Source organism: Ixodes scapularis, unplaced genomic scaffold (assembly GCF_016920785.2).
Source record: "Ixodes scapularis isolate PalLabHiFi unplaced genomic scaffold, ASM1692078v2 PGA_scaffold0__279_contigs__length_252992795, whole genome shotgun sequence".
Classification (NCBI taxonomy): domain Eukaryota; kingdom Metazoa; phylum Arthropoda; class Arachnida; order Ixodida; family Ixodidae; genus Ixodes; species Ixodes scapularis.
In genome coordinates this window covers 64,311,198-64,572,119 of record NW_024609835.1, presented here as the reverse complement: position 1 = coordinate 64,572,119, position 260,922 = coordinate 64,311,198, and the positions used below count along the sequence as shown (strand labels likewise).

Genomic DNA, 260,922 nt, shown 5'->3' with positions numbered 1-260,922 from the left:
GAGGGAATGTACGGAAGCGGTTAAAAAGGTCTATAGTAGCCTTGGCTTGGCCAAGCCGGCCGTGGAATCTATGCCCTTCTTGTGGGGGTCAGACCATTGCAGACGCCGAGAGTTCAGGTGATGGCGAAGCCAGTTTGCTCACTAATTTGCCAATTAGATGTCAAGATGTATCTGATATTAGTTTTATATCAATAGCTGTTATGGGCTTTCTTACCACTGAAAATGACGTTCGTGGTCGTTGATGCAGTTGTAGTATTAGTAGTGTTATGTTGTTGATGTTGCAGTGGGTGTAAAAGGGTGTGGATGCCCGTTGCCATATTGCCAACTATTTAGAAAAAGATTGCCTCCCGCTCTCGGGAATCGAACCTGGGTGCGCTGAGTGTGAAGCGGGCGCGTCACCGCAGATATACGCCATAGCGTCGGCAATCCGCTTTATTATGGTAATACAATTAAATGCAAAGATTCAAGCAATCTGGACAAGAATGACGAAAATAATCCATGGAGTAGCGAAACAATGGGGACAAAGGACAAACACAGAGCTCCAACACAGCTAGGTGACTGGTGCGCGACCGAAAAGATCCGCCAGGTCCTGGTATCGAAACCAGGGTCCTTTATATTTCCAGTGGAGCGCACTACCAACTGAGCTAACCAGAAGTTAGACGTCAGTAGAGCAACCGGGTTTTATCATCTGCCACCAGTCTAACACCAACAACGGTGAACGGCTTGAATTTTTACGGTTATGATGATAATACAATTAAATGCGAAGGTGCAAGTGAGCTGGACAATAAAGACGAAAATAATCCCTGGAGAAGGAGAACAGGGGGGACAAACGACAAACACAAAACTCCAAATACAGCTAGGTGACTGCTGCGCAACCGAAAAGATCCGCCTGGTCGTGGTATCGAACGAGGGACCTCTCCATTTCCAGTGGAGCGCTGTACCAACTGAGCTAGCCAGAGTTAGACCTCAGTAGAGCAAACGGGTTATACGGTTTTTGATGAATAAACACGGTGTGAGTTTTTAGCAGTTCCTTCCAGATGATCATAGTTGCTGTAACGTCGTGATGTAAAATACTAAGTCATTCTTAATTAATCTCAAATATAAGCAGAGTTAATTGTCGAATTAAGCTTCGGCTAGATTATGCAAGCCGCCACCCGATTAAAGGGTTCAATCGTATTCATCCGTTCAAAACCACCGAGAAGAAAGGCCTGAGGATTACGTCATCGTTAGTGGACGCTCGAGCAGAACCATGTGGCAAACGCGCTGAAACTCGACGAGAGTACGGCGCAAAGCGGCCGTCGGGGGTATCTTGCCATGGCTTCGACGCGCGCAAGGGTTGCGCTCGTTCTGAGACGCTAAACCACGCGCTGACACGTATCGCCGTTCGTCGCAGGGATAACTGTAAAGCCGGGGTGACACTGCTTACACGTCATAAAAAGGACAGACTGCTTACAGGTTCGAACCCAAGTCACCGCGAGACCTGTGCTTTGAATGGCGCGTGGCAATCAGTTCAAGGAGGAACTGGGCACGCGGCTTTAGAACAACGGATATTGCGGTGACTCGTGGTTGCAGACTGTCTTTCGTAGGATGTATGAGCAGTGTAACTCCGGCGTAAGATGTATGCTCGCGAGAATGAAGTCAATTGAGCCAACAACGTCGCCAGGACGTGTCGCAGCTATCGCTTTCACTGTACTCTACAATCTGTTTTACCTTGTGTTGTATTGCAGGGAAGGCTACAAGCGCGAGCTCCTTGCTCTATGGCACACCTCGGCGGCAAAAGCTCTCGTGCACCAAAGGCAACTGCCAACGCTATGAGCTCGCGCTTCTAGCCTCCGCTGCGGTATAGCATAAGGTGAAACGGAGTATAGATCAAAACAGGACTGCGTTGCTGTTGTTGTTGTTCTTTTCTTTTTTTTTTTTGTAGAAAGAATTATTTGCAATAAAGCGAAGCTCAAACGTTGGTTTCCCTTCGAAAGTTCCTTGACAAGTTCGAGTCCTAGCGGTGTGGCGGTAGAAGAAGAGATGCAACTGCGTGCGGGATATTTATATTTAATATATAATTATACAAACTAATCATGAAAAATTAACCGAAACGCATACGAGCTGGTAACCCATTGGTGAAGGCGAGCGGGTTGAACATGAATACATGAAATCTGTGTTTTATTCTTTGAATTTCATCTATGGTAACGTACACTTATAAAAAATTCAAGTGACTTTCAAATGAACTTGTAAAGAATTCACTCACTACAGTTTTGACTTTCATAAAAAGCCTTGTTTTTGTTCTTTTTTTCTTCTTTGAGTCTTGACAGAATATTGGCCACTGCGTTTCAATTCAATTGTTAGCAATTGCGTTTCAATAACATTTCGATAGCCGTGTTTCCGTTGAATTTAATATAATTTTAGTGGCTGTTTCAATAAAATGTTTGGCAACTGTCTTTAAAAAAAATTGAGAAACTTGTTGGAAATTTTATTCTATAATTCCTTAACGCATGTAACATAGAGGAAACGGAGTGTATGAAGGAGACGAACACAAACATCATAAAGCACTCGTAACACTAATCACAATCCCCTTGACTACTCCACCGCCGTATATACCTTACATCTGACAGGTATTCCTTTGGCCGGTGACCCCCAGCGCTCCGTCTGTGTGTATCTTCTCTGTTCTGTGTCCTTGTTCGCGCTGTTTTACCCGTAAATACAATATTTAGTACATAAATATTAGTTAAACAGTAGTTTTTTTCTTATTGCATATTAATCGGAGTGTTTCCTTGTACCATGGATCCGATGAGCCAGTCCTGATATGTAAAGTGAGAAAGTACAACTTAACCGGACTATTTATTTTATTTTTAAAAAGACCCCAGTTTTCGTCAACAGATCTTACTGAGCATTCGGTTATGTACAAGCTATTAAAATAAAATAAATGAGTATTTATTGTTCCGTAATCGGCGTTATTATAATTGCGAATAAATTTACATACCGGGTTTTTACGAATCCCGGGGAATTATAGGTCCCGACCTCAAGGATGTTATGGTATCTCAAGCCGATACAATGCCGATCCGTTTTTACAAGGTCCGGTGATGTAGATAAGCCGAGACCGAGAACGTTAGCAGAGCGTGTAGGCTAGTTAACCACATGCGTCATATTGAACTTTGACACTTGTCAAGGAATTCTGTTGGTGTGCATGACCCATCGGATGATTCATTACCCGATCTATTAGTGAAAAATGGAAATCACCAAAAAGCAAAAAGCAAATATTTTGGGAATCGGTTTTTAATACCAACTAATCTAAAGGAAATAGTGGCAGTGAACGATGAATCACAGTCAGATGGTCTTTAACACGCAGACATTTTATTTTATTGATGTTATTGAATGCTGCACAAACACATACTGCAGTAAATTCAATGATTATATTTGCAATCGCCACATCAAAACAACAAACACTTTTTTTTATAGCGATAATCACGCCACCACCTCTTCGAATGGCTTGGTCATGGCGAAAAATGTTCTTGTCATCATTATGGGGGAATAATTCTGTGTCATCAACACAAGTATTATGCCACGTTTCTGTGAGGATAACTTTATCGTATCCACTGGCTTCGATGGCTTCGCAAAAATTATCGGGCTTCGGTATAACACTACGAATGTTAGTAAAAGGAGCAGAAAGAGGTGTTTTATTGCGTGGTTCCATGTGGCGGGAGCTGATTAACTTTTTATTTACTTTTCATGATATTTGCTATGCAGTTGGCTCTCAAACAGACAGTGAATCTTGGTCATAAGAATAGCGCTTATTTTCAATGTGTAATTTGATAAAGCGCACCTTAAAAGAGACGTTAAGACGTTTTCCGTACTCGAAACGTTTGACTCGGGCTTGCTGCACTGAAGCAGAAAACTTATAGCAGACAGCGAAATAACTTTCATTATCGTGAACCCGAGGGCCGAAATACTCTCTTTGTCCTCAAAACGATAAAATTTGGCGATATTGGGTCTGTTCACGCCTTCTTGAAATTAACTTAAGCGGTGTGACAGTTTAAGATTGGTGGGGTCTAACTGGATGCCCAACTTTTTTGTAAAGAAAGCAAGTCGATTTTTTTTTTCTGATTGGCTCCGGGTTCTAGACAGAGCGTTAGGACACACGAAAAATAATAGATTAGATCGTCGAGGTCAGTTTTGGTGATCATCACATTTTTAATTTATCCGTATCTTCTTGTGGGTTTCTTAGTCCCAAGACAGCTTTTTTTTTATTTCTAATATATTTCTTTCAATGGAGTCGTAGCGAGTTCGCACTTCGACTTTTTCGTTTCTTGCAAATCTAAACGATTAATGCGTTTATATTTTCTTTTCAACGTTTTATAAATTCTGCTACACCATTGCCCGGCCCAAGCCCGGAAACAATCCGTGCTACCCGACCCAGGCCCGGCCCGGACCCGAAAACAACCCGAAAGCACGGCGCGTGGCCGGCCCGCAGGCCGGGCCGGACCCGGGCTTTCGGATTGGCCCGGCCGCCTACAGAGCTCTAAGTCGTCTACGACGAGCTTCTTCAGCGCGCCTTAAACTAAACTCGCAATCTTTGGATTTGCTATGGACTTTTTTATGTCTAGCCATTTGGCGTGCAAGTTAGTTTTGTCGGGTGATCGCACGCGTGCTCTGGTACAACGGGACGTCGACTACAGCCAACAGAAAAAGCCACGGCGTCTCTTTCGGACGTGCGGCTTCCAGCATGCGCTCTTTGCTTTTTGCAGCGCTCTGGCGTCGCGTGCATGCTCGAGGCCCACGAGACGCCCAAGCTTGATCGAAGTTACAAAGAAATTGAATGTATACACTCTGCTATAGTGGAAGGATTGCTGCCATCTATAGGTCGCCGGTTCGAATCTGGCTCGAAAGACAGACAGTTTTGTTTCCTTTTAAATTCAGCGGTGCCGGTTTCTGGCAGCGATCATGTGATTCATGACGTCATCCGGAGTTTTAGCAAAGGATGGCCATGTAATTTCCTGAAGAGGTTCTCACTAACAGCTGTCGCTGTAAAACTTCACGCGAGAGGACCGCGAGCACACAGTTGGCGCCCCATCTTGCCCGTGCTGCTCCCTTCTTCGGGTAACTACGCCATCGCCATATACCGGCATGAGGAGCCTTGCGGAGAGCGCGCCGGATTTGCCACTACATTCATTCTGTAGCACAGTAACTGAGTGTTGCGTCATACTGGGATGGTTACAAAGGCAGCTCCGACAGTTAAACAATATCCCTGCCACAATATTTGATGCTACTATTGTGTCCGGATAATTCCATCTGCGTTCCAAAAGAGTTAGTGCGTCGTTAACGCTGCCCGTCGTTGCCGGTGCCGCAGACGCCGCGATATTGAACTGAAAGACCGTAGCTCTGGTTCATTAATTATACAGCGCAGAATAAACGCTCCCCCTGGTGCTAATATAGCGCTGCGACGTATATGTGAACCGGCCTTGAAAGTGCGTTTAATTCCCTTGCAATAGAAGAATCTGCCCGCGCTCTTGGATTGTTAGCACATGACACTGGCGGGGCATCGCGAACTGATTCGCCTGTGGTATTAAAATGTACTTTTATCTACGGTTCCTTAGGCAAAGGTACATTTGTAATTGCGTGAATACGCGTTTGAAATTTAATGTCATTTGTGTTGAAGATGGTGGCATACTACCACAGAACTTATAAACATTAAATTTACGTCAAAGGTCATTTAATTCTAAATGCGTTTGCGAAACTCACTCCGCCCTTTAGAAACCTTCGGTTGCAAGTTCATATGCAACGGGCACAGCATAAGAGTAGTAAGAAAACCACATATCTTCGCGTGCACGTATATATATATAAAAATACTACAGCTCCTGTATAGGCTCCCTACGGGAGCCAGAGTTGCGCGTTTGTTTTCCACGTGCCGCAGTGCCGGTATTCGCCGAGATCCAATTACGGGAGGAGCAGGATGAAATGCCGTGCAGGGAAATAGAGGTTCCACGGGCCACGGCGTACGTTCTCCTGCTTTTGAGCGCGCCGCGCGCCTCGAACGGGCGGCGCCGTTATTTGCCGAATTCAGTCATGTAAGGAGCAGGATCAACACGCCGTGCAGAAAAGATGGCGCTACAGGGTTGAACTCAGAACTCTGGCTCCAGTAGGGAGCCTATACAGGAACTCTAAAAAATACGGTATAGCTTCCCGTCCACGTATACAGTTATAAAAAAATACGATGTAGCTTCGCCCCCCCCCCCCCCCCCCCATACTGGAAATTCTTCTTGAAACCTATGTGCGCTAAGAACACTGACGGTGGCGCCCCTAGCGGAACTTGCATTTTCGTAAGCAGACGAGGCAATTGAAAAGTAAAGGCTCCGCGACGTTCTAGACGTTTGCAAGCCCCATTTTTTTATAGTAAGTGCTGAAACAATTATTTACGTTTAGTGTGTTTGTGCAACGATGTTTACTGATCACAATCGCAAAAACATTCAAACTATGGCGCGCATAGAACCATACATTAATTTATTTATTAAGCAGGCTCAAAATACATTCCGAATATTGCGTATGACTGGATCGGCCCAGTGGTTATCGCTGGAGAGCCTACAAGCTAGCGAAAGCCTACAAGCAGCAGACGCGTCTACAACACACACGCACATAATCATAATACAACAAAAATAAAGAAACGACAAACACTGCAGCAGTGAAGGCTCTGTTATTTTTCGACATCGTGCAGCGAACGTGGCGTAGCGCAGCGGACAGATATGCTGATTGGTCGCAGATATTGAGTTCCTGCTCGCAGGCCAATGAAAGGCGCCATTTCTGCGCGACGGTGCGTTTGCTGCGCTCAGCGTCGGAGCAATTAGAGTCTTATGAATAAAGTGCAACTGAAAACGCCATCGCAAATAATAAGAAAAACAAAGTTCGCAGTCGGCACAAATGTCTCGGCGTACAAAGAAACAAAATCAAGAGTACGGGCCTAACATAGTAGACAACTGATGTTTGCAAGCAACGAAGTGGTTGAGAAAAGGTCGAAGACATACCAAGATAACAGTAATAAGAATAAACAGATGGATTGCTCTAACACGTGAACTGCGCACACAGAGACGGAAAAAAAAAACATTTAAAAAAAATAGAGGGGAAGGGAAGACGCAGAGGTCAATCGGTGTCTGACTCCCCCCAAAAAAGGTAAAGTAAGTAAAATTATAAAGACGCACTCAGCCGCCAGACCGTCCTCCGAGTGCTGGCATTTATCGTGGCATTTATCGGAATTCGAACCACGGATATTTTGGTGGCTCGTGTTTGTAGACCGTTTTTTGTACACTCTAAAAAAAGTTTGTGCGTATACTTTGCCGCACATCACTCGGAGAGCCAATCACCGCAACTCACGGGGGCAGCTCAGCGAATGACGATGCCGAAACATATGTTTAGAGCGAAAAACACGCTCTGAGTTGTGACATTAAGCAATGCAAGCGTGACGTCTTGCATTGCTTAATGTCACAACTCATACTGCGTTTTTTGGTCTAAACATATGTTTCGGCATCGTCATTCGCTGAGCTGCCTCCGTGTGTTGCCGCGATTGGCTCTCTGAGCGCTGTGCGTGAAAGTTTACGCACATACCTACTTTTTTTAGAGTGTAAGATGAATGAGCAGTGTGACCCCGGCTTTAATGGAAACTGCAGTAAAAACAAATATACATATTTTCCGAAGAGCCTAGATGGGGCACTTATATGTAATTGTTTTAATCACCTCAAAACTTTTTTTTTTTTTTTTTTTTTTGGGGGGGGGGGGGGGCAATTCTTACGCCGCTAGATTCAATTTAGGTGCAGAAGGTGGAGGGCGCAGACCGCCAAGCCCCGCCCCGCGCTTATAATATGCTTACATCTCTTATTGGCTGGAGAGATGATTGACGCTCGAAAGGTTGGTTGTAGAATTGTATCTCCCTGCCGTAAAGTATTCCAATCGATTTTTTTGCGTGTGTGCACGAGAAGCAAAGAATAATGTTTGAGTCAATATTGTTTTCAAATGCATTCTGAAATTACTTCTCCCTGTTTGGTTTTAAACCTTAAAAAACATGGCTGCCAGCCGCTGCGAAGTGCTGAACGAACGTAGCTCTTTGAGCTCGTCAATTTTTCTGAGCGCGGGTCGCTTTGAGTTCACAGGGGTGTTTAGAGAACGATCTCAACGGACGTAGTTTGCAGCAAACAACTGTCGCATGTACGCGCCTTTTGAAGCGCAGTGCGGATGCTTGTTCTCGTGGCGGGACCGCACTAAGCCTAGCGTCCCACGTCAACTACAAAATGTTCCCTAAAAAGCAAAATATTTTTTTTTCGCAAAAATAAATTACGCATTGCCGAATTCTCGTCCTCCGCCCAAAGAAAGAGCCAGGAATTCGAATAAGGTGCCAAATTTTCAGCCCAAACCGATATCTTATTTAAAAAGTTACAAGTGGTTTTCTGAAATATTTGATGGGTGAATGGCGCCAATTTTAGCCCGTTTTCAGTTTCTTGCGCTAGAGAGCTCCATATATTCGAGAGCTCCGTCGGCCGTCATTTTTCCCGTTAAAAATATCAGAAAATCACTTACAGTGATGTGATTGCTGCGCCAATTGTGCCAAACAACGCCAAGGGGCTAACCCTGCTACATCCTGCTACATTTTGCTAAAATATGGGTAATCTGCGCCAAGCCTGCGCCAAAGGACCACTTTTGGTCGCCTTTGAAAACCGAAACTAAACTGAGTACCGTAATTCAGCATACAAAAGCTGGCGCAAGCAGCCGTCCGACACAGAGTACCCCGCATCAATCGTTCATCCGGTCTTGCGTGGTTTTTCCCGCTGTCTCTCGTCTCGTGTTTTTTTTTTTTTTTTTAATTCAAGGACAGACGCGGACGTGTGCGGACGCTCCGACGCTAACGTGTAGGGTACCAGCCATGCCGTCATGCTGTGAAACAAAACCATATTTTGCGCGGCGGGGGTTACTTTATGGGCTGCAGCACTCGCTCCTAAAAGCAACGGCTGTGGCCAAACTCTATCTGGTTCTTGCCTGCCAGTCACCATGGTCGTGCGACGACGGGTGTTGCCGTCCCCACGTCAATGCAGTTATAGCGCTTCCTAAACTGAAACGTAAGAAGTGCCGCATGTTCATCAACAATCATGTTCTTGTTTAATACGCTACTACAAACATCCTTTAGCTCAAAGACTGCTGTGTCGCAGTATTGATTACCTAGGTTTCTCTCGGTAGGCTTTCTTTCGAGACATACCCCGGTACGTGAAAAATCAGCCGCGAAAGAAAGTTGATCAAGAGAAGTGAGCTAAAGCAAAGAAGGTAATGTCCGCATGCTGAACCCGCACAGCGTGCTTGTTTGAGTTGAGTCGTTGCACAAAGCGCTCCAAGAACGTTTTGAACCTGGCTCGCGATGTCTTGCATCGATGCGCTCAGGTTGCTTTTTTTTTTTTTTTCTGTGTTTAGCTTTTACCTCGCCTGCCGGCGTGGCAAGCACGTGCTGCTGGATTGTTTTTTGTCGTATGTTGGACATTTACATTTTGCGTACAATTTTGGGAATTAGTTGGAAACGGAGCGGAGTGGCATGGTTTCGATCGAACAGCCATCTCCGCTCGCGCGACAGTTTCGCGTTGCACGGCAGTAGTTACGCGTTTCATCATTTGGAGACTGCTTCCATTTATTATATTACTTGTCAACCTAATGATTTGATATTTACTACTAAGCTTGTCATTTTCAAACACATTTTAATATGTGCAGTGTGGTCCTTATTTACCTATAGCGGGTATATATATTTGTATCATCTAACTGAAGCATTGCAAAATGTGTCATTTCAGTTACATGTTGAAAGACTCCCGGGTGGTCTATCCTGACTATAATTGGTTGATTGCGGCGAGCAATGTGTCCTTCGTTTGTCCACCACTTGAAATTAATATTTTTATTTTTCTAAGAATATCTGCTCTGGAGGCCACTTTTGCTGCTCCAAAACACTGTTTTGGCTGCTCCAGAAGGTGCTCCAAAACGGCTTAGGCCAATCACATCACTGCACTTATAGACTTTGAGTAAGATATCGGCCTGGCCTGAAAATTTGGCGTCTGGTTCGGACCTCTAGCGCCATCTTTTGGCAGAGAAGGAGAGTTCGGCGAAGCGGAATTTATTTTGCAATGAAAAAAACTCTGTAAACTTTTTTGGGGGACAGCTTTGTTTTTTATTGATATGACTTAATTGCTTCCTTTGCGCGTGTTGATAATGAACAAAGATGAGCAACTCCATTTTTTGTGAATTAAGCATACGTGTACATTTGTTTCTGCAATGATCTCAGATCTTATGTGCACAATAGTGTCCACCCCGAATATTGAGATCTTGGTAGCGAATATGTTGTCATATGTTTTCTGGTAACTTTTCGTTTTTTTAGTTGGTGATGGTGTCGGCTGGATTAGCCAGATTGTACTTTCGAAAAAAACGAGTATGAACGAGATATTTTCATGAAAACGGTAGTGTCATCAGCACAGGTAAGGTGTATTGTCTGACCGAAACACTAGAGTAGAGCCGTGGCAAAGTTTTGAGTTTTAGATATTCAAATATTTCAAGAAACATCGCCAATATTGATTCGTGTTTCGCATGCCTTACATAAGCTATGACTTAACAATGTTTTCTTGCTAAGAAGACATAATTGCGGCGTAAAAGTCAAGAAAAACCCTTTTTCGCTGAAATAACACATCCTTCACTTATGAAATGGTAACTAGTTATTAACAATCAAATCGAAGCATTACCGCGCGATGCTTTTTCATTGGTTGCCTCGTGCGGAGATGGGCAAAGCCAATGCGTTTCGAGGAGTTCGTCTGCTAGTGGAAACTCTAGGCTTGCCAGGGGCGCTGCGATTAGTTTTCGCCCGTGCGCCGCGGGAGCTTCCAGTTTTGGTCTCCAAGGTGCTCAGTTATGCCTATTTGAGACATTTATTAGCGACATATGAGGCAAAATAGGGACAGTTGAGAAACACGACAATGACGTAGTCATATCATAAGAAGAGGCTGGTTTTTTGGAAATATTGTGTAAACGGGGCGTGGACTCACACAAAAGGCTCTTCAAATTCGACTAATTGTACTCAAGTCATTTAGGCGCTTCCTGATTGTTTTTCTGCGGAGATTGGAAAGCGTCAATTTTACATTCGGTACGCCACGCTCACAGTATAAAGTATGGACCACTCGCCAATCTGTAGCACTACCGCTCTTCTGCACCGTAATGAATAATAATATTAATTTTAACTCAGGAATGATTACAGCGTGACTTCCATTAAATAATATATTACGTTATCTTTTTTTTTGTCTTTCAATTACTGCATGTAGGGCCACTATAGAAGAATATCAATTGATATTACCTAAATGCCTGGATGGGAAAAGTGAAATCTCAGCTCTCCTTCCCTGTATCGGCTAGGTTTTTTTTTTAATATACCTCAAAAAGAGGCACATTCAAGATGTAACATCAAAAGGTAGGATCTGCGGGTCCCAAGGAAAAGTATATGAATATATTCATAGACATTATTGAGCGCGTGCTTCATCTGGGGGATTTCGGTAGGCTGATTTCCCACTGAGTTACGACAGAAATGGCGCAGTCAGCTCAGTCATTGGGACATCACATTAACTGCTTTTCCAAATTCGGTCCAATGAACCGCAAATAAAGACACAACTCGAGTATAAGTTGGTGTGATATCGTGCCAAGTGACGTCGTGCGGTGACGCGCAGGACCAGCGACAAGCCGGCGGTGTGATATCGTGCCAAGTGACGTCGTGCGGTGACGTGCCGGACGGGCAGGCGAGCGTGCGCCTTTCCTTCTCTTTCCTTCTCTTAAGCGTCGATAAGCATCGGCGCTCAACTATTTAAGCCGCGCTATCGCTTCAAATAAACCTTCTTGTTGTTGGAGCTGCTGTCTCTGCTTGGTCATTACATTGGCGACGAGGCACGGTCTGGCCCGTGCGGGCCGCTGGAAACAGGCGTGATGGCGTTGGGTGGCCGCATTTCGGAGTTTGACGTTCATGGAAATTCGACATGGGAAGAATACGTCGAGCGCATCGAACTGTACTGTGCCGTCAACAAGGTGTTGGAGGCCGTGGACAAGAGGGCGGTGCTGCTGAGTTGCTGCGGGCAGGAAGCCTACTCCCTGATATCGACGCTCGTCAAGCCCCTACGACCGCCGAACGTGGAATACCAGGTCCTCATCGACACCGTACAGAACCACATTCAGCCAAAGCCGTCCGAGCTGTATTCGAGGTACGTGTTTTCGAAACGGGACCAGGAATTTGGCGAGTCTGTGGCCGACTACGTCACTGCGTTGCGAAGGTTAGCTGGAAACTGTGGGTTCGGCGGGGATAAGTTTCCGCTTACTGAAATGCTGCGCGACCGGCTGGTTTTCGGAATAGCCGACGGAGTCGCACAACAACGGCTCCTGGCAGAAAAGAAACTGACTTTCGAAGCAGCGTACGATCTCGCAGTCACGGCAGAGACCACAGCTAAGCAGCAACAAGCTATAAGCGAAAGACGACGAGAAGCGGAAGCTCAGCTAGAAATGACCGCGGAAGTAGGCTCGCGAGCTAAAGTGCCGAACTCGGAAAACCACGGAAGCCAACGGGTCGCGGGGACCTGGGAGCAAGGTGAGCGGCGTTGCTTTCGGTGTTTAGGCAACCACGCAGCTGTGCGGTGCAGGTTCAAAAATGCAAAGTGCTTCAAGTGTTCAGGAAAAGGACACATAGAAAGAGCGTGCAAAGCAAATAAGACGCAAGCACAGGATCAGCTTGCTCAGACTACGGCTACCTGGAAATGGGACGAAGAGCACCAACGGGCGTTTGAAGGCTTAAAAAAATTGTTAACATCGCAGTCCTTGCTTGTTCATTTTAACGAAAGTGCTCCGTTGATACTCTCCTGTGATGCGTCTCCGGTGGGTGTGGGAGCTGTACTCGCTCACTGTGACGAGACGGCAAAGGAGCAACCCATTGCCTATGCGTCAAGGACGTTAACAAAGGCTGAGCGGAATTATGCTCAAATAGACCGAGAAGCATTAGCCGTGGTGTTTGGAGTGCGTCACTTTCATCAGTACCTAGCCGGGCGAAAATTTGTTATTCTTACGGACCACAAACCGCTGCTAGGAATATTTCGGCGAGAGAAACAAATACCGGATGTTCTGTCACCACGCATGCTACGATGGAGCCTAATGCTGTCGGCCTACGAATACCAGCTTGACTACCGCAAAACTCAGGACCATGCGAACGCTGATTGCTTGAGCAGGCTTCCGGTTCCAGCATTTCGGTTGGAAGCAGAAACGCCGGGCGACGTATTGCTTTTCGAAGCCGCTGAGTACCCGCCAGTCACCGCCGCAGAAGTTGCTGGCTGCACGTCGCAAGACAGTCGGCTATCGGAAGTAAGGAAATGGATCATCGACGGCTGGCCAAAAGAAGGGGTACCGAAAGACTACGGTGCGTACGAGATAAGGCAGAACGAACTGTCCGTGCATCGTGACTGTGTGGTTTGGGGAAACCGCGTGGTAATCCCTGAGGTGCTGCAAAAACGTGTCCTCATCTTGATACATGCTAATCACCCGGGAGTGACGGCAATGAAAGCTATCGCGAGGTCCTACGTTTGGTGGCCGAAGATGGATGCGCAGATCGAAGAATTTGTGCGGCACTGCAAGGCGTGCCAGGAAAACCGGCAAAGTGAGCCGAAAGCGCCTACGCATTTCTGGACGAAACCGGAGCGAGCATGGAGCCGAGTGCATATCGATCTTGCGGGTCCTGTCGATGGTGCGGTTTTCCTAGTCGCAGTTGATGCTTTCTCAAACTGGGCGGAGGTGGAAATAATGACGTCAATGCACTCATCTGCAGTGATCGAGCGGCTGCGTAAGATGTTTGCAACATACGGACTGCCAGATTTGATTGTTTCAGATAATGGCACGGCGTTTACCAGCCGGGACATGCAGTCCTTTTTGAAGTTGAACGGCATTGAGTACATGTATACTGCTCCCTACCACCCTGCGAGTAATGGGAGAGCAGAACGCATGGTTCGGGAGCTAAAGTGTGCACTGAGAAAGCAGAGGCAAGGCTCTCTAGCGTGCAAGGTGTCTCGCTTCTTGTTCAAGCAACATTCCACGCCGCACTCGGAATCCGGCAAGACCCCAGCTGAGCTTATGCTGGGCAGGAGCCTGCGCTCGGGCCTGTCAAAACTTCACCCCGATGCGATGGACGTGGAGTGCAAACGGCAGCCTCCAGAACAAAGCTTTCAGTGCGGTGACTCTGTCTACGCAAGGAATTTTCGCCAAGGTCCGAAGTGGTTGGCTGCTCGTGTGCTACGGCGTCGGGGTCACGTCATGTACGAGGTCCAGACATCCGACGGGAGTATTCATCGACGCCACCGGAACCACGTGCGAAGGGCCTGGGAACCAACAACTCCAACCGGCGGGACAACAGCTTCGTTTGCCCTTCCGGGAACGCCCGGTTCGGAGCCTGGCCCTCTGGAGGCCGGGGTTTCCCTTCCGGGCCCGTCAAGTCTGGGGGCGAGGTCACCTGCGGTCGAGACTCCCGTATTGAGGCGTTCTTCCCGCCAGCGTCGCCCGGTGCACCGATACGGCATAGATGACTAGGGGGGAGGGATGTGATATCGTGCCAAGTGACGTCGTGCGGTGACGCGCAGGACCAGCGACAAGCCGGCGGTGTGATATCGTGCCAAGTGACGTCGTGCGGTGACGTGCCGGACGGGCAGGCGAGCGTGCGCCTTTCCTTCTCTTTCCTTCTCTTAAGCGTCGATAAGCATCGGCGCTCAACTATTTAAGCCGCGCTATCGCTTCAAATAAACCTTCTTGTTGTTGGAGCTGCTGTCTCTGCTTGGTCATTACAGTTGGATTCCGGGACTCTTCGGTATACATGGCACTAACATCGCACACCTTGCGAGAAAATCCGCGGCATCGAAGGATGCCCTCCCGCCCTAACAGCCTTCCAGTCTTGAAGGGAGCTCTCCCCTTCTTTGGACTCCGACAGCTGCCTCACGCGGGCCAGGGCTTTGAGGTGCGAGGCCCTCCGTGTGCTCAGTCCACAGAACTACTGCGACCCCATCTCGGGCGAATTATTTTGTCACGCGGTCAGTGTCCTCTTTGGAAGAATAAAAACGAACACCGATGTTGCTTCGTTACTAAATGCCAAAAGGATCACAAGTAGCAAAAAACCCCAGTAGAATGAAGATGGCTTCTGCCCCTTACGCCAATCCGGCCCCAAAGGCATTATGCTGCCACAGCATTTGGGACTTGCCGGCACTAACACAGGCAAGAAACACTCGCAGCGCTGCAGCATAGACTCATGCCCGCCGAGTACAGACTCTGAATCGCACCACGCGGACCAGGCCACAGAAGAGCTGTCTTGAACTAGCTCCCAGTATACACCAGGCAGTAGATAAGAAGGCTTCGCTTGTAACACCCCTGCTTTGTTCCCTTCCTATACAGATAACCGGTACACCCTAAGAAACGGGGAGACTCTGATCTATTTCAAAGCCCGTGGGAGAGCCAATTGCTGCATCTAGGGAGGGCGCTTGGCGAATGCAGGGCTGCATAATATATTTAGAACCCAAAACTCGGTGTGCGCTGTGGCACTGAGCACTGTGAAAAGTCATGCTTAGTGCCACAGTGCTACAGCACACGCCGTTTTCTTATAAAGATTTAACCATATTGTGAGCCCCGTCATTCGATGAGCTCCCTCCGTAGACTGCAGCCATTGGTTCTCCCAAGTGCTTTGCGGGAGGGCACACGCCCCAGATTTCTTAGAGTCTAGGTCACGGAGGTAGGAAGCTTCTGGAGGTGGCATGACTCTATCAACCCTGAGGTGACCAAAACAGTCGTAGTTTTGGTCATTTAGTCATCGTTAGAATCGTGTTCCTCCACACCTCTGGCTTCATACCTGGTAGCGTCATGTCGACTCCAGAAGCTTCCTACCTTCACGGTGTAAAGTAGGTAGGAGCAGAAATACCCATAAAACGTCCTTATCTATCCATTCATTGCTCCTAAAAAAACGATATACATTCTTTATCACGAATATCTGCGGTGCAGACAAAGACACGAGCGAGGGTGTGTTCATTGCGAGAGTTGTCGTAAAAGCAAAGCTTTCCGTTAAGCCATGACCACGCGCTTATTTTTTTGTTTTTGTATTACAGACTTTTGTGAGGTGAAGTATATTTTACCGCCGGTGGAGGTTGGTTAATGTGGCTTCGTAGAGATTTGTTGCTCCACCGGAGAATTAAGAAAGTGCTCGAAGCAATAAGGAAAATTTGACATTACGCAATCTGATGCTCGGAAACAGTACTCTTAAAATTAGAGTGATTCCATTAAAGTGTTGTGATGATAAGAAAGCGGTGCTATTATTTAAGCAACTGAACAATAGTGAGCCACCTCCCTAGGCAATTTAGGATGTTTTAATGGAGTAATTTTTTTTTTACTATTACGGAACCTCTCAATTTGAGAGCCGTTTCCGGTTTTACATGTAGAACTGAGGAATTATAATTGTAAATGCGGTCTACATTATGTTGTCTTTTTTTACAAGAACAGGTGTATACGACAACTTTGCGGTACCTTAATATAGAAAGCACAAGAGCTTGAATGCAGCTCCGATCAGTGTCATTGTCTGCGAGCATTCGATGTATTGAGCGACCTTACATGGCTACGCGTACGTACACGTACTTTCCCCGGGGATTTGCCAAAACTTTGTTGGAGGTAATTTTTTCAATAATTACCGTACTAACAAGAGCGGGCAATAATATTGCCGAATTGGGATCTCGGTAGAAATTTAAAATATAATTTTTATCCTTCAACAGATGTAACAAAGGTAGTACTAACCTCATCCCCATGATCATATCAGCACTACCAGGAAAGCCAAACGGGCGATTAACTCAGGTTGCCCGGAGAGAAATCTCAAACTTATCAGACATGGCAAGCTCCCTCAAATTTATAATAACATCATATTTCAGCAGCTGTTTTCCTTTAACGCTACTTCAGATTATGACATTTAATAGTATTTCACACCCCTTTTGTTCGCTCCAGGAAGCCTAGAATCATTTTGCAGATCTTGGCGAACACGGCAAACGCGAGGGTGACCTTTGAGTTTGAGTGCGCAGGTCTGGTTGCTGATATATTTATTTTATGACCTTAAAGTGAACTGGAGTTGCAGGCTTAGAGCTTTATAGAAAGCTGTCACTGAACAAAGAATCGCGCAGCTCAATCGCGAACATGGCACTAACATCGCATGCCCTGGCCCGCGTAAGGTCGGTTTTGGTTTTGGGTTCTACTGTTGTAAAGAGACAAGTCTGGCGCTTTTACAAATAATAGAAAACATCTCAATGCACACATCATCAAGTTATATAAGAACACAAACGCAGCACACAACGTGCACCTTATTTATAGCACATCTTAAGACTGTGATCTCATAAATTATCAGATTTATATTACCGTATTTTCGAGCTATAGTCCGCAGCCGGTGTATAGTCAGCAAGGGCCAATTTAGGCCCAAAAAGAGTTTTGCGTAGATAGTTCGCACCCTGTGCGCAGTCTTCGCGCCGTTCATAGTCCGCACCTATACTTTGTTACACCTTACGCCTGGACGCAGCGGACGTTACGAGCAATCGTAGCCAATCCCGCTCTGGGGACGTAGCCCCTGAGACGCTTTTCGCACGTCGCTGTGCCCCCTCTCCAAGGTCACGTGACACCCGCACGGCCTTGGATTGGCTCCAATGGCTCAGAGCATCCGCTGCGCCTGAGCGTAAGGTGAAAGGGAATACAGTGCTAGTCGACAAAAAAGTGTTCTCATACATGGCACACCTTGACAAATGTCTGCTTTCTTAGCGCAAAAAATAAGCTTGTTTAATGCATTAATTATCATTAATATACTCTTTCATTCACAAAATTCGTTACTCCTCGTCATAATGAACGACTTTGAACATTTCTGTATAGTCCGTACGCGCATATAGTCCTCACAGTGTAAAATTTCAACTTTTAAACATTTATGGTCCGCCGACTATAGCCCGGTGCCACAGTATTGCGTAGTGTTACATCATGACTAACGCCAACTTGCTTACCTCGCATCTGACGTATTTTCGTTACAAAAACAGCCTCCACTGGAGTTGTAATTAAAGTACGTATTTGTGTACTCCGAGTTTAATATCTGTGAAATGAGAGTAAAGTATGTTTCCGTGTTTTTGGAGTTCATTCTCTGGGACATTTGGAGATTCTTTTCGGAGCTAATTGTTATGCCGAAAATTTATGGATAATTAAAGTGTATTTTTAATGCGCTCCCAATTCTCAGGTATTCAGAGTTTAATAGTAGTATATTCCTATGATGATAATATAGTTATTGCAAAGGTGCAAGCCATATAAACAAGAATAAAAATAATAATCTCCGAAGAAGGGGAACAAGGGGGAAAAAGGACCAACACAGATCGTCATATGATTGGTGCGCGTCTGTAAAAGCCATCCTCGTCCTGGTATCGAACCAGGAAGCTGTCCATTTCCAGTGGAGCGCACTACCAACTGAGCAAACCAGGAGTTAGACGTCAGTAGAGCAAACGGGTTTTTAACAGCTGCCACCAATCTAATACCAACAAGGGTAAAAAGCCTGCTTTTGGAACCTTAAAATGCAGGACGTGTATCGCCCTTGTTGGTGTTAGATTGGTGGCGGCTGTTATAGCCCATTTGCTCTACAGACGTCTAACTCCTGTTTAGCTGAGTTAGTAGAGCGCTCCACTGGAAAACAGAAGGGTCCCTGGCTCGATACCTGAAAACCTGGCAGTTTTTTTTTTTTTAATTTTTTATAAGACCTTATCTCTACCAAATAATTTTTCTTTTGCTGGACCTTGCGCTGCGATGTTGACATTGGTAATACACACCGTCCCACGACAAAACTTGCAAACAAGTGTTTCTTCAATAAACGTCAATACTTTGAATTCAGTGAACCCTTGGACATAGTCGCTGGGGAACTTGTGTTCTTATTTTTTCTGAAGATCTGGAGATCAATTATGGCTAATAAATCAACACCTTGCAGTGTCAGATGCCACAAATCACTGGCGCGGCGCGGGGTGAGGTGGCGAAGGGAGTTATATAAAGATACAGTTACCCGCCCTGAAGCCCCCCTATATAGGGTGACCACACCCCCCAGTGCTTCCTACCGCGTAAAACTAACCGTAAAATTTGGGGACTGCACATAAAATAAAGCAAGACGTTCACCGAATGTACATTTCGTTGGTGGATTTTTCCATGTGAAATTTGAAGGTATAGTTCGCTCTCTCTAAAAAACTAAATAAACTCGCCTAAGCAAACGGGGAATGTGTTCGTAGACACCAAGTTAGCGATGAATAAAACTTGTCTCGTCATCTCCGGATAAACGCAGATAGCAAGCAGCAGGGTCTGTTACCTCTTCGCTGCGCAAACTTTGTTTGCTATAATACAATAATAAATGCAAATGTTATTTATTGTCCGCGCCATAAAGAAGAAATAATACCAAACCATTGACGCACGAGAGGCATTGACTTCGCCCGTTTATTTTTGTTTTTCTAAAAAAACATTTTGCGAAGTTGGTTTTCGTTGGCAGGTTGCCGACAAAGATAACTGTGACATTTACGTTGCTTCAGAAATAGGAATGGCTAGCTAAGCGAAAGTGGAAGGCAAGAACATAAAAACGTACTCTAGCCGAATGATTAATATACGAGTAATAACAGGCGGATTTTCGTTACAAAAACAGCCTCAACTAGAGTTACGGTTGAAGTATGGTTTCGTGTACTATGAATTTATTATCTCTGAAATGAGAGTAAAGTATGGTTCCGTGATTTCTGAATATTCTTTCTGGGACATTTGGAGATTCTTTTTAAAGTTAATTGTTATGCCCAAAACTTTATGGTTTATTAAAGTTTATTTTTATAGCGTTCCCGATTCTCAGGTATTCAGAGTATAATAGTACTGTACTCCTATGGTGATAATGCAGTTATTGCAAAGGTGCAAGCGAGCTGAACATGAATAAAGATAATAATCCCCGGAGAAGGGGAACAAGGGGGAAAAAGGACAAACACAAATCTCCATGCGGAACTAGGTGACTGGTACGCGACTGTAAAAGCCCGCCTCGTCCTGGTATCGAACCAGGGACCTCTGCCAACTGAGCTAACCAGGAGTTGGACATCACTAGAGCAAACGGGTTTTATCAGCTGCCACCAGTTCAACACCAACAAGGGTGAACGACCTTGCTTTTAAGGAACCTTAGAATGCAGGCCGCTCATCTTGTTGATGATAAATTGATGGCAGCTCTTAAAGCACGTCTTCTCTACTGATGCCTAAATCCTGGTTAGCTGAGGTGGTAGAGCGCTCCACTGACAATGGAGAGGTCTCTGGTTGATTTGTGTTTGACCTTTGTCCCCTTTGTTCTCCGTCCCCAGGAATTATTATCCTTTCTTTTAATTTACAAAAGAAATATTAATAATATCTAGGCACAAAGGTACTCTAAATTCTTTAAAATGTTACCTGTTTCAAATTCTTTTTTTTTTTTTGCTAAACCTTGCGTTGCAACCTTTTCTTTAGTAACACTAACTGTCCCACGACAAAACTTGCAAATAAGTGCTGGACGGTGTGGAAGTCGCGATTGCAAATCGCTAAAAACGCTTAGGCGTGGAGGCCATCCAAGTTCCCTTATGTACGTACACGGCTGCAAATGCCAGAGTTCGGCTGTTGGGAGTTATGAATGTGCTAGGTTGCCCTACTACTGAGACGCTTTGAATTTGTTCTGTGCAGTTTTTTTACCCATGTAAATAGCCGTCCTTTTACAATAAAAAAAGAAAAAAAAAAAAAAAAGGGGACGAAGTGGTTGAGAGGGCTAACGCGGCTCAGCGCGGAGCGTCGAGCTAAAGCTTGCGCTGGGAACCTCCTGGGTTCGATCCCCACCGCCCCCGCCCGTTTCGATCTGAATGTGTTTCGTACCGGCACGCGTTCGAGTAATCACTACTGCGTGATGCACGTTAAACACCCCACGTTAGCGGTTTTACTGCTAACCTGTTTTTTTTTTCTCATCTACTGCTAAAAAGCATGCCAATTTGTTTTGATGCACAGCTATATACGTGATTGCCCAGTGTTTACTAACATACAAAACAAACCTCATGAATTATCAAGGCGTAGTTCGCTCTCTGTACAAAAATAAATAAATAAATAAACAAACCAATTCGCGCCTAAGTAAACGGCCAACGTGTTCGCAAACTTTCAGTTAGAGATGAATTGAACTTTTAGCGTCATGTCCCTACAGGCGCAGCCAGCAGGCAGCGGAGTGCGTTGTCTGATCGCTGTGCAAACTTTTTTTTTGGTAATAGATCCAAAAGTTATTTACTGCCCCCGCCATAAAAAAGAAATAATACCAAACTATTGACCTTCCGATGGCCATGAGTTCGCCCGTTCATTTTAGTTCTTGTCCTGAAGATCTTCTAGAGGAATTGCCTTTCGTCGGCTTGTTGCCGACAAGGATAACTAACTGTGACCTTTCCGCTGCTTAATAAATAGGAATAGCTTGCCAGAGCGAAAGAGGAAAGCAACAAAATAAAGACGCACTCTATCACAATGATTAATACACGAGTTATGAATTCGACCGCAGTTCGCGAGTCGCCCGCCGCCAATGATCGTTTCATTGCGTTTTAAAATGCCAAGGCGAGAAGACATGGCCCTATGGAAAAGGAGACTGCCTCATGTGGAAGAGAGCGGATGTGCTATCGGCAACAATATGAAAGAGAGCACTTGTTTCTTCTTTCCAGTTTTGCGGCTTTGACAACCTTCGATAAACCTCAAACGGTCATACAATAAGTAGTTTGGTATCTAAACTTTCCGTTCTGGCTCTTGTCGGAACGATTACACATTATAGAAATTTGTAGGTACGTCAAAAAAGCCGTCTTCTTTTATATTGTGGCCTACACTAAAAAATAATGGTAGTCTACCTTGCTACCGTTGAGGTGGTAAAACGTTGCCACAAATGTTAGGACCTCTAGAGTAAAAATGACGGCCTTATACTTAGTCAAAAAGCCGGCGGTCGAAATTGTCTACCCCCCCAAAACAACATGGTGGCCGGTAAGCGACGGTCGAATTCCTCGATAGGTCTAGCGGACAGCATGACTTTTCGGCCGAGTCAGAAAATAGAGCCCATATGCCTATTCGACGTCTTCCAAGCGCCATCAGACACCCTAAACATCCGTCCCCAAACACCGGTACCCTACCTATATCCAGTAAGGACGACAGTGTGCGTTCCGCAATTGCCGTGATTGCCCCCACGGCGTCTCGCTAGATCGACTGTATATTTACCTCCGACGAAGAATGCTCAATACAGAAATAATGGCGCGAGGAACTGGCACGCAGACATCATAGCACAGAACGTGCGTTTGTCGTACAAGCGACGACAAATCGCTGGGCCCCTTCGTCGACACCGACGAGAAGCGTCCAGCTCGCACAAACGCTAGCGCTAATTTATTTTTCGGCCGATTGTTGTTTGTGTCTGCCTCCCGACGTGGTTATCCATTCGTGCGCGTGTGTGCCTGCACTTTGAAGCTCCTGGACACATAACGAGCATTTAGGCAGCTGGGTGGTAGAATTATTATGATTGTTACCGAACTGACAGGTATGAAGGCCAGTAAACCAGCTGTTTGTAAATCAATAGATACATAACAGCTTAATGCTCAGCTTCTTGGAACACGATGCGGCTTGCGCCACAGAGAAAGCGTAATAGTAACAGCTAAATAGCGGTAAAAAAGAGATTTTGTTTTTTTATTTGAGGCTTTCCAATGTATCACATTCATACTCTAGCACATAGACGGTACGAGCTCCAATAAACGTACAGAACATTGGTACAGGCATATACACACCAGCACAGCAGCACAACGACGCACAAAAAACTCCAACACAGCAGCTCTGCGATTCTAACGCCTTATGGCCGATTGACGAGACGGACTGATCCGCGGAAAGGTTTTTCACGTGACGGCATGTCCGCGGTTCATCGGTCTCCCAAGCGCATCCGCACCAGGTTGACCATAGGGCATTGTAGTAAACATAAAGCAGTCTTAAGTGGTAACGCGTTACGCGTAACGCGTTACTGTGATTTAGTTACTTCTTGGTAACTTGTAACTGTAATGAGTTACTTTTTAAAAATGTGACTTGTAACTGTAGTTCTATTAGTTTTCCTCGGGTAAAGATGAAAGTAACGATGTAAATTTTTTTGTTACTTTCCAGTTTTTTTTATGAATAAAATACATTTGAATGAGTAAAATATATCTCACATGCACTTCCCAATTTGTCTCTTCCGACATTTCGAGTGACAAGTTGGCTTTGCACAAACTTGTGAGTGCGTTCTTTCTCGCGAGTCACGACCCGAGTATAGCCACGTGTAGATGTGATGAAAAAACAAAATCTAGTTATCTTTATGCACGCGCTTGCACTTTGTGACTGAAAACGTACATCTCAGTATCTAGAAGCACTGTCTATGTTGCAGTTGTTCTTTTTCTGTGCAAACGATTTTTAATCCCGTGAATCAACCGTGAAACAACAATACACCCGAAGGGCACTGCGAATGTTTCGTATTTTGATAAGCGCCACTACTCAGCACTGCGCATGTTTCGTATTTTGATTTGCGCCACTACACCGGCGTTGTGTCAACAGTCGAGGCAAAATTGACTGGTGTTTGCGTGTGGTTTGTTTGTTTCTCTGGTTCCGCGGGGTCTGATGAGCAGGGGCGCGGACGTGTTCGCCATCAAACGACGGAAACGTTCAGGCAGTAATTTCGAGAAGCAACTGCTGATCAGTTAAAATATAAAGTAAAAAGCACACATTTGAATTTTATGCAATAAAACTTGGTGAGGGGTGTTTTCTAGTTTTTCCTAAATTGTTCGTGTTATAGAAAAGTAACGGAAAAATAACGTCGTTACTTCTTAAAAGTAACTGTAACTGTTACGAATTGCTCTTTGGTAGCGGAAAATGAAACAGTAACTTCACTACTTTTTTCTGAAAGTAACTGTAACTGTAACGAATATTGTTTTAAAGTAACTTACCCAAGACTGACATAAAGAGAGGGAATTTAGAGGCCGATTCGCGGCCCATATAGTGCGTTTGATGCCGTCCGCTCAGCGGCGATTCTGTGTAAAATATCTTGAACTTATCCGTTTTTTTTGGGGGAAATACTCCGGCTAAAATTGTAATGTTTTAAGATTATTTGGGTTTTTTATTATGTTTAAATAACTATCATATTTTGCATCACATAGACCGCGTGATTTATGGCGCCGGCCCTGTGGCCGGCACCAAGCGTCCGCGGATCTCGCCGGTCCCATGTTTCTATGCAACGGCCGCTTCGTGAGCAGCAGAATGGTGAACGCTGGCATGCTGATCCGCTGGTTGTAAGTTCCTGAAACGTACTTTTTTCGCGGTAGCTTCGGTCAGTTCAGGTGTCCTCCCTGGAACAGAAGGGAACTTCACGGGTTCGTAACGTTTCGTTGAAACACGTTCCGCAGACTACTTTTTTATGACAACGTTTCTTTGACACCGTGACGTTTCGTGGAAACTCGTCTGGCAGACACGCGCTCCTGCGACGTTTCGTCGACGACGTATTTTCTTTTAAGAAAGTACGTAAAGCAAGCGCGTAATTCAGTAAAAGACTCCACCGCCCCCCTCCCCCCTTCCAAACTAGGCGAGACGCAAATAATTTGTTGCGAATACAGAAGAGTGGTGTTCGACAAAACGTCGAAATGTTGGCGAGGTTTGTGGTTGAAACAAACCGGGAAGTTTTTCAACGAAACGAACTGTTGATAGAACGTCGCACGTTGACGAAATGATCCGTGGTGGCGACAAACTGATTTCCGCCGTTTTATTGTGTTCGGCACAGAGTATTGTTGTATTATTCTGGCCGCCGCTTGTTTTGGGCGCTCTCTCAAAGAACCGGGGGAACGCGTTGTTGCTGATCCAAATTATGTATCTTATCCTTTTCTCACGTGTCCAGGTGATGTCCTTCAAAAGCTACTGTGTGTTCTCTGGTGCGCCAACAATGGTAAAGCATAAAAAGCCAGGCGTTCAGTATTTCCGGATTCCACGTGACCCAAGGTATGTAACTTGAAATAAACACTCAGTGCGGCTAAAAAAAGAATATTCGTGTGGACATTCTGAGAAAACCACCAATAGCCGACGGAAGTCCGATCAAGATCCGTATGTCGGACATCCATCGGATGCACGGGAAATGTCCTGAATCGGATATAACAACCACGATGTCCGCAGGTCGGCAGTAATTCTGGCGCCACCGGTCTCGTTCAGCCAACGAGGTTCCTGGAATTGAAACACCGGACACGTGAGCTATGTTTATAACGTCCCAGTAAAAAAGAAAAAGAAAACAAGCGTAACATTTTACACAAAACCCTAGACGGGGGAAAAGTGAGGGACGACACTACAAGAGCTCGCAAACACAAAGGCTCAGGCGTAACTCTTTGCCGGTTAGCCTATCGCCGTGCTTTCCGCTTTGGCTCCGCGAGTAAGCTGGTACCACGTTAGTCAAGAGAAGAAAGCTCACGCTGGAAGCGGAGCTTCTGACGAATTCTTAACCGTGAATGACAGAGTCGTAACGAACTAGTGAAATATTTCTTTCGTCAAGCACAGAAAGCCATCGCACAGTTCCGCTAAGATCAGCAAATCAGCTAACTCAGCATTTCGGAAGTGTCCTCTCTGAAGGACACCGATCAATTCTGAAGAACAATTGAGCAAAAGAAATGTCCTTCTTTTAGTCTGCAAGTGTTACGCTACAACGGCATAAAACTAAATGTATAATATGTTGTCATAGCTTGTAATAAGCACGATATTAAAAAAAATGATGGCGGATTTAATCAAGCCAATCCATTTCAACTGTTGTTACTTTCCGTCTTTCCTCCAGTTTTCCCCTTGACCACTGCCCGGTCTGCTTGGCGCGCGCGTCGCTTGCTCGCTTTGTTTGGCTTTGTTCAACTCACAACCAGCCTGTTGTGGTCCAACTTTATCTTTGTTGTTTCCGTCGATTCCCTGGGGCATTAATCGACACGTACTACGGTAAGTGTGTTTTGTTACTAGCGAGTTTTAGTATATCATTTTCAGAGGACCGCTACCGCTCCGGGCGCGCGCTTTAGAGCATGCTTCGAAGTGGCAGTGCGATAACCCGCCACACTTAGCGAGGCCTTAAAACACGATATACTAAAACTCTATAATAGCCTCGGGGCAATGTGATGGCTATAGACGGGCGCATTGACGTGATTCTCAGCCAATCTGGCCATCAGCGTAACCTTGACTGTGGTTATGAAACATAATCGCACTTGTATCTCGAAGCTGTCAATAAAGTCTTTAATTACAAATGCAATGGAGAAAGAAGCAGGTGTAACCACAAGCACTGCATAATAACGTCCCATGCAAGCCATGGTTGGAGTCGATCGTTTTCAGAGGCCCGCTACCGCTCGGGTAGTGTCCTAATTTTTATGCTTTCGTACACGTTGGCCGCTGGGTGACTGTACTGGTGGTGTGGTCATCGCATGTCGCAATACTGAGTATTTACTGGCCGCTATGGCTGTGCATGTTTCTCTTGAGCGCGTGCTGAGAGCGAGCTTCCTGCAGATGAGTTTTGCACCCTCAAAGTTGCTGTTCATAGCGGAACCTAAGTTGATTTCCCCACAGCTTCCCCCTCCCCTTCCCCCATGCCATATAAGACACCGCAGACCATACATGTTTTGCACGTGACGTCATACCGAAGTTGTGGCACCTATTCCTACATTTTGCATGCTTCGACGTAGCACTTATACGATGTGAAATGAACACTGTGAAGGAAACGCTCGAGGAAGTTTATCCACCAGCATGGCGGACCAAATTACGGCAATGGAAGTTATCTATAGGCATGGATATAAAATAAACGTGTAAGACAAATCAGTCGAGCTGTTGAATACATATGAATACTGCCTCTAGTTTATACACCCCCTATTCCTCAAGGTTTTCAATGCCTCTGCCATCTCCCAGAAATTTGTAGAACATCACACATCGAGAACACTGGATGAGCTTCAGGCGTATTATCTCTGCATTCGTTTGGAATGTTCGGTGTCCAAGTGTGTCGGCATATCGCTGCTTGGAGGACGTGGAGCAAAATCTCGTGCTGCAGAACCCAGGGATCCTGGGTTCTATCCCCACCCCTGCTCATTTTTTTCTGGATGACCATTGTACCAGCACGGATTAGTGTAATCCCTGTTTCTTGATGCATGTTAAAGACCACAGGCTCGCAGTCATACAGCACTGGCTAAATTGCTTATCTACAGCGGAGACTCTTCACTTCGTTTCAATGACTGACAAAAATCACACGTTCTGAATATCCAGACACGAATTTTTTAGGGCTTTGCAATCGTTTCTGCTGCGTGAGAGTTTATGCACAGGAAGGAGGTGATACCTTGAGCATGGAGCTCGCGCATTATAGCTTTTGTGCTTGACTGGATAAGTTTCTCATATATAGCATGAACCAGTGCGCCATTCCATGTCACGCGGACTTCCTGCTCTTTCAACGAGACATGTAATGTCTAATCCGCTATCCTCTGCTTTTTGCTTTGGGTCTAGGCTCCCCATTGACGAATATTCATAAGCACAAAGAAATGTGCTCAACCAACATGGATCCTGAACGGAGGCGTCTGGGTATTCTGGAGAAAGCATCGCGACAAACAAAAGGCGTAATGAGTTTGTTAAGTTGACATGGTAATGAAGGCAACGCTCCCGACGTTGAAAGTCTGGCACTATCCTCAAAAGACTACGCCAAGGACGCTTGTTCGGAACTTGATGGTGCGAACGTGTGTGAATTCATTACACATGTGCAGCCGTCCTGAAGCGGGAGCTTGTTCCAGTCACTTCCCTCAACGGTACCCTTCGACTGACAGACCCCAGGCAGCGTTGAGTTTTGTGGCCGAGGTACACGACAGTTCCCAACATACACGAGGATTTGTTACTTTCTCTCGCACTAGCAGTGAAAACGAGCCAGCTTCTATTGAACAGAACCTTGGTAGGTAGTAGCAGATCTGGGCAACTCTCAATATGATAAAGAGGAATGCACTGAGTGATCTCTTAAAGAGTTTGAGGGAAAATTTCTGTCATTCCTCCCTTCCTAGTGATGCGCGCGCACTTCCGAACACCCAACGGGGTCCATGTCCGGAATCTCCAATCACACCACCTGTACACTACTGCCACTTCGGTCTTGAAACAGGACTGCTGTATGCGATCAGTGCCCTCCTTGAGCTGCCAAGAGATTTGGTGCTCTCATTCAACATTAACGGCTTGCTGTTATCAAAAAACTCCGGCCTCCAACTCTGGCCAGTCCAATGCCTCATCGTGAAGTTTGGTAATTAAGTACCATTTCTCGTCGGTGCTTTTGCTGGATTAAGCAAGACGGCGTCGGCAAATGACTTTTTCGTGCCATTTGTAATGGCGCTCAAGTGCTTGCTACAAAGCGGTCTCATCGTTAGCGCCTCTGGTGTTTGTATTTCTGTGAAAGCAATTACATGTGATGCTCCTGCACGTTCACTTATTTTGTATACCAATGGGGCACTCTGGTTACAGTGGTTGCTCAAAGTGCAAATGTGAATGTTTATAGAAGGAAGGGAAGATGGTTTTCCTTGACACAAGTTGTGAAATGCATACTGATGCCAGCTTCCGACAACAGTAAGACCCTGACCACCACAAGGGTACCCCTGTTCTTGTTCAGCTCCCAATCGGCACGATTAAGGAAATTCCATTGGACGACATGCACCTGGTGCTCCTTGGTGTTGCCAAAAAATTAGTTCTGCTTTGCCTCCACCACCTCCTACGCCAATTCTTTTCTCCCATTGACATTATTAGAATGAAATGCTTTACTGATAACATAGTTACAACTTATGGTGTGGACGTATTTAAAAAGCTACTAGGTGAACATTTAGCTCCCTGTGAAAACGATGCTGAGTCTTAGCATGTTAATAACGTGCATTTCATTTTTTTTTTATTTTTAGTATTTATTTGTATTTCTGTTATCGCTGCTCACGGGTTTGTATTACTATGTTTATATATTCGAATGTTTAGTTTTCTATTCCTTGTGTCGCTGCTCACGAGTGTATTAATGTTTCTATATTAAAACTTTTGGTTTCCCATCCCTTCTGTAATGCCCTGTTAAAGGGGCCTTCAGGGTATTGTGAAATAAATAAATAAATACCATAATTATTTCTAGGTGTTCTATATGTTCCCTTTCTTCGTCTTATGTAGATTTAGGTACAAATGCTGTACAGGAAGGCATTCTGAGTATTTCTAACCTCTTTAAATAAGTCTATAAGTGCTCACCGTATAGATATTTCATGTTTCATTGAGCTGCACATCACCAGGTAAACCACAGATTGTGCCGTTTGGGAATCGGTGTTGCACGTCGGCGCATCAAAAACCTGTCAAGATCGCTTCCATGGGTCACTATGACATTGCCCTGTAGAAGAAGCGGCTAGAGTTGCAATATTGCCATCCGGTCATCTCCACGCTAGGAAAAGCTTGTCATGCGAGTTTTCTGCCCATCTCGGCGACATGGTGATTTCTTTAGCTGGGTGAAACTATCGGCGACTATATTGCAAAGCGTTGGGTTAGGGTGTTTATTTAGCTTCGTGCTTGTGTTTGTCTCCTCTGTCCGCACAATCCAGGGTTCAAGTGTCTTTGTGCTTTCTGACATAAATGTGGGGCAAATAATGTGGTTATCAGCGTGTTGTCGAGAAAACGTTATCTCGTTTGAAGCTTGCTTGTTTTAAACTACTGTCTACGATTCGGCAGTTATAAATTGCATGCTGGCAATCAACACTTTGTGTCCCATTAGCTTTGACGCAAACGAAATGCGTAACATAGTAATGGTCTATGTGTGGGTTTTGCCGACTTCACTCTGTCTGTAAAGAACTATAAATTACCAGGGCCCATTTTCACAGAACAAATCTAATAAACATGGGAACAGTAAAATGTCTGTCAATAAACGGCAGACTTTTATTTCATTGCACGCAGACGTATACGTTTGCTCTGTCAGTGCTCGGAACTGTTTTCGGTTGTCAGGCCTTGAGAGGAGACATTTCAGAATTTTCTACAATACCTTGGCCCGTGAAAGTGTTATAAAAAAATTTGAGAACTCTCATTATCCAAGATGGCACCGAATATCTGTTTTGCAGCGCCGTGCACATTCGTTATGTCCAATTTTTCAGGTGCTTACAGTGGATGCTGCACACGTTTGTACACAAATGGCACAATAGACACCGAACTTGGAAGACCTTCAATCTTCTACGAAGAATACACTCGTGTCGTCCGCAGCCACACCGCGAGGTATCTGGACTACTATGCGAGAAACCTGGCACGGTGACAGTGCCACCCTATAGATTTAGCTAATAAGCAAGGTTGTAAAGGTTATTCTAAAACATTTCCTAAGGTACAGCTACTTGTGCTAAAATGTACATAAAGTGTACATAGGTACACTTGTTTCAAGATGTACCTATGTACAATTACAAATACTTTTTCACGAATATTTTTATAGTGTGTGTCTCATTTCTCGCAGAGCATGTGTATAGCCATTCAATGTGATTGCCTAAGGTAGTACAGAAAATTACGCAACAGAGATACGCTCTGTCACGCGAAAAAGCAATTTGTGCTGTGAGACTGCGCATGACGTTTCACATGTTGCAATTTCAGTTCATATCGCATTCTCTCGGTGAATCGCTTTGTCGAATTCTCTATACCTTAGGTTCCTTCTACAGATCAAGGTGATTAGTTTTATGTAGGCACTGGGAAAGTAGAAATGCGAATCTCGTTCGTAATAACGCATTAATTACTCAAGTAAGTAGGGTAAATACTAGTACTGTAAGTAGTGAATGAAACGTTTTTATTAAAAAAATTCACAAACTCACAGATTGTGAAAACACACAGGATGTCGAAATACTATTTTGAATTCGTTAATTGTTGCTAGTTCGATTTCTTTGTTTCCCCATTTAGGATATCTAAAGTTTATATGTGACAAGTACTGTTACATGCATATTAAGTTCTTAGTTATGGTTAGAAATACTCGAACCTTCGTAAGCAATGTTTGCCAAATGTACAAACGGTGCCTCATGAAATGTTTTCCGCAACGTGCTTTTTGTCAACTTTTTGTTTCGGAGGCAGCATCCAGATACTTATCGGTCAGTCTGTTTATGCTGGTCAAACCTATAAACGAAGTTTACCGTGACGTACTTGTTGAGGAAGGACCATATGTGTCAGAATTGACAAGGTCTTGTGGGCGTCGTATTTAAATCAGGCAATAAGCGTAAAAACAAAACACAAACTGTATTTACACTAATAAATCAATCGAATATACATCATTACAGAGAAGTGTCTCGATCGGCTTCTGTCGTTCGCCTCGTTCCGCCCGTGCCTCGAACCTTCTTCTTTCTTTTCGTTTCTCGTGAGCTTCAAATTCTTTCCAATCTGCAACACCCCCCCCCCCCCCCCTTCTTTCGTTTTCCGCGTGAGAGTTGCCTTGGTTCATTCACTTGCCAGTTCCAGGGGGTAAATGAGCTGCACGGGGCGCCGAAGCGTTACTCCGCTCGGTAGGCGCACTAGACAGGAACGCACGGGGTTGTCTCTGCCCAGCTGAACTGTTTCGATCCTCCCCGTTTTCCACATGAGCCGTGGGGTCTTGTCTTCGTGAACAAGAACGAGGTCCCCGTTCTGTAGGTCGTTTGTCCGCGTCTCGGGCGATCGGTGTGCGGAGCGGAGCTGAAGGAGGTATTCCTTCCGCCATCTCCGCCAGAATCGGTCCAGTAGTTGCTGCCTGTGTAGCCAACGTCTGGTAATGTCCCCTCTCGCAGAACCTGGCATAGTTTCTAGGTTGACTGATGGGAAAGCCGTCAGATGCCTGCCCAACAAGAAGTGCGCAGGCGTTAAAGCCTCCTGCTTGTGTGCAGCGTCGTGAACAGGGGCCAAAGGTCGAGAATTCACGACGGCTTCCACCTCTTGGAGCATGGTCGTTAGTTCTTCGAAACTAAACTTGTTCCTTCCTAGTATGTTCCGTAGACTACCTAGTATGTTCCGTAGACGTAGGCGTTGACGCACCAGCCAGACAGCAGAGAACATGCTACAGCTGTGGATCAGCAGATCACTTAGCAAATGCTGCTACACGTCCCGCAAGGAGCAAGACTTGCACCAAATGCAGAAAACAAGGACATCTGAGCTCTGTTTGTCGGGGTACGGCGTCAACAATGGAGGTGGTGAGTTCTTTCACCACTACTAATGAAGACTTCAGTTCCCTTGAAAAGGAAAAAAACGTGACCCAGTTAGAAAAGTGCTGGAAGTTGGAGAAGTGCACAAAGCTGCAATCTATGTGACAATGGAAGTAGAACAACAAGATGTCAAGTTCCTACTTGACACTGGTTCTGCAGTTTCCATTCTCTCCCATGAAATCTACCAGAGCAAATTTGCGGACTAACATCTACTCCAACCAGCTGCAGTACAACTACAAAATTACTCAAGGCAGCGCATTCCGCTTCTTGGATGTTTCGTGGCAACAGTCACGTACAAAGGGTCCTCAGCATCACTTGTGCTTTACGTCGTCTCACAAGGATCGACATTGCTGGGACTGGACGGACTTTCCGCCCTTCGACTTCGCATTGACGGATCTACCCTGCAGTGCATGGAGACCTCTACACCGATCTCTACGGACTTGAAATCTATCATCGACTCTACCTACGCTCACCTGTTCACACCAGGAATAGGCATGGCAAAAGGTTACGAGCATCTAGTCAAGGTGAAGAGAGACGTTCCTCCTGTTGCAGTAAAGCTCCGTCGACTGCCACTTACCATTCGTGAAGAAGTGTCTAAAGAGCTTCTGCGTTTACTCGATATGGACATTATCGAGCCAGTCACCGCATCTGAATGGGTATCACCCATTGTTGTTGTAAGAAAAAAAGACGGAAAGCTACGACTATGCGTGGATCTTCGTGCTCCCAACAAAGCAATTGTCGTCGACTGCTTTCCATTACCAAACACGGAAGAGCTACTCAACGCCTTGGATGGAGCCAAGGTATTCTCCAAGCTGGACTTAACAGCAGCTTACCACCAGGTCCTTTTGTCGCCTGAAAGCCGTGACCTAACTGCTTTCATTACACACGAAGGCCTCTACCGCTACAAGAGAGTGTGCTTTGGCTTGGCATCTGCACCTTCAGCTTTCCAGAAGATGATGCACGACATTTTCGTAGGATGTTCGGGTGTCCTTTGCTATCTCGACAACATTATCATCTTTGGTGCTGACGCAGAGGACCATGCAAAGAACTTGACAAAAGTTCTGCAGCGCATCTCAGACACTGGCCTGAAGCTAAACGACAAGTGTGTTTTCAAAGTAACAGAATTGACATTCGTAGGACATACTATCACTTTTTAAGGTGTGACTCCTCTACAAGAAAACGTTCAAGCTATTCAAGATGCGCCTATACCAAAGGACCATCATTCCCTGCGCTCCTTTTTAGGACTTGCGGGATATTACGCAAGGTTCCTTCTCAACTACTCGGATGAAGTTGAACCACTAAGAGATATTCTACGTGGCGAGAAGACATTCGTTTGGACGAACACAGCACAGTGGTGCTTCGATAGAATCAAGCTGCTGATTGCCATCTGCAACGCGCTTGCCATGTTCAGTCCAGGATTGCCAGTTCTTGTCACAACGGATGCGTCCGGATACGGTATTGGCGCAGTGCTCCAGCAGGCCAACGGATCCGATCTGCAGACCGTTGCGTTTGCTTCAAGAACACTTTCACCGGCAGAGCGCAAATACTCTGTTGGGGAACGGGAAGCCCTCGCATGCGTTTGGGCACTAGAGCATTGGCACGTGTATCTCTGGGGAAGACCATTCGCCCCCTGCACAGACCACCAAGCACTTACCACCCTACTGAGCTCTCAAGGCACGGGTCACCGTCCGCTCAGAATCGCTCGATGGACAGCACGTCTGCTCAACTATAACTTTGTAGTGCAATACAAGAAGGGCGAAGACAACGTCATCGCAGATGCACTTTCCCGACTACCATTACCTGATGCGTCTCCTGACCTGATTGAAGAGGAAGTTATCTCCGTCATAACTGAACAACCCATTTCGAAGAACGACCTGCAGTCTTCTACAGCCGCTGACTCGGTACTTAAAAAAATCAAGCATTTCGTCGTTACAACCTGGCAATCTAACACCAAGGTAACTACTGAAGTGTTACCCTACTACCAAGTGAGATCCGAGCTGTCAGAGGTCGATGGATTGCTCCTACGTGGCGAGAGAATCGTAGTTCCAACTGTATTGACTACTAAAATCATCGCCCTGGCTCATGATTCACACTTGAAAATCGTCCGAACCAAGCAACGATTGAGGCAGTGGTACTGGTGGCCAGCCATGGATGCAGCAGCGGAACACGCTGTCCGTGGTTGCCTGACCTGCCAGACAGCTGATAAGTCTGCAAAGACTTTTCCTGCTCCACTACAACCAATACCGCTTCCCGCACGTCCCTGGGAGAAGCTGGGCATCGATATCGTTGGTCCCATCGAAAAAGCACCCCAACGACATCGTTTCGTGGTCACCGTCATGGACTATTACACTCGCTGGCCTGAAATTGTTTTCGCTAGCACGGTAACCAGCGAAACAGTGACTGCATTCCTGCGGACGCTTTTCAGCCGTGAAGGATATCCGACAGAAATCGTCTCAGACCACGGAAGCCAATTTACATCGGCAGAATTCGAAGAATTTTTACGGGAACGTGGCATTCGACATACGTTCTCATCCGTTTACTACCCACAGTCAAATGGTATGATTGAAAGATTTAACCGAGTGCTGAAGGGGTTTATTCAGCTGGCTCTCCTTGAACAACGAAACCTCGAAGAAACACTGACCGAATATGTCGGAGTATACCGTGCAACACCACACTCAACTACGGGTGTGTCGCCCGCATTCCTGTTGCACAATCGGCATCCGCGGACCAAGCTGAATGTCGTCGGATGGCCATCAGAAAGCTTCTTCACGGAACCGACCGGAGCAATGACGGAGCTGAGAGAGCGAATTAGAAGACAGCAGCTTGCTGCTCAAGAGTACGTAGACCAGAAGAGAGGCGCACGTACGCCAGCTTTTCAGCCAGGCGATTTCGTTCGCGTGAAGTTGCCAGGTCATCACGCCAAGGGGAGTTTGAGATACTCCAAGCCACGCAAGATACTGGAGCGTCGAGGATCGAATGCATTCGTGCTCGACGATTACAAGGTGTGGAATGCAAGCAAACTCTCAAAACTACCACAAGAAGTCCTGCCACGACTTACTTCGGGGACAGACAACGGGCTGTCACCTGCCACTTCGTGGAATCCTCCACCAAACACGCCCCAGTCACTCGAGTTTTTTCCGGCGGGAGACCGACCGGAATCGAGATCATTGTCAAATGGTACAGACACCCACCGACAAGAACTTCAACTCCAACCTCTTCGCAGGAGTTGCAGACAACGAAAACCTCCGGAAAGACTAGGAAGTTATGTGACATGAACATTGCCATATAGGCATTCGGGTTTTCGTTGACTCGACAACTTTGTTTATTTAGATGCTTCTTTTCTGCTTTGGTTGTTTTAGTATGTGCATTTCCTTTAAAAAACGGGGGAAATGTAGTGTTTAAAGAAAAGAAAGACGAAGCAGAAAGGAGATGATAAAAGAAGAAGACGATGAAAAGGCGTACAACTGAATCGGCGTTCCTTCATCTTACATTCAACTACACTACATACACTACAGCTTCACTGTCTGGACCATCCTTTCCCAGAACCCGCCCCACCAGGCTGCTCTCTCAGCGATAAACTTCCACTTTATCCGATGCTGTGAGCAGTAATCCTGGAAGCGGCGGTTCGTGAGCACGTCCCATACGCCGCATAAGTCCTTTGCTGCCCTCTTAAAGGTGAGGTCATTGTCTGAGTAGACAACACTGGGTAAGCCCCGTCGAGCAGTAAAGCGCTGGAAGGCCATGATGAAAGCCTCTGTCGATCGGTTGGAGACAAGCTCTAGGTGTAGGGCTCTTGTTACCGCACATGTGAAAAGCGCAATGTACGACTTTTCATCTGATGCTGCAGTCTTTACCATCAGTGGACCGGCAAAATCGATCCCGACCACCTCAAAAGGATTCGCTTGGGTAATCCGATCCTGCGGCAAAGGTGCGGTTGGAGCGTTAGCCGGCTTGAGTCGGGCCAACCGACAACCATTACATTTGTTGATGACCTTCTTGGCCAGCTGTCTTGCTCGCGGTATCCACAACCGCTCTCGGACTTGGGTTAAAGTGTCCTGAAGTCCGCCGTGCAGTGTTCGACGATGGCAGTCTTTTACCAATAACTCAGTGAAGCGGTGATCGGGAGGTAGCAAAAGCGGGTACTTGATCTCGATTGTTTCCTTTAATTGTTGCAGTCGTCCCCCCACTCGCAACAATCGGTTGGGGTCAATGAAGGGGCCGAGCGAGACTATGCTGGATCGCCTTTCCAGTTTCTTATCTGCCTTTAGATTGTTCAATTCTTGTGTAAAAGCTTCCTGTTGCGTTCGTGCGATCCACCAAGTCTCGGCTCGTTCAAGTTCTTCGGACGCTAGCGGGCCCTCACGTCGGCTTCGCCGCGTTCGGAAGTTCTTTACAAACCTCATAATCCATGCAGTAATCCTGAGGATCCGTTCCAGCGCCCCGTACCGTCCAAGTCCCAATAGAGGTGCAATCCCCTCTGTTGCAGTTTGCAATACGTGAGGTTCCAGCTTTCCCTCCTCTGCAATAACTGCTACTGGAACGTCGTCGCCCATGACGAGGTTCGGCCATACGCCTTCGGTTTTACCAAGCCACTTTGGACCCTTCCACCACAATTGCATACCTTTTAGAGTTTCCGCAGATATTCCCCGTGTCATCAAATCTGCCGGATTTTCTTGACCGGGGCAGTGCTTCCATGTAGAAGGTGACTCTCCAGATTGGAGCTATGCCACTCGATTTGCCACAAAGGGCTTCCACTGAGTTGCTGACCCGTGGATCCAGTGAAGTGTGATAGCGCTATCTGTCCAGTAGAATGTCTCTTGAATGTTCATGATCTCTCCAAGATACTGGCCCATCCGTCTTCCAATCACTGCAGCCATTAGTTCTACCCTAGCAAAAATAACGGTTTGAAATCAGTCCGGAAAGTGAAATCCGGACTAAGATCAAACCGGAGTCACACCGGAGAGGCGAATTCCGGTTCGCTCATACCGTGATTTTCCTAATCCGGTTCAAAGTCCAATTGGAGGAATTCCGGACAGGCAAATTCCGGTTCGCTCTAACCGTGAATTTCCAAATCCGGTTCAAAGTCAAATTGGAGGAATTCCGGAGAGGCGAATTCCGGTTCGCTCATACCGTGATTTTCCTAATCCGGTTCAAAGTCCAATTGGAGGAATTCCGGACAGGCAAATTCCGGTTCGCTCTAACCGTGAATTTCCTAATCCGGTTCAAAGTCAAATTGGAGGAATTCCGGACAGACAGATTCCAGTTCGCACAAACCGTGATTTTCCCAATCCGCTTCAAAGTCAAATTGGAGGAATTCCAGACAGTCAAATTCCGGTTCACACAAACCGTGATTTTCCTAATTGGTTCGAACAAACCGTGATTTTTGGAGTCCGGTTCAAAGTACAATTGAAGGAATTTCAGACACAAATATGCGGTTCGAACAAACCATTCCTTGTCAAATTCGGTTAAAAAACAAATTGACAAAGTCTAGACTGAAAATATCCGCTTTGCACAAACCATACTTTGCCATATCTTGTTCCAAAGAAAATCGGATCAGCCGCCTGATGCCGAAGACTTTCAAGCGTATGGTTGAAATATCAAGTTGCAAACAATCCACCCCGATACCGTACGTACGGGCTGCTGCGTCGATCAAAGCTCAGACCGCAGAAGGCAGCCAGCTGATATGCGGCGCCAAAAAGGCGACATCACGGCGAGTTTTGTGCAAGTCATCGCCATCTGATTCCTTCTAGCATTTTTATGCACTCTGCAATACTTGTTCATTATTATGCTTAAACTACGTTTTGTTATTTTTTAATTAGTTTTAAATAATTGCTTGATAACTGTCAAATAACCTTTTTTATATAATTTTGTCCACATAAAACAAACAAAAACAAGAACTAATTCGATGCCACAGCTAGATGTACACACAATCGGAAAGTGTCATTTCAGTATCTTTGACAGCTTTCCTGCGGTCTCCTTGTTTATACATGCATGCAGGCATAAACAAGGGGAATGCAGCACAAGAATGCAGCACATGCAGGCAATTTCAGGGGCTTTTATCAATATAGGTACGCAAAGCAGGGATTTAAACCGTAACCGAAACCGAAAACCATTTAGGAACGAAAATTTTCAGTAACCCTAACAGGAAGAAAATTGTTATTTGAAATAAAAAAAAAAAAAAAAACGTAACCGTAAGCGTAACCGTAAAGTATTTACCGGTAACTGGTTTTAACCAATAGCAGCCGAAAAAAAAAATTCTCAGGTATGGTTTGGAGGACGGATCTTGAAATATTGTGGCAATTTGACAGAGTTACTTTCAGCGAGTGGTGCATCTGGTAATACAATTTCCGTTCAATCTAACTTTAGGATTAAGGATACTTGGTTGGAATCAGTAGTCGTGCTTATAATAAAAAAAGTCTGTTTCTAAATTTATCACACTCCTACATCGCTACATGTGTCAGTACGTGTCGTCTTCAGTGTAATAACTAATAAGTTAGAATTCTCAGATGTCCATCCGATTTGGCTATATCAAAACCACCAATGTTCCTGATATGCAGTAGCCAGTATGAAGAAACGAGGTAAATTGACTGTCATGCAGAGCTGGCGGAAAAGAAAACCTGGTATTCATTTAGTCTGAAACGTCGCTAGTGACGATTTTGAGACAACACAGAAAGAAAAAACAATGTGACAGGCTTGACATTGGCGTTAAGTGTATGTTTCATATAAACCGTGATCCAGAATTTATCTGAACAGAAGACAATCACAAAAATTAAAATTATTTTGTGAAGTGAAAGCTAATATATCCTTTGATGGCCAGTATTTATATGGAAGTTCAGTGACTGGCCGGCATCGGCGCTTTGGTGTTCAAGCTGGCGAGCCCCGTCATGGAAGATCCGTTTAATGACCGGCATCGTTTTATTTTTTTCGCCTTTTTCACTATGAAGTCAAGTCATTGAGATTCTGACAAACTGTGGCAATTCATGGATAGCGAGTGGAAATGTTTGCGTTGATCAATCCTTCCTAAATGACTGCCGACGCTAGGGTATTTTATCCCAGCATGGCAAGGCTGACGTGTTTTATCGCGAAAACGCAAGAAAAAACAATACGGTGAAGAAAATTAGCTGCAGAGGATTTGAGAATATGACCGCCTACGCCACGAAAAATAAATTTTACAACGCCGAACATTACTTTTTTCAGGAAGCTAGTTTAATTTGATGTACTATACTTAAGGTCCGGTGGTATACGCAGGTGATTGGCCCTGATAAAAAATAAACACGGTATAACGGAGCCTAAAAATGAAGAGAAAAAAAAGTGACATGATTGAGCACGCGCTTTGAGTTACAAAAACAATAATAAACATTACTTTCCAGAGACTAGAAAAGTAAGAGATGTGTTTATTGCTTATGACGCTACGAAATTGAGTGCGAAAATATGCTATTTCAGACAGGAATCAACTGCTTTCTGTGGTAGTTACGATTATCTAACAGAAATATTTCGAACGTTCCCATAGCCAAACGATATCCGTCGCTTTGATAACTTATGTTATACGACATACCGTTCCAGAGGAACGCGAATATAAAAACTTTTTTTTTTAACACAAAAAAGCGAGAAACACCACTGCATTGTGGATGTTCACACTGCCGGGTTTGTGAATGTGACCCCTTGACGCTACGAAAAATAATTGTTACAACGTTGAACGATGCCATTTCTAAAAGCTAGTTTAATTATCCGTGCTGCACTTGAATCTCAGGAATAAAAACGTGTCTAGGCCTAATAAAAAAAGTAAAACTGCGGAGCGCAACCTGTATAAATAAAACCTGGCGGCACGCGGGGGATAGCACTGATCTACGAGAACAAATTAAATACTACTTTCCGGAAGTCAGAATATTAAGAGATGTGCTTAATACGTAGCGCGCTATGAGCTCAGCTATATTACTGCCTTAAAACGACGGTATTTATGATTCGACAGTGGGTGAAGATGGCCGCTTTCAGACAAACTTCGGCTGCATTACTGTGGCAGTTTTACCACTTACACATTTTCCCATTTTGCTCGCAATATGCTCATTATTATTACATTTCTTTCTTCTTTGAAAGGACTTGTACTGTTTGCCTACGGTTATGAATTATCCCGGCAAAACAAGCGGGCCACGGTTTGTGCTTTGCAACGATTCAAACTTAGGCTCGCACTTTTTGTTTTCACCTTCTCCGTGATTATTACCCATTAAGAACGGTGCCGACGACTGCAAAAACATAGAAAATATTTAAAATAATAAAATCTAATACAGAAAGGTGAGAAAAACATATTTAAAAATATAAAAGCTAATACAAGAAGATGAGAAAAAATATTTTAAATAATAAAAACTAATGCAAAATGGCGAGAAAAAAAATTATTAGAAATAATAAAAACTAACACAAGTAGGCGAGAAAAAAAAAATATTTAAAGTAATAAAACTAATACAAAAGGTAAAAAAATATTTAAAATAATAAAAACTAATTCAAAAAACAAAAACACAAGAAAAGAGTATTTCCGGGATTCGAACCAACGTCCGCACGTTCTGCAACATGGCACGTTAGCACACTAGGCTAAAGTCGCAAGCCTGTCTCGGTCAGTTTTCTGGAAGGATACATGTCTGCTGAACTCGTTTCGAACCGTCGTACATTTAGTTTCGTATTTATTAATTTGCTACGTGTTCACGACTTATTCATAATATTATGGCAATAATGACGTCTGCAATTTTTATTATTGCTGTTTCTTTTATAAGTTTTATAATGCGGTTTGCTTATCCTTTTATTTGAAACGTTTTGAAGATACGAAAACAATCTCATCGAATCAACAGCCTATGTTTCGCACGGTTTGCCGGCCGTATCGGCCGTGTGCGTTTGAATGCCTGCGTTCACGACCGGATAACGGTTAAATTTCCCGATTAGTCGTGATGCGTGGAGTTTGCCTTAGTTTCAAACGTGTCCGAAAAAGACGGAAGCGACTGTGAGAAGTGGAACTTCGTCAAATCGGCTCAACAGCCAAGATCATGGCATGGGAACCGAAGTAAGTTTGTTTCTTTGTTCGTTAGGGCTAGCTTATTTCCTCGTTCAGAAAGCTTGTTATTGTCTGTAGATCGCTTGCTTTTACCGGTATTATTAATTGTGCGCGAATGGTGTTATGCGAGGCCGTTTTTCTTCTTTTTTCCCGATGCAGAGACTGTACTCGCGCAAGGTTCATCAGTAGCGGCGGAACTCTTTGGGAGACGGGGGGTGCGGGGGTGGGGGTCAAAGCGGATGGGGGAGGATTGCCTCCCCAAAGGCCTCCCTCTGCCGTATTGTTTACTGGTAAACTAGAATGTCTGGAAGCGCGCGGTGCGGTGCCCCTCCATCGCCGACGCCATTGCATGCGGAGAGCTGGACCCGACAAAAAGCAGCGATTGATTGATCGAGCAAGCCCGTAGCTTCCACCGCCCAGTCGTCTCCAAACGATTTCATTTTCGCGATTCGTAATCAGAAAAGAATTGCCAAAATTGGTGCCTCAATGAATTCACCCCATGGTTATTAATGCATAGCACAAAACTTCCGATCGCAAAAATTTGTGCCCGCGAAATAATTTTTGACGCCGGCACTTATTCCTCGCGAAATGTCGAGCTCTAAATATCATTTGCTGTAGACGTGTTTTGCATGATCCAACGTACGTGCAACGAATTTCACAGCTCCAGAAACACTCGGGCTGCTTTAAATGGTGAAGCATTTATTCTTTTCCTACTGCTGTTTTTTAGAGGCTATCAAGTATTATTTACAAGCTTCTAGGGAAATTTACAAGCATGTCCTGAATTAAGGTAGTGTCTCGCCATTTTTTGGTATCTATATTTTTTTCAGTATAAGTATATAGTGTTAGACATACCTCACCAAATCCCTGTTTTTTCGTTTGGTATTGCCTTTAGCGAATGGTGCAAGTTGTAATTGTTTTTAGTTGTTCCGTGATTGTAGTAAGGTGGTGAGCTGGTACTAATGGAACATCTTGAAAAATAGTTCGCAAAAAAATCAAGGAGACAGGGAAAGTAACACATAGACCTCATGCAAGCGCAAACTGAACTCGCATAAATCAGAGAAGGGAGAAATATAAATGCGGAAGGGCTTGAGCACAGGCCCAAGTGGAACGCGCTGATTTACCTGTTAGCAAAAGCCGACTAAAAAAAAAAAAACGAAAACGTAATTTTTTATGTTAGTGAAGGTAACAGATAGATGGCTAGTACATATTGAGAGCTCAATCTCTCTCTAAAATCTACGATGGATTGTCACATACCTATGCACTGTTTACACTACTCGTGTATGTCATCCTTAGGAAAAACGTCAATAATTAGCAGATACTATAAAAACAAAGAAGATAATTATTTTAGGCCTTTCTTATTCGTAGTATGGGGCAACCAATGGTGTCCGCACATCCGTCGGTTACCTGAGCTGCCGAGGAAATTGTTTTTACAGTATCATGCATATGGGTGAATTAGCATGGCCCACTTGGACCTGTTCGAACTTTTGTTAAAGCTCCTAATGCATTCTTTTTTATCTAATGTATGTGTGTTGGGAGTCTGCACTCGTATGTAGTGTATGTATTCCTAGCCTTTATTCCTTGTTTTTTGGGTACTATTTTTCAAGATGTTCAATCAGAATGAACTCACCACTTTACTACATGGAAAGGCTGTTGCTAGTTCTAGAGTGTCTGTAAAACAATCTACCTGACATCTTTGCCTCACATCCCGGTTCCTGAAGCTCGCATTCTCCGAGTAAAGCCTTTCTGATTTCTCTCATCCTCTTATTTTCTTTTGTGTAATATCAATCGAGTTGCGAATGTACACCAGTCTGTGTCGTACGTGTTTCTGTATTTTTGTCCTTGTCTTTTCGTGCACTTTTTCAAGTTGGTCCATGATATTTTTTATCATATATTCTAATCTGTTTTCATCTCTTGTACTTACTGCAGCCTTTCTCAATTAGATGTTGGCATTCACTTTCGCCATCCTGATGTGAGTGACCTGAGACGACACAAAATGACAGTCTCCCCTGCTGAAGTCCTGGCTTCATGAAAGACTGCCAAGGCTGTTCATGGTAAGGTTAGCAATATAATAGCAACTTATTGCTGCTAGGATTCTTTTTGACACAGACTGCATTTATGGGCTGGCCTTTAGCAATTCTGTTGCCACTCACGTGGAATGAAAGCCTTTAGGGAAACTGCGCATTTCATTCGTAAGCGGAAGGCTGAGTTTACAACAGAAGTGCATTGCGTTGCCTTGCGTTGGGGGTCGGTGGCCGACTGGGCAAGCGCACAGCATTTGGAGCACGTGGAACGAAAGCTTGCGCTGCAGAACCCTGGGATCCTGGGTTCAGTCCGAACCCCTGTCCATTTCGATCTAGAAAGCATCGTACTGGCATGCGTATCACTACTGCGTGGTGCAGGTTGTTGATTCCAGGCTAGCAGTCATACTGCACTGGCTAAATTGCTCACCTACAGCGAGCAACTCATCGCAACTTTGAAATGGCCCACCAACTACACGCTGTAAAAATATCCACAGAACCCCAACAGAAGTCCGTCACTAATTGCATCCAGTATTGCTGTGTTGTATCTGTATTTTGTATTTGTTTATTTAGTGCTCCCAATAATGGCTGAAGCCTTCCCATTGGTGCGCTTGTTAGTAGCAACACACAAACACAAACAAACGGCGAGAGTGGCGAACACCACCACTTTTTCCGCTCGCCGCCGCGCCCATTGGTTTTCGGAGAAGTTTGCAGTGTTAGTCCATGTGGTATTTGGTCATATATCGCACATGGACACAACCAGGGCACTGTACAGTCGGCACGGAATGAAACGCGAACAAGGAGCGCATGGTTTTCGACCCACGCTGAGTCACCTAGAGATGCAACACTGAAGGTTTGGATGCACTGAGCAAGAGTCTAACACGTCGAAGGAGGAGCCATCTTCTTGCAGCTCCCATCTGGTTCAGGTGGTGCAGCATCTAGCGAAAACCATGCACCCACTGTTCGCGTTTCATTCCGTGCCGACTGTACCTACAACTCAACACTTGCAAGACTTGCGTGAATACACCCTGTAGGTGCTCGCACTTTCAGAGTCATTTTAATGTTGCAGAAATGGTAGAATGGATGCTTGGGCGAGTTGATGAACCATATTTTATGGTGACAGCGCAGAAAAACATTCGCACACCAGATACTCAGGAAGACAAGCACACGCGCTGAACTGACAAATCTTGTGTATTCGACTACTTTGTTCTTCTCTTCAACGTCTAGATAGACTTTTCAGAGTGTGATAAGGAGAATAGCACAAAATACAAGGAAAGAAGCAAAGAACAGAAAAAAAAGAAACGGAGGAAAAACAAAAATAGGAAGATCTTACAAGTCATCCCTCTCCCTCACTACTATCCTTAAAATAGAAATCGGAGCTTTTTAGTCGACAACACAATAGAAGGACTACTTACACACTTGTTCTTCAGATGCTCTATTCTTTGCGCTTCCATTATTTCTCTTGGCAATGGGTCTCGACTCTTAACTATTACGGAACAATTTTCAAAATGTGCTACACAACCACACTCCGGACAGTGGGTTCCCAAATGTCCAACGGCGACTCGGTGGGTGTTATAAAAATGCTCCTTTAAACGATCATTTAAACACCTGCCAGTCTGGTCTACATAAGTAGTGTGGTGAGATGTATGTAGGCCAGACTGGCAGGTGTTTGAGTGATCGTTTAAGGGAACATTTTTATAATAACCACCGAGTCATCGCTGAGCATTTGGGAGTCTGCTGTCAAGATTGTGGTTGCATAGCACATTTTGAAAATTGTTCCATAATAGATATGATTTGAGACCAATTGACAAGAGAAATAATGAAAGCGCAAAGAATAGAGCATCTGAAGGACAAGTGCATACCTGCCAACTCTCCAGGATTACCCGGGAGACTCCCGGAGTTTGACAATTTCGTACGGTTGTACGACTGACAGGAAAATTTCCCAGAAAATATTCACCGTAGTTTTTTTTTATGACGTTTTATTGCTATAATCATGACGCGTGTGTCATTGCGAGGTTTAGGTTACTCCGGCGGGTTATCACGTGACAACTCAGAGCAGTAGCGTAAAACGAGGGTAGATATTGGGGAGTTTTCGTAGATCGTTTTCGCCGTCCCGCAAGGCCCTCCGCAACCCGCTACGATAACGGGAACTCCACACTCAAGGCTATCTATCGGCGTGCAGGCGCAGTTGAAACGTTAGCGGAGGGGGCAACGCGGTCTGCGAAAACTCTCTATTCAAACGCCAAGGCGCCAAGGTACGAAACCTCTACTCCTGAAGTTAGAGCGCATTTTGGAACACTGCTTATATGACCATGGGTGCGCTAGGCTTCAGTTGGCTTTGTCAGGTCGTCGAGTGAGGTGCGGAACGCCGAACTACTCTTCGTGTTTCCCCGAGTTTAGTTGGAACCACTGATCTGTTGGAACGATCGATGACACTTTCAAAAGCCAAGAAGAAGTACTTACAAGTATTTCTGAGATCGTACGCGACTGAGTTTCCGTGCTTTGTCGCTTCGCAAAAAGCTGACAAGTATGGATTCTGTACCATGTGCGCCTGTAATGTGTGAGCATTTCGCATGGCGGCAAGCTTGACATCAAGATACACATCGCTTCACGAAAGCATCAGAACTATGCTCGTGCCGTAGAAGGGCAGGGCACCACTGGCAGTTTACTCCAAAACAACTGCGAAGACAGTGTGATTTGCGCAGAGTGCTTCTTTACGGGGTTTCTTGTCAAACTAAAAAAACAAATAATAATGTTCCCCCCTCCCCCCCCCCCCCTCCCCGTTCTCCCGGATTTGATTTCTCCGAACTTGGCAGGTATGCAAGTGTGTAAGTAGTCCTTCTATAGCGTTGTCGACCAAAGAGCTTCAATTTCTATCTAAACAATAGCGGTAGAGAGAATGATGATGTGTAAGGGTTTTCTTACTTCTTTTGTCTTGTCTTTCGCTTTTTTCCTTGTATTTTGTGCTATTTCTTTTGCTTATCACGTTCTGGAAAGTCTATCTAGACGTTGAAGAGAAGAATGAAGTAGTCGAATACACAAGAGCTATAAGTTTAGCGCGTGTGCTTGTCTTTCTGAGTATCTGTTGTGTGATTGTTTCCCTGCACTGTCACCGTAGAATATACAAAAATGAATAATGCCATTGGCATATTTGTCATGCCAAAGCCTGTCACACTTGTTCCGAACTTTTATCTCCACGAGATCACAATACCATCGTTTCTGTTGTAGTGACACTGCAGAATCTATACTTGTTTTGCTTCAGTCTTTGTAAGGGGGACGCTGTAGTCCGATTCTACACATCTAGGGTGTACTATACAGCATTATATTTGCAGAGCTAGTCTTCGGTTTTTGTAGTTCCATCGAAATATATTTCAGCTTTTAAGTTATTTGTTATTTGGCATGTACATTTACAAGCTTATCTAGATTGAAGGCAGCAAATATTTTGCCAGCACTCATGGTACGCGTTTGAAGTATATTGCGTTAACATAATTGACCTAACCTCTGATTTTTATTTGTCAGTGCCTCTAGCGAATTGTGCATGCTAGAATTACTTTTGTTTGTTTCACATAATCCACGGGTCATTTTTCACCTTTCTACTCAGTGCAGCCCTCGCCGAAGAGAAGCTAGCATCGACCAAGCCGAGGTTCAGTCCATGGCAGTGTGCAAAAGCTGTTGATGGGTAAGCTGCCTTATATATACAGCTGTGTAAGAGCAGCTTGTCTTGGGTGACAATTTGAAATGCATTTTTATGTTCTAGAAAGTGAAATTTGCATGGGCATGGAAATTTGCAATGTGAAACCTTACCAAGCCTGTTCTGAACTTTCATCCTTTTGAGATTTCAATACAGCCGTTTGTGCTGCACACACACTGGCTACTTCGGCCAGACAGAGACTTGATCCATATGAAGGTAAACAGGCGAGTATCAACGGCTCAGTTCCGTGTGTGGTGACGTTCTCTCCTTATCCGACGACTTACCACACTTGGTTCGTAAGGCATTTGAAAAGGAGAGCAAGTCAGCTGCTGGATGATGCTCCCAGTACTGAGCAGTCGACGATTGCTTGTTCACCTTTGTATAGATCACGACTGTACTTCAAGCTCGGCAAGTGTGTCACTTATCTGATTCAGCCTAGCAGTGGTGTGCTGAGCGGTATGTGTAGAGCTAGTTGATTTGTGTATAGACAGTGGCTGTGCGGTATAAAACAGACCCAATTGGGAACTTTCATGCAATCGTTTGTACTCCCATTGATGTTATGATTATGATTACAAAACGTTTTATGGTGCAAGCAAAAAAAAAACGCGATGTAATCGTTTTTTGAGACTGCGTGTGCGATCTCCAAGCTTGTGTTTGTACGTTCTGTGCGGTGAAATGCCCTGTATAAGCAAAATTGGAGAATCCTTGAGCTATATGCTGCAAGGAGTGAAAACAGCAGTCCGCCCGCATTCTCCCCTCTTCTGTATACTGTGCAAATGCAGACGGACGCGCACTTTGAATGCTTTGCACTTAAAGGCGCCACATAAAGCACACTGCTTAATACGCATCAATTATTGTGAAGTGTTTGCGGATTTGGCTTTTAAATGTCATGCACATAGGAAGCACAATGGTGATAAAGTATGCCGAAATCGTAATGGTTTTAAGATTTTACAGGGTATGTTCTGCAAACTTTAAGGTTTTACAGGGTATGTTCTGCAAAATGCGGAACAAATTGTTTGGGTCAAAACTTTACATCGCCCAAAAAAGGTCTTGTGTTGCCCTAGGCCAGGGGCCTATTTAGAAAAATTATTACAAAACAATGTAGCTAATAATGTGTATATCTGCTGATTATTGTTTGTTTTCTGCCAATTGCAGCATACACGGAGGGTACCTCCAAGGAGAAGGGGTGGGATTGTGTAGAGAAGCTAGTGCCTCTCCCTATGGGTACAAAGCTGTCCAAAATAAAGTCGGAATGGAAAAAGCACCACCAAGTTCCGCCTGGTCCTGAGCAGCCACAATACTGAACACAGGATTCAGAAAAATAATAATATGAAGGACCTAGGCAGGCAGCCACACGTTTTGAGTTCGCAATGACATTTGATTATGATCACAAATATTCCTGCATTGCTCAAAGTCGCATAGTTTACACACCATAGTGGTTATGGTTAGCGCAGCAGGAATATTTTTTTATCAGGCTTAAACGTCATTTTTAATTGAACAAATGTGGCTTTCTGTGCAAGTCCTTTGTGTTTTTACTCTTTTTTTTATTTGTGTGTTTGTTATTTCATATTTTTCTTATGATTTAGTCCGGGTTTCTGTTACTTATGTGTTCATTATTTATTTATTTTTTTCTTTTATTAAGTTTTAGTTAAAAATATGATGCCCTCGTCATTTTTCAGTCCGGGAAGCGGTGGTGACCTCGTCGTGTTCAAGGAGCAGTAATGAACTTTTCATTACGTATTATTTCCGGCGAACAATGGTGTCTGTGCGTGTGTGTGTGTGCGGCGTGTTGGTCACAAGGGATGATTTCGGGACTGAACGGAAAAACAAGGCCAGCGAGGAGCGACGGGGGACTTTGAACATCGCACGGTGCAAGGAAGCACTTCAACGACGAGGCTAGCAAGCAAGCCCATGTCAAAACTGCTGTGCTCGACCGGAGTGTTCAATCAGAACTTTACCCTGTGAGTAAGGATCAACGACTTTGGAACTTTCGTATAGTTTACAGCTTAATTGTCGCCTTCCTTTTGTTTTATTTTAATAGGAGTCTGTGTGCTATTACATATTTAGTTTATTTTAATGGTTGTTCGTGTGATATTACTATTATTTTGTTCTTGAACGGCGGAAGTGCTTGTTTGGAATTTTGGCGCTTTTATGTATAAAACTTTTTTTGCAAACAATATCTGTCTGCTCCCTCGACAACCAATCCCGCCAAAGGGCTGTGACTTTCAGACGTCGAATGATATGTTACAATGTTTGCTAACTAGCGATCGCCTGCATTTGATTTTTGTAGCATACATATTTGTCGGAATTACAAATTTCGAACCAGGCCACTAAAGATTGGTCAGTGGCCTATTCTGCCGATGTATCTACGTAAACACACGTTTGGCAGTGTGGGATAGAAGTACAATGTATATTTTGTGGATATTCATAGAAATGCATAATATGATCCCATGTCTGGACCTGAAAGTATGGTACCTGCCCCATGGCAATAATTTTAATCTGATGCTAGAAGGAGCATCACATGAAAATTGCGTTATATGAGGTGGGTACCCTATTTGCCAGGCCCAAACACGGGATCATGTAAAGCAGTCTATATATGGTATATAAGGAATTGGGCAGATATGGCTATATCTATCCATATACGGCCTGATTATGCGTATGTGGTCATATCTGCCCCATTCCTTATATATCCATATCTGTATTTTCATTATAAGTCTAGATATGACATTTTTGTAAGGGATGGATTGTAGCATCAGCTGCAATACATCGGAAGGTGAAACAGTAGGTGTGTCACTCTATTAAACTACTTCTATTATATTCAGGTGTTGCCGTATACGGTTTAATATACGGTTAGACCCACTCCGGTGAAGCTCTACGGATTGGCCAGATACGGTTCAGCTTCCGCTTCGACCAATTACGGTTGGGTTTCCGGACTGGGTATTTCCGGTTCATTTACGGTTTCTAGAAATCCGGTTTGCTTAGGGGCCCATATGACGGATTAAAATTCCGGATTCATTCCGGTTTAATTTTAAACCGTTTTTTTTGGTAGGGTAGTCGAGGTAGTGTTATTCGCTTTATGGGCGCCACACGTGATTTCGATAATATAAAGTTCACCTCTACCCTCCCATCTTCTCCTTCAGCCCTCAGGTAGGCACAAGTGCCATAGGCCACCGGACTTGCGTCGCAGAAGACGTGTAGCTGGAGAGAACATATGACTTCTCTTGGCGTCTTCACGATGCAGCGAGGAATCACTATCTCTTCTAATTGTGAAAGTTCTGCGCACCATCGCCGCCATTGCACCAGTAAATCGTCCGTTAGGTCGTCGTCCCAACCGATTCCTTGTTCCCAGATTCGTGGAAACAAAACCTTGATTCGTATGACGAACGGAGCAAGGAGTCCCAACGGGTCGAAAACCCTAGCTGATGCACGGAGTACATAGCGCTTCGTCGTCCCACTGCACGTGACGAAGTTCAGGATTCTCTCCACTGGAATGGCCAGCGTGTCAGCGTCACGTCGCCAAAGAAGTCCAAGTACAGCTCTCGGCTCAGAGAGTGCAGACGTTGATGCAGCTTTATCGAGCGATCTTTGCAGTTCTGTCGCGTTGGTAGACCACTTTCGGAGTCTCATTCCTGCATCTTCTAAAATCTGGTTGGCTTGTTCCTGTATTCGCGCCGCTTCTTCGATAGTGGGGGCTCCGATCAGGAGGTCGTCGACGTAGAATCCCCGTTGAAGCAGTTCCGCAGTCGATCGCAATTCTCCATTGACGCTGCTCAGATGATGAGCAAGAGTGGCGGTTAGTAGAAAGGGGCTGGCCGATGTCCCAAAGGGCACGCTCGTCATCCTCCACTCTTCAACGGTTCGTTCAGAGCTTGCTGACGACGAATCTCTCTGAAGCCACAGGAAGCGTAGGACGTCGCGATCTTCAGGTCGAACGCTGACCTGCAGAAACGCCTTTTCTATGTCCGCTGTTAAGGCGATTGGGTGTAGACGGAAGCGCACCAAGATTCCGACCAGATCGGCGTTCAAATTCGGCCCTTTTTCCAGTTGTTCATTGAGTGAAGCAACTCCTGGGAGATGAGACGAAGCGTCGAAGACGACTCTCACCCTGGTGGTCTCGGATTCATTCCGAATTACGGGCTGATGAAGCATATAATAAATCCGTGGGTTTGTCGACTCGGCGCAAAATGGGCTCGTTGAAACTTTTTTTGCTTGTCCTGAGGTGATGTAGCTGCGTATGACGTTGTCGTAATCTTTTGCGAAGGACTCGTCGCGCGACAATCTCTTCTTCAAACTCTCAAGACGTTTCAATGCCAGCGTGCGGTTATCCTTTAGTTCTCCCGCGCCGACCCTGAACGGTAGACAGACTTCGTACCGTCCATTCACTTTCCGTATTGTTCGGTTGAACTCGTTCAGCAGTTCGTTCTGTTCTTCCATCTTGCTGGAGGGCTGGTCAGAAATTCCGATGCTCTCTAGCTCCCAAAAACGCCGCAGGATGTCTCCGACGTCCTCGTTCGTGAAGCATTCCGTTCTTAGCACGCATACCATGCTGCTGGCGCTGCCTTTGAGAGAGCTGTGGTTTGACACTGGGCCTTGAAAGGTCCAGCCAAAAATGGTGCTTATAGCTACCAGCTTCTGATTTTCCTTGCAATGCAGCACTTGGTCACCGTTCACTCGCCACAACTGGTCTGAACCGACCAGAAGGGAAATGCCCTCTTCAGCAGTGGCCAGAGGGGAGAGAAGCATGTCCGCAATACGACGACCGTTTTTCATCATACGGCGAACAAATTCGTGGTCGACGGGTACCTGCACAACGTCCTTACAGATGAAGGGTACCTCGACGGCCTCGATGACGCACTCTTCTTGGCCGTATTGGCTGTGCAACCGTACTTGTACTAGTCTCCGACGTGCGGTCGTGACGTGGAGTGGCCGAACGTATTTAGCCGGAGGCTACCATATCCCAGAACCTTGAGGCCGAGTTTGCGAGAAAGATCCTCACAAATGAACGTCCGTTGGCTACCTCCATCGATAATGGCTCGCGCGTAAAGTCTTTGGTTTCCTTCCTCAGCCCAGGCTCGGAACGTTTGAAGAAGCACTTCGGAATCCAATGGGACGTCAGCACTGTCGAAGATTGCGTTCTAGACGCTTGTCGCAGGGGCACCTCTATCCGATTTCTTCACGTTAGGTTTCCAGTTCGGGTCGAACATGGATGTGGCATGTCGACCGGAGCACGACGCGCATGTCACCTTCCGGCGACACTCCCTCGCCCGGTGCCCTCCGATTGTGCATCTGAAGCAGCGGTTTTCTTCCGCCAGCCTCCTTTTCTTCACCTCTAACGTGAGGTCGCCAGTACATACTTCTGTTGCGTGCTTGGTGGACCGGCAAAAAGAAGCAGGGGCTTGTGATATTTGCATGTAGCACAGAGGCTGCTGGCATTCTGGGTCTTTCAGTCCTTTTCTTCTACGTCTCTTGCCGTTCTTCTACTACTCCGGCTTGCTCCCTACTCTCAACTTCGATCCGAAGGAATCTTAGAATATCGGCGAGCTCATCTTCGGCATCGGCGAAAGAGGGCAGCCTTGAAGCGCTCCGGGTGGAAAGTGGTCCGTCGACAGAGTGTCCGGTGTCCTGCACTGCTGGTGAAGTCAGTAAAGTCGGACTGTTTTGCGTTTCTCCCGTCGACCTGTAGGCAGTGCTGATTGCTTGCTGCCGGTGATAATTTACGACGACTTCGCTCGGCAAGGCCTTGAGGAGGATATCGGACATCATCGTGCAGTACGTTGCCGATCCCACGCCGAGCCCTTTCAGACCTCGGATGTTCGTCTGGACGTGATCGTACATCTTTCGGAGGCCTTTCGTGTCTTTCGCGAAGGCAACAGGAGGCAGTGCTCGGAGCTTCGCCAGATGATTTTGCTCGATCCTTCGTTTATCACCGAAGCGCAGTGTCAGGATTTCAATGGCATCGTCGTAGCAGGCCTCAGTTGCCTGGAGCCCAGCGATGGCCGCCGCCGCTGGTCCGGTGACATGGTTGCGCAGGTACTGAAACTTGTCCGATCGTGGAATGCTATCGTTTTCGTGCATAGCACGACCGAAATGCTCCCAGAAGCTCTGCCACTCGCTGACCTCGCCGTTGAAAGTTTGAAGTCGTAACTTGGGAAGCTTCACGCCGCTAGTTATGTTGGTGCAATTTCTTCCCTGGTCCGTAGTGACAGTCGCAGATGTTGTCGCGGATGTGGTCATCTGGGTGGCCTGTGCCTCTTGTTCTTTACGTCTCAGTGAGTCTGTCTTGCAGTCCAACAGCGCCATCATTCGGATGGCCTCGTCGTCGTACTCCGTGACCGTAGTGTATTCTGCGACGAGGTCTTGTTCCGATATATGATCTTCTATCTCCACGTTCAACTCTTGAAGAGCCCTGTTATTGGCCTTCAGCCTTTCCAGCCAGGCAGTCAGCGATGCCAGGTCCACTGTCTCCATCCCCGCTGTCGCCTCGTGGATAATTTTCGTGTTTTGCGACCGCTTCACTCCACGTTTCGCCTTGAGACGTTCCATGTTAGACGATCTGCCACACAGCTCTCGGAAACAGTGTTCCAGGCAGGTGTTCCACAAAAGTGGAAAATCCGCTCACCTCAATCGTTCTCGTTCCCAAGTTTCGGCACCATAATGTGTCAGAATTGACGAGGTCTTGTGGGCGTCGTATTTAAATCAGGCAATAAGCGTAAAAACAAAACACAAACTGTATTTACACTAATAAATCAATCGAATATACATCATTACAGAGAAGTGTCTGGATCGGCTTCTGTCGTTCGCCTCGTTCCGCTCGTGCCTCGAACCTTCTTCTTTCTTTTCGTTTCTCGTGAGCTTCAAATTCTTTCCAATCTGCAACACCATAACTCTACAAGCAGCCAGCTTCATTGGGAGAGGGCTGAACCGCAACGTCACGGTTCACGGCGCCAGTTAGCTTGGAACTTCGTAGTTGCGGGCAGGGCTGGGCAGAGATACCCTAAAAAGTATTCCGGAATACAAATACTGAGATACATGTGTTTTAAGGCTCATATTAGAGATACTGATATACATTTGCCTTTTATGCAATGGGATATACTTGAGATACTTCTGCAAAACCGGCGAAAAAGTATTCCGATATACAGATACAGAATCTTATGGAAATTCATTTGTTCCCGAACGGTGCTAGGCGGGGACGGTGTAGTTCGTGGCGAATACAAATGATAATTTATGCGTGTGCTCCTTTTTCGTGCCATTTTATGCTGTTCCCCTTACCTCACACTACTTATTATGAATGCCTCTAAAGAAAAAAATGTCATTCCCGTTGAACAAAACAGTTACATAACGGTAAAGACTGCGTGCCATGCTTGGCAAAAGGCGTCTGCCCGAAACCAACCCTGTTTTGCCGTGAGGGCGCAGCTCAAACTATCGTATTATAAGCTTCTCAGTCGCCCATAGGGTGCGGAGATAGGACAACAGGACCATACTTTTTCTTTACTCAACTCCTTTACAGCGTTCTCTCTACAAAATTTGAAAGAGTGGCGGGTCATGTGATGAGCTGATTTTGTTATTCTTTCCCGTAACCTCTTTTAAACCGCAGTTATTTTTTTTTAAATGCAGGTGATTGAGATAGATTATGTTATAGGGCAGGTTTATATTATGAATTATGAAGTAACTTGCCCCAAACAGATGTTTTTATTTTTTTAAATTGATCTTAAAAAGGACAACAAATGTATCTGGCCAAGTATCGCGATACAAGCGATACATCTTAAAGATATTTCACTACTGAAATGCAAATACATTTTTCAAATGTATCTCGATACAGAGATACAGATACTCGAAAGTATCTTTAAGATACTATCGCGATACATATGTATCGCGATACTGCCCAGCCCTGGTTCGGGATAACCAGAAAGATCCTAGAGGGAATTGCGTGGTGTGTTTCATCCGTGGTGTTCCTGGCGCAATGTTCAAGCGAGCGACTACACACCCCCGAGCAACGAAGCTAGATCATGTTCGCTCTATTGAGCTGAGGTGACGTACAAGATTGAGCGCCCTCAAAGTCCCCTTTGTGCTCACTTATCTTTTGACACGTAGCTTGTATAAAGGACCTTTTCACCTAGTTCCTAATAGATATAATAAATATTTTAGATACATATGGTATTGATTCGTAATTTGATACATACTTTACTTTTTGCTGCATGCGTCATTTTTGAGCTTCTTCTAGCGTCTTTATTCTTGTCATAACGACTACGGCCGAGGGTGAGCCGACGATTCTGAGAGGAAAAGAACCAGGGCCCTCGCTGCTTCGGCTCGACACGCTTTTCGCGAACCGAGTGTTGGTGAGGGTAACAGCTGGGTTCACGCTCACAAATGCTGAGCCGCTATGTGGTGATTCGTTCATAAGAGTAGCCCAGCATGTCAACCATGGAGTCCGCTCCAGAGGAAATATTGAGTGAAAGAATTTCTGGTTTGCAAAAGTCTCCTTTACACGAACACATTGCTTTAGAAAGTTGTTCTTGAACGTCCATTGGAGTGATTTTTGCCAAAATCCAATACACTGTGAATAAACAAAATCGTCCATTACATGTCAAAATGCTGCTGTTCGTGGCGACTTTATGGTAGCTCTCTTTAGCTATTACATTTTCTACCGCCGTGGCTGGATTGAAGTAGAGAGCCGCTATCGGGGAGCTACTCTAAGATCTCTGTTGTTACGGCGTGGAGCCCCATACTGTGATGCACCGCTAAGTCCTCGTCACAGCACTGGCTAGTGACCACGGCCGCGAAAAAGCGGGGCGGGCGCACAGCACGTGATATTGTGCGCACAGCTCTCTCGTCACTCTTTTTTGTGAGACGCCGGTAGTTTTTGACAAACACATTTATCCTCAAAAAACTAAACCGGCGTGGTATTAAGAAAAAAAAACTGTCGGATTGCTGAGAGAGGGGAAAAGCGGATCCAGATTCCGCCATCGTTACCGATGACCTTCCTCAACTTTGAGCTGCCAAGGAGCAAAACGTTTCTTGACAGTAACTACTCCATCGTGACAATCTAACGTCAAGGCCAACTTTACAATTCGACGAGCATGCGCTGAACTTCATTCCTCGAACTTTACTGTGACGTCCCCCAACGTCCTCTCTCGTCGCGGAGAGCAGCAGCCAAGGGACGACTGATGAAGGTATTTTTCAAAATGAAGCTTGCGCGACCAGCATAGACAGAACGCTCGCCTCATTTCATAATGCTTCATACAAGCACGCTTTAACCAGATCCATCAACCATCAACAACATTTGGTTGCTACTCTCCACTTCGCTCCGGATGAAATGCTCATGATGGGAAATGTCTTAACCTGAAAATATTCTGGCGGGCTAGTTGGTTATACATACTAAATTACAAATAGCGCCAGGACAAGGACAGTCGAAGTGGCCAGGACAGGCGGTAACTCAGGACTGACGGTTTTATATACAACGATAAAGAAGAAAGTGAAGGAAGCGCCTGGTGTTGAGAAAGAAGGAATAAGCCTATTACTAGCCGGGGCGCTCTCAGAAGGTTGTCAGACTAAAAAGACTAAAGCAGAGTAGACCAAAACGAAGATATTAAACATTAAACAAGGGCAATGAATTTGAACTATATACGATAATATTTTGAAGAGTTAGAAAATAACCTCTAGACCGTGAGACAAAATAATAATAAAAAATAAATAACAATGAATAAAAAAATTAAGTGATCGTTTATAGGCCGCCGATCAGTGTCTCGTTCAGCGTATTTTACTTTTTACATCCAACAGGCACCACAGCCAAAGCTATACCGGCGCGTGCGCGAAGACCCACCCGGTGCCCCACCTGACACGCTCTCATGCAAACGTAATTCCGAAGATTGTCATGTATAGTGGTTTAAGTACTGAACCACTATACCTTCTTCTTTATCGTTGTATATAAAACCGTCAGTTGTGAGGTAGCGCCTGTCCTGTCCACTTCTTCGTCTGTCCTTGTCTTAGCGCTATTTGTAATTTAGTATGTCTTAGCCTCAGTGTCTTAGTATAACTACTCCAGACTGACCCCTCGTTTGAAGGTTGGAACCCTTCTTAATTTTATTAAAAATTCCAGAAAATACCTAAAAAAAGTAGCTTGGCTATAGTTACAAGTTACTGTAAATTCTACCTATGATACACTGAGTTACCAAGGCATAAAATTGTCTACGTTTGTACCCCAGGTTCACCACAAGTGCCTAGTTACCAATCTACAGCTACTTCTACCTAGGTGCCTCACAACCTTGCTAATATGTAATTTTGATTTATTCTTCAGAATTTCAGAGTCAAGTGGTAAAGGGGCACTCAAGTGCTTTTTGGAGAAGTTTGTTTTTGAAAGCATATTGTTTGTTGGGCTTCAGTCAATGAAAATGACCAGTTCTAGACGGCAAGACGTTGAAATAAACTCGGAGCAAAAGAAATACGCCGGCACTATTTCCTCTTGGGGAGTCCATTTTGTGTCCCCACCACCGCCATAAAATTCAACCAATAAAAATTGTGAATTTCGTGGAGATTCCGAAAGTTACTAATATTGCTCTTTTTAGACATATGCACATTATATTTTGACAACCACGTCAAATCTTAGGATGTAGGTGACGTAATATAGCAATTACTGATTGAAAACAAGCGAACTATGTTTTCTTCTTGCCTTGTTACGCGGGAGTGATGTGCCCGCGCGGCGACGCAGCTGCGTCGCTCCGTCAAGTTCAACTCCGTCGTCTACCGGTTTTCTTCCCGAGGCTCCCACTTGATCCCGTTCTTGAAGCAAGGTTCGCGAAGACGCGAATGGTTACGTTGCACCAGGCAAGAAAACGACCACCGACAACCTCCTCCACATTCCTCGTTTCTGTACGGACAACTTCGAGGCATTCGCCAGCGGTGACCGTATTTGTGGACGCCATCAGTCTGCTGTACCAACACCGCTGTATCGTCGCTTCTGCTTCCCGTCGCCGACGGGACCGAGCGAGGAACCCGCGAAAAGGTCCTGGTAAGTGTTTTGGTGATTTTTGTGCGTTTCATGAACGTCGCATTGTGCACCAGTCTGCGTGACATACGTGTTCAAAACTGAGGGTGTTTTGTAGAAGAGAGAACCGTGTTTTTCGATACGCGTACATAAACTACGCATCGTAGAAAGCTGAATATCGCCGAGACACTAGTGATAGCGACAGAATGCGAAAGTTTGCGAGCGTGACGTTACCTGAATCAAGAGGATACTAATGCTTTATTTGTACTCAGTGGGGGAGGATTACCGACGCGTACAGGGTCACAAAAAGCAATGCTGCCCATACCGGAATGGAGCCGATGTCCACCTAAACCTAATAACGTCACGATCTTTTTTTCTTTTCTTTTTTCTTCTAGGATTTAGGTTTTCTCTCTTTTACCGCAGTCTCGGGTAATTTTGAGCATGATCAGCATCCACCAGCTCGCCTGCATACTCATTGTCGTCGTGTTCTGCGGTGCAAATTATTTACTTGGACCAGAATACACGGCTCTGTTTTCTCAAACAGCTGCCACATCTCGCAAGCCACCGGCTGGAATTCTTTTCCTCCCGGCCTGCCGGTTCGAGCTTCATCTGAGAACACGCTTCGTTCGCGAGCTTGGAGCGTGTATGCGCAGCCAAAGCACGGCGAAACGAGCGAATGTGCAAACCGGTCATCCAAATGAGACGCCCTGTGATATGGCTGTGCTTGTGCCGGTTCTTACGAGTGGCTCGCGCACTGAACGGGTAGTGCGCGAGCCACACGGAACGAGCGCAGCGCTCGTCCCGTGTGATTCTTCTACGTCCTCGTCTGTTTTTGCTGTTTCCTGCGATGAATTCCCACCAACTCGCCCAACTCTCCATTCTTCTAAGTGTTAGAAACTATCGATCGCCCAAATTGCATCATTCAGGTATTGTGAAAAACATTGTAGCATAAAAATGCTATTTGCAGGTTCTAGTCTCAGCAGCTGGACTGCTGCATCCTGCAAGGCAGAAAGGATCCAGAGGGACTGCACTGTCGAGATGAATATCCCTGGTAGAGGAGGAGCCAGTACCGTTAAATACTTTCGACTCTGCAGTCCCCTACTGCAGCAGCGAGGTGCCATACAACTGCATATTTCCTGCTCCAAGCAGCATGCCAGACCCTGATGCGACATACGTTCCATCCCAGTCTGCCAAAGGTTTCGAGGGGTAAGCTATGCGTATGTGCGCCTTGAACTTACAGGTTTGTCTGATCTTTGCACACCTTGTGCATTTGTTCACCCTCCCTCCGCACGCGTCCACATGCTTGTGCCCCTTTAAATTTTGCCCAGTGACAGTGCTTGCTTGCTCTGGCATTGTGCGTTCCTCATGCTTTTTATGCTATCCATTGCTTGTGCTCCGATGCGCCACACATGAGTATTGAAATACAGGCTCTCTGCATATTTTTTTTATGTCCCTCACACGTAATACTGCATTGACTTTTCTTTTCATGTGCTGCCACAGACATCCTGAAGAGGCTACACCTTGGCAAAGCAGCTCTCCCGTTGGTCTTTAATAAATGGGGCTTTCATCGAGGAGGTAGACTGGAACTGTATAAACCAAACCTGGGCAATTGTGCATGACAGCACAAACATTTAACACAAGTTCATTACCATTCAGACTTACAAAGCTAAACATATCTTCCAGTCTACACTACGGTTTCCTCTCCCATCTGCAACATTGTCTCTTCTCGATTATTCACTGGTTCACAAAGATACAACCTATTATGCCTTGCTAACCTTTGAGGAAACAAATGAAAATAGTTTTAGCCAAAGCTGAATGATTATGTAAAGGTTTGTTCGGACAGTAGAACTTTCGCCAAGCACCGAGGAGCACGCTGGAAGTGCATTTACATACGGCATCTGCAAGAGTAACAGTTGCAGATACCAAGACATGCACAAACAGCATTTGCCTATGTCCCCACCATTCTCCTTTGTGCCTTGGCAAAAAGGTTTGATTTTAACCACTGAAAGGAATGTCAGTTATTCATTTACTGGGTAACTCGTATGTGCATTGAAGGAGCAAGAGCAAGCCTTGTTCCTAAACAGCGTAGTGTACGAGGCTTCCCAGCCAATGTGGCTCTACGAACAAAGCCCTTCACTAGGATTTACATGCAACATAATCTGTCGGCACTCGTGTTTTGGCCAGTCTTTTCTCTGTCTGTATCTAGTAGTGATGGACCGAATCTGCCGAACTGATTCAGATATGCCAAACTATTAAAAAAGTTTGTCGAAAATTCGTTAAAAATTTGGCAAATGTCTGCGCACCCGCGAGATGCGACGAAGCCATGGTTTGCAAATGGACGCCGTGCGGTTACCACCGGGCAATGTAGTACTACCAGCGGTTACAGCAAGGTGTGGAGTATACGACATGGTAACTGTATGTTTGTCAGCCTTTGTGAGTGTGGTTCACTTCAATATTTTTTTGCCTCAAGAATAACAACAATAATTTGCGGTAAGCTGCAAGCCACATAAGAGCCTAATTAAAAAAAAAATATATGTATATATATATTTCCAGAGCAGCATTACGCAGCAGACAACGTGGCGCGGTAGAGGACGATCGTTCAGAAGCAGTTACATGCATTGACGGTCTCTCACGCTATTCAGAAAATGCACACAAAAATTGTTGCACCGTTTACGTGACCCGCTCCGGCCAACTCAAAAAGTATCTCCGCTGCATAAAAAAATTGTCTGCTTCAAAAGCCATTGCCTTGGAAATTGCCTTCTCAAAAGTTTTACACGCATTCATAATTACGAAAACTTTGATAAAGTGTTAAGTGCTTTACGAACCTCACGACAGACTAGTTTCGAGAAGTGTGAACTCGGTGTTTGCTGCGTCGATCTCCATGTGTTCTCCCACAAATCGGGCGCCTCCTGGAACCGCGAGTACCACCTGACTCGCGTCGAGCTGCTCTGTCAGCCATGTTGTCAGTTAAACACGCGGATTCAAAGGATTGCGTTGTTCTGCTCTTAGGAGCTAAATAGTGCTGTGATCGCCACTACCCAACCTCGGTGTCGCACCACTTCTGCAAAAAGTCACTGTAAAATTGCCAGTAAACTTGCAAAAATGACACCTATACAATTATCTAGCAGAATATTACCTCATTTAGTAATAACTGTGTCAATGTGCATAAAAAAAAAGAAACCTAATTTTTTTTTTGCGTGACATACAAAATATCAACTTCTAGGTTTGGCGACAAAATATTGTTACCGAATGTTTAAAAAAGATCGGCGAAAATTCGGCTTTGTTCGGCCCAAGATTCGGCACCGAATTTTCGATTTGGCAAAAAGTTTGGCCCCTTACTAGTATCTATAGTCGGTGACAGGTCAAGAACGAAGTGGAAGCTCCTCACACCCCTTTCCACTTCAGCGGAGCGGAAGGTGCAGAGGAGGTTGCCTCCTCTTCAGCGTTCGCTCTACTAAAGAGGAAAGAGGTGGGAGGAGGTACCGCTTCTTTCTTGACCTGTCACCGACTATAGTCTCGCCGTTTCATGATAACCTGCAATTCCTAAAATTCATCGAGTCTTCCATAACTAACCATCTTAAAAAAATGTGCTTCCTCTTGGAGGTCATGGGAAACTCGAACCGCTATGAATGGGCAATATGCAAAATAGCAGTGTCCCTAATGGTTCAGGTGCACTCTGGGAGCAGGAGTCTGTCAACGGGTAGTTTCGGTTTCAGTAGGTTGTGCATCTGTTGTGCTATTGTCTCCGCACCTCCATTGCTCATGTTGTTGTGGATGCTCCACACTTGAGTACGATGCAGTAACTACCCTTTTCTTCTCATTGCTACATATCGGTTGCAGCGAATAACGAAATTAGGATTTTTTCTGACACGGGGGACAAGCGAAAACGCCATAAAGGTGAAGTCAAGTGAATGCAGATCGATAGATGCCATGCCAGTTCACCGCGTGCATTTGTTTGCAACCTTGAGAACAGCCACAGAGACTAGTACTTTGTTCCTACAACACCCTTGTTTCCGCGGCCAATTTTCACACAGCAACGTAGCAAAGGGCGCTAGTTTGCGCTTGAACGTTCTCGTACAGCGAGCTTCGTCATGTATTGTGTTAAACCAACTGCAAACAGCGATTGGCGAAGCAAGGGTGTTATGAGTGCTAGCCTCAGTGGATGTGTTCGAGGTGGCAAACAAATGCACGCAGCGAGCTGCCACAGCATTCGGCGTACGTCGCTCTACGTTCACTTCAGTTCGCCGTTGGAACGTTCTCGCTCAAAACCCGTGCCAGCGAAATTAATTGTTTCGTTATTCGCTCTGTCAGATTTGTAGGGACGAGAAGAAAAGGGCACTTAGTGCATCGTTCACAAGTGTGGAGCAATCCACGACGTGAGCAACGGCAATGTGGAGACGATAGCAGAGGACAGATTCACAACCCGGCGAAACCGAAACTACTTATTGACAGTCTCCTGCTCCCAGAGTGCACCTGAACCGCTAGGGGCGCTGCCGTTTAACTTATTGTCCATTGGCTCCAATAGCTCGTAGCGTCTGCTGCAGTCAGTTGTAAGGTGAAACGGAGTATCGAAATATTTGCACAGAAGCGCCGCGAAGATGGCAGCCAACAAAACCCCGAATGTTCTTGGTGAGAAGTTATGGAAATCGATTACAATTTTGAAGTGGGCAATAGTAAGTTGTCACTTGGCTCTAACGGCTAATAACACATTAGTGTGAAGACCAACCATTGGATGATGCATTGTTTACTTTTGTGGTGAGGAAAAACACGGTTCTATGCCCAGTATACAAAAACACTTTTATTCAGTCGCAGCGATCTGGGCACAGGAACCCGGAAAATGTGTCGCTGGCGATCAGTCCCTAATTGTTTTCACCATGCAGGAGGGCAGTGGTCGCCTGTTGCTTTGCCCCAGTCGCAGTCCCAACCATAGCATCCACTGCCTATAGGCAGCGTACCAGAAGCACCTGAAACAATATCCATTGATTGAATGAAAGAAAAAAACACCACTTTAATTAACCACAGTAACTGAATCAGTGACCACACTGATCAGATGTAAGAAGCAATACTCTATACTTTAAGTGTACATGTCCTGTGTTCGTTTCCCTGGGAAACCAATAGTATATTAAGCTGCTTTTATGTTCCCTTTCGCTGTGCATGTGATGCATCTGCCAACGAACAGCTAGGCGGCACAACAGACTATAAACACTGCGGAGAAGGGAGCTTGTACTGTATGCCAAGCACAGCACAGATGTCGAGACAACCTTCCTCCGGAAGTATGATCCACCATGAGCTCTGAAAGAAAGCCGAATCTGGTAAGGACGGCGAGAAGGCAATCCCAGATTTTTTGCGAAAGAAGCTTCTGTAAAGGAAACAATTCAACCGATTTCGTGAAGTGATCAGTCACGACAGGAAGATGCCGATTACTGTACGGATTATGAGGAAACAATCCCATTACGGGTCGCAGCCAACAATCTGCCAAGGAGAGTGGCTTACGATTGGTTGCATAAATCCTGGTAGGTGACCTTCGCATGGCTTTGACTTCTGACATCCTGGACAAGTGTGGGCATACTTCAGTATATCCTGCCTGATTCCTGATCAAGTCTCGACATGGCGTAACTTATTGCAAGTCATACTGCTGCTGCTGTGACCTGATGAGGCTGAATCATGGAAGTGACTGATGAACGGCGTTCGAAGTTTCACAATCCTGAAAGGCGAGCCATGGGCAGCATCGTCTGCTTGAAAAATGTAGCTGAGGAGAAGTCCAATCTCTCTCGGCAAGTATGAGTCGTACCTACCGTTGCTCTCGGTGCGGCCTACCCTTTGTTCTGCAAGCTTCCTGCACACCCGTAGATGAAGTTTTCCCTCCCATTGTGCCTTGCGAAGTTCTCTGATCACCAACGTCCCCCATTCTGGCTGATGTGTCGGCCACAATGCCAGTTATTCCCACCAATGCATGTTCGTCCTGAGTGGGAAGGACCTGGAAAGGAGCACACGAGAGCACATCTGCCGCTACAAAACTCCCTTCTTATATGTAGTAGCTTAGTGGTATGCCTGTAATGTTGGAGCTCATTGTGCGAGACGTCTGACTGGATTCCGCTAATTATTCGTCCAGGAAAACACTTGATTTGTCTGGATCTGAAAGTATGTGCCATCGAAATGCATGTTAAATTTTTTTAGGGCAAAAATAATGGCGAGACACTCCTTTTCTATTGCGTAATAGTAGTGTTTGGCCGCTGTCGGCATGCGGCTGGTGAAGGCAACTGGCCGAAGAACACCGTTTTGTTCCTGAAGCAGTACTGCACCAAGGCCAGAGTCGCTGGCGTCAGTCTGAACAACAAACAGGTTAAAGAGACGCGGAAACTAACGAAGCGAAGTCGGTGATTGCCTTCGAGAGCCGAGGGAAATCGTTTGGTTGCTTTCGTCTCCAATGCCAATGTTCTCCTTTGCACAAAAGCAAATGCAAAGGGTTAGCTATCTTGGCGCAGTGTGGGACGAGTTGGCAATAACATCCAATCAATTCTAGAAAGCATTGCAAGCTCTTGAAGTATTTTGGCTGTGGACTATCGGTTATCGCACACATCTTGTCCCGATTGGGGTGAAAAACTCGGGTTAACAACATCAAAGGCAAGGTTCATTTTCTTTTCAGGGTGAACCGTCAAGTTGGCAGATTGCACTTGCTCGAGGAGAATCCTAAGATGCTTGAGGTATTTCTTGAAAGATTGGGGAAAATGAAGTCATTCATGTACGCCATCACAAACTTGCTCTTTGTATCGTAGACACCAATGACCATTCGATGTTGAAAGGTATCGGGCAAATTTGAAAGGCTGGAACACTCTCTTGTGATAGGTAAAAGCGGTTGTCGAAACCTCCTCTGGGTCTATCTCGGTTATGCTAGACTGCAGTCAAGCGTTGTGAACACTTTCGTGTTGTCGATCGCGAACGTGATTGAGTCAACCAAGGGAAACTGGTATGAATCTCTCACCGTTACAGCGTTGAGGCTGCGACGGGAGAAGCCCAACGACTCTGGGAGTTGCAAACAGCTCTGGTGTCGATCCACTCCTGCAGTGCTGCATTCAGGAGAGCTCTTACATGGACGATGAGGGGCTTTGGGTTGCACCGCAGATGGTCGAGCGTCGCCAGTCTCGATTCAATGCAGCAGCACATCAGTCTTTCCCAGAGCTTCCGTGTAGTACATTGGTGGAAATGGCTGCAAGATGCTCTCTAGCTGTTGCTTTTGTTTCCTGGATGCTGGACGCACCTGCAGGGCGTCTCAGACACCGGCAGGAAAGGCTGCAGCAGGCCCTGTTGTACAGAGAGCCGGGAGAGTTGCACTGATAATGCAATCCTCTCGCCTGGTGAAGGGGGTCACGTCCAGCTGAATGTCCATCCAGCCAATAGCTGCCAACATCAAAGTCGAGCAAAAGTTTTTCGCCTGCAATAAAATCTCCACCAAATGGTAATTGGCACGTTCAATCCTGGCAGATGAGAAAAAATGCTAGCGTGCCTCTTCGTAGAATAGAATGCCGAACCTTGCAGTGCACTGCAGAAGTGTATTCTAAAAATAAAGCGGTTCTTTTTTTTTTTTTGTTTTGCACAGCTCAAAAAATTCTCCAATAAGCAAACTTTCTGCTTCGTTATCAAGGGGGTGGCAAAGGGAACAGCAAGTAGACAAATTTGTCATGTGAGGCTCGATGCATTGATCTCTAGGTCGTAAGCGACACAGGCGAGAGAAGTGCTGGCGAATCGCTTATCCCGAGGCTGGAACTCGCTGCCGCCAGCTTGGGCCGGCAGCAGCGAGATCTCCAAGTTCAGCGTCGCGGGCACTGTTGGTTTCCCTGGTTCCTCTGGCCCCGGCACCACCAGTGCAGGCATTGGCTGCGAGAATGGCCACGTTGTCCTTAGTTGTAGCAGGAACTGGGCTGCCAACGGCCTTCTGCCGCTCTATTTCCCATGTTACCCCAGTCTCTCCAACACTGGCCGCTGCCTCTCAGCTCCACTGGCTCATTCCCTCATCGCCAGCCACCTCTCGGCCCAAGCTGGGGCATTTGTCAATGATCTCGAAGACGGTTAGGCAGCCGGCTTTCACCGTGGGGGGACTGCAGCCGGCCGCTTGAGAAGGTCTGCAGCACCTGCAGCAAAATTTCGCTCTGGTGCGCGCCCTGGAAGGAGGAGGGGGGGGGGGGGCAATCCCAGCTGCCTGGGGCTTCCCTGGATCGGGAATTTAGACTCTCGACAACCCAGCTTGTTGTAAAAACATTGGACCTCCCGACGACAGTCAAGGGGGTTCAGGGCGAGGGGCAAGTAGGCGAGACCGCCACAGACCCTTTCAGGAAGGTGTCGAGTCGGAGTTGCTCGTTCTTGGTCGACGCATGTGGGGGCTACCCACGCACAGGACGGCTCGGAGGCTTCTGCAGCTGGGGGCGGGAGGCCTGTAGTCCACTCAAGCCGTGATGGTTTCCTACACGAGGTCTTCAATGGTGTCGTAGTTGGACCCATGAAGACACATGTTGCAACAGGGGTGACTGACGAACAATGCGAGTAACTCTCTGTGACTCGAGAGCAGCTTGCACTGCTCGGTTGAGCAGTTCCTGGATGACTCTAATATACTTCACAAGGCCTTCTTCTGGGTTCTGTGTGCAACACTCGATTTCCCGCTGGACTCGGGACTTGTACCCCGGTGCCAGGAACTCCTCTCGGAAGCTGCGGCGGAACGCCTCAAGAGATGGAAATCGAATGGCTAATATCCGTGCCACACGGGCAACTCGAATGCCATTTACAATGAATGACATTCGCGTAATTTACGAATCGGCGCGCGATCTGTTGCACGTGGAATGCCCTACGCTCGGAGTGTCGAGCGCCAATTGGCCGACCGTTCAAATGTCATTCGTTGTAAATGGCATTCGAGTTGCCCGTGTGGCACGGGTATAAGGCTATACGCACGACATCGTGCACCTTGACCAGAAGTGGCTATACATACCACGCGGAGAGCTCACGCTGGACAAAGCGTGTATCACTGAGAGGCTGTTAACCCCCCCCCCCCCCCCCCTTCCTGCGTTCACGTCGCTTCGCTGCGACAGTATGCGGCTGCTAATTACAAAACTACCATAATTACCCGAGTAATGGCCGCACTGTTTATGAAGAAAACCTGAGGGTTCGCTTTTCCACAGAGCACGCAGATTGCCAATCATCGCGATCGACAGCCTGATTCCAGCTGTTTACAAGACAGAGATAATGTTTTCGTACGAAGATACCTTTTGTGAAGATTGCACTTGTATGGAGAATCGTGTTCTCCATCTGGTTATTTGCTCTATTATTGATTCACAACCCAATAATTGGCTGTATATGTGTTCTGTGGGTAAGTAGAAGGGAGGGCGTTGCTCATAAATAGTGAGGCTATTACTCGAGTAAATACAGTATTAGCCATTTGCCCCCCCCCCCCCCCCTCCCCCATTTGAGGCGTCCAGTCGGCAACCAAAGCTCCGCTGTTCCCCATGCACCTCCGGAAAGAGAGGACCATGCCATTTAGTTGAGCGAAGTTTCGTCGAAAACATTCATTCGTTTCACTGTTAATCATAAAAAACAAAACGTAAATATTGCCAAATGCCTCAAAAAAACAATGTTTGAGAAAAAAAAAGGTAAACCCACAAGGGGTTTGAACCCTGGTCTGCTGCGTACCAGGTAGCCGCGTTACCACTATGCTACTTTACAGCTTCGGAAATCTTGTTTTGACAGTTAGTTTTGTACGAGAACCAAAACGTTTCGCGTCGTGCGCATAGCAAGGTATAGCCCTTTCCGGTCGAGGTGCAGTCAATTAGAATCTGCAACACCCACCATCGTCTCGCACTCGCCAGCAAGGCAAGGGGGAAGATCCGCTTCAGCACGTAGGCATCCGAGGCGCAACGCGTCCGAGGCGCTGGACGCTCTTGCGTAGACGCCCAGCACCGCCACGAAGTCGGCGACAGACTGCGGTTGTCGAGCCCCTCGGGGCTCGCGCTGCCGCTGGCCGCCGGTTTCGCCCGTGACGGCTGCTAAGAATAACGCACGGCAAACAAGACAAAAAACAGACACGTGAAGCAAACATAAAAAAAAAAAATTGATCGCTAAGTGCGGACAAGCGGCAAGAAAACGGGCGCCGATGATTGGAACGGTGTCAACGCCGATCGCAAGTTTCACGATCGGTAAGTCCTACTCACTTGTTCCTCGTCGCCCCGCATTTTCTTCTGCCCATAGTGGCGTCTTTTGTGTAAAGTGAGTCGTAGCACACCCGGGCTGAGGCACAGCGAATCGAAATCCAAGTGGCTCGTCACGTAGCGCGCCGGCCCTGGTGCTTGCGTACGGCGGCAGGGTACATCGGACGGCAGACAACCCGACGACGATCCCCATCGGTATGCAGCAACCGCATTGGCACCTTAAAACAGAAAACTGCCATCAACTATACATGTGAGTTTTACAATAAAGAGCGTATCACCTATCAGTCTGTGTTGGGAGCCGCTGGGTGCCGTCGCCGAGTGCCGAGTGCGTTCTTCTCTTTTGCATCCGGAGTCCGGTGTCGATGCCGAAGGCGCTTCGCTGGCTTCGCAGCGCTGTGGAATGCCGTCGTCTACGTTTGCGGCGCGTTCGAGGCCTCGGCGTCGCGCGTAGATGCGGCGTCGTACGGGATGAACCTGATATCTGCCGTCCGCCGAAGAATTTCCATACGACGACACTACATTTGATGAACGTTTTTAAAATGAGTCCGTCCAATACGCGTACATTCGGAAAAATCAGTCCGCCGAATACGCGCACATTTCAAAATCAGTCCGCCGAATACGCGCGCATCTCAAAATCAGTCCGCCGGGACTCGTGATTGCTGGCGCACGCCCTTCCCTGCTGCCTTCCCGTCCGACAGTGCCCCTGACGGCGTGCGCCTAGGCGCAGAACACGGATCTTTGATTGGATTTTTAATAAAGAAATCGGCTGCCCTTGAATGTAATTTTAGGATTTTTAGGATGCTTAGAGCCCGTAGATTATGTTATGACAATAAATAGACGATCTCAGAATCCACTTGAGTGCCCCTTTAAGGCTACTCAATGTTATAAGACTCAGCTTACAGCAAGTTGCAAGCACGCTTGACGCTCTCACCGTGTCCAGCGAGCCTGCTGTTTTACCCGCCGCTCCAGTTGTACCGTAACCATTTAAAGGGCAACTCCACTCAAAATGTCGACCCTATAAAAATGATTGCTATCGCTTTAGGGAGTCAAAATAGGTTCACACCCAAAATATCGCGTCAAACCGACTCCCCATTCTCGATTAAAAGCAATATTAAAAACCTTCTACGAGCTGGGTTAGCGGCCCGACAGCGGGTGAGCAACGCTGGACCGGGTGAGCTAGTGAAGCAACACTGCGCAGTGACGTAGGTCTAGTCCTACGCTCTCTTACGGACTACGGAGACGCTTCGTTTCCCGTGGTGTTCTTCGATTCTGTAGACGGCAAGAGGTGTTTACCGGGTTATCCTGTGCTGTCCTATTTTTATTTGTGTTCCTTGAAGTTAATTTAACTCCAGTATAGCTTCCGCAACCGCGCGGAAGAGAACGAAGTGGTGTTGCTCGCTCGCGTGTGTCTTAGAGCCGGAGAGACTCGCCGGACTTGCGCTGGGCAATGCCCAGCACGACTTGCAGTGCTGTGGGTTGCAGCAACAATTCGGTGCGAAACCCGGAGCTGCAGTACCACCAGTTTCCGAGAGATCAGAAGAGGCGCAAGGTGTGGGTCGATGCCGTTCGCCGGACAGACTTCGGAAGACCTTGGACTCCGAGCTCCAACGCGAAGCTCTGCTCCGAGCACTTCGCGCCAGACAGCTACGCGCGGGATCTGCGGCTGCTGTCTGCCGCGGGTTTCTCAACGAAACACGCGTCTTTGAAGAAGGATGCGGTGCCCTCGCTATTTGCGTACCGTCCACCGGCTGCCCCAGCACGAGCGGCCTACTACAAACGGCAGCGAATCGAGGTACGATCGTTACCGCGCGTACAATGTAGAGTGACTATGTGCATTGACTAATTTCTGTCGTTTTCGTTTTTTCGTAACAGATTGTGAACGAAGCCCTAGCTGCCGGACCGAGCGCTGCGGCTTGCGCCCCACCGGCGGATGCCTGCTCTACGCCAGAGGCTGCCGATGACGGCGACGCATTTGCTGCCCGGGCGAGCGCCCCACCGGGAGACGCCTCTACCGCAGAAGCTGCCGAAGGCGGTGTCATGGAGCTCGACAGCGCGATGGACGTGGACGAAGGAATCGCTGCCGGGCTGAGCGCCGCGGCTTGCACCTCTCCCGGGAGTACCTCCACCCCAGAAGCTGCCGAAGCCGAAGTCGTGGAGCTGGGCAGCACGACGGACGTCGCTGGGCCCGACACCGTTGAAGCCAGCGTCGCAACCAGCGTCGACGCAACATGTAGCGACATGGGTACGAAGCGTACGAAGGATTCCTGAATGACTAAAGCTATACGCACAACGGCGTGCACCTCGATCGTAGAGTGTTCCGTGCAGAACTTTTTGATTTGGTTCTTGTATAAAACCTACTTCGAAGCTGTGGCGTAGCACAGTGGTAACGCGTCTGCCTCACGCGCAGTAGACTGGTTCAATCCCCACTGTGGGTGTTTTTTTTTTTTTCTCTCTCTCTCTCTCTCTCTCTCATATTTTGTTTTGTTGAGACATTTGGCTAAATGTCTAAGTCTCGTTTTAATAAGATCCTGCCCCCGGTCAAAAAAAAAAAAAATTGTGGAGTATGCTACAATTGAGCACAGATATGCAAGGCGAATATTTAGGAAGGCGTTCTTATCTAAGAAAGTTGCTTTTACATTGCAGAGTGTCCCTTCGCGATAACGATTTCATTGAATGTGAAACCCGTCTTCGTTCAGTGATAGGTTTGCCTGTATCATTAGAGGTAGCCCTTTCGGTTTAGTGCAATTCCGTTTTATGTAGAATAGAACCCCCCCCCCCCCCCTCAAACAAAACAAAAAAGACTGGAGTAATTAATTGTAGTGTTCTCATTTGAACACAATCATTTAGCTATCGTATGAGTTAGCAAAACACAGCCTGGGAGGTGATGCTCAAACAGCCTTATGTGAGCCAAAGATTTTCCCATCACCTTCAAAGATGTAGACTTCAAAGACCTTGCAATTGCTCATGAGATGTTCACTGTTCCAATGTTAAAATTACAGGAACACAGATGCCAACAGCGATCTGCTGTGGCAGAGCAGTGGTGGTCTCTGTAGTGCATTGCCACAAGTGTACAGCCATACAACCATCACAAGTCAACTGCTCCGACAAGTCGTCGCAGACAATGCCCGACCTGGTCGACACTTCGACAGAGACTTCGAATTCTGTCCCTGGTATGTCAAGGAAAGCAGCTTTCGCCCTATGTATTTCTCCGCTTGCGCCAAAACATATGCTTGGTTCATAACATGATTGTATTAGGCAAGCACAAGGAAACCTCAGGCTCGTGACATCAAGACTCTTGCTAGGGCCTCGACATTTTAGTTATGATTGAGTGCATTCCATGATGTCTGAAATGAGCATACGGGCTAGGCATTCTTTTGAGCTGAATCTGTAGTTTAGCTCGCGTTCTTGGCAAACCTCCAAAACCTTTCAAAATCTATCCCGAGACTTTTTTAAATTTATCCAGAACCTCATTGAAATCTGCTCAGAAATTGTGTGTTTACTGACTGTAATTGGGCTCTGTGCGTTGGCACAACGTAAGTATTGTCTGTATTCTGTCGGCAGCAATGCTAAGAGCATACAGATGTTCAAGACGTCGTCTGCGTCATCGTCGTCATTGTTGACGTCCAAGATGTCTTTTGATGTGGAAGACATTTCAGCGTCGACGCCGTCTTCAAAGTTGTTGTCTTCGAAGTTTAACATGTTAGACGACGAAGCAATGATTAACATGTTTAACGTAAAAAAAGTGTCTTCGACGTCTGGACGTCGGTAATGATGCTTGAACATGGACGACGTTTTGGACGTCGAGGATGTGCTTGACATAAATAATGACTTAGACGTTGAAGACACCTTCAATGGCCAAGCCTGGTAATGTTTGTGATAAACACTGAGGGTGCCGAATAAACCTTCATGCTCGCCGTCTGGTGAGCACGATGCTCTGTGGTCACGCTGAGCGGTTAGATGAAGCAGGGAAAGCATTCCTTTGTGCACCCCTGGTGCATTGTGTACATTGGTGGTGCTTTAGAGCGCTAAATATATGCTCTAGGCTGCGTTGTGCGTGTTACGTGCTGCGATTCGCGTTTTTGAACCCTCTGCAAACTTTTTGCTTTGGATTATGGCGTGTGCAAGTGCGACTATTTGAGGAACAGCAGCAGGGACCTTGGCTGCGAACATGCCAGTGATAGAAATTGAAAGTATGAATGCCCAAAAGATTCCTTGACGCAGCGAATGAACTTGCGATTCCCTTGAGGCTTTTCACGGTTGTAGGCGTCGAGAATGTATTTGTCGTTTAGAGGTCATCCAAAACAATAAAATAAGATATGAATAGGGATGCACAAAACAAAAGCAGTGCTGAAAAACGATTGAAGATGGCTCCGGTTTTCAGATTTTTATAAAAGTTAATTAGGTTACCGTGCCTATGGGTGTGCCTCTTCTCAAGAACCGAAAACAGCTGTGTTGAAGTAGGCCCATTGCAAGCGATTCTTGCTTTGAAATTGGACATTGATGTTTAGTTCCACCTTTGATGTGCAGTCGTTCCCAAAATAAGATGAATACAGTGGCATTGTGATGGTAAACAATTTAATGGTTTTTTTGCAGTCACGTCAGAGATCACGATTCAGGAACACCAATAAATATAAAACTGCTAAGGAGAATGAGCAACCTGTAAAGAGTAGATCCCAAGAAGTTCCAAGCTGAAATAGCGATTCTTACAAAGAAACTTGTTCCCACCTTGTGGGCATATCTCATGTTGACTGATGGTAGAGCAATGAATTTGGCGCCCGTTTCTTTCACGAATGTTGCAAGACACCCGAGAGGATGATGTTGGTCAAAAGCTTTTTTCGGGTTACTGAAGCACATCTTCTGTAACTCGGGTTACTGAAGCCTCCGATAGTACTCTACGCTTTCGGTTGTTGCTAGTGCACTCTACGACCAAGCACATGGTCTTCCCATGATGGGTGGATTGTTGTCATCGAATCCAGTGGCTCTAATTTAATCTCAAGAATTAGAAACAGGAAGAAAACTGCGAACGAACCAAGTGTGCTCCGAGCATTATGTGGATCCAAAGGTGCCGAGGCGACTCATCCGTGTCTTTCAGATCTCCTAATAGCCTCGTCCCACTAGAGCGACAAACACCGATTTTTGTCCGGCGACACCACAAAGTTTCATGACGCTGATGCTGTCTTGCTGTAGCAACCAACACCCGTGACATGCGCCGACAAACAATCGACGACGGATGAGTTCTTGCCTGTCGTTTGACTTGAAGTGCAGCTAGCAGTTCCACCGAGGAACCTCTTTCGGAGACAAACTTATCCTCCTCGTCCGCATGTACCTGCCTCTCTTCCCATCCCTATACCCTTCCTCCTGTTCCTTCCATGGCTCACTCCGCTGCTCGACCTTCAGAGAAGTCCTTGGCGGCCACTGATCGTTCCTGCAGTTCCGGTTCCTCGATTGCTCGTAGTGGTCGTGGGCGTGGCTTGTTTGCTGGCGGTCGTGTTGCGAAAGAGAATTTGCTGTTGCTGGTTTTGGTTAAAACAGCACAAAAGACGACGGACAGGGTAAAGAAGGACACGGACAGAGCAGCGCTCTGTCCGTGTCCTTCTTTACCCTGTCCGTCATCTTTTGCGCTGTTTTAACCTTTTAAGTATGTCATATTAACTCGCCCCGGCTTCAACTTTAGCAGCATTCATGGCTGGTTTCGCTCACAAAAACTTGGTGCGCGAGGTGGTGCTTCAAGACACTGAGGTCTACGCCCTGCATCAGGATGGATACACCCATGCTCGAGGACTGACCAAAGCAAGACCGCTCACCACAAAGTAGGACACAACGTTCCGCGGCAAGCCATTCCGGCACACGAGACTTGTCATCACGCTCTGTAAAAATCGGGATGCCGTATTGTCCCCCAGAAAACACCTGCCCTCGATCATTCGAATGTGAAGTTATGAACATCCTCAAAATCGGAGTGAAATTCCGTGGAGCTCGCCTAGAATGTCTCGAACGACAAAAAAAAAAAAAAGGAACAATTCGGGAATTCTAGTTTGGGAAAAGATTGGTGTCGATTTTCGCGACTGTTTGCGGAAAGTCGTCAACGGCAAATGGAGAAAAGTGGAAACTTTAATCAAGAAATAAAGTAATCGTCTCCACTTTCCCTGTGTTTGTCGGCGCATTTTACGCCCAAAGAGCAAAACACGAAAACTGCGTCGCCAGACTCTGTTTGTCTGTGCCTTTTGAAGTGTTTTTTTGGCAACTCGTCCCACTAGGAAACAAGTTTCGTTGCCCCTGTGTTCTGTGTCGTGCCCGCCAGGTGGGACGGTGGACTCCGACAAACAGCCACCTGTTGGTGTCGTCTGTCACTTGTTGTCATGTGTCGCTGTCGTTTGTCGCTGTTTGTCGCTTTAGTGGGACGCGGCTATAACTACCCATGGGAGGAAAGTGCCGGTAGCCCTTTCCCCTTTTCTCTCTCATCCCCTTTCAGTAAAACAATCTATAGGGATGCGCCCGGGTGGTGTGCTCACTAGTATGCAGGTAACACTGCCGTCTGCACCCGTGCAACGCATTTCGTGCTTACACCTACTCTCGGAGGCAAGGTAGACTACTGTTTCTTTAGTATTATTTATTCTTATAACTGAAAAAGCCCTTGTGAAATTTCAGCTGCAGGTTTTTTTAATTGTCAGGTTGTGGCGTAATAACCAGAAGTATGTCAATCGTATGTTGTAATCTTTCACTAATAGCTTGCTTTCAACGTCTTTTAGTTGTACAAATAACAGCTTTGAATTTGTCCGGAAACAGCTGCATACACAAGGATAGTGAATGCCATCTATGCTCGATGTGGCAGCATCATTGTTCATGAATGGTGATTCCAGTGATTTTACAGGCCGTTTTGTCAAAACCAAACAAGACCTCCCTTCTAATATTGTCCTAGCTGGCAACATTTCATGCCACAAAGCATTGGTTTTTAGCTTTCTTGGGTCCAGCATTAGTACTGTGTAAAAAGCAGCCACTGATAAGTCGAGGCATATGGTCACAGTACCATTCCAATCTTTATCGACGTAGCTGTAGGTGCACGTCCTCAAAGATTTCTGCTCCTAAATGGGGTCCTTTCCATGCAGTCAACATTGTCTGTGGCAAGCTGGGCAAGGAACCACCTCCAGTGCCTGGTAACCGAAGCCCCCCTAGCCTGGAAGAAGAGGGTTCCGACTCGGAGAGTGATTCCGAGGACGACATCTCCGAGGATGACAGACAAGACCCGACGTACTCTCCAGACGAGGGCGACACCGACAGCTCGGGAGAGGACTCTGCTGATGAGTATGTCCTGGTAGTATATTGTGTTAGTACTATTATAGGCTGCATTAACTTTACCTCAATTTCTGTGCTTTTTCAGAAGAAAAGTATCTGTTACCTTACAGTCATGCACTTGTTCCATTTAGAATTCTGAATATTTTTTTTGTGAAAAACTGGATCAGCTCCATCTATGTCTGCTCCGTCTACTGAGCCTTGTAGCACAAGAGAGACTTGCCATGTAGGCACAGAGTAACAGGTTTCAATTTCCACGTAGACACAGGCAACGTAGTGTGTAGTTGCTGGGTGGTTACTAGGGGTGTGCAAATACTCAAATATTCCGGACCCAAATCGTATAGTAAGCCGTTGAATAATTCCATTTATGGAGTGAATTTCTACTGTTCGGTTACTCGAATATTACACATATTGCGCAAAAGATGCATGGCCAGGACAGATCCAACGAAAGATGTGTCCTCTGTTTCCATTCTAGTGATTCCAGACATGCAAAATACATTTTGGTTCTACCGTTCTACAACGATATAGTGCATAGAGTAGAAAAAAAAACAAAGAAGATTCTGAATGCATCAGCCCTGAAAGTACCCAGATTTACTCGTAATGGGCACACACCCAAATTGCGAGTCAACGAAACGCCTCTTTGTTTGCGCCACCCTTGTACATGAATTGAGGGGGGTTATAGTATACAGCACTCCATCATACTGCATTTCTTTCACAAGCAAGTGCCTTTCTGTTTCAAATCGAAACATTGTTGTAATGTACCGTATTTACTCGAGTAATAGCCGCACTCTTTATGAAGAAAACCTGAGGGTTCGCTTTTCCGCGGAGCACGTAGATTGCCGATCACCATGATCGACATCATGATTACAGCTGTTTACACGACAGAGATGACGTCTTCGTGCGAATATACCATCTGTGAAGATTGCATTTGTATGGACCATCATGTTCTCGATCTGGTTATTCGCTATGTTATTTATGCGCAACGCAATGATTGGCTGTATACTTGTTTTGTGGGAAAGTAGACGCAAGGAAAATAGTGCGGCTATTATTCGAGTAAATGCGGTACACCTCACACATTGGTGAAGTGTGCTTTGAAGCCTACACAGTTAGGAAAGAATGCGAAAGGCTGTTCTGTACAACCTGCAACATCCCTACAGGCCGATGGTCAATTCATTCACAGGTGATGTACAGCAGGTGCCTTTTTTCTATTTTTTTTTTACTTCATTAGGTATTCAATTAGATTACTACTGTTCCGTATTAGCGCACCCCTACATTACTACAATGTGACGTGTACAAATCAACCTATATAAGACCTAGGAATTAGTCTTCCACTAATTTCGTGCTGCAATTTGTGATGGAGCACAATTGTGATAAAGCTTACCATTTTTTAGTTTTTTACATTTTTTTGGAGAGGGAAAATGATTGCTGATTAGCTCAAAATATCACTTCCTTGTAGTGTTAAAGATTGCATCCTTGTGGGCTGCATTGCAGGTCAGAAGAACTCAACATAACTGGGGAGGCCGCAGACCCTGTTGCGGAGCCCAAGTTCATAGTGCCACTGTCCAGATTGCTGCAGCTGCTCGCAGTCTGCTTTCAGTGCCTTTGTCCTACCACGGCGAAGATAAGTCGACAGGGCCCCCTTCTTCGGGCTGTGGTCACTTGTGTGCAAGGACACAAGTTCATTTGGGAGAGCCAGCCCAGATTGAGGAGCAGGCCACTGCTGGCCCTCCTGCTCTGTGGGGCCATCACGTTCTCGGGCGCAAGTCCAACGTGCGTTTTGCGCCTCCTGAGCCTGATCGGAATCGCCACTGTTCAAAAGTCGCAGTACTTCAGGATTCAAAGCGCCTTCCTGTTCCCTGCAGCATTGAAAGTAAGAACTGTGCTATAGTGCTCCAATTGTTACCTGGTGGTAACACCATAACATGAATACTCCATATTCTGCAGGTCTGGAAAGCAGAGCAGGCGCAGCTTGTTCAGGGGCTGCAGGGCAAAACGCTGTGCCTGGCTGGGGACGGACGGGCGGACTCCCCTGGCTATTCCGCGAAGTACGGGACGTACAGCCTGATGGAGATGAACCTCAAGCGCATAATTCATTTTGAGCTGGTCCAGGTAGGGCATAGGTGTTTTTTTAATCTTTCAGGTTATCACAAATATCTTGTTGCAGCTGCCTCCCAAATTAATTTAACTGTTGCTTTCACAGCCACTAAAGCTTGCGCTCTCCTTTTGTTCCTCCCTTTCTTTCTCATTAGCGGTCAGACATTGAGACAAATCTTTGCGTCAATTCTTGCATTATAACGCTCGGCCCCTTCGGCTGTTTACATTGTACTCAAATTAATTTATGCTGCAAGCTTGGCAGGCATTGTTTCCCTTAGCTTCAGTGCACGTATGCTCTTGACGTTTCAAAGGGGACTCACCTCCGCTCTGCAGAACTGGTGCTTTGAATTTGTTTGCAAACTCTAAGGATGTATGTATTCAGTACATATTACAAACTGGAAATGTTACCTAAGCATTGATAGAATAAACATTTAAAAAAGACTCACTTTTAAAAGATAAAAATGTAGTAAAGATTGAAGACTAAATATCTGCATTCATGTATGGTAGTTGGATAGATGGAAGCTGCATGTAGTGAATTCAAAAACCAAATATATAGTTGAGGAAATCATAGTTTCTGTATTAAAAGATCATGATAGTTTGACGCTTCTATTTTTTTAGATATCCATAAAGCTGACCCACTTTAAATTACCCACATATTAACAATACCCGTCTAAAGGAGGTTAGAAGCAAAATAAGCTTTATTCATTTAAAGTAAGCATTCAAGACATAATTTTCGTAGATATCGTAGTCATTGAAACATTTGATTTGCATTTCAGTCGACCGAAGTGAAGTCCAGCTCCCACATGGAGAAGGAAGGTCTGAGGCGCGGCCTAGACAATTTGCTCAACGAGGGACTGATCGTTGGAACGCTAATTACGGACCGCCACATAGGCGTCAAGGCCATGATGACGACTGACTACCCCAACACCAAGCACCGCTTCGACGCATGGCATCTTGCAAAAGGCAAGGCAATACTGGAAGTGATTTTTGAAACAAAGGGCAGGCAGATGCCATGTCTAGCTCGGCATTATTGGTGCAGGCATGACTGCAATTACTAGTAGAAACAAGATTAAATGTTTCTTGGTTAAATAGATATAGACAGAGCTGCACAGTACTCTTCATCAAAATACTTTGTGACTAAGTTGAACAAAAAGCTACACCATCTTCTTTTCAAGCTTTGCACAGCATTTCAGTCCCGGCATGCACAAATTTGTTAAATATTTCTGACAGCCCCACGGCATACGGCCTAGTAAGCACATGTAGTTTTGCGCCAACGCTTCTCATTTAGTGTAGTTAGGCCGATTCACGAAAAAATGAAAGCAAAATTTTCGCAGTCTAATACCATCCACGCCTGTCTTCCCGCTTTGATATCGCTCTCTCTATTCTGTCCTTGCCCTCTTAAATTGCCGTACCTCTGTACTGGAAGCCGCATAACGTGTCTTTTCCAGGTGTCATAAGCAAGGTGACTGCAGCAGGCAAGGGAAGAAATAAGATTCTTCTTTCCTGGGTGAAGTCGATTCGGTCGCATGTGTATTGGTGTGCACAGACAAGTGGGGATAATGGGGACTTGATCCTTGCGAAATGGTGCTCCCTCATGCGGCACGTGGCCAACATTCATCTGCACCAAACCCCCCTCTACCCTGCCTGCTCTCATGGTGACATTGGTGACCGGTGGTGGCTGCAGGAAGGCAAGTTCAGCAAACACTTTTACAACACCTTCAAATTTGATTGCTTTGCTGAGCTCCCATAGAGGCTTGTCGACTACCCTTGCTTCTTTGCTTGCTTCATCAATCGCATTAAAACTTGGGTCAATCCACCGCATCACCTTTGGAACCATTGAATAGTGTCTCATCGTCAAAATTACAGCAAAATGCATCGCCCAATCAACTTTTGAGATAGTTTGAATAAATTAATGAGAGAAGCTGAGCAACAAATAGAAAGTGTGATGCAGGAGAGGTTTATCCCATGCCACCCCAAAACACTGAATGTGCGCCTTCAAAGAAACATGCATAGCCCTCTTGGAAAGTCAAAATCTTCACTGGCATACACTGATCTAGACGACGGTAGAGGCACATGTGGCGCGCTCTCGCTGAAGATATAAAAGCGGTTGCACTGAATGGCACTAACATAGACACTTGGAGCGGCAGCGCAACAGGATTGGGCACTCACTTTTCGCTCGTAGCTGTTTCTTTGCCTGGTTAGCCCACTCTATATTTTCACCCGATTTGCTCTTGATGTTAGGTGGGCTATCTCTCGGGGATTTTACGGTACCCACCTATGACTGGGGACACAAATACCATTCCGCTCAATGTTTTATATCTGTATTTTTAGAGATCAACTCGGGAGCAGTAAATTGTTAAAAATGGAAGAAAAACTGCAGCAGTGCATTTTTAATGGCCTATACCAGTCGTTTTCCACCTGCACGCTCATTCCCGACCCTTCTTTTAAGTTGCCTACTCAATGCAAAAACACCAAGAACGACTGGATAGACTGGCAACGATCAAAATAATTAATTAACAAACGAAAACAAAACATTCTTGTGTTTAGTGGGCCACCTGGGAGAGCAGGTCGCAAACCAGTGTTCTTACGGAAAGCAACCTGTATAGGCCATAGGAAATGCACTGCTGTCATTTTTGTTCTATTATTACTACTCCCGAGTTGTCCGAAAAGGATAATCGTAGAACTTTGGGCGAAATGACGTTTTGGTTTTGTTCAGGTGTGTACATTTGAAAATCACTTTTGGTAGGCATTCCAAATGGGAAAGTTTTTATGGCCGCACCCTGTATAATCTTTCCTGCAGTTTTGCAGCGCTTTTTCTCCCTAGTCTGACCCAACCGTGGTGCAATAACTGATATATAATTTGGACTTGACTTCATCAACTACCTTTTCACATAGATAGCATAATTATTTGCAATTTTTCTTTTTTGTCAGGGACGGAACCATACGTGGCGCTCCACAAAATTGTGATGGCCCGCCACTTGTTGAAGGATATTCCAAGGCTCTCTGGCGGCAGCCAGACTTATAAGCTTGAGGCATTTCATAGCCTGCTTATCCACTTTACACCTAAGTCCTCCCATTTTGGCTACGATGGTATGGTTGCACGGTAAGTGCTACTGCTGCTATAACTGGTTTAATGTTTTGGAGCACAGATCTTAGGCACCCGTTCCCGAATTTTGCGACGTCGGAATAACCGGAGGAGGGGAGTGTGCAAAGGGCGAGACTATGGATGAGGAAGGTCACGTAATCACATTATAATTTAACTTTATGTGATCATGTAACTATGTAAGGTCACAAAACCTGAGGTGATTACATGATCCGTAACCTTGCGTATTCACATAAAATAATGGGACAATGACTTTATGCGATTATGCAATTATGTTAAGCGACCACGTAACCTCGCGTGGTTACTTCAGGTTACATAAAGGAGCAGTTTGCGGTAATGTAACTCTACATAACCACGTAAAGTTACGCAATCATGTAACCTTACGTGATCTTGAGATCATGCAAGTAGTTATTTTAATTACCTGGTGCGTAATTATGCAACATTTATAGGCGTAACAAAAAAGATAAAATCAAATTCTTTACCACATATCGCAAAACCAGAACAGGTCAAGAGCTGCGCTTTAATTTTGCATTACAGAAAAGCATAAACGTCTCATTTTTTATACATGAATATTTTGTAGGACCTGCATGGCAATCCTACATTACAATGCCAATGCTGACCGCAAGCAAGCACGAACCCGTGAAGGGAAGCTCCGATTCAGCCTGAGGTTCCCTAAGTCAAGGAAGGGGGAGTGGGTCCTCCGTCCTGTAATTGAAGCACCCTCTTACGGTAACAGAAAATGTTCACTACAGTGCTGTGACAACATGAATTTATTTCGTGATCATGGGTTTCTTTCTAGGCTACGTGAAAACACTTCTTGAGTGCAGCTTGGCGTTAGCTGAACAGCCCACGAATGTGGCCATGGAGGGACGTCCTCGTCGGGAATCCTTGTGCAGCGGAGCCCAAAGGCCAGAGAAAGAAGCTGCCATCAGGGCCCATGTTTCAAGGTTCCTGCACTAGGAATACTGGAAACCTGTGTAAGTCTCCGAAGGGAAGTGTTTTCTAATCATGGCCACCACACAGCAGGGAAGTCTCACCCGGTTGAACCTCCCAAGCCTCCTCCATATCCACCATACGAATTTCCTGTAGGCTACGAACCTGTATGTCCTGTGTTGTGGAAAAACAGCAGAGATATGAGCAGGGGTGCATACATAGCGAGGTAAAAAAAAAAAAAGTGAAAGCCACTATTAGGTTTGGGATCTAGCTGAGTGGTTAGGGGAATCCAGACACAAACAGTCGAGTAACTTTAGATGAACCATTAACTTCTCTCAGTTTTCAGCATTTTACCTGTTTCTGTCTCCATGCGCTTGCTCAAGGTAGGAAGGTGTGTACATTCGGATTTCGTGGTAGGCTATGTCCAGTAGCTCTCTATTGAGACATACGAGGTGAAACAAGTGATGCTCCGTAATGCAGGTTGTTGGACTGACTTTCACCACTGCAGCCACGCCGCGACAACAAAGTCTATCGGCCCCTTCATTGCAGTTGGCACAAGTGCACCTGCAACCGATCAAGAAAAAGGACAGTCGGATGGCTTTCTATGTTTTGTATAAAATGCAGGCTATGCTGATATGTTGTAAATAAATCTCACCAGTCTCCCTCTAGGTTTTCTGTTTCCTGAGTCGATTCACTCTCCATGCAAAGCACGTTCGAAGGCGGCAGTGGGTCGTATGCGAAAGGATCGAGACACGATGTAACCTCTTCGCTATCGTCGCTGGAAGATGACATTGCTTCTGTAAAAAGGTACAAGCCCAATGTGTTTAAAAATGTGCGAGCACCCCCTAAGCACACTGATGCTGATCAAACATCAATGACTACATGAAGTAGAAGATTCAGTACTCTTAAAGTGCAATAAAGTCGTGAACTGGGCTGGTTTGTAGTTACGAGGAAGAGGAAACGCAGCACCGGGCAGGCCTTGACTCTCAACTAAAAACAACGAAATGAAAGCAAACTAGAGAACACGCAACCACATTTGTCCGATTATATGACGGCAATCATGCGGGAAATTTAAAAAGACCATAATTTCCATTTTCAATAACATGCTGAACACGGGTAAGTGGTACGCTGCGTTCACGTAAGCTTCCATCACGCAATCAAAGGTGGTGTAACCAGAGATTGTGAGTTAGAATCAAAACAAATTGTTTTGTGCGCTGTGCTATCGCCTGAATACGTTAGCTACTATCGTCATGCTTTTTATGGTCTAGGTCTAATTTTTTTTTCGCCGGAGCTGGGAACGAGGATGAACGGTGCATGACACTCGAGCCGACCGCGCTATACACATTTGCAAGCAAGGCATCTATAAACTCTGTTTCATACTTGGCGTTCAACGCTGTCAAAGCTACTCACGCGAGCATGGGGCTTGATCTCGTTGATCATTTGCGCGCGTTCTCGCGTGAACAAAACAATTGGATGAAGCCACGCGCTCGCGCCAATAGCTTTGACACCGTTGCACGCTAAGTATGAAACAGCTCGTGGTGGCAAGCCCGTGCAATCGCAAGCCTGGCAAAGTGGCAAAGTTGCCTTCGCGCGCATAATGTGCGGGCTTGCACGGATGGAGCACCAGCCGGGATGACATATTTGCAATCGCCAGCTACGAAGAGGTCTTGGAAGTACGAGAAACGCGGATGATGTCAAACAGTCGCAGGTCGCGGCAGCTCTAACTAGCTTACATATAAAAGCACCTTAGCTTTAACAACCTACACCGCTTGTGGATTCCAACTGTCTCATTATTTGTTTTTGTCTTGCCATGTGAGCAAATAAATACAGACGCGCTGCGTCGGCGCTGACCGCGTCAAATTATCTATAGCAGTCCGATTCGCTTTTCGGTCGACAAATTTATGAATACACACTAACGCTTTACAAATTTACAAAGTACAGCGGTAAAGAAGAAAATGTGCAACTTACCTTCTGTTTTGAAGCTCCACGTGAAACTGAGCCGGCTGTGTTGCTGCGCCCGCTCTCAGGCGCGCAGGACCAGATCGACGTCACGCCGTAAACGCGCAGCTGGCTATCAGTGTTGCCAGAATGCTCCGGCCGGTAGTTTCGGTTTCGCAGTGCCACCGGAAGGAAAATTGGATACGCGATATCTACAAAACTATACACACTATCGAAAAATAAATTATATCTCGTGATTCAGTGTCGCCGACTTCGACTAAACAGATCATAACCCGAAAATCGGAAAAATGGAGTGGAGTTGCCCTTTAAAGCAGCCGATGGTCTCAGCAACCTCGAGGCAGATCTGAGTGCATCTGAGGAGGCTCATCTTATGCGTCCGCATTTGCATAACATAGACTCGGGCTGATACTTGTTGGACAGTAGCTGTTGTGCATGCCGAATGTGTGTGTGAAATACACAACTTAGCTAGCGCTTCTTCAGCATGTTTCTTCCCAAGGATTAAGGACTAAATTATTTCAAGAAAGATTGGTTTTGTGAAGACTTCTGAGGATCATTAAATCGACAGAAATTACCAAAAATAAAGGAAGTCTTAAAGTTGGAGGACATCAAGCTCCGAAGCTTCTGCTTGCAGTTTGCATGATGAAAAGGTTGAGGAGAAGGTAATGATAACTACAGGTCACTTCTGTCTTGTATTATTAAAATAGACGCTGTAGAGAATTGCTCTCATACTCAGAAAGGACCTCACTTAGGCTGTGTTCTGCCGAATTGCTACACCCAATTAGTATAGTGTCTTTGAAATTTCCAGGTTAAGGAACTGATTAAACTTGGTGGACGAAAACCCAACACTGCAACAAAACGGATGCTTGGATACTATTACGTTTCTGGTTGTTCGACGACGGAACGGCTGCTGATGGAACAGACACACTCTTTCTGCTGGTGGAAGACGATGTATCTTTATTATAAAATCAAACTGGCTTTTAAGGATTCTGCATTCAATCAGGACCGAAAACAAAGAAAGTAATGCAACCCCGCGCCGCTCCAACTAATCTTATCAGGAAGCCGAGAAAACGCATAGCGTAGCCCAGCACCGTAATTGTTACAGTTCGGCCAATGCTACCCAGTTTGGAAGTTGGTCAACAGGCTGACGCCTCTTGAGTAACTGGAGACGTAGAAGCTGTCGAGGCATCCAAAATGGCGAGAGCCGACTTGCGGCCGTTTCACCTCGACGTAGTCCGTGCGTTCTTGAGGAGTAGGAGACAGGCATGTAGCATGCTGAAGGCCTTTGTAGACGACGACTTCATAGAAGTACGCTTGCGAGTCTTGGCAAGTGACCAGGGTAGAAGGCCACAGTCGCCAGGTCTTGGAAGGGTCGCTCGGGCCAGGGTAATGAAGTGCGGACGTCGCTCTGTTCTCGGGCGAGGGTGCTGAAGCGCAAGACGCCACTGTGCTTCCGAAACTCCGGAGTGGCAGCACCGGGGAGTTTAACGGAGAAGGCAGCCGGAAAGGTCCACGATAATTGGGCAGTCTGCAGCTCGGGTACGATCGCAGCAAGGTGATGTGCTGAAATGACCTGGGAGACGAGCGGCAGAAACGACATCGGTAGCAACCTGCCGCCACAACTCAAGAAGGCCAGACCCCTTGAAATGATTAGGAGCAGAATAATGCAACGCACTTTCTTGACAAATTTAAGTGCAGTCATAAACCTGAACATTGCAAAATCGCCAATTTTTTTTTCGCGAAATCGTTTGCAAAAAAAAAGAAAAAAAAAAATTTTCTGTGGGGACTTTTTTTTGCAGAACTAGATGAACACTAGGAATGCGGCTCAGACAATCGGCATTAGCGTGATTTTTGCCCTTCTTGTGCAGCACCGCAAAAGTAAATTGTTGGAGTGCCAGGCTGCACCTCTTTAAGCGACCGTTTTTGTTTGACATTCGATTAAGCCACACGAGAGGGCAGTGGTCAGTCTCGAAAATAAGTGAAAATTCTTTCAGGTAGCACGAGAGTTTTTCAATTTCCCATATACCATACAAGCACACACTTTCTCTACAGTGCTGTATGCCTGTTTGCGTGTTGTTAGTTTTCTGCTGGCGTATAAAACAGGACGTTCCCCGTCCTTCTCGTTTACCCGACTGAGGACAACGCCCAAACCACGGTTGCTTGCGTCGCACTGCACTATGAAGGTGCGCGTGTAGTCTGGTGAAGCCAGCACAGGATCGCCCGCTAAAAGCTCCTTGATTCTTAAGTTCCTCGGTCCAGCGCACGACATTTGGCTCTGCCTTGCGAAGAGTGTCTGTGAGTGGGCCAGCGATGTGCGCAAAATTAGGAATCTAAGAAATGTCAAACATCCCACTACCACTAATTTCAACCAGCGAAGGGTCCCAATAATAGCAAGGAAATCGTGCGCTCACCAAATCGGGCACCAGGCCGCCGCCGAGGTGCGCTCAATACTGCTGCCACCGCCGCCACTCACTGTTACTTTTCCGGCGGTTCGACGACAGAACGGCTGCCGAAGGAACAGACAGACTCTCTCTGCTGCTGGATCTTTTTTTTATTTGCTATTTTGATTCATCGTGCGACAGAGATGTTAGCTAGGGCTTATTTGCCCCCACTCGCTATTCTGTTTCGGTTACAGGTGGCGACCTTTTTGAGCGTCATTCTGCGTCTACAATGTTTGCAGCAAACCAGTTTCTAAGTAGTTCATCACTAGTTTGAACGCCCGTGCTTGGTTTCTAGTATTGGTGCAGGGTCCTAGCACCTTTCGCATAGTCATTGTTTGGTCATCCAGAAGATTTAGTTCCTTAGTGAGGATCACACGCTCTTTCTCGCGTAGTTTGCAGCTAACGAGTTCATGTTCGATTGTGTCCTCGGTATGGCAAGTCACGCAGTTTGGGGAAACTTGCTGCTTGTACTTGTAACGTTGCCGGCCAGTCCGGGCGACTTCGAGGCGAAGTTTGAAATAAACTGAAAGTTGGTTTCGAGGTGTGCTCCAAGGGATTCGTCTTTGAAGCTTGGGGTCCAGGTTGTACAGGTGATAAGGGAAGCCCCCAGGTTGCTCCCAGATTTTTACCGTTATCTGGTTTGCGACACCACAAAGAACGCTCTTCACATCAGCTTTCGCAACGGGAATGGCCTCTGTTCTTTCGTTTTTGTGCGCCCGAGCTGCTGTCGTATCGGCTATTTCGTTGCCAGTGACGCCAACATGTCCTGGGACCCATTGATATGTAATGGCATATTCCCTTTTGTGCAGGGTGTCGTTCGTATCGAGTATAGCCTGTTGCAGGCCCAGGTATGCGCACTTCTTGGCTGTGGTTGATAGGGATGCCAAGGCCGATTTTGAGTCCGTGCACATCACACAGCTCTTCGGAGAAGTTGCCTCTATGTAGTGTAACACTTGCAAGATGCCATGGAGCTCGGATGCCGTGGACAATGTGCAGTGGGAGAGTTTGTACCCTTCCGAAACGCTCGCATCCGGCACGTAGATTGCAGAGGACGAGCTCATCTCATCGCTTGATCCATCTGTATATATCTGGATGGCGTTCTTCTAGTTCCCTTCAAGGTAATATTCAGTGAGGAGCCTCTTCACAAAACCGAAGGCTGTGCCTTTGCCTACGTTCGGTATTGAAAGGTGGACCGTTGGGATCAGCCATGTCCAAAGTGCTCGCTGGGGGTGACGATACGGTGCAGCGTTCGCCGGAAAGGCTTCGACGTGGTTTCTTACCACTTCTGCAAAACTCGATGCTGGACGTGAGGTGTGCAGGTCCGCCACGTGATGCGCCTCGTTTTGGGTTGAAAAATGACTGTGGTGCCGGAGGCTCTCTTGAACCTTGAACACGGAGCGCTTTACTCTAAGAAAAAATGGAGGAAAAAAGTAGCAACGGCGCGTCTTCCTCCCTTCTACTGACGCGCCTCCAAGCGGACAAAAGAAAAAGGGAGGAATGAAACGTTTTTCTCCTTTTCCAGACAGACGGGAAAAAGCTTTCGCCCTCCCGACTGACCTACTTTCGGTTTCGTTTTCCGAGCAGGTCGCGGACGTTGTTTAATAGATGCTGTTGAGTTGATTGAACTTTAGCGGCAGCGAAGGCCGCCTGTAATTCCGTCTTCTAATCCAAACGTGTAGAACATTTCGTTTGCATTGACGTTTTTATCACTAGTTTTATCAGACGAGCAAACGAAGCCGCTAGAAACAGCGAAGTTCCGGAGCAGTTCCAGCAGCGCCACGTACACTGGGTAAGATGGCCGTCTCCGGATTGCGGGACTTACGCAGAACTACAGTCCTACAGTAGCGAAACCACGCGGAACTGTGTCGACGTTTTCGACGTGATGGAAATCGCAGGAACTGCGTCCAAGACAGGCAGGTTTTGCTGCCGGCTGCCTGGGTGCCTACCGTGCTGAGTTCGGTTCTCTTTTCCGACGCCGAGTGCAACCGCCGTTCAATGTGGTTCTGTATTTGTGCGTGTCAGCAACACAGCAGCATCATCGTGATGGCAGTGTTGTGGGTTGTGAACAGAAAACTGGAATTATCGCCGATGTGACCGTGTGTTCGCGTATGAGTGGTGTAACAACAAGAGGAGATGACCTAAACTGTCGGGCATTGATGCCGCTGGTCGGGCCGTGATCGGAGGGGGTGGGGTGTCGCAGGCTGACATTCCGCTTTACATTAAAAAGTTTAATACCACTTGAGGTATTAGGTGCAATCGATCGACGTGCGGATAGTCATGTTGGAACGCTGGTCTGAACAGTAAGCTCCTATTGTAGAGTGGCCAATGTGACTGTCGGTTGTCTCGTCCCCGAGAGCGATTGCGCTCTGTGGAAAGGACTGAACACTACGAAATCGTGACGGAAAGTATGTATATTTATAGTGTGGAGTTTTAACATAAAAAAAATAGTAGCTAAAATCGAGAAAAAAAAGCTACCCTTTATTTTTCTGTTTAAATATACTATGGTTCGCGGCTTTGATTGCATTCAAGTTGATCGAAAAGCGATTTCTCAGCCCGTGAAGCATCACCTCCACCTGAGTGAATATCCGCTCTACCGAGATTAATTCAAGACGGCGATTGCAGCCTTGCGCGAACAGCACAAATAGAAAAACAAACACTACAATATAAATACAGGCTACGACGTACCGTGCGGGGAAACAAACTCATTGCTTCGAACCGCATTGGAGCGGCTTGATTTATTGGCTTTCAAATAATTACAGCGCGATCGAGTGTTTGCTTTTTAATAAGAGATTCATCCCCTGAGCCATTCAAAATACTCTCAGAAGTATGACATTGCTGAAAAAAAATCAACATGCTGGGAATATATTTTATTGCTTATTCAGTCACCGAGAAATTCCGTCCGTTCAAAACGACCAGTATAAAAACGGAAACGCAGAGCGTGGGTGAAGTGTTTGGGTTAGTGTGGTGTTCCGTTGTATTGATATTTGTGTGTGCCGTGTATGTGCTGGATATATGTTCACCTGATGCTTCTAATAAGCGTAATGTCTGTATAGTGGAAGATCCCCAAGGACGCAATAGTGGCCTGAGAAAACCAGAATATTTTTTGTAGAACATAAATTGGGCGGTACCTAGCGCCACCTAGCCTAGCTACTTGCAATTACTCTGCCATCTCGTGGCAAGCTATTTAACCTCATTTCACGCTACTCGATAAACAGCGGCTTCGAGCTTGTTCTTTTGAGGGTGGCTTTTGCTTTCGCTACTGGTTTCCATTCCTCCGTGATGTGCGGTTGACGAAGGAATTGTGACTCGAGGAACACCAAATGTAAGACGTAAAGTGCGCGAATTAACTGGTATCGGTTGTCTCTGTTTAACATATCAGTGCTGTCGACAAGACGACTGAGTGACTGCTTTCGAAACGCAAGTTTCTGTACCTTTGGGGGGAATCTGGCTTCGGAAATAAACACAGTTCGCGGAAAGCTCCTGTTACGCTCTTAGTTGCTGCTCCTCTCGTCCCGTACAAGAGACGTAGCGTACTCGTCAAGCCTTATTGATCTCGATTTGCTCGATTCAGGGCCGCCATAATGAGATGCAGGCGACGGAGGAACTAGTTTCTCCTTGCATCAGGGACGAAAGTTTCTCCCTTTCTAAATGAACATAGGTTACAAGACCGTTCCTTTCCTAAGGGAGGACTATCGATGCCTTTTTTCTAAGAGTGTTTTATACGTTGTTCGAGCGCTTCTGCTACCACTCTTGCAGAAGGCGACGCTCAGGGCACTCCCAGCACAACGCGGAGGCTTCTTGCCTGCAGTGCCAAGAGTTTCCTTTGGGTTGTTGAACTGACCCGGTGCAAGAAAGGCAGACTGTAGCGAAGACTTCCCAGTACCATTCATCTGTGTAGCTGCATGAGGGCTGCTGAATTCCCCCTCGTCGTGCCAGAAAGGCATCGCATGATGTTCACGTGCGAGATGACCTTGCATCAAAGTCTGTTGATTTCAGGTGCCCACGTGAGCGCCTATAGATAACTATTCCAAGAATGGTATGCTTGTTGACGTACGGGATAACATGCTCTCCTATGTGTATGGGAAAGCGTTTGAAACTACGCCTGGTGAAAGCCATAGCGACGCATTTGGTAGGCGACAGGTGTAGGCCTCTGCCGTTCAGGTATCTTTCGATTCTGCTGAGTGTTCTCTGGAGTCTTCTACAGATTACTGCGCGGTTCGAACCCGAAGACCAGATACACAGGTCATAGGCATACATCGACATTTTTACATGCTCTGAAAGTTTCTGCGGCAGGTGGGCCAGGACGACGTTAAAGAGTGTGGAGCTCAAGACGCCCCCTTGTGGAACGCCGGCAGTTACGGAGAAAGAGTCACTGTCACCTTCTGTGGTTGTTAGGTAAATTGTTCGTCCTTGAAGGTAGTCCAAGATCCAGTTGTAGGTTCCACCACGTACGCAAAGTTTAATGAGGGACGGGAGTATTGCTGAGTGTTCCACGATGTCGAAAGCAGCTTTTATGTCCAGAAACAAAGCTACCGTGGAGAGACGACGGCTCCGATTCTGTTCAACATCTGAGACTCCGTCCACGACGCCGTCAATGGCAGAACGGCCACGACGAAACCCCGATATTCACTCGGGGAAGACCCCCGTCTTTTTGAGGTACCAGAGCAGACGATTTATGATCATACGCTCCATCAACTTCCCAATGCAGCTGGAGAGCGCCCTGGGGCGGTGTGACTCGAGCGACAGAGGCGATTTTCCTGCTTTCAGGATGGGAACGAGGCGAGACTTCTTTCATGACTCTGGGAGCTGTCCTGTGTTCCAACTGACGTTGCATTGTTGTAGGAGGGCATCGAGGGCGAGGGGTCCCAGATTGGCCAGCGCCCTTTATGTAACACCATCCGGGCCTGGAGAGGTGTGCTGGGAACACTCCTGTAGAGCGAATTTGAGTTCCTTCATGGTAAAAGCCTTCTCTAGCTCCGGTAGCACGACGGCTTCAGTGGTATTCTCGTGTGACAATTCGCTCGCGGGGCGCCGCTGCTGAAGCTGGCAGAAAGCATTGGCTGCGGGACGCTTAGTGGTTCCTTTTGAAAGTGCCAAGGTAAGGAAGGGAAACTTCTGCCTGGGTGTTTTCTTGAGCCCCCGGGTCACGTTCCATAGTCCCGTTGACGGCTTGTCAGGGTCCATTGAACCGCAGGTACCTCTTCAACGTCGCATAGAGAGTTGAATTAAGTATCGTCGTTGGACCGCCAGGGTTCGTGGTGTTTCCGCCAAGTCCGCGGCTTTACCAGTTCGCCTGGCACGTCGGTCAGCACAACGTCGAACCGCTCGCAACTTCTCAATCTGCGTCGATCGCAAGGTATTTGGCGGGGAGTTTCAACATTTTCGTAGTGGATGTCAACGATGATGTTATGCAGGCAGTGATGTCCGTATCTTCTGCACCATCTTTATATGCTGACTCTGTTTCGTTTCTAAAATGACTCCAGTCTCTATACGGGATTGTCCGATTCTGCCTTCTTCATTCAAAGCCGCCGAGGGAGATGAGTAGAGGCGGATGGCCACTGCCCCTGGTGTCAAGATCTGTCATCCCTCGGACGGGAAAACGGAAGTCCTCAAAAACCACAGTGATATCGATGGCGCTCTTGAGCTCTCTCGAAGAAAAGTGTATGTCGCATCATTAAGGACCCCCATGTTCCAATAGCTGAAAATGTCTTCTAGGTGTCTTCCTCTCGCATCAAGTTTATCCCCACCCCACAGCGGGTTGTGTGCGTTGACATCGCCACAGAGAAGAAAAGGTCCATTAGATACCGGCAGCATGGCCTGAATTTCTTCGCCAAAGAAATGCACTTTTGGTGGAATATAGATCGCGATGATTCTGAAAGATATGTTCTTCAACTAAAGCTTTAGACACACATAATCGGCTATAGTGTGATTTGAGACCTCTTTCCTGGCAACTGAAATGTCTGTGCGCACACACACGGTGATCCGACTTTTTTCCCGATCAGGAATTGAATGATGGCACTCATATCCAAAGATGCGGAGCGTTGAAGATGCATTTGATTCTATGAAGACTGCAATGGGCGTTTCATACTTTCGTAGAAAGTCCCGTATATCAGGCACTTTATTTCGTAGGCCGCGCGCGTTCCACTGGAGCACAGTGCATTCGCGATATATTTGATGCATAAAGGGTTCTACAGAGCCTAGACGTCGTTCACTAGCGCGCTCTTGAGGTACGATACCTGTGGCGCTCGTTGCGTGTGCTGTAGGTTACTAATTTGTGGAAATTTTATGCCTAGCAAGCTGCATCGCAGTGCCAATGCTGAACCAGTGTGATTATTTGGAGAATCGCTCTCACCACAGGGGTGTCAAAAGGCTTCAAAAGTTTGGTGACTGCTGGCATTACAGTCCGTGCAAGGGTTCCCAGTGAAGAGATCAGGCTGGGCTGTTCATTGCCGGTCGCGCTTCGGGAGTCTTTACGGTTACTAGTTGGCTGCGATTGCACCAGAGCAGAGGCACTGCGGAGCGCAGGACTGTATGAATTTTGTTGTGCTGTGCGCTGGCGATGAATTTTGGGATGTGTCATGATCTCTAATGCTATTTAGAGGCTCCAGGCGCTGCTCTCTCGATGCACCTTGCTCCCGAGAGGCTGGTTCAGGGTTTGATGAAGCACGCCGTGCAGGGTGCGAGCTGCGTGTTTCATTCTGTGATGCGTTGCTCTGCTCGGGGGGGGGGGGGGGGGGGGGGGGGGGAGGGGCAGGTCTTGCGTCTCATCATAAAGGTAACTGAAACGGTTTCGAAGAACGATCACCTTGTCATGTTTAATGTTGTGTTGGCCGCGGCTTCGGACGGCAACTCGTGCTCGGGCAGTTTTGAAGTCTACTTTGTTCATTGTTTTGCACTTGTTTACGGCTCGTTCTTGTTGTCATATCACAGTCTTTCGAGGTTGCCTCATGTGCGCCCTTGGAGTTCCCGCACTCGGCCCTTTCGGCTGCGCATCTTTCGCTCCCGTGGGAGCCAGAGCATCTGGTGCACACCTCGAGGTGAGTGCAAACTGCCTTGACATGTCCAAACTTGCCACACTTCCTGCACTGCGCTGGTCAATTAACGTCGCGCAAGCGAAAGTGACGCGAACCGTTTCTATGCAAAACGACGCACCTGTGTGATTTTCGTCGTGTTCGCGCTTAGGTTCCGAAGCAACACTTTCTCCAAAATGCTTGCGTCAACGTCCCAAATAAGGCCCACGGCAGTGTTCGGATTCCGAGGCTCGTATGCCCACACTGCAATGCCGACGAGCTTCCTGATTCGCAGCAAGGACGCTGTGGATTCTTGGTTTTGTGTGTCCACCGCGAGTATGTTCAATCTCTTGTTGCAGCGAATTTCACCAACTTCGGTAGGAGCGTGACTATTAAGAGCCTCTGTGAGCTTCAGGCTGTTGAGGTTGTTCAGAACTATCGTCGGGTCTTGCGGTGCGAAGAGGACTGTCAGACCGAGTGCGACGATGGCTTTCTTTCTGCTTTCCTCATCACTGGCGTTCTCGATCTTGCGCTTCAGTTTGCGTCTTGTATTCACAAAAATGAAGTCCTCGTCATCTTGGTCTTCTGGGCCTGATGTAGTCATGTCAGAGTCAGAAGTGTCGTTGGAAGTTGAGTTGTCAGGGTTTTCTTTGCTGCCGTCCACGAACTTGCCACTTGTTCCTGCTTCCGCAGGTTGCTGACCGTTGTCGAGATGACCGGCTGCCGTTGTGCTCGCACTTTCCGTGGTGTCGTTTTCCGGAATCACAATTAAGGGCGTAGCCATGGCGATGGCACCCCGAAATTGCGACGCCGGTAAGAGTGTGAGTATGGCAGGCCGGAGGATACCCCCCGTCCTCCCAGGGGCTGAACATGGGAGCAGTCGCTGTTCCGTTGGTCGTCTTGTGGTGTCGGCGAGGGATGTCTACCTCCCAGGCTTGTGTGTTCGAGCAGTTGATCTGGCGCACGACGACAGTCAGGGAGCCACCCGATAACGTATCAAGAGAGCGGCGGTGCGAAGGTGGGATGGCGTGAAAGGCGATCTCGATTCGAACTATAGCGTCGACGCGACGACGGTTGAAGCTCCGTGCCTGCTGCCGGAAGACGATGTGTCTTTAGTATAAAAGTAAACTGGCTTTTAAGGATTCTGTATTCAATCAAGACCGAAAAAAAACGAAGAAAGAAATGCAACCCCGCGCCGCTCCAACTAATCTTATCAGGAATCCGAGAAAACGCATAGCGTAGCCCAGCACCGTAATTGTTACACTACCTGCTTACTCATAAACTAGCTGCCGAGTACGCTTTGGAGAGAAAAAAGGGGAAGAAGGTTTACAAGCTCCGCATTTGTGAACTCGTGTTTGGTTAGCTTCAAGTTTTTAATTTTATGACGTTCATTACAAAATTTTGGTCAGAATCATATAAGGTTGTTGTTTGCAGGTGAAACATTATGTTACTCGTCCCAACCTGGGAGAGATAGAAATATGCTTCCAGGAAACCCTATTTCGGGCAACCGTTTTGATCTGCTGAGCCGCCTCGGTAACTCTGAGGCGAGAGCGCTGGCCCACGGATCTTCATATGGCGGGTTCGCATCCCGGCCGAGGTGCCCGCAATCTGACGTAGGCTTATTGCGGAAAAGGCGCCGTGTAACCGAGATTTCGGTTGCTCGTCAAAAGATCCCCAGGTGGTCGAAAATAATCCCGAGTCCTCCACTGGGGCGTGCCAGATGCCCGTTATTGGTTTGGCACGTAAAACTCCCAAATTCGATTAGCAGAAATAAGAATGTACCCCTCAGAAAGAAATGTACATTATGTTTACTTCTGAACATGTTCATTTCATTACTGTGTTTACTATCATTTTTCAGCTTAAAGGGATGTTAAAGCGAAAATTGAAATATCACTATTATGTTCAAAGGTAGGCTAAATGTGACCATTAATACCCGTATATGACAATCTCACATTTGTATATTGAGTGGATGGGTATAATTTTCATTCTAAATGGCCTTCTCTAGCAAGCGCTCGAAATGCAGCCACGGAGAGCGCAATCCGTCTTGGGATATTTGACGCCTTCGCGACATCATCCCATACAGCACGGGCAAGGCTACGGGAAGGCTCGTGTAATTATCAGTTTTGCCACTCAATGGCGCCAGCCCTCACCAGCCGCGCGCACAGCACTGATGGACTTCTCGCCCACACTGCCGCGGCCGCACAGTCAGATCGAAACACTTCATCGCCCTGGTGCTCTTTTTGCAATCCTCATCACAAAAGTGATCACAGCGCAAGTGATTATTTGTTGCCGGAACCCCCAAAAACGACGGATGTGCGAGACACACCCATCGCTCGGAAATTGACGCGTCGAAAGCTTGCGATGCGGCACGCTGTTACTAAAGTCCTCTGCCACACAACAGCGCGGCATCTCGGCGTTCTACAGAAGCTCTTCACTTCTGAAGCTTCCAACAAATTAAATACCACACCGAAGCAGACTACCGATTGGCCATTGGGTCAGCCGTGGCAATAAACCTAACGGGTTCATGGTGGTCAGCTCTGTTTTTGTTTTCTCGGAAAAAACTTCGCGTTCAGGCATTTGGGACTTCCACGGGTACACGCATACTCTCACAAAGCGGCACTGCGCATATGTTAGAGGTGATTCCATGACTACAGTGTTTGTAGTCACGGCATACAACACTGTTTTGGAAACCTCGACCATGTGCACTTTGGTAATCGTTTAGCTCGTTTTAGCATTCCTTATCTTGTCGTTTTCAACAAAACATTCGTCTTTCCGCGCTGATGTCATTGCCTAGACGACATTTAAACAATAAGAAAGGCGCTAGAATTTCATTTCCGTACCCCTTTAAACATGAGATGAAGGAATATGTGGTCCTCTCTCCTATTTCATGCTGTCCTTGAATGCCACAGTGGTTTCAGCGTGGCTGTAATTATATTTGCTTTTAACTGTTTCTCTTCCAGCTGCAGTAAACAGGAGGTTTACACAATCAACAAAGGATGATGTGGAAGTTGCAAGAAAATCATTGCTCTGACATGCTCCAAAACAAGAATATGGAAAGCAGCCTAAGAATTTCGTTGTACTTCTCGTCTAAATTAAACTCAAGCCGCGCAACAATAGTGGCATCACAACTTACAAAACAGGACCCAGTGACCCAGATGACCCAGTTTCGTGTTATCGTACTGACCACGACCAAATCTGCCGTCATTGTAACTTCGGACGCTTGCCAAGTGAAAAAACAGGTAGATTCTAAACAGACTTGTGTCCGTTTCTTGAAAAATGAAATTGATTACAATTACAAATCTCCGAGCCTCAAATGCAATGAATTACCGTTTCAAATTACTGTCGCTGAAAAGTAACGAAATACGTCCCTCGTTACGTTACTAATTAATTCCATGCTACTTTTTCAGCACACTTACCAAGACAACAATAGAAACAATTCTGATGTTTTCCAAATTGTTCTGCAACACTACTTTTCATTCCTTATGCCACCCCATATGGTAGTCCTGGTAAATATAAAATATTGAATTTAAGAGAAAGTACGTGGGCGCCCTCCGCCTGTAAGCTGGCAAGGAGGCGAAAGTTGCAACCGCACCCGCTATCCCTCTAGGTTACGCGACCAGAAGTGATCCCTGGAATTATGCAGACCAAGATAGCGGTGCGCATGCGCAGTAGCACCATCTACCTCCGCTAGGAGATCACGAAGACAACGCCAACTCAGCGTTGTCTTCTGGATCTTTGCTTTTTCGCATATTTCTATATACCTTGCACGTTTTTCACGTGGTTTTGTGAGCGGTCATAGAAATAATTGTGATTTATTTTCGGGTATCCTCGCCTTCACGATGTTTTCTATTTTGTTTATCTTTCTATCTATAGTCTGCTGAATTGCCTAATAATGTTGCTCTAATTTCTGTATTATGTAGATTTTTCAAGAAAGTAAGCAGTAATTAAGGTAATCCATTACCAAAACTTGTAACGAAATTACGTTTTAAATTACCGTCGCAAAAAAGTAACGTAGCAGTTACAGCATTACTTGAAAAAGTAATGAATTACAAATAACCCGTTAGTAGTCACGAATTATTTCCAAAGTATGATCCTGCAACAACATACTTCCTGGGGCGAGATTTTTTTTTTCAGCTTGTCGGAAACAAGCAGAGCAAAAAAAAGTCAATCGCAGGATGGCCGACCAAGGGTTGAACTTGGCACTCCGATCGCAGGGTTTTTTTTTTTTTTCTTTCGCAGTTTGCTCGCGAGGTTTCAGAAAGTCACGAAAAGTTAAGCGTACGTACCACATGATGCGAGGGTAATCCCTAGAGTGTTTGTTCGAGCTATACGTCAAAGAAGGCAGCAAATACAATTGACGACTTGTCACTGCGACGAGAGCGTCCGCCACCACCATACAACGCTCCGAACATTACAAGCAGACGGCGAAGACATAAGACTCCCTTCTAACCGGAAGATCTAGTTCAACTTTCAAACAATTCATACGAAGTGGGACCCCTTAAAAAAAAGAAGTGCGGGGGGAGGGGGAAGGTGTTTTGCGAACATATCAATTGAACGAGGCCGCTGGTCGTAGGCAGAGAATGACGAGCGCCGTGCTAGACCTTCCGACCCACCACGCTAGGCTTTCCCACCGACTTGAGGGGCCGCTCAAGTCGGTCGGATTATTTTCGTAGCTTTCGAAATCCGTGAATGGAGCGACCTTCAGCTAAAATCCTAGTTTCGAGTACGCATTTTCTTTTGCTTGCTGCTTGAAAACGGTAAGCGCGCGAAGAGCACGTAGAAAGAAGTACGCTCGTTGTTCCCCACGGCGAAGAATTCGATTGGTGCTGGCGGCCATGAAACTATTGTAAGATTCCACCGTAACTTACGCGCAACTTCCGATCGTTTCGCTTGGTGAATTCATATTTTTTTTTAGGTATTGTCCTACGCTTGTTTTGTGTGTAAGCAAAATGAAATACACTTACCGAACAGTTTCTGCTGCTACGCGCTAAAGCACACCACCAAAGCAAAGCAAAGCAGTGAAGCTACCTGGCCTCGTCACGTGATACCGGCCACTTGCGTCATCACTGAGCGATCGCAGAACTCCAATCGGTCCCGCTCGGGCCTAATACTCATCAAACAACTCAAACACCAAGCTTTTTTTTTTTTTTTTACTTTTTGCGTTGTTATTTAACACTTTCCCGAAACTAAGACCTGTACGAAGATAATGTAATAAGGCAGACGAGCTGCTTAACGTTAAACAATCCTAAAACCCATGACGGAGGCTACAAAGAGGGGAGAAATACAAGACGTCGCAAGTACGTTTTGTTTTGTGACGTCAGCTAGGTCAGTGCTTACCGTGAAAGTAGGGACTCTAAACTCGTCAAACACAAAGTTGGCGCCAAGTTTGACGGAGCGCATCGATTGGCCTATCACGACGATGACTTGGCGCTTTTTTCGCCGACGTCTAATCGGCGCGCTCCGCGAACTTTCGGCCCGAACTTTGTGTCGGACGAGTTTATGGTCCTAGAACTCTGTCAGTGTAGCAAACATCTAAAGATGTTGTATATTTACTCACACAAATAAAAATGAAAAAGATTGAGGCAAGGTTTTATTAATTCATTAAAATAATCTTACATGCACTTTTATGCAGAGCATTTTTCAATTTTATTATTTTTTTTACTTCCTCTGCTTGGAGTAGGCACGGGTGTTTCACGTTTTTGTTCGACGAACGAGCCGTTTATTGCTATCCATTGCATTAACTGAAAAAAATAATAAATATTGATTGGTTTTATTGCACGCATATATTACGATTTAGTTAACATTATTCCAAATCCTTTCACTCGTAATATAAGTATAACTGCCCAATAACATTCTGCTACGGCGTCTAGAATATTTATTGTTTTGAAGTTCTAGAATGATATAATGTTGCTGACAAGGTTTGTCTTAAATAACAGCATTCACAATCTGGTTCAACTAAGGATTATCGCGGTGCGGTCTATTTCAATCTGACTGCTGTTATTTCAATGATTGTCTCTAATTGGTCGTAAAGATACTGGTTTAGCCAAAGAGAAAAAAGTCTGCCTCTATTAGTGTTTAAAAAAACAATTTTTAGTAGAAATGAGAAGGAATTGATATAACATTAAGCTCTTCTAGGTGCGTGGACTTCAGTGAATTAAAATGGCTTTATCATATTTGCAGCTAGTAGCAGGCTCACTAATCGGCACTTCAGTAAGAGTAAAACTCTTACCGAAGTGCCGATTAATTCGCATTAAAACTCAACATTTTTAAAAGAAATTTTCTCACGGAATACTCAGCCAGACATTGCCGGAGTATATCGACGAGAGGGCGTGCGGAGCATATTGTCACGAATGACAGGCAGAACGCGTGTTAGTGCAGTAGAAAACTACACGTTTAATAAAAACGAACTTGTGCCCCCCTCAAAAATGAGAAAAGGTAGCGTCGTTGGCGTCGAAATTCGGCGGAGTAGCACGGTCGAGCGCAAGAGCGAGGCAGACTCCGGACCGCCACGTTGAGCGCCTTTTGTGCCCGCGTGGGTGTCTGGAACACTCGGTGTAGAACGTTCGGCGCGCAGAACATTTGTATCGCAATCAGACGGCAACGTTCTCGAACATATGAGAATGTCAAGTTGAAAAAATTAATAAAGAGGAGTTCGCTCCCTAGAAACGAACCAGGAGCCACCGCGCGATGGCCAAGCGCATTAACCATTCGGCCACGCACGCGCTCGCTCGACGGCGCGCGAGGCAATATGTAAGAAGCATAAGCGGAAAGCAGCAAAACGTGTGAGGGCTGGGAGAAACACCTCTGGACATATAAGGAACATTATTGTTTAAGCATAAGTAGTTTGGTGTGCGTACTGTGTACAAGCAACACTTTGTTTTGTAAGAATAAAATTTAAAGTTGAAAATTGTAAATGCTTTAAGAACTAAAAAGAACTACAAGAAAAAAAAAACGGGGAGGGATTTTAGAGGCCACAACGGATATCAAATCAAATGAAACTTTCCGTGTTTAGAAATCGCAAGGTCCTTTAGGGTTGGAAACACTAGCATACCGTTTCTCCCTTTCTTTTTTCTTGTCTCCGTTTTTTTTTTTTTTTTTTTTTTTAAGTATCAACGTTCACCAGCTAGCCTGAGCCGCAACCGTTATTTCTGTGGCAACTCTAGTTCACGATGTGGATGTGACTTCAGCTTGCAAAGTACGACTGCTATACTCCCCGGCTGCTTAAAGAGACGCAGGGCGTGGCATGTCCCGATCTTTCTGTAATCGCTCAGTAGAGAGTGCCGATACGATCACCGAAAACGAATTACAAAGCAAGAAGCCTGTCGGTGATTATAAGTCGGGTTATTTAATTAACGTGCATGCACTGCAGCATGTACTTACACGAACATAAGTTGGTAAGTTGCACAAATAAAAGAAGTGAGTGAGTGAAAACAGTTATTTATTTGTATTATAGGATCAGATCCCTTGGCCGAGCTATCCAGAGGCAATACGGGTAGGGTTGGCCGGGTGGATCCTGTTTCCACCCATTCCCAATTCAACATTCCGTTTGTACCTTCCATTTGGACCTGTCTCAAGACGACCTTCTCGTTTCATCTTTTCCACTTTTCTCCTTATCCCGAAACAACTTTCCCGCTTCGGCCATCGTTCTTTATCAGTTGGGTCGGTTTGTTTGCATTGTTTGTTAACAGCTAATTAGGTTCAAATGCCCAGTGTCTCTCCTCCTTGCTCAACTCACTTCTTCGTATCCCGAAATCAACTTGCAGACCTGGCACGGTAAGGTAAACGCTGTGTCAGGGAGGGCTCACTTGAACATTTACAGCTTCATCGATCTGATCAAACAAGATGAGGTCTTGACAAGGATACCTCTGCAACAGCTTGCAAATGGTGGTGCCATGCGGGCCAGAGGACAGCCGCAAACTATCAAAATTGGAGTGTCGCCTTTCTGATGGCGCGATTTTGCTACCGGACTTTCTCAACCATGGCGATAGCACTTTGTGGTTTATGATTTTTTCCTTTGTGCGCCAGGGTTTTGTGTTTGGACTCGTAAGGAAATGAAGTCGCAATCATACATCTAGCCTGTATGATTTGTCACTCTTCAAAATATCTCGTTCACTATAAGGAAGTTTTAGAACGTACGCAAACGCTTTGTGTAACCTAAAAATAGCGTCGCAATATAAAACCTAAGGCAACCCTAATTTTTGAATCCTCAAAGTGATATGCCTATGTTATGGCATGTTACCTGAAGATACACGAGCCCTTGAGGCTTACACCGGCTCATCATTGTACGCTTTGAAAATGTATCTATCGGAAATAAAACTATTCTATTCTTTTCTAAGATTTCATTATTGTACAGAGCGTGATACTGTTAGCGCGAACAAGCGATTGTTGGCTTTCGCTGCTTGTCTCAAAGAATCAAAAGACTGCCATCAATATTATTAGTCTTTGAAAGTGCTCACCTGTGCCATTAACATAAGCGGTACAATTTGGCACCTTCTAATACCATTTGAAAGTAAAATTCGAAAAATTGTCAACATCGTGTTCGCGTAAACGTTTACGCGCAGTGTATATAGTCCGTTTCGTATTTGCACATTTTGGGGGAAACTTGAAAAAAAAAAACATTTTAAGTACTTTCAGCAGATATATATTTTGTTGAAGCTTGTCTGACAGTGTTGTATATTTTAAGAGTACATTGATAAGCAAAATATTTCACAACATAACTAGGTAGCTCGCTTGTACCTTCGCAATAATTGCATTAACATCATTTCGGGGACATATTCTTAAGCAGAAAAGTTGCGCACAGCAGGGTTAGAACGATGGAGAATTTTTGCGAATCGGTTAGATGAGCGGGGCTTTATACCAATGGGTTTAAATGCGACGGGCTCGAACGTAAAGTGTCTTTCTGTTACTAGTTCAAATAAAAAGGGCGTCTCGGGAACGGGTTGAAACGAAACATTTCCATATAGGACGGGAGATTCGGGAATGGGTCGAAACGGGACAGGTTCAAACTGGAAAGTCATTTCGGGAATGGGTCAAAACGGGATGGGTTAAAATGGGAATGGGTGGTTTCGGGCTACATCCGGTCTGCCAGATGTCCCGTGTTTTGTAGGGCGAGCTTCAGCTTCACATGCTCCTAGCTATGGGGCGCTAACACACTCGGCCACCGATCTCCCTAACGTGGACAATAATTACATGTGCCACGCAGCCGCCCTCTTATGGTTTTGGAATGCACTGGGTGTTTTATTTTAATTCGAGCAGTTTTTTCTTAATTTTTTTAAAAACGGGGTGAAGGTTAGTCAAGTTATGTTTTTAACATCTATTTATTATCCTCAGCGGACATTAGTAGATTTGATAATCATCATGCTAAGTTCACTTATTAACGCCATTGTGTTGATTAGCTTTTTAAATATTGGTTGTAGGGGTCACATTGGAATTGCTGAATTGCAAGGGTGTCTACCCCACAAATCATTCTAACCAGAGCTCAATGTTTGACGTCCCCGCGCGCTCTGGTCTCCTCCTCTCTTTCTTTTTCCGCCCGCATGCGTGGGAGCTCCTTCTGACCGCGCCCAGTGAACAGTGGTGCACTTAAATATGGCGTCCATCGAATACCGCCTAAACAGAATTTTAGTTGAACATACGCAGCGGTCTAAGTAGCTTCACTGCATTAGCTTTAAGTTTTCAGGTCGACGAAGACTAGAAAATTAAAACTAAGCGTGCCCAGTGAACAGTGTACTTATATGGGCACCTTGCGTCCGCTAGGAGCCGCTACCGATTGCACAGCGAGCAGCGCCGCGCGGCCGCTTTTGAGTCAGCGTAGGGAAAGCGGTAGAGCTCCCCCGCCGCTCACGCTGCTTCCGCGCTTTCGCCAATGTGGTAGCCCAAGCAGGCATGCCGACCTTGCAACACCCACCGGTGTACCACTGCGATCGAGTTGCGACTGCCGAGGTCCCTTCCCGACGAGTGCGCGCGACGCCGCTGCGTGAGGCGCGCGTATTAGCACTGAGTTCGATCTGCAGGCTGCCCATTGTGCCCCGCAGGGCCAAGCAAGCACAGCTGGGTCACGGACTTCTATTAGATTCGCGTTTATTCTTACTCGGGACGTAACTTTTATAATTTCGTCCCACATTATTGTTCTCGAAAGTGCCTGTTCATTTTCACCTGAAACGCTCGACGCTCGAACCTTCTAGGCCGATTTGTTTGGATGGTGACGCACACCGGATAACGAGCTGCTCGGGATCTTGTCGAGTCAGTCTCGCTGTCTGCTTGCTGTTACGCCGCCAAATCGCGCCGCCCACTTTTCTGCTGTCTCGGCGCTCGTTCTTTATTTTGTTCTGGACAAGTTCGCCCATTAAGCTTTCAGTTGAAGTAGGATTTTCGCCGCTTCTCCTCTTGTCATCCGTGACAACGTGGCGTCCAGTGAATATCACCTATGAAGTGTTTTAGTTGAGGATACGTGGAGGACTGAGTAGATATATATTCCGTTCCCTTTTGGCTTTTAGGTCGACGAAGATTGGAAACGTGAGCTAGAACTTGGACGCATTCCGTGCCTTGAAATCTGCTCTTCTATCGCAAGCGCTCATACAGCGAAACCATGTCTCAAAGTCGTGAGTTCTACACGCACCAGAAAAGCTTGCAACAAACGCAAAAGTAAAGTTCTTCATGAGCAAAGCCAGTCAGACATTAGCGTCATCTTTACACCGTAAGCCCCCCCCCCCCCCCCCCCCAAGAAAAAAAAACACAAAGAAAACACCAAGAAACGTAAATTTTAAACATTACGTTTCTCTCTTTAGGACTTGCCCCATTTTCTTTTTGTCTCGAACAGCGAACTCCTATAAGGAACTTTAGAACACTGTAAGGCGTTCACAATGTGCGTTCGAAAACCTTGGAAGTGCATTCCACTTAAGACCGGAGCGTAGTTGATCGAATTGATGGCCCGCTTCTGTTTACTATATCCCTAAGAAAGGCAACTGCCAAATGCAGCGCAAAGCGTGACCAGTGCACCGCCGATTGCAGCAGTGGGTATACTAGAGTAAGTAAACGTGTAAGTTATCAAGAAGTATTTATTTGACATATTTCCGTCACATACAAAGTAAACGTGAGGACTTTGTTTTTATTTTTGATATTTCACGAAAGTACAAAAAAAACGTCAGAATGGCAAGAAAAAATTTATTTGAATAACTTTTATCAATTCGTTCTAATTAACCCGTTTTGGAGTAATTAAGCAGAGATTTAGTATTTTAGAATTTATCCTATTCGTGAAGTAATGGTAATTGCTCTAACAATTGAAAGACTTGAGTTCTGAATTTAACTTTGATATTTTTTTTTATCAAGTATCATATCGTACCGAGAGGCATGAAACTGATACTTACTTTTTCATTTAAAGTTATCGTGTAACCTAGGAAGCATACTGCGAACTCTTCCTTGTTTACGAGCTCTGTAATCTTTGAGACAAACGTCTCAGTCGATGTTCCGTTCTCATCGAACGGCTGAAGGATTCTCAGGTACACTATTTTCTCAGATATCTTCTCGGGTCTCAGCAACTAAAAATATAGGAGAACAAAATGTCATAAAGAGTGCGTGTTTATAAATCAATGAGCCTCTCAATTAAGAAGACATCCCGCATTGACGACTAAATAAAATATACCCGATATGTATCGAAATCCACTATGCTGCTTGATCTCCTAGGGGTCAGCACAACATTAAGCGTTCCCTACAAAAATTATAATTTAATTACGAAATAAACTCTGCGAAAGACTATACAGGGTATTTCTCAAAACCTGAGCCAAATCGTTCCTCCAAAATGTACGCATCCCACAGAAAAACGGGTAATCTTGTATTGGTCTCTTGCCAAAGGGCCCATCTGGGAAAATAATAACGGTGGGCAGAATTATTTTATTAATTACTGTCGAAAATTTAACTTTTTAATGCGTGAATGTATATCTATGTTTTAATTAGAAACTTGCTCAGGATCGTCGAAAGTCACTAAATCAACTCTGTGTTTTCTTCTGACTCGACACGTTCCTTTTTGAATTTCGCGGAAGAAAGAGAAGGGGAGGAGGAGGCACCCCCCCCTTTTAAGTGTTCCCGCGTACACAGATGCCTCGCCTTGATTTTTTACCGAAATCGACCGTCTTCGCGTGAGCTTTTAAGCGGGATTATACGGTCACGGGTCAACGCTTTCAGCGCGCACGCAGCGTTCTTTTTGCCCACAAAGTTGTTGTGTATCATCGCAACTCTCGCCAGCGATTGTGTCCGCGCCGTCTTGGGTGGTAACTCTAAAAGCGTCGTTTCAGGAAAGCCAAATGAAGCTGCTCCGATTCAGACTGGGCGAGTTAGAAGGGGTGCCATCGTTTGCACAAGGAAAAGAGTCGGGAAGCTTGTAGAAAATGTTTTAATCAAGATATGCTGTAATTTCTCTTGGATAACCCAATACAATTTTGGAATGTGGTTAATCTTAAAGTCAATTCCGCGCTTCACTAAACTTATAACGGGAAAATTGTATCTGAGGAAGGGTGTGCTTCGCTGTTAAATACGAATTTTGGTTCTGTGCTTGCACAGGAACCACAGGGGGCACTTCCCCCCTTGCCGACGTATATAAACAATAACATGCCTAACGTAAACATTACACCGTTATGTGTTCTTAACTTTATTAACAGCTTTAAACTTTCTACATACGCTGGGGAAGACGGCATTAGCTGGAAATTATTGGCATGTACTAGAGACGATAGCTGTGTCTTATCATCTGAAATAGTTTCACAGTTATTAATAGAGGATAGGCTGCCAGTTGAGCGGAAAATCGGGCGGGTCGTTTCTGTCCCTTCAAGGGTGGTGATAAATTATCTGCTAATGACTACAGGTCAATATCTATAACCAGTGTCTCATGTAAATTACTTGAACACATAATCTATTCTAACCTTGTTACTTTTCTTGAGAACAATAATTTATTTTCACCTCATCAACATGGCTTTAGAAAAGGACTGTCCTGTGAGACACCCCTAGCTGTTTTTTTACATAATATGCGCACTAATTTGGACAGCAATCAAGTTACTGGTGATATTTTTCTTGACTTTTCTGAGGCCTTTGGTCGCGTTCCTCGTCAGCTTTTTGTCTCAAAAATATCTGCACTAAATACTGAACCGCATGTATTAAAATGGATTAAAGACTTTTTACGTAACAGAACTCTGTACACTAACGCAAACAACCATCGTTTAAATCCTGTTCCCGTCACTTCCGGTATTCCTTAGGGTAGTGAGCTGGGTGCGCTTCTTCTTCCTATCTACAGGGTGATTCAAGGAGAGGCCAGGCTCTTTAAATCAACCGCAAAATTCGGTTTCTTAGCTTATGCGCTACGACTTTGTGCAGCGTTGCCCACAAATGTTTTTTTTTTTTTTTTTTGTAAAATTTGCAAAGAACGAATTTACCCGAGGAAAAAGTAAAGAAAGAAAAAGGCTTAGCTCCTATGGAAAGGCAGCGAAGCCACCGGTCTTTAGACAAGAGGCCTTCGTATTGTATGAAAACCGGTGGTTTCACTGAATTTTCATAGGAGCTAAGCCTTTTTCTTTCTTTACTTTGTCCTCAGGTAAGTTCGCTCTTTGCAAATTGCAACCAAGAAAAAAAGCACCATCTGTGGGAAACGCTTCACAAAGTCGTAGCGTGACAGGTTAAGAAACCGAATTTTGCGGTCGATTTAAAGATCCTGGCCTCTCCTTGAATCACCCTGTATATAAACGATTTACCTAACTCCTTGACCTCTCGAATTCATCGTTTCGGCGTTGACTGCGTTAGTTATCGTCGGATTAGTAACCCACCAGATTGTACTGCCCTTCAAGATGACTTACTAAATATCACCTTTAGGTGTACTAACTGGATCATAAGTTTAAACACTTCTAAATGCGAGCACGTTCGTTTCGTTCGCCCTAGTAATTCTCGTTTGTACCCTAATCAACATCATATCCAAAATACCCCGTTAGATCTAGTTCAATCTCACAAATACCTAGGAGTTCACCTATCCTCCTATCTATGATGAAACATGCATATTAATTACATTATTTCAAGAGCTAACCGTAGTCTCGGTCATTTAAAACGTAATCTTAATTATGCCCCATTATATCTTAAACGACTAACATACGTCAGGCTTGTTCGACCGATACTGGAATGCGGTTGCAGCATTTGGAACCCTCATTATCATTACTGGTCTGCCTCACTGGAAGCACCTCAAAACAAAGCCCGTTCGCTTCATTTTTTCTGATTACTCACGTCATACCAGTGTAACTGACCTTAAAACTCGTGCTGCCCTTCATTCACTTCTGGTACGCCGCAGGCTATCGCAGCTGTGTCTTCTGCATAAAATTTACTGCTCGCCATCACTTCACTCATCACTTCTCTTTTAACCGTTATATGTTTCATGTAAGATTAACTCATGTAAGATTAAACTAATCTCTTGTAAGTCATTCTTGTTGTTCTGCTGGTTTTTGCCATCCGCCATTGCTGACTGGAACGACCTGCCTGATAACACTGTTTCTCGAAGTATTCATGTTCTTTTTCGGCAAGATGTAACTATCTTTTAGAGCGCAGCTCTTAGGCGCCCGTTTCCGGCTTGAGTGGCGTCGGCGTCGCCGTCGCCGTCGGCGTCACCGTGAGGTAACATGACCCCCCCGACCTCATGAGGGTCCCATGGCCTCACGGCGGTCAGGTGACCTCACGGGGCTCACGTGACCTCACAAGGGTCACGTGTACGTTAGGGGCGTAAAGCTTGGCTGGATATGCAACGCAGTTTCCAATATGCATTACGGTTTTTCCTCAATCGATAAAATGTCAACCTGCCAAAATATTTGTTCTGATTCTATATTTTAGAGCACAACTCTTAGGAGGCCGTTTCCGGCTTGAGCGGCGAGGAAGAGGGGAGGAGGAGGAATAAGGAGGAGGAAAGGAGGGAGGGAGAGGAGGGATGAGGATGAAAAGAGGGGAGGAGCTTGAATAATGAGGGGAGGAGGAGGAGGAGGGGAGGAGGAGGAAGAGGAGCGAGGAGGGGAGGTGAAGCAGGGAGGAGGAGGAGGTGAAGAGGAGGGACGAGGGGTATACCTTCCCCTCAGTACCCGCCCCCCCTTCTCCTCAAGAGCTGCGCTCTAATGCGACTTTACAGGGGGTTGTATACGTCTTTCATTTTTTGGGGTCTTTGATTAATGTGTACTTAAGTGGGGTGTATTTTGTTGTGTTTTTTGTGCTCACTAATTTCGATTTATACTGCACTGCACCCCCCCCCCCCCCTTCCCTCCCCTTATACAACGCCACTTGAGGGTGTGTAAGGTTTTTAAATAAATATATCAAGGAAGGGGGGGGGGGAAGCCTAACGAAGATTTGACATCTGTCATTTCCGATTTGGCCGGAGCTCTCAACATATCTGAATTCAAAACTGCTGATATTTCAACTGTTCATCGTTTACCGAGCCGGGGAGACTCTATCCCACCTGTCATTGTGCAAATGCACAATGTTACGGCCAAAGAAAAATGGCTTAGTGCTCGAAGGCTCCTGCCTAGACTGGTCCAGGATGGTTTGTTGCCTCGGCTCTACTTTAACGACAACTTATCGAGGGCCAACCGAGAGCTTTTCCGGTTGGCCAGATCAAAAGGTAAAGAGAAAAATTTCAGATTTGTCTGGACAAGAGACGGCAAGGTGTTGGCCAAAAAATCTGAAGGCGCACCTCTTATTCGTGTTCAGAAGATGTCCGATCTGGAAAGAATTGTCTGAGCATGAACTCTGTTTTTTTCCGTACTTGTGATACATTTCAGGAAGTTCATAGCTTTTTTACAAGTTCCCAAGGACATGCTTTCCGAGTAGCTCACGTTAATATTCGCAGTATCCGGAAATACTGGGACCATTTTTTTTCTTTAACTTCCCCTTTTCATGGCTTTTTTGATGCTTTAGTGCTTACTGAAATTAATATTCCTTCTGATTGCATCGCAGGGTATTCAATACCAGGCTACCAAACTTTTTCTTTTACTCGGCCGACGGGGAAAGGAGGGGGGGTGGCAGTATTTGTAAGAGATATATGGTCTGTGTCTGAGCTAGGTTTTTGTTTCCACCAAGCGGAAGCAGTAGTATTACGGTTAAGTACACCTGAATTATCGTTAGTTTTGCTGTCGGTTTACCGGCCTCCATGTTTCAATGGGCGTTTATTTTTGGCTGAGCTTGATTCAGTGCTGACTTCACTCTCTTATGAAGATCTTGTCTGTATGATAGGGGATATTAAAATTAACACACTTCGCCCTACTTTAGCAGTAGTCGGGGACTATCTTGATGTTCTATCTAAATGGGGACTGCAAAATACAATTCGCGAGCCTACCCTTGAAGAGTTTTTATCGGGGCAGCTAACCGTATCTTGCATCGACCACGTAAATATTCGGGCCCTAAACTTAGCTACTCAGTCAGCGATTGTGGAAAAAAAACTTGCTGATCATTATTTTGTTTGTTGCTCGATAATGAAGCAATCTGATCTACCGGCCTCAGCCACGGATAAGAGGGAAGTTTCAATAGTTGACCCCCTAATTTTTGATAAACTTGTTGCGCAGCATGACTGGAACACTTTTTTGCTTACTGTCTCGTCTGCTGACAGTTATGAACAGCTTGTTACCCAACTAAACCGTTTTAGGCAAGCAGCTACGCGCATTGTAAAAATCAAGCAACGGAACTTAAACCACAAATGGATGTCTTCTGAAATTTTGGCTGCAATTAAGGAAAAGGACCTTCTATGGTCTCAGTTAAAGCGCTCTCCCAGGTGCACCGAGTTGCAACTAAAATACAAGATGTGTAGAAATAGGGCCAATGCAATGATTCGTCGCGCTAAACGATTTTACCTTCGTAGCAAATTTAACGAGGCTCGTACCGACCCCAAAAAAACATGGTCGTTAATCAATGATGTTAGAGGAACAAACACAAAGGCTACAAGCCATAGCAATTATCGCTCCCTTTTATCATCAGGGGGACAGAGTATCGCCAATGATTTTAACCATCTTTTTTCTAAAGTATCGGGTACCGCGAGGCAACACACGAACTCGTGTACATTACTCAATAGCGTTTTGGAATCTGCTTATTTACCCTCCTTGGACGAAGATGAGCTTAAAACCGTTCTTTTCAGTTTAAAATCTAATAAGTCCCCGGGTATTGACGGAATTTCAATCAATGAATTACGTAGGTCGTTCGAAGTCCTCAAAACTGTTTTACTATCAATTTTAAACGGTATCATTTATAGTGGAGTCATTCCCTTAAAATTGAAAACGGCAATCGTTATCCCGCTTTTCAAAGCTGGAGCGCGAAATAATATTGAAAATTATCGTCCGATTTCAATTTTACCTTGTATTGCTCAGCTGTTAGAAAAACACTTGTGCTTGGTCATGCCACGCTTTTTGGATAAGCATCGTATTATGTCGCCCTCTCAGTACTGTTTCGTGCAAGGTCGAGGCACTCAAATGTTACTTGAAGATTTTTCTGATTTGCTGAACTCGTCGTTTGAGCGGAATCAAGTCGCGTGCGCGTTATTTCTAGACGTCAGTAAGGCATTCGATAGTGTATGTCACCGTCTGTTGCTAAATAAGCTGTCAATGGTGGGATTTCGCGGTTCCTTTTTATTGCTGTTACAAATTTTCTTCAGGATAGGCGCCAATGTGTTTCGATTGAACAATTTCGAAGTAACTTCTCGATAATTAAAGCTGGTGTTCCGCAGGGTTCAGTACTTAGTCCTTTATTATTTAATATTTATGTGAACGATCTTTCTAATACCGTGCCCACTTCAATATTTCAATATGCGGACGATACTGTAATTGTAGCCTGCGCTTCTAAGTATTTGCACGCAATCTCTTTGCTTCAAAATGCGGCAAATAGGGCAATGGACTGGTTTGATGCAAATTTAATCTCTATTAATACGACAAAAACTCAACTAATTTGTTTTCATAGCCCATTAAAACGAGTCAGTCTCACTTCTCCGCTTTTTTTGCACACGTCTAATTGTCTTAATTGCGCGTGTACCCCTGTGAATTACACATCTACAGTTAAATATCTTGGTTTGATTTTTGATAGCGATCTTGCCTGGAATTCACAGCTCGCTCATATCTGTAAGAAGCTTCGCGCGGTGTCTTGTTTGATGTACAGTGTTAGATACGTTATGCCATTATCCGTTCGTAAGGTTATCATTCATGCCCTGGGCTATAGTGTGCTTCGTTATGGTATAACTGTGTACGGCCACTGTGCCCTTCGATGGAAAATAAGAATCAATTCAATTTTGCGTTCTTTGTTAAAAGTTATTTCTTATGATTTAAGTCTTGATAAAGATACTGACGTATTTAGAGCATTATGTTTTCCGGATTTCGACTCTCTGTTGATAGAAACTGTAGTTTTCCGTCATTTCTAGAATAGTTCTTTTAAAGTACCTTATGCCCCAGCCCGTTGCCTAAGGCCAAAAAAACGTTACTGTATACCTCGGTGCAGCACAAGATATGGCGAACGCATGCGCCGTTACTATGTTCCCTCGTATTTTAACAAGCTTCCTATGAGTATTTTTTCTGCTAGTACAAAATACAAACTGAAAAAAGCGCTCAGAAATAGAATTGTATAAAGATTTCTTTTCTGTGTGTGTCATAGCTTGACTTATCTATGTGGGGTTTTTGTGTTTTACTGTCATTGCTTTATTTTGTCACTGCCTGCCAGGCACTACCTTTCAACCCCGATGAGGCTTCGGTAGGCCTGAATCTGTACATGCTATTTTTTCATTCAATAAAGTATTATTATTATTATTATTATTAAGAAATTGAAATACGCCCCCCCCCCCCCCCCCCCCCAGCCCTCCAACAGCAATTGTCGACCTTTCAATGTTCGATTCGTCTACAACAGAGCGCAGTACCCGCTTGGCATCATTGAAGGTCGCCTCAAGCGACCGAGAAAGAAGACGGTTCGCCACGCGGACGGCGGGTAGGGTAGCAATAGTGCCACTAAATGAGCTGCGCTTAGAGTATCGGCACTCCGTTCCCCGGCATTGTTGTGGGCGCCGCCATTTTGGCTCGTATGCAGAGCAGACGCAACTGCCGACCGTCATGATTCAAAAGTGTGACTTCCTCAGCATTAGATTCGGTGTTAGGAAAGTCACCCAATATTTCTTTGCTCTGTCACGAACTGTTTAAACATTTCTGGAGGGCGTAAAGGCGTTCCCTGTGATTTCAGATAAAGCTTCAGATAACTGGCAACCATGATTTTAAGACACAATATGGCCAAGTGTCGTTACTCTGAAGCGTAGCTTACATAGTGGCACTAGGTAGCAACAAAGAGGAAATGGTTTTGTTGACCTCCGTTAGATGACGCGACGCAAACTTCTTTGCTAATTGTCACGTCACACCGTGCTCCGACGAGCATCACAAGCGGCTGCAGACCGGAGGAAAATGTGTTTTTTGCTTTGCGACTACTTATATCGAATTTCGTTGGTTGTTATGCATCACTAGCCTAAATCCCCTACGAAGCTCGCGATCCGTGCGGAGCCACCGCGCCTCCGACTCCACCAGCAGAAGACGACATGCCTCCGGGGGTGACCGATTGTCTTCCCGGCATCCCCATCGCGCTGGGCTCTCATCATTTCTGTAAAGCGCATGCATACTCGGAGCCGCCGTTGGTAGACCCCCCGTTCCCGTGAAGCTCGGCTACGCAGGAAGTCACGTTCATCTAGAGACCGGCTTCTACTTGGCTCCGGGAAAATCGGCGGATCGAGATCTGGACGCTCCGTACCGAGATTCGGAATCGGCGCTGCTCCAAAAAGACGAGCAGAAGACATCCGGGTTGATTCCAAACGACCAGTGGCGACACGCGCTCCATAAATGTCAGTCGCAAAGCGCGCCAAAACAACGAGTGGAATTCGCCATTAGTGAAATCACAGTATTTCGAGGTGAGGTGGAGCGTTTTCTCTCACTTGTTTAAATATAAACAATACAAAAATACAAGCTGGAAATTCTTTCAACGTTTCTATTGTTGCACTGCCCCCTATTAATATTGAATTACTGATCAATTGCCAGTCGATCAAGAAGCAAAACATTATTCTTACGTCGACAAGCTCGAACCTCAGCATTGTTTCGGGATGGCAGACATTTTCTATAGCTCTCCTTAACTGTGGCAGAAAGCGCGCTTTATTCTTATCGACCACTCCAGGACCTAGAATAAAAAAAGATTGAAACAAAACATTTAGAAAACAAGGAAGTATTCTATTCCATTGCGAAGAAGATTTATTATGAACAAAATTCCTATTTAATTCACTTCAAAATTAATAACAGATGTTATAAATCGTATAGCAAGTTTGACTGAACAGCTTGTCGGTGAAAAACAGTGTATGAGCTGAAATACGTTTTCTTTTTTTGTTGAAAGTTTGTTCGATGTTGATATTAAACACATAACCACAACCTTTAATAACTGTATCACTAATACAGTGTTTTAAACGTATCACTAGCAGCGTTTATCACACCGGCAAAACGTTTCTACACATCCGACCTTAAATGTGGGTCTAGAATAAACCGAAAATGTTTTCAACATCTTTTAGGGTCATTAAAGACATTAGCGGGAGTTTAAGTACGGGATCAAGAATTTTTTTTTGCTCACAGAACAGTGTTTTTTTTTTGGTTTTTTTTTTCTGCAGAGGATTTTTATCTAGGCCTACAATTTTTTAGTTGCGTGTTAATTGGAATAAAACAAACTCAGGACAAGGGACGACGAACATCTCTTTTAACTCGCAATAACATTAACGAACTTAAAAGCCTTTTTTGCAATTCCACACGGCAGATAAAAAGAACAGAACGGGAGATGGGAAGAGCGAAGGAAAGTTTTGCTTGATTGTTTTTTTGCCAAGTCAACTTGAAAACGCGATCTAGAGTTGATTTGAATTTAAGTCAAAGTATACTACGCATGAAAGGACCTTGGAGTGTTCCCATGCGATAGTTCTGTAAATTCACTCGCGAGGGTGACTGTTCAATAGCCAGAATTGATTGTCATTTCTTCCACTGCTGACTGATCTGGCGAGGTTGTTCGGGGAATGTAGTTTGAGGCTAGGACGAGAGAGATCACAGCCTCAGTTTACTAACAAGGTAGAAAAATGAAAGACGTAGAGACACTGTAACGCCGAATAAGAGTGCAGCTCTTGAGAAGCAGGAGGGGAGGGTACTCAGGGGAGGAAATACCTCTCCTTCCTCCTCACCTCCTCATTCTCTCTGCTACTCCTTCTCCCTCCTCTTCCTCCGCTCCTCCTCCTCCTCGTCCTCCTCCTCCTCTCCGCGCGTTACATCATGGGAAATGTCCCATAATGCACCGCGCGGGACCCTCGTGACGTCACACGTGACCTCGCACGTGACGTCACCAGGGTGCCGCGCGGTGCATGACGAGACATTTCTCATAATGCACCGCGCGGTTACGCCGACGGCAACAGCAACGCCGACGCCGCTCAAGCCGGAAACGGGCACCTAACAGCTGCGCTCTAAAAGTCCCAGGAAGAGCTTTCAGGTGAATAAGCTTGCATGAACAAGCGAGAGCGTAAACAAAGGTACTTATATGACACCTCTCTCCTTTTAAATTTTTTACCTTTAGGTAACCCGTCACGAGTATGTTGTTACTTTTTTTTATGAATAAGAACGTTTCGGGAGAAGGAACGAGTAACATATTTTCGTTACTTTATATAATGAACAAACGAGCATCTAGTTACTTCTGGAGCGGAACGTGAACAGAAGTTAACCAACCCTATTCTGCCACAATCACGCGCCTGCGAATTTCGAGGCAAAGCTGTATAGAAAAAAATATATGTGCACGAAGTATGACAGCGTAACTAAAGTTACCACCGAAGTCTCTATTGGTGAAAGGTCCGTCCTTCCAAAAAAGCGTTCAACAAACAAACACAAGATTATTTCAGTTAACCCCTTGGGGAAATTTTTTTATCCTCCATGTATATGTCCTGTCTAGCTTCATTTATTTGAGGTATTCTACTCTCAAAGGACCCATGAAAAGAAAACAAATCATTATTTTTTTTAAACGGTCGGGCTGGGACACGCTGTCAAGAAATAAATTTTTGCGAGAAAAAAAAGGCAATATTGTTGGAGAGATTTATTTGAAATTCTGCGTGCAAAGTCCATAACGTCACGGGTGATTTCGGAATGACCATCTCGGTCGTTCACTCTTTCCACCTCAACGAGAAGGCGAAGCCAATCCACTTCTCCTCCACGCGCCCGAAATGCCGAGAGAGGAAGCCTGTAGAAAGGAGGTGACTACCGACAAAATCGCGTCTCGCGACGTCAATATTGCTCGAACTTTTTCATCGCGTGAAATTCATTTTTTTGACTCGCGTGTCCCTAACAAAACGTTAAAAAAAATAACTGGCTTTTTAAATGGCGTCCAAACTAGGTCAAAGACAGAGTGGAGGCAAATTCCTGTAAGGTACAACAGTTTAACCCAGAAATTCAGAATCTGAGGGGCAATCTCGAACACTTCTCTCCGTAGATGTCAGATGATCAAACGGGTGAAAGCTAAATTGGGTAACAAGGTTAGGTTAGAGAAGTGTCGTTATATTCTAGTTATTTATGTCATTGTCTTCTAACACCGTAGATTCTACACTTTCCCGTCCGAAAGTAGCTTAATTGTATTACTCATTACTCCATAAAAAAAATTATATATATAAAAAAAACGTTATTGGTACTAATTTTTTGTCTCCCAAGGAACTAGGTCGTTACCTCGTTACTGGTAAAATGTAACAAGAGAAAAGTGACGCACTACTCGTTATGCCTTACGCTGTACGATTATGTTTAATTGTCTAATACCTGACATAATTTAAGACCGGATATTTCGTTTGGACTACTCGCAGCCAAGACATCTCTTTCGTATTCTAAAACTAGAAATGTTTAATTTTTAAATGTATGGAGGTTCCAAAACAGGGAAAGACGTTTTGTAGTGTGAACAAAAAAAACTGTAAATATTGTGATACTAAAATTTGGAATTTTTATTTGTAGAGTTACGATTTCTTGAGTCTAAAACTCGAAATTGTATTGTCCCAGCTATCTATATTCAATATCTTATACATCTTACTTTATGAGTTGAAAGTTTAATAAAAGAGGCACATTGTGTTAGTTACATTATTGTTAAATTGTATTTTAGTTGAATTTGACAGATCACTGGCTAATTCAGTACTTTTTTGAAGTGATAGCTTGTGCAATGGTCTAACTATATTTTGTTCGTTACATTATTGGTGAAAATGTAGAAGTATCTATCGTCCTCTCCTGTAATGGCCTTCAAGAGAAGGCGGAAAGTATTAAATGAATGATGAATCGATGTTATATAGAGGTATTGTAAGATAAATATATAGATAAAAAAATGTGGACTTGAAAGCTCTAATTTGGCAGAGTCTTCTCAATGTACGGTACAGAATAAACATACAGGCCAGACGATGAACTTTAAAAGCTCTAAAACCCCACGGCCCAGAAAACAAAAACAAAAAAGCAAAAAAAACAAGATGCTCTTTTGTTTCCTTTAACTCCTCTCAAAGTTTCCAGTCTCAAGTTTTCTAACTTGCAAGGTTATTTTTTAACCTTTACAATGAACAGAAAGATAATGGCGAATATTATATATTGGGGTTTAGGCTGATACCTTCAAATGCAAGTGTATATAACGTTGAATTGTGGCGTTGGAGGCAGGGGTGCTTTTCGAAAACTTCTACTCCTGGTTCAGAAAAATCGACCTCGTAGTAGTTTTTAAGGCGGACGTCTTGCTTGAAGTCTGAATCACCTTTCTGAAATAAATCATTCGAAGAAAGCATTTACACTCGCCACACAGTTAAAAAGAAAATACACGTGATAGGCTGCTTTTTTGCTTACATATCAAAACTGTGGTTTTCAATAGGCTTTTGTGGCGCGATTTCTTCATCTAGGAAACAACCAGATGGATAAACTTCAGTTTGCCACTACAAATTAGCAAAGAAGCGCTAATGTTGTGTTTTCGCTAACATTGTTGGGTTGTGTACATTCTAGGGAGCCTTCATGTGCGCTTTGCTAGGGTGATGCCATCCTTTGTAATACCACTCGCCGACAAACCAGCAGCCATTTTGTTCCTCGGCGATAATCCGTGGGGCTTATAACCCTCCAGGAAACAAGCACCTTATCTCAGAAGTTCGGAGCAGCGTTGTGGAACCCACGGAGGGAGGATTAGCATTTTCCCCCTCGGATGGGATTACCGATGGACACAAAGGCCACTTTCCGGCGCACGGGGAATCAATGAGAGGAACAAAATGGCGGTGGACGAGGGTGTGGGGAGTTGAAACAGGCAGTTGGCATCACCCTATGCGAAGCGCACATGAAGGCACCCTAGTACATTCAATACAAGAAATAATGTATAGCTTCAAGAAATACGAATATTTTAATACCGTTAGAAAATAGAAATTGTAATTCTTGATGCTTCACTTTTCGGTTCCTGGATATATATGCCGACCTCTCGCCACTTTATTAGCGCAAAACACGGAGTCATTTCTCTTATGGTTTCCATCAATTTACAGGGAGCGTCATGTCAAATTTATTAAAGCACAACATTTTAATTTTTAGGTTGAATTGGAACTTACAATAAAAGAGAAGAAAGAAAAGCAGAAATTAGTAGAAAAAACAGTGCATTATAAAAAACACGACAGTAGCCTTCAATGTCTTGGTGTCTTCTTTTGATTTATAAACAAGTCACAGCCGGACGGCTGTGACTTGTTTATCCACACCAGCATAAAATTACATTAAAAACAGCTATAACAGACATGTTCGCCTTTTTTAATTTATTGTAAAACTTATTTATGGGTGTCCCTAATTTCTTTTTATTTGTGACATGTAGGCATTACCCGTTAAAATGAACTTCGAAGTACCCCATTCGTCAACTATATTAGATATACTACGAGCAAGAACGGGCCCTTTAAATCGAATGGTAATAGAATCATGCATAACTGGCGTGTGCAAACCCTCATTCTTAATAACAGGAATGTTTCTCGTGGAAACACATGGAGCCATAGCACTTACACTAGCCATTGAGTGATATACCTACATTTCGCAATTACTGGTTAGCAGTGTCAATTGTTTGTTCGAAGTTTCAGACCTGTTCCACTCTGAGTATTAGAGGCACGGACTTTAATGCGCATGTGTCATTTACCCTAACGTATGTTCAGTACAAGGTCAATGCAGCCCAATATTTGTATCTGAGGGGGCTAGTCATTTAATCGTAGTTCCGTTTTTGAGTTTACACTAAGCTTCTTATTTGGGGAAGGGGGGGGGATCAATTACCTTGTAAGATTTGCACCTTATTAAAATGCCAATCTGTACCTTGTTACACGCCTTGGCGTGGGTATCGTTTTATTTTTTGATACGGAAGTTTGGAGGATTTTAAGAATATTATTAAAACCCCGAGAGATGCAGGCGTTCAGAAACTAGAATTCAAAAGAGGTGAGCTGCGATGAAAGTGAAATTGGCGATACTCGATTAAGCACCCTCCGAGTTTCATCAAACGTACTTGTAAATAGCCCTGAATCCTAGTTATAAATTATGCGACCTACTGCAGATTGAATACTCGAATTCACTTAAAAATAATATAAGAATAATGATACTTCTAGACGTGGTTGTGACATAATTAGCAGAATGGGGATACCAAGTCACTAGAAGCGACTCTTGGACTTGTGTGTTGCATTCACATAATGCAAAGAGAAAAAATCAAAATATAAAAATTACGAAATGGTTCATTATTAATAGGGAATTATTAATTGATAGCGAAGTAATTTACAGATCAATGCCATAACGGAAGTCACCTTGTATGGAGCGTCGCACATACAAAAAGCATTGAAAGAAAGTGCATGCATACCTCTGGCTTGGTGGTTTCCTCCTTGTAGTCTACCACTTGAATGGGCGTAAGAACCTTTTTATGGCTACTTTTCTTTTCTTTGACTTCAGACTAAGAGGGAAATCGAGTGCAGATTAGAGTAGCTATTCAAACTGTAGGACAGAAAACTATTATTTCACTTAAGAAGAAGTTTTGTTTTTAATAACTGGCCATAACTATCGGGGGCTAATAATTAAGTGCATCGTATTGCAGTTCATCGGATATCCAGAGGTCTTAGAAGGGACAGCTGAACGAAATTTGTTTGTAAATAATCTTTATTTTTTTTATCAGTTTTGTTTTCCTTGATTTTGTGGCAGACATTCATAGTAACGTCTCAAACAAATTTCGCACTTCATTATTTTCTCCAAAGTAACATAGGTGCCTGGTATTCTTTTTTTTATAAAACGCAAAGAAACGTTCTTAGTCAGCCTTCTATCTAAGTATAAGTACATTTTGTAATAATCAACACTTTGTTTAATATTTTTCATGATAAAAATTTACTAAAGAACGTGCAAGTCTGCGGCATTTTCCAGCCTACAGCAATGATGCCATATCAAGGGTGAGCAAATATCTAGGTCACACATTGTGCTACATTACCTTCATCAGTTACAACAATCGATGCTTTTTTGTATGACTTACGTTCTCGAAATAAAACTGCTACTTACCTTAAATATTTTAAGTGCGTCTTCTAATAATATTCATGTTAATCGAACGAACGCGACATGGGAGCACATTCCCACTTTCTAGCGACTGAAGGGGATGCTGTCGTTGAACAAAGGCGTGCCTTTCTTCTAAGAGGAAGAGCATGCAATCGGAGCCTGAGATAAAATTTTCTGAGCAGTTCTTTGGTAACATTTGTTCTTGATACTAGTCATAATAGTAACACATGACACGAAAAAAAAAAGAATTTCTTTATTCGAAAAATTAAGCGGGAGCTCATGCTAGCCATACGGCGTAGAACGCATCGTCTCACACATGCGTTCTCATTTGCAGAGCCTCTTTCTTTGGCATTCGAAACTTTCTTGGCATTAGGAACTGCGTTCAGGCTTGCAAGGTTCACGCCGGCCAGGCGGCAAACATTGAGACATGTTATAAATTCGACTACGTTTGTATATATCACCGCAGCCAGCACGTTAGTTTGGCAGAGAAAGGTGACGGCGATTCGGTTAGGAAAAGCTACCTACCGCGAGAGGCCCTGAGAGCAGTTCCCTAGAAATACTCGACGTGGCAGTTATCTCTCTGACATGTGTGAATACCCTTTTCGAGCACTTCCCGAAACGTGCGTTGTAATTATAAACATGATTCTAACCGAAGACGACGTACAACAAAAGAAACAAGGCACAAACGAGCACGTCTCAACTTTGTGTTCGAAAGCTTTTTTTCTTGGAGAGGTGAGTGTTTGTGCATTGTGCCATTTGTCGTCCGTTGTCTCTGATTAAAATAATGTGTAATGTTAACCAGCCTGCCTGTTTATTAACCTTGTCTTGTAATTGTACATATGACTTCTGGTAATTCACATGCGGTGAACCGAATTTGCAATAATGAATTAAGTGAAGACGGAGCAAAAAGCAAAACAGAGATACTGTCCGCGTGTGTAACAAAAGTTACGACTAAAATAGACGCCGAGGAAGTCGTACAAAATACCTCTTTATCAGAATAGATATGGCGAGTTGTTCTGTTATACAGGGTGTCCCATAAAGATCTTTACAACTTTGACAATCTTGGGAACGAAAAGACGTATAAAGGTGCGGTTTGCAGTAGTATGTTAAGAAATACTTAAAACTTTTGTTCAAACAACTTAACATGACGTGTTTTTTTGTGTTTTTTTGCAGGATAAGGACATTTTTTTTATGCAGACATGATGAGCCGGACCGGGGCGGAGGTGGAGCATCGAAGTAATTTTCGGAATGCTATTGATGAAGCAGACATTGAAATTTGTTAAGTGGTTAAAAAAAAAAAAACGATAGGTGTTTTTTTATTATTTTACCGCAATCCACAGATTTTACCCCTTTTGTTTCTAAGGTGTAGTCATTAAATTTGTAAATACCTTTTTGGGTCACCCTACTTTATTTCGGGCTCGACCGGTTGAAAGTTTCAATCCTCATTTGATAGGTTATGTAACGTAGCGTGCGATAAAGCACTATTGGAAAATAAAAAGAAGCAGCGACCTTACAGCTGTGTTTATTGCGTCTGGCTAATGAGAACTCAAATACTTACGCTAGTTCAGAATTTTAGAGGTAATAATACTTACCTGTGGACTATAGAATACTTGCTGCTCAACGATAGGATGAATTTATTAAGATATTCTAGTTTTAAGTTGACTTCTACTTTAATTAATTGTCACGCCCTCTAAAATCAATCATTGCCATTTGCGGGTAAAGACCAGCGATTTGCAAGGTATAAACGAGGCTTTCATTCAAAATTTCACATGTTCTTTTTGATTTTAAGTTCGTAATGGGAATACTGTGCTTGTCCTTGAAGCATAGTTAAAAACTTTGTAATAAAAAACTGCTGGTGCCACGTTTTTCACTTATCTTTATATTTTGGCTGCTGTCATTGGCTTTCGTGCGCTCAGGGAAAAGCAGCTGCACGAATTGTTTTTGATAAAATATATGTGATGTGCTTTAATGGAAGCTTCACCTGGCAGTTTCCTTCCACAAACCCTGTTTTACATGGACAGCCGTGCAAAAGTGTATATTTATATCGAGTTATTGGTACACGGCTCAGTGATCTGAAAACGTGCACTGGTGTACTATCGTGAGCTGTATGAGCGGGAACGCCGGCTCACATGGCCTTCGATTCATTCTGCGCTACCTCGAGGATGAAAAACAGCGTAGTGGAGAGAGAGAGAGAGAGAGAGGGGGGATGAAGAATCTGCGAGGGTGTGGACAACTACTTTGCAAGGGAGAATACATTTCATGCTGCTCATTTGCATTACACAGCACGCCTAAAGGGCCATATCCTCTCCTTGCAGATGGTTGTAAATCTGCGTCAGTCAACGGATGTGCTGGCCACGACAACGCGCTGTCGGAATCGGCTTCCACCCATCGTCCGGCCAAACCGGGCACACACCTTTGCTTGAAGTCAAGCTTGACGACGTTATATTTTCTACGGGCGTCTGCGGTGTTCTCGCAATGACAGTATAGAGCTGGAAGTAGACGGTACGAAAATGTGGTAACGGGAAAGACTGTGCTACGCTACTGGCTCCAATATCCGATATTTGCAGGAAAGAAACCTGTCGTTCTTTCGTTTTCCTCGGTACACACATGTAAATTACAGCTTTTATGTAGTCCTGCTTTTTTGTGTTTTTCTCACTTGGTAATTGTTAAGTAATTTTTGTTTGGACCTCAAAAAACAGTTGTTGCAGACATAATGCATAAATAATGACGTACTAGAATTGTCCAATTTTTGGGGGGTGGCCGGTAGTGTGTAAAAAATAAATGTATCCGAATTCATATTGCATTCAAGTTTTATAACTCGTCAGAGTCTGTTGGCTATATTACTTTAAAAAATTTATCTATTCACAGATTTCTCAATTTGATTAAATCCAATGGGCTTTGACCACTTTATTTCTACAAAGAGCGTGTACAAAAAAATATTTCGACCTACTCTGGTGCAAAGATTATTTGTTCTGTTTTTTGCTTGTTAAACAAGCTGCGACACATCGACCGAACGAATCGTGGCCCGTCCACCGGACACCAGAGGACGCATAGTCAAGTGCTTTGACTCGACACGCCTACGGTGATACAGCGAAAACCGTTTAGAAGGAACCCACACACAGCGAAATATTGTCGATATCAAACTCAGAAAGAATTTGAATAAAAATGCATGTAAGAAGTACTTTTTATAATGAACAACATAGTGGCTATATCGAACTGTTTCCCGCGGGAAGGCGTTCAAAAACGCGATAACAATCGTCTTCAGACCTCTCCCTCCGCCTCCCCCTCCCCCCCCCCCCCCCCCCAAAAAAAAAAGTAAGAAAGAAAGGAAAAGTTTTCAAGATTCAAGTTGTGAACAGAATTGAGCGAAGAGAAGCGATTAAGAAGGGGAGAAAGCTAAAGAATACACCCTGCATGCACGCACATAAAAAAATCTTTTCACCACAAAACTGCTTCCCACGAAGAGATGCGATTCCAAAGGGGAGATAAGCAAAAAAAAAATGTGCACGCATGCGAAAAAAGATATCTTTCCAGCGCGTTGTTGCAAAGCGAAAGCGAAGAGGTGAGAAAGAAAGAAAAGCTCTCGCCTTACAACGAACGCATCGTGTAAGTTTGTTGTATATGTTTTTTGATACATCGAACTGATCGTAGCGTTCCCTGCAGTTTGTTATAAACGGGTTTGACTGTATATGGCGCTCCCCACCACTCTCAGTTTAGAGGGGAAAAAAACAGTGCTCCGGGCATCCAGACGTCTGAACTACGTAAAACCTGTCCGCGCAACGCTATTGTACTTCCCCGGAGTGAGATGTATACCCCAGTAGAGTATATGCTGTGCACATCCGAGTGAGCGCACACTCTCGCCGCCCCCTCTCCACTACACAGATTTTTCAGCCTCAAGATAGCGCAGCAGACATTAAAGGCCATGCGCTCCGGCGTTCCCGCTCATACTGTTCGCAATAGCACATCATTAGATAGTTTTTGAGAACCGGTTTTGTACACCCGATACGGTTCGATGGGCCCTCCGGTTCCAACTGCTCATATGCGAGTCTTCTGTAGTAGCGGATGCGCAGTACGTACCGAAGGGTCCACCATATCTAATGGGCAAAAACAGTTCCTAAAACTTCCTGCTTACATTACAGTGCAAGAACGAAAGTTCATGGCATATAATAACGGTGCTCCTCGCTTCTAAATTGGCTTATAATGAGGACTGTGAACTGAAATATCACGAAAAAAAGCCAGGATTCATTTTCAAAGTTGTGAGCCAACGTAGGCATTTTATGTCCACTTTGGTTTCTGCTTTATGCTGAAATGGTCAGAACTAGTCAAACACTTTTACAAAGGAAAACAATATTTTAAGGGAAGGTAAATGAAGGCATTGAAACAGGCAGACACAGTGCATCATTCCGATGTTCAGCCGATTCTCCTCTCATTTTTAACGCACTCACACCCTTAAGACATACAGAACTGGTATCTTGCAGTGGTCTAAAAAGTACTGAGGTGACTGTGATAAAAAGCGAACCAAGTGCTAGGGGGTGATGCGTCGGCGCGTCGGCTCGTCTGCTTCCCAGGGCGTCTGCGGGCGTGCGTTTGCGGGACACGTGTTCCTTCTTCCCGTGGATCCCGAGTCCGAAGCCAGCTTTGCGATCCTTCCACGTAAACGAGTCAAACTTTTCCTTGTCATCTGTGGAATGCGACTGCGTATTGCAGTAACAGCGCGACGTTGCGGTGCGACGAACGACGACTGCCGAGCACAAAGTCCGGGCCCCTTGACGACGTTCCGCGCGTGTTCGAGATTCCTCCGCGGGTCGGCGGTCGGCCGCGTTGGTGACGCGCAGTAACACCGGAATCCTTCGCTTGCTATTGGCTGACGCGTAAAGAGATGCCCCTCCCGTTTTCTGGGGTCATCTCAGAAAGGGGGGCGTGCCGGGTACTTTGATGGCAATTTTAATAGGGAAATCCTCCGCGCATGACCGTAATTTTATGATTTTTAGGATCCTTAGGGCCTGTAGATTGATTTATCGCCATAAATAGACCATCGCAGAACGCTCCGGAGGGGCCTTTTAAAACGTTTGTCACTGTGCACTTGTAAGACACGAATTATTATGTATAAACAAGGAATTGAGAAACTTACTCCTCGAAAAGAGACCTCGTGTCTGATTAAGAACGTTTTTTTAGAAGGACCATTTGTTTGCTCCTTTAGCTGAGACCAAGTCTCTCCATAGATTCCACCTTCAGCATACTAAAACAAAAGTAAAAATGCACATTTAAGTGGAGTCATTCTATCGATGATGGACCATTTGTTTTAGAAACAGCAATAAAAAATGAAAGCGACCCATACGAAAATGTAATACATGGCCCTGATATATTTTATGTATGGCTATATGTGATAATATAAGGAGTCAAATGTGGCCAGATACAGCCATATATGGGTGCAAACACGGCAGCACATCGCCATATAAGTTGCCAAATACCGCCATATATGGCCATAGAAGTGCGTAAATACGGTCATATTTCGCCATGTATGCGTGCCAATACGGCCATAGATTGCTGTATAAAAGTTCAAATACTGCCATATATAGCCCGCTCGCGACATAGATGGGTAAAATATATCTCCTGATAATGATATTAGGGCCTGTTTCGGTCATGCAAGCAAAACGTTATATGTAGTTGCGAAGGCACTAGTTGATTTATCTATATTGCATGAGTCTCATGTAATTCCTTAACTACTGTTAACATTCTTAAGGTGGAATTATTCCAGATATTTGGACCAATTAATCAATTGCTCATTTTGAAGATTAAAAGACAAATGAAATTTGGTTTTACATTTGGCGTGTAACAATTTGACGAAGTGCATAAGTTCGGAAAGCGAGTTAATCAAACAATGGATTTTAGAACGCAGCTCTTAGGCGCCCGTTTCCGCATTAAATGGTGTTGGCGTCGCGGTCGGTGTTGGTGTAAACGCTCCGCTAAATTTATCGGGAACTTGAATTGGTGTTCATGTCACTTGACGTCAATTTTCCCGCTAAATCTAGCAGTGAAACTAATTTTGTTCATGTTTCCCCGCTAAATTTAGCGAGGAAACATGAACCGTTAGCTTACTGAAGATGCAAGACGCTACTTCCTCGTCGCGAATCCTTTACCCTTCGAACGGCTGCGAAGCCGTTGCGCCCGGAGTACCCTACGCAGCATCTGTCACAAACCGTTCGCGCAGCATCGCAACCATCCGTTTGCGAGCGTCTGCGATTCATCGTGTGTTGAAAGTCGGAAGATGTGCTCTCCCTGGTGTCTTTTATGTTTAGCTCTTTCGTAAAAAAACTTGAAGTTTAACAATGCGAACCTATCAGTGTGCACATCATTTTAAATTGATTAGTATATATATATATCTTCGTGGACATCGGTGTGCAAGAAATAGTCGCACTTAGTTTTTCATTTCAAATGATATTTTGGGCTGGACAGCTTCTTTGGAAGTTCAAAAGCTGGACTTCATAGAGCTGCCCTCTTCGCTCGGTATTGACAGCAGGGTAGACGCTATGCGTGTTTTAAGCCAATCATGTCTCCGGTTAGTGTCACCTGCCTACAGTCTAGAAGCTGGTGATAAGGCAGAACACGGCACCTGCCCCAAGCCCAAGGCCACACATAGCATTCGCTACACTATCAACCTTGTGTACAAGTGACAAATCCTCGTGTTGCGGTCATTGTTGGGATCAGGACCCGGTCCTGGTCGGGATGCCCCAGAATATAAACCTTTTGTGTGTGCACTCCCGTTGTGGCGTTTCCTTCTCTCCATTTCTCTCTCTCCCAAAGCTGAAAGCGTGGTAGAACGTGTGCCCTTGGCGAAGCAATCAGCCGTAAACTTCTTATCACTTGACTATGCTCTGTGTGAGCGGGAAATGGCAGAAACGTGGTCGCGTAGTGTGACGGATGGCGCATTAGCCGTTGGCCATCTCGAAATGCCTGCTGCCGGACCTAGTTTGGCGTGTGTTGCGCCCTGAATGACTGCTGCAGATTCTGCTTCTGCAGCAAATTCGAAAAGTCCTACCCGCATATCGGCAACAAGCGATTTCTTCAAAGAAGCCGAGATTGTTTGGGGGTGCATGTTCGGTTCTACAAATTACAGCTTGTGCTACATCGTGTTGAATCTTCACGGACACCTTCCTTCTCGTTTTTTTTTTTTTGTTTGAGTGGTCATGCCCGTGTCAAAATATATCTTGGATTACAACTTTCAAGTGCGGTATCGTCAACGTAAGTGCGCTGCAACCTACTTTGCGTCCATTGATCGTTTTCTAGAGGTACTCTTCCAGATTACCTCTAGAATTAGGCCGTGTCTATCTCCTGGCAGCCGGGAGAATAATTTCTTCGAAATTCTACCAGCAGTGACCGGCCATTGGCCGTCTGATAGCATGTCACAACTGCAGGTAGAGTACTGATTTTTTTATTCTCCCTGCGTTGCTTGATAACACGTTTCACGGCCACGTCTTCGTGGATACACGTTTCATGGACACACGTTTCGTCGACACTAACGTTTCATCGATATTCGCCACGCGAATGTCGATTATCCTGCTTTCCTTGGCAATTAAGTTGAGCGAAATGAGAAGTGGCGTAAACCACAGCTTATGTAAAAATTAATAAAGTTGGTACATGCTCAATATCCAATTGGTAATTTTCTTATACAGTTGAGAAGTCACTTTTGTTAAATATTTGTCGAAAACAACAATATATATAACGGTTGCCTTATTTGATTGGGACATATCTGGCCTTATATTGGAGACATATATTCGCGACCCCAGCGACCTATAGGGGGCGCCACCACCAAACAAACATGGCGGCTGAGTCCAGGTCGCGTCGGCTCGGCCACGCCGCCTGAACGGGCGGCGCATTCAATTTAACAAATTTTCTTTTGTTGAATGCCCAATTTTATGGGTATTTGAACTGAGACAGTTAAGTGTAGCCAGTGCGCATAAACTTGCCAAGCATAGTTTTGTTTTGCCGGTGTTTTTTGTTCTTTTCATGTCAAACTTTCGTTTCGGAGACTTCGATCAAAGCCGAAACTATGGGCTCCGGAGACACGGTAATAGACTCTAATTAGTTTTGATCATCTAAGGAAAGCGGCGAGGGCTACAAAATTGTTCCACCGAGAGTAATATTTAGCTAACTCGCATGCCTCGACCATGCGACTTATCTGTCCGCGAAATTGAGCTTTTGTGCCTGTCCGCGTTTCAAGAAACAGCTCCAGTCGTGTGCTCGGTCAAGAACATAGGCTGCAAGAAAATTACGAAAATTAAGCAAGCGCTTTTTGAGCTAAGGAGCATGTCAACTCGCTGGCGCTTCACTAAGCAGCTGATACTCTTAATTCAATTCAGGTTTTAGTAGCAATCGAGAAGTCATTTTGACGAATATGCGGATTATGTATTATATTACGTACTATGGGGGGGGGGGGGGGGTCCCACTAAAGCGATATTAGTATATTCTTCGAGTTGAAATATGAACTTAGTTAACTAACTATTAGGTGAACTGCTGAATGAAAGTATATTGGACAGACAGAGAGATACTGCTCAAGCTTAGCCAAATGGTTCTAGCCGGTAGAACGGAGACGAATGCGGACAAACTGAGGAGAGTCCTCATCGGAGATTCACTCAGACCTCCCTGCATTGAACTTGACTCCGAATCCTGAACGGATAAAATTAGTATTTTTTGTGGCCGGTCAACCTGAGCAATGTAGACGTATATTGCTGCTGGCTTCGACAGGGGTTATAATATAAATATTGGAGGCACGATAAATCCTAATGACGTGACAGCTTCTAACTTTGCGAGACGCGTCCCCCACCTTTTGAAAACAGATAATTTTCCTCATTAATTATATGCAGCGAGCAGGTTTTCCGAATCAAGTAATTGCAAAATTAGCCCAACTCCTTCAATCTGGTCTTTTTCGGCGAAAAGCCGCCAAGATGAATAGCCAACGCACCGGCCGGCGTTAGTAGCTAAATTAACCTGAAGCTAATCGAGCACAACCAAACTCAAGGAAAGCAGCTATCGAACCTTCCCATTCACTTGACTGCAACCAACGTTACTAAAACACTCAGTTGAGAAACTCGCCGTCGAAACCTGGGCCGCTGGCGTCCACCGAGACCAAGCTAAATGCGACAACAGCGCCACTCTTTATCATTTGTCTGTACTGTGGTCACCTTGAGCTTTTTGAAAGCCTGTTTTTGCGTAAAAACAAACGAAAAAGACTCTTTTTGTATGAAATTTATTGGAGTTTAGTACAAAAAGAGGGGCGCGTTATGTTTTTTTTTTAAATCTTTAGTTTGCAGGGTTTTGCGGCACAATTAATATTGTTTTTATACAACCATGCCTCAGCGGGCCTTTCAGGTAGCGCGTCCCGTCCTAGGTGCATTTTAACTTCGGTAGTTGATCGCGGCGCGTCCGCCGGGAAGACGGGGGTGGCACCCCTGTAACCTCTTCCGCAGTATCTGTTCTTAAAGCCGAATTAGAAGCCACGTGCAGTTCCTCGAAGGGCCTCTGCGGGAGAAATGGTGGCGTTGTGTTCGTCATTAGCTCGGTGCTCGGAGACAGATTGGGGCCATTCTTTGGAAGCTGTCGCTATGGGAGTTTCCCAACTGAGTGTTTCAGTAACGTTGACTGCAACATTGGTGTTCCCTCCAGCGAAACACTTCGTCTGTCGACCTCAGTCCACTGTTCTACATCCTTATAAAGAAACCACTTATCAGTTACCAAGCAGTCGTCACTTTGAATATGATTAGAGACAGACGAGAAATCAAAACGTTTTTCCGTGATTCCTCCTTATCCAAAAAATTGAAAGCACGCGACCGTGTGTTGTGGAGTAAACGGGCTTTCAAACACGTGATGGAAAGAAACAATCTACTGAGGCTTCACCACACTAATGAACACTCAGGCAGACTTAAGAAATTTTCGGACCTTCGTCAAACATTGCTCGCCCCCGCGCCGACAGCACGTGTCCGCGAAAGCCATCAGAGACGCGGCGGGGCGCGGAGCGACCTGGACCGACTGGTTCCCGGTTTTCCCGCTTGGCGGCGTCCGTTTTGCTGGAGTCGCGAATACCCCTCTTTGGGCAGACCGAGATATGGATATATAAAAAATTGGGCATATCTGGACAGATATGCCTTACATAAACTGATAGCTTTATATGGCCAGTTATGGCCAATTTTTGTATAAAACCATATATATATTTCATGTAAGTCCAGATATGCCATTTTCGTAAGAGTAACCATTGTGGTACGTATTTGTCTCCATTATTCAATAAAGAAAGAAATCACTTTATTATTTCAGCTTACTTCCGCACTTTGTGGGTTTCAATAAACGTTCTGTGCTAAAAAAATATGTTTAACAAAAATGAATACCTTTCAATGTATGCTTCAGGAAAGAATATACACCAACGCGCTATTTACAAGAAAGCGGGCTTTGGCCAAATGATATTAAGCGCTGCGTTTCAGCAGATACAACATTTGACGACCATGAAGCGTATTCGCGTGCGCCGCGCCGTTTTATACTGCCATCGCTGTGAAATGACGCCAACAACTTCTACAGAGCGTCGTCTATCGGAACACGACACCCACCATGTCAACAAAGCCGCATACCACCCATCGGCAAATGTCAGGTTCGATGGTTCACACTTTAAGCTTAAAACCGACGTAAAGTCAGCACGGAATGAAACCCGACCGCCGGAACGCGTCGCCATCGAAACAGGCTGCTCCACCTGGAGAGCCACTGAGAACTAGTGAAAATGCTCCGGGGTGCAAAGGTGCAGGCCCTACTTAGATGTACTCGACTCTCGCGCGGCGCGTCTGGGACTTCCTGCTTCGTCGGTGGAGCGCTGTAAGCGCCGTAAGCGCCGTCACTCGGAGTTATTTTGTGTAGCCGCACTGTTGCCTGGTGGACACCGGGCGGTCACTTAGCCTTTCTGCGATAGGCCCTGCTTAGACAGAGTGATAAATTTTTTCCGCCCTGGAATTGATACGCCGGGCATATCGGTGGTTACCAAAGTGAGCGTCAGCGAGTAATTCCTCAATTTTTATGAGAATAGACTGATATACTCGCACGAAAGCATGCGCATTGCTTATAAAAATCAAGTCCTCCGCGTCGGTCTTTTGCAGCATTTGTTTTCTATCAAGAGTATGGTTCTGCCGATAAACGAATTTTATTTCGCGTCTATAACGTTTCACTATTTCTGGGAAACCGCGCGTGGCACGTTGTTCACCGAATCCTCCGCGTGGCTCTGGTGACATGTCATCAAGCACTACGGGTGTTCAGTGCACCAAATGTTTCAACTTTCATTTCCCCCTTGCGACACTCAAAGTGATAATTGATGATAGCGCTGAAGAGATACCGCTGGGCATCCGATACACAAAGCGATAATTAATGGGTGCACTGGACAGGTCGGACCAGAATCTGCACAGAGTGACGTATTGTTCAAGGCTCAAGTCTCTACGATTAAAGAAAGGTTTTGCTGAGTGCGCGAGTTAGTATACCTGCGTTATGGCATTCGCAGCGAGGCATGCGAGCCTGAAGAACACGAGAGGTTTATGGACGAGCTCTGGGAGTGGACGTATGGATGTGCTCATATATTATATACAAAATATTTTAGTCGCAACCTTCAGTTGGCTGTCAGCACTCGTCATGTGTCCCAACTTGTTCTTCTCTCTCGTATGTCGCGCTCTTTTGCTATGAGTACTGCTAATTATAAAATTAAGATACGTATAGCAAATAATAAAAACTGCGCACGCCAGGAGAAGACACCAGGGGCGTGCTCCGCTGGCGTGCGCGCAAGCAGCTTGCTGCTCCTAGCATCGAACTTCTCGCTCTATGCGCAAGCCGCAGGTTTCGACTGGGCGAAAATGCGGCGACGCGAAAGCGCCCTGAGCGACGGCGCTTGCAGCGCGCCACTGGTGAAACACAAAAGTCTCAGACGCGCCGCGCGAGAGTCGAGCACATCTAAGTAGGAACCGCACCCTTGCACCCCGGCGCATTTTTATTAGTTCTGAGGGGCCCTTCAGGTGGAGCACCCTGTGTCGATAGCCACGCGTTCAGGCGTTCGGGTTTCATTCCGTGCTAACTGTACAATCTCGGTCTTCTGCAGGGACGATAATCCTGTTCGCACCCTCCTCGCCTAAACTATGAAGGAAGCCAAGTTGGGACAAGTCAAAAGGTGGAGAGGATATGGGAAAAGGTGGAGTAAGGAAAAGTGGAAAGAGCGATATGTGCGTTGGCCTTAAGGAGGCAATCACGACAGGAAACGGCCGCCTTAATCGGGTCAATCATCTACATTTTCTTCTACTTAGCATTCGGCCCACGTTCAAGCAAAATCATAACTGCACCTCCGCAGAGTTAGTGTATGGTATACCGCTTCGTTGGTTTAGAGACTTCTCCGAGACTGGAATCATCGGCTTATCTTTCCCCAGAGATGTTCCCCGTGAGTAAAAGGGATAGATGGCTGTTTGAAGAGACCGCATAAATCGGTTTCTAAACACATTGCGTTAGGATTTACCACAGAGGTGCCCGAAGGTGGTGGAAGCTTTCGCTAAAATTGTGGAAGTACTGCCTCACCTGAGTAAATTACGAAGAAAATAAAACTGGTTTTCCTATGCTTTGCATGTAAACTTACAAATATTTTGTGTCCCTGTGGCGCTTATAGAGGCCGAATGAAGTGAAGAAAAAGTGAGCTAATTTTGTTGTCTTTCCATTTAACCAGTCTTTAGTCGTAATAAAGGCATCATAGCCCAAAAGGATTTCCTGATGATTTTGAGAAAGAACGCTTAGCAATAACCTTTCCGCACACAAAAACAGTTATTTTCTTTCTCTTGACTCAGAAAGTTTAATGTATTTTTGCTCCCAATTAATAAATGCACCACCTTCCAGCGTCCCTGTACTAAATGCTAGCGCGATAAGTTAAGAAAGCGATTCATGCAGACCCTTGAAACCGCCATCGATCCCTTTGACTCACCCGGTACTTCAAAAACTTGCGGCAAATCTACCAGCATATGCAACCACATCACCTCGGTTTTTGAGCTCTCGAAGTATCTTTTACAGCCAAAAGTTAACAGCGTGCGCGCATGCCTTTCTACGTAAGGAGGGTTTGATGAAGAGTTTGACACCATCTTACGACGGAACTTTCGAAGTTCTGGGACGTACCACGAAAGCCATGTTATGTAATAGTCGAACACAGGTTGTCGGAATAGAGCGCATGAAGACACCTTCGCTGAACTTTGACGCTTTCCAGAGCCACGTGACTAAAACAGTTCGATATAGACCCTTTTCTAAAATCTGTTTTATGTTGGGAGCTGTGGTATACCTGCAAAATGCCGGCTGCAGCAGACACTGCCGAAGCTGAAACAAATTGTTTTTACTAATTTCCATTCGATATGAAGTAGTAGATCGCAATGAATTTTGGGGCGTGTGATCGCAGTCATGGTTAAGTAGCTAAGCTTAGCAGAAAAATTCAATTTGTTAAAAGTGGTCACGTGACCATGTGAGAAAAGCACGTGAGGTATAAGTGGCAACTTGATTGTGTTCAGGTGACACTGACGTCTTATGAAACCGTGACACTATAATGTCACCATGTATAGATTTACCAGAAAAATGATTCCATCAATGCGATTCCATCAGTTAGGCAGAATCGGTTAGGGAAACGAAGCGGGAAAATTTTTCTGCTACACTTAGCGGCAAAACGTCCGTGCTAAATTATTGTCTCTTACGTTACTATTCATAATTTTCTCTTGAGTGTTGTGCGATAATTGAAATCTGAAAGCAATAGTGGATATATAAACTTGGTGGTTAATTTTACTGAGCATATAGGCCCGTGATGAGTACTTGATTTGCAGCAGTGAGAAAACGTCAGGGATCACTTAACCAAAAAGTAACTGCTCCTTGTTTCAAAATCAATCATAGGGGTCCTTCTTGAACGGAGAAATCCTAGTCAGAACAGATTGTGACTATTTGGACTAAATTATACTCGTAAAAACATAAGAAATAGAAATATATGTCAATATTTCACCTTTCCCTTGTATGATAAGTCTGCTGAAATTCCAAAGAGATCATCCCGATTAATTTTGTTACATTTTGTGTCCTCTTTAGAGCAGAGAAAAAAATCCTTCTCCACCTCCGAAATAAGGCATTCATCGTTCGCAGAATGTGCCAGAAATACATGATCTAGGGAGGGCAAAGATGTTTAGATCAGTGGCATCAAACCATAAAAATTCAACGTCAAGATATCTCGTAGCATGACTGAAATAGCATTGCATGCTTTACGGTCTATCGTACTCAGACATTTTTTTATCGCCTGCAACGACTATGTTTGGTTGTTGCAATATTCATAGTTACTAGTTCCTAGAACCGATCGTGAATTTGACAAAAACAATCTACATAAATAGACTTTATTGGGTTGGGTTGACGCTACGCATGCAGTACCCGTATATCGGATGTCAACAAAACTAGCGACATGTTTGGGCAACAAACCAAGAGCAGTGAAGAATTAAAAACACTAAGCGTCCTTTTTCTAGACAACTTGGGAAGCAGCCGAGTAAATTTGCGAGCTCGGGGACCCCCCATAGGAGCTCAGTTGCCCTATGCTTCACGGCGGAACTAAGCGCGACCAAGCGGGACCGGGACAACGCCGTCTGCTGCAATTGGTGAGCGCCGCGGCGCTGACCAACCACCACAGACGACGATGTCTCTTGGTCCCGCTTAGTTCCGCCGTGAAGCATAGGGCCCCTGGGGGATATGTGGGTACCTGGGAACCTAGTTTGAGATACCAGTCTTTAGGCGAAACACTAAGGGGACATAAGCATGGATGTCTATACGGTGTTCTAGTGGCTCACGACTAAATAACATTGGGTCTTTTAAATTTCGGCTAGGTTGGAGGTCTTTCTTATAGACGCTTTTAGCGAGTCAGTTGCCCGAGCTACCACCAGTCGGCACGCCCTCCGCGCGCTTTCCGGGCCGCCATAGCCGACCTTCAGTTCATCGCCGTTGCTCCGCGTTGTGTGCTGCACCTGCCACCACCGGAGCTTTGTTTTCGTGTTCTTTACGTTCAGCGTTGCAATCGTGTTTTCTTTAGGTCTTTTCGATAATTCGGGATTTCACTTAATCATTTAATATGTGCATTTCAACATAGCTCTTGTATTTTCTTATTTATGGAATGGAATCGGACAGCGAATGGACCGACCATACAAGATTGTGGCCTAGGCTTCAGAGACCATGTAATTTCATCAAATTTTTAGGTTTTTGTCGCTAATAAAGGGTAGTCAACACCATTGCGGCCCATGCAAATTTCAACTGACGCAGTAAGGATCTCGCAGTCGTGCTTCTCGCTGCATGTGCGCGCTTGTTTCCGTAAAGCCGAACCGCATATAAACGATTTAGCGTGCGACGAGCCGAGCGACGGCGACAACGACGGCAGTCATCGACGAGCAACGGAGATTTCTCACTGTCGCCCGTCGCGTCGCTCGGTTTTCGAATTCCTAGGGAACTTAGAGCTCACCGTCTTCGTCACTTGCTCCCGTCGCTTCCATGCGGTTTGCCTCATCGCGGGACTGACCGAGCGACAGCGAAGCGGGTCGCCGTCGCTTGTCTCGTTGCTCCCCAAAATCGCTTGCATGCGCTAAACACTTAATATCGAGGCGTTAATGGTTCAATGCTGTGTGCATCGAAATTAAGTATAAAGCGCATGCAAGCGATTTGGCGAGCAACGAGACAAGCGACGGCGACCCGCTTCGCTGTCGCTCGGTCAGTCGCGCAACGAGGCAAACCGCATGGAAGCGACGGGAGCAAGCGACGAAGACGGTGAGCGCTACGTTCTCTAGAAATTCGAAAACCGAGCGACGCGACGGCCGACAGTGAGAAATCTCCGTTGCTCGTCGATGACTCCCCGTCGTTGTCGCCGTCGCTCGACTCGTCGCACGTTAAATCGTTTACATGCGGTTCGGTTTTACGGAAACAAGCGCGCACTTGCAGCGAGAAGCACGACTGCGAGAGCCTAACTGCGTCAGTTGAAATTTTCGTATGTCGCAATGGTGTTGACTGCCCTTTATTAGCGACAAAAACGAATGTATGTGATGAACTTACATGGTCTCTGAAGCTTAGGCTATAATCTTGTGTCGTTGATCCGTTCGCTGTCCGATTCCATTCCATAAATAAGAAAATACAAGAGCTATGTTGAAATATAGATATGAAATGATTGAATGAAAGCCCGAAATATCAAAACGACCTAAAGAAAACACAAGATTTCAACCCGAAACGTAAAAGAACACGAAAACAAAGCTCCGGTGGTATCCGGTGCAGCACACAACGCGGAGCAACGGGGAGAAACTGAAGGTCGGCTATGGCGGCAGGGTCACGTGACGTCCAGATGGCGGTGCCCATGAAAGGTTGCCCTGAAAGGGTCTATATTATTTTTCTCCGATTCCGACAGACTTGTGTCAAATGAGGACTTTCATTTCTCGCAATGGAGTATGAACTACCAAAACGTGATGTACCTAAAATGTAATGAAAAAACTTCAATTCCCTAAAAACCATTTGTTGTAGTTATTATAGCATAAAATATTCGCGGAATCTGATAAGGCTCCAGAGAAGGCAGTATGAGTGCATTGCTCATTTGCATGCGTGGTGCTGATATTCGCAAAAAATGTTCCCTTAGTGGTCCAAAAATATCTATCGTTTGAAATCTTGGAAGAACCTATTATATATATTTACATCTAGAATACTGCTTGAGGTCGCCTATGTGTTTCTAGTGACACGCGGAAGGGTAGCGACAAGACACGTCTATTACCGAAAGTGACCTGTGACATTGGACCTTTGACCTGCGAGGCGCATCCGTCCGCGGACCAAGAAACACATGTTACTACGACCAAACTGCAGTTTTCACTGGCGGCTCGCCTCTGTCCTATTATCCATTATAGACGCTTTCGAATCATTCTCGCGTCTTAAGTCGGACCTGTCTTGTTTTTTTATAACCTCTAAATTATGGTAGACGCTAATTTAAGATAATTTTAGATCAATGTGCTTTATTAACGTCAAATAAAAACAATTGCAATATGTCTTTTACCGTATTTGAAATCCATGACGACTGAAACACGGCCATTTATTCCTGTAGCTTTATTCAAAATAGGTCCTTTCTTGTCTTCTTCAGATGGCCTCATGTCAACTCTCACAAGTGTGAGGTTGTCCGAATACCAAAACTGAAAGAAAAAGGCAACCGCCAGGCCTCAAAATGAAATAAAAATCATAAAAATTACGAGGATGTTTTTTGTGGTTATCAACAAAATTTTATAAAACACTTGCGTAAGTTTTGGTTGATTTTCACCCCTGGTTAAAGGGTGCGTCGGTAAATATTTAATTATAATCGTTATTGTATTACAGTTACATTTGTACATTTGTACGAAATCGTGTTTCTAGATTCAGGTGTAATAACTATCCGAAAAACGTAAAAAAGAATTTGAACTGGTTTTAAGCACCTATAGAGCCAGCTGCTTAAACGCAGACTGGTTAATACAAAGAATTTAAAAGAAGAGAGGGGCCACATGTTACAAAAGAGCTGTATTTTGCCCCGAAAATATCAAATAAAAGTGTTTTTTCATTGTTTTGATTTCGAGCTGCTGTTTGTGTGCTAATATAGGGGGCCAGAAACCGTCATGCTGTTCCACAGATATTTTCCCGTTCTCCCCTTTTATGAACTGATGCGAAATAAAGTTATTGTATTGTATTTATTGCAACTATAAACCTTGTTTAGATTTTCCCCATTGGAAGCAGCACGACAAGAACCTAGAAAAAGCTGATATACCAATTAGACTACTGGGTAGCTAAACTCGTGGAGCAAAACATTCTTCGCTTTTTGACGTAGCGGGGGGAGTGACCAAAAGAACGCCGCAAAGTTTCCTCCTCCCTGCGCGCGCTCAACTTCACAACTTTTGACGAAAAATCCCCCGCGATCCCTAGGCGATGCACGAGAGCACGAGACAGCGCGGGGAGGCGAGCGTTCACGCCGCTCGCTGTACGTCGTCTTTGGGCTCTCTAGCGCCGACAATCCCGTCATGCCTCGCCCAGGCGAGGAGCGAGAGCAGACGACGAGAGTTCGTCTGCTACGATGAGGCATTCGCACAGCGGAACTGAAAGAAAAAGTTGGTTTTCTGCTCGAAATCGCGTCCCGCGGGCCACAAACTCAAACGCGAGCTTGAATTGTAAGCGTCTGATATTTCACGAAGGGAGGAATCGACGGCCCGTCTTTTATTCGCGAAATTTGAGTCGTATTGTAGCCGTACAGACGCTGAAACCTACCAGTGTGCAATGAAAGCCCCAGAACAACCACAGGGGCCACGAGATCTAGCATCATTTGTGTATGGGTGAAAAGTGCAACATTTTTCGACATAGCTGCCACAGCAGAAACCTGCGACGCATTTACTCAGCGTCTGGGAAGGCTAAACATGGAGACGTTGCCCGAGACTCAAGCAAAGTCATATATGAATGGCAGCTATCTCGCCCCGTCATATTTTGTTTTGAGAAAGCTCTCGTTCTCAATGCCAGGGAAATAAAAAGTCTTACGAAACGTATTGCTAGCTGTTCCAAAGAACTAGATTTAAGCCGTATCCTTTCAGTTATTCACTCATAATATTATGCTTAAAACGAAGCAAGCTCTTGCGCGTACAGTGCCATCAATTTCCTCAAGCGTATGCTGTTTTGTAGTCAACTGGTTTCGGAAACTTACGCCGTCTGTAAATATCTCTGACTGCCGAGTTGCTTAAGTGGAAGTCATCGCAAATGTAAGTTCCACGTTGCAGCAACCAACGTTTAAACGATGACAGCGACTGCACTCTCGCATTCCCACCCATCACGTCGAACAAAAAGGCGCTAGTTTCGGTTTGAGGTCGGTACTTTTCTACAACATCTATGGCGACAGCATCAGTCTGCACTGGGTGCATTTGGCAAGTTCGTTCGGGGCCTGTTCTCCGTGCAGCACTCGGTGGGTGTAATGCATTAGAACTCTCACAGTGCAAGTCTGTATCGCGAATTGGGAGCCCGTCACTGGCCTCACCGGCGGCCATTACTTGACGACAGGCAATATGCCGCGTCCTGTCTAGTTCTCCCTTCATTTTCGTCCTTGTTGCTTTAGCCTTTTACACCATGAGGCAATTCACGCAAGTCTAAGGAAGAAACATGCAAAAATTGGAAGCTTGTACGCGGTGCTCGAGGGCGAGCATTTTATGATGTGCTGCGATGATTATGTCGGGTTCTTGGAGATCAAATAGACATTCGTCAAGCGTTTGAACATCGATTTAAAAAAAAATTGGCCGGAGCACGATTGACTTTACCGACGTCGCTTGCTTCGGTTGCTAAATAAATGGCACGTCGAGCGACTGAACGGCACGCTCCGAGTTTCAGTTTGTCACGGAAGCCCTCACAGGAGTTCAAAGAAAAAGCTTTCACCATGAAGCACTATGTACAAGCGGTCAAAACGATGCGAAAATCCCTAGTAAAGGCATTCTAAATTATCGTTTGCTGAGCTTTGATGACTCCGAAATCACGGATGACTCCACAATAACTCTCGGTAGCCCTTGTCTCATTAAACACATGACAGTTAACGCCCAACAAAGTAGCCCTGGATTCTCAACAACACAACATTTAGTTAAACAAGATTGGTATTCTAACGCGTTTAATATTCTTGCCCACAATATTAACTGTTATTTGCGGAAACATGATAGAAGTTTCATGGTAGAGAACAATTTACTAACGTAATAAAATTGAGTTGTGTCAAGCGACGACTGCCGGTGGTGCCGCTCGACCCCAGCAATACAGGCCTCTATCCACGATCTAGCCTCCTAAGAAATCAGTGGTGCCAGTGCTATTAGACATAAATCGTTTATTTGCATCGGTACTCCCATACCTGCCGGATGTAGGGACGAGGCGCAAAACCGTACATCCGGCCAATATTGAAGCCGGTTTTTGGACGATATTAGGGAGTTTTCGTAGATCGTTTTCGCCGTCCCGCAAGGGCCCTCCGCAACCGGCTACGATAGCGGGAACTCCACAGTCAAGGCTATCGGCGCGCAGGCGCAGTAGCAACTTCTTCGTTGCGGAACGCTTAGCGGAGGGGGCAGACCGGTCTACGAAAATTCCCTATTGCCTCGACACTCGCCAAGAAGCAACGTGCTGTTTCGGCGACTAGTTTGTGTAAATTATTTGTTCAGTCATATTAATGGGTCCCGGGCCACTGTGTACACCCCAAAAAAGAACTGTACTGTGGTAATTACACCTTGAGGAGAAGCAGGCACGTAGCCAGATTTTCGTTTAAAGGGGGGGGGGGGAAGGGGGGGGGCGCCGATGACAAAGTGCTCTATGAGGGGGAGGGAGGAGAGGAGGCCCCAGCAAAATGGAAAATTTCGGGGGGGGGGGGGGGGGGGGGCGGGAAGGCCAGGCTTTATGCCCCCCCCCCTCCCTTTGGCTACGTGCCTGACGAGAAGGGGTATTGTAGTTTTACATCTTTATAAAAAGGTGTAGGCATTATCATACGTTTTAAGAAACGTGTTTAAAAAATCACCCATTTTTAAAGGTGTGAAGTTTACATTTTTTTATAAGGTCCATCGCTACACTTATTAGGGTGTTAGTTATGGGACACCCCACTTACATGTTTAAAGGTGGGAAAATGCTTAATGTGTATATACCTATAACGGAAGACAATCTCTTTCATGTGATTACATCGCGTGCCGATGAAACGATCTGTCGATGACACGTCGTTCGATGAACTGATTTGACCGCCAATGAGTGACGACTGCCAGTAGAATTTCGGGGAAATAATTCTGCCGGCTGCCGGGAGACTCAACCCTACCCAAGAATTACCCCGGTTCTTGTTTGTTTTACAACATTCTGAATTGTATATCAACTTATTAGTACCTCTTCGGATATTACAGAAAAAAATAAATAAAAAAAAGCGATGGCAGCCGAAAAAACTCTGACAGCCCGGTTCACAGTCATGTGGGAGACTGACAGGTGCTCGTCACTCGCCACCATGCCTTGAAAGTAACCGGTTCCGAAGAACCGGAGCGCGCAGAGAACTTGTTGTTCCACGGTCTGAGGCGGTGAACGAAGCTCGTCGCAGAGTCAACGCACAACGGCTTTCGATAGCCGGTACTGTCGCCGAAAGTCGTCGTCGGGGAGTTGAAAGGCGTCCCCAGTGGTCTCAGTAGCGACGCCGACGGGGGCGGAAGATAAGCTCGGCCGCAGCGTACCGCACCGCCATGTTGACAAAGTTTAATTTCGCCTCGATCCGAAGCGAAGATCTCGAGCTCAAACCACGGCTCTCGCAAAGTTCGGAAACGTCACTTTGACGTCAGCGACAACTTCGACAAACGAGGTTTCTTTTTAACACAAACTTCGGAGGGATTTTGAGCGTCAGCAGGTCACCTAGGGACAATTTGCAAAGCATTAATTTTAGCTTGGCGTAGGGATGTAGGGACAAACGGGCGCTACGTCATCGGCGAAGCCGTTCAATCAGCGGGCTCCTCGCGCCCCTCACGCGCCGCACGCGCGCCTCGATGAACTTTGCTTTGAATGATTGACACCTCGCTCGGCGCGACGTCAGCGTCGCGAGAGTCCAATTAGCGCGTTCCGCAACTTTGGGACACAAAGTTGTGCTCGACGAGTTTAGCTACCCTGATGTACCAACTAGACTACGGATGGGTTACCTGATTTGAAGATGGGCTTAACCATAGCCTCCGTTATACTCACAAAGCCTGGCAGTTCGACGACGGAGCTATAGAGTGCCCGGTTGCAGATTTGGAGTGCGATGACCTGGTAGCACAGAGCATCAAAGGGCCATTTCTTGGGGAACCTTGACGTCAGCACACAGTTTTTGCAGCGGCAAGGACCCGAAACATACTTGTTCGATCGCGCTAAGTGTGCTTCGGAGTCTCGCCGCAGCGGGGCGCCAGTCATTTGGCTCTCCTCTTATTCGTTGTTTTCCGCTCCACCTTTCAAATTTCGGCGGCCGCTTCTCGTGGCGATCTTCCAGGCTTTGTCAGTATACAGGAAGCTTTGGTTTTGGCGGAACGCACAGGAAGTGGGACGCTTCCCGAATGAAGGCTTTCTTTAAATAGTTAAGAAAAAAAAAAATGGGTGACAGAAAAGATTTTATTAACGTCAGAAACGTTTCTGATAAGCGATCTTCTCTCAGAGCGCTGTTAGAAGAAGCGTTTCAATTAATTTCCTTGTACCGTCGTTACTGAATTCGGTGGTGAACTTAGTAATAGCAGAGTGGTCAGGATACGGAGGTAGAGGGAAGGCTTGTCCTGTGAGTATGTTAAAAAAAAAGTTAAGTACCGTTCACAAATTTGCGACTTCTTAAAATCGAGTTCCTCAAAACTTCTTAAAATCTCTTACGACGAGAAAACGCCCTGGCATGCTGGTGCCATCTATGCGGTGACTCTGGAACTTAATTTCACGGGAGCGCATGCTTTGCGGTGTTTACGAGGTCAAACGTATGTACTACCTATGAGAAACGGTCGCTTATAACATAAACAAAAGTGTTTCGAGCAAAAAAAAAAAAATAATGATGCGCGAAAAAATATAAGATATATTGGACCATCACGTGTTCCATGGCTCGCCGATAGGCGGCGCGAGTGCGTTCTCTTGTCGCAAGAGATTTTAAGAGGTTTCAAGGCACACGGCTCTAAGAATTCGCAAGTGTGAAGTTTCGCTGTCGCTAAAAATTCGCAATCTGAAGTTTCGCTGTCGCTAAAAATTCGCAATCTGAAGTTTCGCTATCTTTAATTTGACGATTATTGTTTCCTACAAACAGGGTGATTCCGAGCACGCCTCAGGTTGTGGAATTTCGTTACCAACAGAGGTACCGACAGAGTAACCAAAGGGATATTTCAACAGCGGCAGCGATCTCAAAGGAGGCGTCAAACCTAGTAGCGCGCTCCCCACATCTAAGCGGCAACGTAGACGACGTTTAGGGCTACATTACCGCGGGTCGGTGCGATAAATAACCTCCGTCTGTGTCAATGATCGACCACCTTGTCTCGCCATCTCGAATATAGCGGAAGAGAAGACGCACGTAACAGAGTAAGGAGCATTTATTAGAACACTCTTCTAAAATAACTATAATGTCACCATCCAAAATGCCCCCCGCGTCGGCAAGGTAAGAAAAGGTCCTTACCTGCCAGACGTGGGCCGGGTGGGGTGCCGGAGAGCCAAGATCGAGGGAGCATCGGAGAAGTCGCCGATGCACGTCCTATCTCTTTCGCGGTCACCGGACGAGTCCTTTACCCCAAAGCGCGAAAAACAAGACGCGAAACCTCCTCGCCTGTCAGCAGTGATCCGCATCCAAGCGGGGGAACAGACAGAGCCCACGCCCCCCCCCCCCTCCCCGAAAAAGAGTGAAGAGAGGGCCCTCTAAGACAGGGGATCCTCCGCTTCACGAACAGGTCGGAGTTCACGGCGAAGGAGCTCGAGCGTTCCAACCCGCGGCCGTTATCACAGCCGTCGGAGAAGGGAGACCACAAGAATCCCTACTAGGTCGATATCCTTCCAACACTTACGTATGAAGTACATGTAATAATATGGAACCCTAAAATCTTTCTTAGTTTTTTGTTTCTTCTTTTTTTAACTGCGATAATGTTTTGCTTTGAGAATACGAGATAAGAGGGCCAGTCATTGACGTTAACCTCCTTTTGGCTTTCACAAATAGACGTTTCTTTTTATATAGATGGGGTATTAAGTTAGTCCTAAAATAAAGGTTAAAGCGGATTGGATTTTATTCGATCACTTATGTATAAGGAAGTAAGGGGAAAGCAAATGCGTTAGTGCCCTAGCTGCCATGCACCTGACCGGTACAAAGGTGTATTTTCTAAACGAATTGCCAGAAAAATGGTACTGAGTCTGTTTGCTTCCATAAACCTTCACAAGAGAGTGTACTTCGTCTTGTATTGATATTGATATTGATATTGATATTGATATTTATTTATTGCGTGCCCAAAAACACCATAATGGTTTTGACATTGGTGCACAGAAGTCAGATTCCTATGAAACATGCAAACATATGGAAACCACAATAGTCATATTAGAACAGTCAGCATAATAAAACAGTCGTAACAAAGTACATAAAATACACATCAGGTGTTAAAGGTAAAATAAGGCATGAAAAAAAAATCGTGCTGGACAAGGAGGTTGCATGATGTCTGAATACGATAGATTGGTGACTCCTTTAATCGCATGTCGGGGTAGAACATGTCGCACTGTCGCGTGAATTTCGTTGGCACACGTAACTTTATGCTGTCCAAAAGGTCAGGTACGTCAATTACACCCTGGATAAGCTTTTGTAGAAAAGCCGCATCTCGGCAAAGCCTTCGGTCATCCAAAGTGCTGAGATTCAAAATCTTAAGCAGAGAATGGTGGTCGAAGTAAAGTCTCCTGTGGAAGTATCGATCATAGACTATGCGAACCAAACGCCTTTGCACCGCTTCAATACGTCTAGATTCAGTCTCCGTTAAATGGTTCCACACGACAGAAGCGAATTCGAGCCTGGGCCTGACCAGAGCACAAAATAAACGTAATATGGCCTCAGGTGCTTGGAAGTGCCGAGTCAAACGGGAGATCATACCAAGCATTTTGAACCCGGTACCACAAATAGTAGTTACATGAGAACTGAACGTCAGTTTGCAATCGACTAACACCCCGAGGTCCCTGATCATATCAGTTCGAGTAATAATACAGTTTCCCAACGTGTACTTAAAATGTAAGGGATTTTTACGTCTAGTTAGCGAGATGACTTTAGTTTTGTTTATATTCAAAGGCAAACGGTTGGATGAGCACCATTGCAAAATACTCGAAACATCAGACTGTAACGCATCACAATCTTTTTCAGAACAAATACATGAGAATAACTTAATGTCATCGGCAAATAAAAGCACTTTAGCAAACTTTACACACTTTAAAATATCATTTATAAATACCAGGAACAACAGTGGCCCCAACACTGACCCCTGGGGTACGCCTGAAGTTGGGAAAAACGGATTAGATAAAACAGTATCAACTCGAACAAAATTTTTCCTCGATGACAAGTAACTATAAACCCATTCACAAAGTTGAGGGGCGAAACCATATTGTTTCAATTTATGTACAAGCAAAGCATGGTCAACCTTGTCGAAAGCCTTTGTAAGATCGAAATATACCGAGTCAACCTGCCCTCGGTTTGAAACGACCGGGGCTGCGTAGTGTAGAAAAGTACAAAGGTTAGTTTCGACAGAGCGCCCTTTAATAAAACCATGTTGTTGCAGCGTCAGATACTTAGATAAATGAGAGAAAAGACATTCTTGCATAATGGTTTCAAATACTTTAGCAAAACCACACAGTAGCAGCTCCGACGTAACACCTCATCTGTCGCTGTGTTTCATCTCATTTTTATATCAATCAAGTTATCGGACAATGCATGCAAGTCATGGTGTATTGATCGGAGTGGAGAACAAAGCCAGTTCCGCGTTTAAGGCGTGAACATTAGTGTGAGCGTAAACATGAATGAGCTGGTGGTAGTTTCTCCGTCGCTTAAGGTAAAATATGTTTCAACATGAACAATTGCGTCATCACTTGTTTGGTCAATAACGTTAGTTGAATTCACATGTTCAGGATTAAAAACCCAAAACAAATATAGCGTTGAATTGCCCCGTGCAGGAACTTTTATTATCTGCGTTAGTTGAAACATTTTGAACAGACAAAGAAACTGGCTTGATTGACCGGAATGGAAAGAACTCGAATAGGATTGCATTGCTTTGCTATTTATTCCAGGGCCGTTAAAATCTTCAGCAAGCATGATGATAATGTTTGAGAAAGCACATCTTACTGTACTAAAGGCACCTGTACAAATCATCGTTTAGACACCAGGGCTTGAACTTGGAAGGCAGTTACAAACACCAATCAAAGTGTGGCGGAAGTCTAATTCCATACGAATCCAGAGCAGGAATCGTACTTACACCAGAAAAGAATCGCATTTAACGATAATATAGCGGATGTTACTTTTAATGGTAGTGAGCACGCATCCTCTCACCGAAGAATCTCGTTCTTTTCAGAAGAGTTAGTCGTTTTTATTTAAGGTTACTTGTTTGTTCGGGACATTAATCGTCGACCATGTTTCCGTACAGAGAATAATATCTGGCTCGCACGACGAAGTGATACAAACGACTTAATCATCCTGCTCGGAACTAAGCTGCGGAAGTTCGCCATGATGAGGGATAATGTCTGGCGGGGTGGACGAGTCAGTTAATCTTTATCAATAAGTCACTCAGTGGGATGTGTGCCTTCACGTTTGGGAGGTAGCAACTGGGCAACCTCAGTGCTTTCACTCTCGTACACATGCGTTTGGCTACTGACGCGCAGTTTGTCACAGACAGCTCATATCTGGTGTTTGGCTCTCAAAATAGGATCGCAAGCTTACAGAACTTTTGCCTGGCAAACAACACCTTTGGTAAGAAATCCCCAGAGAGCCAGACTCTCGGAAAATACGCTTTAAGCTTGGAAGCATTCTTCAGAACTTCGTAATTTCTCTTTGTGTTGAAAAATTTGATAATAACTGGCTTGGTGGATGCTACCTTTTTTGACTAAGATAATGACCTCTTTCAATTTCATCAAGGTTTTGGGTAATGTTTTTTTTTAATGAAGTTGGACACTAAATTATTTTTATAATTCGAATTCGTGTTTTCTATTTCCAGCAAGCCTTTTATTATCAGGTTACTTCTTTGCATTCGATTGCTCATGTCGTTCATGCTCAGAGAGCACACTCAAGTGGCAATGCATACCCGCAGACACGCAGTACATCAGCAATAGTTATGTTAAGAGTGAACGAAGTTTCCTCGTCGTTGGCCACTTCATTGATCTTAGATTTCAAGGTAGTGACAAGTATGTAACCTCAGATCAGCAATTCTGGAATTGATCCCGTCAAGTTTCCTTAGGTTATCCTGCTGATAAAAGGCGGAGCTCGTAGTTTTACCTCCGCTGCCGTTTTCAGCTTATCTAATTTTCGTTCAATTGTCATGGGGCCAGGATTAGACTCTACATCCCCAGATATCAAAAGCAGCATCAACATAGCATTTGCTACACTAAACAGTTTGAAAAACCGAGAGTGCCGAGACAGAAGAGGTTCAGGCGATGTGGTGGTAGGGGATGTAAACTTTGTTTTAATCTATTTACGAGCGGCAGATATGTGCTCGGTACGTTGATACATCGACACGCATAATGCACAGACTCTGGGGAATTTGCACCAAGCTGCCGCCGTTACCTAATTCATAATTTTCGCGTCGCATTTTCCTATCGCCGGCCTTCCGCCTGCAGCTCGAGTGAAAACTTTAGTTCACCGTCATGCTTCGCACATACTTGACGTCCGCCTATAATGGACCGTTCTAGTGATTTTCTATGACGCTCAGCAAATCAGGTGTTCGATGCATGTGTTTTTAATTGGCATATATACATGTTTGAGTGCTTGCATGTTTTTTTTTCAGAACTCTTTATTTGGTCAACTCCGTATTTTGTGTGTATTTCAAGAATGTGTGCTCAACCCAGTAGGCTTTCGAGCTGTTGGCTAGCACAAGGGAAAAATAAACATTGATTGATTGATTGATTGATTAAAGTCTCAATGAAACTATATGTATGTTTTCAATACTTATTAAGTTATGTAGTACAATTTTTGCAATTATTTTGGTAATTACTGTGTTATTCTGCAATGTCCGCCGTGTCTGGCAGTTTTTTACAGAAAATAGTTTCTTTTTATCTTAACCACATTATTTAAAGTGATTCCTTAAAATATGCACCGAAATACTTGTTATTTCTATAATGGAACAATGCGAAGCATCAGAAAATTATGAATTAAAGATATTCCAGGTCATTGCTGTAAGTAATTTTATTCTACCGTCCTTAAGCACCCTTGCGCGAGCGTAAACTATTCGTTATTATCACGTCTTTCGCTCTGAAGCATCCGGTAGCGCTGTGCGTGTCAACGTTTCGTTCTGGCGCTATTGACACTAGAACATATTTAGATTGTTTATTAAGGCGAAAGCCTTATATGTCTCATCGTTCAGTCGACCTTCAATATCCTTGAGGGAAAACACGTCGGTGCCACGAAAGGTTTCAATTCTTTTGTGACAACTCAGGCTAATTAGAGGCAATGAAATTAAGAAGGATGGCAAAGCGAATTAAGAGGGATCAAAGATACTGAAGAGGGATTAAAGGGAGTTAAAGAGTAATTAAAGGGAAGCAGGAGTAATCAACGGGAATTAAGAAGGACTATAAAGCGAACTAAGGGGAATCAAAATGAATTAAGAAGAATCGAACTGAATTAAGAGGAAGTAAAGTGAATTAAGAGAAATTAAAGAGCAGTAAGAGGACTACGAGGAATTATGTGCGAGAAATCTGGAAATAACATAAAACAAATGAAAGGAATGTCAAAAAAGAGAATGTGTAAAAATAGAGCATGAAACAAAGTAAATCATGTGTTGTCTATATTTCATAGGCACTTGGGCTTTCGCCTTCAAGTCGTTTTAGGGATATTATATGAGCCCCTGTGTTTTTCTTATCAAGGCATTTGACTTTGTAAACTATGACTCATTATTTAATAAACTTACCTCACTGTCGCTCGATAATAACGTAATGGGATGGCTAAGCGACTACCTTATCGAGCAAAAGCAATGTGTTATATGGAAGGGGAAGAAGCCCTGATTATTCAGCAGTGAATTCTTGTGATCCTCAAGGCCCTAGTCAAGGTCCATAGGTTTTCCTGATTTACGAAAACTATATTATTGAAGTCATAAAACAAATATGAGATTTGTTGGCAGATGGTTCTATTATTTATTGATTAATAAAAAATTCAACGATATAATGTTTTGGTATAGTGATCGAGACAACATTTTGTGACGGTGTCACAACTGAACAATTACTTACATGTTTAAAAGTGAATAATCAAGAGGATTACTGAAAAAAATATTTTTTCTTCCTACGATTGAGGTTAGAATATAAAATAGTTTGGTATAGTGTTATGCTATATAACGACTTAAAGTGGAAGAGTTACGTTGGAGTGATAGCTTTAAAGTATATAAGCATGCTTTAATTGATATGGCAAAATCTTGGGCAGGGTTCAAGCAAAACTACAAAAGAAAACTTTGTATTTTACACTTATATATCGGTTATCTGGAACCTCCACGATACGTTTTTATGGTATAGACAAAAAAACGACACCACAGTGTTAGATTGGTATTAAATATCAACCAATTTGGGTGAGAGTCTTAAGTATGCATGAAAAACATGTTGCAATCGGAGTTACTTAGGGAACAGAGAAATTATTTTTGTGTCATTTTATATATACCTTATATGACAATAAACTCTTAATAAGGATAGGCTATTAATCCTCATTTCACATGTCGGAAAGACCGGATCACTTAAGTAAAATCCTACACTATTCCTTTGATAGCGATGTTTGTTTTAACGCGAAAGCATTATATGGGCCTCATTACGCGAAAATCCGGCGTCGTCGGCGGCGCGACCGAGCGATGGTACCAAACATGGCGGACGGCTCAAAGAGTAAAAACACGTCAAAAATGATCAGATTGACATCAAATGTCTAAAATAAAATTTCGTACATTTCGGTCTCGGTGGGAACCGAACCCAGGCCTCCGGGGTGCGAGACGAGCACGCTTCGACGATGCCACGGTGGTTCCACGGTTCTGGCTGACCAAAGGTGTGCTAGCGGGTGTGTCATTGCACACGTTAAGGCCCGTTCACACATTTGCGTTCGGAGCGACCACTATGCTTACGAACGAATGCAACCGCTGCGACTTCAACCACAACTGTGCGCGACGTTTACACACACATGCAACCGCATGCAACCATACGAAGCAACAGCCAATGAGAAACGAGCTTCAGCTCTTGCTCCTAGCCAATAGGAAGCGACCCAGCTACGCTTACAAACATGGCGGACGGTTTCGTGCCCGACGCGGGGTAGCGGGGTCCTCACCGGAGCAGCCCGAGGGTTCGGCTACGGCGTACAGTCACGAAGATCTGCTGTGCGCCTACAATAGCTGTGCAAAGGCTAGTTCAGACATCTAAAACGAACCCGTTATCCGCGACTGCGTCCGTTGTGACCGGAGCGACCGGAACGATCGCTCTGCGCCGCGCGTACACTCCTGCTACCACTGCTACCACTGCAACAAGCGCAGCGGGTCGGCAGCACGGCGACCGCCTCTCCGTTGCCGTCAGCTGTTTCAGCGGTGCCTCCAAAAAGAAGGGGACGCGCTGCCACTCACTTGCGTAACAGAAAATAGACAGACCGTCTTCTATGACCTCAAGCTTTATTACTCTTTATTTCAGGATACGCTTGCAGGGTAGTGCATTAAAAAAAGAAAAAGATGCAGTACGCCGTCTTGGACGATCACGACTTTGCCAACAGTACAAATCTCGCCACACGCCTTTTTTACGATTATAAAAGACGATGTAATCTTAGCAACGATATAGCAACGTAGAAATATAATTTGACAGACGATGCGAGCGTTCAGGATTGCTAACACTAATCACCTTTTTCGGGCGATGAAAACGAGTAAAAAATTCGCATCCATTGTACGGTGCGCACCAGTAATACCTTGAACTTGAGCACAGGCAAGGAATGCGCCAAAAAAGAAATCCGGGTGATGTTTGAGGACACAAATGCTAAGAAAGCACCACTGTAGTCGAAGTAAACAAACACGACGGCACGGGCGTTTCTGCTGTCTTGAGAGTGCCGCCACGAGATCGCCGCACAAGTAGGTGGATCTTCCCTTCTAGTACGTGCTGGGTTATCCTAACGACACACGACGAAAATTCACAGTCAAGGATAGCCCATTTACGGGGAACGATGAGCCTTCACCACACCGTCCTGCCGACGATCACCACGAGCACCGACGCCATGTTTGCAAATAGAAGGAGCCTGGAACGACCGGCATGCAACGCGCGCGACCGAGCTTCTTGACCTGTGATTGGTCTGTCGCTCCCGTCGTTCCCGAACGTAACGAAAAAGTTCAGCCCGGCTCAACTCCTTGCGTTGCGAACGAACACGAACGAAACGACCGTTTGGCGCTTCGTTGCTATGGTAACTTGTCGCTCCAACCGGTTGCATTCGTTCGTAAGCGTAGTGGTCGCTCCGAACGCAACTGTGTGAACGGGCCTTTACGTAGCAGCCATCTCGCTGACTAAAGGCGTGGCCTAGTTCGCGCGTTATTGGGAACGTGACGCCGCAGCCAATAAGGAAGAGGTGGCGCCACTTACTGAGTGTATTGAAACACTTGACCAAAGGGAGTATAATGCTTTCGCATTCCCACACGCAAGCAGTCTTAAGTGTCCTTGCCGAATTTTTCCCCCCTATTAATGAGTGATATAGGCTGCGAAAGAATGTGTTCTTGACAGATCTTCAAAAATGTCCTGGCATAGTTTTGAAACTTAGGTTTTGTTAATCGTTTTCTTCTGCTTTCAGTCGTATTACGTTATTTTTGTGTTCAGGAATGATGTATTATTTTCTTGATTTAGATATTTTTCTTGATTTTGATAAATTTAAGCCAGGCGTGCAATAGTGTTATTTATCGCACTCAGATTTTGTAGAAATTGTATCTGCTTCACAAGCCAACGCGTCTTCTCCCTTATTTCTGTAAATTTTAAATTGTGTTACGATAAACACCAACAATATTGCACCGCACAAAAGATACCATAGCTCTTACTGGACAATAAAGAAAAAATAAATCAAGCGTAAAATGAAACATTCTAGTTGTTTGCATAAATAATGTTTTTCTTGTAAATTATTAGATACGTTTGTTGAACTCATTTAAAAAAAAGAACCCACTCCAGAAATAATGCCTTACGGTAATGCAGATTTTGTAAATAAAAATATAAGCGAATGAGTATAAATTAAGGTTTTCACATAAATCGCAGAATTATTCCTGAATGGAAAGATGTTGCTTACAGAAGATAATTTGTTCAACTAACTTGTTTGAAGGATAGGGGCGAAAAACCTCCATCCAGAAATCCTGTTGTATTCAGGGTAAATGCAAACTCCTCTTGACTGAAACTAAACGAGGTTGGCATTTCAGGAATTGCATGAAGTTCCGTGTAGTTTTTGCAGTGCATGGATTTAGGTACCTAAAATAAAAAGAAAGTTTAGACAAATTTTCCGCTTTTTTATGCGTCATCTCTAATTACATTTAGCAATTATACGTGGTATCAAATCATGTTCATAAAAAAGTAATATCCCTAAAAGTGTTCTTACTTCGGAATGACTGAGCATTTTAAACGACGTGTTACTCAAACATTTCTTTGTCAATTAGTTTGCGTGTATTTCGTGGGTATGTTTTGTTTTTGTCAATTTTGTTGTATGCATTTTTGCCATGATGTTTATATAAAAACGCCGGCAGTATAAATTAAAAAAAAAAATTAATAAAAATAGGTCATAAATTAAAACAATCTCTAGAATCTGTTTTTCTCTTGTGCATAAACTTAAAGCTCCAGAAGTAAATTATTACGTGTCATATGCGTACAAAACGGTAACAGGGATGCAACCCCTAAGCTAAGGATCCTAATTTTCGCTTTCAATATTTGGTACGCATTGAAAAACACTGCGTGCGGTTGACTTACAATCAGGAGCCATTTATGGGTGACTTGAGACGCTGATTATTATAAAGTAATGATTTCGTCAGTGCGTAGGTAAAACCATTGTCATCAGGCGACTACTGTTAAGTATTTGCCATTGCAATTTATAAGCATCTGTAATTATTTATTGCTTACGTGTTTCACTTACAACTATGTCCATGTGTCGAAAATTATTTTGTCAGATTTAATAAAAATGGGGTTATAACCACACTAAGTAAAATTTAGTCAGACCCGTCTAAAATAGTTGCTATCTTTTCTACTGGTTTCCTTTGGGTTATTTTTCTATTTTGTTTTTGTAGCCGTCTCTAACATAATAAGAACTTAATTTAATTTCTAGCTAATTTTGTAATTTTTGTGTGTTCCGAATGGGTCGGGTTTATGGTCTTTTTTCCTGTGGCACAATTATTTTACTTTTGCGAGAAATTTTATTATTTTTATCACTCTCGGTTCAGTGTGTATTCCCAAGTGGAAAAACACGACGAAAAAAATAATTATTACATTTTTTTTGCTTTGATGTTCAGTCTTGTTAAGGTGCAAGGTAGGTCTCCACAGAATTTTCTGCTTGCTTAATTTCGGTTCTGTTGGCATAAAATTGGAGTTTGTACATTGGTGTGATGCAAAAACTCCGATTTTACGCCGTTACTTCGTGCACGATATTGTCACGGGTGGTGACCAAAAGAACAATAAATAAACAGGAAGAAATGAACGTTTAATATGGGGAACTTGTGCCCAAAAACAGAATAGAAATAGGATAGCGTCGCAGGCGTCGATGGTCGCGAAACAGGAAGAACACTAAATTCCAGGATAAATAAAAGACGCGTCACTCCCAGGAATCGAATCCTGGCTCTTCGCGTGGGAGGCAAGCACGATAACCGTTCAGCCACGGCCGCTCGCGTCAATATTCATTAAAAGTTAACTGTTCATATTAGGAAACACTATTTTGTTTGGAGTGATTATTTGAGCGGAGTGAGTGAAAGTGAATAACTTATACGACTACTCTAATATATGGTATTCCTTTGTGTGCACCCCTCAGGACTAAGGCGATTTCGCATTTTAGCGGACACTAACAGCTAGTGCTCGTTCTTCTATTTAATATTATATTGCGTTATAATATGAATTTTTAGACAAAACTGAATTAAACGATTGCATTTATATGATAGCCATTTTTCAGAAAAATACTCATTTGCTTGATGTCGGGAAGTTATTTTGCTGGAGAAAAAAAAAATTAATACCGTTCATATCACTACGAAATTTAAAAGTATTATCCCAGTCAACTTACCTGAAACATATCGTCTGAAAATTTCGGGTCTTTTTGGTACCAAGGGATATTCTTGAAGATGTAGTGTTCATGTCTAGTTTGATTTTCATAGTATTCGCCTTTTTGCTCAACATGAACAGGCATTTTTTCTTCGCCACTTGGAAATCGAAAAGAAAGGTCTGGAATAATTGTTATGGTGTTTTACTTTTTTTTCTATATTTGAATGAATAGAAAGTACAAGGTAATTTTAAATAACGTATGAATAAACCGGGAAATTTCATGCACCATCGAAAGGTAAAAGGAAATGTTCTGTATGTTGAGGACAATTCTGCAATTCTGGAAACCGAATATTTTTATGTTTAACGCTTCCTCGTGTCTAACAAGGACCTGAACGCACTTTGAAGAAATATGTAATTGGTAATTGACAAGAAACAGCTCCTCGTAGTGCCGTATACATTGAATAATACTTGAAATGTCACATTGAATAAAAACGTTTACGATAAAATTGTGTCAGTAATTCATGTGCTATGTGATGTTCGTGATCGACGTCAGCAATTTCAGAACATTGTCTGGAGCCTAGCGAACCCAAAAGGTGTGGAAGAACACCTCAAACGACCAAAAGATCCGAAGTAAACCAAGTAAAACAGAATATTTAATAACGTCCGGATGATGCACACCAAGCTTTCAAACCGTAGCTCATGCGATGATTACACGTAGTATTCTAAGGTTGGAATGAGGAACGTGTTCCAGAAATAACCATTTTTATATTCAAACTTTCTAACTATATGTTAATCCTGACAGAAAATTAAAGTAGTTTTCTTTAAAAAATTCGTAGATATCGCATCGAAGCACACGCTAAATCTTTTGTAGCATTCTGCAGTCAATATAATGTCAATGTTCGTTTAAGATCAAGAGTTATATCAAAAAGCGTGCCGTAGGAAGTTATAAATACGTCTAATATTAAAGGACCGAATAGTTTGATGGTTGCCCATTCTTAATAAGATATTGTTTTTTTTAATAACGTGATACGTTGCAGTATATTGCTGCCTATCCGCTGCTGTTCTCTTGCGTATTTATAAAGGAGTAAATGTTGCTGAATACGGTCACCAAATGCAGCTAGAAGTGTACAACCTTACCAAACTTCTTTAATATTTGAAAAGCACTTCATTGCTACTCAAACAATGCCGCTTGTCTAGTCCATCATATTTCTAGATCTAACTATAATGTATACAAAGTGACACTGAGCATGAAGTGGGCATGTCAAGCGTCATATGCTTAAGGCCCTGTCACATTGAGGCAACAGTTGGACAACTCTATCCGGCAACAAGGGGAAATCGTGTTGCCGGTGACCCTGTCACATCGAGGCAACAACAACGGTCGGGCAACATGTTGCTGCCGCTCGGCAACCGTGTTGCCCGATTTGTTGTCCGACAACCCTGTCACACTGCGCTGACGGCGAGGACAACACGGGGAACACTCCGCCATCTTGATTGTTTACCTTCGTTCGTGTGCAGCGCGGAATCATTGGAAATGTGACTCTACAAAGTGCTAGTGCGTTCGAAGGGCCGGAAATTGCCACGGGACGACATCAACCAGTGACTGTGATTAGAAATCTTGACACGGGGAGTATTTTTCGCTCTTTATTTTATCAAAATGTTCTTCATTCGCTGACAAAGCAGATAGTCCTAACCGCGGAAAGTGACATCGCTGATAAATGTTCGGGATTTTCGCCACCGTATGAAGTGTTTCTGTCCGGTTCTTTCTTTCATGCAATTCCTATTTCTACTGTAAAATTGAGTTAGCACCGGCAGTACCCCAAAGCGTCTTTTGTAGCGTGGTCTTGAGCTGAACAAACAGTGCTCAAAAAATCAGACACCGACACGATCGGCCTTCGTAACAATCGCTGAAATAAATATTTTTCAACGCTGTCTATTAGCGCCGAGATGTTTCGGTGGCGCCCTCTTATGGTTTCCCTCAGTGACGTCACGACTGGTATTTGCCTCGCCGTGACGTCACTAGTTGTTATTATGGCTACTTACGATCGGGTGCAACGACGAGTTTGATGGTGTGTTTAAAAAGCACAGTAGAAGCTAGGAGCCATCGCAATCCGAAACTAACACCGTCAAAGTTGACAATCTGACAGTGCTCATATGCCCATGGTTTGGCCAATCGTGGAAAGCTGGCCACAGCGTCGCTTTTGGCCGCGCACATCGCTAATATCGCCTGCTATGTGATCGCTTGATTTGCCAAAACGTCCTTGGTATTTTTAAAACAAATCAGGTTTCTCTTAGTGCCAATTCCAAGTTCCGAAGCATTAAAACAACCAGAGTGGTCGTTTTAATGCTTCGACTTTTAATCTTCAGTTTTCTGGATTATTTTTATTATACTTTATCAGCAGGTGAGTAGGCATGCCATTTTATTTCATTATCAGTAATGTGAGTTGGTCTCTCCGCAGTTCTAATTTAAAAACCAGTCTGAACGTTCACGACCGTAGCTGTGACCATTGCAAAAATTGCTCTCCGTAACTACGCAGCAAAAACATTATTCAAAAATATTTTAGCTGCACGCCAGCCCTAATCATTGTTAAAGTGGCCCTGCAAGGACTTTTTTACTGGTTTTTAATTTGCACCGAACCTGAGCGCACTGAACGTAGTAACTTAGTGAAACATTTATTTTCTAGAAATTCGCTTTATTTTAAAAGTTATAGGCAAATTAAAATTACAAAAAATAAGCAAAAAATAACCTCCCTCATGACGTCCTTGGTTGCTTGAGCGGCCGTGAACTAGAGGAGGGGAAGTGGGCTCATCGCGAGCGCTCACGGCTGCGATACTCCGTGTCGACGGCGCGAGAGGGCGCCACTAAAGCATGTTCTGGATAGGCTGTATGCAGCGGGCAGCCAGAGCGGTTCTCGTTGCATTTGCTGTGCAATTAAACGCTAATTCGGCATGACACTTCATTGACCACAAACGACACCAAACACGGGGTGAAGATCAGTTCAGAATGGGAGCCACTTCGCGCTGCCATCCCGCGAAACGGCCAAACCGCAAGACAAAGCATCTCGCCGAAGGCCTTGGGAACGCTCGGAGCCGGTCGGATCCTCCTGTCCATACGAGCGCAGCGCCGCCGCGTACATCCGGGACCTTTCCGTGCAGGCGCCTGATCCCGCTATTCCTTTCTAGTGTGCGCCGCCTTTTCCACCGCTTAGTGGCTGGTATGTTGACGGGTCATTTCTTGTTTCCGTACTTTATTAACTGCATTTCTTTCTTTTCTCATCTAAAATAGTGAACACAAGCTACATTTATAATTAATTGAAACGATTCGCGCCGCTTATATTTTGTATTTCCACTAAAAAGAAGCTTTTAGCGGCTCTGACCAGTAGTAAGCCCAGGACCAAAGACGTCACATTTTGCGCGCTTTCGGTACCACGGTTCGCCCTCGTCGGTGGAGGAGGTTTCCGCGTTGTCCGGTTAAAATATGACGCACTGATATTTAGTTACTCTCTCCGTGCCCGCTGGCTTGCCCGAACTTCGAGAGACGTGGAAACCGCAAAAAAGGTAGACGCTTAAATATGATTGTAGGGCCCCTTTCAGTAACGCTTTCCAAGCCTTCATTCGAGTAAGACGTTATTGACAGGGGACTAGCTCTACCATCGAAGCTATCTATGTTGTCGTGTTTCCGGCCTAAAATTCACTCAGTGGCGATCAGCGCAACATACGTTGTCCAACACAAGTTGCTGCTGTTTTTGTTGCCGAAAGCTGTCACACGGAGGCAACATGTTAGTTGTCGTCCATGTTGTCGTGGTGTTGCCGCGATGTGACAGGTTTGTTTGGACAACACGGGGAGCGAACAACAAGTTGCCCGACTGTTTGATAACGTGTTGTGTTGCTGTTGCCGTCGTGTTGCCTCAGTGTTACAGGGCCTTTAGGATCACATTGCAGACTTCAATTAGAGATTTAATATATTTTCGGACATCTAATTCGCCACGCTCCACCGCAATTAGAATATTCACAGGACGGGAAACGTACATGAATTCCTTCAGAGTTATTTGAACATTATAATCTAACTGTAAGTCAAAAGCGTTTGCACTTTATAAACCTATCAATTTATGACTGATAATAAGACATTTAGCTTAATTTTTCAAAATCTCTAAAAATATTATAAAACGCGGGGTTTAAGTTTATGAAATTACTATGATTGTAGATGTTATTTGGGGGAGAGCTTTGATCTCAAAATGTACATTATTAAGAAAAGGTGGTGGGCGTACACTTGAATTCCCCAGAACCGCTACCCTAAATAAATAAAGTTCGTTTTTTTATGCATTTTGTGACGGCGTGCCACTTGCTCTTTTTTTGTCTTGGCACTTCAGAATGAAATGATGTTGGTTGTATATGGTAGATGAAAGTATGCCACAAAACTTCAGCCGCATATTTTTCAAGTATAATATACAGGATATTGTAAAAGAGCTTACCTTCACCCCAGTAATAGTAGGACTCGTATGTGCCGTTTATAAATGTATCCTTGACGCAAGCTGTGTAGAGTTTGCTTTTGATGTTTCGGGTTGCTGGGGAGATAACTTCATTTTTATATTTGTAAGAATGCGGTGTGCCATATCTTAGAACTTCATTGGCAGTGGGCATGTCGCATGGATTTGTGTATTTCTTCACACAGGGAAAACGCAAATGAAGGTATTTCGATCGGAATGTCTTGAGATCGTAAATGCCGCACTCTACCTGAGTTTTAAGATCCGAGCCGCTGGTAGCTGTAAGTATAAAAAAGTAGCTGTATCCCATTGATAATTTTTCATATTGTACTTTCTGTAGATGGTGTCGTTGCCACGTTCCGCGTTCGTGGCACTGAGCCGCGCGCCACCTGCAGACTGAGTGTGTATGGAAGACGATAGACTGACGCTGGTGTCGTCATTATTTATACACTTTTTACAGTATGACCAGCTTTACGGCCATTCGGCTCCGATAATACAGTCTGAAACACATTCTACAAAGTGTTGCTGCGCAACATCTATCTCGGCCTGATGAAGCACCAAAATTCTGTGCCCCGTGAATATTGCCCAAATCTCAAATTTCGTTTAGGTTTTTCCAGATAAAAAAAAAAAAAAAAAAAAAAAAAAACGAGAGATAGAAAAAAAAAATTGCGCCAAAATCACTTTTCAGTTTTGTTCCAGTCAATAGCTGACCAAGAAATTTTTAAATCATGACTTTCGTTTCTTGCAAAAAGTTGAAATCACAAAAATACATGAATATCGAAGTCGCCAGCCATCTATCACTGATACAAAAATACTCTTTCAAATTAGATTTATACTTCACAGCAGAGAACCTGGCTTCCCTTTGAAGCAAACACTCATCCTCCAAGAACAAAAATAAACACCAATCTATTTGCTCCCCTTGGTCAAACTTTAGTGCAAAATTCTAAACCAAAAAATAACCGCAAGAGTAAAAAAAAAAAAAAAACCGAAAGAAAACTTTGTTTTGTTTGAAATTGGGACGTCTTGTAGGCCAACTTTCAAAACTGACCACAACCTCCAAATAAAACAAAACAAAAAAAATCAGTCTGTCCCTTACCTTCTACTTAACGCCACTACGCTGACTCAGAGCTGCCAGTCAAACTTTGCAATGATACATCGCTTGAGCTTCGACTGCTATAAGCTCAAAAGACAACATAAAAAACTGCAAGCAACCACACTAAGTGTGCTGCGATTCACAATAGCAGCTGTTGCGTAGTTAAAAGGTGTGCCTCAAGATATTCGCTTGTAGCATAATATATGTAGGGGATGTGCGAAAGGCGTCTACGCGATGCCTCTCGTGCGCGATAGTCGGAGTCGCAGCTAGGGAGGGTTGCTGCTAAAAAATCTCAGTTCATATATCTTAGGTTGCTTTTATATACGATGTGATTTCCGGTTGTCCAAGTATAGCCGCACGAAAACTCCCAACCTCGTCACAGATGGGACCATTACGAAACTAGTGCTTCGATTATAAAGACTTTCATAAGGTGTTAAATGCCGGCTAAAGTCTTGTAAACCTGTCAAGTCAGCATTCCTTGTCAACTCAACGATCAGCAGCTTCCGTTTATCGAAGCGGTGTTCAGCGTTCGCAGCTCAGCTTCATGCATTATACGTTTGATTAAGCAGATCTCTCTAAAAAAACCTCTGTGGTCTTCATGGGACTGGTTCAGTTACTTGCAGGCAAGGCATAGGTCGGCATTTTGAGCCCACCTCACTCGCACTCAAAATCACCCCAGTTTCTCTCGTAAAAACACACTAACTCCCACGATCACGATTTGTTCAAAACTGGGTCATTACAGACACTGACCTTCACGAATCAACATGAAACTAAAACTCACTCCCACTCACAATCACAAGCTTATTACACGCACTCACCATCATGATTAAACACGAAACCAAAACTTACCCAGGACTTCACGAGCATGACGCTCACACAGGTCATCACGGTCATCACTTTTACAGCTCATCATGGTTAGTACACTCATAGCTCATGACAGTGATCATACTTACAGCTCATCACGCTCATCCCACTCACAGCTCATCACGCTCATCACACTTACAGCTCATCACGCTCATCACACTCACAGCTCATCACGGACATTGCATTCACTGCTCATCACGGTCATCACACTCACTCATCCGCCGACCTTACTCAGAGATGCTTATCGCCCTCACCGTAATCGCGGAGCTGGCGCTCGTGTTGCGCGCGGGTGGCACGCGTACAATCCCGCTGCAATCGCTGCCGTCTTCTGCCAATCTGGCGCCAGCCGTCACGTTGCCGAGTGAAGAACTGTTTTGTCTTTTTGCTTGTTTCGCTTCGACTCATTTGAAGGGCTGGCTAAGCGCTCGAGAAAGGCGCGCTTTGTTTGGATACAAGGGCGCGTCATCGTGAGTCTCATGAAGTATTCTTTACGGTCACACAGTTCGTTTCAAGCGTTCGCGACAACTGCGTGCAAGTATAAAGAGAGATTCTGTAGCGCTATTTATTTTGGTGTAAATTATTAATAATTAAACATGCAGTGCGATGGGTATTTTCTTTCAGCCTATAATAATATGGCAAACCTCTCCTTAATAATAAGACGGTTTGCGCGGCAATTCGTTGTGGAGTAGAACTATATAGAACGGTCTCTCTTTAGATAGTTATCACCGTTCGCACAAATTATTTTGCATAAAATAAATGCCTGGTATATATATTTTCTTGAAGAACTAACGTATGACTTTTAATCATCATACGTGGTATCCAGAGAGGAGTCAATCGAAAATAACCGGATGAATGAACGTATACATGATCGAATGATTCAAAGTTTACAAGCCGCAGAAAGCAAAATCTTAGTCGGCTTTGCAAACTTTAATTTATAACGAACTGAAGAGGGACCAGCCAAGTCCCGAAAGGTTTTCGGCTTTATCCTCTATTGCCACACATGTCTTTAACCATCAAGGGCAATTATACTGGTTTGAATGTTAGTACTCGGGAGCGCCTGTTCTCTTCCGGGCGGATATATATATATATATATATATATATATATATATATATATATATATATATATATATATATCAGGGATGGGCAAAATACATGCAAATATGTATCGAAATACAAATACAAAATACTTCGTCAAATATGTATTTAATTACAAATCTAATTACATTTCCAAAAAAGCATTTAAGTACAAGATACAAATACAACCAAATGCATTTGGTTTCCTGCAAATACTTTTCCAAATACGTTCCTCAAAATTTGCGTCAGTGACTTCAGGGCACCTGCAACGGGTTTCTAATGGTGAATTCCGCTCGCAGATCTCGAGCGCTCCAAAAGCGCTCCAAAAGCGCTCCATTTGGAGCGCGCATATTCCGCTCGCAGATCTGGCTCAAGTTGGTCATCTTCCGCTCGTAGATCTCTGGCAGCGCCCGCTCCACGGAGATCCCCAAACTCCGCCGAACTTGCACTGCGGGGTTTCACAGATCTCTCCGCAAGTTGACAGAGCGGCCCACGTGATTTCCGTCTAAATCGGCGGTGCGCATGCGCGGCGAGGTTGGAGAGATCGGCGGGCCGGTCGGGTCGTGGAGTTGGAACTGTGCGGGTGCGTCGGTTGTTTACTCTGGATTCTGACGGCTCGAACGCTTCTACTTCGCGTAGATCAGGGATAAGAAGCCGGGAATGTGGAGCGTGGCAAATCGTAAGCGCTGACATCTGTGAATGCGAGAGGAAGAACGAGAAAAAGAACGACAGAAAAGCCGGAGGAAGATGCAAGGTTAGGCCTATTCATTCTGCAGCCAGTGATTGTTTACCTTTTTGCACTGCATTCCGTCGGCGTTTTCTCGTGAAATAAAACAAGAAGTGGTTAGGCAATGACCGCGCAAGTGATGGTTTGTTACCTCTGAGTTTATTAAAGTCGTACTACAAATCTGAACTCCACCGCTGGCAATCGCTGTCCGTGCCCCGCCGCTTCGAGGCGGCCGAAAGGTATGTGACGGTGCCGAACGCGGACTTCTTCGTTATTTGTGACATGGGCGCCGTGGTACGTACAATTTCGCCCGGCCTGTGTCGCGTGTTACTTCTGCAGCTAAGCAGTGACAGTCGTCACTGGTCGTTGGAAAGATCAGCCGGCTGAGGCGTTGGGGGGACTGGTCAAGTTCGAGCAGCGGCCATTTTCTACGGCGGAGGGAGAAGGGGTGTGGGGACAGGTCGCTCCAAAAATGCAAGTTTATCTTCCCCTCGTCGATTCGGAGCGGGTCCCACGGAGCGGAATTTTGCCTCACTCGCGGATTTTGGAAGGCGCTCCAGACCTACGAGTGGAATTCACCATAAGTATCTCATTTTAATTTTGCATCGCACACTCGGGAGTTAGTGTGCGAGGCTTTAATAACGTAATAGAAATATAATCACAAAAAAGTGAAAGCCGCTTAGAACTCCCTGTAACGCCGAATTAGAGCGCAGCTCTTGAGGAGGAGGAGGGAAGGGCACTGGGGGGGTTAAACTAACCAGGGGGGGGGTCACGTGACCTTGGGGGGTCACGTGACCTTGGGGGTCACGTGACCCCCAATGCCGATGATGTCATCACTGACGTTACTGATGACGTCATCAGTGACGATGACGATGCGGGTACCGATGACGTCATTAGTGACGTCACTGATGACTTCACCGGTGATGATGACGATGACGATGCGAATGTCGGTGACGCCATCAGTGACGTCGCTGATGACGTCATCAGTGATGATGACGATGACGATGCGGATGCCGGTGATGACATCAGTGACGTCACTGATGACGTCATCAGTGATGATGACGATGACGATGGGGATGTCGGTAACGTCATCAGTGATGATGACGATGACGATGCGGATGCCGGTGACGTCATCAGTGATGATGACGATGTGGATGCCGGTGACGTCATCAGTGATGATGACGATGACGATGTGGATGCCGGTGACGTCATCAGTGATGATGACGTCATCAGTGACGATGACGATGTGGATGCCGGTGACGTCATCAGTGACGATGACGTCATCGGGTGGTCACGCGACATCGGCGAGGGTCACGTGACCTCGGGGGGTCACGTGACCTCGAGGAGGGGGTCACGTGACCTCAGGGGAGTCACGTGACTTTGGGGGGTCACGTGACCTCGGAAGGGTCACGTGCACCCCCCCGAGGTCACGTGACCCCGGTGGGGAGCTCGCGCGCTGCATTATGGGACATTTCCCATGATGCACCACGCGGTTACGCCGACGGCGACGGCGACGCCGCTCAAGCCGGAAACGGGCCCCTAAGAGCTGCGCTCTAAAAAAATGTAATCAGCTTGGACGTAATAGGTGAAAAAAGTACAGAGCTTCAAGCAGCTTTTTTGTCGATTACATTTTGGTATAGACCAACAAAGAACCGAGACGACCAAGACGCGCAGCACTAGCTAGAGAATTTTTATTGTTGCAACTTGCACCAGTTACGAAAATCTGGACGACCCGCAAATTTTGAATGTTCCAGGCAAAAATATGGATGGAAATCAGGCTGGAAAGCATCACAAGTTGTCACAGGCACTTATTTAGCCAGTCTGCCTGTGAACGTCGATTTCGTCATTGCCCTGGACTAGCACCGCAATCACAAAGTCGCTAAACGCTTGTGCTTGGTTGAGAGACACTGCATTGGGTGCAGAACGTAGCTTTCTTCCTGCTCTGGGCAGTGCCTTTAAAATAAAGCCGGAGGAGAAAAAGAAAAAAAGCCCCATGGCCAAATAAAGGATGGAGATTATATCTCCATCCTTTATTTGTTTAGTTTGTTTGTTTGTTTAGTGACGTCACCAATCCCTACATGTTTAGGAATTGGTTGGTTGCCATATTTTAATTATTGTATTCCCCAACCAGAGAGATTTCTCTCAAATGTTTAGTTTCAAGATTATATCTTACAACCACATACATAAAAACAAGAATTGTCGTGACAATAAATTTGAGGGATGTATTTTCGCCCACAAAATTGTATTTAATTACAATTGTATTTGAAATACCCACGTTTAAGTATTTAAATACGCATGTCAAATACATTACCCAATTTGTAATTAAATACAAATGCAAAATACACAAAGTATTTGAAACACGTTTTTCAAATACTTGTATTTGAAATAGTGCCCATCCCTGATATATATATATATATATATATATATATATATATACATACATACAGGGCAGAAGGAGAAAATAGATGGTGCTGTATACAAGGGTGTTTTTTTTAAATTAAGAAATTTGTTTAAAAAACGCCGTTAAAATCACACTTATGCGGATTGATCAGGTCAGTTATACGGCCAGGGGGACACAGTATAGGGGGCTAATCGTATCGTATCGATCGGTGGTCAATTAACTAAAACTCGTTAATTAACTTTTTATTTAATAGAAATAGACATGTTGTTCAATTAGAAACTTGCTCAGCGTCATCGAAAACCACTAAATCAACTTTTTTGGAAGGATATAACGCAGGGGCAGCAAATTACGGTGTTCCTGAAAAACGCTCAATTTGGACGCGTTTCTAGGTTTCGATTTCTTATCAGAGCGCATCTCTGCGCGCGCGGTCCTGCTCCCCAGTGACAGAGACGCGCAACACACGTCCACCCTACTTCCCTCCATGCTACGAGGGAGGCTTAGCGCCGCGACCACCGGGGGCAGGACCACGGGCGCAAAGATGAACTCTGATAAGAAAGCGAAGTCTAGAAACGCGTCCAATTTGAGCGCTTTTTAAAACGCCGTAATATGCTGCCCCTGCTCTATGTCCTTCTAAAAATATTTGATTTAGCGGTTTTCGATAACGCACTGTAAGTTTCTAATAGACTACTTTCATAAATTTCTGCGAGCAACACTGCGAGTGTTGCACTTTGGGAACTAGTTGGCCAGGGAGGGGAGCGGCATGGTTTTGGTTTCGATCGACACGTCGAGAAGAGATCATACAGAGAGCATGAATTATAAACATCCATTATCTCATCTTTCGTGGTCCCGAGCGCATCGTTTGGGGCTTCTAAACTAACCTAAATGGCCAGATTTCGAAGCTTCAGCCCAAGCCCGAACCTTACGTAAAGCTTGTCTTGACAGATGCTGGTTTATTTTGTACTTGAGCCTTACTGTTAGCGCTTCGAGCTACGTGGACGAGCCAGTGCTGGGACTCTCGACGTTGCGAAACTCGGAGATCTTGCTTGCGTACGAGTCAACACGCTGTAACAATCAATAAGTTTCGGGAACACCGAGATCGCAACTTTACATTAGTGCTGCTGGTCAGCAAGTTTGTTACTGTTTTTATTAGTCCGCTGTCGAAATTACCTTTTTTTTTTTCAATTACCATCTCTTAATACGTCCTAGTACGCGAGGTAAAACTGGGAGACGCCGTTGAAAATCTGAAATCGAGCACTTCTTACCCTTTATAGCTGTACTGATCCGCAGCACTACACGAAATGAAGTCCCTACACGCTTGGATTCGACTAATTCAACATCGCATGAACTTATCCTGCAATCCTATAGGCACATTACACATACAAACCGTTTTGAAGGAAGTAATAGTCACGCACTTGCGTGTCGTATGTCGCACAGTTCGGCGAACAGCAGGTACTATCGGAGAAAAATGAAATGCGAACAGAGGAGCGCGTGGCCCGCAGTACAGGCTGCGCCGCCTGGAAGTGAACCTAGGGGCGAGGGTGCGTGGCCTACTTCGATGTGTTCATGCCCCTCGATTGGCGCTCCCCCAGCTTCGGCAGTGCGCCTCTCAGTGCGCTGAAAGCTGTCACCGCTATCTTTGCCTGCTCGGCGAGTGCGGCGTGCTTCTTTGCACCGCACGCGCTGAGCCAGCAAAGATAGCGGTGATAGCTTTCAGCGCACTGAGAGGCGCACTGCTGAAGCTTGGGGAGCGCAGAGGGAGGGGCGTGAACACGTCGGAGTAGGCCACGCACCCTCGCCCCTAGGCGCGTGGCCCACGTCGGAGCGGGCCACGCGCTCCTCTGTTCGCATTTCATTTTTCCCCGATAGTACACGACGCGTGAACCCCGATGCGGTGGGCCAAGTGAACTAAAGAATTCCAAACGCATTTGGCGGTTGCTAATGGCCATAATATTTGTTATATGTTTGCTTTCTTCCTGACTGAGTATGCCGAGATAGTTTCAGAACCACTGTTCACACACAGATCTCGGGCATCGGCGAAGGCTCGTCCAGAAAGGCTTCGCCAAGAGTATGGAACGCTTGTTAGGACTACGTCGTAGCTAGCCGATCTCGGCGCATGCGATAACTTAATCTCCAATCAGCATAAAAGTTTAGTGGGAGATATATGATGACACGAGGAGGACTTCATAGTACATTTTGTGCAGTAGTGAGTGCGAATTTATTGCGTTATCTTGAAAGTTCAGGCGTCAATGTCGGGCTCAACTGTGGGTATCCTGTGAGGATGCGGCTTGATTTTTGCTCTGTGAGGTAGCACGAAGCTGACGTTTGGCAAACAAAATATGTGTAGGGCTCAAAGTGACCAAACTTCAATTGTGTTTCACTGGTACTAGACAGGATTATTGAAAGTAAGCTGAAAGATCTAATCGTGAGGTGAGGAGACTCAAGTCATAATACGTTTGCATACGCAGGCACAATATCCGGCATGTCGGATATTGTGCCTGCGTATGCGATCGGATATCGATCGAGAATGATTAGAGTATTACACATTCGCGGGAAGTCGGACAATTGAAAACGCAAGCAGCGCATTCGGTCACGGCGTGATAGCATGAATTGAAGCTCCTCAATCGGAACCGAAACTGAGTGGTACCGTACTTCCCAGAGTGCAGTACGTGGTATTTCGCCGCGAAGGGGCGCTTTGAGTTTCGGAAGAGGTCTGTTGGAACCATATGTATATTTTCATTAATTAAAAAGTTCATTAACGAATTTTAATGAATTAGCCTAGTGATCGTTACGATTAGCATCCTATACTCTGTCCCCCTGGCCGTATAACTCTCCTGCTCAAACCGCATAAGTGTAACTGTCCCGGCTTTTTTAAAACAAGTCTGTAAAGTGAAAACAAAACATATATATATATATATATCGTGAACGAAGAGGGGAGAAGGTGAATATTGAATTTATTCCATTAAAGTTAGGGAAAGAGAAAGAGAACTGGCGAAAAATTGGGCCAGGAGCGGGGATTGCACCCGCAGCCTTCACCTGTCTGGGGCGACTCCTTAACCGATTAGACCATTAAGATGGCAATTTGGGCCAGTTCGTTCATGATCGAAGATAGGCGCCGGAAAAAAAAGGAAGAGAAGAGACGTAAACAAAAGGAAGAGAAGAGACGTAAACACATTAATTCAATGAATGTTAGTTGCGAGTGCGCCAGTGTTTACGTTTCTTCTCGTTCTTGTTTTTTCGTCGCCTATCTTCGATTAGACCATCCCGGCCACTGGTTTCGGCGGACTCGATTCCTGACCAGCTCTCTGTGTACTGTTAGTTTCAAATTCACTTAACTGGGTAGAGGGCAGTCGTTGCTGATTTAAGGGCCGCGCTAGTTCCGAATTGCGGCAGTGACGCGGCACGTCATCTCGGCTTGCAAATGTCGGAAAGGGCCCGTCTTCCAAGATATCTCGGGAACCACTCCTCCCCATAGGGATAGGCTGCACCGTTTATATAATGGGAATGAGTGAGGATTGACAAGTGCAGCCATAATAATATCGTGAACGAAGAGGGGAGAAGGTGATTATTGAATTTATTGCATTAAATTTAGACAAAAGGAAAGATAGCTGGCGAAAAATTGGGCCAGGAGGGGGATTGAACTCGCAACCTTCGCCTGTCCAGGGCGATGCCTTAACCGGTTAGACCATCCCGCCACTGGATTCGGCGGACTCAATTCCTGATCAGCTGAGATGACGTGCCACGTCACTGCCGCAATTCGGAGGTAGCGCGGACCTTAACTCAGCAACGGCTGTCGTCTACCCAGTTAAGCAAATTTGAAACTAACAGTTCACAGAGAGCTGGTCAGGCATTAAGCCCGCCGAAACCAGTGGCCGGGATGGTCTGCGGATTCTGTTCCTGCGCTCGCACGAGACGGTCGCAGAATGAGTAGCTCCGATGGAGCGGCGATAGCGGCCCTTGCCGGCTGTGGTTCTTTTGTCAATAGCGCGGCTGCGGCGGATTAGTACAAAGTGGTGTTACCATCGATCCCAACCGTGATGGCGGTCATGAACTCTGTTCTGCTGCACGGCGATTTGAAGGGGCGTGCCAACCGAATCGAGGACTTCAGGACCGAGCTGAAAAGGTGTGGCGTTTTGAACGAGATTCTTTCATTCGGTGCATTCCAAACGAACCATGTGTGGATGGCAACGCTAAAAACACCGGAGGCGAAGAAACGCCTCGTCGAGGCCAAGGAGCTAAGGTCAAGAACTTGCGGTGCAGCGTCATCGATCCGAGCTGCTCCGAGGTACGCCTCCGTGTCCATTGGGCGCCCTTCCATGTACCAGACGATAGGGTACGAAAAATGTTGGAACCCTTCGGCAAGGTCGTCGAGGCGAGCCGAAATAAGTGGCGAGTCGAAGGATTCGAAGGAATCGAGTCGACCACGCGAATTGTCCGCATGACGCTTAGGAGCGGCGTCACGCGAGACGGGATGCCCCACCAGCTTCGCTTCCAGAGCTTCAAAGCACTCATTGTAATTCCAGGAAGCGCGCCGGTCTGCTTGCGCTGTAAACTGAGCGGGCACATCAGGCGCGACTGCCACACGCCGAAGTGCTCAGAGTGCTTCCGTTACGGGCCTGAAATAGAAGAATGCGTGAAGACCTACGCAGGCGCGACCACCGCAGCACCGGCAGTGAGAGTGGTCTCACCGCACATCATGGATGCGGATGAGGCGGAGTCTGCAGTAAGTGGATTGGCGCTCAAGGCACTCTCCGGGTCCGATGGCAAGACAACGGTCCTCGGCGCCAAGGGTGGAAACGAGTCGGCGGCCGTGAACGCAGTTGCGGACGGCGCGTAACCATCTTGAGCGGTGACGACTCCCGACCAGGGTGTAAGATAGACAGGTGGGGAAACGGCCCATAGATACCTACCGCAGCGCCGTGACCCGATTGTGTACTCGTCTGCTTGCGGGTGGCTTGCGGGTACCCCCGATTTGCGAGAAATATCTCCGTCAGTTTAGCCGGTCGCCACCGGTCGCCCACCCGGAGTGAGAGTTCGCGGTGCTCCACATAGATGGCGCCACACAAAAAGAGAAAACCGAGGGGGACACAATTTGGTCGCTCATTTGGCTCCCGTTTCACCACCTGTCTATCTTACACCCTGCTCCCGACCCAACCGTTGTCCACTCCCCGCCAAGCGAGGAAGCTTCGTCCAAGGATCCCATCGACATGTATGAAACTGGCGAGTCCATCAAGCGCGGCCTCGACGACCCCGACCCCTCTATGGGGGGTGCGGTTCCTGAGCCTACCCAGGGGAAGGAAAGAAACAAAAAGGTGCGGTTCCTGCCCCTTCACCCCACGCCTTCCGACGTTCGTACCCGGCACGACTCGAAGTAAGGTGGTCGTTGCCTGGTCTCGAGTACTTATGCGCGGTCGCAAGGCAAGTGACTCCTTTTAACACGGCATGATTTGTACCATTCTGATGTTAGCCTGAGACTGAGGCAGGAAAAGAGGAAGTTTCAAAGTAGAAGAAAAAGGAACAGTCGAGGATACGTCTCTAACACAGCTAAAGACAAGTTTATTCGGTCACCCTCTTATATACACTCCACAATCTTCACCACAGAACCTTCGCGACCTCCAAAGCCAAAAGATAACAAAGAACTCGTCTCTTTCCACCACAATAATCAAACGACCTTGACAATCCTACAAAGCCCCCTCACCAACACAACCTATCTCCTCTCTCCTGGAAGACGATCGACCTTCGCGTACATAGCTCACCCTCCTCCTCTCCTCCCCGGCTTTTTTTTTGGCTTTGGAGGTCGCGAAGGTTCTGTGGTGAAGATTGTGGAGTGTATATAAGAGGGTGACCGAATAAACTTGTCTTTAGCTGTGTTAGAGACGTATCCTCGACTGTTCCTTTTTCTTCTACTTTGAAACTTCCTCTTTTCCTGCCTCAGTCTCAGGCTAACATCAGAATGGTTAATTTCCACCAGCTCGCCTGCGCACTCACTACAATATCAATGATTTGTACATTCCCACCAGCACTGAAAGTAGCCTCGCTAAATGTTTGAGGTTTCAGTGGGCGGAAAAAACAATACCAAGTACAGCGTTTGCTGAGTAACAAGAAACCCGATTTTTTAGTTGTGCAAGAAACTAAGATGTCTGAAGAGGAACATGTAGCTAGCGCGCTAAGACCTTTCCTTCTTACGTAGGAAGTTTGTGTTACCCACGCTGTCGGGGTTTTAGCAGGCTGCTTTTTGTTTATTAGGAAGTCATTGCCCTTGCCGGAATAAGCTGTGACCACCGATATGTACGGACGTTTAGTTTTATGTGATTTCTTATTTTCAGCAGTTCAAAGGCCGGCTTATTTGCATATATTCCCCCAGTACGGTGAAAAACCGGGTTTCCTTCTTACGTCGTTTCCTGGATTGTGATAGGACAATCGTACTGCTTGGCGATTTCAACTATGTTGTTAGAGCAATAGATAGGACGCCATGCAGACAACGAAGTGATAGGAGCGAGACATAGCTAGGCAAATTAATTGAAGATTTTGATCTGATAGACGCCGGAACCGTGAAGAATGAAACGTGCGAGATTCGGTTTACGCATTTTCAGGCGTCATCACACGCGCGCTTAGATAGGATTTACGTTTCAATCTCCGTGGCAACTACACTAAAAAATTATCGTGTCGCTCCAGTTTTTTTTTTTTTTTTTTTACTATTGTTTTATTTTAACGTCGATTGGCGAAAAAGCGCCATTGAAGGCGAAGTTTGGCAGGAGGCTGTGGAAGCTGAACTTAAAGCTGCTTGCTGACAGAATATTTCTGAGCGCGGTGGAGGAAGGTTTTTGATCGCATTTTAAAAGCGCGGATGGCGATATTTTTGAGGAGTGGGAGACTTTTAAGCAGAAGGTTGAGACGCTGGCGATCGAAAGGTCGTCTGCTTTAGCATACCAGGCACGCCATGCCGAACGCAACTTAAATGCTGATTTACAAGCGCCGACAAGAACGGAGTGTCAGTCGCCCGGGGTGGTTACTAAAGATTTAGAAAGTGTTAGGGAGCGGCTGGAAGACCTGAATGAGGAGCGCTATCGCTGAGCCGTTGCCGCGCTCGATCGCAAAAGTACTTACCTGATGGGTGAGCAGCCAACGAAGCGGGCGTTAGCAGACAAAAAGAAATACACTCTCCGAAACGAAATAGGGGAGATCGAGTATCAAGGTGTAACCAGTACGAACCCAAGTTTTATCCAGAGAGCATTTGTGGCGCATTGCGGTTCTTCGAAAGCCAAAAACCCGGAAGGAGGAATCCCGTGTGTGGGGAACTTTCAGAGTCCTTACTGCAACTAACGGAAGAAGAGCAGGAAAGTCTTGATCAGCCAATCACCATTCAGGAGATCGAGAAGGCCATAGATGAGATGCCAAACTCATAGGCTCCCGGTCCTGATGGGTTATGTGCTGAATTTTGTAAGACGTTTAAAAGCGTAGTCTCTATAGCGTTTTGTTTCAAGTTGTTTCAGCAGCGTACGAACCGAAATAACTGCCTCTGTCATATGCGCGTACCTTAACTGTTTAGCTCCCTAAAAGCGACGACATCGGAAACTTTTGTCAAGTCACTGGGTACCGCCCTATAACACTCTGCAACGCAGATTACAAAGTTTTTGCTAAAACCTTAGCGCGTCGACTCCAGAGTGTTGCTTGTCAGCTTATCGAAGTTCATCAAACCTATGGCATACAGGGTAGATCGACATTGACAAACGCTCATGTTGCTCGTAGCGTTCTCGAGGCATGGGATATGGTAGAACGCGACAAGTTGCTATGCTCCAAATCGACCTAGAAAAAGCTTTTGATCGCGTAAAGCTCGATGTTCTCTTTGATGTCTTACACCTTATAAATGTGGGCAAGTCATTTTGGAAAGAGCCAAAATGGGCCTATAAAAACTGCACCACGAGGCTTATTGTGAATAAGGAACTGACAGAGCTGATCCACGTGAGGACGTCCGTGCGACCGGGATGGCCTATGTCGCCTTTACTGTTTAATGTGTACTTAGAGTTGTTTTGTTTAAGTGTTATTAATAGTAAACAATGTCAGCAATTCGGACTGGAAAATCCTGAGATGAAAGTCATGAGCTATGCGGACGACATTGCAGTGTTTTGCTGCGACAAGCGAAGTGTTAGCGCCGCAGTTTTATTGGCAAAATCTTTTGCGAGGCGACGGGTGCAGCAATAAACTGGAGTAAGTTCCGCGGGTTTTGGCGCGGTGCGGTGGCCACAACGCCTTCAGTTATTGAAAGAGTCTGTTGGACTTGGGGCTGCGTGCCCTGCACATACCTCGGAGTGTCCCTACAATGTTACAGAGTGAACAAAACCTATTAGTCGGAAGTCGCCACCGACTTGGGCAGGCGCGCCTCCGGCTGGAGGCAGCGTGATCTGTCCATCTTTGCCAAAGCGACTGTTTGTAATGTCTTTTCTAATCTCAAAGCTTTGGTATATTTTGCAAGTCATACATTGTGCGCGCATCAATGTGCAGAAATTTCACCGCGTTTTTGCTGTGTTCATTTGGAGAACGAGCTGGGAGCGTATGAGACGTGACAACCTCTTCCACAGGGTACGGAACGGGGGTCTCGGACTCTCTCACTTGTTCGTTAAGCAACTCGTTTCTCGGTTTATTTTTCTACGAGATCAAGAGCACTCCTTCATCCGCACGTTCATCCAAACCAATTTGTCCCCTCACTCGCCGTCATTCCTTGTGTCGTCACATGGTGGGGAGGCGAAGAGGCTCTTCGGATACCAGAAAGAGGTTGTTGCGCAGTTTATTTTTTATCTGCCCGATTTTCTTTAGACTACCTGTCTGTTGTGAGCTCCAGGGGAGCCGAGGGATATAAAAGTGATTACTGCGACGGGACTGTGTGGTTTATGGTTGCCATACAGTGACCGTCGGACATGCTGTGAGACGCACTCGTGTCTTAGTAGCGGAGGCGGACAGTGAGTCGGGCATCGGTGGTGCTTTTACTACCGGCTGGTTTTTCCTGGGCCGTTCCACTGGCTGTGCAGATTGGTGGTTTCCTTTATTTCCCATTAATTTCCAGTGGGCATTTCCAAGAAATTTCCACTTGATCCAAGGATCCAGTTCATTTTACTTTAAATTGGCTTTAAGTCTGCGGTGCGAAAGCGGGAGCGGACTGGAGACACAACATTTTTCTTATTTCTTTAAGTTTCAACATAGCAAATGTCTGTTGTGAGCAAGAAAACGCTAGCACGTGACTTGGTCATGAGTTTGTTCCCGACACCATTTTATAGAGCTGTCATTTGTCTCGGTGGCCACGATGTGCTAAAGCGGGTCAAGGGAATGTGTTTCGCTCCCTCCGTTAAATCTTTCTTTTTTTAAACTGCACACCAACACTTTGCCCGTTAAGGCATGCCTCATGGAAAACGGAATTTATGTTTTATGGTCGGTTGACTGTCTTGTATGTAAAAAACCAGAAACCATCAAACACGTTTTTATTTTTTGCTGGGATGCACTTTTTTATGGGACGTCCTCCAACGCACATTGAAGAAACAGTTGTGCATTAGCCCATCCGGCATTCGCTTCTTTAATGTAACGAATGACAATGGCGTTCCTTTTTATTTGATTATGTTGCTTGGGTTGCGTAGCATATGGAGGTCACGCATGGCGGTCCGCCATGCCGACCCCAACGCTAAAAAGTGAGACATTACTTTTTCAGCCTCATTACTCGAGTGGAAAAGGTTCTTTCAAACCGCGAGCCGAAGCCCGACTGGCTAGGCATTTATGAGCCTCTCCTTAAGATTAGAGGTTTTTAATGTGCTCTACAAAAAGTGTTGTAGACCATTTTTAAACGTTTTGACTGTTTATGTTTTGCCTCTGCAATAAAGAAAAAAAATGTAGCCGGGATGGTCTAATCGGTTAAGGCATCGCCCCGGACAGGCGTAGGTTGCATGTTCAAACCTCGCTCCTGGCCCAATTTTTCGCCAGCTCTCTTTCCCTTTCCCTAACTTTAATGCAATAAATTCAATAATCTCCTTCTCCCCTCTCCGTTCACGATATTATTACGGCTGCATATATATATATATATATATATATATATATATATATATATATATATATATATATATCTTGTTAAGATGTTGGAAAACGATGATTTAATGCTGGATGAGATTTACAATGCGGTTTGTAAATCGGCGGTTGGGCTCAGCACGCCCAAAATCCTCGAGCCCTCTCGTTCGCCTTTTGCTGCACGAGCCCATCGTCCTCTTCTTTTCCTAACAGTAGCCCCCCGGTGGATGGAGACGCCGGTCCTCCGGCGGCTGTTAACGGAGGGTGGTGGTGGTGTTTAGGTGTCCGGGCGGCGATAGGGGCGGATTCTGGCGACGTGGACAATGTCCGATGCGCGGGATCGGCGATCGCGAGGTGGCGATACAGGGGCAACCTCGTAGTTGGTAGCGGAAAGTTGACGGGTGATACGAAAAGGGCCGATAAACTTGCTTTGAAGCTTTTCGCATTTCCCGAGGGCACGTGAAGGAGACCAGATAAGAACCTCGTCTCCGATGTTGTAGGTCGCTGGGCGGTGGGATGCATTGTAGCGCAGCTCTTGCTGCTGCTGGGATTGGGACGTGTGGATACGAGCGAGCTGGCGGGCATCTTCGGCGTGGGAGACGATATGGGCCGGATAGGAGCCCTGGGCCCGTTCGTCCACGTAGGGCAGAACCGTGTCCAGTGTCGTGAAAGGTTCTCTGGCGTAAAGAAGATGGTATGGTGAGAAACCAGTTGTTGATTGGCAAGCCGTATTGTACGCATATGTAATGTAGGGAACAACGGCGTCCCACGTAGTTTGATTTTCGGTGACATACATCGAAATCATATCAGATAAAGTATGATTGAAGCGCTCGGTTAGGCCATTCGTTTGCGGATGGTAGGCGGTTGTGACGGTGTGAATGGTGGAAGCCAGCCGCAAAACTTCTTGAAGAAGTTTTGAAACGAAGGGTGTTCCTCTATCGCTTATGATGTATTGAGGCGCTCCGTGACGCAACAAAATAGTTTGTAAGAAGACGGCAACTTCCTCGGCGGTCGCAGACGGGACGCATTTTGTCTCGACGTAGCGGGTCAGGTGGTCAATGACGACAATTATCCACCTGTTGTTTGATGTGGACAGGGGAAAAGGGCCCAGGAAGTCGATTTCAATCCGCTGAAAGGGTCGTTGCGGTTGGGGAATCGGCCGCAGTAGACCTGATGGCGAAGTTGGACCCGATGGCCAACAAAGGGAGTGGTGATCCGTAAGAATTGTAAAGTGAGTCCCATAAAGGTAAGGACGGAATTTAGTAATTGCCCACACAACAGCCAAGCATTCCCGTTCGGTAGTAGTATAATTTCGTTCGTATTTTGTCAAAGTTCTACTGGCATAGGCAATGACACGTTCGGCACCAGATACGGTTTGAGCTAAGACTGCACCGATACCATGTCCGCTGGCATCCGTTCGGATCTCAGTAGGCGCGCCTTGAACGAAGTGATCAAGGATGGGGACTGAGGTCAGTACAGCTTTTAAGTTTTGAAAGGCCGTACTCTGAATAGAAGTCCATTGAAATGATACGTTATTTCGGAGGAGGCTGTTTAAAGGCTCGGCTATGTGAGCAAAACCGGGGATAAATTTGCGAAAATAAGTGCAAAGTCCAAGAAACGTACGTACGTCTTTTCTGTGTTTTGGGACTGGAAATTCTGTTACGGCCTGGACTTTATCTGGGTCAGGACGCAGACCATCAGCACTGACAAGGTGTCCTAAAATTTTGATCTGGCGGGCTCCGAACACGCACTTCTTTGAATTCAGTTGCAAAGTGGCTGTTTGAAAGCAGTCGAGGACTTGACGTAGACGGTGTAAATGTTGGTCAAACGTCGATGAAAAGACGACAACGTCGTCCAGATAGCAGAGACATATGGTCCACGTTAGTCCCCGCAGAAGGGTATCCATCATCCTTTCGAAAGTTGCCGGGGCGTTACATAGGCCGAACGGCATCACGTTGAACTGGTACAAGCCATTGGGTGTAATGAATGCTGTCTTAGGCTTGTCAGTGTCGGCGACAGGTATTTGCCAATAGCCGGATCGGAGATCCATGGAGGAAAAGAAGGAAGACCCTTGGAGGGTATCTAATGTGTCGTCAATACGAGGTAGTGGGTAAACGTCTTTTTTAGTAACGCTGTTCAAGCAGCGGTAATCCACACAAAAACGCCAAGAGCCGTCCTTTTTCTTAACGAGTACAACCGGAGAAGACCAAGGGCTTGAAGAGGGCTCTATTACATTCTTGTGGAGCATATCAGTAACATGATTGGCAATTGCGTTTCGTTCGGCGGCGGAAACACGGTATGGGCGGCTCCGAAGTGGTGATGCGTTACCAGTGTCGATGGTATGATGAAGCACTGTAGTCTGGGCTAGTGGACTACTATTGAAATCGAACAGCGCCTCGTATGTAAGTAGGAGTCTTGTTAGGGCGTCTCGTTCGCAGGTTGTTAGACTTGGGTCAGTCATCTGAGTAATGCGGGTTGAGATGTCACTTTTTGTGTTCAGGAGGACAGGTTCGGCCTCGGAAACGTCAGAGAGAGTGGCTAGGGTGTCCTGAAAATGTCGTCGTAGCGTGGCTAGGCGTGTACCTTGACAAAGAATTTGTGGCTGGGCGGAAACATTTGTTGCGAAGAGGCCGATGCTTCCGCTTCCCGCGGGGACAATAGAGTAGGGAATGATGACAGGGTTTTTTTCGGCAGTGGTTTGCATCGGCTCGACGAGACCGTACGGCGCTTCGAAGGGCTGTGAAGGCTTGAGAGTGACAGCGACAGCAGACAGTGGAGGTATTAGATAGTCATCATCTGCGTGGAGGGATATAGGAGCGTCGTCATGGGAGTCTTCACATCCGGCCGAAGAGTTGAGGTGAATTTCTCGTTTAGAACAATCAATGAAGCCGTCCGTAGATGACAGGAAGTCCCAACCCAAAATTATATCCATGAGACAATTGCTGAGCACGGTAAAAACAACTGTGTAGAAGCCGCCGCCCAGTGCAAATGAGAGGGTTGAGCAACCAATAGGTTGCACAAGGTCGCCGTTTCCCATACGTAAGAAGGTTCCTGAAGGGGGAGTGAGCACTTTGTGCAAGCGACGGCGAAGTTTATCCGACAGACATGATTTTCCGGCCCCAGTATCGACCAGGGCAGTAAACAGCTGATTTCCAATTGTAACAGTGACTGTAGTGGGTCCGAGAGAGGGAGGCTTTGGAATGGTTCGGGGTTGCCAACCTGACCTCCAGTGTCAAGACAGGCTGCCTTCTTTAGTTTGACGGTTGGCTGGCGGCGGGGCCATTGTTAAGTGGAGAGACGGAACGGGGGCGTCGAGGATACGGCGATGGTGAGCGGCCACGGCGGGTGTCATACGCAGAGTAGGAGCCCACGGACCGGCGATTGTCGAAAGAGGGGCGGTCCTCGGCGTTGGCGGCGGGGCGACGGTTGTTTGAGAAACGGTTGTAACTGCTATCATCGATGCGGCGGGGACAATAACGGGCTATGTGTCCTGGTATATTGCAATAAAAACAAACCGGGCGGTCATCGGGTGTTCTCCAGGCATCCGTCCTTCGGAGTGGTCCGTTTCTCTGTGGACGGTATGAAGTTGTGTCCGGTGGCGTGCTTGAGTAGCAGCGAGTAGTGTCTGGCTGCATAGAGAAAATCGGAGTAGGGGTGTGCGGTGCCGGCGTGTAGACGGATGGAGTCGGGGGGATTGGATGGAGTGCAGCACGGAGTTCGTCTTGCACAGATTTTCGAGTATGCTGGAGCTCGGCGTTAAGAGATGGGCCATCAGCAGGCGAGTGAAGAGACCGGAAGAATTCACGGAGCTCATCGCGAATAATGTCTCGAATGAGTCCCGGAAGATCAGCAGTCGTACAGGCATTCATTAATGATACCTCAGGAAGCCGTTGAAATAGCGTCGTAGATATGCGACCACTCCGAAGTTCTTCGTATTTTCGGCATTCTTTGATGAGGGTTTGGACTGTTGGTGGCGACTTAGGAGCAACGATGGAGAATAGCTCTTGTGACAAACCTTTAAATATGTGACGTATTTTGTCGTGTTCGGTCATGGCAGGATCAGCACGGCTGCAGAGGCGAATGACGTCTTCGATGTATCCAGTTGAAGATTCGGAGACCGCTTGGTAGCGGCGAGCAAGCTTGTCTTGTGCTCGCTGGCGGCGGCTCTCAAGCTTTTCAAAAACCTCTGAAAACGCTGCTTTGAAGCCATCCCACGAGAGGAAGTCTGCTTCGTGGTTGTCGTACCACTCATAAGCGGTATCCGTCAAAAAGAAAACGACGTTGGCGAGCTTTAGGGTATCATCCCAACGGTTGTTGTCGCTGACGCGATCATAAGTCTTCAACCAGTCGTGCACATCTGCGTCATGTGCGCCTGAGAAGTTGGGGGGGTCTCGTTGGCGTGTTTTGATTGGTCGATTGATAGTGCTGGCGTTTCCTGTTTCGTCAGGCATGGGGCGAGAGGTAGAGCGTCCACTGCGCAATTCCATGGCAGCAGACGGGGTTGTGAGGTAGGAGAAAGCTTGCTTACCTCCACCACTTGTTAAGATGTTGGAAAACGATGATTTAATGCTGGATGAGATTTACAATGCGGTTTGTAAATCGGCGGTTGGGCTCAGCACGCCCAAAATCCTCGAGCCCTCTCGTTCGCCTTTTGCTGCACGAGCCCGTCGTCCTCTTCTTTTCCTAACAATATATATATATATAGTTTCTAATTGGAACTATATGGCTAATTGCACTAATTAAAATGGTAATTAACAAATTTTACTATATATATATATATATATTTAACAGGGTGTTTTTGATTATTATTTTAGATTTGTTTAAGAAAAGCCGTGAAAGCTACGCTTATGCGGTTTGTGCGGGCGAGTTATACGGCCAGGGGAACACAGTACAGGGAGATAGTCGCAACTATCAGACGGATGATTAAGTAAAATTTGTTCATTTCATTTTTTAATGTGTGCAAATAGCCATATAGTTCCAATTAGAAACTTGCTGAACATCATCGAAAGCCACTAAATCAACTCGTTTTAGAAGAATATAACGCCGGGGCAGCATTTTACGACGTTCTGTAGAACAACCCGCCATTCGGACGCGTTTCTACCTCCTCGCCTCCCTCGTAGAAGGGAGTGAAGCAGGGCGCACGTGTGTTGCGCGTCCCAGCCACTGGGGAGCAGGACCGCGGGCGCGTATATGCGCTCCCCGATAAGAAGCCGAAATCTAAAAACGCGTCCGAACGTAATGTTTTTACAGAATGCCGTAAAATGCTGCCCCGGCATTATATCCTTATAAAAACAGTTGATTTAGTGGTTTTCGATAATGCTCAGCAAGTTTCTTATTGGAGTTGTATGTCTATTTACACTAATTCAAAAGATAGGAAATTTTACATAATTAGCCGCCTGAGAGTAGCGATTATCTCCCTATACTATGTCACCCTGGCCGTATAACCCACCTGCACAAACCGCATAAGTGTAGCTTTCACGACTTTTTTAACAAATCTGAAAGAATAAAAAAAAAAAAACACCCTGTATATATATATATTGTGACGGGTGTAAGAAGGGAGAGGAGACGACACGCCGGGGACTAGCGGGGAACAGCGTGGGGCAAAAGACACGCTTAAATAAAAGTGTTACAAATGGTGCCAGAAGTGAAATCTTCAGTCAAGACACCTTCTGCCGGCACGCTTGGACCTTCCTCGGCAGCCTGAGGATGAGCTCCGGCGAATCGGAGAAGCCATCGTGCCCCGGCCGGCTTCCGACACCATCGACCCTAACATTCAAAATGAGACTTCATCGGCCATTGAAGCCCTGCCGGACGCCCACCTTCAATGGACCGTGCAGGAGCTCAGGGACAGAGACGAGGCCATTCTGAAGGTTCTATCAAAGTTATTCGAACGAATATTGGGGGTCGCACTTTTTGATGGCCTGCGAGCGCTGGTCCATCCAGGACCTTCACAAGCAAGTCCAAATGATCTTCCGCCGACATCAGTGACGACATATGTCGCGCCGACTATAACCCTATCTACGCCACGCCTTAATCTGCGGCCATCGCAATTTGACAGCACAGGCGCATACTTCGTGTAACACATTTTGAGATTCTTGTTAAAGCCAATCTCTGGACTGAAGAGCAGCAGGCACACGTACTTGCAGTCTACTTCTGTGGTCCAGCATTGTAAGTACTCCACCACATGCGGCCACAGTCTCATGGGTTATGCACCTTGCTGGTCCAGACGTTAGAAAAACTTTCGGCGATGGGCCTTAACCTCACCTTCACCATACTAAACTACGTCATCGACGACAAGCATCCGGTGAGACGTTGTCCAATCTCGCTGACGACATCGCGCTTCTTGTACACTTGTCGTTTCTCGGGTCTTCCGAAGACACCGTGGATGCTATTGCATCTACAGAAATCCAAGATGCGATGCGTCCTTTCCACCCCCACGTATTTCAGGCCGCTCACACGTATGCACTAGAAGTGGAGGCCGCTCGCAAGTCGGCAGCCACCCTCCCGATGATGACTTGCTCGAGTTCGCAACGAGATGGCCACAGCACAACAGACTTTTTGTTGCAGGTGAAGATGCTCAACCAACATTTTCTCTATGCAAGGAAGCTACACCTGCTACCTTCCTAGGCTCGTGTTCGCCTTACGTGTTACACAGTAATACGTAAGGCGAACCGTGTCCTAAACTTTATAAAAAGGAATTTTAAAATCGCTCCTGAGGATATTAAAGCTTTGCTATACACTACTACCGTCAGGCCTATCTTAGAGTACGCGTGTTCAGTGTGGGACCCTTATTTCGTCAACTTGTCCTCAAAAATTGAACGCGTACAAAAAAGAGCTTCGCGCTTTGTTGCGAATATCTACACCGTTCGGTCAAGCGTCACCAAACTTAAAGACCAACTTGGCTGGCACTTGCATGCTTTACGACGAAAATGTTTGCGATTAAAACTTTTTAGAAGTATTTTCCTAAAAAACACACTCATTAACAAGAATAATTATCTTCATAGTCCTGATTACATTTACTCAAGGATAGATCATTCGCTCAAAATAAAGGAAATTAGATGTAGAACAGAACTTTTTAAACATTCTTTTTTTCCAAAGAGCATTCATGAGTGGAATGCCCTTCCTGAACTTGTGGTGACAGAAACCTCAGATGCCAGCTTTTCTTCTTTCCTATTGGACCTATAAGACTCCCTCAGTGTGCAATACCGTGTATTGTGTTTATTAGTTATACTTGTATTATGTTTTTTTAGGTTATTACTTTGTAATGTGCTTGCTGATTGTATTCCTTTTTCTTGTAGCAGATCTTCGATTTTTGTTTCTCTGTTTGCATTTTTAGTGTATTGGTGCTCTCGATCACTATGTTTTACTTGCGCTTAACAAGTGTGATGCAACCATCTTTTACGTATTTAAACTCCCCTACTGTAATGCCCCCTGGGCGATGTAGGTACTGTATAAAAAAATATAAAAAATAATAAATAAAAATTATGTTGACATCGGCGGTCATCTTATTCCGTTATACGAGACTATTGCTTCTCGTCTTCAAGAGGATGACGCAGTCCTAAGCAACTTGCAATCTCTTTTTTTTGACGGCATTTAGCATTAGCGTCAAAAATCTGACCGCACCCCACATCATAATTGGTGATGGTGCGCCCGTTCGACAGCCACTTCGCAGGCTGCCGCTGGCTATGTGCTCGCACGTAAATGACCTTGTTCAAGAAATGTTCACTCAAGGTGCCATTGAGCCAGCCTATGGGCCGTGGTTTTCGCCAATTATTCTGGTGAAAAAAAGGATGCAATGGTCCGATTTTTCGTAGATTACAGAAAGCTGAATGACGCCACAAGGAAAAATGCCTTTCCGCTACCACGGACAGATTTCCGTAGCGGCACTCGAAGCACGGTCCTAGCGGTGATTCGCGTTCGAAAATGTATACACACTGCATGTGACCTCGGCTTAAATCAGAGCCTACCAGAGCTGGCTTCTCATGCCAATAAAGAAAAGTTTAACCAATTCATGTTTATGCCGTCTCGCCTTGACGTAGGAACACACATCATAGAACACAGATCACCTACGAACGTCTCGCCGTCAACTACGTACACACACATAGAACACACGTAACGTTGGCACACATCGCAAAGCATAAGTGGAAAGTTTTTCATTTCCAATGAAAAGCTAAAGGCCGATGGGACCCCCTCCCCCTTCCCCCCCCCCCCCCCCCCCGAAAAAAAAAAAGCCGCATTACCAAGTTATAAATCCCATTTCGTGAATAATTATTCGAAATGAATCATTCTGCCTTGCAAAATGGTAATGAGAATCAAACTCTAACTACCGAGCAGCAGAATAATTATGAGTATGCTTGTAATTTAGCTTTGTCGGTTTGTTAGTTTTGATCGCAAACATTCTTCTATGCATATTACTCCGTCCTAGTACTAAAGAACAATTACAATTGTTCTGCTTGTGATGTTACTGAAGGGGTATTAACATGCGAGGCCCCAACTTACTCCTTCGTGTCGCGAATGTCGAAGTTGAAGGAAGCGAAGACAGTCAGAGTATTGCAGACAGAAAAACAAAAAAGGCCAGAAAAAAGCTTTGTTTAAACAAAACAAAAAAATAACAGGAGCCTTGGTGAGTGCTGGTCTGGCTCACCACTAACAAAAACGAAAAGAAGAGACCTCCCTCATTGCACTCCTCATCACCCTCCAGTAATGTTGGGACAACACCCATGTAGAGAGCTACCGTGGAGCAAGGCTGGTGCTTGATAGGTAACCTGGTGGCAATGCGACTCTTGAGTCCATGGTTGTCAGGTCGCTGAAGCTTCGCTTTCTCGGTCGTGTGTGGTGGCTCCTTCAAACTTTGCCGCCTGTTGCCGCCATAGAACGACACACGACGACAACACGTAGATGTTCTATTGTCTTGCATGTTCGGGTTTTCTTTTTTATTTAGAATTACGTCTTTATTCGCGCTTGGAAGGGTGTACAAAGTTGGGAGGTCGATGTCACAAAAACTTAGTCACAGAAGAGACGTCACACAGATAACCCCGGAGCTGTCCCTTACCAAGCGCCGCCTGCTGCCAAAAATTGCGCAGTGCGCACGCGCGTCGTTTGTTATCTGCTGACTTGCTCGTTTGCTCGCTTCAACGCGACGCACTCGTGTCTGATTTTAACGTCAATAGAAGCCGTTCCCACAGACGTCATTCCACAATCTTCACCCATCGCTCTGAACCAGTCTGAACAGCGGCAGAGCTCGCGTGCTCTGCGGCACGGGCGATTCACACGACTCTCCCCCGCAAATGGGCGAACCGTAAAAAAAAAATATTAATAAATAATATTAAAAATTGCACGCAATTTTGCGTATGCGCCTCGGAGATGGCGGCGCGGGGGGCTGCACAGTTGCTTGTGTCGGACTCCAAACCACCGGCATTCGCTTCTTGCGCACCCGACATCGTCACGCGGCAGGAGCCCGTGGACGTTTCTTCTGCTGTGGCCGTAGTTTTACGGAAATCTATGCAGCATGGTAAACCTATGAACCGACCACATTGTTTTCCTTAAAAGATATTTTTTTTTTTAATCTAGCTGCCGTGGGTATTCCTCAAAACCGCCTTTGAGCGTCAAAAAAGGCTCCTGTCAGTTGTGCGAATGAGCGGACAAGTTTTCTTTTTTCATCAGTTCCTTGCTCCTATTTCTGCTTTCTTTTTGCTTCCGATGCCAAAATTGTAATGTTCCCGCGAGCTCCTTTTCTGCCTTCGTTCATGTTTTAGGTCAAGAACTCATTAACAGCCTTAACAATCGTCGTCGCCGAGGGAGACTTTTACTACGTATTTACTGCCGTCTGTAGGCTTCTTTATTTTTATATTGCTATATTTTTCACCTAGTATCGAGTCGTTTCTTCAGCTGCCTCGTAAGTTTGCCAAGTGTTTGCAGTTATTTCATCTCGTTGTTCTGACTCATGGGTGACACCTTTCGATACTTGCAAGCACCCGCCACGGCACAGGTATGAGGTGAATGAGACGTAGGTCATGGAGGCGAGTGTACTTCCTTTCCCGTGCAGCTCCCAAAAAAAGGGAGGGCTTTCACGCTCCCGCAAAATTTTAGGTGGTGCTCGGGCCCCCGAGCCACTCCCTAGTCGATGCTTATACCGCAATGTATAAGAAATGTCACTCGAAGCTTATGAATTACCACGCCACTTTGTTGCACTTTTCCAGTAATGGGTGCAAAGTATTGCGAAATGCATAAGTTTTTATGTTTCCTACGGCTTATTGATCTCCGATTATATGTGTTGAAGCACTTTACCTTTCCATCGTCGTTGTAGACGCATGAAAGTTATTTTTTATACATTATAAATAAGGTTTTGTGTTTTAGAAATATACAGATGAACCCAGAAATTTAACCCCAGACATGGTTTTCTCGAAAATAAAAGAAACATAATAAAAAATTAATAATTGTTGTGTAATAATAAATAAATCACACTTCACAAAAACAATCTTAATCTAAAACTTTTTTTTGCGTTCACCTGAATACTTTTTATTCACTCTGAAGCCAATTTTCCGCTAGGCTGTTTTTATATCTGAGAAACGCACTACCCTGATATTGGTATCGGATGTTTCCTGAAGTATTCTGGTCGCGCTCATGCCTACCTTGGAGGTTGGGAAATCTCGCAGCTGTGTCCTGTTTTCTTCACAATAATTCCAGAAAACGCCATTTTGTTTTTGCGGACGCAAGAAAGAAACCCTAATAACACAAAATTGGCAGGTAATATAACCACCTTTGAGATAAGCAACAACAATGACCATAACAAATAAAAAGAGAAAAAACTTGAAATCCCAAACAACGAAACTCGAGCTATCAAGCTCATAGCAACTTTTGGTCGAATAATGCTGCAATGACAAATTTACGCGTCAGTTAGTAGCTACACTTCATTTTGAATATGGTTTTGTAGAGTTTTTTTTTTTTTTTTCATTACTGTCATCAAGCAAATTCTGGTGGAACAAACCTTAGACTTACATGGCTTCCTTGCTTTGTAGGACGTTACTCTCTGTAACTTGTAGTCGTAAATGTCGGCGAACTCAACACCAAGGGACACAGCCATAATTTTTGCCCTTTTCTTCTGTGCGTCAAAGTACTCTTCCACCCAGGCTGGCTGATTCGCGAAAAACTCTTGGTACTCGTATTTAAGAATGTAACTATGTCCAAGGTAAGGAATAGAGCTAGACGACCACCACCCTGAAAAGAGGAGACAAAAAGGCACGCAAGAAGTTAATGTTTGAAAGCTCGGCATAAAAGGTTGCGTACCCTACTGGTTCGCGTGGGTTATAACCCACGCGAAGCAGTTGAGCAGGACGTGACATTGATCCCTGGTCGCAATTTAGTATTGCCGGCTACCGGTATATGGTAAGTTGGCGCCACATGGAAGCACATTCGATAACGAGAAAACAGTTATTGAAGTGAAAAATTACAGAATTAAACATAATGAAATTCAGGACGGTTACAAATTTCTGTAATGCGAAATTTGAGTGCAGCTCTTGAGTAGGAGGAGGGGAGGGTACAGAAAGGAGGGAATGCCCCTCCTTCTCCTCTTCCTCCACTCCCCTCCCCATTTCCTCCTCCTCTCTCTCATCCTCTCCCCTCCTCCTCCTTTCGTCCTCCTACTCTGCGCTCCTTCTTCTCCCCCTTTCCACCCTCCTCCGTACACTCCCCTCCCCTCCTTCTCCTCTGTATCCGCCCCTCCTCCTCCGCATCCTCCCCTCCTCCCATAGATTCCTTCGTAAATGTAGCTGGAAAATAGACGACACGTGACTTCAACACCATTTCAGTTTCCCGCTAAATTTAGCGGGGAAACTGAATAGGTGTTGAAGTATGTGACGTCACTTTTATCGCTAAATTGAGCAGGGAAACTGAATGCTTGATGTTGCACTATGGGGCGTGAAAGACTTACAAACCAGTTCAGTTTCTTCGCTAAATTTAGCGGGGAATTGAACTGGTGTATAAGACTGTGACGTCCCATAATGCAGCACGCGCGGTTACGCCGACGGCGACACCGCTATACGTGAAAACAGGCGCCTAAGAGCTGCGCTCTAAAATTGAGTCAACCGCTCTAGCGAAGTTTGTCGTAATTATCAAACTCAAACATATGGCGAGATTTCATATTCACCACAATAATAGACAGAGTATTATTTGGCCGAATATATTAAAAACAAAATGCATCGCGTCCACGGTGTCATCACCAAGATGACGCGTCTATTCCACCTCGTGTTTATTGCACAGATGCTGCTTCTGCCGCTGCACCAGATCTTCCCCGTTACCCAGCAGAACCAGGCAGCTCGTCAGCACGGTGGCTTCGTAGCCCCAGCCGATAAGGCGGAAACGCCGAGTGCGGTTGATTTGTAGAGTTTATGTATATCTCTGAAAATTAATCAGAACTCCGGACTACCCACAGCCGGCTTCGACAGGAACAGCAGCTACACCAGCGCCACTCTTCAGACTAAAAAAAAACTGGCCTGAATCTGCCTTGCACCGAAAAATGGCAGAAGACGCGTAATGTGTCAGATTGCAGTCTGAACGGAGGAAGTCGGTTTTTTGTTTCGGCTGCTTTCGTTTCCTTCCTCCACGGATTTTCGCGCAACAATCTGAACACGTGGTTCGGAACGGTTAATTGAATCGAATCGCATCAAGTAGCTGTCTGCGGGGGAAGCTGTTAGGCCTAGCAGGCCACGCACGACAGGATAAATCACGCACTGGGGGGGAGTCCTGTCATTCCCACGCTGGCAATGACAGTACTTCAGCCCCTCCGGTCACGCCAGGGAGCACGTATCACAAGAGGGACAGCGACGTGGTCAAGACATCATCGAACGCATCGGTGCCGCCGTACTTCTCAAGGCCCATACGCACGTTCACGTTTGAGCGCGGTGCGTTCCGTAGCGGCAAGCGGACGCGTTTCGTTGCGAAGAGCGCTTGCGCCAAACTTGTACACACAGTTGTGTTGACACGCAGTCACCTGCAGTCAAGAGCCAATAAGAACGCGCTATCGTCGCTAGAGGCTCACCAATGGTAAGGAAATCCAAGGCAACATGGCGGCGCACAGCGACAGCGTCGAAGTGTTCTATCTTGGGACAATCCCGCTGGCTTCCCGGACGTTTTGTGAAGCTTGAACCATCGCAGCCTTGGAAGTACACTCCCCCACCGCTCCGCAAAACGAAAAAAGCAACTTCTGCGAGCAGAGAACCGGATACGTCTCGCCGAGTCGGCCGAGTGGCGCGAGCGAACACGCCACTCTCCTCTCCTCTCCCGGCTTCTGATTGGTCGAACGCACCGCAACGCTTCGGAAAGTTGAGCGAGTCTCCACTCGCTTGCGTCGCGCTACGAAGCGTTGCGGAAAGGTGCGCCGCATCGCAAGCGACCGCTGCTGGCCGCAAGGACGACACAACGCACTCAAAAGCGTTCAAACGCGAATGTGCGTATGAGCCTTCAGGCTCTGAATCGTTCCTGGCGGACCATAGTAAACATCCAGCAAGTGACGCTGATTAGGAGGGGTGCGATATAGTACGGAGGAAAAAAATCTGTTGTGTGTCAAGAAATAGTGGTGACATTGTTTTCTCGAGAGTGTCGAACAGACCCCACCAATTTCGGGAGCCTAGATAGACGATGCTATGCTGAACCACAGACGAAGTAAGCGTCAAGACAACATTAAAAAAACGCAGATTTCCGCCCTCCATAGCGCCGTCATCCATGAAAAATTCAAGGAGATGCGATTCCACAGTCGGAAGGAAATCGTGATGTTCGACGTCCTAGCGCAAGATGTTTTATCAGCTTTCCTAGGTGTTAATGTCCTGTGCGTTCTAAAGGTAAGCCCCACATACCAAGCGGTGAAGACATCACTGCTGGCATGGTTCGGGACATCGACAAAGACCAGACAAAAGACGCGGTCTTCAATGCCCTGCGAGCTCCGCATCACGGCATCCTTGGCGTGCGACATTTTCAACAAACACCTTCGGTCAAGATCACATTTTCAGGACAATCCCTTCCAAGTCACGTCCACATGGGCTCTATATGGTACGTTGTTTCGCTTTACGTGGCCTGGCCCCTGCAATGCTATCGATGTAATAGCATGGTACATATGGCCGCCGCCAGCGAGAGGGTAGAGACGTGTGCGAAGTGTACGGGAAAACAAAAAAAAAAGAGTGCGAGAGTAAAACCGTTCGCTCCATTAAGTGTCGTTGGGGCCAAGCCGCCATGTCAAACCTTTGCCCTGTGCAATGGAAGGAAAAGCAAATCTGAGAAGAACGCGCCAGGACGGCTTCTACCCACAAAAAGGCACGCGCGGCCCTTAGAAGAAGGCATCCTGAGTGGAATCGAGGCACACGACAACAAAAGGTAACGCTAGGATAACGGAGCCACACCAAAGGCAAGGGTCCTTCCAGCAGTGTTGGGACAAGACCGCAGGGGGAAAAGAGGCAGAGACCACAGTTAACACTCTCCGGCAACATGCGGAAAGCAGACAGAGCCCAGACTTTAGGAAAGAGGATAAAAAAGAAAGGTGGCGATCCTTCGCCAGCTCGACGAAAGGTAAGGGGGAGCAGCCCCAAGGCCGAGAAAAGACACAGAAATTGTCAAAATTATTTTATGCCAGTTCAAAGCAGTGAGCCAGCCAAGAGAAGCTCGGGTATATACGACAGAGGCCGTCTTAGCACTGGAGACACTGGAAGCCATGAGGGAAACCATTGAGGCAATGATCCAGTAAGGACCGACGCCAAACCCCTAGAAAAGATCACAAAGCAGCACTCCGCAAATTCGAGGAGTAACCACACCGAATCCTGTGCAGCACATGGTTACCGAGCGAGTCTCCTTACCTACGAAGTTAATAGGTGCAGCACCGATCGTGCCGTAGTGGAACTTAATGTCAATCACGGCGAGACGAACCCTCATCTTCAGTACTCTCCTATTCTGATACTAGCCTCTGAATGAAAATAAAAAGGTTCCTGGAAAAAAATCGAGTTAGAGGTGAATTTTAGGATATTTGATATGATATGATATGATATGATATGACATGACATGATATATTTATTAATTTCAACTCAGGAGAGCCGCGACGCCGTGGAAACGTGAACCGCCCATACCTTGAAGACCTATGCCTGATGACGAAATGGTATTGTACAAATTAATCATGTGGATGATTATCATAGTGATGGGATGGTGAAGAGGGTGAAGATCGGCAGGCCTAGCAGCGGTCTTCGCAGCAGTCCTCTTCACTGGGCCGCCATAAGCCACTCTCAGGTTCCTGGCAAGCGATCCCCCCTTGCCCAGCTTGAAGACGAGCCGGCTGAATTTCAAGTGACGAAATGACTCCAGCACCCCTGTAATGGAGCTCTGGGGTTTAGCACCAATTGTTGGCCGGGCGGTGGCCCTCGTAAAATCGGGCTTTGATGTCTCCCAGCTTGCGGTGGAGCTTGTGAACAAGCAGCTTGACGGCCCTGTCGATCGAAGACATGGAGTGTTCCACTGGTTTGGCTCTGAAGATAAAAAACACGCCTGACGTCCAACTGAATTCCTCTCCTTCCTCAATTTCATTCATTTCTAAATTTTTGTACATTGTTATCCCATGAATTTGAATATCACGTTCTTTTCCCCTGAAGACGTTACTAAACGCGAGAAAACACGAAAAACTTCCGACCAGTCGTTTCGTCATGGTGGGATCTTTTGGCTGCCAAGCGCGTGTGGCTCGTGTGGGCCGTGCGTACAACCGCAAGCTTTCCAGGTATATTCCCCCGCACTCACACAAGTTGTGACGTCTTTTTTTGCCCTTTTTGAAGATAGCGAGTGTGCGCGTGCATAGCATTAATAGGCGCTGAAGATGTTCGAGAGCGGAGATTCCGAATGCTCCTAATATGACGTAACGCCCCTGGAAGGAGGTGCTTTCGCTGTACTTTGAAAATGATTTTCTGCAACTTGCGTGCAGTGGATTGAAATATGAAGTCAATATTCGTGATCATGGGGGCCAAATGAAGACGGTTTGATTGTTTTTTTCTCAAATACAGAACCGCTCCAGTTTACTTTTCACAAAAACAGTGTTACTTTAGGCAAGATTCTTACCTGGATACACCAGGCTAACAACAGTCTATTCCAAGTTTTCTCCATGGGGGTGCCGCGCTCTTTATGCTGAAAGATGCACCATATATGCAACTCGACACAAGTCACATGTGCACGCTATCAGCAAAGTTTGTGGGAGCAAAGGTGAGCCCAGTAAATCGAACATTTGTAATCCTCGTGGGATGTACGCTCGAATGGCTCTACCTTACCGACGAATAATTCTTAGAATCGGTTAAAGACCTACGCAATGATCTTTTGATATGAGGGGATTTCAACGCACACAATGGGGCCTGGGGCAGCAACCAAACATAAAGATGGAAGAAGCCCTGATGGAAGTAATGGGGAAGTTAGAGCTGGTGTTGGCAAACGATGGAAGACAAACCTAGCTTCTTCAGGCCCCCCAAGCACGTACAGTGCCATGAACGTTACCGCACACACACCGTCCCTGGAGTTGAAGTGGGAGCTAGCCCAGGACACACAAAGAAAGTTACCATCTCTCTATCACCATCACAATCAGGGGATGCCGTTCAGCAAAGAAAGTCCGGAAGTCCTGCGTAAAGTATGACGCTTTTCCGCCATCCCTCGATCTCAAAAGAGAAGATATTTCCACAGCCATTAAGCAGGCACTAAACGCAACCATAAAACAACCTATATTCGAATGGTTCCCGAGACCGGACCTGAAGTATCTAAATTTATAAGCGGTGAGAGCTTGGGCACATCGAAGGTTCCCAAGTGCAGTGGAGCCAGAGGACAAGTCATGATTCAACCAGTGTTGTACTGAACGGCCTTCTAAGAAACGGCGTTCGTGGAATGAATTTATTTTAGGAGGAACGAAGGAACGCCGCTGTTTCATTTTGCATCGGTGGAACTGGAACGGGAACTTGTTAATTTTTACTGGAATGGTAAAAATGATTTTCATTTTATTTCTAAAAGAGGAAATTTCGAAATATAAAAACAATATATTTACGAAGAAAAGTATCTCGTTAACTTTTTCCTAACTTAATTTAGGTTTTATTTGGTGTGGTCCTCGCTTGGTAACAGTAGGGTGCAGGAGAGCTAGTGGAGATCGATTCTTTTTTCAGTGCCCGAGACTGCGGTACAAAAAAAATATTTTAGTCGGAGGAAAGGACACATAAGGAGGGTCGTTTCAAACTTCGCTACTTTCTATACTTCCCCGAATCCTTATACACCCGAAATCTAAGGTCGACTACAGTCATCACTGAACTTCCACAAACAAGCCTACAGTTACAACAAAAGAACAGGTTACCAAATATTGAACACACCCTTGTATCCCAAACATTGGTCACTTAAAAGATACATAACAATTAACCTTTATTCCTTCAACCCCCCTCCGCCACCTTCAAACTAAACAACGAATGGAACCTTTAAAGAGAAGGACTTATAGTTTTCAAGACTGACCTTCCCAAAGCCCTACCCTCTATTTCACTTCCTCGTCTTGCGGACAACAACATCGAGAAGCAACTGTTGTTAAGTTTGAACACAGGACTTTGTTACCTTGAAACGTGTGAGGCTGTTGTAAAACGCTCGTGCCTTGTAAAGTAACAGTACGTTTGGCTCGTCTGAATCGCCCACCACAAACATTAATATGTTTAAAGGCTGATATTTTTAAAGGTGAATATATCAACAAACGAAACGCAGCCTACGCTTGTTTTCTTCTGGTGCTTTTCTTTTACGGCATTTAAATTCCTATGTTCCCATTTGATGGGATAGATAAAAAAAATTTCTCGGTCTAATTAAAGTACTAATCATCAAAATACAAATGTAACGTATATGTAATAGTACCTTTCATTTTTAAAACTGTAACAAGAACGAGTCCCTTTTTCATATATAGAACTTGTAACGGTGTAGATATGCGCCTGCTAGGCGCGACTGCGAGCGTACCTTCGCGTCAATGGAAGAAGACGACGAGTGACAAGGTTTGTGAGTGCTCGTGCTCGTGCAGTTCGGACCGCTGATCGAACCGCCAGTCCATCATGTACTGTCCCGAACCTGACCTGTATATATGTACATAGCTTCAGTGTAATTAAATGTACATAACAAATTTGGCGACGAGGAAATCGGAAAAAGCGGGCGAGACTCCGGCAACTCATCATGGTTGAAAGGACATCGCTGACATTTGAAGCTTTCCAGGCAGGTAAGCCGGAGACATGGCCATTATACCTTCAACGGCTGGAATTCCACTTTGAAGCCCATGGGATCGCTACACCCAAGATGAAGCGAGCCGTGTTCTGCAGCGTTTGCGGAGCCGAGACCTATGCAATACTGCATTCCCTCTGCGCGCCAACGACGCCTTCAGAGACGGACTACGCTGACATCATTAAGAAGTTGGGAAATCACTTTGCACCAAAGCCCTCGGAGATCGTGGAACGCTTTAAGTTTCATAAGCGGGCACAGCACAGCGACGAACCAATGGCTGCGTTCATCGCGGACTTACGCCGTATTGCAGTTACCTGCAACTTCGGAGACGCCCTCGACAGCAGTTTGCGCGACCAGATTGTCTGTGGAGTTAAAGATGAGGCCTTGCAACGACGTCTGCTGAGCGAAGCCGAGCTTACGTTGGCTCAAGCGGAGAAGTTGGCAATAACAGCGGAATGTGCGAAGAACAATGCCATGGAGATTAGGACTACGCCTAAGGACGTCAGCCAAATCCACAGCGTGGCTAAAGATGGACCTGGACCGTCACCGCCTGCACAACATCATGCGAAGCCTGAAACCAAGCAAGCGACTTCCGTGTGCTATCGATGCAACGGGGCACACTCTCCTCAGGATTGCCACTTCAAGAACGCCACATGCCTGTTCTGTGGCCGTAAAGGGCATATTGTCAAAGCCTGTCTTCAAAAGAAGGCTAAGAAAAGTCCTCCAAGAGCAAGACGGGGGACGGCGCAAGCTGATCTTTTAGACGGCGATACCACCAAGATGTACGAGCTGTACAACCTCTCGTCCAACGAACCTGCTATCCTCGTAGACGTCGACATCGACGGACAGCCAACAGCGATGGAGGTTGACTCAGGATGCATGTTCTCTGTCATAAGCAGGAGAACAATGGCATGACTTCATATTCCAAATCAGAGGCTGAAACCATCTACGGTTGCGCTACGCACATATACGAAGGAGCCTGTAATCGTCCTAGGAAGAGTACTCGTGGAGGTTAAACACAAAGAAAGGTCGGCAACTCTGCCACTTCTGGTGGTCAAGGGAGAGTACGCAAGCCTTCTTGGACGAAACTGGTTCAAGCATCTAGGAATCGGCCTCACAGGTGTCCATCAACTCAGGAACACCCAGGAGGGTAGCGGATTCCTAGAGGAAACTAACCACCGGAAAGAGTTGAGCACGTTGGTTACACATACTTAATAGACACCAGCTGAACAACCCAAGCACACAAATGTAAGAAGGACGAGAGAGACGCATTCAACCGCTGGACTACCAACTGAAATTTAATGAAGCACTTCATCTTCATCGACAGGCTAGGATCAATCATACCTAGCTTGCTTCACTTCTTCCTCTTTTTCCTCATTATTAAACTAAGGCATCCTCCTCGTCTGTCTACTTGTGGGCGGTACTTGCCCTCGCAAGAACGTTCTCTCTTCTCTGGTTAAAGTCACAGAGGGTGAACTAACACACATGTCCCCTTTCTCTTGTATGTTTAAAGCTTCTAAAACCTCGCGTGCAAACCGGTTTCGATGGTGTCCCATGACGGTAACTTTGTCTAGGTTCGCCTTGCACTTGCAGTCGCGGCAATGTAGGGCTAAGTGACCTGCTGCCGTCAAGGTCTTCAAGCTATTGGCATGTTCCCGAGTCCTATCATTTATACACCGCCCGGTTTGGCCGATGTAACAGCGGCCGCATGTCAGGGGTATGTGGTATATAACCTCCTTGTCGCACTGGGCATAAACCGTCCTGTGATTGGTGCCACAAACCTTGCTGTTGCTGGTTTGCCGTTGATTAACCCTGCGGCACAACGAATAGGCCTTATTGGGCGCCGAACACAGCACTTGTACCTCATGTCGATTGGCCATCTTTTTTAACCTATGCGTAATCCCATGAATATATGGAACAACCACAAACGGTCTACTTTTCTTCTTTTGCTGTGTGGAAGGGTCGTTGCGTCCGCAAGTCGTCTTGATGGTGCGGCTAATTTTTTCGCACACGGAGGCAATTACATGTCGCGGGTAGCCCGCGTCTTCGAGTCTGGATATTTGCAACTCAAAACTTCGGGAGAGCTGATGCTCACAGGATTTCTTCAGGCTAGAAAACAGGGCTGTGAAAGCTACCGCCTGCTTCACAGTTTTTGAATGCTGCGACGAGAAGGGGAGAAACCCTTTGCCTGAACGGGCTTGGTATCTCCAGCAAACATGTTCTGTTCTGAACTCCAAGACCAAATCCAGAAACTTGATGATTTTCCTCTCTGGAAGCTCATGCGTGAAAGTGAACCCCATACATGAGTGCTGAAAACTCCTCAGGATGTTGTTGAGGCACCCGTCGATATGATCGTCAACTTCTGTAGTGCATAAAATGAGGAAATCATCGACATACCTAAATATCGCCGCGATTCTTGGATCTTTAATACTTTCTTGGATGGCACGCCCGCACGCTCCGAGAAAAACTTCACACAGATGTGGGGCCACTTTGGATCCTATGCATACGCCGCTTCTCTGCACGTAGTGGCGATCTTGGTAGGCTACCACCGTGGCTGATAGGTAATAGCCCAAAAGTTCTAAGAAGGTATCTACTTGCATCCCTGCCGCATTCTGGAATGACGTGAGGCCTTGATCTTCTATGTTTGACCGAAGAACTTGTAGTAGACGTGCATGCGGGATGGAGTAGTACATATCTTGAACGTCCACGGAAAACCCAGAAACGATGATGTTCCCTTTTTCTTTTAGAAAAGAAATCACATTTTCAGAATTGGAAATCCGGAAAGGGTCTTGCATCAAAACAAGGTTGATCTTTTCGGTGAGAAATTTGGACACGCAAGCTTGCCACGTGTTCCTCTCCGAAATAATTGCCCGGAACGGACTTCCCTCTTTGTGCGTTTTGACGGAGAAGAACACCGTTAACTGGTCAATCTTGGCTGCCCTGATCTTGGAGCACAAACCCCCTTGATGATTTTTCTCTAGTATCGTGAGAATGGCTCTTTTTGTTGCTTTAGTTCTATTGACATCCACCGGAACGAAATTCTTGTCCATGGCTTGAAGAGCTTTCTCTCCAAAAGCCCCTGAGTCAAGAACCACAAATCCTTCTTCCTTATCGGTAAGGCAAAGTTTAAGATCTTTGCCTGTCAGTTCTTGTACGGTCGGTCCGAAGCTCAGACGTGGGAGGGCTTGATGCTTAAGGTTCGCAAAAACCTGAATTCCTTCATCAATGACCTGCGGGCTCCTTTCATGTGCTGCTTTGGCAGCTATGTTCCTTACAAGCGCTACTTGGTCAACGGCTTCAAGCTTAGGCGCAATGGCATATTTTGGTCCGTGCCCCAAAACATGTTTAGCCCGCGCAGTTAGATCAAAATCACCAATTAAATGGGATGGAGACAATTTTGGATTCGCTTGGTTTTGGTGATGTAAGGACAGATGACGACGCCATATCGGAAGAAAGCGTGAAACCCAAAGGAAGTTTGTAGTATCGTTGGTCGTCCTCAGGTAAAAGGAAAAGGCAGAGTGATTTGGGCATTTGACACGTAAAACGTCAGTAAGAAGACGCACCTGCCGCCATTTTTCAGACCTGAGTATCTTCGAAACCCGCTGGGCGTGTCCCTGCGATGGCTGAACCGCTCCGAAGAAAGCCTGTACATCCTCCAGTATGATTTTCTTTTGTATGCAGCGTGTTAGCAATCTGGCTTGGCAGATGTTGGTTGCATCCAGCGGTTGAATGCGTCTCTCTCGTCCTTCTTACATTTGTGTGCTTGGGTTGTTCAGCTGGTGTCTATTAAGTATGTGTAACCAACGTGCTCAACTCTTTCCGGTGGTTAGTTTCCTTTCTAGTTACCTGAGCTCTTTCATGTCCGATTTTCATCTCATCGATTCGGCGGGACTAAGCCTCCTCATTGCAACCAACATCTGCCAAGCCAGATTGCTAACACGCTGCATACAAAAGAAAATCATACTGGAGGATGTACAAGCTTTCTTCAGAGCGGTTCAGCCATCGCAGGGACACGCCCAGCGGGTTTCGAAGATACTCAGGTCTGAAAAATGGCGGCAGGTGCGTCTTCTTACTGACGTTTTACGTGTCAAATGCCCAAATCACTCTGCCTTTTCCTTTTACCTGAGGACGACCAACGATACTACAAACTTCCTTTGGGTTTCACGCTTTCTTCCGATATGGCGTCGTCATCTGTCCTTACATCGCCAAAACCAAGCGAATCCAAAATTGTCTCCACCCCATTTAATTGGGGATTTTGATCTAACTGCGCGGGCTAAACATGTTATGGGGCACGGACCAAAATATGCCATTGCGCCTAAGCTTGAAGCCGTTGACCAAGTAGCGCTTGTAAGGAACATAGCTGCCAAAGCAGCACATGAAAGGAGCCCGCAGGTCATTGATGAAGGAATTCAGGTTTTTGCGAACCTTAAGCATCAAGCCCTCCCACGTCTGAGCTTCGGAGTGACCGTACAAGAACTGAAAGGCAAAGATCTTAAACTTTGCCTTACCGATAAGGAAGGAGGATTTATGGTTCTTGACTCAGGGGCTTTTGGAGAGAAAGCTCTTCAAGCCATGGACAAGAATTTCGTTCCGGTGGATGTCAATAGAACTAAAGCAACAAAAAGAGCCATTCTCACGATACTAGAGAAAAATCATCAAGGGGGTTTGTGCTCCAAGATCAAGGCAGCCAAGATTGACCAGTTAACGGTGTTCTTCTCCGTCAAAACGCACAAAGAGGGAAGTCCGTTCCGGGCAATTATTTCGGAGAGGAACACGTGGCAAGCTTGCGTGTCCAAATTTCTCACCGAAAAGATCAACCTTGTTTTGATGCAAGACCCTTTCCTGATTTCCAATTCTGAAAATGTGATTTCTTTTCTAAAAGAAAAAGGGAACATCATCGTTTCTGGGTTTTCCGTGGACGTTCAAGATATGTACTACTCCATCCCGCATGCACGTCTACAACAAGTTCTTCGGTCAAACATAGAAGATCAAGGCCTCACGTCATTCCAGAATGCGGCAGGGATGCAAGTAGATACCTTCTTAGAACTTTTGGGCTATTACCTATCAGCCACGGTGGTAGCCTACCAAGATCGCCACTACGTGCAGAGAAGCGGCGTATGCATAGGATCCAAAGTGGCCCCACATCTGTGTGAAGTTTTTCTCGGAGCGTGCGGGCGTGCCATCCAAGAAAGTATTAAAGATCCAAGAATCGCGGCGATATTTAGGTATGTCGATGATTTCCTCATTTTATGCACTACAGAAGTTGACGATCATATCGACGGGTGCCTCAACAACATCCTGAGGAGTTTTCAGCACTCATGTATGGGGCTCACTTTCACGCATGAGCTTCCAGAGAGGAAAATCATCAAGTTTCTGGATTTGGTCTTGGAGTTCAGAGCAGAACATGTTTGCTGGAGATACCAAGCCCGTTCAGGCAAAGGGTTTCTCCCCTTCTCGTCGCAGCATTCAAAAACTGTGAAGCATTCGGTAGCTTTCACAGCCCTGTTTTCTAGCCTGAAGAAATCCTGTGAGCATCAGCTCTCCCGAAGTTTTGAGTTGCAAATATCCAGACTCGAAGACGCGGGCTACCCGCGACATGTAATTGCCTCCGTGTGCGAAAGAATTTGCCGCACCATCAAGACGACTTGCGGACGCAACGACCCTTCCACACAGCAAAAGAAGAAAAGTAGACCGTTTGTGGTTGTTCCATATATTCATGGGATTACGCATAGGTTAAAAAAGATGGCCAATCGACATGAGGTACAAGTGCTGTGTTCGGCGCCCAATAAGGCCTATTCGTTGTGCCGCAGGGTTAATCAAGGGCAAACCAGCAACAGCAAGGTTTGTGGCACCAATCACAGGACGGTTTATGCCCAGTGCGACAAGGAGGTTATATACCACATACCCCTGACATGCGGCCGCTGTTACATCGGCCAAACCGGGCGGTGTATAAATGATAGGACTCGGGAACATGCCAATAGCTTGAAGACCTTGACGGCAGCAGGTCACTTAGCCCTACATTGCCGCGACTGCAAGTGCAAGGCGAACCTAGACAAAGTTACCGTCATGGGACACCATCGAAACCGGTTTGCACGCGAGGTTTTAGAAGCTTTAAACATACAAGAGAAAGGGGACTTGTGTGTTAGTTCACCCTCTGTGACTTTAACCAGAGAAGAGAGAACGTTCTTGCGAGGGCAAGTACCGCCCACAAGTAGACAGACGAGGAGGATGCCTTAGTTTAATAATGAGGAAAAAGAGGAAGAAGTGAAGCAAGCTAGGTATGATTGATCCTAGCCTGTCCATGAAGATGAAGTGTTTCATTAAATTTCAGTTGGTAGTCCAGCGGTTGAATGCGTCTCTCTCGTCCTTCTTACATTTGTGTGCTTGGGTTGTTCAGCTGGTGTCTATTAGGTATTCCTAGAGGAGTTCAAGGAAATCTTCGACGCTGGCCTGGGAAAGAGTCGGGGACCACCCATCCGTGTGGAGGTCGACAGATCTGCTGCACCTAAGTTCTGCAAGTCAAGGCAAGTTCCCTATGCGATGCGTCCGAAGGTGGAGCAAGAACTAGAAAAGTTGGTCCAGCAGGGAATCCTTGAACCTGTAAAACACTCAAATTGGGCTACACCGATAGTTCCAATCCTGAAAAAGAGTGGTGAATTGCGGATTTGCGGTGACTATAAAAGTACCGTAAACAAGGCAGTGAAGTGGGAATCTTACCCATTGCCCACGCCAGAGCAACTCCTGAGCAACTTAGCGGGTTGCCGTCGCTTTACACAGCTTGACCTTGCACAGGCCTACCAGCAGTTGACCGTCGATGATGAGTCGGCAAAGCTTTTCACCATCACGACGCACAAGGGACTTTTCAAGGTTAACCGTCTTCCATTTGGAGTATCCGTCGCCGTAGCGATCTTCCAGCGTTATATGGAGGAGTTACTTGCCGGAATTGAAGGAGTACTAATTTTTTTAGATGACATACTTATCGGCGGAGAATACAAAGAACAGCACGATAGACGCCTGCGAGCTGTGCTGCAGCGATTCAAGGAAGACGGTTTACGCCTTAACAAGGCAAAATGTACGTTTAACACCATGCAAGTCGTGTTTTTGGGATTCAGGATTGACAAGGACGGGGTGCGACCAACTGAAGACAAGGTCAAGGCCATTCATGAAGCTCCAGAGCCCAAGAACAAACAGGAACTACAGTCATTCCTGGGCTTGCTTAACTTCTACCATCGTTTCCTCAAGAAAGCTGCTCACACCTTGGAACCGTTGTACAGACTGCTGGATAAGGGGGCAAGCTGGACATGGACCGTTCTCGAAGCTGAGGCTTATCGCAAGGGCTCACTACGATATCAGCAAGCCTTTATTATTGACCTGCGATGCTTCGCCTTACGGTCTTGGAGCTGTCTTGAGTCACGTGGCCGACTCTGGGCAAGAGTCACCAATAGCTTACGGGTCCAGAACCCTAAGCAAAGCTGAGCGAAATTACTCGCAAACTGATCTTGAGGCCCTGGCGATCATATATGGTGTCGAAAAGTTTCACCAGTACATCTATGGCGCCCGGTGACCATAATCACAGATCATAAGCCTCTGCTAGGATTGCTGAGTCCGCACAAGGAAATTCCAGCTATGGTGTCACCAAGAGTTCTCAGGTGGAGTCTAATGCTAGCCGCATACCACTACGATCTGCAGTACCGTCCGGGAAGCAAGATAGGAAACGCTGATGCACTCAGTCGACTGCCTATACCTGCAACAGAGCTGGACGACATTCCAGTCGCAGACGTATGGATGCTAGAGACCGCTCCAGAACAGCCTTGGAACTCCGAAAAAATTGCAGCATCCACGAGAAAAGATTCCGTGCTTGCGCGAGTCCAGCGCTGGATCATGCATGGGTGGCCAGATGACAAGCAACACGAACAGTTCAAACCGTATACAACTAGGAAAGATGAACTATCAACTTATAAGGGATGCATCATTTGGGGAAGCCGGCTTGTTATTCCCAAAGTGGCACAATCCACTGTACTCGACATCTTACACACAGCCCATCCAGGCGTTGTGAGGATGAAGGCACTAGCGAGGAGTACAGTCTGGTGGCCTGGCATCGACCATGACATTGAAGAAAAGGCTGCTAGTTGCTCCACATACCAAGAACACAGACCATCAATGCCACGGGCACCAGTGCATCCCTGGGAGACGACGCAACATCCCTGGTCACGTCTACACATTGACTTTGCAGGACCTTTCAAGGGAAAGATCTTTCTGATCGTAGTCGATTCATTCTCGAAATGGCTCGACGTATGTATTATGAATTCTATGTCTTCCTCAGCCGTCGTACAGAAACTGAGGATGTTGTTTGCCGTACACGGAGTGCCAGACGTCACTGTCAGTGATAATGGCACAGCCTTCGTTTCGGCCGAATTCAAGGAATTTACAAGCCGCAACCAGATTCGACACGTGGCAGTGGCACCTTACCACCCTTCATCGAATGGCCAGGCCAAACGAATGGTGAGAGAAACCAAGGAGGCACTCACTCACATAAATTCAGGCGACGTAAACGTCGATTTGGCGCGATTTTTGTTCCGTCAACATACACTGCCACATTCCTCAACGGGCAGGAGTCCTGCGGAACTATTGATGAACCGACGCCTGAAAACAGCATTAGATCGCCTGCATCCAGATTCTCAGTTCCATTCATCATGGAAACAAGAGGACAAGTTTCTCCAGGAAGGGAAGAAGGCACGACTATTTACAACAGGTGAAAACGTTTATGCAAGAAATTACTTGTCCGGTGCCAAGTGGACCCCTGGAGTAGTCACAGCCGTGACCGGTCCACTATCCTATAGGATTGAAACCGAAGATGGACGATCTTGGCGTCGCCATGTTGACCAGTTGCGCTGAAGGCCAGCGACAACTTCTGCAGGAAACTCGGAAGATAACTCTTCAGTTGACTTGAGTTTAACTGCTCTACCTGAAGCGGTCTCCGAAGAAGCGGACGTTAGGTCCGATGCCACACCAGCAGTCCAACCAGCTAATTCTACAACAGTTTCCCCTAGCAACTCTTCGAGACCTCAAAGAGCAACACGCCGCCCTACTTATCTTAACGACTATGTGCCTTAGTCTAGTAGGGAGGAGTGTAAGATATGCGCCTGCTAGGCGCGACTGCGAGCGTACCTTCGCGTCAATGGAAGAAGACGACGAGTGACAAGGTTTGTGAGTGCTCGTGCTCGTGCAGTTCGGACCGCTGATCGAACCGCCAGTCCATCATGTACTGTCCCGAACCTGACCTGTATATATGTACATAGCTTCAGTGTAATTAAATGTACATAACAAACGGGAACGCGTTTCAAAAATCAGAAGGAACGAGGAGCGATCTTTCGTCCCCCCCCCCCCTTTTTTTTTTGAGGAACATGTATAATACTGGATTTAACAAGGTGTCGGGAAAGGCAAATCAAGGCACATTATTCAGATTCTAACCTTGGCAGCCAGCCTTAAGGTACGACTCCACAGGAAGCAGTAAAAGACCTGTGCGTGCTGTTTGCACCCGGGGAAGCCGCGGAGCCACCTGAAAGACCAACGACGATACCCGGACCCCTAGATGCTCCATTCCCACTCCAGAAACTACAGTGCATCTTAATAAAATGCCGGAAGAAGAGCGCATCGCGCCCGGATGGAATACCGCACCAGGCTTTAACGATCACCACGCACGAAGACCAAAGGTCCCTCATCCGTTTGTTTAACAAGATTTGGGAAACGGGAGTGGTACCCTAAGACTCAAATTGGCAGATGTAATACCGTTGCTGAATGCCGGGAAACCACATGGAAACGTTGAGTCCTACCGACCGGTGTGGCTGGCACCGTGCGAAGGCAAGCCGTTCGAGCGTCTCGTACAGGCGCAACTCTGCTGGTACTTTGAGGAGAATAGGTGCCTGCCGGAGTGCCTGACTGGGTTCAGAAGAGAAATGCCAGCACAAGACAGCATTTCGGACCTAACGAACGCCCTCGAAAAAAGGAATCTCAGGCGAAGATATGTCGGGGTGGTATTTCTGGACGAAGAGCGGGCATACGACGGGGTGCCCTTCTCTTCTATCCTTAGGAAGCTCACTGAGTTCGGACTGACCGGAAATATGCAGACTTTCATGGAAAGCTTCCTAAGGGGCTCAGGAGTTCAAGTAGGAGATGGCGACACAGTGTCCGACCCGAGGGTTACTGTCGTGGGCTGCCGCAGGCCAACGTGCTAAGCCTTGTGTTGTTTAACACAGTGATGGTCAAGCTCCAGCAGTGCATTCCCTGAACGACGTTCCAGCTTGAAACCTCTGTCTGCGCCGACGATGTGTGCCTGTAGGTGGTCGGAATCTGCAGCAGGCAAATCTGCAGCTGCATTAAAAAAGTCATAAATGCGACGGAAGATTTTCTGTACGAGTCGGGACTCGCGCTGGGACTGGAAAAAGCAGCATGCATGCCGGTGCAGAGAAAAGGGCGGCGGTTTCCCAGCAACGAGGTGACACTGGTGGGGACAAGTGTCAAGCACACGCAGGAGCAACGCTTTCTGGCAATTACTCTTACCAACAGGCTAAAGTGGGCCCAGGCCCTAAAACCGACGACGCAACTGAGCAGACCGGCTGCATATGCAAGTCGTCACATGACGGGGGCCTCGTGGGGTTGCTCAAAACGAGCCGTTGCAGCGGCCCATGCAGCATTGATAACATCTAGAGTCCTGTATAGGCTACCATATATGGCGCTTTCACGAACGGACATGAAGAACCTAGAGCAGCTACATTAGAGGTGGATTACGCACGGCAATGGGGATCCCAAGAGCCTCAACAAATAAGACTGTCTTGAGAGAGAGGGGGGCAGATACCCTAAGGTGACAGGCTAAGGGAAGACAACTGAATCAGCTTGCAAACCTGGCCTCTAAAACCTCAGGCAGAGAGCTTCCAGAATGGCTCAAGAACGGGAGGAGGCAGTTGAAGACGGTAATACAGGAATATTTTATTGTGGTGTCCCCGATTCCGTCAGAAACGGAATCGGGCACGGCAGTCAGAAACGCGTTCCTACGCAAGATGAAGAAAATACTAAACCCAACTTGCCCCAAAAACAACGAGGCAGAGACGGTAAGTCATATACTGTCGGCATACCCGGCGTATTCAGTTCAAAAAGCGCAGATTTGAACCAAAAAATGCAAGCCGGAGCCCAAGCCTCACCCCACTACGTCCTGTTCCCGGACGTTACACGCAAAACGTGTCGCAAGACTTTCAAGGCCCTGCAGGATTTCCTCCAGGCCACAGGTCTTATGAAACTCCTGGAACCACCATCACCAACAAAAAACTTGAAGAACGAGTGACAAACGAGCTACTCCAGGACAAAGTAAATGTAACTACGACTGGAATTGAACGTATTCATTGCCTCGGTTTTTTCTGTTCAGAAAAAACACTCGTCCAGTCGTTTATCGTCTAATTAACTTTAGAGATAAACTAAAAACCTATATATAGCCGTTCATTTCTCCATTTATGGCAGTTAGTGCCATAAATTGAGAAATGAACAGCTATATTTGATATAAAAAATTACCGAAAAGCGCGAAATCGAATGAGCTTGCTGGCGAAAAAATGCGCTTATATATGATAGGGCAATAATTAACGTCAAAGTCTATATCTTGGATGAAGCGAAAAATGATAAGATTCCTATATCTGAGATTCTCGGGCTTCCAGTGCGTGACAAAACCCTACCCATGCCAATCGTGACAATGAATTTCGATTACTTAACCTGAACTTAACAAAAAAAAAATAATAGTGATATCAAATCCCCGGATAGTGCGAAATAATTCACGTGAAACGCCAAATAAACAGACTACTGAAAAGTGCAAAGAGAAATAAAACTGACGAAGAAATATTACTTGTAATAACTGAATGCTGAACATGGCCTCAAAAATAAATCAGCTAAACATACATAGTTTAATGGAACCATTCCGTCGTTAATTTAATTAAATGATTCCGTACCAAATTCTGAAATCACGGCACCCTAAAGCCATGTCCAACCTAGAATCACTTTCTACGGACAAAGCAAAATCTTTGCAAAAACGTTTAATGAACACTTTTTTTTTCTGTATTTCCAATGGGCAATGCTACCATCTTCATTCGTCTCTAGCTATTCCTAGGCCATAGACAATGTTGTGGTAACCAGACAAGGCGTTTTGTCGCCTTTACTTGACCTGAATACAAAGCTAAAACACTGGCCCAGGAAATGTAGCCAGCGAATTCGTAAGAAGAGAGGCATAATGGAAAGCAAAATACCTTGTTGTCATTTTCATACATTCCCTCACTGAAGGAGGAATTTCCAAAGACTGGAAATTAGCGAAAGTAATTTTAATATAAACACGAGAACAAAAGCGAATGCAGTAACTACAACGCTAACTCTATTACTTCAACTTGCTGCAAAGTGATTGAACACACCATCTCAAAGCACATTTGAGCTTTCTTAGATAAAAATAACATATTAACTTAACGGACAACTTGTGTCAGCTGTGGATGAGCAATTTAGCCAGTGCGGTACAACCGCTAGCCTACGGTCTTTAACGTGCCCCACGCAGTTGTGCTACACGACCTGACGCCGGTACTATGCTCATTCAGATCAAAACCGGCAGGGTGGGGTTCTTGAATTCAAATGGCCCCTGCGTGGTTTCCAGGTTCTTGTCAGTTCAAAACGTTCGAACGCGACGCGACTGCATTGTTCGAGCAATAGAAGAAACAAACAATTTTTTAATTGAAATGGTTAGTGAGTCCAGGTTTTTCAATGCAGGCTTGACCTATATCCAGCCGAGGTCTGGGAGGGCATTGTCAATATATGGACAGGATTCTTAAATATAGCCAGATTTTGTACACCAGTGCTTTATCAGTTGAATCATTCGAAGTCTCGAATACTAGAGATTTAAAAAAATCTAATCAAATCATTCGCTGCTAGTTTTCGATTTCAATTTGAAACTCAAATATTCTCACGCTTTTAGATACGATCAGGCCGAGATGCAAACATAATATATTGAAGACGTTAGCACAATGCGACAAACAAATCGAATATTTCATACGTTTATCTCTAACTATGATCATATCAGTCTTTTAGCAAACAGTGAGCTCTGAAGCGCCTTGGTGTAACACATCTTATCTTGAGCATAATGTGGGTGGGCGCTTCGTCTTGACCGGTTTATTTAGTTGTTTACCATGGAAACTGAAGTGATTGAGAAAGAATTGCAGAGTTCAGAACATGTTTTAGCTTGTACTTGACATGCAAAAGTGACGGCGCATGATAAAATACTATATACATGTTCATGACCGCCATTAGTACGTCTAAAATTTCAGGTAGCTATCTGAGCCACCAGATGGCACTAAATGTTGAAAATGGTTCATATGTGCATTCATATAAATACAAAATAAATACTAAAAGTGTGAAATGACCGTTGTCTATTTATTTTCTAGATAGAAAGATATTTAAAAACAGTCAACGAATTTGTCAGTCTTCTCGGAACTGCTCCGTCGGTGCCCTATTCTTGAGAATTCTGCCACGCGCCCCAATCGTCTTCTTCAGCTGTGACTTAATGGCTTTTCCACTACAAGTACTATGGCCACTTCCGTGCTTTGTGGTTCACATTTTTACGTTCTTGTACGTTAAAACAAATTTATTTATATTGCTAAATTTTGTAAAAAGAAAGAACCTAAAACACACACCCCACGAGATGCAATGGAACTATATGAAGTGCCTAATTATAATTGCATTGTGGCACACACTTTTGCAAGTGGTTCCCGGCTTAACGTCGAACCGCGTGCCGAGGTGAGGCTCACTCACTTTCAAAAGAGGACGTTCGTCGTACAATGTTGCCAGGCGTCATTCGCTCATGCAGACACAATTGCGCGTGAATTGACTATAAAACCTCTTTATAAAACATTCCGGCGTTGACTTCAGCTGCAAAAGTGCCAAAACAGTACAAAACTAAAATGACCGAACTAATAGCAAACACAAAAAATATGAGACAGAAATATTTAAAGCCTCATGAGCGCAAGTTCCTCTCACACCCTCATTACCACCAGCCAGTGTTCATTTGCAAAATGCGAGTAGTCTATACCGACGTGCACATCGCGCAGACGTCTATGTGGATCGGTGCACTAGGCTCACCCGCAAGAAGGACAAGATAGGCTGGACGCTGAAAAAACACGCACTCAGTAAGAACGGCACACAGCGATACACTCCACCCTCTCGCGCCGCCTTACGCAGTACCGACGTTTTTGTTTTGTTTTTCAAAGCACACAGGTTTTATTACTTGTCATTGACACCGCTTTTCCTCTTTAGTCCATTCCACACATCGGTGGCGCGCTCAAACATAAAAAAAGAACGTTAGGCGGTGCAAGCATCGCTCACAGTGGTAGCGCCCAGGAGCCTCTCTTGCAAACTTGTAGAGTGAAGCAAACCACAATGGAAACCTTACTTTTTAAATATGTTTACGTTCATATGAGTGATAAAAGTCAGTTTACTTGAACGTAATCACGCACGGCGATGGGGTGTTAATATGGACCCCCATGTTCCCTCAAACATGAGCCCATCATGTGAAGTGCCCACATTAATTAACATGCCAAACATACATGTATTTACCCAGTTTGTCCCTCATAATGTTGCCTATATTGCGGGGTATTCATATTAACGGGATTCGTAATAACAAGACATGGCTGTACTGCAGTACTACCACAGTATCCCGGATAAGACTTTAAGAGGGTAATATAAATTGATGGTTTTCCTTATTTAACTTTAACGAATTTTTAGAACTTTCGATTTTTTTAGATTTGAAGTAAACAATCTTGACGTTTGTATAAAAAATTCAACACCATAAGTAAGTGCCTACAAATATTTAACAATCTCAAACAAAGAAATGGCTACGGCCTAGCTTCACATCTTAATACAGAATTTCAGATATATGGTATTTCCGGATGTACATATTTACTCGACGTTTTAAACCCCTTTTATAGCGTTCAAGTTTTTCCTTAGCAATCTCTTGAATTATGGTTCTTCTTCTTTACATGTATAATGTGCATCGTTAAGAAGGCGAAAGATGTTCTTGACCACACAAAATAAACAAATAAATGAATGTATGAATAAGTCCAAATCATATATTACATCTAATCTTATTGAATGTTTTAGATTATACCGAAGGTTCTTCATACGAAAACAAAACACGAAATATTTGAAATCGTTTTTTTTTTGTTGCGAAAATTAATCTGAAAGTTTAACTTTCAGAGTATCCTCTTGTATTCAAATGTGTTTTTTGACAATATAACTTTATTTTATTATAGTCATGTTGTGCTTGTTGAGTAGACATCTGTTTAAGGGACTCTGACACGGTATTTATGCTCGCTGTGGATTTTACTTGATGATTACTTATAAGAGCCCAAATATCCAGAACGCAATTAGCGGGTGGAAATGCGTTTTCTTTATGCCCAAAACCGCCGGTCGCGAATTGGCCGGTTTTAAGCGCGCTTACTCTCTTTTGCATGGCCACGTGGAGTTCAAAGGTTGGTACTATTTTGTTTTGTACAAACTGATATTTATCTTTACCATTTGTTGCTGCTACTGCTGCTGCTGTTCCTGCTGTAATTCTTGCTGTTATTTGTTCCTGAGTTTCAATCCTTGACAGATGCTCCAACATGGCAGATGACTCGAAAGATATCTGTCTAAATTGCAGTCAAGCCTTCCAGGAAAAAGGCTCGCAAATCACATGCGTAGAGTGCCAGTACTCTTACCATATAGGCACTTGTTCTGGCGTCCCGGAAGAGTCACGTGTTTCTTCACATAAAACCTGGCGCTGCCAGACATGTAAGATAGCCAAACCTCGAGGATGTCAGAGCAGCAAACAAAACAAAGATCTAGATGTAGCTGTTATGCTGGTCAGCATGAACGCTAAACTAGAACCCCTATTAAACTTAAAAGACACAGTGGATGCCATGGAACAATCACTTAAGCACATGACGGCAAAATATGATGCAGTGCTGAAGCAAATAGATGAACACGAAGGGGAAATACAAAAGGAAACCTAAAGAAAAGGGTGACGCACTTGGAAAAAAACGGAACCAAAAGCAGAGATCGACAGGTTAAAACAAAAAGTTCACGATCTTGAATGGAGGAGCCGCAGACAAAACCTTGAATTACACGGGATCACCATGAGCGAACAGGAAAACCTTTTGGCTAAGATAAATGACCTAGCAAAGCAACTGGAAGTGCCCGACTTGACAGCAGATCAAATCATGGCCATGCATCGGCTTCCCTCGCGCCCTTGTAAGATAGCCGGAATTTGGTTCGCTTTTCATATCAAACAACTCGAGATCTGTGGCTCAAGAAACGAGTAAACTTAAAGCGAGTTCGTAGAAAAGCATACATCTAGGAAAACTTGACAACCCAGGATAAAACACTTCTTTGGGAAACGAGAGAATGGGCAAAGGCAAGAGGTACCAATACGTTAGGTACAAAGGTGGAAAAGTACTGCTAAGGGAAAAGAATGGGGCACAAGTACATGTAGTGAAAACTGTCGATGACTTGCGAACACTTGTGTAGTTTTTCGCTGCTGGTAGTTTTTTTTCTTTTGCTATGAATGGCAAGACTCTTTCGTTAAGAATTGAACTTGGAATTGTTTTCAAGAACCAATCAAAGTTGCCACTTTCCTTCACCTAAATGTGCAATCGATACAGAACAAATTTGATGACTTAAACATATTTTTGGACGGTTTTAATTTTCTTTTTGATGTTAATATGCTCAGTGAAACATGGTATAAAAATAACAAAGTGTAGATAGGCTTGAGAAGTACAAAATATTTAGTGCAAACAGAACCAATAAAGTAGGAAGCCGAGTATGCATACATTTAAAAGAGGTAGTGCACACCTATAAGTGACTTTACAACTATTACGAGCGATTATGAAATACTAACTTTACAACATGCAAAAACTGTTCCTTCTGTTGTTTATCGCCCGCCAAGTGGTAATATTTCCTCCTCGCTTGAGTTTCTCGGCATGCATCTTATGTTTCTTGGTGAAAACAAATTGACTTTCTGTTTTGGAGGTGATTTTAACGAGACATGCTTGCGTTCTCCTCACATAAAATTTAATTGTTGACTTTATATCAGTCATACGGACTAGTCAATGTTATTTCTCAGCCTACTCGCATTACACCCCGAAATACGGCGCTGTTGGATTTATTTTTAACAAATATTTCAGAAACGGATGTAACTGCTGGAGTGGTTGGTGAAACTATTAGTGATAACCTTCCAATATACATGCCTGCAAATGTAGACTACAGCTCCAAAAAGTATGTGACGATCATATTTATTTTAGAAATATAAGCGCTAGAAACCTTTATCTCTTTGAACAACAGATAAGTTCCGAAGTCTGGAGTGCGGTGCTGTCTAGCCTGTCTGCTGACGAAGCATTTCATTGTTTTCTTGAAAGGTTTGAAATGATATATGATCGCTGCTTTCCTTATGAATTGCTTAGGGTTCCTCAAAAGTCTCGTAAACCCTGAGTTACACCCGAAATAAAATAATGATAAGATGCTAACATCTTGGTTGCATTTAAGAACTTTAGAAATCAATTCACAAAAACCTTAAGGCAGGCTAAACGCGTGTATTTTGATAATTTATTTAAATATGATAAAAGAGATGTGAGGTAGTATAAAAATATAAATGAGTTAATAAAACAAGGGTGGCGTGCGGATAAAGTAAGATAAATAAAAATCAAAGGTATCGTCATAAAAGGAGTTGCTTTGGCCAAAATGTTTAGTGATCTTTTTGCTACGCTTGTCCAGAGTGCGCACTGTGCGGATCCCGTTAGGTATATCCAGAAGGTTTTACATAGAATGTTTCTGTTTTCAACTGACGAACATGAAGTGTTTTCTGTTTTCCAAAGCTTAAAAGATAGTAAGAGCTCCGATATATATGTTTCTCAAATTAAACCTATCAACCATGTTTCGCGGTCGATTGGTCCTTGCTTAACGCATATTTCTAATCTAGCAATTGAGAACGGAACTTTCCCCCCCCAAAATGCAGGTAGCAAAGGTGTCTGTGCTATATAAAACTGGAGATAAAAACAACCTCGAAACTTATAGACCGATTTCTGCTTAACCGATATTTTCAAAACGTCTTGAAAAAATAATACATCGCAGGCTGTATAGTTTTTGCGAAAATTTATTACTTACAGACCAGTCAATACAAATTTAAGAGGGGTTTCTCTACCGAATTTGCCTTGTTAAAAGTTATTAACACTCGTAGATTAATAGGTTTTTTCAAAGGCATTGATCGAATCAATCACGACACATCACTTAAAAAAATTCATATTTATGGCATTCGTGGCGTTACTCGACTGGGTGATTCAAGGAGCGGCCAGGCTCTTTATATCGTCCGCAAAATTCGGTTTCTTAATCTGTCGCGCTACAATTTTGTGCAGCGTTGCCCAGAGATGGTGCATTTTTTTTTTTTTTGTTAAATTTGCAAAGAGCAAACTGACCCGAGGAAAAAGTAAAGAAGGGAAAAGGCTTAGCTCTTATGGAAACGCGGAGAAGCCACCGGTCTTCAAACAATACGGCGCCGCTTCGCACGGGAGACAAGAGATGGCGCAAGCGGTCGCGATCCCAACTGCCGCCAACGAACGAGCATACGGCGCCGAGAACCGGCGCTTTAGCAGGCGATCTGTTCGACTTAAAATCGGCGCGCGTTCCGCAGGTGGCGACAGTCGCAGAAACAAAAACAGGCGTGGTAACAAGAAGGAACTGGAAAGCAGACGACATCAGTACCCCGAAATGACAGTCAAAAATATCCTGAGACACCATTGTTTTAATCGATTACTGTCATTTAATGTTTTCTTAGTAAGGATCATAAAATAATGCATTGGCAACTGATATCAGAAAAGCTCGCGGCGCTCTTGAGTCGAAACGATCGTCTGCTAAGGACGCTGGCTCTTTGGCGGCAGTTGGCATCGTGACCGCTTGCGCCATCTCTTGTCTCCCGTGCGAAGCGGCGCCGCATTGTTTGAAAATCGGTGGCTTCGCTGCGTTTCTATAGGAGCTAAGCCTTTTTTTTCTTCGCTTCTTCCTGTGGTAAGTTTGCTCTTTGCAAATTTGACAAAAACAAATGCACCATCTGTGGGCAACTCTGCACAAAGTCGTAGCGCGATGGGTTAAGAAACCGAATTTTGCGGTCGATTTTAAGGGTCTGGCCGCTCCTTGAATCACCCAGTAAATATGATTAGAAGTTATCTTCGTTATCGGTATCAGTGTGTTGAAATAAATAAAAAATAATCGGATCTTAAGAAACAGACCGCCGGCCTACGGCAAGGGAGCATTCTGGGACCACTTCTTTTTGGTCTATACATCATTGACATCGTAAATATTGATAAAAATGTAAGTCTAATTATTTACGCTGATGATACGAGTATTCTTTTCAGGTGATAATACTGATCAGATTATAAGAGCGGCAAATCATTTTTCGGAAAAGTTAAAAGACTGGACAAATTCAAATTCGTGAAAAATAAATGGCACTAAGACAAAAGCTGTATTATTTAGATCACGGAACACAAACTGTTTCTATGCGTCCAACCTTTCTCTTGGAACACACTTTATAGATATAGTTGAAAGCGTAAAGGTTCTCGGTATTATATTTAATCAATACATGTCATGGGACGAGACTGTACAAGAAACATGTCAAACATTATTAAGAGTTGTAGGTATTATGTACAAATATCGCCACATCTTCCCAATTTCGGTTATGCTTCTTATATATAATTCCCTCTTCTACTCAAAATATAATTATTGCTTCTTGGAATGTGGGGGAATACGACCGCTATAAACATAAAACTGATACATACTCTACAAAAAAAAGCTGTTCGCATTATATTTAGTACTGAGTATAATAGTCATAGTAGTCCATTATTTAGTAAATTGAATATTGTACAGATTCCTAATCATTATTATTATAAACTTTTTCTTGCATTGAAAATATATTTTTACCAAAAAGAAAATGTATTCATGTCTACTTTCAACCTTAAGATGAGAGAGGTTGCCTACGAAACTAGGTCTGTACATACATGGTTTTGCCGCACTCCAGAACGAACTACGGTAATAAGGCGTTGAAATATATAGTAGCTCGTTTTTTAAATCACCTGACTGAATTGAAAGTAGAAGTTTTGAATGAAGTCATAGAAACATACGTTCCATGTCTGTGAGAGAGTGCCCCTGGAATTTGAAAACTTGGCTAAATCAATTAATTTTCCCCCTTTCCCCCCTCCCCCACCTAATATTGTCTATTTCTGTGCTATAAGTGTGATGGTGAAAAAACACTATGTGTATGTACATGCTGTGCTCTTTTGCTGCTGTGGAGAGGCAGAGGCTCGTCAAGCAACATCTGAATTGCTTTTTCCCTGTCTCCCCTCTACAAACGGAGAGAAATAAAGTCTGAGTTTGAAACTATAGTGGACTACATATATTCAAAGCTGTTGGTCATCTAGGGCACATATTCAATACTGAAAATAGAAGAATTATGAACCCCCTTTTTCGTGACTTCCAAAAAGCTGAAAATACGTTTATTGAAAAAAAAATTGTGCAGAGCACAGAAAATACATGCACTACGTCATTCTCAATATGCCGACGTACCACGAGCTGAATGATGCAATAGCAGCGCATGATGGGACACTTTTGCGACGGACATGGGACTGCTACATAGAAGCAGTCGTTCGTGGTACCGGCCAATCGATCTTCAAACGCAGGACATTGAGCGGACGAGTTATAAGTGCGATACAATCGTATGACAAACTGGGGGACGCAACGTCATCGGCCTCCTCTGCTAATAGGCTTAGGCTTTCCAGTCTGTTTGGCGGTCGGGTAGCGAGGGGTCAAAGATAAGAAAGGTGCATGACGCAGAGTCCGTTGTCCTTGTATTTGTCAAAGGTTACATATGGTGGAAAGTGGCATTCTTTGGGGCTCTCACCCTCTCCCCCTTTTTTTCTTTTGTATCAAAGTGCCTATATATATTATATATCAAAGTGCCTATATAATAAAGATTTCGGAAAATAAAACTTTCAGCTGTGTTAGAGAATTTTTAGTGTTGTGTCGTTTACCCGCAGTCTCGGGTTTTTTTCAACCATGTGCAATGTACACCAGCTCGTTTGCGCCCTTACTTTTTGATCGTCTGCTTCCCACGCCAGAGAAGTAAAGGAACACAAAAACCAACTGTGCAAATAGCGATAGACACGTGACTCCCGGCAACTCTCTCCTCCTTCACATATTACCCTTTTCCTCAGTACGCGCAGTCGGCCGTGAATCTAAGTGCTCATGTTTCGGTTTCGTTTTCATAGCCGTGAGTTTTCTTGCTTTCTTAAAAATATGCGTGACTCTGCAGCAAAATATCGATTGAGTAGTGTCCTGCACCATAATAAAGCGCCTTTCAATAAATGAACAAAATTATTTCGCATGTCAGTGTCATTTTAAGTTTTCACTTGATGCATAATTTATGTTAGAACATTTATTGTTACAAAAGCCACCATCATACAAACCTATTAAATTACCGTGAAAGGGGTCAGGTTCTGGATTACTTATAACAGAAATAAATAAAAATAACAAAATCTTACGAATATCTCGAGCGTTTCATGGAGTTTAAAAAAATTATGTATTTTATACCCTCCGCACAAGAAAGGTTCTTTGTTGTGCGGAAGGTATCAGAGCCAGGAGGAGCTCCAAAATATGGTACCTGTGACGATTGCCCGAATCCCGAAATTCGTGCTTGGTTCATTAGTAGTAAAAAGATCGAAAGCTAAAAATATGAAGCAAAAACGGTTCTGAGTTGCGTCATAGTAAAGAGTTTGCCCAGCATAGTTATCTTTTTTTAAATGTTTTAAAACATGACTCCATTTTCCTGCACTATTTGAAATAAAATCGCCCATATATGAAGCAAAAGATTGACCGCACTGAAAATTTTCACAAAGCTGTCTTTGGGCGGTGCCTTTATTATACTAAAAAAGACTGAGTGTATTGGTTTCGGTAAAAATATTAAGGCTAAAAGACTCAGCTTTTTTCTGTGTACAAAGAAAAAAATATGGTAAAAACTTCTGGCTGCCGCTGCTACTTTCACATAGCATAACACAAAAGAAAAACGTGAAAAAAAATGGTTTCAACTAAATACTTGAGAGCAAATACAGCGGATCAGTGTTTGTGTGTTACCATCTGTGAGTATATACCAGCGTCAATGAGAAGGTCTTTACTGTCTTCCTGCTCGGGCATAGGAACAATATATATTCTTTCGTTTCATATTTTACTCTAAAGAATACACCCATAAAATATGAGCATGAGAAATGCTCCAACCAAAAGACACTTTTGTTGAAAGTTTCAAGGCACGCAGTTCATTGGTATATTTAGACGAACTTTTTACACCCGAATAGTGCTCGAGAACACCATGGAGAATACTGACCTGATCTAGGCTGAGTCCATGCAGGAAATGGAAAACCGAACTTTTTGCAGTCTCCGTCAAAATCGTAGATTAGTGCGTTGGTACGAAAAGTTGCCATCGCCAATAGAAAACTGGCGACACACCTGGAAGTAAGAACAAGGCGAATTAAATAAATCTTGCGTGACATGTAGAGCAAATGACCATAAATAGAGTTCTGGGCGGTGTTTCTTGAAATAGGAAAATTTGTTACGGTTTTTGTCTCATTGTCAACGTTGTCAACGTGGCTCATTTTGCCTGATTGTTGACATTTCTGGTTAATACATCTGGCTACCTGGTCACCCTGGTTTTGTTATTTTTGAAGTTGTTGTTGGGAAGAGTTCTTGCTCAGCCCTGTTTTTATGACAAGCAAAAAGAAATCGCTGTCGTTATGCTTTCGAGCTGTGCTTCGCTTTGATCGTGCGCCTCTTTAGGGATGTTGTTTAACAAACAATATTTTCAGTCTATTTGGAGCTTCGTGTTTCAGTTTATCCTCTCCGTTCTCACTATTTAGACTTAAACGTCTGTGTTTTACCAACAAGTTGCGCGCTTACCTAAAAGACAGGAGACTGAGTTGTCGTGCATGGTTTTCACTTTTATGCAGATTGCTTAAAGAATGCCGTCACTGACTGAGGGGTAATTGAAACTTGTTGCTGATTATTGTTTGCTACCGGAACTTAATTTTGATCAGAACATTGAAATAATTTATTAGCGCACGCAGTTACGTTCTTGAATTTGGAACGAGTCCGGTTGAATGCAGCGTCACAAAATAGTTTATATCACATAACCAGTCTATAAAACAGGGCTGGACAATATCGCGATATAAACCTATTGCGAGAGAACCTTAAGTGATACGTTGGAGTATCTGTATCTCTTACATTTGAAAAATGTACGTGTATCTGCGTAATGAAATACATTTACCATGTATTGATTCTATAGCAATACTTTGCCAGGCCCGTGTACCTCGTTACGTGTCTTGTAGAATATTAACTGCCGTTTTTTCCTATACACTGAAAACCACTTTTTGATGAACCAGCCGCATAACACCCTTTACAGGCAGAAAGTCTGATTGTAAACAACAAATGCATCGAGATAAGTGCTACAACGAACGTTTACTTTTAAGAATAGCAGAATACGTTATTTCCACAAAGCCCGCCATTACTTTCACTTCAGCTTAGCAAACACTGAAAAAGTCAAGCGGAGATGAGGAAACCACCAATAAGGCAGAGTAGAGGACTTGCAGTAGCTTTTTTTCCTCTTATGTTGGAGCAGGTTCTGTGCAGACTAAGGCGGCCAAGTGCAGGGAGGTTCGGCTATGTTGTTCGAGTTCTCCAATTTGGGTTAGTCAGAAGCACATAAGGTGAGTTTACTCGCTTCCATTTGCTTACGACCGGGTTCATGGGACCTACGTATCACGACGAAAGAACACACTGGCACGCAGGCGCCATCCATGAGGTGACTCTGGAACTGAATTTAACTGGACGGAAGGTTTTGTTATATTTGCGAGATCAAACGTACAAACTATTTATAAGACATGCTCGTTTATACCATTGTCAAAATTTCAAAGCCAAAAACGAAAAAAAAAATGATGCGGGAAAAATGTATTCGGAGATGCCACGTGCCCCATGGCCCCTTGATTGATGGCGCCGGTGTGTTCTCCCGACGTAAGAGGAGGTTATAAGGCCCTTTCCCATCAAGCTTGTGAACGCTTGCAAACGATGCGCAGCTAGCACTGTTTGTCTGCCATTTGACCTTTAAAAAGCAACGCAGTGCGCACAACTTGTTTAGACGTTGGCGAAGTTCTTTGAGGTCGAAAACGATTCGACGAGATCATCGTTCAAGAACACTCTCAACTGATATGGTTATGCCTTTTTTTTTTTGCGAATGTTCTTTCCAAAGGACTGAGGGTGACTTTAAGAGTAATAAATGCATAGCCTTCAAGGGCCAACTTCGGTTATTTTTGGGCCCGTGGTATCTGTTACAAAGATATGCCACGGACACATCATGACGTCACGGGATTTCATGTCGTCACGCGAAACTGAGGTCACGTGAAACTATCCCTCCACGTGACACCGTGACGTGACCTAACTCTCTGATACCTTTCTCTATTCACAAAACCCACAAACTGCGCACCAGAGTGACCCCCTTCTGTGCTCCCAAAAGGAGGAAAGCAAATTGGCCCGACAAATGCTATGCACTTTGAACGCCTTTGAAAAATGGCAGTGAGAAGCAATGTTTCACTGCCCGAATATATTAGTCCCTTTTTATCCGAAAACATATTTATACGCAAGACACAAATTAAAGAGAGAGAGAGAGAGAGAGAGATAATCAAGTAGTGTCGTTACCTCTACTGCACCTACATCGCAGCTGCTCGAAGAAACCCGAGTTCGGTTAACCGTCTATACCCCGCGTACGTGTGTTTGATGTGTACCTTGCCAGCCTTTTAACCTTTTAAGTGCCTTGGATGTGCCGAGCTCGTCGGCCACTTTCTGGCTAAAAATACCGTGGACGAGCTCAGCTCGTCCAGTGTTTTTTTTTTTTTTTTTTTTTCGGTTGCCCTCAATTCCACGGACGAGCTCGGCTCGTCCGAGTAGTTTTGCGGTCCTGATCATAGATGGCAGCAATCGCATTCGTTGGCAAATATTTTCTTCGCCTCCGCTGATTTTTGCATAATAAACTTTTCGAATTTTATGTGTAATACTAGAGGAGTAACAATTCAAAATAAAAAAAAAGAATCTGGCAGTTTTAGGTTACTTTTTGAAAACAAATTTGGCACTTAAGGTTAATGCGGCGTGCTAGAGGGCAAAAACAAGAGTCTAGCGACTATGGCTTAGGTGATCTCGCACCTTGAAATTTACGCCCTTTCTATGAAGATGTGATAAAAGTGAACGCCAAAAGTTATAGTGACAACGCGGTGATCTTGTTGAGAAATATCTGCATGAAATGTCAAATTGTAGGTGATAATTGTTTTCCTGGAGAGAGCATTCGTCACAATAAAGCGTGGCTGAAATAACAGTTCCCCTTTCAAAACTTTATGACAAGCTTTGAGCCAAATTGGTATTGCGGACGATGCCGTGAAGCAGCTTCTTTACAATAAAAAAGCTAACGTTCAAAAGCAGCCAAAACAGCTTACAAACTGATGACTTGCATAGGTACTTAAGATCACCGCCAGAATGTGGCTTTTTTATTGCCTTTATTTGAAATGTTTTTTTTTTTTAAACTTAAGCTTTCTACATTGGATCACCATTTGTGTATACAGCTTGAGAAGCAACCAGGTTTTTCTTGACCTAAATTGTGTTGAGTGTATGTTTACACAGAGGTAAGCTTGACTACTCCAGTGGGCGCTTCGTGTACCCACAGTAGAAGAAAAATTTAGCCAGTGCAGGACCACTGCAAATCTGAGGTCTTTAACACTAATCACGCAGTTAGTGATACAGGACCGCAAGCACGCCTGTACGCTGTTCGCCGAGCTTTTGGCCTTGGAAATCAATGTTTGTAAAGCTCACAAGTCTGGAAAATACGCACTCGAGCCTATCTCGTTGAGAGGTTCTCTCCGAAACATTTATTTGTGAGGAATGTGGTTTGTATGGACGTCCTGCTTGACGTACACATGGGCGTGTTTTTCAAGTCTCTCTTTATGAATAAATTTGTTATTTACCCGGTATTCAATACCTCATTCCCACTGTCAACATGCATGTATCTTTAACGTAGATCCCTTTGCAATCATTGAATCTGCCCGCACATTTAGGTTGCGTGAGCATGCCACGCGCGGAGGATCGTAAACGTATTCGCCGCCAACCAAGCAGGTCCTTTAGATAAAGGTTTCTTTATGATCGTGTGAATGGGGTATTAAGGGCCTTTGAAATTCAATATCAGTTGTAGTAAAGTTGTTTCTATCGTGACACACGACATCTGAAGTTGGCATTCATGTCAAATGTCATATATTGGTGAAGGGTTTTGCGAAACACATTAAGCTAATTAGAAATCTTTAATTTCTTGTTTGCTAGCATTGAGTCGAGCATGAGAGCAATATATATGCATATATATCTGCCTATAACGTTATTCTTCGTTCACCTAGAGTTATAAAACGTATTTTAGACATTACTTAGCGTCATGGGTCAGAGATGGTACAGAGGCACGACGACATCCACGCAAGATCAGAATACGGTAGTTTATTGGACATATTGTAAAAGTGTGGCATCAACTGAAACAAAAGTCTCCTTCAAATCGGAAATTGCAAAAGCAGTGATTTAGGTGCTTCTTGTATGTTCTGTGGAGATCTGGAAACTGCCATTTCACAGTCAGCGCGTCGCGGCCATCGTACAAGGTACGAGGCACTCCCCTCTCTGCAACGTGCTCTGTTCTTCGGAACAATAATAAATGATGATATTAGTATTAACTCAGAAATTATTGCAGTGTTGCTGCCACTGAATAATACATTTTGTGTGTGTGTGTGTCTGCGTGCGTGCGTGCGTGCGTGTGTGTGTGTGTTTCTTTGTTTATTAAATGCAGTATATATTGTGATTGTAAAGGAATTGTAATCAACTAAATGCCAGTTGATATGAACTTAACGCCCTGTGGTAGCAAGTGAAATCTCCCTTCTCCTTCCCGATACCGACAGGACACTCTTGAAGATACCTTAAAAAGGTGGCTCTGCTAGAAAAAAAAAAGAATCTATAGTAAGGATCTGCAGGTCACAACCAAAAATGTATAAATATGTTTTTGCTTTTTAAGGGCCATTCACATGACGGATGCTTTTCGGGGAGGGGTGTGCGTGACGTCAGTGATCTTCGGAACCAGCGGGACTCCCTCCCCAACTCCAGTATTCACACGCGCGGTGGGGAGCCGAGAGGGATGTCAGTGTTATCAGACGCATTTAGCAGTTGCATTCCCTACAACAGAGCTCGATGCGAGCTGACGACAGTAGAAAAAAATAAGCGTGCATGAAACGCCGATATGCGATTATAGAAGCAGGCTGTAAGATGCAAAAAATAACAAACTTCTTCGTGCTAAAAAAAAAGTAGAAAAATATGCTTTTTGAATGAGTGGATGAAACACAAGGAACGCGGAATCAAAAACGAGTTGTATGAAAAGTGGCTTAAAGACGGCATTCATGAATACGGAAGACTCCTTTGAGTGCCTTGAACCATGCCTCGGACGACATGCGCAACAGCACAAGCCACCACAAGTTAGGCGATCCCGACGCTACCGCCAGTATTCCTCTGAGCAAAATCTCTAAGTTGCCAGAAGCGCGAATAAAATACCACCAATAGACCGATGTCACCAAGCGAACTGCGCAGGCGCGCGCATTCCGGAAGTGGTGCCGCCGCCATGCTACTTGTAGTCATCCATTTCCGGCTTCCCGGCTACGGAAGCTGCGCGTACATCATCGTAGTTTATCGTTTGGGACGCCCCGGTATCAGCTTGATTATCCTGGGAAAATAAGCGCCAAAAAAACACGGACAAAGAGTAGATTGACAACGACACAGGGCGCACTCTCAACTGAATTTATTAGGAAAAAAAACACAAACTTATATACCTGGATGTCCTGGATGTCCTGGATTATCCTGGATGTCTGTACTTCATAAGATTGTGTTGTTTGTTATGCCTTAGTTTGTCAGCTAGCGCAGAAAAGCAGTTACAGTCGTCTTATCGCTTTAGAATCCCTTTGTCGTCTGTTTCGTCGTCGTCTGCTTCTCCGTCTTTGTGAACGCGTGAGCCCACTGCACTCTTAGAAAAAAGGGTATGGATAGTCCTCCCTTAGGGGAGGAACGGTCTTGTAACCTATGTTCCTTTAGAAAGGGAGAAACTTTCGTCCCTGAAGCAGGGGAGCAAAGTTCCTCCGTCGCTTGCATCTCAATACGGCGGCCCCGAATCGAGCAAATCGAGCCCAATAAGGCTCGACGAGGACGCTACGTCTCTTGTACGGGACGAGAGCAGCAGCAAATAAAAGCGTAACACGAGCTCCTCGCAAACTGTATCTATTTCCGAAGCCAGATTCCCCCCATAGGTACAGAAACTTGCGTTTCGAAAGCAGTTACTTGGTCTTCTCGTCTACAGCACTGCGATGTTAAACGGAGACAACCGATACCCAGTTACTTTGCGCACTTTGCGTCTTACCTTTGGTGTTCCTCGAGTCACAATTCCTTCGTCAACCGCACATCACGGAGAAGGGCAAACTCAATCCGCGAAACCAAAAGCCGCTCTCGAAAGAACAAACAGAACAAAGTCGAAGCCGCTGTCTATCGCGTAGCGTGAAAGAAGGTTAAATCGCTAGCCAACAGATGGCGTGGTCAAGCAGAGTAATTGCAAGTAGCTAGGCTAGGTGGCGCTGGGTACCGCCCAATTCATGTTCTACAAAAAAATAATTTCCTTCTCTCAGGCCACTACGTGGTTTGAGATCCTCTACAATGACACATTACGCTTATTACAAGCATCAGGTGAACAGACATTGAGCACATACAGGGCGCACACAAATATAAATACAACGGAACACCACACTAACCCGAACACTACACCCGTGCTCTGCGTTTCCGTCTTTTATACTGGTCGTTTTGAACGTACGGAACCTTTCGGTGACTTCCTAAGCAATACAAAATATTGCCAGCATGTTGATTTTTTCCCGGCAATGTCGTAACTCTGAGAGTATTTTGAATGGCTCAGGGGATGAATCTCTTTTTAAAAACTAAACGCTCGATCCTGCCGTAATTACTTGAAAGCCAATAAATCAAGCCGCTCCAATGCGGTTCGAAGCCATGAGTTTGTTTTCCCACATGGCACGTCGTAGCCCGTATTTCTATTGGTTTTTCTATTTGTGCTGTTCGCGCAAAGCTGCAATTGCCGTCTTGAATTAATCTCTGTAGAGCGGATATTCACTCAGCTGGAAGTGATGCTTCACGGGCTGAGAAATCGCTTTTCGATCAACTTGAATGCAGTCAAAGCCGCGCGACTTGCGGCAGGTACGGAGCTACGCCGTGGCGAGCCCGAAAACCTCTAGCGCTCATCCCAGCGCGCCACTTGGAGGGCAGTTCCTCCAGGAACCGTAGTATATTTAAACAGCAAAATAAAGGGTAGCTTTTTTTTTTCGATTTTACCTACTATTGTTTTTTAATTCCGAAATTCCATACTGTAAATATACGTACTTTCCGTCACGATTTCGTACTGTTCAGTCCTTGCCCCAGAGCGCAATCGCTTTCGGAAACGAGACAATTCCGACAGTCACATTGGCCACTGTACGATAGGAGCCTCTACTGCTCAGACCAGCGTTCCAACATGACTATCCGCACGTTGATCGATTGCACGTAATCCCTCAAGTGGTATTCAACTTTTTAATATAAAGCGGAACGTCAACCTGCGACACCCCGCCCCCTCCGATCACGGCCCGACCAGCGGCATCAATGCCCAACAGTTTACGATCTCATCTTCTTGTTACACCACTGATACGCGAACACACGGTCACATCGGCGATAATTCCAGTCTTCTGTTCACAACCCACAACACTGCCATCACGATGTTGCAGCTATGTTGCTGACACGCACAAACACAGAACCACGTTGAACGCCGGTTGCACTCGGCATCGGAAAACAAAACCGAACTCAGCACGGAAGGCACCCAGGCAGCCGGCAGCAAAACCTGCCTGTCTTGGACGCAGTTCCTGCGGTTTCCATATCGTCGGAAACGTAGACACAGTTCAGCGTGGTTTCGCTCCTGTAGTTCTGTGCCGCGCGAGTCCCGAAATCCGGAGACGGCCATCCCCCAGTGTACGTGGCGCTGCTGGCACTGCTCCGGAACTTCGCTGTTTCTAGCGGCTTCGTTTGCTCGTTTGATAAAATTAGTGATAAAAACGTCAATGCAACCGAAATGTTCTGCACGTTTAGACTAGAAGACGGAATTACAGGCCTCCTTCGCTGCCGCTGAAGCTCAATGAACTCAACAGCTATTTATTAAACAACGTGCGCGACCGGCTCGAAAAACGAAACCGAAAGAAGATGAGTCGGGAGGGCGAAAGCTTTCTCCCGTCTGCCTGGAGAAGGAGGAAAACGTCTCGTTCCTCCCTTCTTCTCGTGTCCGCTTGGGGGCGCGTCAGTAGAAGGGAAGAAGGCGCGCCGTTGCTACTTTTTTCCTCCATTTTTTTTTTTAGAGTGTGCCGTTCACGCGGTGGTCCCACTGCGGCCGCGGGAAAAAAATACGACGCCACTACTCGAGCATTCCCGCTGCCTGGACGTCTCGATTATCTTGGAAATAAGTGAACATCCTGTGCAATGGTAAAGAACGAGAAAATTTGAGGGACAATCGGCTCGGTGTAGCACCACGGAAGAGCATCAAATGTGTTGGTGAAAAACTGAGCTTGGTAGTGCGCAGGCTTGGGCATAACTTTTAAGCATGAATGAAGTAAGAGGAGCTAAATAGACTCTCTCGGGGAGCGATAGTTTGCTAAAGGTTGTTTCGTTCTGGTTAATAGCCTGTGCGGCAGGATGCTGATGAACTGCAGGAGGAGTCTGCACAAAAGGAAGAAATGATCTACAGAAAGCTCATGCCTGACGCGCGTAGCAACTGGCATCTGTCACCTTAAAGCTTGTGGTGGGGATGATTTTTCGTGTACGGTTTTTATTCATTTTTATTTTGTTTGCGCAAGCTCCGAGCGCTAACAGCCTCTCGATGGGGGAAGCTTTTTTCTGCGGTCTCGACTGGTGTTAATGCAGAATGGATCAGTAACGTCCGCCTAATAGACCAGGACAAAATGGATGAGGTTCGTTTGTTAAATTTTTGGCGGTAAGTTTTGCACTTCTAAATTGCATTATGTGGTGTTTTCACGTATTTGTGAAAAAAACAAAAAGACTTTTCGGGAAAAGTTGTTTTATTTCAAGTGATGCATGTTTGAAATCGCTTCTCTTTTTTTAGTGATTGTCCTAGATCTTTTGAAGCACAGTTGTGCTTGAAAAATGTCGTCGCAATGACAGTTATAACCACCAAAATACATCGAGCAAAAAGTGTGTTATAGACGGCCTCCCCAAAGCAGTGCGGTTGAATAGGGCAACCGATAGACCGCTACGGAGCAAATGCTTAGAGAGATTCCAGCGTACGGTGCACTTCGGCACGCTCTATGTCTCGTGCCCTGCAATCTTACACTTTTTAGCTGACGTGCAATAACGTGGATATAAATTATAAAACAAATCGCGAAACAAATCGTAAAGCGCTATTTTTCCTACCGCTCTGTCCGGCTCTGTTTAGCTTTCTTTGCTATGCTTCTTTCTTTCGTTTAGAAATAATGGAAACAGCGCGCAAACGACAAGGACGGGAGGAAAAGGAGTACACAGGACGAGCGCTGAACTGACAACTGAATATTTATTGAAAAGGACCCAACGAAGAAAACACCCACAAAAAAAACACACTCGCATCAACACGTGTCCATGAAAGTAATCTCCTTCTTATGTAAATACACAGAAGTTTGACTCACGCAGTTCTGTTCCACCTCCTTCTTTATTCCATACGCTTCTAAAATTTCCCTGGCTGTTTTATCTGCTCCCCTCCCCATGATTGTGATCTTATTGAAATCAGGATGACATTTGCATGTTCCGTAGTGCAGGGGCAAATGCCCTCCTGCTGTTGAACTAAGCGACCAGTCATGTTCGCGTGCCCTTTCATTTATGCAACGGCCCGTTTGCCCGATGTAAACTCTTCCACAGCTTAACGGGATCCTGTACACCACTCCGATCGCACAATCCACGTACTTCTTTCTGTGGTTTACAGTGCATTGGTTCCCACCCCCCCCCCCTCCTCTCGGCTACTTTAGAACAAAGGTGTGCCAGCTTACGAGGCGCCGAAAACACGACAGGGACATCAAACCTCCCCGCCACCTTTTTCAGGTTGTGGGAAATTCTGTGCTGATACGGGATAACCTGAGGTCTCTTGCTAGCATTCCTAAGCATGAACCAACTCGCCCACATCGCTACTCTGATTCTTTCTTTCGGGAAGGCGTAATATCCGAGGCCTTTTTGCCTGGTGCTGTTATTATAGCTCCGTGACATGCAACATGTGAAGCCACCAATTGAAAACCATGAGTAAACACCCTGCCAAAAGTCTCGTGCTAACCCGAACATTTCCAGACGCCGGGCGTACAATGTGCATTTACGCGGCCGGAAAACTGTGGAGAACTACATGTACCTAAATGCACCGCGGCAGCGGTGGCGTCGCGCAACTCCTGGTGAGATTGGTCTTTTGCGAAGAGATCCCACGCAAAGGCGCGGACTGTTTGTGCAGCCCGAGCCAAAGCTACCTCATCCAGATGGGATGTCAACGGAAGCGCAAATCCGCGCAAACACTTGATCGTGTTACCACGTTACGCGCATTTCGAGGAGCAGAGGGAGAAATTTCTGCCCCGTGTCAACATCCTTTTATTTAGCGCTTGATTCCTCTGGGTTATTCAGATAGACTCATATGACTATCAGTGGTAGATATAATGCAGATCCAGCTTAGTCAAGCGTTTGGAACCTGAGAAGAACTGCTTCTCCAAAGGCAAAAGAGTGAGCCGCACACCTGTTGGTGACAGGGCACATGTATTATATTTTTTAAATCACTTTAGCAATGTTTTTTTTTGTAGTTGATTTTAGTCTAAAGTACAATCAATAATGGGTAAACATAAAACGGTTAGCAGGAAAGTCCATCCTCCTCTTGTGGCTCTAATTAGCCCCCGAAAAAAAGCGGCTCTCGGCTAACGCGACATAAGGCCAATACCAGCTTCAGAACGACCAAATTACGAACGAACTCGTATGCCCTACCCGACCGGAAGGCATTCAAGACGGCAAACTCGAGGCACTCCATATGGGAGCTCGAGTATCCGCCGCCACCAGGCACGGATACACGCTCGCTTGGCTCTTCAATGATTGTGTCCGGGCGCTCCAGGCATGCGAAAAGGCGGACACTACGCGCGACGAAGTCCTCATGCTAGATAACAGTAATGCTACTCACTTTCGCAACACCTCAACAAAGAAGGATGCACCCTGAGGGTAAGTTGGATTCCGAGGACCTTTCGGTATACATTCGGCCCTATACTTTCATACCATACGGCAGACATCGCTGCAGCAAACGGCGCCCCCGCGCGCCCGATCCGGGCAACAAGGCTCATAAAGACGCTCTCCCGTACCCGTCCTTCGATTTCGACAGGCTCCTGACCCGGGGCCGGGCGTGGTCCCGGCAGTGTGGTGCAAGGCACCACGCACGCTCGTTCTGCAGAACGAATACGCCCACATCCCGGACGATCTCGTGGGGATCGGTTGGCCGAGTGGGCTAGCGCTGACCAGCTCGGAGCACGTGGAGCGAAAGCTCGCGCTGCAGAACCCAGGCTCCTGGGCTCAATAGACCGGAGAGGAGCGCGTGCACGCACGTGCTGAGAGCGGACGCATGTTCTATGGGCTCCGCAGAAAATCGTCCTTTTTCTAGGAAAATTCCTTTTCTGTGCGGTGAAAAGTGTTGGAGAAGACAGAGCTAACGTTCTGGTTTCGCTCGATACCACTTTCATGCCGGTGAGCCGAATCTTTCTCATTTCAAGGACATTGTCACGATTCTGGCCCACGGAGCGCCTGTTAACACTCGTTAGGCTTCGCGCCGCAGGGCGCGCCGCACCGAGCTTCTCGGAGCGGCCGCCTAGCTAGGCCTATCGCGTGGCGGTCGCCGTCCTGGTGGGGGCTGAAGGCCGGAGGATGGATACAAGGACCCAAGAAACTCCAGGTACCGGTCGAGTGATCGGCTATAACCCAGACGAGGTGGCGCATGGATTTATCAACCCGGCGCAGCGGCCACTCCGGGATGATGGAATCAAGGATGCCACCTTGGGGGACCAGGAGGACGGAGGACCCGGCAACAGTTGGGTGCAAGTACTGATGCAGAAGAAAAAGAGCAAGAGGGAGACACAAGGCCTCGAGAAACAGGTTCGAGATGAAGCCGGGGGAACAACGGCGGAGAATTTCAAGGCGAGGAAAACTCTGAGGTTGCCCAGTCTCAGAGTTTACAAGCACAAGGTCATTATCAAACCTCATCGGGTCGCGGTGGACCTGACGCGGTACAGGAGCCTGATCGGGGAAGCGGTCCAGAGCTCCCTGCCGAGAGGATTGGACGAGAAGACGGTCGTAAGGCTGCTGGAAGCACAGAATACAATCATGGTTTGTACGGACGAATGGAGCGAAGCGGAAGCCGTCGCAGGTATCAAGAAACTGAATTTTCCTGTCGGCGTGCTAGACGTCGAAGCGTATCATGTCTCCCCGAGCGAAGATGCGTGCCGCGGCGTCATACACGGTGTCCGGCCTGACCTGACTAACGAACAGATTCGACAGAAAACCAGAGCTGTGGGATACGAAGTTCTAGAAGCAAGGAGGCTAGGGAAGTCACAGTCTGCGGTAATCGTATTTGCGGGGAAGAAGGTACCGTTCACGGTGAGCTTCAATTGGCTTGAGACTCCCTGCTTTATCTATAAGAAGACTAGGGCGGCTTGTCTGAACTGTGGTGAAGTGGGCCATCGGACCGACGTATGCAGCAAGCCGGAGGGATTTGCGTGCTCGGCGTGCAGGGCCACTGAGGTCGCTGAGGACCATGAGTGTGTGCCGAAGTGTGCCTTGTGCGGGGGGGCCCACAAGACCTACGACAGACACTGCCCGGAGAAGTTCTACAAGGATACTAAAAGCAGGGAGCCTAGACGGAGTCGGGGGAGACGTCGCGACGGCGCGCAGCACGTGCGGTGGCTTTCGAGAGAGTCGGGACGGAGCGTGTCAGACTCGCGCACCCGCTCGCGCAGCCGGTCCGCCAGCTGTGGGAGAAGCGCGTCTCGAGATATGACTACATCCAAGCGGCGCCGGCAAAACGGCAAGCGAAAAAAGAGCAAGCGAAGCACCTCTATCGAAGGGATCTTCACTGATCCAGGCAATCGCAAGAAGTGGCCGGAACTCCCAAGGGTCGGGGATCAGGAGTCGAGGAGCACGTCCCAGCCCAAAGGTGGAGGGGCGAGCAGCAACGGAGCGATACAAGACCTGCGGAGGGACGTGACCCACTGCAAAAAGACCATAGAGAAACTTTGGAACAAAAGAGAAAGAACCGGGGGAGTCTCGGCAGAGCAAGTACAAGCGATCGTGGAGACGACCGTTCAGCGGGCGATCCAGGGACTTCAAGAATTCTTCACCAGCCAACTGATGCAGCTGACATGCAGGGTCACCGAGCTGGAGAAATTGGGAAAGACTCTTGAGCAAAACCAAGAGAGCCTCTTCAGGCAGCTCGTCTCGAAGCGGAGAAAACGGGCGAGCCTCTACGGGACGCAGAAATTTCGGACGCAGAATCATGCGCAAGTCAGCGAAGCCAAGTTTGAAAGTGTGGCAGTGGAACTGCAGGGGGATGGGTCGGAAACAGGCGAGCCTTAGCCTGAGGGTGTCGCTTGAACCCAATCCCCCGGCGGTGATACTGCTGCAGGAGCCGGGCAAGAAACCAGTGAAGATCAAAGACTATGCTACAATTGAGGGCGACCAATACGTCGCGACGCTTGTGCACAAGACATACGCAGCCACGAGACTAGACTTGGATGGCTGTGAGGTGTCGTGCTGTCACATTGTGATCATCCCAGTGAAAAAAGGGGATAGGGGTGTACATGTGGTGAACGTGTATGGAAATCCAAAGAACCATAAGACGGACTACAGGCGGCTCATCGCGAAGGTGGTCAAGGAGGCGGGGAAGGACCCTGTGGTTATTGCGGGAGACTTCAACGCCCCTCACCCGGGATGGGGTTACAAGTACGTTTCTCCGAAAGGCAGAAGGCTGGCGGAAAGCATCAACCAGGAACGCCTAACATTGCTTACCGAGGTTGATCAGCCAACCAGGACGGGCACGAGCTCATGCAGAGACACCTGTCCGGACCTGACGCTTGTCAAGAACGTGGCGAACGCTGAGTGGACTAACCTCATGGAGCAACTCGGTAGCGATCATTGTATCCTCGAAACGACTATTCACGAGTCCGGATACACAAGAAAGACGGGAAAGGCAAGAATAACGGATTGGGACCGATGGCGAAAACAGAGAGGGAAAGGTGCAGCTAGCATCGAGAACATCGAGGATTGGTCTTCGGAGGTGATCGCCAGTGTCAAGCCGTTCGTGGCTGAAGTGGAACTCTCAGAGAAGACCCCAGCAGTGGACACGCGTCTGCTTCATCTTTGGGAAGCACGACGCGGGCTGACCAGGAGATGGAAGAAACAGCGCTACAACAAGAAGCTGAGGAAGAGGATTCAAGCACTCACAAAGCTGGCCGAGGACTATGCGGTGGACTTGGCTAGGAAGAACTGGTATGGCCTGTGTGACTCTATACGGGGAAGCCTAGGCACGGCTCAGGCATGGAGGATGCTTAGGGCCTTAATCGATCCGAGTAGGGCAAAGGCGGTGACGGGCGGCCGTTTAGCGGAACTGATACATAAGTTACCCGGGGACCGCAAGCAGATCATGGATCGGCTGGCGGAAAGGTATTTGTGTTTGGAATCCACAGGAGAAATCGTGGAGTATGAAGGGCAGGAAAACCCTGAATTAGACAGGCCAATTACTGTCGCGGAGTTGGAGTATGAGCTCGGGGTTATGAGGAAGGGCGCAGCACCCGGACCGGACTCCCTCACAGCGAAACTCCTCTACAACTTAGGGGAAGGGGACCTGAAAGAGCTGGTACGCCATTTCAACGAACATTTCTGGGAGCGCGGGCTTACTCCAGATAGTTGGAAGGTTGCTGACATTCGCTTCATTCCAAAACCCAAAAAGGAGCTCAAGCTAGAAAATCTGCGGCCGATTTCGCTTACATCTTGCCTGGGCAAGGCGTTCGAACGAGTCATAAACTCCAGGGTTATGAAATATCTAGACAAGGAACAACTCCTTCCGAACACGCAGTTCGGGTTCAGACCTCACACATCGACGCAGGACATACTCTTGTGGATATATAAGGGTATACTGGAGAATCCGAGGAGCGGCCAAACGAGATGCCTTCTAGCTTTAGACTTGAAAGGCGCGTTTGATAATGTTTCGCACGAAAGCATACTTAGGGGTCTCAGCACAGTTAACTGCGGGAGAAGAACCTTCGAATATGTCCGCAGTTTCTTGACGGACAGGACAGCCACGTTGACGTTGGGAAGTATGCAATCTGGGACATACAGACTGGGTTCCAGGGGTACGCCGCAAGGGGCAGTACTTTCCCCGTTGCTGTTCAACCTTGCGCTGCGGGGTCTACCAGAAGCGCTGAGGGCGGTTCCGAACGTGGAGCATGCCATCTACGCGGATGACATCACCCTGTGGTGCAGGGAGGGCAGTGACGCGGAAATAGAAGAGAAGCTTCAGGCGGCGGCGGATATCGTCGGAGAGTACGTTATGAGATGCGGGCTTAAGTGCGCCCCGGAGAAATCTGAGCTTCTTGTCTTCCGAAACCCTCGCGATAAGCTAGTCGATCACATTGACGTGGTGATAGATGGGGTCCGGGTCCCAAAACCAGCGGAGGTTCGGATTCTGGGCCAGCTTCTACAACAGGGGAGGGGGAACAAGTCGACTATCGACAGACTGGACGCCATGACCACGCAGGTGTGTGGTATGATGAGGCGAATTAGGAACCGTAGACACGGTATAAAGGAGAAAGAGGCAATACAGTTGGTCCAGGCCTTCATTATTGCCAGACTGACGTACGGCACTCCGTACCTGAACTTGAACAAGGCGGAGATGCAAAAGCTAAACGTACTGATAAGGAGAGCGTACAAAAACGCGCTGGGGCTACCGGAGCGTAAGGCGACCGAGAAACTGCTTAAACTTGGGGTGCATAACACCATAGAAGAACTTCATGAAGCTCAACTAGTGTCACAGCTGAAGCGACTCTCTTCCACAGTGAATGGAGCTTGGCTTCTGGACAAACTGGGAATGGCAGTACCCGGCGGTTCTCACGGGCCCGGAGACGCGGGGGAAGAGCTGCCGGCTGAGACCCGGCAGAGATTCACGATCAGTAGAATCCCCCGCAACATGCACCCGGATAGGAATGCGGAACGGAGACAAGCGCGAGCGGTGGCCCTAGCGCGTTCCTGGGACAGCAGAGAGGGAACCCTGTACGTGGATGGGGCCGGTCCGGTGTTGGGGGTGGCTGCAATAGCGGTGGCCAGTGCGCAAGGGCAGATCAGACGCGTCGCCTCCATACGAGCGCAGACGGTTGAACAAGTGGAGGAGGCGGCCATAGCATTGGCGGTGGTTTGCAATCCTCGTGCGACGATAATTTCGGATTCACAAAGAGCTTGTCAAAACTTTGCGCGAGGGGTCGTGGGTCAACCAGCTCTAAGGCTCCTCCGCAAAACCGCAGTAGAGGGAGTACATCTGATCTGGACCCCCGGCCATATGGGGCAAGTCGGAAACAAGGCGGCGAATGCTGCGGCCCGAGGTGCGTTATACCGGGACTCGGTTCTGCCCCAGAGGGATTTGGACAGTGCGCTCACTTACAGTGAGGCCTTAAAGGCTCTACGAACACATAGGGCAGAATATCCTGGGCCGGCCAAAGGTCTCAGCAAAGAAGAAGAGTTCACGTGGAGACGACTTCAGACGGACACGTTCGTCACACCGATCCAGCTACATCTGTGGTACCCAGAGCGGTACGCCACGGCGGACTGTCCCTTCTGTGCTGAGCCCTGGGTGGACGTTTATCACGTTGTCTGGGCATGCAAGAACCTCCCAGGACTGGCTCCAGTCGAGGAGCCCAAACTCGAGGAGTGGGAAGCGTGACTCAAGTACGCGACGGCTACCGAGCAGAGGCTGCTCGTGGCCCGAGCACTCCGAGTTCACTCCGCACTTGGAGCCCCGGAATAGGGGCACACAACCACTCTCTCCTTTTTCTTCCCCTTTCTCCCCTTCCCTTTCCTAAATCTTTCAACTCAATAAAGTTTTTCAACAACAACAATAGACCGATCCCACTAAACGTTCGGCGCATGCGTGACGCCACCACAACTTTAGTTCACAGGAGGCAGACGGCCGTGCACGCGAGGGCTCGTGCCGTCTCATGCTCGACACGCGCACTCCAGCAAGGTTGTCGCACGTGCCTAAAGACTAAAGTTCCCTCGATGCATTTCGGCAGCGGTGGCGTAGTCAAACTGGCTGGTGAGATCGGTCTATCCCCACTCCTGCTCGTTTCGATGTGGATGAGCATCGTACCGGCGTGCGGTCGTGTATCACTACTGCGTGGTGCACGTTAAAGACCCCAGGCTAGTGGTTGTACTGCGCTGGCTAAATTGCTCATCTACAGCGAGTGACTCGTCGCAACTTTGAAATGGCTGACCAACTACACGCTGTGTAAATACCCACACAGTCCCTCCCCCCTTCCCCTCCCTCCCCCCCCCCCCCCCCCCGGACGATCTCTATTGCTCGACCAGTATCCTCTTCAGAAGAATAAGAACGAGCAGTGGTAAAACACAAAATGACCACTACCAGGAAAGTTCCTCAATAGGGAGATGACTTCAAGTCATGCTGCGGATCAAGGCCACAGGCCACCTCCTGCCACATCATCTGGGATTTCCCGGCCTGACTCGAAACAGTCAGAAAGCACTGTCCGGGAAAAAGCAAAGACTCGATTCGGCCAAGTACGAAGACTGGATCGCACCGTGCTGCAGCCGGTAGAAGAGAGCAAGGCACCTCTGCTGACACCGCACGAACCTTCCCTTCCTACACATAACCGAGAAGCCTACACAGGAGAAGAGCCATCCACTAAATGCTTTAATATATTTGTTTACAACTCCCGAAAAAAGCTAGAAACCACTTGTCACAAACATATGCTATATTGACAAAGAGAGGAGGGCGAGTGTATGGCCCTTTGTACGCGCGAGTTCTTGTCTATACAAATCACTGCGTTGACCCACGACTTCGCGCTTATGCTCTCTCTGCACTGTAGACATTTATGAGAAGGAGTAAAGATTTCCGCCGGTAGAAATTGGTCGCTGTGGCCGCGGAAAGATTTTCTGCTCAACAGGAGATATAAGAATGTTCTCAAGACAATAATAAAAAGTGAAAAAATAAAACATTGCATAATCGGATGTTCTAAGACAATATTTTTCAAATAAGAACGATTCTGTTCAAGTTATTCGATCGCAAAATTTCAATGTTACTATTTTAGCGACCAAAAGCTAGTGTGCCACGTTCCTAGGTACACTTACGACGTTTTAAAGCATTAATTTTATGTTATTTAAGGTACGCCTTTATCTGTCGGCCGTTTTGTTTTTATATTTACAGCTGAAGCATCATATATATCGGGTGTATCAGCGAAGATTGACAAACATTTCTAAATTAGTGTATTCGAGGTAAAAATATAATTTTCTCGGGACACCATTACTCATGGTGGCAGACGTTAGAAAATGCGCGATAATTACTAAATTAGTTCGCGATCCTTAATACTTAGTTCAATCACGATGCCATTTACATAGTCCATGGTATTTCGCTTCGATACACTTGTCGGTGTATGCGTCTGAGATCATTGATGGGGACAGTGCTTTGAATCAGATAGCACTATGTGACATAACTTTTGAACTACAAAGAAAGCCATGACATATAGGCTTTTTGCAGAGTCGAAGCTATACGAATAATGCAGCGCCCTTTGGTTCGGAGCATTATTCGTCCATCTCATCTGGAAACAATCCGTGCTACCCGGCCCAAGCCCGGAACGCGGGCCGGGCTGGACCCGGGCTTTCGACTTGGCCCGACCACCCTCAAAGATCTAACGTTGTCTACGACGAGGTTCCTCAGCGCGCCGTATGTGAAACGCGTTCTTCGGATTCACCACGGACTTTCGGATGTCTAGCCATTCGGCGTGCAAGTTGGTTTTCTCGGATAATCGTGTGCACGTTCTGGCATAACGGGACGTTGACTACAGCCACCAGAAAACGGCAAGACGTCTCTTTCGGACGTCGGGCTTCCAGCATGCGCCCTTTGCCTTTTACTGCGCTCTGGAGTTGTGTTCATGCTCGAGGCTCATGAGACAACCAAGCTTAATCAAAGTTAGAAAGAAATTGAATAATACCCTTTCTAACTGAAATTTGTCCCGTTCAGGGCGGTTGGCTGTAGAATACTTACATTGTGGTATAGAGGAACGATTACTCTCATCTGTAGGTCGCTGGTTCGAACCTGGCTCGAAAGAAAGACAGTTTTGTTTCCTTTTAAATTCAGCGGTGGCGGTGGCTGACAGCGATCATGTCATTTATGGCGTCACCGGGAGCTTTGCGGAGGATGACAATGCAGTTTCTTGGGGAGGGAAGGGGGGGGGGGGCTCCCACCAACAGGTTGTCGCATGTAAAACCTCACGTGAAAGGGCCGGAAGCACAAAGTCGGCGTCTCATCTTGCCCGTGCTGCTATGCTCCTTCGGGTAACTACGACACCATTATACATCGGCATGCTGGGGAGCATAAGGAGAGCGCATCAGATTTGCCACCACACCCATTCTATGACACTGAAAGTAAGTTTTGCGTCGTATTGGGAAATTTACAAAGGCAGCTTTTACACCTAAACATTCCCACTACTTCAATATCCTATGTTAGTATTGTCTCCGGATAATTCCCTCTGCATTCCAAAACAGTAAGTGCGTGGTTAACGCTGTAGTGCCCGTCGTTGGCATGCCGCAAACGCCGCCATATTGAATTAAATGAGCGTAGCTCTGCTTAATCAATGATACAGTGCGGCATCAACGGTCCTCTGCTAATATAGCGCTGCGATGTATCTGTGAACTGGCCTTGAATGTGACTTTGATGTAAGTCCACCTGCAATCGATGAGTCTGCCCGCGCTTGTGGGTCTCTACACATGCCACGGGCGGGCACCGCGAACTGATTCCCCCGTGGTATGAAAAGGTACCTTTATCTATGGTTCCTTAGATAAAGATACGTTTGCAATTGCGCAAATGCGGCATTCAAAACCTTCGAAATTTAATGTCGTTTGTGTTTGCCATATACACGTATATGCTGTATATGCCATATATATGCCATATATATGGCATATATATGGCATATATATATATATATATATATATATATATATATATATATATATATATATATATATATATATATATATATATGCCATATATACAACAGAACCCATAAAAACGTATTTTACGTTAGATGTCATTTACTTCTAAGTGCGATTGCGAGACTCCTTCTGCCCTTTAGAAACGTTCGGTTGCAAGTTTATATGCAACGAGAACAGCACAAAAGCGGTTAAAATGTATATATATTCACGTCCACGTATGCAGTTATAACAAATACGATATAGCTTCGCCAATACTGGAAAACCCTCCGAAAACCTATATGCGGCGGCGAACGCTGACGCTGGCGCCCCTAGCGAACCTGGAGTTTTCGCAAGCAAACGACGCAATGGAAAAGTATAGACTCTTCGACGTTCTAGACGTTTGCGAACCCCCTTTTTTTATCCTAAGAGCTGAAGCAATGAATACCGTTCAGTGCATTCGCGCAACGGTATTTACTGATCGCAAGCGGAACGACAATCGAATAATATCTAGCGTAGAAGCGTACGTTTATTTACTTATTTGGGAAGCTAAACTCCGTTCAGAACATTACGTACGACTGAATCGGCACAGTGGATATCGCTAGAGAGCGTACTAGCTAGCGGAAGCCTACCAGCAGCAGACGTGCCTACAACACCCACGCACATAACCACAATACAACTAAAGTGACTGTTAAGTAACGAAGGATTTTGTTTGTAATAAGTAGGGGTGTGCGAATATTGGAAGTTTTGAATACGAATAGAATAGTTTCCTTATTCGAAGCGTATTCGATTCGAAAATTGCATGTTCGAAAGTTCCCGAATATTTGGTCACAGCCGAATATTCGCAGAAACTGTGAATATTCGAGCAAGCAACGAATAATCTGCCTGCCACGCATTTTCTCTGAATATGTTTATTCACTGAGAAATCCGTATGATGCGTGTGTTATCGGTCTGTTTTCTTTCTACCTGTCCGATGTCGGCAAGGCAGAAGGAGAAAAAGAAAGCCGGAAAATATCTTCTTTTGTGTATTACACACAAGACTCTCGTCCTCGACAGCTCAGTGCAAGTCGTGCGAACGTGTTCTTGAAACGCCGATGGGAACAACCACCATTCCTCAAAATCACATGAAACAGCACCTTTTGTTGATGGAAGAGTACAAAAAAGATGCAGCGAACACGCCATCGAAGAGTGAACGGACACTGGATGTAATACATCAACAGAGAAAGCAGACCTTGTCACAGAAGAAAGAAAACGCACTTCCTCAGAAAGCGAGAAAGAATGTCGCCTTATATCTCAAATCATACAGCTTTGTTGAATGCCGGGGGTTCAAGGCATCCATGAAAGACGCCGTACCGTGGCTACAGTCTGCCATCTCGAACAACATTGTCGCGCGTGCCCGTTCTGCGCCTGTACGACGACACAAGAGAAAAGATACGGTTCGAGCTGTGAAAGACACTTGATGATGGAACCATCACCCTCTCTTCTACGAGCGATATCTAAACTTCGTGTGCCAGCGAGGGTTTTTTAAGTCTTGCGTGTCATTTTCTCACCGTGAAATTTGAGATAAAAAGGTTCACTTTGAACACGTGACGTATGGCGGAGAGTCAGATGGCAGTAAACATTGCTGTTTCATTGGAGCAACTGTGCGCCGCCTGGGAGATACCAACCGACCGCTTGACGTACACCGTGACGGACAACGGAAGCAATAGCGGTGCGGCTGCCAGGAGGCTGCCATGGTTCGAGCGAGCCAGTTTCACGCTTACTGTGCAGCTGGCCATCAGCGATGCGAGGACGTGTATTCCACAATAAACTGTGCAAGAAGGCAAGCTTGATTGTGGTACATTACAAACACAGCCTTAGTGCGCAAAAACGACTAGACGATCAGCAGACGCAGCGGAACAAAGGCATGCTCCATGTTGTGCAGGATGTTGACACAAGATGGAATAGTCAGTAGTCAGTACGTCATGCTCTCAAGGCTCCTCCAACTCAAGGAAGCCATCACTTTTGAACTTGCCACTTCGGAAATGCACTGCCATAGATGGCTTTAACTGCGCCGAGTACAAAGATTCAGTGGTGTTTCGGGAGGCATTGAAGCGCTTGTTTAATGCAACTATGATCACAAGTGCCGAAAAGTACACGTCATTGTCATACCCTATTTCAATGATTTTTGGAATGCTGCCTTGTCTTGAAGGCTGCAAAGGTTTGCTAACAATCGAAAAAAAAAATGTATAAAGACTCGTTTTGCGAAGTGTGACTTTGATAAAGTGGCCAGCCTGCCCATGTTTCTTGACCCTCGTCTTAAAACGTCATCTCATCAGGCGTCTGGTCATATGTTCTGGCTGAAAGACCTTATGACAAGGGAGCCCCTGAGAGCTGACGTGGAACCAAGTGGGTGTCAACTGGTGGCATCCAGTGTATGGAACGCTTTTGACCATCTCGTGATGAACAAGCAGAATACTCAGTTGGCATCTGCCCCAGAGAGGGGAGTTACAGGATACGCCGAAAAGCCTGTTCTGGACAGGGACCAGGATCCTCGCGAGGGGTGGCAGTGCATTGGCCGCTTCAAGTACCCGTACTTAAGCAAACTCGGCCAGAAGTACTTGGCCATCACCGGAACATCAATCTCTAGTGAAAGGGTATTTTCTACTGGCAGAAGTGTTGTCACGGCGCACAGGGAACGCTTACCTTCTGAACACATCGATCATCAAATTTTCTTACATAATAATTTGTAATGAGTGCATCACTAAAAGTGTCTTTAGCCTGCTGCAGCCAGTAAAAGGCAGTTCCATTAATTTATTTTAAAAGGCAATAAAAGCTGCCGTTACCTCTTGTTTTGCAATTGCTTTGTCACTAGACACATATTCGATACTCGATTCTATATTGGAATTCAGTTTTTTCGCCTTATTCAAATCCGATTTGTATTGGAAAATTTCAATATATGCAAACTTCTAGTAATAAGTAAGATTTGCTTTAGAAATGTTTATTTTTCTACAGTTTACGTCGGCATTGTTTCTTTTTTATGTGCCTATGTTTGTGTCTGCATTTTCGGGCGTTTGCTCGCAGACCCGCGGCAGGGGGTACGCTTGCAGGAAAGCATGAACGGGGAGTCGTCTTCCGCCCCCTCGCGCAGGGGGCTTCGACAAGCAGTCGGTTCCGGTCATTAACAGACGGATCCGGTGTTGGTTTGGGGCGCCGGGACTCCCGTGTCTTAGGCAGTGGTACATCAATCCACAATTGTAGCTTTTAAGTGGGTGTGCTTGTGTCCGGGATTTTTAGCCGTTTAGTGTGGGAATTTCACTTTTAATGGACGCAATAACTTAATTGGCTGGCGCCAGCCAGGCGGCGAGGAAAGCATGTAGTGACTCTACAAGGAATTTGGCTTTGACCGTTGAGGTGTCGGAAGGGGATCACGTTGACAACTCGTTGATCATCCGGTAAGAGTTTTCCACGTGACATTGGTCAAATATGAAGGGATGGGTCGGTCTCTGAAGGGAAAGGGGGCCCCTACGAGTCGAGAAAAGGGTGCTGAGAGGATTCTCGGGGGATTCGGCTCTTGAGACTGGGGACTAAAGTATGGTGTTTAATTTTGCGTGTTCTGTATTGTAAATTACCGATGACTCGTTGTCATTTTCTTTTAAATAAACGTGGTCACACTGGCCATCGTAAACCAACCAACGTCGTAATATGTCCAGCGGGATCAAACAACTTTTAGTGTTTTTTTTTTTATTCGACTTCCCGGGGGACTTCCATCGGGCGAACACCATCATCGGACGTCACCATCCTTACCGGCCCCCTCCCTTGGAAAGTTGACTGTGACAAAAATAAATATCCTACAAACACTTTACATACACTGCAGCAGTAAAGGCTCTGTTATTCTCCGACCTCGAGCAGCAAACCTGGGGTAGCGCAGCGGACAAATATGCTTACTGGTCGCAGATATCAAGTTCCTGGTCACCGGCCAATGAAAAGCGCGCGTTCTGCGCTACGCTGCGTTCGCTGCGCTCAGCGTCGGAGTGTAATTGGCGACATGAGCGATCGAAAGCGTCGCTGTGGTCGCCCACCACAATTGGCCGAATGCTGCCTATGACGTCAACAAAGGATGCTTCATCAAGGGAAATAAGAGGAATGGAAGACCTTCAATTTTGACGGTGTTGGCAGTAATGCTTTGAGAGCGCTATGATTTCAGGCTTCCACCATGCCCATTACAAACACCATCGAACTTGCTGAACACAAGGTAATGACGTCACGAAAGGTAACCAAACGAGGGCGCCACCGAAATATCTCGTGGCTAATAAAGACTCATAATTAAAGCCCAACCGAAAACGCCGTCGCGAATAAAAAGAAAAGCTTGCAGTTTGCACAAATCCCTCGGCGTTTAGAGAAACAAAATCACGGGTGCGGGCCTAACATAGCTGAAGACTGATGTATGTAAGCAACGAAGTGGTTGAGAAAAGGTCGAAAACATAGAAGAACAGTAATAAGCATAAACAGATGGATTGCTCTAACACGTGATCTGCACAAAAAGAGAGAGGAAAGGAAGACAATCGAAAAAGCAGAGGGGGAGTGAAGACGCAGAGAGCAAGAGGCGTCTAACCCAAAACAAAGGGAAAAGTAAAGTAAAATTGTAAAGACGGACTCAGCCGCGAGACCGTCCTCTGACTGCTGGTATTTATCGTGCTTAAAACAGGGGTCACTGCTTATACATCATACAAAAGACTGGCTGCATACAGATTTGAACGCCAGTAACCGCGAGATCCCTGCTTAGAATGCCGCATGGCAATGAGTTCAAGAAGGAGACTTGGCACGCAGCGTTCGAACCACAGATATTGTGGCGACTCGTGTCTGTAGACGGTCTTTTGTATGATGGTATGAGCAATGTGACTCCGGCTTAAAAGAAAACTGAAATAAAAATATATTTCTTTCTTAAAATCTTTGATAGGAGACGTATATTTTTAAAAACAAATTATTACGACAAATGCTTTTTTTTTAATATTTACGATGTTAGACGCAATTTAGGTGCAAAAGGTTTAGCGCAGCTCGCCAAAACCCGCCCCGGGCTTATAAGGGACTTGCATCTCTCATTTCCTGGGCAGATGATTGACGTGTGAAAGGTGGGTTATAATTTTGTATCTCCGTGCGGTAAAGTGTTTCAATCGGCTTATTATTTTTTATACATGAGAAACATATAATTAAGATATAGTCAATACTGTTTCCAAATGAATTCTGAAATTGATTATCTCGGGTTTGTTCGAAACGTTGACAAACATGGCTGCCGGCGTCTGCGGAGTGCTGAACAAGCGTAGTTCGTTGAGCTCTTCAATATGTATGAGTGCGAGTCGTTTTGAGTTCGCAGAGGTGTTTAGAGGAAGATCTCAACGGCGTAGTTTGCCGCAAACAACTGTCGCAAGTATGCGCCTTCGGAAGGGCTGTGCGGATGCTTGTTTTCGTAGTGGGAATGGACTAAGCCTAGCGTCTCACATCAAGTACAGAATTGCCTCGAAAAAACATTTACATTTTTTTTTTTTTATCGCGGAAATTATTTATTTATTGCCGGATGCTCATCCTCCGCCCAATGGAAGCGCTAGGCGCCCGAACCAGATGTCAAAGTTTCAGCCAGATCCAATACGTTATTCAAAAGTTATAGGTGATTTTCTTAAAATTTCACTGGGAAAATGAAGCACATTTTTGCCCGTTTTCGGTTTCTGGCGCCGTAAAGGTTAGTGTATTCGAGATTTCCGTCGGCCTTAATTTTCCCATAAACATTTTTAGAGAATCACTTATATTTTTTGATCCGTACTCCAGAACCGAGCTAAGGGCGATCACAACGCCGCCATTTCTCCTGCAGCGGCAACTCGAGGAACTGCGCGTGACCTCTATTTTGGCTTTAATCGGCCATTTTTGCGCGGAAACAGATACGCGGTGGAAGGCGTTTCAGGGGTGCCACGGACGTCTCCCAGGCGGACCTGCCGCGATTAACTACTGAAGTTATGATGCACCTAGGTCGGGACGCGCTATTTGAAATCACCGCTGAGGCATGGTTGTATAAAAACTATATTAATTGTGCTGGAAAACCTTGCAAACTAAAGATTTTAGAACACATCCCGCGCCCCTCCTTTTGTACTAAACTGCAATAAAAGTTACGCAAGAACACGCTTTTTTAAAGCTCTTGGTGAGAACAGTATTGACAAATGATAAAGAGTGGCGCTGCTGTCGTATTTAGCTCGGTCTCGGTGGACGCCAGCGGCACAGGTTTCACCGGTGAGTTTTCTAACAGAGGGTTCTAGTAACGTTGGTTCGTGCTGAAACTTTGACATCTGTTTCGGACCTCTGGTGCTACTTTTGGGCAGAGAATGAGCGTTCAGCAATGCCTAGTTTGTTTTGTAATAAAAAATAAAAAAAGCTTTTTTTTTGGTGTGTGTGTTGGGGGGGGGGGGGGGGGGGAGGAGGGAGTTGTTTTTAATTTTGGTTCATCTGACTTCATTTTCTTTTTTTTTTGCGTGTGTTGATCCTGAAAGAAAGATATTCATTTCCGTAAAAGGATGCTATGTGAATAATGCAACTGTCATAATTGCGATCAATGTTTCAATACCGAAAAGATAACTACACATGTAAGAATTTGCGAGTCATTTGACTGGAGGAAATCGGGCGTTCGGCTCGCATCAAGTTTGTTTAGGTGTTTTGCGGTCATTTCGCTTCAAAAGGCAAATAGGTCTAATTTCGCAATGCACGTGGCGAGCCTACCAATGCGAAATTTTTCATGTCGGGTCATAATAGACCGATCTCACTAAGCGTTCGGCGCATGCGTGTTGCCGCCATAACTTTAGTTCACAGGAGGCAGACGGCCGTGCATGCGAGAGCTTGTGCCGTCTCGTGCTCCACAGGCGCAGAGCTCCAGCGGGGTTTTCGCACGTGCAGAAAGACTAAAGTTTCCTTGATGCTTTGCGGCAGCGGTGGCGTAGGCATATTGCCTTGTGAGATCGGTCTATTGTGCGTCTTGGCGCTCACCCATCTTGCTCGTGAATGCAATGCGAAAAAAAAAAAAGAATAAGAAGGACAAAAAAGCTGGGATGGCTGTATATTTATTTTGTTGATCTTTTTTAGTCCTCTCGGTATCTTCGTACCGCACATCAAAAGACGCTGACAGGCGCGTGTATTGGAGCGTGGCTCGTGCATGATGGAACGGTAGAACGTCGCTTCCATTCTTGTGAGTGTTGCAAAAGTTTTGAGACGAAGGGGGGGGGGGGGGGGGGGGGAGGAATAGCAGACGGAAGAAGGCGAAAACGGAAGGCCGACGCGCAGCTTTCACCTCCGCGTCTGGGCATTGCAGACGACAATAGATTGTTGTGGAAGAGTAGACGCTGCCGGAAGCTGCGGCGCGTCTGCTTGCGCGATTTAGCCGGCGGTGTCAGACGCCGGACTAGACGCACCGGGTGTCGCAACAGGGAGACTGAAGGCTTGTTAGCATGTTCGGACGAGCACCCAAGTCAGTTCAGTAGTAATGAGCGGGGCCACTGATCTGTGGACGGTGCTTGGAGCGGGCCATGAACTCCCACCTCAATTGCGTCCAACAAAGTAAATAATGCGTGAAAGTTTTTTTTCTCGTGGAAAAATTAGTTTAATGAAAGTACGTGTTACAAATGAGCTTTAAAAATATTTTGTTGCATTGTTTCTTTAAACAAAGCCATCGACTTAATATGTGGATTGTATTATTGCAAACGAATTCTCTTTTTATTTGTTCTGTAAACGCTCTCTTTTTTTGCAAGTGTGAGACGTGGCAGGTACTCCTCACAACTCCTTATATTTGTAAATTAAGTGTACGTGTACATTCATTTTGGTTATAAACTGGGATTTTATATGCACAATAGTCTACACGCAGCCTATTGACATCGTGGTACTGAATACTTTGCGATAGGTTTTCAGCTGCCTTTTATATTTTAGTTGGCGATGGTATCGGCAGGATCAGCCAGACTGTCGTTTCTGAAAGTCGAGTATGAGCAAGGTATTCATGAAAAGGGTAATGTCATATGCAAACGTAAGACGTATTGATTGATCGAAACACTAGACTTGAGTCGTAGCTAAGTTTTGAGTTTTAGTAAGAATTTCAAGAAGCAGTGCAAAGATAGGTTCGTGTTTCGCATGCCTTGCATAAGCTGTGACGTCAGAATGTTTTCTGGGCTAAGACGACATAATTGCGGCGGAAAAAGCATGGAAAACTTTTCTATTTAACTGAAATAACAGATATTTAACTCATGAAATGGTAAATATTTATTAACACTCAAAAGCTAAATATAACCGCGCGACGCTTTTTCTTTGGTTGATTCGTGCGGAGATAGGCAAAGCCGACGTATTTTGAGGAGCTCGTCTGCTACCGGAAACAACAGGCTCCCCAGGAGCGCTGCGATTAGTTTTCATCCGCGCGCTGCGGGAGTTTCCAGTATTGGTCTCCAAGGTACTTAGTTATAATGCGTATTGAGGCATTTTTAGAAACATATGAGACACAATAGATATAGCAGAGAAAGACGACAATGATGTAGTCATACCATCAGAAGACGGTGTTTTTTTGGAAGGATTGAAGATACGGGACGTAGACTCAAACAAAAGGCCTCTTCAAATCCGACTAATTATACAGTAGAAATTTAGGCGCTTCGTGTTTGTTTTGCGGAGATTGAAAATACCTTCATATCACGTTCAGCACGTTACGCTCACAATATAAGGTATAAACCACTGTCGTTCTAAAGGGCCGCTGCGCTTCTGAACCGTAATGAAAAATATGATAACTTTTAAATAATTGAACATTGTTTTTATTTGTCACATAAGTTTACAAAAACACGTAAGTTTAAAATGAATGATTACAGTGCGAATGCCAATAAAGGACATATAATGTTATCCTTTTTTCCAGTTATTTTCGCATGTATTGCCACTATAGAAGGATTGAAATTGATATCATCTACCCGCCCGGAGGGGGGAAGTGAAATCCCACTTCTCCTTCTCTGTATCAGCTAGGTGTTTTTTTTTTTTTTTTTTGAAGATACCTAAAAAGGGGTCTATTCTAGAGACAACATCGAAAGGAAGTATCAGCTTGTCACAAGGAAACGTATATGAATATATTGCAAGTCTTCACTGAGTACGTGCTTCAGCCGGGTGATCTCGGCAGGCTGATTTGTCACTCAGTTATACTAGAAAATGCGCAGTCAGCTCAGTCTTTGGGACCTCACTGAAACTGCCTTTCCATACTCGGCCCAGTGAACCCCAAATAGAGACACAACCCGAGTATAAGTGTGATTTCGGGACACTCCGTATACACGGCATTAACATCGCACACTCTGCGGCAAAAGCCGCGGCATTGAAGGATGCCCTTGCGCCCTACCCGGGCAACGAGCCTCCCAGTCACGAAGGCGCTCTTCATGCGGGCGAGGGAATTGATGTGTGAGGTACTATTATGCGCTCAGTGCACTATACGACCACGGCCCCATCGCGGGCAACTTATTTTGTCACGCGGTCAGTGTCCTCCTTACAACGACTAAAACGAACACGCAGTTACTTCGGTTCTGAAGGCCAAAATGACCAACAGCAGCAAAGGTCCCCAGTAAAAAGATAACTTGTGGCCATTCCGAAAATCCGACCCAAAAGTATCCTTCTGCAACATCAGTTGGGAGCCGGGACTTCCCGGCCATATAACTCGACACTGCGACACCCCACCTCCCTTCTCGCCCTACTGATAACCGATGCATTCTCAGAAATGTGGAGCCCCTGTTCCCTTTCGAAGCTCTTGGGAGAGCCATTTACTGCGACCAAGGAAGGGCGCTGGGCGAATGCCGGGGCTACAAAATATGTTTAAATCCAAAAAAACGGTCTGCGTTGTGGCACTGAGCACTGTGAAACGCCAAGCTCAATGGCATAGTGCCACAGTACACACCGTTTTTTTTTTTTTTTTAAGTTTAAACATATTATCAGACCCGTCATTCGCCGAACCCCCTCCGCCGGTTTTGGCGATTGGCTGTCCCGTGCTTTGTGAAGAAGGCAGACATTGAGACACTCCAGATTTCTTAGACTGTAGGTGTGCGTAGGAGCAGAACCATTCATAAAAGGCCTTTATCTATCAATCGATCACTCCTGAGGAAAACAACATGCATTTCTAATCACAAATATCTGCGGTGCGGACAAAGACTCGGGTGGACAAAGGCACGGGCGAATGTGTGCGTTTGGAAATATGTTCTATTCGGGAGTTCTTTTAAAAGCGAAGCTTTTTCTTAAGCCATAACCACGCGCCTATGTTATTACAGCGGAGCTGTTAAGGGCTAGGTTCCCCAGGATCGTGTCCGGTATGTCGACACAAATCTACCTGGACAGCTACCGCTATCTATAAGCAACGACAGCAAGCACACAACCAGTATGGTTTCCGCCATCGCTCGTAGAAGGTGCCAACCTTTCCAGCTATAATAGCAGAATGGATAGTTGGGCGCGTTGGTGGGAATTCATCGTAGGAAACAGCACGAAAAACAGAAGACGACGAAGAAGAAGCAGACAGTGTATCGAGTACAGCTCCGCTGGTCTTCCTTCTTCACAAGCGTGGAAAAGCTGAACGTGTTTTTTTTTTTTTTCTTTTTTTGGTACGGTAGATTTTTGTGAGGTGAAGTATAGTTTACCGCCAGGAGGAGGTGGGTTGCTTTGACCTTGCGCACAGATTCACTGCTCCACAGGGACTTGCGAGTGAGTTCTCCAAGCAATAAAAAAAAAATTAGCTATTACACAGTATGATGCTCTAAAACAACACTCTTAAAATAAAACAAAAACATTCCATCAAAGTGATTTGATGGCATGAAAGCGGCGTTACTGTTTAAGCAACTGATAAATAGTGAACCCCGCTTCTAGGCACATTTATGGCGTTTTAAAGGATTCATTTTTCTCTTTTTACGGTACCTCTTTAACTGATAGCCGTTTCCGGATTTATATTTAGAGCTGACACATTATAATTGTAAAAATGTTGTACGTTATGGTTTTCTTCACGAAGAAAATGTATACTCGACAACTTTGTGAATTCGTTAATCTTCAACGCACAAGAGCTTTAATGAAGCCCCCATGTGTGCCATTATGTGCGAGCACTCGATGAACGGAGCTACCTTGCGGGGCTACGCGCACGTGTACGTACTTTTCCTGGGGATTTCCGAAATTTTGTTGGAGAGAATTTCTACAATAATTACCGCGCTAACAAGAATGAGCAATATTATTGCCGAGCTGGGCTCTGGGTTGAAATTTGAAATATAATTTTCGTATTTCACCGGAAGTAAAAGTGGTAGTACTTACCTCATCCGCATGATCATATCGGCACCACCAGGAAAGCCAAACAGGCGAGTAACTCAGGTGGCCGGAGGGAATTTCCAGACTCCGAGAAGACGGTAAACACCCTGATATTTACTTTATGCGCATGTTTGAGCAGCTGTTTTTATTTTGCGTTACGTCAGTTTATGACATTCGGTAGTATTTCACAACCCTATTGTTCGCTGCAGGGAATCTAAAAAAACCTTTGCAGCTCTTGGCAACCGCAGCAAATGCGAGGGTGACCTTTGCGTTTGAGTGCGCCGGTTCAGTTGCTGCTATATTTTTTTATGACCTTAAAGTGAACTGCAGTTGCAAGCTTAAAGCTTTAGAGGAAACTCTCTCTTCAAAAGCATTCGCGCAGCTATATCACAGTCTACCGTCGTAGATAGACAAGTCTGCGTCTTTTACAACGAATACAAAACATCGCGATGCATACCTGGTCAAGTCAAATAAGAACGCAAACGAAGCACAAAACCAACGTCTTATTTATAGCATATTTTACGGCTGTGATCTCATCAATTGTCAGATTTCTATTGCTCAAGCCTTGTATAGTGTTCATCATGGCTACCATAATCTTGCTTACCCCACACTTGTCGTATTGTCGTGGCAAAACTAGTGTCCAATGGAGTTTCCATTGAAGTATGGATTTGTGTATTCTGGTTTTATTGTATCTGAAATCAGAGTAAAGTATGGATTCGTGCTATCGGAGTTTATTGTCTGGGATATCTGGATAATCATTCTTGGTGGTAATTGTGATACCGAAAATTTTGGGTTTAATAAAGTTGATTTTCAAGGCTTTTTCAATTCTCAGAAATTCAGATATTAATGGTGCCGTCTTCCTATGTGTTTTTATTTCTTAGAGTTATAATAATAATAATAATATCCGGGCACAAAGGTACTCAAAATTTACAGGACCTTACCAATAAAATTATTTTTGTTCTACTGGAGTTGGCGTTGCGACCTGGCTATTGGTAATAGTAACTGTCCCATGACAAAGCATGCAAACAAGTGTTTCTTTAATAACCGTCAGTACTCTAAAATCAGTGAACTCCTTGACATTGTCGCCGGGAAACTTGTTTTCTTCCCAGTTTTTTTCTTTTTTTAAGATCTGAATATCAATGGTAGCCAAAAAATACATCTTACAATGTCAGATGCCAGAAATCACCGGGGTGGCGTGTGTTTGGCTGGTGAATGCAGTAGTATAGGATATCCAGTTACACTCCGTGAAGCACAAATAAACAGTGTCCTATAGATAACTTGCACCAAACTTTATAAAAGAACGAAGCGCTCTGCTAGAGTGGAATGAACAGTATGTTGTTAGCAAGTATTGTGGGAAAGTGTAAAAATTTTTTTTCGTCCGCCTTGTTATTGAGGTAATTAACACTAATTACCTTTTTATTTTAATTATTCATTAAAGAGCCGAGGTGTGACTGGGAAAGTTTTAGAGCGCATTGAGAAACAATCAAATTAAGGTTTTTTTCTACATGATTCACTTTTCGCGCTTGTATTTATTATCCTAGAAACAAAGCACACGAAATATTAAAAAAAGACCACGTGACAACCCACCCGTGCGTCGCGCTTTGCAGCGCTCTCAGACCTGCCCTGAAGGACCGAAGTATATTTTATCACTGGCGCGCTATCCGAGACTGGGCTTCGTGTTGGTGTTGTCCCCGAAGATAAGCACGAGCACCTGCTTCCGCGAAGCCCCGTCTCGGACAGCGCGCCAGTGATAAGGTGGACTTCGTTCCTTCAGAGCACGTCAGAGAGCGCTGCAAGAGCGACGCGCGGCCACGTTGTCACGTGGTATTTTTCATATTTCGCGTTTTTTTTTTTTTAATCTAATAAAATGAGGCGCACAAAATGCATCAAGATTATCGTGTAGGAAACGCCTTAATTTGTGTGTTTCTCAATGCGCTCTACAATGTTTCTATACAGACCTAGGCTGTCAAACGTAAAATTAGAAAATAAGGAGTCTTAATTTACTAATTAACTAGGCGCACCAAGAGAATTCTACAGTTTTCCACAACGCTTCTCTGCAACGTACACTTGGTTTCACTCTCGCAGAGCGCTCCGTGTTTTTGTAAAGTTTGCTTCAAGTTAACAGGGATACCCTGCATAGGGTGACCACAGTGTTTCCTACAACGTAATACGAACCGAAATTTTTTGGGACTGCACATAAAACAAACTAAAACCTTCACCGAATGTGCATTCCGGTGGTGGATTTCACCATGTGAAATTTCAAAGCGTAGTTCTTTTTCTGTAAAAAAAGAAAAAAAAAAGGCGAACAAGAAAATTTGTTTAGGTAAACGGCGAACGTGTTCCTACACACTGAGTTAGCGACAAATGAAAATTGTCGCGCCATCTATCGAATGGCGCAGCTAGAAGCCGACGGAGTGCGTTCTCTGATCGCTGCGCCAACGTTTACTGTAATGCATTAATGAATCCAAATGTCATTTACTGCCCGCGCCATAAAGCAGTTTTAATACCAAACTATTGACGTACGGAAAATACGTACATTGCCCTTTTTTTTTATTTCTTGTTTCGAAAAACTTCCAGCTGAGCTGCTTTCGTCGGCTTCTCGCCGACAAAGTTCATCCCTGCGTTGCTTGCGAAATAGGCGTTTACCACAACTAAAGAGAAAAGCAACAAAATAAGAATTCACTCTTTCCCAGTGATTAATATACTACTTTTTAACTCGAGCGGAGTTTGCGAGTCGCCCATTGGCATTTGCCTTTTAATTTCGTTTTAAAATGTGCGTGGCGAGAAGACTTATATATGGAGGTGGGTACTGTCTCATGCAGTATTGGCAAAATTATAAAAGTGAACACTTGATTTTTCTTGCCTTTGTTTTCGCTGCCCCCACAACCTTCGTTAAACCTCAACTGTTCTAAAAGCAAGAAGTTTGGGTCTGAACCTTCCGTCCTAGGCCTCGTGGGACTATAACACGTTCTAAAATGTGTAGGCACGTCATAAAAGCAAGGAAGTACGCTCCCTTTCATACTGTTGCCTATAGTACTTACTTTAGCCATTACAAAGTCGTATGACGTGTTCTGTCTGGGCTGCCTTCATGTGCGCTTTGCTTAGGGTGATGACGTGTGGCCATTTTGTTCCGAATGCTAATTTTCTTCTTTTTTTTTCAAAACCCCGTGATCCCTGTACGCGCTCGTGTCGCTGCAGAAATACGCTTACACTTACAATATCATGTACAATATCATATTTGGAAGGCTTTATATGGTGAAAAGAAAGGAAAGAAAGAAACGCTACTTCTTTCTCGTCTTCTGCATGAATATTAATACGCAAGTTGTGAGTTAGCTCTTGTTCAGTCAATGTGTACTTGACACATTGACTGCGATAAACCACCCGGGAAACAGTCTTCTTTCTCTTTCCTGCCTTCACTCACAAAACACTTCGTATGCCACCCGCCATGCCGACGCCTGGGCCGGTTTGCTCATCTTGCGGCTGCGGCCGGGACTGCGGCCAGGGGGGATTTTTACGTCACGTGACCAGCTCCATGGGGACAAGGAAGTACCTAGCTTCCCTGCCTAATGGCGGAGAGATCCGCATCGCTTCAAGAACAAAAGCCTAATTTTACTCGCAGAAACTGATTGCAGGGACTGTCAACTGGAGTCTAATTGACCGCCCCTTTACACTGTAGGAGCGGCAGGTAAAGTTACGGCTAGGGAGGGTAAATAGGAGCCAAAATAAAGAAAAAAACAGACGAGATAAAAGCGGTAGCAGTATATTTATATACCTCCGCCGGCGCCGCTTCTCGCACCTTTTGTTTAGAGTGCCTTCATACACACGCGCGCTTTTGCTTGAGTGGTGACATCTTAGCCATTTTTCCGCCCAGTCGTTTTTTTATGCATTTTGAAGTGCGCGCAATCCGGTGTCAGTCACCTCGAGCGCGTAGCTTTGGCTAACGCATAGACGCCATTTTACCGCCCAAGTCACGCACCGAGCGCTCGAGAGCGTCACGCGCTGACACATCCAGGGCAACAATGGATGTCTTCACCCTGAGACAGACAGACATGTAGGCACCCTACTTTTGTTGTGGTCGAGAGGTTAAATCGCCGGTACTTGTCATCGCGGCGCGAAAGTTCCGGGTTCAAATCGCGTAGGGACTTCATTTTTTTTTTCTTTTTTGTATTTTGCGCGTGTCTTACTTTTTAACTGTGATCCTTTTTAGGAAATCATCCACTTGCACTACTGCGCCTTACACGGTTTTTACTGTTAGTCCCACCTGTTCAATCGAAACACCTGGAAGAAAAAAAAAACCAACGCAAGTTAACGCGCTAATACAATCATTTCATAATGTTCATTAAACGGAAACCAAGGTAACAGCATCGGTATGGCTTTCACACAAACGGAGCCGAAACAAGCATCCTTTCCCCGGTATATACAATTTTACCTGTTTTTAAATATCTCTCTTGCTACGATTCCTTTAAATAACAAGAGACGCCTTTTTAGGACTAATAAAAACTGCAGTTGTGACAATTAAAAAAAAAAAGAAAAAAAAAACAAGCAAAGAGAAAAAAAAAAGACTAGCAGCTGTGGATACAATGATTGAGCGAAATCCTACGGGCAAGGCAGCAAGTCAAACGTCTGAGAAAGTAGTAAAACCGAAATAAAAGAGATCATACTTTTACTTGCATGTTGTTGTTGTTGTTTGTTTGTTTATTTCTGGGGTGACGGGAAAGGGTAGACACCAGGAGATTGTGGGCCTCCGTTGATGGGGCGAGTCACTACCTGGTGGATTAGGGAAGGGGATGAAAAGGGGATTAGGAGAGAGTAAACGAATGAGAAAAAGGGCAATCTTTGCATACTGTGAGTGCTATGCAGAGAGGCTCAAGAAGGGACATAAAATGTTCAGCAAAGCGCCACCGCAATAATGTCACCGTCCCCGCCACGCCGGGAGCAGACCTTGAACCGACCGCAAGGAAACGCTCCATCCTTCCTCCGTGCCCTACAGCCCGGGAGTTTTTGTTCCAGCTCGGTACCCACATGACGGTCGGCCATAACGTCGCCCCTCCTCCTTCTCCGGTGCGGCCCCAGCCCTGCCCCGGCAACGCAGCAACAGAAACGGCACCGCGGCACCGCTATGTTAAAACTCTCTAGTCACTGATTCGCTGGATACGTGATCAATTACCGGCGTCTGGCCGACTCCCTAGTAAAGTCAAAGTCTGTCTTCAAGACCTGTTTCTCGAAGGAATCTCAGAAGTGCACGGAACGCTCTTTCTGTCGCCCCCCGGTGACCCTCAGGATTCAATATGTCGCTGACAGTGGCATGTACAAGTCCTGCTTGGGCGTATCTCTGAAGGAGCGTTCTTCTGGGCTCTTCATGAGCAGGGCACAACAGGAGCGCGTGCTCCGAATCTTCTGGATCCCCACAGTCTGGGCAGTTGGGGTCTTTTTTGCGGCCCATCTTGTGAAGCCGCTTTCCCGTGTATGGACACCCAGCCCGGAGTCTGTGTAGCAGTGAGGCGTCGGCACGTAGAAGGTTCCGAGGAATCGTTGGAGGCGGCTTGCCAATCGCCACTCCAGGATGTGGATGAAATTGCTGAAGTTCAACATGAATTAATCGATGCGCCTCGTTGCATCGGTCCAAGAGAAACGTCGGCGCCTGATCATCATGGGCCCTTGCAGCCAATGTGTCTGTACGCTCATTGCCGGAAATTCCAACGTGAGAGGGGATCCACTGCATGGCAAGGGTCCACCCTAGATCCTCCACTGTTCGAGCCTCTAATGCAACTCTTGCCAGTAGTGGCGTGCGTTTATCTGTTCGTTGGAGCTGTTGGAGTGCACATTTAGAGTCGGTTAAAATTACAGCCTTAGTGGGCAACGTAATGTTCTTGATAGACTCAAGTGCTCCCCAAATTGCCACCAGCTCTGCCGTTGTTGATGACGTCACAAAGTTGAGTCGTCCAACAACATCAAAGTCCATTTCTGGAATTGTGATTGCAACTGTTGCTGTCTTCTTGGCCTTGTTGATGGATGCGTCTGTATATACCTGAAGCCAGTCCTTGTAGTCGTCATCCAAGCGCTCTAGAGCAGCTGACTTTGCAACAGTTGTCAGTATATTTGCTTTTCGCTGCGGAAGAGGTAGACTTTCGCATATCACCAGTGGTGGACGTGTCGAATGCGGAGGCAAAGAAGGAAGGAACTCTCCAGGTCCTCCAATCTGTCGATCGAATTGCACTATCAGATGCCCCAGGTGAGAGTTTCGTCTAGCCTGAAGGTGAGATCGGATGCTAGACTCATTGGGTACAGCACTCATGCGACTAATGTTGCGCATGGCTCTCTCTTCCAGTCTTAGGGAAAGCGGCCATTCCTCGGAAGACACAAGTGTTGCAATATTTTCCGCCGAAGGGGGGAGCCCCAAGCAGCTGCGAAGAGCGATTCGGTGGAATGTGTCAAGTTCTCTAATTTGGGCTCTTCCTATGGCTAAAAGAGGGAGCGAGTACAGGAGCCTGGACATTATGAGACCCTTATAAAGTTGGAGAAGAGCGCGTTGTGGAGCGCCCCAAGAGCATCCACCAAGGTGTCGTATGACTCGCAAGAGCCGTCGGCATCGACCCAGTGTCCTACGAACTTCTGGCCTCCAAGTCACGCGGTCATCCAAGACAACTCCGAGATAGGTGTGCTGTCTAACCCTTCTGAGTGGCATCCGAGCAAGTTTCAGCTGCAGTGCGTTTTGTGGTGCTCGACCTGCAGGCCGGTATAGAAGTGAAGCTGTTTTTTCAGCTGAGAGGGTAAGGCCCAATCTCGATATCATTAGCGCCGTGGCATCAACGGCCACTTGAAGGCGATTGCGAATTGCGATCGCGTTCTTCGAGGGTCCGACGCACCAAATTGCAGCATCATCCGCGTATATGGCCATTCTTGTACGGAGATTGGAGTGTCCTGTTGGTAAGCAACCAGGGAGGGTAGCCATCGCTATGTTGAAAAGCATGGGGCTCAACACGCTGCCTTGAGGAACTCCTCGGTCTGTTGGACGTGGTGAGCTAACAGCTTCAGGCACTTTGACGCGGATGGTTCGTCCAGAAAGGAACGCCTTGATAAAGGCAAGAATCCGTCCACCAATTCCGAGTTGCTTCAGCCGGTGGATGATGGTGAAGTGAGGGAGAGTGTCAAATGCTCGACTGATGTCTAAAAACACACAGTGTACCATCTTCCCTGTTGCTTTTGCCTCCTCGAGGGTTGACGCAATATCTCCAATGGCATCGCCGGTGCACCTTTTTGCTCGAAAGCCTCCTAGTTCTGGTGGAAACGCTTTCATCCTATCCAATAACCAGGTGAGACGGCGAAGGACCATCCGTTCAAGTAGTTTGCCTACACAACTTGTAAGTGACACTGGTCTGTAGGACGACGGCAGCGCAGCAGGTTTTCCTTGTTTGAGTATTGGGACGATAGTTGACTCCTTCCATGCGTCAGGAATGATGCCGGTTGTCCATACGAGGTTCAGTTTTTCAAGAACATCAAGGTGGTAGGCAGGATCGACGTTTCGGAGCGCTTGGTAGGTTATACCATCCGGTCCTGGAGCGCTCTTTTTGTTACACTTGTGAAGGGCTTCAGTGAGCTCCGCCAGAGTGAAATCGGATTGGCTCGCCAACATTGCCTCGTTATTTTGATCTTCGGTGAGTGGAACTGGAGGTAGTCGTCCTAACTGTTCCCGGTACTGTAACGGAGTGGATGACTGCCGCGAAAATTCGTCCGCTAATACTTCCGCCACCACTGTCATGGGCCAACCGGACTCGATTGCAAGAGCTGCAATAGGATGACGCGGAATTTTCGCGCCGGCGAGGGCTCGAGCGAGTCTCCAAGCACGTCTACCACCACCAGCACCGCCGAGCGATGCGCATCCGTGTCTCCATTGCCATCTTTGAAGTTTTTTCGTATGTCGTCTAAATTTAGCGTCGATCCGGTTGTAGCGCGTCCAGTCCCATGAGGCGTCCGTGCTAAGTGCCCTTCGCTGTGCCTGTCTTCGGGCTGCACGGAGATTTAGCCATTCCAAGTCAGGTGCAGGGCATGTAACGGGCACCGTGACAGAGCGCGTGGCAAGTCGCAGGCACTCCGCAGTACAAGATGTTAGATCTTCATAGTTGCCACTTTCAATGGCAGTAGCAACATACTGACGAAATAAATCCCAGTTCGTAACCTTACAGGTTTTTACATTTTTGGGGCTTGTAGTTGGATGTGTCACTCTGATAGGCACGTGGTCACTTCCCTCTGTGTCGGGTCGAGCCGTCCATAACCCAAATATTTCGGAGGACACCAAAGTCAGGTCGATAGTAGTGGGGCTGAGCCCCTTCCTACGAAACGTGGAGGATCCATCGTTTAGAGCTCGGAGTTGAATCTCTGCCATGGTAGCCTCTAGCTGTCGTCCTCTGGCGTCCGTTCGTCTACCACCCCACGCCTCGCTGTGAGCATTAAAATCTCCGCAGATGATAAGCTGACCGCGGCTTCTCTTTTTAATCTCTTCCAGCACTTTTGTGTTCCAGACTCCGTGTGGCGTGATGTAAGCTGAAACAATCGTTGTTTCGCATCCTTTTATTCTAACAATTACGCCGGAGTACTCCTCCATGGCCGAATTCAAGTCCGAAAGGTCTATGGGGTTATGATATACATCGTCACGTACAAGTATCGCCACTCGTGACCTATCATTTGGATTTATGGGGGCATTGTGGTAAAACACATATGGAGAAAGGCGCTCTTCTCCAGGTACGACATTCGTTTCTTGAAGAGCCAAGACGTCAGCACGCTCAGTTTTCAAAGATTCGCGCATCCCTGGTAGGCGCGTGCGCAGCCCATTTACGTTCCATTGAAGAATGGAAGGAAACAATGGACTGCGCCTTTGTTGACGAGTGCTATTCTTTTGGCGAGATATTGGAGCTCTTTGTCTGTTCAGGGTCTTCTGCCCATGGTGTCGCGCATTTGAGTTACTTGGTCCCCCTAGCATGCCCCCAGAAGGGGAAGCATTGCCTGCAAAATTGTAACAATTACCCGGGCCCACGAGGCTTTCAATTTAGACAATATTGCCAGGGATATGTTTACAACTGTCTTGATAATGGAGACCCAGGCGGGTGTTGTTGCGATGGGTAAGCCTGAAGTCTCGTCGCTTTCTTTCCTTTCAGTGCTTCGTTTTGTTGCCTGACGCCTTGGAGGCGCCTGCGAGGAAGGTTGCTGCGTGGACGACGTTGGCCTTTCATCACTTGGGACATCATTCGGTGGTACTTTGTTGATAACGGTTTTTTTCTGGCAGTCCTCAGCTACGACAGAAGCGTAGCTTTTGGCGCCTGCATTAGAGATCGTTGGCTCTGATTCGTCTTGCATTATGATCTCAGCGGTGCCAGTTTTTTGTCTCTTTTGGGGATCTAAGGCTGACTTCGCTTCGCGGAATCCCACTGAATTCTTCTTTGAGTACACTATAATGTCACGCTCTTTAATCCATTTTGGACAGTCATGTGATGTCGCTTGGTGCTTTCCACTGCAGTTGGCGCATTTCACTGTCGTGGACTGACATTCAGCACCCGTCCCGTCATGGTGTTGCCCACAACGGCAGCAGGCCTTCGGACGTTGGCAGGCGATTTTCTTATGGCCAAATCCGTTACAATTGTGACATTGTAACGGTCTGTCTGTGAACGGTGAGACTGGATAGCGAACGTGCCCTAGAAGCACGTAGCTTGGCAGCTTAGTGCTGGAGAAGGCGACCTTCACGACGCGGGAGCGTCCAAGTCTCCGAACGTTGGCAATCTTGCAGCATGCGTCTTCAGCGCGAAGATTGCGCGCAATATCGTCTTCTGTGATTTCAACGTCGACGCCTTGGATGACACCGTACGAAATGGGCCCTGACAGTGGGGAGTAGGTTCTTACTGGAACACCGCAGAGCATTGCAGTGTTCAGTAGAGTTTTCGCTGCCTGCCCGTTGCGAACATCAACAGCGATCAGGTTCAGCCGATCGTTGGGGCGCACTTGGATGATGCACTCTTGGCAGAGCTTCTCAAGGGCTTCGGAAATTTTCAGACTGTTGAGCGCTGTAAGTCTAGTCTCTTCTTTCACAGGAACGAAGATGACAGTGAGGCTGGTGTTATCTTGCTTCTTTGGTTGTTGCGGAACGTCTGGAGACGAGTCGCTGTTCTTTGGACGACAGCGCTTTCTGCCGGATCTGCGCCATTCGCCTCCGGAATCTTCGCTCTCCATGTTGGCGGTCTCTGAGCAGACAGATCGACTGCAGTCCTGGGATTCATCGAGTGCGTTGCTGGCCTGGTGTTGTGCTGCCGTGATGGATATGTCGTTTTCGGAAAGAGACATACCAGCATGCATCCCTTTTCTTGCTGTGCAGGGAGCTGCCCTAGCTCCTGCCGTCCGAGTAGACCCCCAAAGTCCAAGGGACCGACGAAGTCGCGTAGAATAGCAAATTCCAGAGATAGAAGCTTTTGCGTTCCGGCTCAGATCACTTCGTCGTCTTTCTTACTTGCATGGAATGTGATAAAAAGTATATTTATACTCTGTAGTAACTAGCGATAGATGGCGCCACGTCTCCCAGCGGTGCCGCATTTCGAGCACGAGCGCGGAGCGCGCGGAATCATGGCCAAGAATCCGAGACATTCGGTTTAGTTCTATTCCGCGACGACATGTGGCGCCTAAGCCCCGAGCGAAATCACTTTTCCAATTTCCAATTTCCAATGTGCCCTCTGTTTCCGCCCGCACCGCCAATCTTATCTTCGAATCCGGAGAGGAGACATCGTAATGCAGTAAGGGCATAGCACTGATAACACGCTCAAGACAGCTCCGAACCTCGGAACCTCTCAAGGTCACAGCTGGGCGCGCCTAGCGCAGACGTGCAATGTGGAATTGCTTCTCCCGCAGTCAATGTGCATTCTAAAGTGATAAGCTAACGCTCAAGACTATTGCTCCATCGCTAAAAGCCAAATTTAAACCGAGCAAAGTTAAAGCTATACTTCGTCTCACCTTAGCATGGACTGGCCCCAAAGGCTGCTCTAGCGCGAGACGGTAGCCTTGATTGGCATTCGCGCCACACGAGTCCTCGTGCAGCCGCCGAGGTGTCGTCGAAGAACGCGACCAACAATAGCCCATGCTAAGGTTAGACGAAGTATTGAAGCGCGAGCCGAATCCTCTGCGTTTTCCTACCTCGCACCTACAGTGTACTAGAATATTCTAGTACACTGTATCGCACCGGCGGTAGTGCATCGGACATAAGGTAAAACGATGCTAAAAGTGCTCTGTTTCAGGCTCGGCTTTCTCTTATCACTGGGGACTGTTAGAGAGGGTCTTCTGGCTTAGGGCACCTTGGCTCAGGCTAAACTTTGTCTCACCTCAGCATGGACTATTGTTAGCCATGCATGCTAAAGGCGCGAGCCGTTTCCTTTGAATCACTCCTCGGTGGCTGCGCGAGCGCTCGGGCAGAGAATACTTCAGTCGAGTTTGTCAAGGCTAGCCGCTCGCGCTTGCACAACCTTTTCAGCAGTACTTCGCAGTCTCATGTTAACATGGACTAACCACGGAGGCTGCGCTAGCGTGAGACGGCAGCCCTGACTGCGTAGATTGGCATCCTCGCAGTACGAGTGCTCGCGCAGCTGCCGAGGCGTCATCCAAAGCGATTACCCCAGGCTTTTATTGCGCGTGGTTGCTAAAAAGACACAATTATAGCTTTGGCCGTGATACGGTGGAATATGCACGTCAGCTATTTATTTGTCTGTTTGTAAACAAGCTCATTATGGTGGGTGACAGCTCAAGAGTGCAGTGGAAGCTCCGCCTTCAGCGCGCGCTCCTTGCCTTCCGCCGCTCTTTGGCTGCGCGTGCACACTTGTGCTATCAAGGCCACAAAGCTCATGCTGTAAGCGGAGCTTCCACTGCACTCTTGAGCTGTCACAGACTATGGAGTCTACTAATGGCGAACCCCTGCGCGCTTCCGGATTCGAACTTTTTTCCGTTTTGTTCCAAGTCATTTTGCTTTCTGTACAGCTCGCAAGTACAAGGGTCGTTTGATAAGTTTGGTAAATTTATACGATGAACTATTCAATGGATGACACCATGGCTGGCAAGTGTCATTCTTCAAACTAACCCAGGCTAGCTTCCAGACGGGAGCGAAGCGCTGTTCATGTTTGACAGACGGTTGAAGCGAACACTGTAGCGCTCGCCACAATGGAAAAAAAAACAAAAACCCTGTGCAATGATCAAGCACGTTTGTTTTAAAAATGTTAACGTCCACGTATCAAAACCGAGTTGCATGAAGTTCATGGGGACCCTTATTCAACGTTGAAGGCTGTTTGTTGCGAGAGACCAGATTGAAAAATTTATAGAAAAATAAATATAGGTGATATCAAAATGCTCTCCCGGAATATAGAAATAGGCATACAGAGGTACGTGAGAGAAGAAAAATTAATCTTGTCAGACAATTTGTGTGGCTTCCTGAGCGAGGCGCAACTGCCCAAAAAACTCGTTTGGACTTAGCCGCCACAGCGAACAGTGCCGACGTTTGTTGCGAGAGACCAGATTGAAAAATTTATAGAAAAATAAATATAGGTGATATCAAAATGCTCTCCCGGAATATAGAAATAGGCATACAGAGGTACGTGAGAGAAGAAAAATTAATCTTGTCAGACAATTTGTGTGGCTTCCTGAGCGAGGCGCAACTGCCCAAAAAACTCGTTCGGACTTAGCCGCCACAGCGAACAGTGCCGACGTTTGTTGCGAGACACCAGATTGAAAAATTTATAGAAAAATAAATATAGGTGATGTCAAAATGCTCTCCCGGAATATAGAAATAGGCATACAGAGGTACGTGAGAGAAGAAAAATTAATCTTGTCAGACGATTTGTGTGGCTTCCTGAGCGAGGCGCAACTGCCCAAAAAACTCGTTTGGACTTAGCCGCCACAGCGAACAGTGCCGACGTTTGTTGCGAGAGACCAGATTGAAAAATTTATAGAAAAATAAATATAGGTGATATCAAAATGCTCTCCCGGAACATAGAAATAGGCATACAGAGGTACGTGAGAGAAGAAAAATTAATCTTGTCAGACGATTTGTGTGGCTTCCTGAGCGAGGCGGAACTGCCCAAAAAACTCGTTCGGACTTAGCCGCCACAGCGAACAGTGCCGACGTTTGTTGCGAGAGACCAGATTGAAAAATTTATAGAAAAATAAATATAGGTGATGTCAAAATGCTCTCCCGGAATATAGAAATAGGCATACAGAGGTACGTGAGAGAAGAAAAATTAATCTTGTCAGACGATTTGTGTGGCTTCCTGAGCGAGGCGCAACTGCCCAAAAAACTCGTTCGGACTTAGCCGCCACAGCGAACAGTGCCGACGTTTGTTGCGAGACACCAGATTGAAAAATTTATAGAAAAATAAATATAGGTGATGTCAAAATGCTCTCCCGGAATATAGAAATAGGCATACAGAGGTACGTGAGAGAAGAAAAATTAATCTTGTCAGACGATTTGTGTGGCTTCCTGAGCGAGGCGCAACTGCCCAAAAAACTCGTTCGGACTTAGCCGCCACAGCGAACAGTGCCGACGTTTGTTGCGAGACACCAGATTGAAAAATTTATAGAAAAATAAATATAGGTGATGTCAAAATGCTCTCCCGGAATATAGAAATAGGCATACAGAGGTACGTGAGAGAAGAAAAATTAATCTTGTCAGACGATTTTTGTGGCTTCCTGAGCGAGGCGCAACTGCCCAAAAAACTCGTTTGGACTTAGCCGCCACAGCGAACAGTGCCGACGTTTGTTGCGAGAGACCAGATTGAAAAATTTATAGAAAAATAAATATAGGTGATATCAAAATGCTCTCCCGGAATATAGAAATAGGCATACAGAGGTACGTGATAGGGGAAAAATTAATCTTGTCAGACAATTTGTGTGGCTTCCTGAGCGAGGCGCAACTGCCCGAAAAACTCGTTCGGACTTAGCCGCCACAGCGAACAGTGCCGACGTTTGTTGCGAGAGACCAGATTGAAAAATTTATAGAAAAATAAATATAGGTGATATCAAAATGCTCTCCCGGAATATAGAAATAGGCATACAGAGGTACGTGGGAGAAGAAAATTAATCTTGTCAGACGATTTGTGTGGCTTCCTGAGCGAGGCGCAACTGCCCAAAAAACTCGTTCGGACTTAGCCGCCACAGCGAACAGTGCCGACGTTTGTTGCGAGAGACCAGATTGAAAAATTTATAGAAAAATAAATATAGGTGATATCAAAATGCTCTCCCGGAATATAAAATAGGCATACAGAGGTACGTGATAGGGGAAAAATTAATCTTGTCAGACGATTTGTGTGGCTTCCTGAGCGAGGCGCAACTGCCCAAAAAACTCGTTCGGACTTAGTCGCCACAGCGAACAGTGCCGACGTTTGTTGCGACAGACCAGATTGAGAAATTTATAGAAAAATAAATATAGGTGATATCAAAATGCTCTCCCGGAATATAGAAATAGGCATACAGAGGTACGTGATAGGGGAAAAATTAATCTTGTCAGACGATTTCTGTGGCTTCCTGAGCGAGGCGCAACTGCCCAAAAAACTCGTTCGGACTTAGCCGCCACAGCGAAGAGAGCCGACTTATTGTACAAGGGACGCGATTAAAAAAGTCACAGAAAAATTGTCTCCTGGAATGTGATGCTATACATACCGAGCTGTGCATGAAAATGCACAGCTCGGTATGTATAGCAATGCTTCTACACGTAT

General features: G+C 45.6%; 5 protein-coding genes across 6 annotated transcripts; 1 reads left to right on the top strand and 4 right to left on the bottom strand.

Annotated features, from left to right (window-relative positions):
- Positions 1 to 31,521: 31,521 nt before the first annotated feature.
- LOC120840579 lies at positions 31,522 to 51,747 on the bottom strand. Its single transcript, XM_040211150.1, has 2 exons — positions 51,377 to 51,747; positions 31,522 to 32,119 (listed from the first exon to the last, which is right to left on the bottom strand). The coding sequence occupies exons 1-2, from the start codon at positions 51,745 to 51,747 to the stop codon at positions 31,522 to 31,524; spliced, it is 969 nt and encodes a 322-aa protein (XP_040067084.1).
- Positions 51,748 to 69,596: 17,849 nt separating this feature from the next.
- LOC115324638 lies at positions 69,597 to 81,480 on the top strand. 2 transcript variants are annotated; one of them, XM_042286120.1, is made up of 10 exons: positions 69,597 to 69,967; positions 70,048 to 70,417; positions 71,175 to 71,345; positions 75,279 to 75,474; positions 76,954 to 77,332; positions 77,407 to 77,571; positions 78,333 to 78,519; positions 79,005 to 79,244; positions 80,488 to 80,659; positions 81,240 to 81,480. In XM_042286120.1, the coding sequence occupies exons 1-10, from the start codon at positions 69,623 to 69,625 to the stop codon at positions 81,478 to 81,480; spliced, it is 2,466 nt and encodes an 821-aa protein (XP_042142054.1). In that variant the 5' UTR covers positions 69,597 to 69,622. The 2 variants fall into 2 exon arrangements, with proteins under 2 accessions (XP_042142054.1, XP_029841113.3); XM_029985253.4 differs by lacking the exons at positions 80,488 to 80,659; positions 81,240 to 81,480 and having other exon boundaries at positions 79,005 to 80,462.
- A 51-nt stretch (positions 81,481 to 81,531) lies between these two features.
- Positions 81,532 to 82,384, bottom strand: LOC121046689. Its single transcript, XM_040501207.2, has 3 exons — positions 82,248 to 82,384; positions 81,947 to 82,156; positions 81,532 to 81,766 (listed from the first exon to the last, which is right to left on the bottom strand). The coding sequence occupies exons 1-3, from the start codon at positions 82,382 to 82,384 to the stop codon at positions 81,616 to 81,618; spliced, it is 498 nt and encodes a 165-aa protein (XP_040357141.1). The 3' UTR covers positions 81,532 to 81,615.
- A 16,239-nt stretch (positions 82,385 to 98,623) lies between these two features.
- Positions 98,624 to 214,998, bottom strand: LOC115323066. Its single transcript, XM_040211139.1, has 13 exons — positions 214,866 to 214,998; positions 185,162 to 185,380; positions 157,948 to 158,238; positions 153,501 to 153,658; positions 151,562 to 151,714; positions 136,629 to 136,761; positions 133,581 to 133,735; positions 124,683 to 124,790; positions 118,875 to 118,964; positions 116,643 to 116,784; positions 113,074 to 113,180; positions 104,366 to 104,536; positions 98,624 to 98,740 (listed from the first exon to the last, which is right to left on the bottom strand). The coding sequence occupies exons 1-13, from the start codon at positions 214,960 to 214,962 to the stop codon at positions 98,624 to 98,626; spliced, it is 1,941 nt and encodes a 646-aa protein (XP_040067073.1). The 5' UTR covers positions 214,963 to 214,998.
- A 40,165-nt stretch (positions 214,999 to 255,163) lies between these two features.
- Positions 255,164 to 256,411, bottom strand: LOC120840577. Its single transcript, XM_040211149.1, has one exon. The coding sequence runs from the start codon at positions 256,409 to 256,411 to the stop codon at positions 255,164 to 255,166; it is 1,248 nt and encodes a 415-aa protein (XP_040067083.1).
- Between the last annotated feature and the right edge of the window lie 4,511 nt (positions 256,412 to 260,922).

What these genes read in the sequence shown, in the direction of transcription:
- LOC120840579 (XM_040211150.1), bottom strand. Translation starts at nt 51,747, where the DNA reads ATGCTTCTCTCCCCTCTGGCCACTGCTGAAGAGGGCATTTCCCTTCTG. An exon ending in ATACGGAAAGTGAATGGACG is followed by an intron (nt 32,120 to 51,376) that starts GTACGAAGTCTG and finishes GCTGATCCACAG; the next exon opens with CTGTAGCATGTTCTCTGCTG.
- LOC115324638 (XM_042286120.1), top strand. Translation starts at nt 69,623, where the DNA reads ATGCCCAGCACGACTTGCAGTGCTGTGGGTTGCAGCAACAATTCGGTG. An exon ending in CGCAACATGTAGCGACATGG is followed by an intron (nt 70,418 to 71,174) that starts GTACGAAGCGTA and finishes TTAAAATTACAG; the next exon opens with GAACACAGATGCCAACAGCG. An exon ending in CGCATGGCATCTTGCAAAAG is followed by an intron (nt 78,520 to 79,004) that starts GCAAGGCAATAC and finishes TGTCTTTTCCAG; the next exon opens with GTGTCATAAGCAAGGTGACT.
- LOC121046689 (XM_040501207.2), bottom strand. Translation starts at nt 82,384, where the DNA reads ATGTCATCTTCCAGCGACGATAGCGAAGAGGTTACATCGTGTCTCGAT. An exon ending in GAAAACCTAGAGGGAGACTG is followed by an intron (nt 82,157 to 82,247) that starts GTGAGATTTATT and finishes GATCGGTTGCAG; the next exon opens with GTGCACTTGTGCCAACTGCA. An exon ending in GCGCATGGAGACAGAAACAG is followed by an intron (nt 81,767 to 81,946) that starts GTAAAATGCTGA and finishes TCCACAACACAG; the next exon opens with GACATACAGGTTCGTAGCCT.
- LOC115323066 (XM_040211139.1), bottom strand. Translation starts at nt 214,962, where the DNA reads ATGGCAACTTTTCGTACCAACGCACTAATCTACGATTTTGACGGAGAC. An exon ending in CTACTATTACTGGGGTGAAG is followed by an intron (nt 153,659 to 157,947) that starts GTAAGCTCTTTT and finishes CAATTATTCCAG; the next exon opens with ACCTTTCTTTTCGATTTCCA. An exon ending in TTTCAGACGATATGTTTCAG is followed by an intron (nt 151,715 to 153,500) that starts GTAAGTTGACTG and finishes TTTTTATTTTAG; the next exon opens with GTACCTAAATCCATGCACTG.
- LOC120840577 (XM_040211149.1), bottom strand. Translation starts at nt 256,411, where the DNA reads ATGGAGAGCGAAGATTCCGGAGGCGAATGGCGCAGATCCGGCAGAAAG.